Genomic DNA, 263,526 nt, shown 5'->3' with positions numbered 1-263,526 from the left:
AAACGAAAGACTTATATCAGACCAAAATTTTTGAGATAAATTTTTTTTGCGAATTTCTCCAATATTTCTGTGTTCTGATAGCCCCCAGAAGAGTTCTAACTTTTATCATGATGGATCGAATCGCTAAAGTGAAAAACGAAAGACTTATATCAGTCAAACTTCGAAATTTTTGAGTAAAATTATTTTTGCGATTTTCTCCAATATCTGTGTGTTCTGATAACCCCAGAAGAGTATTAACTTTTTCATGATGGATCGAATCGCTAAAGTGAAAAACGAAAGACTTATATCATTCAGAGTTCGAAATTATTGAGTGAAATTTTTTTTGCGAATTTCTCCAATATTTCTGTGTTCTGATAGCCCCAGAAGAGTTCTAACTTTTATCATGATGGATCGAATCGCTAAAGTGAAAAACGAAAGACTTATATCAGTCAGAGTTCGAAATTATTGAGTAAAATTATTTTTGCGATTTTCTCCAATATCTTTGTGTTCTGATAACCCCAGAAGAGTATTAACTTTTTTCATGATGGATCGAATCGCTAAAGTGAAAAACGAAAGACTTATATCAGTCAAACTTCAAAATTTTTGAGTAAAATTATTTTTGCGATTTTCTCCAATATTTCTGAGTTCTGATAACCCCCAGAAGAGTTCTGACTTTTATCATGATGGATCGAATCGCTAAAGTGAAAAACGAAAGACTTATATCAGTCAGAGTTCGAAATTATTGAGTAAAACTATTTTTGCGATTTTCTCCAATATCTTTGTGTTCTGATAACCCCAGAAGAGTATTAACTTTTTCATGATGGATCGAATCGCTAAAGTGAAAAACGAAAGACTTATATCAGACTTCAAAATTTTTGAGAAAAATTTTTTTGCGAATTTCTCCAATATTTCTGTGTTCTGATAGCCCCCAGAAGAGTTCTAACTTTTATCATGATTGATCGAATCGCTAAAGTGAAAAACGAAAGACTTATATCAGTCAGAGTTCGAAATTATTGAGTGATATTATTTTTGCGAATTTCTCCAATATTTCTGTGTTCTGATAGCCCCAGAAGTGTTCTAACTTTTATCATGATGGATCGAATCGCTAAAGTGAAAAACGAAAGACTTATATCAGACTCAAAATTTTTGAGAAAAATTTTTTTTGCGAATTTCTCCAATATTTCTGTGTTCTGATAGCCCCAGAAGAGTTCTAACTTTTATCATGATGGATCGAATCGCTAAAGTGAAAAACGAAAGACTTATATCAGTCAAACTTCGAAATTTTTGAGTAAAATTATTTTTGCGATTTTCTCCAATATTTCTGAGTTCTGATAACCCCCAGAAGAGTTCTGACTTTTATCATGATGGATCGAATCGCTAAAGTGAAAAACGAAAGACTTATATCAGTCAGAGTTCGAAATTATTGAGTAAAACTATTTTTTGCGATTTTCTCCAATATCTTTGTGTTCTGATAACCCCAGAAGAGTATTAACTTTTTTCATGATGGATCGAATCGCTAAAGTGAAAAACGAAAGACTTATATCAGATCAAAATTTTTGAGAAATATTTTTTTTGCGAATTTCTCCAATATTTCTGTGTTCTGATAGCCCCCAGAAGAGTTCTAACTTTTATCATGATTGATCGAATCGCTAAAGTGAAAAACGAAAGACTTATATCAGTCAAACTTCGAAATTTTTGAGTAAAATTATTTTTGCGATTTTCTCCAATATCTGTGTGTTCTGATAACCCCAGAAGAGTATTAACTTTTTCATGATGGATCGAATCGCTAAAGTGAAAAACGAAAGACTTATATCATTCAGAGTTCGAAATTATTGAGTGAAATTTTTTTTGCGAATTTCTCCAATATTTCTGTGTTCTGATAGCCTCCAGAAGAGTTCTAAGTTTTATCATGATGGATCGAATCGCTAAAGTGAAAAACGAAAGACTTATATCAGACCAAAATTTTTGAGAAAAATTTTTTTTGCGAATTTCTCCAATATTTCTGTGTTCTGATAGCCGCCAGAAGTGTTCTAACTTTTATCATGATGAATCGAATCGCTAAAGTGAAAAACGAAAGACTTATATCAGTCATAGTTCGAAATTATTGAGTGAAATTTTTTTTGCGAATTACTCCAATATTTCTGTGTTCTGATAGCCGCCAGAAGAGTTCTAACTTTTATCATGATGGATCGAATCGCTAAAGTGAAAAACGAAAGACTTATATCAGACCAAAATTTTTGAGAAAAATTTTTTTTGCGAATTTCTCCAATATTTCTGTGTCCTGATAGCCGCCAGAAGTGTTCTAACTTTTATCATGATGAATCGAATCGCTAAAGTGAAAAACGAAAGACTTATATCAGTCAGATTGCGAAATTATTGAGTGAAATTTTTTTTGCGAATTTCTCCATCATCTGTGTGTTCTGATAACCCCAGAAGAGTATTAACTTTTTTCATGATGGATCGAATCGCTAAAGTGAAAAACGAAAGACTTATATCAGTCAGAGTTCGAAATTATTGAGTAAAACTATTTTTGCGATTTTCTCCAATATCTTTGTGTTCTGATAACACCAAAAGGGTATTAACTTTTCTCATGATGGATCGAATCGCTAAAGTGAAAAACGAAAGACTTATATCAGACCAAAATTTTTGAGAAAAATTTTTTTTGCGAATTTCTCCAATATTTCTGTGTTCTGATAGCCCCCAGAAGAGTTCTAACTTTTATCATGATTGATCGAATCTCTAAAGTGAAAAACGAAAGACTTATATCAGTCAAACTTCGAAATTTTTGAGTAAAATTATTTTTGCGATTTTCTCCAATATCTGTGTGTTCTGATAACCCCAAAAGAGTATTAACTTTTTCATGATGGATCGAATCGCTAAAGTAAAAAACGAAAGACTTATATCATTCAGAGTTCGTAATTATTGAGTGAAATTTTTTTTGCGAATTTCTCCAATATTTCTGTGTTCTGATAGCCTCCAGAAGAGTTCTAACTTTTATCATGATGGATCGAATCGCTAAAGTGAAAAACGAAAGACTTATATCAGACCAAAATTTTTGAGAAAAATTTTTTTTGCGAATTTCTCCAATATTTCTGTGTTCTGATAGCCGCCAGAAGAGTTCTAACTTTTATCATGATGGATCGAATCGCTAAAGTGAAAAACGAAAGACTTATATCAGTCATAGTTCGAAATTATTGAGTGAAATTTTTTTTGCGAATTACTCCAATATTTCTGTGTTCTGATAGCCGCCAGAAGAGTTCTAACTTTTATCATGTTGGATCGAATCGCTAAAGTGAAAAACGAAAGACTTATATCAGACCAAAATTTTTGAGAAAAATTTTTTTTGCGAATTTCTCCAATATTTCTGTGTTCTGATAGCCGCCAGAAGTGTTCTAACTTTTATCATGATGAATCGAATCGCTAAAGTGAAAAACGAAAGACTTATATCAGTCAGATTGCGAAATTATTGAGTGAAATTTTTTTTGCGAATTTCTCCATCATCTGTGTGTTCTGATAACCCCAGAAGAGTATTAACTTTTTTCATGATGGATCGAATCACTAAAGTGAAAAACGAAAGACTTATATCAGTCAGAGTTCGAAATTATTGAGTAAAACTATTTTTGCGATTTTCTCCAATATCTTTGTGTTCTGATAACACCAAAAGGGTATTAACTTTTCTCATGATGGATCGAATCTCTAAAGTGAAAAACGAAAGACTTATATCAGTCAAACTTCGAAATTTTTGAGTGAAATTTTTTTTGCGAATTTCTCCATCATCTGTGTGTTCTGATAACCCCAGAAGAGTATTAACATTTTTCATGATGGATCAAATAGCTAAAGTGATGAACGAAAGACTTATATCAGACCAAAATTTTTGAGAAAATTTTTTTTGCGAATTTCTCCAATATTTCTGTGTTTTGATAGGCCCCAGAAGATTATTAACTTTTTTCATGATGGATCAAATTTCTAAAGTGATGAACGAAAGACTTATATCAGACCAAAATTTTTGAGAAAAATTTTTTTTGCGAATTTCTCCAATATTTCTGTGTTCTGATAGGCCCCAGAAGATTATTAACTTTTTTCATGATGGATCGAATCGCTAAAGTGAAAAACGAAAGACTTATATCAGACCAAAATTTTTGAGAAAAATTTTTTTTGCGAATTTCTCCAATATTTCTGTGTTCTGATAGCCCCCAGAAGAGTTCTAACTTTTATCATGATTGATCAAATCGCTAAAGTGAAAAACGAAAGACTTATATCAGTCAAACTTCGAAATTTTTGAGTAAAATTATTTTTGCGATTTTCTCCAATATCTGTGTGTTCTGATAACCCCAGAAGAGTATTAACTTTTTTCATGATGGATCGAATCGCTAAAGTGAAAAACGAAAGACTTATATCAGTCAAACTTCAAAATTTTTGAGTAAAATTATTTTTGCGATTTTCTCCAATATTTCTGAGTTCTGATAACCCCCAGAAGAGTTCTGACTTTTATCATGATGGATCGAATCGCTAAAGTGAAAAACGAAAGTCTTATATCAGTCAGAGTTCGAAATTATTGAGTAAAACTATTTTTGCGATTTTCTCCAATATCTTTGTGTTCTGATAACCCCAGAAGAGTATTAACTTTTTTCATGATGGATCGAATCGCTAAAGTGAAAAACGAAAGACTTATATCAGACCAAAATTTTTGAGAAAAATTTTTTTTCGAATTACTCCAATATTTCTGTGTTCTGATAGCCCCCAGAAGAGTTCTAACTTTTATCAAGATTGATCAAATCGCTAAAGTGAAAAACGAAAGACTTATATCAGTCAAACTTCGAAATATTTGAGTAAAATTATTTTTGCGATTTTCTCCAATATCTGTGTGTTCTGATAACCCCAGAAGAGTATTAACTTTTTTCATGATGGATCGAATCGCTAAAGTGAAAAACGAAAGACTTATATCAGTCAAACTTCGAAATTTTTGAGTAAAATTATTTTTGCGAATTTCTCCAATATCTGTGTGTTCTGATAACCCCAGAAGAGTATTAACTTTTTTCATGATGGATCGAATCGCTAAAGTGAAAAACGAAAGACTTATATCAGACCAAAATTTTTGAGAAAAATTTTTTTTGCGAATTTCTCCAATATTTCTGTGTCCTGATAGCCGCCAGAAGTGTTCTAACTTTTATCATGATGAATCGAATCGCTAAAGTGAAAAACGAAAGACTTATATCAGTCAGATTTCGAAATTATTGAGTGAAATTTTCTTGCGAATTTCTCCATCATCTGTGTGTTCTGATAACCCCAGAAGAGTATTAACATTTTTCATGATGGATCGAATCGCTAAAGTGAAAAACGAAAGACTTATATCAGACCAAAATTTTTGAGAAAAATTTTTTTGCGAATTTCTCCAATATTTCTGTGTTCTGATAGCCCCCAGAAGTGTTCTAACTTTTATCATGATTGATCAAATCGCTAAAGTGAAAAACGAAAGACTTATATCAGTCAAACTTCGAAATGTTTGAGAAAAATTATTTTTGCGATTTTCTCCAATATCTGTGTGTTCTGATAACCCCAGAAGAGTATTAACTTTTTTCATGATGGATCGAATCGCTAAAGTGAAAAACGAAAGACTTATATCAGTCAAACTTCAAAATTTTTGACTAAAATTATTTTTGCGATTTTCTCCAATATTTCTGAGTTCTGATAACCCCCAGAAGAGTTCTGACTTTTATCATGATGGATCGAATCGCTAAAGTGAAAAACGAAAGACTTATATCAGTCAGAGTTCGAAATTATTGAGTAAAACTATTTTTGCGATTTTCTCCAATATCTGTGTGTTCTGATAACCCCAGAAGAGTATTAACTTTTTTCATGATGGATCGAATCGCTAAAGTAAAAACGAAAGACTTATATCATTCAGAGTTCGAAATTATTGAGTGATATTTTTTTTGCGAATTTCTCCAATATTTCTGTGTTCTGATAGCCCCCAGAAGAGTTCTAACTTTTATCATGATTGATCGAATCTCTAAAGTGAAAAACGAAAGACTTATATCAGTCAAACTTCGAAATTTTTGAGTAAAATTATTTTTACGATTTTTTCCAATATCTGTGTGTTCTGATAACCCCAGAAGAGTATTAACTTTTTTCATGATGGATCGAATCGCTAAAGTAAAAACGAAAGACTTATATCATTCAGAGTTCGAAATTATTGAGTGATATTTTTTTTGCGAATTTCTCCATCATCTGTGTGTTCTGATAACCCCAGAAGAGTATTAACTTTTTTCATGATGGATCGAATCGCTAAAGTGAAAAACGAAAGACTTATATCAGACCAAAATTTTTGAGAAAAATTTTTTTTGCGAATTTCTCCAATATTTCTGTGTTCTGATAGCCGCCAGAAGTGTTCTAACCTTTATCATGATGAATCGAATCGCTAAAGTGAAAAACGAAAGACTTATATCGGTCAGAGTTCGAAATTATTGAGTGAAATTTTTTTTGCGAATTTCTCCAATATTTCTGTGTTCTGATAGTCACCAGAAGATTTCTAACTTTTATCATGATGGATCGAATCGCTAAAGTGAAAAACGAAAGACTTATATCAGACCAAAATTTTTGAGAAAAATTTTTTTTGCGAATTTCTCCAATATTTCTGTGTTCTGATAGCCCCCAGAAGAGTTCTAACTTTTATCATGATTGATCGAATCGCTAAAGTGAAAAACGAAAGACTTATATCAGTCAGAGTTCGAAATTATTGAGTGATATTATTTTTGCGAATTTCTCCAATATTTCTGTGTTCTGATAGCCGCCAGAAGTGTTCTAACTTTTATCATGATGGATCGAATCGCTAAAGTGAAAAACGAAAGACTTATATCAGACCAAAATTTTTGAGAAAAATTTTTTTTGCGAATTTCTCCAATATTTCTGTGTTCTGATAGCCCTCAGAAGAGTTCTAACTTTTATCATGATGAATCGAATCGATAAAGTGAAAAACGAAAGACTTATATCAGTCAAACTTCGAAATTTTTGAGTAAAATTATTTTTGCGATTTTCTCCAATATTTCTGAGTTCTGATAACCCCCAGAAGAGTTCTGACTTTTATCATGATGGATCGAATCGCTAAAGTGAAAAACGAAAGACTTATATCAGACCAAAATTTTTGAGAAAAATTTTTTTTGCGAATTTCTCCAATATTTCTGTGTTCCAATAGCCGCCAGAAGTGTTCTAACTTTTATCACGATGGATCGAATCGCTAAAGTGAAAAACGAAAGACTTATATCAGTCAGAGTTCGAAATTATTGAGTGAAATTTTTTTTGCGTATTTCTCCATCATCTGTGTGTTCTGATAACCCCAGAAGAGTATTAACATTTTTCATGATGGATCAAATAGCTAAAGTGATGAACGAAAGACTTATATCAGACCAAAATTTTTGAGAAAATTTTTTTGCGAATTTCTCCAATATTTCTGTGTTTTGATAGGCCCCAGAAGATTATTAACTTTTTTCATGATGGATCAAATAGCTAAAGTGATGAACGAAAGACTTATATCAGACCAAAATTTTTGAGAAAAATTTTTTTTGCGAATTTCTCCAATATTTCTGTGTTCTGATAGGCCCGAGAAGATTATTAACTTTTTTCATGATGGATCGAATCGCTAAAGTGAAAAACGAAAGTCTTATATCAGACCAAAATTTTTGCGAAAAATTTTTTTTGCGAATTTCTCCAATATTTCTGTGTTCTGATAGCCCCCAGAAGAGTTCTAACTTTTATCATGATTGATCAAATCGCTAAAGTGAAAAACGATAGACTTATATCAGTCAAACTTCGAAATTTTTGAGTAAAATTATTTTTGCGATTTTCTCAAATATCTGTGTGTTCTGATAACCCCAGAAGAGTATTAACTTTTTTCATGATGGATCGAATCGCTAAAGTGAAAAATGAAATACTTATATCAGTCAAACTTCAAAATTTTTGAGTAAAATTATTTTTGCGATTTTCTCCAATATTTCTGAGTTCTGATAACCCCCAGAAGAGTTCTGACTTTTATCATGATGGATCGAATCGCTAAAGTGAAAAACGAAAGTCTTATATCAGTCAGAGTTCGAAATTATTGAGTAAAACTATTTTTGCGATTTTCTCCAATATCTTTGTGTTCTGATAACCCCAGAAGAGTATTAACTTTTTTCATGATGGATCGAATCGCTAAAGTGAAAAACGAAAGACTTATATCAGACCAAAATTTTTGAGAAAAATTTTTTTTGCGAATTTCTCCAATATTTCTGTGTTCTGATAGCCCCCAGAAGAGTTCTAACTTTTATCATGATTGATCGAATCGCTAAAGTGAAAAACGAAATACTTATATCAGTCAAACTTCGAAATTTTTGAGTAAAATTATTTTTGCGATTTTCTCCAATATCTGTGTGTTCTGATAACCCCAGAAGAGTATTAACATTTTTCATGATGGATCGAATCGCTAAAGTGAAAAACGAAAGACTTATATCAGACCAAAATTTTTGAGAAAAATTTTTTTTCCGAATTTCTCCAATATTTCTGTGTTCTGATAGGCCCGAGAAGATTATTAACTTTTTTCATGATGGATCGAATCGCTAAAGTGAAAAACGAAAGACTTATATCAGACCAAAATTTTTGAGAAAAATTTTTTTTGCGAATTACTCCAATATTTCTGTGTTTTGATAGGCCCCAGAAGATTATTAACTTTTTTCATGATGGATCAAATAGCTGAAGTGATGAACGAAATGCTTATATCAGACCAAAATTTTTGAGAAAAATTTTTTTTGCGAATTTCTCCAATATTTCTGTGTTCTGATAGCCACCAGAAGAGTTCTTACTTTTATCATGATGGATCGAATCGCTAAAGTGAAAAACGAAAGACTTATATCCCACCAAAATTTTTGAGAAAAATTTTTTTTGCGAATTTCTCCAATATTTCTGTGTTCTGATAACCCCCAGAAGAGTTCTAAGTTTTATCATGATGGATCGAATCGCTAAAGTGAAAAACGAAAGACTGATATCAGACCAAAATTTTTGAGAAAAATTTTTTTTGCGAATTTCTCCAACATTTCTGTATTCTGATAACCCCCAGAAGAGTTCTAAGTTTTATCATGATGGATCGAATCGCTAAAGTGAAAAACGAAAGACTTATATCAGTCATAGTTCGAAATTATTGAGTGAAATTTTTTTTGCGAATTACTCCAATATTTCTGTGTTCTGATAGCCGCCAGAAGAGTTCTAACTTTTATCATGTTGGATCGAATCGCTAAAGTAAAAAACGAAAGACTTATATCAGTCAGAGTTCGAAATTATTGAGTAAAACTATTTTTGCGATTTTCTCCAATATCTTTGTGTTCTGATAACCCCAGAAGAGTATTAAATTTTTCATGATGGATCGAATCGCTAAAGTGAAAAACGAAAGACTTATATCAGTCAAACTTCATAATTTTTGAGTAAAATTATTTTTGCGATTTTCTACAATATTTCTGAGTTCTGATAACCCCCAGAAGAGTTCTGACTTTTATCATGATGGATCGAATCGCTAAAGTGAAAAACGAAAGACTTATATCAGTCAGAGTTCAAAATTATTGAGTAAAACTATTTTTGCGATTTTCTCCAATATCTTTGTGTTCTGATAACCCCAAAAGAGTATTAACTTTTTTCATGATGAATCGAATCGCTAAAGTGAAAAACGAAAGACTTATATCAGTCAGAGTTCGAAACTTTTGAGTGAGATTTTTTTTGCGAATTTCTCCAATATTTCTGTGTTCTGATAGCCGCCAGAAGTGTTCTAACTTTTATCATGATGGATCGAATCGCTAAAGTGAAAAACGAAAGACTTATATCAGTCAGAGTTCGAAATTATTGAGTGAAATTTTTTTTGCGAATTTCTCCATCATCTGTGTGTTCTGATAACCCCAGAAGATTATTAACTTTTTTCATGAAGGATTAAATAGCTAAAGTGATGAACGAAAGACTTATATCAGACCAAAATTTTTGAGAAAAATTTTTTTTTGCGAATTTCTCCAATGTTTCTGTGTTTTGATAGGCCCCAGAAGATTATTAACTTTTTTCATGATGGATCAAATAGCTGAAGTGATGAACGAAAGACTTATATCAGACCAAAATTTTTGAGAAAAATTTTTTTTGCGAATTTCTCCAATATTTCTGTGTTCTGATAGTCACCAGAAGAGTTCTAACTTTTATCATGATTGATCGAATCGCTAAAGTGAAAAACGATCGACTTATATCAGTCAGAGTTCGAAATTATTGAGTGAAATTTTTTTTGCGAATTTCTCCATTATTTCTGTGTTTTGATAGGCCCCAGAAGATTATTAACTTTTTTCATGATGGATCAAATAGCTAAAGTGATAAACGAAAGACTTATATCAGACCAAAATTTTTGAGAAAAATTTTTTTTGCGAATTTCTCCAATATTTCTGTGTTCTGATAGGCCCGAGAAGATTATTAACTTTTTTCATGATGGATCGAATCGCTAAAGTGAAAAACGAAAGACTTATATCAGTCAGAGTTCGAAATTATTTAGTGAAATTTTTTTTGCGAATTTCTCCATCATCTGTGTGTTCTGATAACCCCAGAAGAGTATTAACATTTTTCATGATGGATCAAATAGCTAAAGTGATGAACGAAATACTTATATCAGACCAAAATTTTTGAGAAAATTTTTTTTGCGAATTTCTCCAATATTTCTGTGTTTTGATAGGCCCCAGAAGATTATTAACTTTTTTCATGAAGGATTAAATAGCTAAAGTGATGAACGAAAGACTTATATCAGACCAAAATTTTTGAGAAAAATTTTTTTTTGCGAATTTCTCCAATGTTTCTGTGTTTTGATAGGCCCCAGAAGATTATTAATTTTTTTCATGATGGATCAAATAGCTGAAGTGATGAACGAAAGACTTATATCAGACCAAAATTTTTGAGAAAAATTTTTTTTGCGAATTTCTCCAATATTTCTGTGTTCTGATAGTCACCAGAAGAGTTCTAACTTTTATCATGATTGATCGAATCGCTAAAGTGAAAAACGATCGACTTATATCAGTCAGAGTTCGAAATTATTGAGTGAAATTTTTTTTGCGAATTTCTCCATTATTTCTGTGTTTTGATAGGCCCCAGAAGATTATTAACTTTTTTCATGATGGATCAAATAGCTAAAGTGATAAACGAAAGACTTATATCAGACCAAAATTTTTGAGAAAAATTTTTTTTGCGAATTTCTCCAATATTTCTGTGTTCTGATAGGCCCGAGAAAATTATTAACTTTTTTCATGATGGATCGAATCGCTAAAGTGAAAAATGAAAAACTTATATCAGTCATAGTTCGAAATTATTGAGTGAAATTTTTTTTGCGAATTACTCCAATATTTCTGTGTTCTGATAGCCGCCAGAAGAGTTCTAATTTTTATCATGATGGATCGAATCGCTAAAGTGAAAAACGAAAGACTTATATCAGTCAGAGTTCGAAATTATTGAGTAAAACTATTTGTGCGATTTTCTCCAATATCTTTGTGTTCTGATAACCCCAAAAGAGTACTAACTTTTTTCATGATGGATCGAACCGCTAAAGTGAAAAACGAAAGACTTATATCAGACCAAAGTTTTTGAGAAAAATTTTTTTTGCGAATTTCTCCAATATTTCTGTGTTCTGATAGCCCTCAGAAGAGTTCTAACTTTTATCATTATGAATCGAATCGATAAAGTGAAAAACGAAAGACTTATATCAGACCAAAATTTTTGAGAAAAATTTTTTTTGCGAATTTCTCCAATATTTCTGTGTTCTGATAGTCACCAGAAGAGTTCTAACTTTTATCATGATTGATCGAATCGCTAAAGTGAAAAACGATGGACTTATATCAGTCAGAGTTCGAAATTATTGAGTGAAATTTTTTTTGCGAATTTCTCCATTATTTCTGTGTTTTGATAGGCCCCAGAAGATTATTAACTTTTTTCATAATGGATCAAATAGCTAAAGTGATAAACGAAAGACTTATATCAGACCTAAATTTTTGAGAAAAATTTTTTTTGCGAATTTCTCCAATATTTCTGTGTTCTGATAGGCCCGAGAAGATTATTAACTTCTTTCATGATGGATCGAATCGCTAAAGTGAAAAACGAAAGACTTATATCAGTCATAGTTCGAAATTATTGAGTGAAATTTTTTTTGCGAATTACTCCAATATTTCTGTGTTCTGATAGCCGCCAGAAGAGTTCTAATTTTTATCATGATGGATCGAATCGCTAAAGTGAAAAACGAAAGACTTATATCAGTCAGAGTTCGAAATTATTGAGTAAAACTATTTGTGCGATTTTCTCCAATATCTTTGTGTTCTGATAACCCCAAAAGAGTACTAACTTTTTTCATGATGGATCGAATCGCTAAAGTGAAAAACGAAAGACTTATATCAGACCAAAATTTTTGAGAAAAATTTTTTTTGCGAATTTCTCCAATATTTCTGTGTTCTGATAGCCCCCAGAAGAGTTCTATCTTTTATCATGATTGATCGAATCGCTAAAGTGAAAAACGAAAGACTTATATCAGTCAAACTTCGAAATTTTTGAGTAAAATTATTTTTACGATTTTTTCCAATATCTGTGTGTTCTGATAACCCCAGAAGAGTATTAACTTTTTTCATGATGGATCGAATCGCTAAAGTAAAAAACGAAAGACTTATATCATTCAGAGTTCGAAATTATTGAGTGAAATTTTTTTTGCGAATTTCTCCAATATTTCTGTGTTCTGATAGCCACCAGAAGAGTTCTAACTTTTATCATGATGGATCGAATCGCTAAAGTGAAAAACGAAAGACTTATATCAGTCAGAGTTCGAAATTATTGAGTAAAACTATTTTTGCGATTTTCTCCAATATCTTTGTGTTCTGATAACCCCAAAAGAGTATTAACTTTTTTCATGATGGATCGAATCGCTAAAGTGAAAAACGAAAGACTTATATCAGTCAAACTTCAAAATTTTTGAGTAAAATTATTTTTGCGAATTTCTCCAATATTTCTGTGTTCTGATAGCCCCCAGAAGAGTTCTAACTTTTATCATGATGGATCGAATCGCTAAAGTGAAAAACGAAAGACTTATATCAGTCAGAGTTCGAAATTATTGAGTAAAACTATTTTTGCGATTTTCTCCAATATCTTTGTGTTCTGATAACCCCAAAAGAGTATTAACGTTTTTCATGATGGATCGAATCGCTAAAGTGAAAAACGAAAGACTTATATCAGACCAAAATTTTTGAGAAAAATTTTTTTTGCGAATTTCTCCAATATTTCTGTGTTCTGATAGCCCCCAGAAGAGTTCTAACTTTTATCATGATTGATCGAATCTCTAAAGTGAAAAACGAAAGACTTATATCAGTCAAACTTCGAAATTTTTGAGTAAAATTATTTTTGCGATTTTCTCCAATATCTGTGTGTTCTGATAACCCCAGAAGAGTATTAACGTTTTTCATGATGGATCGAATCGCTAAAGTGAAAAACGAAAGACTTATATCAGTCAAACTTCAAAATTTTTGAGTAAAATTATTTTTGCGATTTTCTCCAATATTTCTGAGTTCTGATAACCCCCAGAAGAGTTCTGACTTTTATCATGATGGATCGAATCGCTAAAGTGAAAAACGAAAGTCTTATATCAGTCAGAGTTCGAAATTATTGAGTAAAACTATTTTTGCGATTTTCTCCAATATCTTTGTGTTCTGATAACCCCAGAAGAGTATTAACTTTTTTCATGATGGATCGAATCGCTAAAGTGAAAAACGAAAGACTTATATCAGACCAAAATTTTTGAGAAAAATTTTTTTTGCGAATTTCTCCAATATTTCTGTGTTCTGATAGCCGCCAGAAGTGTTCTAACCTTTATCATGATGAATCGAATCGCTAAAGTGAAAAACGAAAGACTTATATCAGTCAGAGTTCGAAATTATTGAGTGAAATTTTTTTTGCGAATTTCTCCAATATTTCTGTGTTCTGATAGCCCCAGAAGATTTCTAACTTTTATCATGATGGATCGAATCGCTAAAGTGAAAAACGAAAGACTTATATCAGACCAAAATTTTTGAGAAAAATTTTTTTTGCGAATTTCTCCAATATTTCTGTGTTCTGATAGCCCCCAGAAGAGTTCTAACTTTTATCATGATGGATCGAATCGCTAAAGTGAAAAACGAAAGACTTATATCAGTCAGAGTTCGAAATTATTGAGTGATATTATTTTTGCGAATTTCTCCAATATTTCTGTGTTCTGATAGCCGCCAGAAGTGTTCTAACTTTTATCATGATGGATCGAATCGCTAAAGTGAAAAACGAAAGACTTATATCAGACCAAAATTTTTGAGAAAAATTTTTTTGCGAATTTCTCCAATATTTCTGTGTTCTGATAGCCCCAGAAGAGTTCTAACTTTTATCATGATGAATCGAATCGATAAAGTGAAAAACGAAAGACTTATATCAGTCAAACTTCGAAATTTTTGAGTAAAATTATTTTTGCGATTTTCTCCAATATTTCTGAGTTCTGATAACCCCCAGAAGAGTTCTGACTTTTATCATGATGGATCGAATCGCTAAAGTGAAAAACGAAAGACTTATATCAGTCAGAGTTCGAAATTATTGAGTAAAACTATTTTTGCGATTTTCTCCAATATCTTTGTGTTCTGATAACCCCAAAAGAGTATTAACGTTTTTCATGATGGATCGAATCGCTAAAGTGAAAAACGAAAGACTTATATCAGACCAAAATTTTTGAGAAAAATTTTTTTTGCGAATTTCTCCAATATTTCTGTGTTCTGATAGCCCCCAGAAGAGTTCTAACTTTTATCATGATTGATCGAATCTCTAAAGTGAAAAACGAAAGACTTATATCAGTCAAACTTCGAAATTTTTGAGTAAAATTATTTTTGCGATTTTCTCCAATATCTGTGTGTTCTGATAACCCCAGAAGAGTATTAACTTTTTTCATGATGGATCGAATCGCTAAAGTGAAAAACGAAAGACTTATATCAGTCAAACTTCAAAATTTTTGAGTAAAATTATTTTTGCGATTTTCTCCAATATTTCTGAGTTCTGATAACCCCCAGAAGAGTTCTGACTTTTATCATGATGGATCGAATCGCTAAAGTGAAAAACGAAAGTCTTATATCAGTCAGAGTTCGAAATTATTGAGTAAAACTATTTTTGCGATTTTCTCCAATATCTTTGTGTTCTGATAACCCCAGAAGAGTATTAACTTTTTTCATGATGGATCGAATCGCTAAAGTGAAAAACGAAAGACTTATATCAGACCAAAATTTTTGAGAAAAATTTTTTTTGCGAATTTCTCCAATATTTCTGTGTTCTGATAGCCGCCAGAAGTGTTCTAACTTTTATCATGATGAATCGAATCGCTAAAGTGAAAAACGAAAGACTTATATCAGTCAGAGTTCGAAATTATTGAGTAAAACTATTTGTGCGATTTTCTCCAATATCTTTGTGTTCTGATAACCCCAAAAGAGTACTAACTTTTTTCATGATGGATCGAACCGCTAAAGTGAAAAACGAAAGACTTATATCAGATCAAAATTTTTGAGAAATATTTTTTTTGCGAATTTCTCCAATATTTTTGTGTTCTGATAGCCCCCAGAAGAGTTCTAACTTTTATCATGATTGATCGAATCGCTAAAGTGAAAAACGAAAGACTTATATCAGTCAAACTTCGAAATTTTTGAGTAAAATTATTTTTGCGATTTTCTCCAATATCTGTGTGTTCTGATAACCCCAGAAGAGTATTAACTTTTTCATGATGGATCGAATCGCTAAAGTAAAAAACGAAAGACTTATATCATTCAGAGTTCGTAATTATTGAGTGAAATTTTTTTTGCGAATTTCTCCAATATTTCTGTGTTCTGATAGCCTCCAGAAGAGTTCTAAGTTTTATCATGATGGATCGAATCGCTAAAGTGAAAAACGAAAGACTTATATCAGACCAAAATTTTTGTGAAAAATTTTTTTTGCGAATTTCTCCAATATTTCTGTGTTCTGATAGCCGCCAGAAGTGTTCTAACTTTTATCATGATGGATCGAATCGCTAAAGTGAAAAACGAAAGACTTATATCAGTCATAGGTCGAAATTATTGAGTGAAATTTTTTTTGCGAATTACTCCAATATTTCTGTGTTCTGATAGCCGCCAGAAGAGTTCTAACTTTTATCATGTTGGATCGAATCGCTAAAGTGAAAAACGAAAGACTTATATCAGTCAGAGTTCGAAATTATTGAGTAAAACTATTTTTGCGATTTTCTCCAATATCTTTGTGTTCTGATAATCCCAAAAGAGTATTAACTTTTTTCATGATGGATCGAATCGCTAAAGTGAAAAACGAAAGACTTATATCAGACCAAAATTTTTGAGAAAAATTTTTTTTGCGTATTTCTCCAATATTTCTGTGTTCTGATAGCCGCCAGAAGAGTTCTAACTTTTATCATGATGGATCGAATCGATAAAGTGAAAAACGAAAGACTTATATCAGTCAAACTTCAAAATTTTTGAGTAAAATTATTTTTGCGATTTTCTCCAATATCTGTGTGTTCTGATAACCCCAGAAGAGTATTAAATTTTTCATGATGGATCGAATCGCTAAAGTGAAAAACGAAAGACTTATATCAGTCAAACTTCAAAATTTTTGAGTGAAATTTTTTTTGCGAATTTCTCCATCATCTGTGTGTTCTGATAACCCCAGAAGATTATTAACTTTTTTCATGAAGGATTAAATAGCTAAAGTGATGAACGAAAGACTTATATCAGACCAAAATTTTTGAGAAAAGTTTTTTTTTGCGAATTTCACCAATGTTTCTGTGTTTTGATAGGCCCCAGAAGATTATTAACTTTTTTCATGATGGATCAAATAGCTGAAGTGATGAACGAAAGACTTATATCAGACCAAAATTTTTGAGAAAAATTTTTTTTGCGAATTTCTCCAATATTTCTGTGTTCTGATAGCCGCCAGAAGAGTTCTAATTTTTATCATGATGGATCGAATCGCTAAAGTGAAAAACGAAAGACTTATATCAGTCAGAGTTCGAAATTATTGAGTAAAATTTTTTTGCGAATTTCTCCAATATCTTCTGTGTTCTGATAACCCCAGAAGAGTATCTAACTTTTTTCATGATGGATCGAATCGCTAAAGTGAAAAACGAAAGACTTATATCAGACCAAAGTTTTTGAGAAAAATTTTTTTTGCGAATTTCTCCAATATTTCTGTGTTCTGATAGCCCCAGAAGAGTTCTAACTTTTATCATGATGGATCGAATCGCTAAAGTGAAAAACGAAAGACTTATATCAGACCAAAATTTTTGAGAAAAATTTTTTTTGCGAATTTCTCCAATATTTCTGTGTTCTGATAGCCCCAGAATAGTTCTAACTTTTATCATGATGGATCGAATCGCTAAAGTGAAAAACGAAAGACTTATATCAGTCAGAGTTCGAAATTATTGAGTAAAATTTTTTTTGCGAATTTCTCCAATATTTCTGTGTTCTGATAGGCCCCAGAAGATTATTAACTTTTTTCATGATGGATCAAATCGCTAAAGTGATAAACGAAAGACTTATATCAGACCTAAATTTTTGAGAAAAATTTTTTTTGCGAATTTCTCCAATATTTCTGTGTTCTGATAGCCCCAGAAGAGTATTAACTTTTTCATGATGGATCGAATCGCTAAAGTGAAAAACGAAAGACTTATATCAGTCATAGTTCGAAATTTTTGAGTAAAATTTTTTTTGCGAATTTCTCCAATATTTCTGTGTTCTGATAGCCCCAGAAGAGTTCTAACTTTTATCATGATGGATCGAATCGCTAAAGTGAAAAACGAAAGACTTATATCAGTCAGAGTTCGAAATTATTGAGTAAAACTATTTTTGCGATTTTCTCCAATATCTTTGTGTTCTGATAACCCCAGAAGAGTATTAACTTTTTTCATGATGGATCGAATCGCTAAAGTGAAAAACGAAAGACTTATATCAGACCAAAATTTTTGAGAAAAATTTTTTTTGCGAATTTCTCCAATATTTCTGTGTTCTGATAACCCTAGAAGAGTTCTAACTTTTATCATGATGAATCGAATCGCTAAAGTGAAAAACGAAAGACTTATATCAGACCAAAATTTTTGAGAAAAATTTTTTTTGCGAATTTCTCCAATATTTCTGTGTTCTGATAGCCCCCAGAAGAGTTCTAACTTTTATCATGATGGATCGAATCGCTAAAGTGAAAAACGAAAGACTTATATCAGTCAAACTTCGAAATTTTTGAGTAAAATTATTTTTGCGATTTTCTCCAATATCTGTGTGTTCTGATAACCCCAGAAGAGTATTAACTTTTTTCATGATGGATCGAATCGCTAAAGTGAAAAACGAAAGACTTATATCAGTCAGAGTTCGAAATTATTGAGTGAAATTTTTTTTGCGAATTTCTCCAATATTTCTGTGTTCTGATAGCCACCAGAAGAGTTCTAACTTTTATCATGATGGATCGAATTGCTAAAGTGAAAAACGAAAGACTTATATCAGTCAGAGTTCGAAATTATTGAGTAAAACTATTTTTGCGATTTTCTCCAATATCTTTGTGTTCTGATAACCCCAAAAGAGTATTAACTTTTTCATGATGGATCGAATCGCTAAAGTGAAAAACGAAAGACTTATATCAGTCAACTTCAAAATTTTTGAGTAAAATTATTTTTGCGAATTTCTCCAATATTTCTGTGTTCTGATAGCCCCCAGAAGAGTTCTAACTTTTATCATGATGGATCGAATCGCTAAAGTGAAAAACGAAAGACTTATATCAGTCAAACTTCGAAATTTTGAGTAAAATTATTTTTGCGATTTTCTCCAATATCTGTGTGTTCTGATAACCCCAGAAGAGTATTAACGTTTTTCATGATGGATCGAATCGCTAAAGTGAAAAACGAAAGACTTATATCAGTCAAACTTCAAAATTTTTGAGTAAAATTATTTTTGCGATTTTCTCCAATATTTCTGAGTTCTGATAACCCCCAGAAGAGTTCTGACTTTTATCATGATGGATCGAATCGCTAAAGTGAAAAACGAAAGTCTTATATCAGTCAGAGTTCGAAATTATTGAGTAAAACTATTTTTGCGATTTTCTCCAATATCTTTGTGTTCTGATAACCCCAGAAGAGTATTAACTTTTTTCATGATGGATCGAATCGCTAAAGTGAAAAACGAAAGACTTATATCAGACCAAAATTTTTGAGAAAAATTTTTTTTGCGAATTTCTCCAATATTTCTGTGTTCTGATAGCCGCCAGAAGTGTTCTAACCTTTATCATGATGAATCGAATCGCTAAAGTGAAAAACGAAAGACTTATATCAGTCAGAGTTCGAAATTATTGAGTGAAATTTTTTTTGCGAATTTCTCCAATATTTCTGTGTTCTGATAGCCCCAGAAGAGTTCTAACTTTTATCATGATGGATCGAATCGCTAAAGTGAAAAACGAAAGACTTATATCAGACCAAAATTTTTGAGAAAAATTTTTTTTGCGAATTTCTCCAATATTTCTGTGTTCTGATAGCCCCCAGAAGAGTTCTAACTTTTATCATGATTGATCGAATCGCTAAAGTGAAAAACGAAAGACTTATATCAGTCAGAGTTCGAAATTATTGAGTGAAATTATTTTTGCGAATTTCTCCAATATTTCTGTGTTCTGATAGCCGCCAGAAGTGTTCTAACTTTTATCATGATGGATCGAATCGCTAAAGTGAAAAACGAAAGACTTATATCAGACCAAAATTTTTGAGAAAAATTTTTTTTGCGAATTTCTCCAATATTTCTGTGTTCTGATAGCCCCAGAAGAGTTCTAACTTTTATCATGATGAATCGAATCGATAAAGTGAAAAACGAAAGACTTATATCAGTCAAACTTCGAAATTTTTGAGTAAAATTATTTTTGCGATTTTCTCCAATATTTCTGAGTTCTGATAACCCCCAGAAGAGTTCTGACTTTTATCATGATGGATCGAATCGCTAAAGTGAAAAACGAAAGACTTATATCAGTCAGAGTTCGAAATTATTGAGTAAAACTATTTTTTCGATTTTCTCCAATATCTTTGTGTTCTGATAACCCCAAAAGAGTATTAACTTTTTTCATGATGGATCGAATCGCTAAAGTGAAAAACGTAAGACTTATATCAGACCAAAATTTTTGAGAAAAATTTTTTTTGCGAATTTCTCCAATATTTCTGTGTTCTGATAGCCGCCAGAAGTGTTCTAACCTTTATCATGATGAATCGAATCGCTAAAGTGAAAAACGAAAGACTTATATCAGTCAGAGTTCGAAATTATTGAGTGAAATTTTTTTTGCGAATTTCTCCAATATTTCTGTGTTCTGATAGCCCTCAGAAGAGTTCTAACTTTTATCATGATGGATCGAATCGCTAAAGTGAAAAACGAAAGACTTATATCAGACCAAAATTTTTGAGAAAAATTTTTTTTGCGAATTTCTCCAATATTTCTGTGTTCTGATAGCCCCCAGAAGAGTTCTAACTTTTATCATGATTGATCGAATCGCTAAAGTGAAAAACGAAAGACTTATATCAGTCAGAGTTCGAAATTATTGAGTGATATTATTTTTGCGAATTTCTCCAATATTTCTGTGTTCTGATAGCCGCCAGAAGTGTTCTAACTTTTATCATGATGGATCGAATCGCTAAAGTGAAAAACGAAAGACTTATATCAGACCAAAATTTTTGAGAAAAATTTTTTTTGCGAATTTCTCCAATATTTCTGTGTTCTGATAGCCCTCAGAAGAGTTCTAACTTTTATCATGATGAATCGAATCGATAAAGTGAAAAACGAAAGACTTATATCAGTCAAACTTCGAAATTTTTGAGTAAAATTATTTTTGCGATTTTCTCCAATATTTCTGAGTTCTGATAACCCCCAGAAGAGTTCTGACTTTTATCATGATGGATCGAATCGCTAAAGTGAAAAACGAAAGACTTATATCAGTCAGAGTTCGAAATTATTGAGTAAAACTATTTTTTCGATTTTCTCCAATATCTTTGTGTTCTGATAACCCCAAAAGAGTATTAACTTTTTTCATGATGGATCGAATCGCTAAAGTGAAATACGAAAGACTTATATCAGATCAAAATTTTTGAGAAATATTTTTTTTGCGAATTTCTCCAATATTTTTGTGTTCTGATAGCCCCCAGAAGAGTTCTAACTTTTATCATGATTGATCGAATCGCTAAAGTGAAAAACGAAAGACTTATATCAGTCAAACTTCGAAATTTTTGAATAAAATTATTTTTACGATTTTTTCCAATATCTGTGTGTTCTGATAACCCCAGAAGAGTATTAACTTTTTCATGATGGATCGAATCGCTAAAGTAAAAAACGAAAGACTTATATCATTCAGAGTTCGTAATTATTGAGTGAAATTTTTTTTGCGAATTTCTCCAATATTTCTGTGTTCTGATAGCCTCCAGAAGAGTTCTAAGTTTTATCATGATGGATCGAATCGCTAAAGTGAAAAACGAAAGACTTATATCAGACCAAAATTTTTGTGAAAAATTTTTTTTGCGAATTTCTCCAATATTTCTGTGTTCTGATAGCCGCCAGAAGTGTTCTAACTTTTATCATGATGAATCGAATCGCTAAAGTGAAAAACGAAAGACTTATATCAGTCATAGTTCGAAATTATTGAGTGAAATTTTTTTTGCGAATTACTCCAATATTTCTGTGTTCTGATAGCCGCCAGAAGAGTTCTAACTTTTATCATGTTGGATCGAATCGCTAAAGTGAAAAACGAAAGACTTATATCAGTCAGAGTTCGAAATTATTGAGTAAAACTATTTTTGCGATTTTCTCCAATATCTTTGTGTTCTGATAATCCCAAAAGAGTATTAACTTTTTTCATGATGGATCGAATCGCTAAAGTGAAAGACGAAAGACTTATATCAGACCAAAATTTTTGAGAAAAATTTTTTTTGCGTATTTCTCCAATATTTCTGTGTTCTGATAGCCGCCAGAAGAGTTCTAACTTTTATCATGTTGGATCGAATCGATAAAGTGAAAAACGAAAGACTTATATCAGTCAAACTTCAAAATTTTTGAGTAAAATTATTTTTGCGATTTTCTCCAATATCTGTGTGTTCTGATAACCCCAGAAGAGTATTAAATTTTTCATGATGGATCGAATCGCTAAAGTGAAAAACGAAAGACTTATATCAGTCAAACTTCAAAATTTTTGAGTGAAATTTTTTTTGCGAATTTCTCCATCATCTGTGTGTTCTGATAACCCCAGAAGATTATTAACTTTTTTCATGAAGGATTAAATAGCTAAAGTGATGAACGAGAGACTTATATCAGACCAAAATTTTTGAGAAAAGTTTTTTTTTGCGAATTTCTCCAATGTTTCTGTGTTTTGATAGGCCCCAGAAGATTATTAACTTTTTTCATGATGGATCAAATAGCTGAAGTGATGAACGAAAGACTTATATCAGACCAAAATTTTTGAGAAAAATTTTTTTTGCGAATTTCTCCAATATTTCTGTGTTCTGATAGTCACCAGAAGAGTTCTAACTTTTATCATGATGGATCGAATCGCTAAAGTGAAAAACGATAGACTTATATCAGTCAGAGTTCGAAATTATTGAGTGAAATTTTTTTTGCGAATTTCTCCATTATTTCTGTGTTTTGATAGGCCCCAGAAGATTATTAACTTTTTTCATGATGGATCAAATAGCTAAAGTGATAAACGAAAGACTTATATCAGACCAAAATTTTTGAGAAAAATTTTTTTTGCGAATTTCTCCAATATTTCTGTGTTCTGATAGCCCCAGAAAGTTATTAACTTTTTTCATGATGGATCGAATCGCTAAAGTGAAAAACGAAAAACTTATATCAGTCATAGTTCGAAATTATTGAGTGAAATTTTTTTTGCGAATTTCTCCAATATTTCTGTGTTCTGATAGCCGCCAGAAGAGTTCTAATTTTTATCATGATGGATCGAATCGCTAAAGTGAAAAACGAAAGACTTATATCAGTCAGAGTTCGAAATTATTGAGTAAAACTATTTGTGCGATTTTCTCCAATATCTTTGTGTTCTGATAACCCCAAAAGAGTACTAACTTTTTTCATGATGGATCGAACCGCTAAAGTGAAAAACGAAAGACTTATATCAGACCAAAATTTTTGAGAAAAATTTTTTTTGCGAATTTCTCCAATATTTCTGTGTTCTGATAGCCCCAGAAGAGTTCTAACTTTTATCATGATGGATCGAATCGCTAAAGTGAAAAACGAAAGACTTATATCAGACCAAAATTTTTGAGAAAAATTTTTTTTGCGAATTTCTCCAATATTTCTGTGTTCTGATAGCCCCCAGAAGAGTTCTATCTTTTATCATGATTGATCGAATCGCTAAAGTGAAAAACGAAAGACTTATATCAGTCAAACTTCGAAATTTTTGAGTAAAATTATTTTTACGATTTTTTCCAATATCTGTGTGTTCTGATAACACCAGAAGAGTATTAACTTTTTTCATGATGGATCGAATCGCTAAAGTAAAAAACGAAAGACTTATATCATTCAGAGTTCGTAATTATTGAGTGAAATTTTTTTTGCGAATTTCTCCAATATTTCTGTGTTCTGATAGCCACCAGAAGAGTTCTAAGTTTTATCATGATGGATCGAATCGCTAAAGTGAAAAACGAAAGACTTATATCAGTCAGAGTTCGAAATAATTGAGTAAAACTATTTTTGCGATTTTCTCCAATATCTTTGTGTTCTGATAACCCCAAAAGAGTATTAACTTTTTTCATGATGGATCGAATCGCTAAAGTGAAAAACGAAAGACTTATATCAGTCAAACTTCAAAATTTTTGAGTAAAATTATTTTTGCGATTTTCTCCAATATTTCTGAGTTCTGATAACCCCCAGAAGAGTTCTGACTTTTATCATGATGGATCGAATCGCTAAAGTGAAAAACGAAAGACTTATATCAGTCAGAGTTCGAAATTATTGAGTAAAACTATTTTTGCGATTTTCTCCAATATCTTTGTGTTCTGATAACCCCAAAAGAGTATTAACGTTTTTCATGATGGATCGAATCGCTAAAGTGAAAAACGAAAGACTTATATCAGACCAAAATTTTTGAGAAAATTTTTTTTGCGAATTTCTCCAATATTTCTGTGTTCTGATAGCCCCCAGAAGAGTTTTAACTTTTATCATGATTGATCGAATCTCTAAAGTGAAAAACGAAAGACTTATATCAGTCAAACTTCGAAATTTTTGAGTAAAATTATTTTTGCGATTTTCTCCAATATCTGTGTGTTCTGATAACCCCAAAAGAGTATTAACGTTTTTCATGATGGATCGAATCGCTAAAGTGAAAAACGAAAGACTTATATCAGTCAAACTTCAAAATTTTTGAGTAAAATTATTTTTGCGATTTTCTCCAATATTTCTGAGTTCTGATAACCCCCAGAAGAGTTCTGACTTTTATCATGATGGATCGAATCGCTAAAGTGAAAAACGAAAGTCTTATATCAGTCAGAGTTCGAAATTATTGAGTAAAACTATTTTTGCGATTTTCTCCAATATCTTTGTGTTCTGATAACCCCAGAAGAGTATTAACTTTTTTCATGATGGATCGAATCGCTAAAGTGAAAAACGAAAGACTTATATCAGACCAAAATTTTTGAGAAAAATTTTTTTTGCGAATTTCTCCAATATTTCTGTGTTCTGATAGCCGCCAGAAGTGTTCTAACCTTTATCATGATGAATCGAATCGCTAAAGTGAAAAACGAAAGACTTATATCAGTCAGAGTTCGAAATTATTGAGTGAAATTTTTTTTGCGAATTTCTCCAATATTTCTGTGTTCTGATAGTCCCCAGAAGAGATCTAACTTTTATCATGATGGATCGAATCGCTAAAGTGAAAAACGAAAGACTTATATCAGACCAAAATTTTTGAGAAAAATTTTTTTGCGAATTTCTCCAATATTTCTGTGTTCTGATAGCCCCCAGAAGAGTTCTAACTTTTATCATGATTGATCGAATCGCTAAAGTGAAAAACGAAAGACTTATATCAGTCAGAGTTCGAAATTATTGAGTGATATTATTTTTGCGAATTTCTCCAATATTTCTGTGTTCTGATAGCCGCCAGAAGTGTTCTAACTTTTATCATGATGGATCGAATCGCTAAAGTGAAAAACGAAAGACTTATATCAGACCAAAATTTTTGAGAAAAATTTTTTTGCGAATTTCTCCAATATTTCTGTGTTCTGATAGCCCTCAGAAGAGTTCTAACTTTTATCATGATGAATCGAATCGATAAAGTGAAAAACGAAAGACTTATATCAGTCAAACTTCGAAATTTTTGAGTAAAATTATTTTTGCGATTTTCTCCAATATTTCTGAGTTCTGATAACCCCCAGAAGAGTTCTGACTTTTATCATGATGGATCGAATCGCTAAAGTGAAAAACGAAAGACTTATATCAGTCAGAGTTCGAAATTATTGAGTAAAACTATTTTTTCGATTTTCTCCAATATCTTTGTGTTCTGATAACCCCAAAAGAGTATTAACTTTTTTCATGATGGATCGAATCGCTAAAGTGAAAAACGAAAGACTTATATCAGACCAAAATTTTTGAGAAAAATTTTTTTTGCGAATTTCTCCAATATTTCTGTGTTCTGATAGCCGCCAGAAGTGTTCTAACCTTTATCATGATGAATCGAATCGCTAAAGTGAAAAACGAAAGACTTATATCAGTCAGAGTTCGAAATTATTGAGTGAAATTTTTTTTGCGAATTTCTCCAATATTTCTGTGTTCTGATAGTCACCAGAAGATTTCTAACTTTTATCATGATGGATCGAATCGCTAAAGTGAAAAACGAAAGACTTATATCAGACCAAAATTTTTGAGAAAAATTTTTTTTGCGAATTTCTCCAATATTTCTGTGTTCTGATAGCCCCCAGAAGAGTTCTAACTTTTATCATGATTGATCGAATCGCTAAAGTGAAAAACGAAAGACTTATATCAGTCAGAGTTCGAAATTATTGAGTGATATTATTTTTGCGAATTTCTCCAATATTTCTGTGTTCTGATAGCCGCCAGAAGTGTTCTAACTTTTATCATGATGGATCGAATCGCTAAAGTGAAAAACGAAAGACTTATATCAGACCAAAATTTTTGAGAAAAATTTTTTTTGCGAATTTCTCCAATATTTCTGTGTTCTGATAGCCCTCAGAAGAGTTCTAACTTTTATCATGATGAATCGAATCGATAAAGTGAAAAACGAAAGACTTATATCAGTCAAACTTCGAAATTTTTGAGTAAAATTATTTTTGCGATTTTCTCCAATATTTCTGAGTTCTGATAACCCCCAGAAGAGTTCTGACTTTTATCATGATTGATCGAATCGCTAAAGTGAAAAACGAAAGACTTATATCAGTCAGAGTTCGAAATTATTGAGTGAAATTTTTTTTGCGAATTTCTCCAATATTTCTGTGTTCTGATAGGCCCCAGAAGATTATTAACTTTTTTCATGATGGATCAAATAGCTAAAGTGATAAACGAAAGACTTATATCAGACCAAAATTTTTGAGAAAAATTTTTTTTGCGAATTTCTCCAATATTTCTGTGTTCTGATAGGCCCGAGAAAATTATTAACTTTTTTCATGATGGATCGAATCGCTAAAGTGAAAAATGAAAAACTTATATCAGTCATAGTTCGAAATTATTGAGTGAAATTTTTTTTGCGAATTACTCCAATATTTCTGTGTTCTGATAGCCGCCAGAAGAGTTCTAACTTTTATCATGATGGATCGAATCGCTAAAGTGAAAAACGAAAGACTTATATCAGTCAGAGTTCGAAATTATTGAGTAAAACTATTTGTGCGATTTTCTCCAATATCTTTGTGTTCTGATAACCCCAAAAGAGTACTAACTTTTTTCATGATGGATCGAACCGCTAAAGTGAAAAACGAAAGACTTATATCAGACCAAAATTTTTGAGAAAAATTTTTTTTGCGAATTTCTCCAATATTTCTGTGTTCTGATAGCCCTCAGAAGAGTTCTAACTTTTATCATGATGAATCGAATCGATAAAGTGAAAAACGAAAGACTTATATCAGACCAAAATTTTTGAGAAAAATTTTTTTTGCGAATTTCTCCAATATTTCTGTGTTCTGATAGCCCCCAGAAGAGTTCTATCTTTTATCATGATTGATCGAATCGCTAAAGTGAAAAACGAAAGACTTATATCAGTCAAACTTCGAAATTTTTGAGTAAAATTATTTTTACGATTTTTTCCAATATCTGTGTGTTCTGATAACCCCAGAAGAGTATTAACTTTTTTCATGATGGATCGAATCGCTAAAGTAAAAAACGAAAGACTTATATCATTCAGAGTTCGTAATTATTGAGTGAAATTTTTTTTGCGAATTTCTCCAATATTTCTGTGTTCTGATAGCCACCAGAAGAGTTCTAAGTTTTATCATGATTGATCGAATCGCTAAAGTGAAAAACGATCGACTTATATCAGTCAGAGTTCGAAATTATTGAGTGAAATTTTTTTTGCGAATTTCTCCATTATTTCTGTGTTTTGATAGGCCCCAGAAGATTATTAACTTTTTTCATGATGGATCAAATAGCTAAAGTGATAAACGAAAGACTTATATCAGACCAAAATTTTTGAGAAAAATTTTTTTTGCGAATTTCTCCAATATTTCTGTGTTCTGATAGGCCCGAGAAGATTATTAACTTTTTTCATGATGGATCGAATCGCTAAAGTGAAAAACGAAAGACTTATATCAGTCATAGTTCGAAATTATTGAGTGAAATTTTTTTTGCGAATTACTCCAATATTTCTGTGTTCTGATAGCCGCCAGAAGAGTTCTAACTTTTATCATGATGGATCGAATCGCTAAAGTGAAAAACGAAAGACTTATATCAGTCAGAGTTCGAAATTATTGAGTAAAACTATTTGTGCGATTTTCTCCAATATCTTTGTGTTCTGATAACCCCAAAAGAGTACTAACTTTTTTCATGATGGATCGAACCGCTAAAGTGAAAAACGAAAGACTTATATCAGACCAAAATTTTTGAGAAAAATTTTTTTTGCGAATTTCTCCAATATTTCTGTGTTCTGATAGCCGCCAGAAGAGTTCTAACTTTTATCATGATGGATCGAATCGCTAAAGTGAAAAACGAAAGACTTATATCAGTCAGAGTTCGAAATTATTGAGTGAAATTTTTTTTGCGAATTTCTCCATCATCTGTGTGTTCTGATAACCCCAGAAGAGTATTAACATTTTTCATGATGGATCAAATAGCTAAAGTGATGAACGAAATACTTATATCAGACCAAAATTTTTGAGAAAATTTTTTTGCGAATTTCTCCAATATTTCTGTGTTTTGATAGGCCCCAGAAGATTATTAACTTTTTTCATGAAGGATTAAATAGCTAAAGTGATGAACGAAAGACTTATATCAGACCAAAATTTTTGAGAAAAATTTTTTTTGCGAATTTCTCCAATGTTTCTGTGTTTTGATAGGCCCCAGAAGATTATTAACTTTTTTCATGATGGATCAAATAGCTGAAGTGATGAACGAAAGACTTATATCAGACCAAAATTTTTGAGAAAAATTTTTTTTGCGAATTTCTCCATTATTTCTGTGTTCTGATAGTCACCAGAAGAGTTCTAACTTTTATCATGATTGATCGAATCGCTAAAGTGAAAAACGATCGACTTATATCAGTCAGAGTTCGAAATTATTGAGTGAAATTTTTTTTGCGAATTTCTCCATTATTTCTGTGTTTTGATAGGCCCCAGAAGATTATTAACTTTTTTCATGATGGATCAAATAGCTAAAGTGATAAACGAAAGACTTATATCAGACCAAAATTTTTGAGAAAAATTTTTTTTGCGAATTTCTCCAATATTTCTGTGTTCTGATAGGCCCGAGAAGATTATTAACTTTTTTCATGATGGATCGAATCGCTAAAGTGAAAAATGAAAAACTTATATCAGTCATAGTTCGAAATTATTGAGTGAAATTTTTTTTGCGAATTACTCCAATATTTCTGTGTTCTGATAGCCGCCAGAAGAGTTCTAATTTTTATCATGATGGATCGAATCGCTAAAGTGAAAAACGAAAGACTTATATCAGTCAGAGTTCGAAATTATTGAGTAAAACTATTTGTGCGATTTTCTCCAATATCTTTGTGTTCTGATAACCCCAAAAGAGTACTAACTTTTTTCATGATGGATCGAACCGCTAAAGTGAAAAACGAAAGACTTATATCAGACCAAAGTTTTTGAGAAAAATTTTTTTTGCGAATTTCTCCAATATTTCTGTGTTCTGATAGCCCTCAGAAGAGTTCTAACTTTTATCATTATGAATCGAATCGATAAAGTGAAAAACGAAAGACTTATATCAGACCAAAATTTTTGAGAAAAATTTTTTTTGCGAATTTCTCCAATATTTCTGTGTTCTGATAGCCTCCAGAAGAGTTCTAAGTTTTATCATGATGGATCGAATCGCTAAAGTGAAAAACGAAAGACTTATATCAGACCAAAATTTTTGTGAAAAATTTTTTTTGCGAATTTCTCCAATATTTCTGTGTTCTGATAGCCGCCAGAAGTGTTCTAACTTTTATCATGATGAATCGAATCGCTAAAGTGAAAAACGAAAGACTTATATCAGTCAAACTTCAAAATTTTTGAGTAAAATTATTTTTGCGATTTTCTCCAATATCTGTGTGTTCTGATAACCCCAGAAGAGTATTAAATTTTTCATGATGGATCGAATCGCTAAAGTGAAAAACGAAAGACTTATATCAGTCAAACTTCAAAATTTTTGAGTGAAATTTTTTTTGCGAATTTCTCCATCATCTGTGTGTTCTGATAACCCCAGAAGATTATTAACTTTTTTCATGAAGGATTAAATAGCTAAAGTGATGAACGAAAGACTTATATCAGACCAAAATTTTTGAGAAAAGTTTTTTTTTGCGAATTTCTCCAATGTTTCTGTGTTTTGATAGGCCCCAGAAGATTATTAACTTTTTTCATGATGGATCAAATAGCTGAAGTGATGAACGAAAGACTTATATCAGACCAAAATTTTTGAGAAAAATTTTTTTTGCGAATTTCTCCAATATTTCTGTGTTCTGATAGTCACCAGAAGAGTTCTAACTTTTATCATGATTGATCGAATCGCTAAAGTGAAAAACGATCGACTTATATCAGTCAGAGTTCGAAATTATTGAGTGAAATTTTTTTTGCGAATTTCTCCATTATTTCTGTGTTTTGATAGGCCCCAGAAGATTATTAACTTTTTTCATGATGGATCAAATAGCTAAAGTGATAAACGAAAGACTTATATCAGACCAAAATTTTTGAGAAAAATTTTTTTTGCGAATTTCTCCAATATTTCTGTGTTCTGATAGGCCCGAGAAGATTATTAACTTTTTTCATGATGGATCGAATCGCTAAAGTGAAAAACGAAAGACTTATATCAGTCATAGTTCGAAATTATTGAGTGAAATTTTTTTTGCGAATTACTCCAATATTTCTGTGTTCTGATAGCCGCCAGAAGAGTTCTAATTTTTATCATGATGGATCGAATCGCTAAAGTGAAAAACGAAAGACTTATATCAGTCAGAGTTCGAAATTATTGAGTAAAACTATTTGTGCGATTTTCTCCAATATCTTTGTGTTCTGATAACCCCAAAAGAGTACTAACTTTTTTCATGATGGATCGAACCGCTAAAGTGAAAAACGAAAGACTTATATCAGACCAAAATTTTTGAGAAAAATTTTTTTTGCGAATTTCTCCAATATTTCTGTGTTCTGATAGCCGCCAGAAGTGTTCTAACTTTTATCATGATGGATCGAATCGCTAAAGTGAAAAACGAAAGACTTATATCAGTCAGAGTTCGAAATTATTGAGTGAAATTTTTTTTGCGAATTTCTCCATCATCTGTGTGTTCTGATAACCCCAGAAGAGTATTAACATTTTTCATGATGGATCAAATAGCTAAAGTGATGAACGAAATACTTATATCAGACCAAAATTTTTGAGAAAATTTTTTTTGCGAATTTCTCCAATATTTCTGTGTTTTGATAGGCCCCAGAAGATTATTAACTTTTTTCATGAAGGATTAAATAGCTAAAGTGATGAACGAAAGACTTATATCAGACCAAAATTTTTGAGAAAAATTTTTTTTTGCGAATTTCTCCAATGTTTCTGTGTTTTGATAGGCCCCAGAAGATTATTAACTTTTTTCATGATGGATCAAATAGCTGAAGTGATGAACGAAAGACTTATATCAGACCAAAATTTTTGAGAAAAATTTTTTTTGCGAATTTCTCCATTATTTCTGTGTTCTGATAGTCACCAGAAGAGTTCTAACTTTTATCATGATTGATCGAATCGCTAAAGTGAAAAACGATCGACTTATATCAGTCAGAGTTCGAAATTATTGAGTGAAATTTTTTTTGCGAATTTCTCCATTATTTCTGTGTTTTGATAGGCCCCAGAAGATTATTAACTTTTTTCATGATGGATCAAATAGCTAAAGTGATAAACGAAAGACTTATATCAGACCAAAATTTTTGAGAAAAATTTTTTTTGCGAATTTCTCCAATATTTCTGTGTTCTGATAGGCCCGAGAAGATTATTAACTTTTTTCATGATGGATGGAATCGCTAAAGTGAAAAATGAAAAACTTATATCAGTCATAGTTCGAAATTATTGAGTGAAATTTTTTTTGCGAATTACTCCAATATTTCTGTGTTCTGATAGCCGCCAGAAGAGTTCTAACTTTTTATCATGATGGATCGAATCGCTAAAGTGAAAAACGAAAGACTTATATCAGTCAGAGTTCGAAATTATTGAGTAAAACTATTTGTGCGATTTTCTCCAATATCTTTGTGTTCTGATAACCCCAAAAGAGTACTAACTTTTTTCATGATGGATCGAACCGCTAAAGTGAAAAACGAAAGACTTATATCAGACCAAAGTTTTTGAGAAAAATTTTTTTTGCGAATTTCTCCAATATTTCTGTGTTCTGATAGCCCTCAGAAGAGTTCTAACTTTTATCATTATGAATCGAATCGATAAAGTGAAAAACGAAAGACTTATATCAGACCAAAATTTTTGAGAAAAATTTTTTTTGCGAATTTCTCCAATATTTCTGTGTTCTGATAGTCACCAGAAGAGTTCTAACTTTTATCATGATTGATCGAATCGCTAAAGTGAAAAACGATCGACTTATATCAGTCAGAGTTCGAAATTATTGAGTGAAATTTTTTTTGCGAATTTCTCCATTATTTCTGTGTTTTGATAGGCCCCAGAAGATTATTAACTTTTTTCATAATGGATCAAATAGCTAAAGTGATAAACGAAAGACTTATATCAGACCAAAATTTTTGAGAAAAATTTTTTTTGCGAATTTCTCCAATATTTCTGTGTTCTGATAGGCCCGAGAAGATTATTAACTTCTTTCATGATGGATCGAATCGCTAAAGTGAAAAACGAAAGACTTATATCAGTCATAGTTCGAAATTATTGAGTGAAATTTTTTTTGCGAATTACTCCAATATTTCTGTGTTCTGATAGCCGCCAGAAGAGTTCTAATTTTTATCATGATGGATCGAATCGCTAAAGTGAAAAACGAAAGACTTATATCAGTCAGAGTTCGAAATTATTGAGTAAAACTATTTGTGCGATTTTCTCCAATATCTTTGTGTTCTGATAACCCCAAAAGAGTACTAACTTTTTTCATGATGGATCGAACCGCTAAAGTGAAAAACGAAAGACTTATATCAGACCAAAATTTTTGAGAAAAATTTTTTTTGCGAATTTCTCCAATATTTCTGTGTTCTGATAGCCCTCAGAAGAGTTCTAACTTTTATCATGATGAATCGAATCGATAAAGTGAAAAACGAAATACTTATATCAGACCAAAATTTTTGAGAAAAATTTTTTTTGCGAATTTCTCCAATATTTCTGTGTTCTGATAGCCCCCAGAAGAGTTCTATCTTTTATCATGATTGATCGAATCGCTAAAGTGAAAAACGAAAGACTTATATCAGTCAAACTTCGAAATTTTTGAGTAAAATTATTTTTACGATTTTTTCCAATATCTGTGTGTTCTGATAACCCCAGAAGAGTATTAACTTTTTTCATGATGGATCGAATCGCTAAAGTAAAAAACGAAAGACTTATATCATTCAGAGTTCGTAATTATTGAGTGAAATTTTTTTTGCGAATTTCTCCAATATTTCTGTGTTCTGATAGCCACCAGAAGAGTTCTAAGTTTTATCATGATGGATCGAATCGCTAAAGTGAAAAACGAAAGACTTATATCAGTCAGAGTTCGAAATAATTGAGTAAAACTATTTTTGCGATTTTCTCCAATATCTTTGTGTTCTGATAACCCCAAAAGAGTATTAACTTTTTTCATGATGGATCGAATCGCTAAAGTGAAAAACGAAAGACTTATATCAGACCAAAATTTTAGAGTAAAATTTTTTTTGCGAATTTCACCAATATTTCTGTGTTCTGATAGCCGCCAGAAGTGTTCTAACTTTTATCATGATGGATCCAATCGATAAAGTGAAAAACGAAAGACTTATATCAGAACAAAATTTTTGAGAAAAATTTTTTTTGCAAATTTCTCCAATATTTCTGTGTTCTGATAGCCCCCAGAAGTATTCTAACTTTTATCATGATGCATCGAATCGCTACAGTGAAAAACGAAACTTATATCAGTCAGAGTTCAAAATATTTGAGAAAATTTTTTTCGCGAATTTCTCCAATATTTCTGTGTTCTGATAGCCTTTTTTTTTTTTTTTTTTTGTTAACGGAGAGGAAATGCGTTACCGCATACCCCAGGCCTCGGGGGAGGCCTGGCGGTTATGTGGGGCTCTCCCCCGCCGTCGACGTGACGACGGGGGCATACCCACTAAAACCCCTCCGGGTGTCCGGCTCTGGTCCTTGGCTGGGGGACTCCGGGAACGCGTGCAGCATGCTTCCGGAGCCCCCCGGACCGGTCGGCCGAGGCCGACTCAGCACGCCGGGAGGACCCTGGTACAGGTCCCCCGGCAGGGCCGTGAGGCCAAGCCGGCCTCAGGTCGGGGGAGAGGGACACCAGCCCTCCCCCGCCTCTTCCCCTTGAGTTGTTTACGGGGGTAAAGCCCGGGAGTCCGGCCCCCCGGCCGGATGTCCCGGGCCCCTACGCGCCGGACTAGTCCGGCGCGGCGGCTTCTCCTTCTCAGTGTTGGGGGGGAGGAGGTAGGAAGGAAATTCCTTCCACTCCCCCACCAGCACCCCGGCGAGGCGCTAGAGGGGGAGCGATGGCGCGTAGTAGCGCGCGCGATCGCTCCCCCGGACCGTTAGGTCAGATCTGCCTCGCCGGGCTCACTAGCGCGGGGGACCCTTCTCCCGCGGCTGTGCGTCCCAAAAGCTGGGCCGGCAGCCGTAGGGGAGGAGGGTCGCTCCCTTTCTTCATTCCCGTGGCGGTCGCCGTTGTCCCTCTCCTCCACGATAGTGGGAGGGAGGGGGCGACCGCCACGGCTCTTCTGCCCCGCCGCCGCCCGGTGGAACTCCGGGCTCGGCGGGGGCCATTTCTTCTCCGTCGGGGCGGACGGGGCGAGGGCCGAGACGAGTTGTGACCCCCGTCTCCGCCGCCCCTTCTGTTCCTCGCATCGCCTGGGGGCATACGGCCCCCAGGCTGACGCTCCCGCACCTTTTCGGCCTCCTCCTTCTGCAGCATGACTCGCTCGCAGAAGGAGGAGACCGCCTTCCAGGCGCTCTCCCTGCCGACCATCTGACTGATGATGGCCGGCAGGGAGAGGTCGTTTCCAACTTCAGCCCTCAGAGACTCCGCGCAGCTCTTCCCACGCTGGACACTCTTCCATCGTGTGCCGCGCGGAGTCCCGGGCGGCGCCACAGTGGTGGCACTGTGTCGTCGGCTCCTTCCTTATCCTGCACAGGTACTCACCGAAGCAGCCATGCCCGGTGAGCACCTGTGTCGTCCTATAGGACAAGCCGCCAAACGGGCGGCCCACCCACTCGTCCAGGTGTGGTAGGACGGCCTCCAAGATCCGAGATCCGGCCGCCGGCGGGTTGTCGATGAGGTTCCTCTTCCATGACCTCATCACCCGCCGACGGGCCCTCTCCCGTAGCAACGCGGCGGCCCTGGGGGTGACTACCCCCCCCTCAAGGCGGATGGCTTTTGCCCTGGCGTAGGTCCACGCCAGGGCATCGGCCGTGTACTCCGCCGGGGGGAGCCCCGCCAGGGCCATGATTGCCGCGTTGGGAGCGGTGCGAAACGCGCGCGTTATCCTTCGCGCCAGCCGCCGCTGCACATCGTGCAACACCTTCTTGATGCGGCGGCTGGCCAGCGCCTCGCGGAACCACACCGGGGCTCCGTACAGGGCCCCGGACATGATCGCGAGGGCGTACGCGCGTCTAGCACCCACCCTCGGACCCCGGAGGTTGGGCATCAACCCATTGAGAGCGTTCAATCTCCTGCCCAACCGCTGGGCCAGCTGGTCAAAGTGATCAGCGAAGGCCCAGCGACCGTCCAGGTGCAACCCAAGGTACTTCAGGGTTGCACCCACCTGAACACGGGTGTTGTCCACCAGGACGAAGGCCTGGGGCGGTACCCCGGAGGAGCCATCGTGAAAGAATATGGCTTCTGTCTTCTCCGGGGCCACCCTCAGGCCCAGGCCTTTTATGGCACCGACGACACAGGCCACTGCCCAGTCGCCCTTGGCGACTGCTCCTCCCCAGGAGGTCCCCCCCGCCACTATGAACGTGTCGTCAGCGTAGCCGACGACGTAGCAGCGGGGGGGAGGGCCGTGCGGAGCACTTTGTCGTATGCGGCGTTCCATAGCAGGGGGCCCAACACGGACCCCTGTGGAACGCCACATGACACGTCCCTCCGCTGCTGGAGTCCGTCTTTGTCGCGGAACTCCAGCTCCCTATCCCGGAAATAGTCCTGAACGATGGCGACGAGGTAGGGCGGCAGGCGAAAGTACTCGCTCAGCGCCGCCACCACCTCGCCCCAGGGGAGACTATTAAAGGCGTTGGCGATATCCAGGGATATCGCCAACGCCACCACCCCGTCCCCCGTTAGGGATTCCGAGAGGGACCGAACCTGACGTATCGCGTCAATTGTCGATCGCGCCTCTCGGAACCCGTATTGTTTGGGGGACAGTTCAGGACCATTCCGGGCCATATGCCGGATGATGCGGTTAGCGATTATTCGCTCGAAGATCTTACCCGCATCATCCAGCATACAGAGGGGCCTGTACGCGGAGGGACTCTCCGCGGGCTTGCCCTCCTTTTTAAGGAGGACAAGCCGGGCCCTCTTCCACCTCCTGGGGAAGGTACCTTCCCGGAGGCACTTCGTGTACGTGGCACGAAGTGCCTCCCCTACGATAGGCGATGCCCGGGCCCAGATTTTGGCATAGATGCCATCCGGCCCGGGCGCCTTCGCTTTTTTGCCAGTTATTCGGGCGAAGGCCGCGACCATTTCGTGCCTGGACACCTCCAGTTCCTCCGACCATCCTGGGGGAGGGCCGGACTTTTCCGGGATATCCCTCCCCCGGGTGGGGAACAGTGTGTTCACCACCCTTTGGAGGAACTGGGGGTCCAGCGTCTCCGAGACTGGAGGCGCCCATGGGCGAAGCCTTTTCATCACTATACAGTATGGCCTGCCCCATGGGTCGCGATCCAGCTCGGAGATCATATCCTCCCAGGCCGCGGCCTTCGCCCGAGCTATGGCGGTCCTCAGGGCCTTTCTGGCATCCCTGAGGACCGCCGTGGCGTTTGTCAACGCTTCCTTCATGCCCCGTCGCTTGGCGCGCGTGTGCGCCCGCCTGGCGGCCACGGTAGCTCGCCTTAGTTCGGCGAGCTCCGCGGACCACCAGTAGGCGGCGCGGCGCGCCATAGGTCTGCTGCGGGGCATGGAGGCGTCGCAGGCACGCGACATAATCTCACAGAGGCGCTCCGCCTCCTCCTCGGCTCCGAGGTCAGCTCCTCCCTCCGGCCCAGTGGAGGCGTGGAGGCTGACCTCGAGGGCTTCTAGGTCGAGTTTCCTCAGAACCCATCGATTCCTATCCCGGGTGCGGCGGCGTTGCTCTCGCACCTCCGTGGGGGGGGAGACCAGCTCCATGGAGATAAGTCTATGATCAGACGTCTCTCCGAGGGAGCCGGTCTCCACCGTCCATCCCTGGACCCTGTTTAGGGCCTCGGGGGAGGCCCATGTCACGTCGACAATGGACTCTCCCCCGGTCCCCACGTATTGCCATTCCATTAACATCATTGCATTCGTTCCAATATTTCCATCCGATTGCCATCCCATTTCCATCATTTCCACAATTGCCATCGATTAATATCGAGAAGAATTTGATTAAAATCCGTTACTTTACTGATTAACACTTTAATACCTTATATCGTATATTATTATATAATTCTTAATTAATTTTTTTTTGTAAAGTTTTGATTAATCTTTACGTGATATTTCGTAAAAACTGTTGAAAGGTTGTATTAAAATCAGATCAATAATCTTCACGTTTGTAAGTTAGAGAATAAAAATAATACTCAAGTATCCATATATTTCATTGATTTTTATTACATTATTATTATTATTATTATTATTATTATTATTATTATTATTATTATTATTATTATTATTAATTATTGTGCCATATTAATCGCGCATATTATCATTTGTAAATCATGCGTATGCATGTATATGCCATTGTAACATAATAAAAAAAGAGTGGGCGCTTTCTAGTCTCTCTACGTCCCTGCGCAGAAATCGTCCGAAATCCTCTTTCTGAATTTTACGGCTAAACGTAGCACGGAAAACGTGATTGGTCGAGAGGGGAGTGAAGAGGAGGGTATCCATAGAGATAACATCGCCGCTTGCTCCATGTCTATCATCGCGATGCTTTCTCTCTCTAACTGAAAGCCTAAACAATTAAAGGACAATCACATTAAAAGAGAAAGAGAGAAAGAGAAGAAAGAGTGAGAAAGAGAGAGAGAGAGAGAGAGTTGCGTCAAGATTTAAAAAAATTAAAAAAGCTAATTTTTTCAAAAGCATAATTTGAAGACATTTAAATAATAAAGAATTATGTAAAAATAAAAAAATGGTATATTTATTCGTGGAAAGACATTTATTTCTTCTTCATCATATGATGCGATGTTAATTACAATTATTTTTTAAGTACTGCGTAAAATGAATGTTTCTTTATTAAAGAACCAAATTCTCTCTGTTACTATTAAACATCTTTTTTAAGTAAAAATATGATTGTGCAAAATATGGGCATAAACGTATTGATATGTATTAATATCAATGTTAATGTAAATAATTCAGACTATAATAAATAAAAAATTACGCGAAAGTAGACGTAATTAATCATTTGTGCACATTCTCGACCCCTGTTCTGGATGCAACATATGCGATACGCGTCAGATTTTATTTGCAGCAAAATGGATGTTAGCACGGACAACAACCCACATCCATTTCTCGAGAGATGGATGTGGGTTGTTGTCCGTGCTAACATCCACACTGTTTTTAACGGCGGGTTGCAAAATGGATGTGACACGTAGTTCCCATTCTGACCAGAATAGATGTGCATCACTAGTGTACGGGAGTTTCGAAGCGTTATAGGAAAAAGGCCGCCGTGGCCGCTCTCAGGTTCCTCTCTGGTTATGTTTTCGTGACCGAACATACGTCGATTTGGAGGTTACTTTCATCGAAGGGTAATAAAGATACAAATCAAGATGAATATCGTCAGGCGACAGTGTTTCAAGATTTTACAGAGTAATGTTGAAAGTCAGAGGCTGTTGTATACTCTCGACAGAACTTTCAGCTTCAAAAGTGCCTTATCTTTGGAAAACTTGTATCCGGGAAGCAATCTGAAGCTACACACTCCTACTTTCGTTAGTGTATACTGATTTACTTAAAAATACGTAATAAAATTAATTCCGTTCATTTATCGTTTTTATTATCATTTATATTATACTTTGAGTAACATAACCTCAATGTTAAGTGGACGGTGACAGCGATTATCGCTAGTTCGTTTTTCAGAAACCAGATCCTAAAGCAAAATTCAGTGGTTATATTCCCATAGACAAAATACAAATAACGTACAGCGGTAGCAGCGGACCGGGAGGGCAAAATGTGAATTGTGTAAATACCAAGGTAGACTTGAGATTCCAGGTGGACAGTGCTACTTGGCTGTCTGAAGAGATTCGAAAAAAGTTAGCTGAACAGGTGAGTAGAGTCGCACACGTATATAAAGTTTGTGGTCAATTTAAATTATAAGTAGTGGTCAATGAAATTTTTGCCTGACAACCTGGTAATATCAGGTTTGCGAAAAACTTGAGCAATATTATTATTGTTGTTTCAGCAAAGGAATAAAATAAACAAAGAAGGTTACTTAATAATCAAGTCCGATTTGACAAGATCTCAGCACTTAAATTTGGCAGACGCTCTTGAAAAGTTAAGGGAAATGATAAGAGCCACATTGGTAAAGTCACTTGAATCGTCACCTGAATCAGAGGAAAAGAAAAGGAAGAACATGTTAAGAGCTGCTAGGGAGAGACTACATGAGAAGAGATCTCGTTCTGAAATCAAACAAAGCAGACGAGTTCCATTGGTTGAGTTTTAAGCAATTAATTTAGTTAATTATTTAAGTTACTTATTCAAGTACTGTATAAGTTATAACTATAAGTAGGAATGAATAAAGATGAAATAAAGAAAAAGAATTTATACACAGTGTACTATGAATTTATGAGAATAATCTTTATAAATGTAATATAAAAAAAATGAAATATTAAATTAAGATAATGTAAAAACGTTGAATTAAAATCAAACTTTAATTTGCATTAAAATATATATATAAGAAACATAATAAAATATATAAAATATAAATGATATATATATATTTAAATTGCAAATGTATATAAAATATACACAATAATAAAAAGTCGATTGCTCACTCTTGTCCGTAATACTCATGGTTTCTATGGTAACGCTGATGCCGGGAATAAGAAAACAAACCGTGGAAATGGAAACCTGTCTCTACTACAGTTGACTACAATAACCAAGTTTTAGTTTTTCATTGAGAAAATGTCCTATCGTGATTTACGCAGTACGTATATAAGTATTAATATAGATATACAGGTTAAGGAAACAGTAATGTGTGATTTACCTTTTTTTCGTTTCTGCCTGTACAGATTTTACCGAGATAATGAGGGTGCTGGGTTATCCAAGATTAATTTCCATCGCGAACTTTCGTGTGCCGAATTTTCCCCTGGTCGCAGAGATTCTGGTTTGGCTGGTGAAACGATTCGAGCCAGACGTTGATGTATTTAGCGATCACGACACTGAGGAACAACGTGTAACACTGATACGTAGTGTCGCTGAGTTCATGGTAAATAATTTAAACATTACATGTAGTATATTAAGTTGAATTTGCTAAGTTATTTAATAAAATTACATTGTTATTTATTTTAAAACGTTATTCTGGACCATTTAGTAAGCAAAATGTTAACAGTATTCTAAAAATTTGCAAATTCAAGTAGATTAGAGCAGCATTTATACATTAAGCTTGTCTTCTGTCATCCGCTAACATAATCAGATAGTACATAATTCTATACATTCTAGGCATTGAAGACAAATGTTAAGTTAAATACAAAGAAGTTATATCAAGCCGACGGTTACGCGGTGAAGGAGATGTTGAAGATAGCCACATTGCTGTATGACGCACAAAGCAGTAGTAGTGCTGAGCAAAATCAATCGAGCGGTAATCAGAACGTGGTGGATTTCGATATATCCGATAAAATTAATGAGCTGAAAACAACTCGACACTTGGCGAGCCAGTTGACCATCAACGGGGCGACTCTCTTCGACTTACTTGGCCGAGAAGTGGAACTTCGTGAGATTCGCAATACCAAAATTGCGAGGCAGTTTGACACTTCGGAAATAGAAGTAGCTTTAAAGGAGGTCATCGAGAATACGCGTAAAGAGATCAATGAAACGAAGAAGCAGATCGACAATGTCAAAGTAAACATTTTTATCTGTGATAAAACTTGTTTACTTTGGCTTCTTGTGCTTAAAATTGCTTGTTTGACTTTTACAAAGTGTCTCATTGTAATACAACAGCATAATTTATCAAATAATAAATATAATTTAATTTTGAAGGAAACGGAACAAAACTTGGATGCAAGAATTGAGAGGCGGAAAACGGAACTCGATAGAAATCAAAAGAGACTCCATACATTGAAGAAAGTGCGTCCGGCATTTATGGAGGAATTTGAGAAGCTCGAAGTTGAGTTAAGAGCTTTGTACGATGATTATTTACAGAAATTTCGGTATCTAGCGTACTTGGAACACTTGTACGAAGACACAGCAAAGATGGAGCAAGAAAGATTTGAAAGACGGTATTCATCAAAAACAAATATAAAACAAAATAAAATGATACAATTATAAATAGCATATAAATAGATCACGATATAATCACGTAATAATATTAATTTCAATTGCAGGCAAGCTGCAACAAAGAAGCAACTGGAACAAATGAGAGCCGAGGATACGAATTTCGAGAGCATGATGGAAGGGAACGATTCCATATTTGCTACAAATCTTCAAGAATCTCTCGTTACTCCTCTTACAAATCCGGAAGCCACAGCGGCAGAAAAATCTGGTCAATCCACTATCAAGCCAAGTAACAATTTTTATAAAAAATAACTTACATGATATATGCAATATCGTAATTCTGTAAATCTCTTAAATCGATAAAATACTTGAAAAAAAATGGAGAAATATATGTATGAAGGAAATGATATATTTTCCTATTAAAATATTTTTAATAACAAGTTAAAAATATTTTAGCTACTGGAAGAGCGCATTCCAAGATGCAATATACTCAGCGACGCATTTACGGTAGTATGTCTGGACGGCAAAGAGGCACGATCCAGGAAAATGAAAGCGACGGTTCGTTAGATAGCGATAGTGATTTACTGATCGACGGCGATTTCGATGATGATGATGATGAAGATCTTTTAAATTCTGTGGGTGCGACAGGCAATTATAATCTTAAAGCCACTCAAGAAAAGCGGTCAGTCAGTAAAATAGAAAGACATTCGGATGATGATTTTTAATGTATATAATGTAATCTCTGGCGATTATTGATAATTTTATATATTAAATATTAATATTAAATAGAAAAATAAACAGTAATCAATAAAATAAATAAGCTTAATTAAAAGTAAAAAAAATTAGTGTAAAATATTTGGCGCTATATATTATACCAATCAAAAGTTATGTCTTCATGGCTATAAAGAATAAAAATGATTAATAAAATATTATTGATACATTATTCCTTCAATTTAATTTACAAAATTTTACATTACATTATCGAATTTACTACTATTGCACAGTAGTATAAAATATATATTAAAACAGCGGTTTTTAAATATAATTTTTTTTCAATATTACATGCATTTAAGTCTTTTTTCAAAAGATAATTTTTTAAATATTAATACGTAAGAATTAATTAATGTAGTTTATAGTTTAAACAATATGCTATGGACATTCAAGAAAATTAAAAAGTACATATTGTCCTAGTAGTCATATTTATTAATTTCGTCAACATAATCAATGTCGACACATTGTCGACTGTAGCTCAGCATTGATCACATGTATTACCTTACGACTAGTTTACATGTCATGTACGTGTCACATGTACGTACACATGCGTGTATACACATATATACATAAACTTGCGTGTGCGTAAGAAACAATTCTTTGTATTAATAAACAAATAGAAAGACTTTGCTACGTTCATCTGTCACAACATTCGGTATATTACGAAGAGTACCGATTCAGTGTGTTTTTACCAAAAATCTCTTTTTTAACATTACGTAAATTGTATTTATTTGACACACAATTGCAACTTATCTTTTTATTAAATTCTCTTGTGCAATTTCATTCTCATTGTCGATCTGTTTGTTTGTACATATATATGTCAATTGAAATTTTCGATGTTTATTTTTAAATAATCATAGAATTTTATGCGGCAAAATTCATATCTCTTTTTCAAAAAACGTTACTTATGTATATAAAAAAATTCATCTTACGCTATGTGACATTTTTGATAGAGTTTCTCGACTAGAGACGATTGCAAACGCGGACGAATTGCACAACAATTATTGTATCACAAAGCCATTTACTTTTTATACTTTTGTGTATGGATGTATAAAAAGATATGTTATACGAAAGTAAAAACAAACAAATTTACTTGAGTCAAGTCAAATGTATAAAACTGTGAAGTGTACTAACGGATGTCTATGTGTCCAAATAAGTTTGTAGTTTTTTCAAAGTTAGATTTCAATGACTGCAAAATTTTCGATGGACTGCATCTGAAGTAATTCTCGAGTTTTCTCGAGATCATGTATTGTATTCTCTAGGCTGTCTCTGCAGATTTAATCTCTAACAGTCCTAAATACATATTATACATATATCACTATGCTAATTATTGATTCTATAGATATGCATAAGATACATTTTGTGTGAATTTACAAGTATCTAAAAAAAAGGTTTACCCTCGAAATATAACGGTACAATAGGAATAATATCTAGTGTTGCTCGTGTTGTTTATCACCAACTGCTTTCTTTTAGCCCGCGATTTAGGCCTTCCGTAACAATCTTTCTTAACGATAATACAATTTGTGCCGCAGACAATCACACTTGCGCTGCACGAACAAAAGAATTATGAGATACAGATACAAGAGTCCGTATAAAACAGTAAGAGAGAAGCACCACCACCGTGTAGTGTCAAATTCAATAGACTTGGCAGGTTGTCTTCAGATTTCGCTAATCATTCAAGGATCCGTCACACGTAGAAAAATATGATTAATTCGCGTCTCGTTTCTTCTTTTTCTCACGATAATCTCTATTATCTCGTTGGTAAGCGTATTCTCCAGTTTCGCAAATTTAAAAACACGTTCCGAGTTGAGAGTTTCATAAAAAAAGACGGGGGTTTGCCTAGCTCAGTTTGAGAAGACTAAGGTCCGCCGTAATTGTAGAAATAGGTCCTCGCGACTTTCGGAGTACCGGTGAAATTGCCAATGTCCCACAGGATCTCAACAATGGTTTTTCGCTACCTGACCGGCTTGCTGGGTGGATTGGCTTTGATTCGTGGTGTTAACGCCGGGACCGGATCAAGCTCCGGAAGTGAGCATTCGGCGCGCAGTTCCGTCCACGTTTTGTCGACATTCGTGGCGAGTCGTTCTCTGTATTTGTAGGCCGTTCTGTCGACCGTCGATTGTGTCTTGATGCAGTCGTCGCCGCCAAATTCGCAGACACGATAATGGTGCAGGATGGCGGCATCGGAGGGTACGTTCAAGGTTCCATGACCCGGAATAAATTCCCAGACGAAATGGTTGCCCGCCTCCACCACGTCTTGCGGTTTACAAATGTATTTAGAGCGTTGTTTGTGTGGATGCAATTTGGTGCGGCGTCGTGTTTTTTTTAGAGTGATTAAACCAGCCTCGGTAGGAGTACGGCTGGTCGCCACGAATGGATCGTCGGCCCATTGTAGATAGAAAAAGGCGTTTTGAAAGGAAAATGCGCCCGTGGACTTGATGTTAATTCGATTTCCCATCCATCTAGAAACCGTTTCGTTACAGAATTAATATTACTTGTTTTTAACCCAAATTCAAATTCATAAAATTAAATTACTCGCCATTACCAATAAGAATGAAATAAAAATTAAAAATAAGTAATTATTTTTCATTGGTAATTTATAATATTATTTTATATTTGTTGATTTAAAAATAATAAATATTGTGTTATGTATAATCTATATTATTAGATAATTTATATTCATAAAGACACGTGACGTACCGTAGAAGATCTATTATGGTGTTGTTATGCCTTGGTATAATATACTCGTCGAGGTCTACGAGCGCCACATATTCGTACTTGTACATAGATCGGTAGAGGCAATCGTTAAGCGCCGCGAAGAGACCCTCCGTGCGAATTTCCCGCTGGGAAATCATGTCGAGATGATGCCACGGTAGCACTGTAACCAGATCCTTGTTCTCGTAATATTTTAGCGCACAACCGGCTGCTGCGCCTACAGTGTCGTTATACAAAGTGACGTGGGTAGCGCCCAGGAGTCTGTGCAACTCGATAAATTCCACCAATTGCAAAACCTATAAATATGAAACAGGTTTACACGTCAAAATATCTCGTAATGCATTCGTTTCTCCATAGATATATTCATTAAAGTTTTCACAGAAAAATAAATAGACTCGAGATAAATAAACTTGTTTTTCCGGGTGTATTTTATGTTGATAAATGCACAATCATATCGCTATATTGCAAAGTATAATAGATAAATATTAAAATTGTTATTTGTACAAGTATGGAATAATATCAATAAGAGACATACTAATGAAACATGAATTAGATTTGAACATTCATACTCGAATTATATACCTGCGATATACACCTTTTACTATTTATCTTCACGTAATGTGTCTCATGGAAAATGTTAATTTATAAATTACAAAAATTTTTACAAATACATATTACATATGAGATACGGCATGTTGTGCCGTATCTCATATTATTTGTTTTGTTTTAAAATTTCCATATGAAAATATTACAAAAATTTTTGCAAATGCATATTACAATATTTATTCAAATTTTTTCTTTAATTTATATATGTAATTTAAATATATATTTATTCTCTTTTATGTACATTTAGAATTGTATGCTTTTCTAATTTTGTATAATATAACTTCTACTTTTATATTTTCAAACCTAAATATATATTGTAATTTCTCCTAAAATTCATTTAAATCTAAATTAGCTTATTAAACATAAATATTATAATTACAAAATAAAAAAAAATTAAAAATACTGTTATCAAGTAAAATACTTTTATTCCATTAAATTAGACAAATGTGCAGGTGAAAATAATAACAAATGGATTTAAACAAAATTTTTGCATAGATTATACTAGAATGAGTAGAAGCAAAACAAAAGCGATAAGCGCGAGCAAATACAATATACGAGGCTTAATGCACAGGTCTATAAATTACGTAGTCATGTTCACGAGTATAATGGTCATCGATTATTTAACGGTACCGTTTATCTGAACAACATACCCTATTGTAGTAATAGTGTAAAGGTTTGACGCAAATAGCTAAAGCCTCCTTGTCGTTCGTCCTGCTCTCGAAACGATTTTGTATGAGGATGCGATTCGTCGGAACCGCTCGCAGTCTTGCCACGACGCTGACTGCTTCCGGCACCTGATCCGTCGTCGGGGACTCTTTAGGCAACGGACATATTACGAAGCAGGCACTATACTTGAGATTCCAATTCTCTCGAATTACCTGAAAATAATGATATGTTCAAGACATATCGAATTATTTTGAATATATATCAAATAGTTTATATTATTTAACAGATATTTAAAAATAAAAAAAATTTTGAAAGTCTTTAATATATTCTAAAAGTTTTGTGAACGTTTTGAAAATAATTTCTTGTTTATAACATTTTATTTTTATCCTCCAGTTTATATACAAAGATATACATAAATATAAAATGTTATACAACTAAATTATTGTTAAAATTAATGAATAAAATATTGTAACTTTGTATAATTTTTTAAAAACGTTATTTTAAAAATTCATATCTTTATTATATCATCATTTAGCATACCTATCTCTATTATGCCACTCTTTCAGTTCGCGTAAAAAGCTTTTTCCAATAATTTACGAGTTTCGAATATTTTTCTCTGTTTTCTGCATTAAATACAATATTATTTTTGCTTTACAACTTTTAATATAGTTTTATTTTTATCTTTAATTAAGGGTTTTAATTTTCTCGTATTACGTTTTAAAATTTCCATATGGAGTTAATAAACCAGATTTTTTATAAATATTAAAGCAACAGTGACTAAAATATTAATATCAGAGACAATGTGGCACTGTTCTTTCGTGTTTAGATTAGTTAGATATTCTGAATCAAAATTATTTCTCTGGGAGGAGCATACCTTAACTTTGGCAGCTACTGTTACCGAGGCAGTGACGTTTGCGCCGTTTTGCTGTCGGTACCAGAGCCTACACCAGACACGCTCCGGTCCTCTGGTTTTAGTAGCGCTAATCACACGTACTACACCCTGACTCTTGCCAGCCGGCGTACCCGCGCCGCTAACTCTGTTGTCGAAATATGCCGAATAAACGAAAAATTTGAACCTATAGACCAAACATACATCTCATTATCTCTATTCAACAGTGTAAATGTCCCAGAATATGGGGCGATTTAAATAATTAAATCTAATAATTAAATCTTTACGTTATTTATACGGCATATATAATTTAAGATGCGCAAAATATATAAAATAGTAAAGCAAAACTACATAAAAGAGAGAGTAGTGAATTTTCAATAAATTGGACTTTTGCGTGCGAATAAAATTAAAATAAACAATAATTAGCCCAATTTAATTTATTAGAGTGTTTTTAAGAAAATTATATATTTAATAATTACACAAGACAATTTGTTTTTCTTTTTTTTTAATAAAATAACTAGGCAATAAAGATTTTATTGTGAATTTTATAATGCTTTATTTTGTATCTTGGAGTACCTATGGATTTTTTACTATTTGACATAAAGGACTATTTTAAGCCTCTCAAGGAACAATAAAATTAATAACGAAGCTGCAGAAACAATATATCTTAAAACATTATTTATTGTACGGTTAATATTCGAAAAATTGAAACTCAAAAATAAAAAGAATCAAGCATCCTTAATTTACTTACGTGATTATCAAATGAACGAACCTCGTATTAGTGACTGGTAACCATTCGGCATGTGTGACTTTTAGGTTTTGATCCAACTGCGGTAAATGAGCTTCCAAGCTAGGTGGTAAGCTCGGTAAGCCGCGCGGATCCGGGTGAATTACCGTCTTCTGGCCACCATTCTCCCCGCGTACCAGCAACCCGACGTGCTCATCAAAACTACCCTTCAAACCGGCGTAATCTTCAGCCTGGGGACATCAAAATTACATACATGCTTTTTAACTTATTTAATATTACGTGATAATCAATATACATGCATACGTATATTGATAATATGTCTATATTTAAGTAATGTACAAAATAATACAAAATGTCTTTGTGAAATTACATCTATTTACCGAGAGTTTAAAAACAAGAAAAAAAAATTAAATTTGAATCCTCCCCACAAAATTCTAGTCTTTAATTTATGACGCTGAGGTTTCAAGCAGTATTTTCGTTACTTTAAGTCTTTTAAACAAAATTTTTCTAAACAAAATTTTCTCCCAATTAATACGGTTTGTTAATAATCTATAAAATAAGCTTGCCACTTCAGAGTCCCTTCAAAATTGAGTTAGGTCTTAAAACTCAAAGATTCTTAGAACGGACAACTTGCGAGACGAGTTTTAAAATACTCGGGCTTTTCTCGCGGTATCGCGATGGGAGATGTAAACGGATGAAGAAAGTTCCGTGGGATCCGGCAAACTAATTTGTCAGGTGGTCGCTCGCTCGTATCCGGTTAAACTTTTCCACTGCGGTCGTATGTCTTTTCCGAACCACGTTGGAGCAACGTCGTTCGGGCAAGCTGCTGTGCGGAGCTATTTTTCCTTCAAAGTTCTCAGGGGTTCGCGTGAATCATTGTCCGGTACTAGACGCAAAGGGTGCATAAACTATATAGCAGGTAGAGATATTGACGAAGAAAGAGAAAGGTGGGGAAAAGAACGAGGCGTACGCTCGAGAAATCGATGTTGTACATAGTAAGTAAAGTTTTCGGCCTTTTTACCAGAGTTCTTTTTCTCGCCTTACCACCATTGTTTTATATGTGTTTGCTTTGTTCGTGTTCTCGTGAAAAAAAAAGAAAAACGTATAAACTAAAGTCAACGATCCCATTTTTCATTCAAAGACCAAGAAGTTTTACTAAGAATAATAAAAACAAATGGATTTAAAAAATCTAATAAAGATAAAAGGATTAAAAGTATAATGCCATATATATTTATATAAAATTATAGGATTTATAGGAAACTCAAGAAGTTAATAAAATTTTATTCAACATAAATGGAAAGTTATAATTTTAAAAGTAGCGCACAGGAAAAATATATGTACAATTAAAATAAAAAGTGTAATCGTAATACTGAAAACATATAAAAAATAAATAAATTAAACTAACGACCGATATTTTGATATCGAATTGTAAAATAATATTTTTTTGTTGCATGTTATTTTAATGTATCAAATTACTTTTAATAAACAAAAAAATACAATTTTTCAAACGAGTATATAAAAATTTTTACGCGAGTGTATTCGCGAGTGACAAGAAAAGTTATTATTAGAGAGTGATATGGACGCGAAGAGATGGAGATGAATTTATTGGAAAGAGGGAAGAGCAATTGCAGCCGCGTGCCGTAACAGAATCAGCCGATACGAAGTTACGTGAATCGTCGAGATAGTGAGGAATAGCTTCTCTCTCTCTCTCTCTCTCTCTGTCTCTCTCTGGGCACTTACTCCTATTTCTCCGTAATCTGGACGATCGGGCGCAGCTGGCAATCGATGACCGCTCCTGTGACCCCCGAGTACGCCGGTGCCGCTGATGCTCACGCCGCGCCTCTCGTCGATCAGGAATATCTCCGTGAGGACGATCAGAGCGAACACGGCGAAGAACATGACGACCAGCATGAACGACATGTTGGCACGCTCTTTGAGAACGCCGGCGTTCGCTCGGCTCCCGCCGGAGCCAGATCTTCTGCTCGAGCCCATGCTCGAGGGGTGGTTCTGTAAGCGTCACTTCGTAGATAGAGTTCTTCAAATAAGAGTTGAAACACGGAATAACGATCGTCAGTATCGTACGCAATAAAGAAGAAATATATAAATGAAACAGAATAGTATTGGACTTAATAATAATAACTTGAACTAAATCATTTAAATGTCGTCACCTAAATAACTAAAGAAGCGTCAATTACGGTCATGGCATGATGCCTAGAATTATTTATATATAAATCGTAAACACATTTCCAACACAGAACAATATGGAGTTAGAACAAAAGTTTGTATCCATAGCTATGTGGTTAAATAAAACTATGTATCAAATATCTACAGAAATATGGTATATTTGAATTTCATTGAGTTATAAATAACTCTGCGAACTTTTGTCCCAGTCCAATATGTGATGACAAGTTTAGTAAATGTTAACGTGAGTTTAACTCATAATCCCTTAATTATTCTACGTAATTATTCTACGAGTAATATTTGTAAATAACAAATTTAATAATCTTTCTGTTATGTAATCTTTAATGTCTTGAGAAATTCTGTAAGTTGAGAAACTTTAGTCGCAAGTAATCACCGCGCTCTTCTCAGTCAAATCAAAAAGATTTTAATAATTTTGACGACACGAAAATTAATTTCAAGATCTACAAAAGTTTATACCAAAAATCAAAACACTAAAATTATGTTCTGAAAGTATGAACTAAATTACACACTATAACTATAAAATATTAATAAAAATTATAAAGTTTAAATGAACGCGACGAAAAATCCACGTTAAAACCAGCAAATTATATTATCGATAACACTGTAAAACAAGTGGAACAAAATTTGACCTATTTTTGCATCACGAGTGTAGACAGTTATTTTTGATTCTTGCCTGCTAAACACGAATTCGTTGTCTACATTTAGCTGTCACATCTTTCAAAAAAAGACAATTTTAAGGATTTGTCGTTTCTGACCCCTGATACTATTTTTTTTCAAAATAGTCAATTTTAACGGATTTATATTTAGCAAACAAAAATACGTCGAAAAAATACTATTCACATTCGCGTTGCAAAATGTAATTCCACAATGTAATTAAAAATAGAATTAAGTACAATATTAAATCCTCTATTTGTAATCTTGATTTAAAATAGAAAAAAAATGAATAACGAAAGTAATTTTGAGTAGAAGACTAGAATTCTAAAAAAAAATTTACATTTTTATTAATGGTTACTTACTTAAAGTGGTTGCAAGAAAATCGCTGCCAAGCATGGGGATAGTAGCCCCTGAAAATAATTACAAAAATTATTAGTTCATTTACATCCAATAAAATGTTATTTTATGATTCATGATTTATTCATCACTTAAACTCATATTAAGAATATCTCGCTATATAAAATAATTTAAACACTATTCATGAAACGAATTACATTATTAATAGTAAGTAGTATAATTAAAAATAAATTCGATAAAATATTGTAAAATTTATAAAGTAAATTTCTTCAAATTTATTTTATATAAAGTAAATTTAATAAAATGTACGATCGAACAAATGAAAAAAAAATAGCTTTTTATTTCACGACTATTGACAAACGATGGTTGATTTATGATTAATATGGTGTTACATTTACAGTCTTATAATTATATCAAGCCAATTATATAATTATAATATATTAAAATTATATATTAAAAATATGTTATGATAATATGTTAATATTCTAATATAATATAAAATTATTTTCCTTAAAAAAATTATAACGAAGTTGCAGAATAACGCATTTATCGTATCGAGAGCGATAAAGTCATGCACTTGATAACGTAGCAGGTTTTTACGATGCGACTGACATTGTATGCATTGTATGCATTATATGCATTGTGCGTGGCGATGGTCAAGTTAAAAATTTTAACGATATACAGTGTCCCAGATTTACCATAACACCCATTACTGACAGATTCCTGAGATCATTTTAAAATAAAACTTCTAAAACTAAAATGTCGAGGCTGCAAAGTAGTGAAGGTATTCCCAAATACGAGATTCTTATTTTTCATATTGATTTTGCAATCATGTTCACTGTGCAATGTGCTGTATCTGAGCGCACAAATTTTAGATAGTTTGATATGCTAGCTTTAAACTCTTTTCACTTAAAAACCATTGTAGTCTCAACATTTTGGTATTATTTTTTGTCTTCAAATAATCTCAGGAATCTGCCGTTAATGGGTGCTACAACAAATTTGAAACACTATATATTTGATTAAACGCTCAACGTCATGAATGCAATCCTAAGAGAACACCGTGGCATAAATTGTACCAGTTGACGACAGTCAATAATCTTAACGACTGGGTCGCGTGCGATAATAATACGCTTTTGATTAAAAAAAAAAAAAAAAAAAAAAGATAGATAGAAACAGTGTTGCACGTCAATAAATCTTCAAAGCACATAATTCAAACTCCGTTTTATGAAACACTGTCACTCGTAACATTTTTTTTATAAGTTTATTATGTATAATTATTATGCATCGTCGTACCAATGAAATTATCAAATATATTATTTGCTTAAAAATTATGTGAATAATTAATTAATTCACCAGAATAAGGAAAACTAACAACATTGCAAAAAATTCCATGAAATGGTTTACGACAATTTTTACGCATTTATGCATTCAAAGCTTTTTGCTTCTTAAGGATAGCGCTAAAACTAAAAAAAAATTACAACTAAAATATCTTGCTATTCTCTCCTAACCTAACCCTAACCTAACTCAATTCTGAATATAATTTTGTTAGCAATAAATTAATAAAAGTATAAATAACTCGCCTTTCATTATATCTTCGCCTTTTTTGCGTTTAATGTTAAATGAATAAGTTGTAAAATTATACCCTTCCTTATTGTTCTTTACATTACTCTTCCTAAGTAAATAATACAAAACAAATTTAAATATGTGAATTTAAGTTTATTTTGTCTTTCCAAAATATCAAGATGTTCTCCATTGCGAGGATCGTTGCAGATCTGACTGGGCCATTTATAAACTAAACCTACATTAGTCTCCGTCGTAATCAGATCGTTATCATTTCTGGACTATTTTGTTTCGCCGGAAAATGTTTTATAGAAAGAAATACACTCTCTGTGTGTGTGTGGCGCGAAGTCTTGCCACTGAAGATTTATGTTGCAATTTATCTTCTTGGGGACAGGTTTCGTCGTTTACACGAAGCACTTTATAAAAGAGCAATGCAGTCAAATCCGGTGCTATGTGTACAAGATGTCTCGGATCTAGCAAAACATATTTTTAAATCTTGACAGTTTATACAAAAAATAAAAACTACAGTCGCGACTTGGAAAACTACGTACAAATAAAACTTTACTTCACTATTATCCCCCCAGCCGTTTTTACTTTAAGTTCCCAGGCAGACTTTTCATTTGAAGTTTGCTTATCAAGGATAGCGTTAAGAATAAACAAAAAAAAAAAAAAAAAAAAATAGTTGCGACGAATAAAATATCTTGCTATTCTCGCCAAGACCCGATTCTGAATATAATTATATTGGCAATAAATGTTAACAAGTTAGCAACAAAGCTATAAATAACTTTTTTCCTCATTATACCTCTGCCGGTCTTTCAAGTTTAAAATTAAATTAATGGTTGTAAAACTGCACTCCTCGATATTGTACTCTACATTATTTTTTTTTAGATAAAATTAATAATTTAAAACAATTTTTTTTCGGAAAAATCATATTTTGACAAACAATATTACTGCTATCTAAAAACAGTGTATTTTTATAATGCACATTTTATAATACATACGATATTAAATTTATAGTAATTTTACATATAAATATCATATTTTATTTTGCAAAATTTATATAATATTATAAGAGTAATTCCTGTATTAAAAGATACCACAGATAATATTTTATCTCTAATTGTATTTTTAATACGGATTATTTTCGATGAAAATTCTCAATATTTAATAATTGTATGTTTATACACGTGCACATATATATTATATACATATTTTTTTTTTTTAAAGTTTAATAACACAGACATTCTGAGAGGCAGAGGATATGGCAAATGAGAGACCGCATCAGTTACGTGATGCTGCGATGACATAACTCGTTAGCTGCAGTAGCTAAATCTTTGTATAGTCAGCCGGAGTACGAGCGAGCCGACACTAACTTTTGACTATTTCAACCCACTGACTCGCTTTTCGTCGCTTCATCCGCACTCCCTTTTTACAACCGCCAAAGAAACAAGCAACTGGGGCGACCTGGCTTCAAGACTTACTCGCTGCTACATGGTTTTGCATAAACGAAGGTGACCTAAAACCGAGGCTCGCCGAGTAGTATCGTAATAAATTAACAGCGCCGTTTAACGCGTCTGCCGACGGATAATATTATGCCAGGACGCAAATGTGTACAACGGACCTTCCTTACATATTTAGTTACATGCAACATCAAAGAAGATGCGCGAAATTACGATCTCGAATATTAAACGTCGCCAGAAGGTCGTTGCACACTCAAAAATATATATTTTGCTGATGTAGATAGATTTCTAGGTGTCAACGCAACAATTTATCATTTTTTTTTTGTATCTGTTAAAATATTGTTTGTCACATATAGAATTTATAGCAACATTCTGGCAATATCTTTTAGAAAATTCAGGTCTCATTGCCATTTATAAATTACTTCCATAAATATTTTTCGATACTACAGCGATACTAGAACGATCTTTGTGAGAAATGTAACTGCCGATTGTAACTGCCGTGTCGCATCAAGATAATATGTCATTATAATTTATATGTCAGAGATAACTTTTCTTTAGTTGCAGCTAATTAATTATACACCTTATTAGCGTGTACAATGACAACCAGCGAGTGCTTAAAATTTAATTCGGAAAAAGAGTAATGCATTAGTCAACATAGCTGCAATGAGAAAAAAGTTGTCAACTTGATTAAATGGCTTCAGTTCAAATACTTATGTATTTAAGTTCGATGTATAAACGCTTAAACTAAAGTTCAAGTATTTTCTGCGTTTAAATTAAATACTCGAGCTGAAGAAATTTAATCAAGTCGAAAAATTTAGTCAAGTTAACAACTATATTTAGTAATATGTAGTACATTTTACAAAGATTTATTTACATATTAAATTAGAACTCGTTCTGTAATGACGAGACATTTTTGAAAGAAATTAATCATTTTGAAAGGAGAGATAAGAAAACATCTTCGTAGTCAAAGCAACGAAATAACGAAATGAAAAAAAAGTGTGAACAAATATTTGCCTGAAATTACGGCAATACTGCAATCAACAGTCATTTTGCTCTGTCTTTTTGTCTCTCGATATTTATTTCTTGGCGTTTATATCGCGCGGAAATTAGTACAGGAGGTCCTAAGGGCAATCCGGTCAGTTTGACCGCAACGGATATTATTTCCTTCCGCCTGTTGCGCCGATCGATTCGTTTACTAGACCATAATATGTTCCAACATCGGAAGATTTCCTTCGCTTTCTGACGTCGTGACCTGTAGGTAATACGAGACACCATCCAAGATTGCAAACTAGTTCTCCCTTCCATCCCTCCAAAGGATCTACCGGAAGCAATTACCTTGAAAGATATCCCAGAAGGATAACGTTGAAAACGTAGGGAAATTTGTACGCTTTTTTACTGCCAGATTAGAACGATATCATGTAACGTTTTTGAATATATTTTGTTTCTAGAAATTTTTTGCCTTTATAGTTTCAGTCTTCAGACTGTACGTAAAAAGTAAATCGATTTTGATAATGACAATATATCAATATTTTGAAACAAAAAACCAGTATTATTCTGCAACTTGAAAAAATAAAGCGTTTCAAAAATATGGAATGCTAAGTTGGTATTTTTAAACTATTCCTAGTGCGTAGACTTGTAGTTGTATATGAGAAACGAAGAGAAATAAATATACAAGAAAAACTTTAAAAATAAAAGCGACTGCACAAGGAAAATAACTTCAATAATCTACAAGTATGCAAAAATCGTTATTTTTCCTAGTATTAATTTTATAGAAATAATTATTTTTTTTATCGTAATATTTATAAAAATATAAAACAAAATTAACTATGAAGCAAGACAATATAAAAAATATAATGAAACAATAAAAACATCTGAATAAAACATTTTGAAATAAATTTTGAAATTCAGATGTATAAATTCGCAACGCATATGCTCTCAATTATTATTATTATTACCCATAAAAAATAAATTACTCACATAAATAATATGTATATGTCTTATTATACTATTATCTCATTATATTATTCTGGACTCTCAATCTTAAACGAGTTATCAATAACTTTTTATTATGCAAATTTCTCTACGCTTCGATTCTCGTAACTCTGACCTAATTCTCGACATTCAGTGACGCTGAAAATGGACGATTCATTAAGGGAGGCACAAAGGTGAGAATGATTTATTTCGCGGTGGGAACAATAAAGTGTCCCTGCGCGCGCCGACGATGAAATTGTCGTCATCGCTAATTGCACGACAGTAGTTCTTTCAACGGCAGCAACTGGCAGTTTAATTGCAGATTTAACTTAACGAAGTATTCTGCGATTCGCGGAAACGAACTATGATAATCGAGGTTATAATTAAAGAATTATGCGGAAAGGCAGAGAGAAAAAAAAGAATAAGAATCATTAATATAAGGAATTACAAAAATCGATTTCCGATAGGAAACCATAAGGAAATGAGGAACATAACTAATTAAGCACAAACTTTGCAGACCCTGAGAAGGGTAAGTATAAAGTAAAAAAGTTTACCAGAGTAATTACGTTACAAATCACGTTTTATATTTTTACATAATTATGTAACTTACATAAGAATTAATAAAGCAAGTAATTGTTGAATATTTTTTCCTGTAATTATTCCGCAGTATGCTTTTTGTTCACGTGTATTTTTTATCGTATAAATCGTAATGTGAGAATTTTATGTAATTTATTTCTTTAAAAATATATCAATGAATTTACGTAAAAAAAAAAAAAATTAATATCACACAGAAATTGTCGCTCGGTGTTAATTTTTCCTACAAATTGCTTGTTTCCACGGGGTTTCGTTTGTAATAAAATTTCTGTCAATTTATCTATCTTCATATATATTCAATATACCGAGTGTCCTCGAGCGCTCTGATTGCACATCGATTCGGAAAAAAGCCTATTATGCTACTTTCGTGTGCACGCTTTCGTATTATTAAAAGACTCAATAACCTTCAATAACCCGTTCGCGTCCCCGCTTAAAATTGCAGGTGATTACTCAGTGCCCCGTCTGTACACACAAGATGGTCCGTTATTGATTATAGAAGAGACATAGTGTAGAATATTCTACTATGTCAACGTTGAATAAAGTCTCTTTTTTTTCGCAAAAGATTCATTTAAGAAAACACAATTCCATATAAACGAACTTTATGTACTTAAACATGTGTCACATCTCAAAGCACATTACCAGGAATATAAAAAATTTATAGATTCTTCTGTTACTACGTTCGTTTATCTGTTTAAAATTTGAGCACGATTCTCTTACTGGTTTAAGGATTGGTTTAAAGACTACTTAATTTTTCGTTTACTCTCGAGCCTTATGTGAAATTGTGTTTTGCAGATACTCATTTGCAAATTTAATGATAAACTAACATTACGAACTAAATCAAATGTTTTATACATACTAATGAATCTCCGATAAATATTCGCAAAAGTTCATTTGAATTCGATTTAGTCGTTTAAAAGTTATTTAAAACGACAAAATATGATCCTTTATGCATAAGCCATTATAAATCAAATTACTCGTTGTTTTGCTCTTTGCAGCTTTAGGATTAAAGTCCGGATATTCACGAACAATATTTTTTGTTATTAACGAGAAAAAAAAAGAATAAATCTACACTGACAATAAAATTTGTTGAAAAACTAAAATATTTAGTTCGAAACATTCGGCTAAATGTTGAATTGGTTTAGTTAATTCTTGATTGGAAAAATGTTAATATGTGGTTGACATAAATAAATTATATCTTTTTTGTGTAACTAATAAATTGTTGAATGAACGTATCGTTCAATTAAATATTTTACTTTTTCATCAAATCTTTTTTCTCAGTGTAAGAAGCCTTTAAATTTCGATAACTTTCAGCTTTAATCTTCAATCTGGGTCTCTTTTGTCCAGTCCAAGTTTTTTTTTACTACTTTTTCTAGATTTGTTAGATTTTCAAAAAATCTGAAACAATTCAGGACTTCTTTTCAACATCTCTATCACATTACCAAATAGTTCTTTAACTCAAATGTTAAAATCTTTATCTAATAAAGATTGAAATTGAGTAGTGAAATTTGAAAGTAAAATTTCAAAATTGCACTAAAAAAAGATTTAGATTGCAGACGGAGGGTTAATTTATTTTTGCACGTAATGATCGCGAGTGAGATTCGCCATGATATCGATCGACTCGAGAGTCGAGCTTACAATCTCTGCAGGTAATATCAAGTGTTACGCGAGAATATAAAGATAAGTGATCCGTTATCGTCCACGCGAATCGCGAAGCAAAATGCGGACGAGCTCATTTAAACGTCAACGTATCCGCGATATTCCCGCGTGATATACACTCGTATCGCGATCTCGATCTTCACCCACCCAAACGCGACACGGCGCGACAGTAGATGCTATCCGCGACGTTGAAAGTGACAAAGGGACACGATTTTTCATAAGTGACACGCGGCGCGGGTGAAAAGAAAGCGCGTTTTTCCCCTCGCATCCGTTCGCGAGCGAGTAGGCGACACGCTTAATCCTCTTATCTTGAGGTCATTTTACCTAGCGTTCGCGCAAGCGTGGGTTCGCCCGTCGGGATTACATAAAGCGGGAAAAATCGGTCACTAAACCGTCCTACCGGATATCGATGGCAGCGAAAATGATTCATCTTTCGCTGTCTTCCGCCTCCGAGTTATCAGATGTATCGCTGAAAACGTGAAGAGAAGACGAGTACAACATTGCAAAAACTTTACTCTTGATATTATAATATATTACGAATGTGGATTACAATGATATTTAAAATTATGCAGTGTCATCTCATAATCATTACGGTAATTATTTTTTTTTTTTTTGCGAATGTAACTGTAGTAGCTAATTTGAAATAATACACGAGGAACAAATTTTGTATAATATTATTCAATTTTGTTAATTGCATAATAAGTAAGTCGAGTTAATGCTCTTAGTCTTGGGTCTAGTAACTAATAAATATTAAAAACACCAATTATAAGAGAGGGTATTTTACGAAGAGAAAAAAATTACGCTAATTTGCTTAATATGTTTGTGTCTGTAATCAAATGCAATTATATAAGTGGTTAAGCTGTGAACGCGTAACTTTTGTTATTTTTACGTAACGTGTTTTTATTATTATTTTTTTTTTTTCATAATTATAAACTGAAAAACGTGTTTTAAAAGTAAAATAATAATTTTCAGAAATTAAAAATGAAAAGAAATCAATACTTTTAAAAATATTCCGTTACGTAATATTTAATTTAATATAATTATATACTAACTATATTTATCTTATAAACGTATAGTTCTTGCCCCGCCCGAGTGAATTAGTAACGCACGACTTTTCCGTTTTTATGTTATATGATTATTTCGATTAAATTTGCATTTGCACTTTGCAGTACGCAAATCGTGTAATAGGGGCAAGAAAACAATTTGTAACATCAGTGAACAATGAAGCGTCCAAATTGACGTCGGGCGGAATGTTGCCGGCGGTACATTGCCGATAATTGCTGCAGCTTATATCATGCGGTATTTATTCCCATTTATCAGCGAATCGTTTAATCGGCGATATATACACATGATGAGAAATCGGACTAAAGCAGGGGACACAATGAATTATAATCGCCCGAGAATGGGAATCACGTTAGAGGAATGTACTTCGCGCGACAGATAATGTGATAAAAACTGACGTCGCGATAAGACAAAATTCGACACGACAGCAATTTTTCGTACGTGCGTTAAATATATAATACGCTACCTGCCACACAAGCCACCATTCCACGTGGTTTAAAACTTTTATCATATATCTCGCTATATGTAATGAAGATTGAAATAAATCTGCATTAGTAAAAAATCACGAGACAATATATCCCGCTGACGTTAAAGGCGTAATGGGAATTTATGCGTTTTGTGTGTCAAATGTATACCAAATTATTTATTAACAGCGTACGTACAGTGGGACATTACTGGGCGTCCCACTTTCCGTATATGATTTTTTAATGACAGTCCTTTAATCCACCCAGAGATGGTTTTTTTTTTGCAGCGAACACAGTAATCGGAGCACGCACAGTTTCCGTGCTACAGGCGAACGAAAAAAAAAGCGAATAAAACTCAGGCAATTCAATGGATTGAAAAATTATTCACTGTCAGTTAATCTTATTAGATACAGTTTATATTTTAATAAAATTTCACTTTGGAGCTTAAGCACGAAGATATACGAGCTGGCTAAAGGTGAAAAAGTTTTCGTAAAAAAATGACTTCTCTCGACGTTTTCATTAAAGAAAAATTGATTCCAGATTTATCAAAGACGTTAAAAAATAATATGCGGCAAGTGGGACACTTTATATTTTCTTTTTATTAATAATTCAAGCGAGTTCCACTTATCCAGTTTTCGTTGCATACAAATTAAAAGAGAAAATTAAAATAAAATCGAAATAAATAGAAATGTTTTGTTAAAATCTTGTTGATTATTAAGATTATTTCGTTACAATTCTGACTTGCTGATTACATTTTATCGCTGATATTTTTATATCTTTATATCTTGATTATGTTTTATCTCATGTTGTGAGCTGATTACGTAAATGAAACATGAGCGTTTCAATTGATCAAATAAACAACTTAAAGAAATTCGGTCTGCAAAAGGTAAATCTACGAATTGATTCAGATTTATAGAAAAAGCACAATCCATGACAGAAAGACGAATTGTGTACTTAAAATGCAAGGCAATGAGAAGTAAAAAAAAAATTCGAGTAAGAAAACGGAATAAATTTAAGAGAAACATTGTGTGTACTCCCGAAAATGTGTTGCGATTATAAAAACGCTGTGCAAACAAAAAGGAAATAATTATGGCGCTTTAAATAAACTCAAATCTCATTTCCACACAATCTCCTTAATTAGAAATTCATGAAGGGATTTTTGCAAATGCATAAATCGATATTAGAAAAAGTGAGTATCAAAATGGAGAAGGGAAACATCGAAACGTTAATTAAACGTTAATTAAACATTCGGTACACACGGCATTTTGAATTCGCCTTCATTATCCGAAAAAACATGAAATCCGAAATATGATTGCAGCCGACAGAGCAGATTGTTTAACTTCTAATTGGAGTCAGAGAGTATAAATAGGTTTCTCAAGCTGCCGTACCATCTGCCTTACGAAAAGTAAGCTCATTCGTTCCCGAATTCTTACGTGCCTTTCCGTGGGAAAAACTAAGAAAAAAGAAACATCGAAACGTTAATTAAAATTTCGGCGCACAGGGTATATTGAATTCGCGTGCGTTTATTATCCAAGAAAAAAAAACATAAAAGAATTTTAAGTACCGATAGTAGTGATTGCTTAACTTCTAACCAGAATCAGAAGTATAAATGAGTTTCTCGAGTTGCTACCTTCTGCCTAATGAAAAATAAGCTCGCGCCAATTTCTCCATGCGCTTCCGTCCATTTGGGAAAAGAGAAACATCAAAATATTGTTTAATTAAACAATAATGTTTGGTGCATAAGATATTTTTAATCCGTGTGTGTTTATCCGAAAAAAAAGAAAAATTTGAAATAAGTATGACTACGACAGAACTGATTGTTTAACTTCTAATTGGAGTTAGAAGGTATAAATGAGTTTCTCGAGCTACTACCTTCTGCTTCACGAAAAGCACGCTCGTTTGTTCCCGAATTCCTTCGTGCCTTTCAATTGGAAAAGCTGGGAAAGGAGGAACATGGAAACGTTAATTAAAAATTCGCTGCACACAGTATTTTGAATTTACATGCGTTTTGAATCTACATCATCTGAGAAGAACTTTGTAACAGATATAAGTGCAACCGATAGAGTTAATTAATTTCTAAATAGAGTCAAAAAGTAAAGAAAATAGGTTGCTATCTTCTGGCTAATGAGAAATAAGTTCATTCGAATTTCTCCATGTATTTCTATCGAGTTGGAAAAAGAGAAACGTTAAAATTTTAATAAAACGTTAATAAAAAACACTCGGCACACAAGGCATTTTGCAAATGTGTGTGTTTAACACCCGAGAAAAAAGGTAATTCAAAATAGTTATGACTACAGCTTATAAAGTTGATCGTTTAACTACATTGAGATAAAAAAGTTGCTGGCTAAATTTTTCAACTTGATTGAATTTCTTCAGTTCAAGTATATTTATGTATTTAATTACATATAGTTAATTTAAATATATGTATAATTGCTTAAACTAAAGTTCAAGTACCATTTAAGTTAAATACATAAAATACTTAAACTGAAAAAATGTAATCGAGTTGAAAAATTTAGTCAGGTTAACGATTTTTATTCTCAGTGCACTTAAGAGTTGGAAATAATGAGTTTCTTAGGTTGCTACCTTCTGCTTAATGAAAAATGAGTTCGTTCGAATTTCTCCATATTGTTCCATCCAGTTGGGAAAAGCATCCAAATGTTAATGAAACATTAATTAAACGTTAATGAAACGTTAATTAAACATTCGGTGCGCAAGGTTTTTTGCATCAGCATGTGTCTATCATTCGAAAAAGAAACGTAAAATTTGAAACAGGTATAAATACGGCTGATAGAATTGATTGTTTAATATCTAAATGGAGTCAGAAGATATAAATTTCTTGAGCTGAATGAAAAATGAGCTCATTCAAATTTTTCCACGTTCTTCGATCTAGCTGAGAAAAGTGGAGCGTCGAAACGTTGGCTGAATGTTAATTAAAAATTCAATACACACGGACATTATAAATTCTCGTGTGCGTTTATTGTTTGGCCAAGAAAAATGTAAAATTCGAAACAAGGGTAGCTGCAGCCGCGCAGAGGCATTTTATTGGACTTCCAGCTAGGGTCAGAAGGTACAAATGAATTTCTCAAGCTGCTACCTTCCGCCTAGCGCAAAGTAAGCTTTCTGTTCATTCCGCGAATTCCTTCCGTACCCTTCCGTCCAGCTGAGTATAAACGTCGTGCCCGCGAGCGGTTTGGCGAGCACGCGACTCCCGGGGTTGATTTCGCTTTGCGCGTGGAAGGACGGACGCGGAAAAACGGTAGGCGAGGATAAAATATCGAGCGTGTGCACCGCGAGGTGTACGTCCGCCGACCTCGGTGTGCAGCAGCGAGCGGCGGCGCAACCCCCGCACAGCGAGGGCGAGACGTCGTCGTTCGGCGGACGACCCTCCACGTCGGGGAGCGCGTGATCGCGAGCTAATGAGAACGAGGAAGCCTGCAGCCTGCCAGTATACTCACGATTAGCGCTCGACGTCCGCGCGGTGTCCCGTCGCCCGCTGGCCGCAGTGTCCTCCTGCCTCCGACTCCGACATCCCCGTGACAGCTGCCACCACCGGCCGCGGCCGTGGCCACGCGCTCATATCGCGACGACGATCTCGACGAGCGTCGCCAATCATCGGGCGGGTAAACAAAAAAGTGCAGCGAACGACACGCTGTCAAGGCGACGCATTCGACCGTCGACGAGAGCCACGAGAGAGTGTGTCAGCGCGCGACGAGTCGAAGACGGAAGAGACCCTCTATCCGCTCGGATCCGCGAGCCCGCGAGCAAAGTAGGCTTGTGGGCGAGCAGATAAGCAGACAACGCGAATACGTACGCACGCACGCACGCACGCAAAGCCGTCCGCCGGGTCGTGGCCCGGATCGGCCAATCGTCAGTGGATCACCACGCCGAGCGAGCCGCGCGAAACCAAGCGCGAAGTCGGCGATGCGAGCGCGCTCGGCCGCCGCTGGCCGCATCGATCGGAGCACCCTCTACCACCCGCGGCTGCGATTGGCCGCGCAGCGCGCCGTTCGCACGCATGCGCGTCCACCTGCGCAATCGAAAGGGCGCGTTCGCGCGCGGCCGCCGCCGCCGCCGCGTCCGCTTTGGTCCGCTTTTCCCTCGCGAATCGACGATTCAACGGTGAATTTTCTTGAACGGACGAACGAACGAGAAATGATTTCTGGTATGTTGGCGACGAGTCTAACCATTGGCGGCGTAAAATGTATGTCGTTCGTGTTTCGAGAGCTCAGCCGCGGAATCCGTTCGCTTCGCCAAGGAGCGTTTGCGTCGAGAGGAATGAATCGCGAGTAAGCGCCAATTTTTTTTATGTACATGTAATCGAAGTAAATATGTCAAGTTTTTTCTCTGTATAAATATATATCTGTAAATTCTGAGCTACATTCCTAAACGACCTCTCTAAGGAAACTTGACGCGACATAATGGTGTACGTTACGTGTACTATGTATTTCGAGTAAAGTTTTCCTAGGAAAGAACGTTTTGGAACTTAACCTAACCTTGACGTATGTAAAGTTATATATGAACATATTTATACATTAATTTAGGAAGAAATAAATACTGAGAATGCTTTTGTTTCATCCAGACAGCACACTATTTTTACAAAAAATTTACAAAATTTGTAATAATTTACAATATTAGTAATAATTACTAAAATATTTCATAAATATTACTTTTGATATTAGATTGAGCAATTCATAAAAATTTATCATAAATATACAGTATAGCATTGCTAAAACATTGCAAAATATTGCTGAAACACTGTAGCAATATTTTGCAATGTTTTTGCTATGCTGTGATGTATGGGCATAAAAATATGTATAAAATATTTAGCTTCTGTTTTAATAATATATGTTTATTATTAATAAACATATATTATAATAAAATATTTTATGATTTTTTCTTTCTTGTATATAAAATATGTATAAGATATTTAACAAAATAAATAGTACGAATATTTATCATAAATTTAGTGTGCAGTCTAGGCAACACGTTACTTCTTACACTATAATTAAAAAATCTAAACTGATGATTTTTTTTATCGTAAATATTATGTATTATTTATAACAATTATAACATATAAAAAAACTGCACCGATTATAATGCATTTGAAAGCAAATAGTTCTTTTTAAAGAAAGCGATTAATCATAGCTCTCATCTATATTTTCAATCATGCAAAAATTATTGACATTAATTTACACAAAAAGTTATTAAATTAACAATCATATTCCCATATATAAGCAAGAATATAAAAAAAAGTTTTTATATAAAAAGAGAAAAAGTTCTTATAAAGAGTATAAATCTTGGAAAAATTTAATAACCTTATACAGACATAACTTGTGCTTACATATACAGACGTACACACACACACACACACACACACACACACACACACATGAAGAAATTTATTTTTTACACGAAGAATTTTGTTTAAGCGAGTTATGTCCGTTTAAAGTTATCAAGTCCTTTCAAGATTTTATATTTTTGCTTATAAGACTATAATTGTTGATTTAATACTAATTTTTTTTCTGTGTATCTCTTTTGGAACATATGCAATTCAACTTTTGTTTAAAATATTTTGCAATATATTTTCAGTGGTTTTTAAAATATTTACACATAGAAAGAAATTATTTTTTTGCTAAAGTATTTAAAAATTTAGCTGGATACAGATCTGAAAATAATTTTATTAGAAAATAATTCTATTAAAATAATTATGTAGGACGCTTAGCTAGTTGCTGGAATATTAAAACTTTTTATAGCGCCGCTTAAACGTCCTTCATAATTATTTTTATAGTCCAACAAAATTATTCTCAGATCTGTGTTTAGCTAAATTTTTAAATAGTTCGACAAAATTGTTCTTTTCGTGCATGAGTAAATTTTTGTGCAATATCTTGTGTGTGTTTGTGTGTACATTTAAAAAATTTGACATATATTATACGTTGTATTATATATCTGTATTACATGTAATATACACATACAACATATAATACATATCAAATTTTTTAATAAATACATTTGCGCGTAACACACACACATAAATTTGCATTATACGATACCAAGCAAGATCTTAAAAAATTAAATAATGAAAGTCTTATTGCGAATAATAATTTCTGAATTAGGGATTTAAACGATCATTTACGAACTATGATTAAAGATACTTACGATTAGCGCTCGACGTCCGCGCGGTGTCCCTAACTGTCCTCGACTGGTTCATAACTCGCGCGTATCGTGTAATGACCGTGTACTTCACTCGTTCACTCTCACCGACTCTCATTAGACAAAAAAATGATGTTGCCATTCGCTTATGCGTGCTAATTTGCGATCGATATTTCAATGGATCTCGCACGGTCATTGTACACGAGTGACATAATCGGACAGTAACGATCTCTTTTTAAAAGCGTCAATATGAGCGCGCAAATCGTTAACTCTATTATGCGCGCAATCTGCAGATTACATGATTTTTTTTTCAACCAAGGCAGCCGAACAATTTAAAGTATCACATTTCGAAAATTGTTATTTAAAATTAAAAAAAATTACTAGAACTTTTAATGCTTAACTTCTCGGAAACTTCCTCACGATATTTATAATTCGCGAGTTCCCGGGATATCGCGCGTAAATAAGAAGGGAAGAAAAGAAAAAGAGAAAAAGAGAAAGAGAAAAGAAAGAACGTAAATTAAAATGTTAATTGTGCAGAGAGTTTTTTTATAATTTCAGTCGATAATCTTGGATAGTGTATTTAACAACTGATCCAGAAAAAGATCACTCATTCTATAAAGGAACGTGAGAAAAATGAAGGGTAACAACCCTCTCGCTGATGTAACGACACGTTCACCGTTTTCCTGTGTGATGAGGGTAAAAATAATATTATCAATAATCTATATGTACCGTGGGTGATCATATTATCGTTTACATCAGCGTATATGTGAATTTCACTATAGAATGCACAAGGGGAACGCTGTGAATGCATAAGAAAATAGTTTGCAATTAGTTTCAAAATTCAGGTTTAATATTATTATCATCATATACATTGCAACGTTGCATTTAGAAAATATGAGTAAAAACGACGTATAATAATTTATCCTAGGGAACGTAATGAACACATATCTTATGACAATAAATCTGTCGACTCAACTCAATCGGAGAATCACGGAATTGTCTGAAAACAGAAAAGCGACGATATCAGATTATTATTCAAAAATCGTTATCGTACATCTTGTGATTATCTTTTTGAAGCGATTGTCTTCAAGGGCGAATTGGGACGTAAGATATACCTACATTATATTTAGCCTACATATAAAATGTGATACGTACGAAATTTTTTGGATGTTTAATCTAATAATATTAAACTAATTTTTTATTTTATTTTAAAATAAAGTTGTACTAGTTACACAGGCGCGCGTGTTTGTGTTGATGAGCAAGAAATAAGTAAATAATAGAGCTTGCAAATGGCGAATAATATTAAAGCTCTCAAGCTGAGATAACCAAATTGATAAGATAATCATACAAAAAGAAGTGACACACATTATATTCCTGCAGCTGTTTTCAATATTAATACTTATATTTTATTTATATATTTATTATTAATGTGTTTGAGTTAAGCGCATTCAATTATTCCTTAAATAATACGACTGTGATAGTCTTTGTCGCTTTATATTTTTTATATATTTAATTTATATATTTATTAAATATATTATACTTAAAAATTATATTTATATATGCATTTAAATATATAAAATTAATATGTCAATTTGGGAATGATGATTCAGAACAAGCTGATTGATTCTACTAATGCACCGCGGAACTTTCATGATAGATTAATACGTACGTTGCATATCGATGTCCGAAGCGAAGATTTATTTTATATGCGAAATGAAATGAGTTTAGAAGTACTCCGAGCTGTTACATCAACCGCCGACCCGTTACACGACGGAAATAATATGGTGTACGTTCGAAAGTGTAATATTCTGGTACTGATGGTAGGAGAGAGAGTAAGAGGGGTTGTCATAAGTGATTCGGTATGCGCATACGTGATGATATAGGTCGCCGCGTAAATGTCCACGATGTTCGATCGCAGCTGCATACACAGGGTGTCCAATTATAATCAATGGAATAAAATATCTTGGAAATTGAATTACGTTCGATGTTTCTTTTTACGATAATGTGCTTTTCGATATCTTTTTAAGGAGAAAGTAACTTGATTAAAATAATGTTTGTAAACGCGGGATAATGTGTAAACATCTTCTCTAAACTTTGTTTTAGAAAAATCACTTGCGCTCGAAGAGAACGATTTTGCTAAAGTATCTACAAATTTAGCTGGGTGCAGATCTGATTAATAACGAATTTCGATTGGGTTGCATTAGTGTGCACATTAGAGTCCTACGTAGTGTACATTAATCTCATCTAAGTGTAAAAATGACATATCGCATATCTTCACGACGGATTGCTAAAATGAAAAAACTATTTGTACTATTTTGCAGCTCATCATGTTTGAACCTTCTTTATGATTATTTTGATAGTGCAAATTATTTTCTAAATTTTAATTATATTTTTAGATACCTCAGTAAAACCTTTCTTTCTGTGATTTTTTCAATATTTTTTCAATATTTTATTTACTCTTATCACAGCGAGCTGGCATTTGTCTGAATAAAAAATATTTTAATGAAATATTTTTGAAACCATAAAAATATAAAAATGAAAATATTCGATTTATTCTAAAATTCTCGGTTCTTTTTTTAATTTTGTTAATTGTAATTTGATACCCCGTGTATAACCGTGATTTCTCTAAATTTCTTCTACGATGCGCAAACTTTGGATGCACAGAAACATGCACAGATGCCTTTCGCGAATGCATAACGACTTGGGAAAGTTTCTTCAACCGAAAACAGAACATGTCTTCCGCTAAACCTTCGAGAAGAACTAGCTTTTATTTTTTTTGTCTTTTTCAAAAAAGTGAACAAAAAAGTATCGAAACTATAGATTTTTTTTTCACGAATGCGCTTTCGCCGAACATCTCCTCTCGTCGAGTCTGATAATACGAAAATTTCCAGAGACGCCACAATCCATTAACTCCCCGAGTACCATCGGATGTACCCTCCTCAAAAGCGCAGGGGCTCGTAAATTTGCAAACTCGCGCGCGTCACGTCGAGCCTGATAAAGCGCGGAAAATTTCGAAACGCTATCCGCCCTCTTCCCTCGAGTATCGAGAAGAGAAATATACGGGTCGTAAACTTGCAAACTAATACGTCATGGCGTTAACTCTGATGATGCAAAAGTAGGTTTAATAGGACTTTAAAATTCGATATTTAACAGGACTTTAATAAAACTCGATATATAATTTGATTTTAATAGAACTCGATATATAAAAACCATTTTTATTAATTATGATAGAATCAGAATAGATTATTTATGTATTTTAAGTATAACGATGAAATTTATTTTATTTTATTTTCGAAAAAATTGAAAAAAGCACTTTTAGTATTCATTTTATATTCTTATAAATCCATCATTTTATACGTGGCATCAACTTTTTTATACCCTGCTTTAAAACTTGGAAATATAAATTAATTAGTAATTTTCAGAACGCTACGATATACTCACACAATGCTTTTTAGCTCAAGTCGTCGTTCACAACGTTATTTAAGAACACAATAAATAAAAAAATTTTATTGTGAAGAATTTTATGCCCAATTGTGTTTATGTCACTCAACAATAAAAAATAAAATTATTGATTGCACAAAAATGCTAAATTAATTGGATTTCTATTTTTATGATCGCAAGAACGCTAGATTTTTCTACGTCAGATCATGTTACAAAAATAATGAGGCACATAAATACTAAAAGATGAAATGCTTATTGTAATTCTTAGAAATTTTACTTGTCAATAAATAGGTTTTTTTGTGAAAGAAAGCGATAAATCGAGAGACTAGAATTTTACCTGAAAATATCTGCTCTATGCTGCCGGATGATTTACAATAGTCCATGAGTGACGGGTCGTAACTTATCAAAGTCTGTCTGGCGTCCTCGCACCAGTTCCAAAAAATGATCTTCTGATCCCGCGCGGCGAGATCCGACAGGAGCAATGCCAGGTTTTTCGCGACTGTAGCATCAATCCTGAGCACGTGACGACCCTCCACTACCACCGGTAAGCTTGTTGGCCTCTTGTCACACCTGGATAAACAACAAAGTCGCAATTCCGAAATAACTGTCTCTCTCAAACGCGAACGAGATATTTCGGGAAAGGGAATAAAAAATTGAAAGGGTGAAACGAGCGCAAGAACAGTGTCGCTCTCCACAAATTGTGAAATTGATTTTTTCATATGGAAAATATATTGAGACTTCAATGTAGTCTCCGATAATGGAAAATTCCTTGCGATTCAAACTTATAGAGACAAAACAAAAATATTATAATACTTATTATGAATTTAACGAAATTATTATTTAAGCTGCCAAAAGATATTGAAGAGATTACCTGCTTTGTAATCTTGTTACAAATTTTACAGTATTTTACACTTTTTCCCTGGTGCACTTGGTATACGCGCGTCCGAATCATTTCTTACGTGGATTTGCGGTGGGACTTACCACGACATTACTCGCTCTCGGAGGTACTCCGCTGCTGGGAAGCTCAAGGATTGCTTGGGCGATACGAAAAGCACGGTCAAGCCATCAACGATCCGCTCTTCGATCAATAACCCCGGCCGGGCCGCGAAATAGAGTAAGAGAATTAGATTTACCGCAATCCCGGCGATCATACCGTACTCCAAACCGACCGCCAAGCAACATAATAACGTCACTATCAACGGCACTAGATCGATTTCTGTTCAACACCAGAGAAAAGGAAGACGATTAATCTTAGAGAAACTAGATTAACCAATAGATACTTTATAACGTGCTTTAATGCTTTCTCGTTCGAGTAATCTTTTTGTATCTTTAGCTATAAAAACACTAAAATATTTAATACATTTTATTTATTGGTAATTACAATGGAAAGGTAGCGATCGTATTTAGAACAAAAATTTTCCGCAAGGACTTTATTCTTGTTTAATTAAAAGTTATTTTTCTCACGTTTTTTTCTTTCATTTATAGAAACAAATAGAAATAAATTTTACGATTAACCTCAAGAGTTTTTTAATTTATTAATAAATAATATAATTGCTGCATCAATTTGTAATATGGTAAAGTAACGTAATTGTATTTTGTTATAAAAAGTATTTTCTGATCATTTTTTTCAAAGTTGACCAAATCACATGCATAAAAAAAATATTGTATGAATTTGAAAATAATTTCAAACACTCCAAAAAAAAAATTATAAAATATAAAATAAACAACTGAAAAATAAATCATCCGGGACGCACCGAATGAGCAGCATAACTCAGAGATATCTGGAAAGTATAAGTTAATATCTTACTCTTTGTTCTCCAGAGAACAACGAAAATACGTGTTTCGAACATATAGAACATCGCGATTATGATGACGGCCGCTAACGTAGCTTTGGGGATGTATTTGAAAGTAGATGTCAACAGGCCGCATGCCAGAAGCACCAGACCACCGGTGATAACACCACCCATTGGCGTTTTCACGCCGGATGCATTGTTAACGGCGGTACGAGTGAAACTTCCAGTTACGGGCATCGATCTCACGAAGCTGCTGCATATGTTGCAAAGCCCGAGCGCCAGCATCTCTTGATTGGCGTCAAGAGTCTTTCCTTTTGCTGCAAATTTGCCGAAAGTTTTCGGGACAATGTCATGAAATCTTGCTTCATAAATTATTATTGAATCGAGCAGGGTGCAAGAAACCCGATGATTCAATAACTTATAAGATACAAGCGGCGAATGTACGAGAAGCGGGATAAAAATCTATTTTCTTTCCCTCAAAAGATCAGGCATTTTAGAAAATTTCCGCTTTTACGCGTTTGTTTTAGAGATGAATTATTTTTGATACTATTTTCATTATATTACAAAATTTTAGGAAGAATAATTAAATCTGTATTTCCGATTATAGTATTTCCTTCCATCATTTAATTGAATTAAATTGAAGCGTTTAAGATATTTTTAATCATAGAACGGTATCGTACGTAAATTTGGTATATAACTCCAAAATATTCCAAGTAATTATGTGCTATATTGTTACGAAGAGACATTAGATTACATATTCTAATATAGCGTTTCAAGATTCAATTTGATAGTGCTTGTTCTTTCGTTCTTTTTAAATGAATAATTTGGTTGTTTGTGTTTACAAAAGTCTAGATTACAAATATTTTGTCACTAAAAGTGTGAAATGTAGGAAAATCGTGTTATATTAATGTATTAGGAATGACTTATTTCCTTAGATGTAAAATTTACGTAGCAATACTGCATTAATAGCAATACTGCATCATATTCGATATATCGATACCGTTCTAGAGTTAAATAAATTTGCCAGCAATATTTACTCACCAAATGCCTTAGCGATGGCGATGCTCTCCAAAATAGCGATGAGTGGTATCGAGGCGATGCCGGTGCCGAGCTCGCCTACCGTCTCTGTGAATGTATACGTACGGTTTCCGTTTACGATGGTAAACGGGGGTAAGGAAAACGGTGGCAAACCGTCAGCTATGTCGCCCGTAATTTGGAAAGGCTTGATGCCATGAGAATACAGTATGTAGGCTATGAGAGTCCCGACCACCACGACTATGGCGTTTCTGGCCAAGGATATTAGCCACATGAATTTTTCGAAAAGAGTTCCCAGCTTCTTGCCGGGCAGATTCTATTTTTAAATATTTTATTTTATTAATTATACTTAAATTGTATTTTGCTGAAGTATAAGTAATTATGCATTAAAATCAGTGCAATTATTCTATTAAAATTAAAGAGACCTTGCCATAATTACGCTGATATTTAATCCTCTATTAAAAAAAAATAAGAATATTCAAAAGTAATTAATTATTCGACTGAAATTTTATTTTGTGGTTTTTAAGGAAAAAATTTACAAATATGTAACAAGTGAGGTTAAATTAAACCGTTAAATTCTATGTTCGAGTAAATTTTTTTAACGATAAAAAATATCGATTCCGGTTAAGTGGGAGTTCTGAAAAATATTGTCAGCGTTTTCTAAGAACGAATTTAATGAATTGTACCTTGAGAAGTACCAGCACTATCATCGAACACACTCCTAGCACCGTGTCCCAAGGTTGGGTTTCGTTTATGTGATTAACAACCTTTGAAATACCGTCGATAAACGAGTCACTGCGTCCTTTTATACCCAGCAAAGTACCTAATTGAGAAGTAGCGATAATAATCGCCGCGGCATTACTGAAGCCGCAAATTACAGGCATGCTTATAAAGTCTACGAGAAATCCCAAATGAAGCACTCCTAAGATCATGATCACGGCGCCTGATAAGAAGCACACGAGCACCTGAAAAGGATTTCATTTGAATCTTATATAAAAAAAATAAAATAAAATGCATATTTTGCAATAAAATCGCAATCGACTGTAAATATCAAGAATTTAAAACGATTACGAATTTAGCGAGTAATTTGAAAACAGACTCGAAACGAACAGTGTATGAAAGCATATTGATAAATTATATCAACTTAATATATATTGCGGATATATTAAACAGAAGTACATAAACGTATACTGTATCAGGAGTAAAAGTTTAAACTTCGAACTGTCGAACGAGAGTTAATAAGCGCTACTTACAGCGAGATCCTCTCCCAGATTGGTCACGTACTTGTGCACCATTAATGCCATTATCGCAGTAGGTCCCACCGTCACATCCTTGCTACTACCGAAGACCAGATAAACGAAGCAACCCATGAAACTGCTGTACAGGCCATACTGAAGTTTTCAAAAGTTCACCTAACGAGAGTCGTCTTTCCAACTATCGTAGATTAGATCGGTTACTCGATGGAGAGTTCCTCAAAATACTCGAGAGTTTCAATTAACCGAGCGAAAAATTGCGACGATATTCGTTTTCAAATCAGGATTGTCGTGAGTTTTAGAACTGTGAACCGGTGAATCCTCCAAAAATCTCTTCCAAAATTGTTTCATTTTAGAATTGTTAAATACAGAAAGAACAATTCAGTACTAAAAAATCTAAAAATTTAGCTGGATACAAATCTGAAAATAATTTTGTTAGATCGTCAAAATAATTATGTAAAAATGCTCAAGCTGATTGTTAAGACGTCAAATTTTTTTGCAGAGCATTGCTCATTGTGCTTGAACTTCCTCCGTAATTATTTTGATGTTTTAATAAAATTATTTTTAGAACTCTAACTAAACTCTTAGATATCTTATCAAAACTGTTGTTTTCTTACGTGTACGCTGTTTTGAAAAGTTTTGATTCTTATCGGGAATATCAAGATATTTTATTTATTTTTTTTTTTTCGGAGAATCATCGTTTGCGTTCAGGTAAATTTAATGATTGTTTTAATTCGAACATCATTCATGCAAGAAAGGTCCGTGTGCGCAGCAAATACACAGTCGCAAGTACGCTCGTGTACCCACCTGTGCCGGAAGTCCAGCCACTGTTGCATACGCTATGCCCTGCGGTATCGCGGTCAGACCCACTGTCAACCCTGCCAAAGTGTCTTGCACAAGTTTGCTCCAACTGTACAGGGGTAGCCATGCTAGAATCGGTATCCTCCGTAGGAGAAGTCCCTTGAGGTTGCAACTTTGAGAGAGTGTAACATTCGGCCCTATAATTTATATATATATATATATAACAAAGGTGTAACAACAAAAATGTTGCAAAAATGATTAATTAATATTAATATTGAAATTAATCCGTATAAGTATACACATGCTAATTGGATAATATTTGTAATAAATAATAATAAACATCTGCAGAGAGAAAATTACGATGTCGATAATAATCTAAAAAAAATCATTTTTTGATCGGTAAAAATTTCACTATATAAAAATAATGTATTTTTAAAAATCATAAGCTGATTTTAAATATCGTAAGATTTCAATTTAGAGCATAATATGTAAACCGAAATAAAGCTACGGAGATAAATCTCTGCGATTTTCGTTTAGAAAAAGGAACGTAACGTTACATTTAATATATTTCCATTTTTATTACGTAAAGACAAATAAATTATGGGAGCTTTATTATATAGACATCGTTATGTTACTTAATTGACTATTAAAATACAAGTTTGTTGCATTCGAAATATAATACGATGATGTTTAGCATTGTCGACTTATCATCATGCAGCCACTGCATTACATCAGGAATTGCAAAACTATTAACTAATCATAGACACGCCTCTCAATATTCTGATGATAGTTGCGATATCGAAAGTTGCGCAAACATGATATAACAAAATTGCAACGCGTGCAAATATTTCTTTCTAATAACAACCTTCTATATTAAATGTTAAATAATATTATTTAATAGATTATACATATGTGTAATGATGCAATATATATTAATTAATTAGTTAATGATACGTACACATTTTCTTAGTCTCAATATGTTTCAGTTTTCTCTCAGCGTGTAAATAAAGTAATTTTCACGGTTGAAAGTTTTTCACACAATTTCCGCGAAATGGACGTGTATTGGACGTATAAAACTGTAGCCTTATCGGCGTGAACTTTCGAAAGAAAAACGTGATCTATGAAACGGCAATTGCGGATAAAAGACTCCCTATTCAGCACAGTGTACAACAAACACTGATACCTCTTGTACACTTGATAATCCATTACGGCGGGGAATGCAATGATTTTTCAAGTGCTTGATTAGCAAACTGCGATAACGTACTTAATGTGCCACATGGCGATCATCGAGATAAGATTTTCTCAAACAAAAGACAATCGGAAAGACGGTCGATTTAGTATTACAGTTTCATCTTCGTGAGTCGTGAAACAGGCTTGATATTCGGAGTATTAAATCGTATGTCATGTGATAATGTCGCAATGATACTGTCATATACTTACTCAGTAAAACATACCATATGAACGTCACGTGAGATCTGTATAAAAGATCAAAAGGAATTAACGTGAAAAGAGTATCAGCTTATCAGAACTTTTTTTGTAATTACGCTCACGTGCCAGTTATGAAATTGTATGCGCGAGCATTGTGCTTTAAAATACTGTAATTTATTTATTTTTTAATTTCTACAAGTTTTTTAAAAATCCGATATTTAAAAAATAATTGAAAGTGTGAAAAAAACAGTTTTGTTATATATAAAGTATCTAAAAATTTAATTATAATTTAAATGCAATTTAAATACATCTGAAAATATAATTAGGACTCTCAAGCTGATTACTTGAATGTCAAAATTTTTGAGACATTGCTCATCACGCTTGAACATTCTAAAATTATCATATGTTGATGATTCAGTAAAAAATTATTTTTACATCTGTATTTAGCTAAGTTTTTAGATACTTCAGGACACAACTATTCTTTCCATGCGAATGTTTTATTAAAGCACATCAGTTTAAATTAATTTGCACGTCCAGAATACTCTATTACAAAAAGATTTCACACAATATATACTTAATATCTATTTTAATAGAGATAAAATATCTTTATATATATAAGAAAATTATATATATATATATATATATATATATATACACATACATATACATTGATGAGCGTATGTGTTAGAGCCTCGACATGGTTATGAAACCTGTCTGAAGAAAGGAGAAACAAAATTGCCGCGAGATTAATTAGTTACTGTCTTCGAGACGTCGCCCGTGGTAGTGAGATTTTCATTAATCACCCGAGCACACCGCGTCAATGATCTGACGTATTTGCCGAGCACATACGGATGCTATTATATGGCTACGAGAAGATAAATAAACAGTTATAGGATACGCCGCTGTCTGCGAGATTCCGATAACGAAAAACAAAGAAACAATATCCTCAGTTAATTGTTTCACATAACAGCCATGCAATTTTTTCTTTTCTTTACTTAATTATTAATTTATTGCATAGGCTATTGTGAAGAAACGACATGGTCCGAGTATATTTGTCATAAAAATGGCACATTTAATTACATAAAATATTTGTTCTATTTCTTTTCTTTTATTTACAGAACTTCTGATATATTAAAGTAATTGATAAATTAAATTATGTATATATGTATCATCACATTTTCATAATATTGATTATAGAAAATATAAAAAGAAATTGTAATCCGATAGACACAAATAAAATAAATCAAATGTGCCAATAAAGAGCCAAACATAAAGTACTCGCGTGTGAATCAATGCATTCTTCATAAAAACGTTACATATAGATGTTTTGGTCCTGGAATTTGATCAATCCTCAGTATAATATCATTGATTTTTCGGTATTAACTAAATGCTATACCTATACAATGATAAAATAATTGTCGGTACATAGAACTCGCATTACATACAATCAAACTAATACCTCTATAGACGTCAAAATATACAAGATGTTTTGCTTGTTGATCGCCGTCCGTTGAATGCTCCAAATAAACGTTTATTAATTGTTTGTCAGACATATTAGACAAGAATTTGAGCGTTCAAACTATAAATATTTTAATTTAGAAGACGCAATATTATTTTTAACAATTGTTCATATGTGACTTACGTGGCGGTATTGCTCAAGCAAGCGAAATGAACATTACGGAGAACTAACTTCTTCTGAGCACAACGTTACATTGATATAACAGAATGCTGAATTGTATTTGTACTAATAATTTTTACGTTCATTTATTTTTAAAATACAGAAAGATAAATTACTATAAAACTTACACTCTAAGGTAGTATACAAGATTAATTGTAAGGCTTGTAAAGCATCTTATGTTGGATAGACGGGAAAGCTTTAAACTAGAGTAAATAAACATAAAAATTATATTAATATATATATTTTAACATTCATAGAGGCATTAGTTTGTATGTAACGCGATCTCAGCTTACTGACAATTATTTTATCATTGTATGGAACTTTTGTTAATACCGCCAAAAAGTATGTTATACTGAGGATGGTTTAAATTCCGGGACCAAAAAATCTATATGTAACATTTTTATAAAGAATACATTGATTCATATGCGAATATCTTTCTTTATTGGCATTACATATAATACATATAGAAAATATGTTATGAGATTATTTTCTCTTCTCAAAAAGTGCACTATTCTTACAATCAATCTATACAATATCTTTTCATAAAAATCTTAAAAAATAATTGTTCCGAGAAAATAACACTTCAGTTTCTTTTTGCGTTAAATTTTTATTAATTTATATTTTATATTTATAAATATATTTTTTAAATAAAAAAAAACCGCTCACGCAGTCGGTAGGACTCGAACCTACGCTCCCAGAGGGAATCTGATTTCTAGTCAGACGCCTTAACCACTCGGCCACGACTGCTATAGTAACTACGGCTTTTGTTTAACAAGAATACTCTATAAAAGGATACCAGCTATTGCGACTAAATTTATCTTGATTTTTTCTTAATTTTAAAACTTTTGTTTCAATTAATAACATGAAAATCACAAATAAACAATGAAAATATAAAACATTTATGATATAGATAATAGTAGAAGAATGTTACACAATATTTAAATAAATTTAAAATACTTAAACAATAATAATAAGATGCTTTACATGAAAATAACAATAAATAATAATGAGAAATATATTTAAATAATATAGTAATTAAAAAAAAATATATATATACACACAAGAAATATGTTCGTGAAGTAAAGATATCGAATGATTCTCATTTGCGTCATAATGCACCTATAAATAATGCATGCGTTACGAGAGTGACGCGGAAGTGGCAGCTTGATCGATCGAAATCGTAGGTACATCGACGACGTTTGGCATGAGAGGCGCGTCCGGAAGGCTCGAAATGGGACTTACTCGAAAGGAGTGGTGTCATTTCGCCGAATCTCCTTCGTGAAAACGACATTTCGCGAGATCAAACCAAACGTGTCACTAGAGAGAGAGCAGCGTGCAGTTCCGTGCCGTGCATCCTTCAACTAGAAGGTCGATAAGGAAGAATACGCGCGATCGAACACGATCACGTGTGGTAGTATAGTCCGCAAGTGACAGCGCGGAATCGTGTATCCTCTACAACCACGTGCCTCGAGTCTCGAGTCTGCGTGTCGCTCAGTGTCGCTCAACATATGCGTGTGCACGCTGATACCGCCTCTAATTTTTCTCTCTATCTCGTTAAACGCAGTACTGTTGTATAATGGATGCGATAATAAAGCCAGTTTCTAAAGAATAACTTTCAAGGAAACATACCGAAGTATCTCTCCGTTCTTCTGATATTTCATGAGTTTTGAAAGTTGTAAAATATACAACATCAAAATTTTGATTTGATTAAGTGTTTTCACGCTTATCATAAAAGTGAATCCCTTTACCGATTTTTTTTCGAAGAAAAAAAATTGATTAATTAAAAATTTAAACGTATATCGTTGGAATGATAATAATAAGAGACATGAGAAAATATTTAAACAATATTTGTAAAGGCATTTTATAACAGTGCATTTAGATTTAAAAAAAAGTTTTCTTCAGCTACTCTAGTTATTCACTATTATTTTTAAAAATTAAAAAATTTTTTAAATACACATGCAGTTGAATTTGTGTTTATTAAACTTTAATTTGATGTTAAAAAAATTGAATATTAAAAAAATATTTTGAAAAATTTACATGTGTTATATTATTTTACAAAAAATTATATTTACGTGCATATAAGTATCTACATTAATTCTCCCGTTAAAAAAATATATGTTGAGAAAACTGTTCTAAGTAATCCAAATTAGCAAACTTATTAAAAAAGCAAGTATTATTTTCTGTAGTTTAAATTATTTTATTTCGATTTATATATAAATAAGTTTACATGCATGTAAACTTAGATAATTACATGTAATTATATCTTTACAAACATTCAATATCGGTAATATTAAATCGATCAGTAATTAATTACAATTATTTTGAGTATTAAAAACATTAACAACTGTTTTTAATCAAAACAATTGTAAATAATTATTGGTTAATTTAATACTGCCAATACTTTTTATTAAATTTCTATAAGAGTAATTTGTATAAAATTATCTAATTTGAAACAGGAATTAACTGTTGCTTTTTTAATAAATATATTAGTTTGGGCTATATGGAAAAGTTTGAATTTTACATGGTATTAATATATTTGAAAAAGTACAATGCGTGTAATTGACAATAATTAACACACCAATTGCAATCTAATCTAGTACTTGATAATGTCGTTTCCTGTCATTGTTTGTCTCTACTTTAGCCTTGGAACAATTAACACAAAATTAGTCACAATTATTTATGTAATTAAATAACAGTCGTGTATCTAAGATAAATTATATCACAAGATTTTAATTATGATTGATTATACGATATAATTAATGATTATACAAGAGTCTTCAAGTTTTCTGCCTATGGTGTACTTTTCTAAATGTAAATAAACATATTAATATATTAGAATTTATCAATATGATTTAATACTTCTAGAATTTATTTCTTTATTTCATTCAAAATCTATTAGATTTTTTGTATTGGGTACATTGTATTTAAATACTTGTACATCACGATTATTTATTAAAAAATTAAAAAGTAGATTTTTTATTGATTAATATTGTGTGAGCTGGATTTTTTTAATCTTTTGCGCGTTTAATAACTGATATCTGATATTTAATCTTCCCAAGTTTAAACATTTATAAATGTCAAACTGTCAGAAAAACTTTTGATTCATGATGCACTAATATTTAGACACGATGTGCTCGATCAAAAGAGATATATGTATGTAGTAATCGTAGATTCTGGAGCATTAAGATAGAATAAATTTTGGTACATCAATTTAATGAGGCCAAATATAATTAATTATTTGATTCACCCTGTTGCTAATTACAAATAGAAACATATATACATATTATTAAAGGATGCTCTGTGACGATATTCTATCGTGCTTGAGATACGCAAACACGTGCAATATGTATACTGTAAATTGAATTTGCTTAGTCTATTAGTCAGTCAATAGAGTGCGAGTGTGAAAGTATTAATTAATAAACACGTATTACTTGTTATCGCGAGGATCGCATGTGTGTGACTTTTTTTGATTTGATGCGTTCCAATATTTAAATTGTGACCTGTGATTTAACCGTTCGATCGCGTCACATACAAAACTAGCCGCATATTACATTCTAAGCTGCAATTACCACGGGAATTATGGCTGCGAAGAGGCGAATCTATCAGCATCGTGTCATCAAGTAATTAAACGTAATCTTGATGCATTATTAAGACTAATAAATGGGATTTGATGCAAACGCGCGCAGCTCGTTCTCACGAATTATTGGCAAAACTTCGCAGACATAACATTAACTTTAACAAAGGAAGGGGGAGGGGGGTGTTGGAAAATTACAGGGAAATTCCAGAAAATGATTTTCTGATCATATTTAGTCTATTCCTGCATTTCTTATCTACCTCTGGTTACTTCATACTCATCTGTTTTTAACATAAAAGTTGCTATTATAAAAGTAAAGATGAAAACAAAGGTGTATTATAACATAATTATGAGACAAATTTTTCATTGCATTAAATATTTTTTGTAAACTATACTTGTTTCGATATATCTTTTTTTATAGAATAGTACAAATTACAGAGATCGGCACAAAAAAAATGCGAATACTATTGATGATGACGAATAAAGCTAAATTCTGGAATGCGGAAAATATTCAACATAATCGATTGCAAACTATTTCGAACTGCGGCGTGCGTGTTGCGATTCTCCAGAATGAACAAATATATATTGACATTTCCGATTATTGAAAGGGATCTCATAACAACAATAATTTTGTTTGCATTTTGCTTTATGCTTTGAATCACGCGCTGATTGCTATTTGATCTGCAAATGTATAGTTTTATACCAAATTAGAAATGTAATCCTATATTATTAAATTTATCAATAATTTAAATCGGTAATAATATATTACCGATGTTAGTGATCGTGTTGTAAAATCTATATTTTACAATTTATTGACAGAGATATCTCAGCCAGAATTCAAATCTGGATCTTTACTTTTCAGGGCAGATATTTTTATTAGATATAAGATATTATTAGATACATATAAGATGCCGATCGATATAAAAAAAATGTCAGTGTTTATTCTGCGCTAAACACGTATCGTCGTTATTTATTAATTAAAAGTACATTTAATTTTTACAGAATTAACTGTGTAATTGCATTATTAATAAACTAAAAATATTTATTTATAAAAGCATATTATAAACATTCGATGATATTAATCGATATCAAAATTGGCGAAAGACAAATAAATCATGTGTCACGTCATTATTTATAGCGTGTTGTGGTATTGCTTTACTTTTTTGTACTATTCTAGTACATTTTTAGTAGAATATTTATTAAATTAAAAATAATCTCAAATCATGAAAAGGAGAATTATGTACTATATAATTTTATACGAAATCTTTTGTGATATAATCACGATATAATTGACTTGGGGACGTGTTTTATATTAGAAAAATATTTGTAATTATATGATTAACGGTCTTTTCTATTTTAGAAATTTATCAATAACTTTCTAAAAAATGTTGTGCTTAATAACGAGTACTCTTTCTTCCTGTTATTTCAGGATGTTTGGAAATGATCAATCATTCCATTTTGTATTTACATAATTCATGATAAAAAGGTTTCGGTCGGTTTTGCAACAAATTATTCATGCGAATCGATAATGATATATATTACGTAAGACCGTATCGTTCAACCGTTCCCGAGCAATTTTTTTTGCGGATATGACTCCTCAGAGACACATTCAAACATTCCTACTATCTTCCGCAAATCACGTATTACATAAGTATTCATATCAGTTACAATTATGTTAAAAATACTTTAAAATATTCATACATTATCATACGCCATTTGCTTGCTTAATTAAATACTAATTTCTTTTTGCACGAAGAAATTAAAAAGAAATTTTAATTACTTAACAAAAAATCATTATTAAGCAAAAGCAACCTTATGTTTCTACGAACAAACATAAAATATTGTTTCGCAGCTAATTATTTCATGCAAAGAATGGATTGAAGGAATTGACACGTTTTGTTACATGCGTATTTAAATTTCATTAAATCAATATTAAGTTCAAATATCTATACGTGTTATTTATAAACTGTGCAATCGCGAATTTAATTGCGATTAATACCAATTATCTATCGAGCATACCACCAAAGAAGAGACTATCGTGAGCCAACAAAAAGCGAACGACGAGGATGGGATTCGAACCCACGCGTGCAGAGCACATTGGATTAGCAGTCCAACGCCTTAACCACTCGGCCACCTCGTCCGATGCCAAAAGGGAAGTGCGTTTGCCAAAGCAATTCATCCGTTGTAATACACGAATCATCTGTAACTGAGATTATCTATTGCTCTAAATAGTAAATGAATATAACAAATCCTACCCCGAGTTTGAAATTACAGAAGATTCGATTTATTTAAAATAAATAACGTTTTATTAAATTTAGGAACTTAATTTAAGTATAAAGTAAATATAATTAATTATTAATATAATATTAAAGGCAGGAAAATAATAGGAATATATTCTGCTTTCAATATCATGTTCATAATCAATAATTAATATATTGTACATTATGTATATTTATTTTATAATAAATTAAAGTCTCAAATTTAAAAATGAATTTTTACATACATATTTATCTGTATATTTCATATATAATACATTTTTTATAGATTTTTTAAATTTTAATTTTCTTTTACAATTAGTAAAAAGATAAAAAAAAAATGATTACTCTTCTCAAGTTGCTAACGTTATCTTTTTAGATGTATTTCAATTTTTTAATAAAACTTTAGTTTCAAAATAAACTTTACTTACTTGAATTTAACAGAAAAATATGATTCTGCTATTTGTTTTTTTTTTATATATTGTAATTTTTAAATAGATTTTTTATTCTCTACGGCTTTTAAATTAAAAGCTATGGGTACTTTAATATTTTTATAAAAAAGACCGATTGAAATTTTCAAATTGTCTGCAACTCAAGAAAGACTTTATACAGTTTTGCCTCTATCGTCTATTTTTATATTTTCTATAATTAGTCATGTGAATTAATTTAGTTTTGATTATTTGTTTTATACATGATTAAATTCTGTACGTAGAACTTTATCGTAACGACCTCGAAAACTTACGCAATCGCGTACGACATGAGATTTGTCGGAGTACTGTGCGAGATCCAATTGTCTCGCTTCAGTGACCACAAATAATTGGTACGATCGGACCAATTCCAACAATTCTAGGAACGTCTCAAATCAATCGCGGTACTTGTTGCTTCTTATTAGAAGTGGTCTTCTAATGTAACATTTTTTTTTCATTTCTTCTTCGCAGTATTTCTCTTAAGATAGATATTTTTGAACACATTCGTTACAATGAAATTTAAGATAATTACAAAAGGGTCGATATCCGTAATAAATAAAAATATCCATTATTTTTTCTACGTAACAAGATACTACTTTAGAATTGAGGATGCATCGTGATCAAGAATATCCAATTTGTGTTTCATTTATAATATTTTTTGAAAACTTATTAAAGAGCTAGTTGATTATAAAATTGAAGAACTTCCTCTATCTAGAGAACTTTTTCTCCGAACTGAATTATATCAATTATGTTAATGGGTTATGATCCACAGCCATTTATATTACTGGACGAATCTAAGATAAGATACAAAGTAAAGATACACAGTAAAACACAGGTTGTACATTGTAAATATCAATATTGTCGGATGAGATAATCTACAAGATATGAAAACGACAAATCACTCTGTCATATACTTGCGAGTCACGATGCACGGTCAGCCAAGCGGGCCGTGGAAAATGCGGATGTGCTGAAAAGCCAGAATTACGCAATCTCATCCACGATTCAGAGGAGGTAGGAGGAAGAAGCATCAGGAATTCGAGCGCGAACGGAAAGGCATCGTCGTTTCTCAAGGAATGTGCCAGCAAACCGATCGAAGATTCGCGAAGATTAAGAAGCTAAGAATTTTTCGCCGCTTCCGCGACTTTTGCGCGCACCGCTTCCGAGCGTACTTTGCACAATGCTTCTCTATTACAATGCAATCTTATGGCATTAACGAAATCTATTTTATCTAAAAATACAGAGAGAATAAAATTTTTAATATCTATAAAAATATTTTTTTAAGCAGTTTATAAAATCATTTATTTGACAGCTAATTAAAAAAAGTCTTATATGACCTAGCACTAATAATCAAAACAAGATATGTTATTTGAGGTAAGATTCACGTTCTAAATTTACGTTCTATTCAGATTTGACATCTTTTACAGTCATTTATGAATTTTTCATTTTTAAGTCATAAATGTATTATAAGTATATGTTAGATGAACGAATCGTTATTAAAATAAATGTGATATAAAAGTATTTTTTCGTAAACTTCTTAATTTATTGTATAAAATAATTATAAAAAATGTTTATTATGAAAAAGTTTCAGATTATTGTCCTTACTAAAAACTTTTTAGTAAATATTATTATAAAGATGTAACAATGTGCTCTCAATTCAAAAGTACAAAACTATTGCACTTTAGAACGTTATGCATTATTTTTGTTAGAAGAAGTGAAAACTAAATCGTTAAATTGCCAAAATTATTAAAACTGCAATAAAATTTTGTTTTGGATGATTGTAAATATTTCAATGGCAATCGAAAATATTTGGAACCAATAATTCGATAAATTTCAAAAATAATTACGTGCGAACTGGACGATATAGAAAAGGAGTGACATAAAAGAACAGAAATTTTCCGCTGCTCTATGTACCTTTATAGTAATCGATAAAATCGAAAGATAACTGCCAGAGCTACACGTCAAATGACACGCGATTAATGTAATGCGATTCATGTAATGCGATCGAGTTCCTCTATATTTACATACGTTCGCGATAATGCTCCACTTAACAAGGCTCAATTATGCGAATTGTTTGTACGAATGAACAGTACACACTTCTTGACACATGCTTCTTGTTTTCATCAATGCAGACAAATGTAAAGATACATATCACAAATTTCTTATCTTTGTTCAGTTGAAAAGTGTCTAATTAATTTCAATCTATTTTATCTATTTTATTTTTCAAATAATTTTAATTCTTTTGGAGCAACAAATATAAATTGAACTTTAAATGCAGAAGTAGAGAATAAAATTTGGTGTTTTAATTATTTATTTTAGTTAAATAAAAGTAGATTTTTTTATAACTTAATAAAATTTACTTTAAATTTATGATGTGATTGAGATAATTTATGAAGATAAAATATATATTTTAGGCACCAACAAAATTTTCATTAATGATAAGTTTAATTTGTATGTCGACTGATTTAGTATTTTTTATTCTTATATTTGCTACATTTTCAAATTTTAAATTTGAAAGAGAATTTCATATTACTTAGAATTCGAATATATTGAACGCAAGTTCTAGCAAGTTTTGTGCAATTAGTGCTTGCTTAATCTTGGCGAATTTCACTGGGGATGTAGTTTGAGCGAATCGAAGGGTTTCGAGAATTGGACGGATTGACACGAACTGCAATCATCGTTATCGTTATTTTAAACGCTGTTCCCTATTCCTCAGTGGAGATTAATGAACGGGAGAGATAATATCTCGCGAAATGCAGCTTGTAAAGACTGTATGGTAATGAGGTGTACTTGCGCGCGAACACGGCTCCACCGGTGTTCCTATTAAAAATCGTGTGTGCGTACGCTTATGCAACGCACCTATACACGAATGATATACAAGATTTGAATACTCGTTACGACCCGATATAATCATTACTTTTCGAATTACGATAACTCAACAAATCGCGTCTTATCTGAATCGAGTAAATCGGAATTTAATTGGAGCTTTAACTTGATTTGTCGATAAATTCTGGCAAACAACTTTGCAATTCGATAATTAAATTAATTACCAAACTAATTCGTTATCTCAATATAGATAAAGCCGTGCAAAATAAGAATATGTACACGTATATGCATATAAAATATATACGAATAAGATGCGTTATTTGAAATCTATTTTATTTATAATCATCTATTTTATCTATTTTTGTATTGTAATAGAATTTTTATATTTTAACATTAATTTTGTATACATATACATATAATACATCTGTAAATATAAAAATCTGAGAATATAAAAATTCTGTTAAAGTTCATTTAAAATTAACCGAAGAATATGATTGTTTCATATATTGCTTCAAAATTTGTATATTACCAGGTTTTTATTTTTATTTTTAACTTATTTTTTAAATTATTCTTTCCACATAAATTTGTATTACAAAAAAATACAATGAATCATTAAGCACTATTATAATTAAAGATAAGATAATAGCGCGCTTATCTTGCTTACATATTTTATATGAAGATAATCAATATAATTAATTTGATTAATTATTTTGAATTATTTGCTAGATTTATTTATCAATAAATCAAGATGAAAAGAACGATTAATTTCTGATTATTTGATTGAGATAACGTATATAAACATGTGTGTGTAATTATAACATTATGTAGTATTATTTATCAACTCAATATTATATAAATTTATAATACATATATGTGCAATATTGATAATTGAAAATAGATAAACATGATAATCACTGAAATATTGTGCAATATATTAAATTTATTAAGATTTTCTCATGTAAAATTTCAAACAATTAAAGTATTTTTCCTTTTACCTTTTAAAGTATTTTTCGTATTTTTTTCAAATTTTAAATTTGAATAATGATATCTAATATAAAATCGTGATAAATTTACGAGTATTGAATTTAAGAATTAAGCAAAGATTATTATTAAATACCACATTAGTGGTTAAAAAAACGGAAACAAAAAAAGAAACAAGTAACTAAAAAAAGGACATATCGTCAAGTGAATATAAAGAAAAGAATGTACATGTCTACTTAAATGCTTATGCTGAGTTAAAAAGTATAAAAGATCTTTAAATACAAAATTTGTCGAAACTATATTTTGTACGAATGGCGACACACTCATAGAGAATAAAAAAATTTTAATTTTTTTTTTACTTTAAATAATTGTACAAGACGCAATTATGAGAACCGTCGCGAAAGAATTTTGTCGCGTCTCATTACTTGTAAAATCATACCATTATATAATTAGCTTACACTAATTAAAGAAAATTTCGAAGTATTGTTCAAACATAACAGAGTGAACGAAAAAGCTTCAGCAATGAAGAACTTGTTCTTTTTTTTTAGAAAAGAATTGTCTATTTATTAATTCTTTTGAAATGAGAATATAAATTATACATTTATCTATTTATATATATTTAATATGTATAGAAGTGGATTATAATTTTAATCAATTAATTACCGAACGATAGTCTTCGCATTTACATACTCATTCAGAGTAAAATTCTTATTGGATTGGACTTACATTACGATAATTACATTTCGTTTGCAATACACGTGCGAGAGTACGTGTGCATGTCGTAGGCGTCATGTGCACGGTGATGTAAGAGAACGGAAGCAATCGCGAGATAGCAAGCGCAGGCAGTAAAAATCTCTGGTCACTAGAGGAAGGCACCGCTTCTTATCGCTAACATTGCATGCCGAGCATCAAATTATGTAATGTCGCCGTTGGTAAACAGTGATTATCACCACATTCCGGTGCAATGGTCAAAATTTCGCTGCACGGCCGCATTCGGCTCCAAGTTTCTACTAAAACCGAAGGCGTTCTTGAAATTTCTCATTATCGTAATTATACGAATGCACCTCGCGAAAATCGTTTTTCTCTTATTGAAGACACGAAGGAATTTAAAACATGCAATAAAAGTATAGCGCGGTATTCGCAGTATTTTTCCTTATTTTGAGGAAATGATTTGCGAATGGAAAAACTCATTTCCACCATAATGTCGAAATGTCATATCAATTATATATCCTCCTTTACAATAAAATTGTAATTTACATTGAAATATAAAATAGTTTCCATTTTAGAACTTATTTACGTTATTATTACATGTATATTTCTATATAAAAAAATAGAGAGATCTATAATAAGATCTAGAATAACAATGTTATGAACAAGACGTGCATAATTAATGTTTTACAGAGAATATTTTATCACGCAGCACAGTAATAATTTTAATCGTCAAACACTGACATAATTGGCATCATTAATAATTAATGCTCACATAATGATTTAATTTATTACGGTTTTTTCTCTATAATTTAATGATTTAAGAATACGGCGCCGCTGCAAATTTCATAAACACATTTATTGCTTTACGCTAAAGCATTGCGCATAGATTATGCGTTTATTGAAATGCAAATGCATGTTGCGCGATTTTATCGCTGCATTGATTATTTTTTATTCGCGAGCGGATTTTTACAGACTGTATTTTCGATTTCAGGATCGCTACACTTCACCGCGTGCATTGATTACGCGTATAAAAATGCTTGACGTTACGAATCCTCAACATAATTACACACCGATCGCAGGTTCTTTCGACGGCCATTATTTTAAATCCATCCGTATCGATCGAAAAGAAATTTACGTGAACGCAATTTTTGCATTGATATTCCAAATCGCTCCAATTACGCAAGTTACATGACGAAATTTCATACTTTCCATCTACGAACCCTTTTTATATTTTTTTTCACGTTTAATTATGGAAAGGCATGAACTAGAAACGTATTGTGGAACTATGCTCGGAATGAATTCCGAGATTCAAATTTATTCTGTTTTCCCTGGAAAACATAGAAATCTATGGAATAATTCTGCTCGGAATCTATTTTGAAAAGTTCTATTGTACGTAACACGCGCGAATGCAACGTCACGGGATCAGATAGATCAGATATATCACGGCCGAGAGTGCATGCCATTATTACGAATCAATCGTCACGAGACACGCACTCTCGCTATGCGATGATACCTAGCACGGACATCGCGATTATTTGCGTAAATGTACTCAGCACTAATTACAGATCTGTCGATAGATATTCGTTACGCAGAGTTTATTATGCTTCGATGTTATCTCTTATACGTTTCTCGTCAATTAATAATCTGTTCCGAGGTGCTTTTTTCACGTCGAATGAAAAAAAAGTGTTGCTACCTTATTTAGAGATGATTTTATGATTTATAAGAATCCATTTTTTAATGTCAGCTTCCGAGCAATCAAAAGACGTCACGTGTAATCATCATTCATAATTAAGAATGTATAACAAATGTGTAACTTTGAATAAGAAATGTACAGAATTTTCCTTTCTGCAATGTCTTGAAATGTATTATATATTTTGAAAAATTGAAAATTGAAAATTTTTTAATGAAATAAAATAATTTAATTTTTCTCATGCAAGTTTAATGTTTACAAAAAATATATTCGGCTCGAATGTTTTGTTTATCTGTTTCTTAGGTTATTTTTTTATTAGCAGCTCCGTTAAAGGAAGACTATTGAATCTAATATTTATAATTTGTTATAATTTTTGTTTTTTACACTCAGAAAATACTATCTATGTAATAAACCTTTTCCGCTTTAAAATGTAGTCATTAAAAAAAAATTAACCGGTAAAACAAAATTATTTATCCGAACATCTTTTCCTTCATAATTGTTTCAAACAACAATATCGAGAAACATGTTTCATATCGATGAGCCACGTACAGCAATAGACTTCACTGTATGGCTCAATTATCAACTAATTGGAATATTTTTTATTTAGGACATGAATAATTTATACCAATCGGAATTATTGAGCAAATCAGTATAACTCAAATATTAATTATAATTATAGGGTAATGAAGTTCCGAGAAGCTCAACCATCCTTATTAGCAAATCATCTGTGGTCAGAATGTTTGCGTCCAGGGGAAGAACCGAGCCCCGCGGGGAACATCGACATCTGGAGACGAGAGGTCAGAGGCGCGGGTAGATCGCTTCGGGCACCGCGGCCGCGGTGCCGGGGTACGCGGCGATACGGAGGCGGCGGCGGCGGCAGCGGTGCATAGCGCAAAAGTAAATTCGCGGCTGCCGGAACAGTTCGCGGCCGCAGGTGAGCGAGCGAACGACCCGCTGCTCGAGAGAGTCCGGTGACTCGTGCGAGACGCGCGCGGACGCGGACTCGCATACTCGTGCTCGCCCCGGTTGTACTCCCGATCCCACCGGCGACGCCGCGGATCCGTTTCGGCGTGGATCCGCACTCGCGCGCGAGATAGCGTTTCGACGGCAGGTTGAAAGGAAAAGAAGAAGAAGAGGAAGAGGAAAATCGCGAAGAGCGAAGAGTCGCGCGGGACGGACGAGCAGTAGGCACGCGCGTCGTCGTCGTCGCGGACGATGCGCGTCGCGGAGCCGAGCCTGGTCAGCGCGCCTCATACCACGGACGCATCTCACAGGGGTAAGTATATCTGTCGTGATCGTCGGATACGCAAGAAGGGTTGAACGAGATACGTTGCGAAAATTGTTTCGGAATTAAAAATCGCCGATCGAAGGAAACTGAATTATCGTTTTAACAGGGCGTTTGATGCATTTGAAACAGGGAAAAATTACAAAATTTTAATAAATATTTATTCGAATAAAATTGATAAAATATTTACTAAATATAAATATATATTTATTTAGTACAAGAACCATTAATTTAATTTAAGTATCATTTTTCTAATAGAATAAATATTTATGTGTTGTAAGTTAAATATTTCATTAATATGCGAATAAATATTTATTAAAGGAATTTTTTCTCTCAATGTACGAATGAATAATGCGGATAGCAAAATTGTCTATTTGATGCAAAGCGGGGGGAGCGCGAGGGAGGGTATCTAAATGGTTCATTTAACAGCCTTTATGTTACATCGGGAGTGTTGGCGCGGCTCGTTGAATATTAATTGATAACGAAACCGCTCCGGATACCACCAGAAAGTTTTGTGGCACACTTTGCGGCGTCCGTTCCCTCGCGAAAAGAGACTAGAGAGAGGACGAGGGAAATAGAGAGAGACGGGGAGAAGCATCGTTAGCATATGTTTCGCGCGCGTCATTACGCTTATGCAAACTTATGCAGGAGAGGACCGAACGCTGAAATCGCGCCAGAGAAAGCATCATCCGCCTTTTATGTAGGATTATAGGCCTTCTAATAAACTTTCGCACGCGCTCGCTCACGTGCGACGACTGTGAACGAGAGAAATGAACGACTCGCGCGAAATTCATTCCGCGGCGGCGTTTCACGCGCACGAATGAAAGAAAAAAAACAGGAGGGGGACCGAGGCCTCGTGAACGAGTAAACTGTACAAGCACGCGAGCGTTTGATTTCCATTAGACGCGCGGTTGTCTTTTTTTCTCTCCTTCGAAAAAGGGTTGAAACATCCACGCACACATACGCGAGTGTCAAAACAATTTTATATATCCTTAAATTATCTGAAGATAAAGAATGAGAAACAAATTTTATTGACGCATATCAAATTTCTATATCCTTCCACAGTCTTCTGGAAAGGAGTTTGAAAGACGTTTACAACCATTTAACGTTACGATGGATTACTTAAAATACGCGGAAATGAGGTCCATTGTGTTTAATTGCATTCGATTCTTCACACGCATTGCATTCTCTTCGAGCGATAAAATCGAAATCGTAGAATTCCCCTTTGGAAGTTTCGTAAACGTCGTTATTAGTCGGCTCCGTGTGCGAGCGGGAGCCTTGACCAAAGCGCGATATTTTTTTCAGTTACGGTGTCTGACGATATCAAAGGTAAAAACCGCGCTGATAGACCTCCGGTATACTTCCTCGTGCTGCAATCGCGCTCAGAAAATTTGCATGGGATAACTAATCCCTGTTATAATCGTATTTCTCAATGCATCACTCTCCAAAATATTTCAAATAACGCGCAAATTCAGCACACATCTCCCGGGCGTCGAAAGAATCTCTGAAAAAGTTTGGCGCGTCTCAAAGGCCTTTCCCGGAAACTTCTCAGCTTCTTGAAGTTTTTTAAATAGTAGATGCTCTAAATTTTTTAGCTATTTCGGTCAGAGCTTTGATGAAATACTTCTCGAATTGCATTTAAAATACTAGATGTAAAATATTGAAAAAAAAAAAAAAAATGTATTTAAAATGCAAAATGTAAAATAGGTTTTTCGAATTCATTTTAAATGTAAATTGAGAAAATAGATATTCTAAATGGTTTTCAAACGCAAAATGGTTTTCCTAATATATATATATTATAATTTATTTGGATATTTATACATTCAATAGCTTTGTTTGATAAGCACGCTGTTTGAATAGCAATTGTCTTTGACTAGTGTTCCTAGAAGTAAGAGTCAATATTGTTCTATTTCTTCTGATTAATTTGATACGTACAACAATGAAATCACGGGCAAGTTGCCGTTCGCAACGCTACGGAATTCTTTCATCTTGTTGTTAATTGAAAGTTAAACAAAGATAAATGATAGTTGCGAACGTTAAGTTTAACATGGCTGTAAAAGAAATTGTGTTTTGGCCAGCCACAGAACTCCACTCTTCTTATGTGCCATTGATGCTAGGAAAAATTTATGCGCACTTAAAAAAACCATTTACCCATTTTACAAATAGTTAAATGTATAGATATTTCCATTTCAAATGTAAAATGGCTTTTTAAAAAACATTTAAAAATTTACAAATGACAGTGCAAAACGCAATTTCTGTTTTAAATACATATTTAAAATGAGACTATTTAAAATGTTGCAGCTCTGATCTCGATATATTTGAGATAGCTGTAAAAATAGTCCTGAATTTTTTATTATACACAGAGTATCACTCTTCTTCTACTTTTCAATATTTGCTAAATGTGGAATTGAGTTTTTCTTGTTGGAAATATGGAAAGGATATCGAAAATTGTTCAACCTCTCTCTAGTGACTAGTTTTATAAATTAAATAGTTGTATTTTAAAATAAACTATATTTTAACTCCCTGAAATTTGGTTAGCGAAAAAATCTTCTTTTTCGCTTATAACACACTAATTATTGGTGCCAGGACGTTTTTGCTAAAAGAAATTACACACATTGTATTTATATACACGTATATAAATGAATAGAATTTAATTTAATAAAATTCTAGTTTGTGAAACTATAGTCACTAAAGATTAAACAATATTCTTTTAATTTTTTCATCAAGAAAAACTCGATTCCTCATTTATCAAATATAATGTTAGAAATCTCTACAAGTCTTTGTATACATTTTTATCTCTTGAGTTGTCTATTAAACACGTTTTATTCATAGGAAATAATTGGCTAATTAGTTCTGAAAAATCATCTTATTTTGTCTTTAGAGAGAGAAATCAAGTAAATAATATCTCAAATTGCAATTAAATTGTGTCGGAGAATTGTATTAGCTCGAATAAGGCTGTGTCGCTTGTTTTATAATTAGTTAGACATTAACGATGGTAATTTCGCGTTTTGGATAGCGTCGGCAAATAGCTCAGCATTCCGAGCTTAAACTCAAAATTACGCTCGTCTGCCTGGCACAAAAGCGCTCAAGGATTCCCAGGTGAACTACTCATTTCCTCAACTAATGCAAGGCAGTGATTCATCGACGATCCATTTAAAAGCACGGACAGCCACTCGCCGCAACATTCTTTCGTCACGTGCAGAACGCTTGAGCAATGAATCGCAATTAATCCGTGCGACAAGTAAGAGCGGTCAAATGACAAAAACTTCCGTTCTTTCTGTGATGTACCTTTCGTGTTAAAAAATTTCTTGAGAACGCAGTCTCGACTCGATAAAGTTGTGTGTTCAAGGTAGGAAAAGAGCGAAAGATTAAAAAGAAACATTTTCAGAATTACTATTGTAATTTAGATTAATTACAATAAAAATATTATTATCTCATATATTTCTTACATCATATATTTCTTTTCTTAGAATTCAGACATACACGACTTAATTGTGTTTTATATTCACGGAACTATGCTATTTGTAAATCATAAGATGATAAATATTATTTCAGAAAGATTTAAGAATTAAAGAAGTAAAGAATACAATTTTCAACTAATATTGTGTAGTAACGTCCACTACATTCTGTTAATATTTAAAAAGTATATAAAGTTGTTAATGCAAATATATTATATTATATACTATCACGAAATTAATTGCCCGGATATAGGATATTAAAAGTTTATTTATTATGTCACAAATTTACTAAATATTAATAATATAATTTGTATCTAAACATTTATAAACGTTATAACTTATATCAAAAGTATTGTTTTTAGTTAATGAAAATGCATCAATAGGGAAAACTCGATTGGAAGTGAAAACTTTTAATCGAGTTTTCCCTAAAAAATTATAACATTTGATGAATTTGTAGCTTAAAATAAACTCCCAATATCCGGCCAATTAATTTCGTGATAGAATTTGTAGATAGAACGATCATACAAAATTTATTATTGAACGCAATTTACAATTTATTATTATACGAGACTTATAATGGGTATCACGTTTCCATTATTTCCAAGTAAATTTTTAAATAGTATGTATATCGATGTTCTGCTGTTCTAATTTTAATAATTTAACTTAAATACTGATTATTGTTGCTCAGCTGGTTATGCATAGGTACCACATGACGACGTCTGCAAGTCATTGTAAAGTGAAATGAGATAAAAAATTATAGTCATGCATGTTCATTATTGTTTATAAAAAAAATAAATTAAGTCTTTGGAATAAAAGTCTATTCGTAGATAAGAATCTAAACGGAAAATGCTGTGAAACGCGCAAACAGCGAGTAAAACCATATCTTTTTGCAACGTTATATCTAAATACTTTTGTGATATACGAGTACATATATTACAGATTATATAAAATTCTGAATGATTATTAAAAACGTTAAAAGCATGTGCTAGAATGATAACGAACAAATAATCGTTATTAATTTTTCGTTCCTTATACACATACGCAACAAATTTTGTTGCACTGCGTAAAACGGCCAACGATGATCATTGTTTTTTTTATTATCAGCATTTAGCTTTCACGTGACATTAATAATCATGTTCGTAACTCTATCACTGACAGATAAAGTATAGCTAATTAAATCGAGATAATAATTATAGTAATCTGATAGATTGTGGTTTCGTACCTCAAATCAATTTGCGTGCCTCTCTGATGAAAACACAATTTTCACGATTGGTGTTATATCGGGAAATTATTCGATTCTATGAAAATAGTTATATTTTCTTTTACAATATTTTAAATATGTGCTAGTGGTTTTGCGCGTTTATTATTTTAAGACAAAAGTTCATGATAAACTTCATTCATTACATATTACTGTTAACAACGAAAAGTTTTGTAAAGACACGAAATTTGATAATTAGAGTGAAATTCATAAAATTAGAGATTGTAAAACCAATTAACTAACAAACCAATTAATAATGGTCAATTAATTATGGTTAGTAAAAAATAGCATTTAAATGTATTTTTACAAATTCGAAAAAACTACAAAGTGTCCGAAACAACACAGTTTTTGGGCATGTAATAATTTTTTGTCAAATTTATTTGTTTAACATTTACAGAAGATTATACACGTAAACATAAACGAAGGAAATGTAAGAAAAAATTTGGTTGATGCCGCAAGCCGAAATCAATATGTAGAAGTAATTAAATGCAAATTCATTGAATTTGAATTGAACCAGCTGCAGACCAAATTTCGTTATTATTAATGACCGTGCAAAGTGTACATGTAAATAAAGTTTACACGTTGATACACATTCTATTAACTCGCGTCGATTCAGAAGAAACTCGATCGTTACACATGAAATTACCACTACAATAGTATACACGAATTTATCGCAACAAAAGAAACTTCTTTTTTTTTAAATTGTTTCATTTATCGCCGTATCTCTGCATTGTCACCTAATTTACTAAAATCACTGCAAGCAAATTAGCAGCAATTGAACTTGTCTTTTCTCTTTTATTTTAAACGATATCCATCGTAACGTACTTGCTATACCGCTTCATAATAACGTATTACCTAATACAACAGATAGTCAATAATGAGAGCAACATTTATCCGACTCAACGAAGGCATAGCTAATTGAAGTATTTTTTAGTATAAAATTGATTACGTAAACGTCATACCGAGTTTCCAAGATTCCGCGTACTAGTTTCCTCAGACAAGACGCGATATTCCGTTGTATTCCGGACCCCGGGAAAACGTTATGTTATCGTTTTCCGCACGTGTAACTGCACCGGAAGATATTACATTATACGCATAATTCGAATAATTTTCCAATGTGCACGCTTTTTGATTTGTTATTGTAACATCAAACACTATTTTTCGATATCGTCGTGCTCTTCTGCTTTATAACAAGCCTCAAACTTTATAACTAAACTCGAACAAGCGGCACGAGTTGGGTAATAGCTTTGATTTGTTCCGCGCGACAACTTTCATTAGTATCATTTTTTATGTAAGCACTGAAAACAAGAGTTTGGCAATAATAATGAAGCTTTGGCGAAATAATTTCAATTAAATGTTTGCTTAATATAATCAAATATTTAGTAATATTTTGTAATTATGTCAAGAGTAACCAAATATAATAATAGTAACCTATCGATTATTAAATGGTTATCAAACAGTTACTAAATATTATTAAATATTATAAACTCTTTTTTCAGTGTGACATCCAGGGCTGGGTAAAGTACTTTTTCAATTGCATATAAAGTGTCAAAAAATTTCAATAAAATAAATTTAAAATGCAAAATGTAAAATGGGTTTTTCAAATCTATTTGATTAAATGTAAATTGAGTAAATAAAATTTTTTTTACATTTACTACTAGTACTTATTTGGGTATATATACATTTTATAGCTTTATTTGATAAGTGCGTTGTTTGCTTTGAGCATCAATTATTTTTTACTATTAGTGTTTTTAGAAGTAAAAGTCAAGGTTGTTTTATTTCTTTCGATTGGTTTGATACATAATAATGGAACGACGAGCAAGTTGCCGTTCACAGAATTATTTCATTCTTGTTCCTCCTGAAAGTTAAATAAGAACAAATGATGCTCGCGAACATTAAGTTCAATGTAGCTATAGAAGAAATTGTGTTTGGCCAACCACAGAACTTCACTCTTCTTACGTGCCAATGATGCTAGAGAAAATTTGTGTGAGCACTTAGAAAAACCTATATAACCCGTTTTACAAACGGTTCAATATACATATACATATATATTTCCAATTCAAATGTAAAATGGAAATGGTTTAAAAAAAAAAAACATTTAAAATAGACAATGCAAAATGCCATTTTTATTTCAAATATATATTTAAAGTGAAACTATTTTGAACGTTAACCCAGTTCTGGACATATCTACATGTAATTAAACGATAATTAATGTTAACGTACTAGAATGTTATTCTGTCATTTGTAGCTGCTAAAATCACGTCTCTCACGAGATTTTACAATGAAATTGCATACGGTGACCAATAGCTTCTACCGACGGTTAATTTCATAATAATTCCGACTTTCATTGAGAAGCTTTTTTTTATAAGTGATCAATCGTGTGCCACGCATAGCCGCGTAAGTTTTACAGTTACTCTGAATGAACTAAGCGTGACGATAAGCTTTTACGTACAATCGCGTCGTCAATATAAAACACGAATACACGTTGCTCAATTATAGATTATATATTTACAGTGTTTTCAAAGTACGAAGATGTCGATTATCTCGTTCGTCGAATAACTGCTGAGAAAGTACCAATGAAAAGTACCGGCACATTTTGAAACAAACGTAAACTTTTGTAATTTTTTTCCTTTACGTTGCTTCACGTTCCTTTTGGTTTTTATTTGCATCTTTGATCGTGTACGTGTATATATTTTTATTTATCGATTATATTTGCACATCTATGGATGTAAATTAATCTAAAGTTATGTAATTATTCAATAGATTTTTGTTAATAGACTTTGCTTAATTATCCTACTTACGACATTCTTTCTTAACTCGTGCCGCACGTATTCGCCATTAGATCAAACTCTGTTATTATTTTATGGATTTTCGCAAAGTTATTTGCGAAATTCCGTCAATTATTGCTGCATTCGCGACCTTTTTGCAGATTTATTTGAGAAATCTGCGTTAACTATTGCAAGAGCAACACGAATGCTCGTTCACCTAAAAAGAGACAGGATATGGTGTGTAAATTTTCAGATCATTATTATATTTTCTGCACTATTAAGAGTTTTAACAACAAATAATTTTCCAATAATTTTGCAATTTTCTAATTCTCATTCCATTATATTGTTGAAAGAAGTAATCGTACAAGTTCTCTTTACTTATTATCAAAATTATCGTATTCTAAGAAATATTTACTGTATATCGAAACACGATAAACGTAAAGGAAAACAGTTTAATTATATGTTACGTAAATATTTATTAGAAAAAAATAAACTTTGATTGGAATTTTTTATTTAATAATTAAAGTTAAATTCAATAAAATATGATTATTAGAAAAAATTAATTACGTGAAATTTATGAATGTAGAATTTAAAAAAAAATCGTAAATGAATTATACGAATTGACTTTGAGTTTTCATCAAAAGCTTCGAATAGCAAAGATATCCTACTATTGAGATAAATCGTCCGAGCGCGAAAACAAAGCGTAAATGACAGGCACTTGATATACGTAAGATTAAAGATACATGAATCGATTATCGCAAGGATTATCAGCGAACGCGAGAGGATAAGGTGACAGGTGAAAAATTAACGGGATCGTTACGCGCCGATATAAATCAGTCCACTCATTTTCCTACTTCAGGGTCGCAGTGCGAACGAGCTCCCGACAGGATGGAGTCCACCTGAGGAGGAAGTTTCTTACATCTGCGCGTTTACAAATCAGTTCAACACGCGTCCCGTCCGAATTGCACGCCTCGTCTAGCCCGCCGATCCCTCACGGAGGATCGCATCATGGCCAAGTACAACGTCAACGAGGAATACGATATGGAGAACCGCAGGGAGGTCACGCTCACCGGCTTCAGCAGCAACGCGCTCGACGACGTTCTTCGCAGCAACAATAACGAGCCGAACACGTTGAACGGTAATCCCAGCAGTGCTCACGCCATCACCAAAGACGCGAAGATTGTTAATCTCGAGGGTGAGTCACTACTGTTTATTATTGCATTTATTTAATTTCACAGAAAACAGACATTTTGTATTTGTGTTAAAACTTTATTACAATTTTTAAATAGAATTTTTAATATAAAAATGTTAATTTAACGTAATGTAATTGTGTTGATTGGATATTTTATGTTAAATTGATTTTTACATTTTTTAGCAATAAAATAACATAATTTATGTATAAGTAAACAAATAACGAAAATAATGTAATTTTAAACTCATAAATTCTAAAATAAATGAATAAAATTGTATATATTTGCTTCATTTACTCGTAGGCCTTGTAGCAGCAGTAAGCGCTGGCGCCTAACCATTTGTGCAATTATATATGACTGCTGCACAATAAATTAAATTAAATTAATTAAGTTAAATATCAATATATTATAAATATTAATTTATTTATATTTACTGAAAAAATATGTTTCCTCAATTTGTTTCCAAATTGTGTCAAAGTGATACATATTTTATGTTAATTTTTTATATATTATGTTATTTTTCAACATGTTTATCTTGTTAAATTAACACAAAAAAATTGAGTGGACCGTTTGGGATATAAGATGTACGTTAAATTTAACACAAATTTTTCAACTGTACGGGCCTTAATCGCGCGTGAAAAAATTGGTCTTAAAATTTATTTCTATTACTGAAAAAACTAAATAAGTTTGAAACATGTATCATGATTTAGATGTATTTTTTTTTAATATATAATTAATATTTAAATTAATGTTAAATTACGCGTTACCATTCTACTGTTCTTTTTAAATGGTTATTTGTTTTTATATTTTTGTGGTACATTCTGCAAGAATACAACATCTTGAAAAAATATTAAAAATAAAATTACACATTGCGAGATGTTGAACTAAAAAAAAGTGCCTCCATATTTTCTCTTACATTCAGAACAAATGAGAGACAGGAATTATAATGTTTCAATCAAGCTTGATTACATCTGTGTATAATTGTAATTGATTCGAGCAGAACGAGACACGATAACGTCAAGATGAATTATGAATGATCGAAAAGTGACTTTAAATGATCATTTCGGAGTTACTTTAACGTCATTTTGCTATCATGATGACTTTTGCCTGGATGAGAAATTTTGGCCTAACGGTAAACGTATTCCGCGAAAGCAAATCGCGAGCGCGGCGTGAACTCATCGATGACGCGCGGGAAAATATTGCCGGTGTACGATGTATGCAAAAGTGAGCTAGGGAATAATTGGCGTGTGATTCAACGCGCGCGGGATATCGTGCCGTGCGGCGGAGATGCGGGACGGCGCGGAAACATCGAACAAAAATTTGCAAAAATAATCCGCGCACCGTACACCGACCTTCACTTTCACGGTTGAACGGTCGTTTTTTTTTTATAACGTTTTACAATATTTGCAATCGGCGAAAAATTGTTTCAAGGCACATTGCCTTCATTCGCATCGCGCATGTGCACTTATGCACGCACATAACGCCGTGGCGACTCTTTCGTTGCAAATAATTTTTTTTTACGCAAATATACGAGTATGCACATCTGTCGACACTTTCTTATAAGATTTATAGATTGTTGACGACGAATTACCAGAATGCTACAGATTTTTCTTACTGCACAAAAACCAAGTGCAGTCAACAATTCAATAAATACACGTTTGCGATCGGAATATTTCTTAATCCTTTAATGGTAAGAATTTTTAATATTCAGTATGGTGAGTCACATCCAACTTTATATCTGATCAATGCACAGAATGCGTAAAACAAGTCAATAATAACATAAAATTGTTCTTCCTTTGAATTCTTTATAAATAGATTAGGATCTTCATCATTAAACTTAATTTATAATAAGAAGATTATTAAATAGAAGGTATTCAAGAAAACACTATAGCACTGTTTAAGATTTTTTTCCCCAAATATACTAAGTCTATTTAATTCAAAAGTTATTAGAACTATTTAAAAAAACTATTTTATTTCATGCAAGTAATATTTACTTAAAACAAATATTATTTGTTCGAGGTAAATAAATTATTTGAATAGTACACGGTTGGAAAATATGTGCTAAATTCACACAAGAAATATACTTTGATACAATTTGGAAGCAAATTATGAAAGCATATTTCTTCAGTAAAATTAACTCAGTTAAATTAATTAATTTAATAATAAATTAATTCAGTAAATAAATTAATTCAGTAAAATTTACAATGTGTTGACACGTACATTTTATTCAATTATTTTAGAGTTCACGTTTCAAAGCTACATTATTTCTATATTATTTGTTCATTTACCCATAAATGTATTATTTTAACACTGATAAGCTTTTAAGAAGCATTGAATATCAATTTAACACAAAATATTTAAATAACGTAATTACATTATGTTAAATTAACACTTGGACATGTTAAAAATTTAGTAAAAAAATTTCAACAAGGACCGTTTTTAACATAAATACAAAATGCTCATAATACATATTTATTCGAATCGAGTGGTCTTTTCTGTAGCCATCAGCGTACTTACTCCGTTCGCAGTTTCGTTCATAAATTCGATGTCAACGCGCTGATATATTAGTGCGCAAAAAGACATATATTTCGAAATACAATAACCACTTTGCAAGGAATAACGTTTGCATTGCGGAATAGTAACTCTACACGTGCAACAATCGATGCTGGTTACATCAACTCTTTTCAAAGCTTATTTCGTTTCATGCACAAAAACATTTTGCGTCTACGGCATCTCAATCGCGAGCATATCGCGCGCTCTAAATAAATCATTATCTCCTATTCTCCCTCTCCTAGATCGCTATCGACATCGATACTCGTATTCACTTTTACAAATAACCTCGCTCGTGCGATAGTACGAGATGATAATCAATATAGCAGAAAAACTGATATATTCGCGAATTGTTAAAGGTGAAATTCAAAACGACGCGCTTTCTAATAGTTTTATAACAAAGAAAATATTAATAATTGGCTTCAATTAAAGTTAAACACAAAGCGATTTTAAGCAAAAAAAAAAATCAAACACGTTATAAAATTTTAGTTTGTTATTGTCTACGTTTCGATTAATGATAAATAGCTGCATGTGGGTAATGAGATGCAGTCTCATCGAATATACAATGAGAGGCAATTGAATTGTTCACGGACGCGATTCGTCGCCCAATTCTAATTTTAATTAAAAAGCTGAACGTTAATTAATTATTATAATAGCATAATGTACCGCTGTGCGAATGCTCTTTGTAAATTCCACGCTGTAGATTTCCACTCACGTTTGATTACGTTTTCACCGCTAAAATAGCATTTGCGTGATATATTTTCTGATACTGATTAATTGACAATTAAGTGCCGATAAACTGCTTACGTAAATCGCAAAGTAGTATCGTGCCATGAATAAAAGAATCATAAAATTTAATTTTTTTCCTGTAAAAATATGAAATTCACGGAAATTAGCATCTCATTCAAGAAATAATACAGAAGGCGTTAGAGATTTAATGATATCCTTGGATTCCGTGCGTCGCAATTCTCGAAGATGCGACGGAAATTAAATCCAATTTGCTTCGTATTCTAATTTAATCCACATTAATTGTGCTTATTCTGTCTAATTCTAGTTATAGCAGTATCTGGTGAGAATAAATGTTAAAATGAAAAAAAGATACTACTTTGCTTCTTTTTTCTACACACGTAGACAAAAAGCCAACATTATTTGTTATTATTTGATTTTAAATCCATTTAAAATTATTTTGATGATTAAAACGATTTTAAATGTTTCTAATGACAATTTTTTAAAATAGAATATATGTAATATATCTATTTTTTTATATTTTTGTAAGGTATTTATTTTATTATAAAAATATTAAAAAATAATTCAATACGTTTATGTAAATTTTTTTAAATCTTTTTAAACAATATAATTTTATTCGAAAAATTCTTTTGATTCTATTATTTTAAAAATAACTGAATGTATTTAAATCACACACACAAACATAAATTTCTGTAAAATATATCTTCAGTAATTCGTCCAGTGTCGTAAAGTACAATTTCGTGTAAAATCTGGAATAAGAATAACACGTTGAATTTTTTGATGCCACCTTGCACCTCGAGCGTTATTTTCTTGTACTTGAAAAGGTCAATACATCCGCCTGTCAAATAAACTCGAACATATTTCTTGATCGTTTGCTTATGGTGCTTATGCATTATCATAGATATTCAGCACGCAGTATTACGATGTGCGAAGAATAATTTGTCTTGCCATATTTGTTTATTTGACTTATTGTTTGAAGTTTCTTGAAATTTTCGGCTAAAATTAAAAGCACGAATGATTTTACGAGGCGACACTGATGAGCGCAAAAAAATAAATTATAGTTAATGCGTTAACATAATGACAGTAAATAATACTTGATGCAAAGTGGAAGTACGTTATTATATCCTGTAATGGAGTCGCTTCTTTGTATGACACTTCGTAATTGTCACCTATTGTGAGTAATTTCTAAATGTCGGCTCTTCGTGCGCAAATATATCACATCCACTTTTCTCACATCGTATTTTTCAAGTCATGAGACTTCAATAAATTTCGTCAGTTTAGGAAGATTTAAACTAAAATAATATTTAAATAATTAAATAATTAAATATAATTAAATAACTTTGAATAAAAAAAAACTCTGTGCAAAATATACTAAAAGATTTTTGAGAAATTACGAGATTTCTTTGTGAATATATTCTTTTTATTAACACATGTGTATTATTTAGAACATGTATATTTTGTTAATTTTAAGTACCACAAGATTCTGGCAGGAATGCTCTATGTACATCCGGTAGAAGGTGGCTCTACCGACGGGCTAGAAGGTCTTGCAGGAAAAAACTACTATTCAAAAGAATACCGATCCTAACGTGGCTGCCAAATTATCGGAAAGATTACATAGTGAACGATCTAGTAGCTGGTATTACTGTAGGCCTCACCGTCATCCCTCAAGCCATAGCGTACGCTAACGTCGCGGGAATACCGTTACAGGTAAGCAGATGTATAATCAAAATACAAAATAATTTTAAGTAAAAAATATTAAAATACCCGAGAAATGTTTTATAATTTTATTAAAACGTATTATTTCTACAAAAGTAATGCTATCAGAAAATTAAATCAGGAGTAAAAGAATTATGCTAGAAAGTGTAATTTCGTTACTTCATTTCAAATTAAAAATGCTACGTTCAGTGAGGTAAAATATAATTGCATATTGTACTTTTAAATTTTATGTGCAGGACTTTTTGTCATTAAAAAAATTTCAAAAGCATGGCAAGACCATGTATTAAATACAATGAAAGTAAAATCATTGATCAAAAGTAAAAAAAAAAAAAAACGTTTAATGTAGAAAAATTGACTTTTTTGTATCCCTTGAGAATAATGTCTGGACTATAATGTAACAATTTATTATTAATAATAATTATTAATAATATTGGGACTACTGATAAATTCAAGATGTGAGATTTGACCCTCTCTCTCTCTCTCTCTCTCTCTTCTCCTTCTCTTTTAATAAAAATCGACAAAATATCCATCAACGTAGAAGATCATTTAGCAGACCTTATCATGTAATGATTATGAATAAGCATATTTGAGACTGACAACTAGAACGAAAATTATTTGTTTGCTCGTCTCTTTTTGTCTATTTTTCTCGCTTTTTTCCTACTTTTTTGAGAGAATGTCACAACACGTAATTTTAAAATATCTAAAATATACAAACAGTAAATCCGGTATTTATTTATATACAAGAAACTGATCATATAGTGAACTGGATGATATCAAGTGGACTATTTTAATATTTTATATTTCAAATATTTCTTTCTCTCCCTCTCTGTTGTATTTTAAAAAAAGTATTTAAAATAGAAGTCTTTTTCATGGTTGTTTATAAAAAAATATAAAAAAATATGCGGTCTTTATAAAAAAATGTGATTCTTATAGCATGCGAGTTTCATGTTAATAATGTCAATATTATTAATAATAATATAAAAAAAAATTTTACTTTTGAACAGTATGGGCTCTACTCGTCTTTCATGGCCTGTTTCGTATACACAATTTTCGGCTCTTGGAAAGACGTGCCTGTCGGGCCAACCGCAATCATCGCGATTCTAACGAGGGAAACTTTACAAAAGGCCCACCTAGGACCTGATTTCGCCGTATTGTTGTGTTTCGTCTCGGGCTGCGTCTCCTTATTAATGGGCATTTTGCAATTAGGTAATATTATAAAGATCAGAATATTTTATTAAAAAAACGAAATAAACGTAATTTGTGAATTATCGCATTTATAATTGCTTTCAAATTAACAGACTTTATTGTACAACATCTTTTCGTTTCATTTTTATCTAATTTTTTATTTAATATATTTTATTACTTGATGTATATGGTATATATTTTTATTTTATATATTGTTATTTATGATATTCTTTCTACGATATTAGGCTTCTTACTGGATTTTATATCGGGGCCAGTATCCGTTGGTTTCACGTCGGCGGCGTCGATTATCATTGCTACCAGTCAAGTAAAGGATATTCTTGGACTCAAAGTTTCCGGTACCAAGTTCGTGCAGGTCTGGCAAAGTATCTTCGAGCATATCGGCGAGACGAGAGGCTGGGATACCGCTTTGGGAATTGTCTGTATAATCGTTCTTCTACTTCTCCGAGTAAGCACTATTGCATTTCAGTACAGTTTAACTTACCTGTTGTTTCGGTACTTAAACAGTCAGGTCCGGCCACGATACGGCTGAGTCTCCTTCTCTTATTCATTAGGACCTACAGATTTAAAATTGCATTGAAATTAAATAATGTTTGAAGTGTGCAATTCCAATTTCTAATTTCGTTTTTAGAAACCGGTAGAGAATCAATTAAATCTTGATCAATTTTTTATCATTTATAATTTTTGTTTATATAAACATCGATCATTGAATTCAACGAAATAATATAAATAGTATATAATATATAAATAATTTTTATATTTTAATTTTCTAAAAAAATGATTTAAAAAAAAATTGATTTTAGAAAAAACTGAAACTGTGACGTATTTTTTATTTATTTTATTTAAAAAAATTACATTTCTTTACCAAATTAGGATAAACAAGTTCTTTAATTAATTAATTATAAATTAAATTGTTTTTGTTACTTTATTGTTAAAAATTACATACCTATGCTAAAATATAAAATATGCTAATACTTTTAAGAATTTTTACGATTAGGAAAATTATTCAGGGATATTTTTATTTTTTAATAAAAAAAAAAAATAATAAGAGAGGATGAAGAATATAAGCAGAATTTTTCACTTGTTTTAGAAAGTGAAGGATATACCAGTAGTTCCGAAAAATACTAAAGTACCGTCGCGACTTCAACAACTTATCACGAAGTCGTTCTGGCTTATCTCCACTGCCAGAAACATTATCGTCGTGATCGTTTGCGCAATAATGTGTTATCTCCTCGAGAAGCACCTGGGAGAATCACCCGTTATTTTAACGGGACACGTAAAGCAAGGGCTTCCGGAATTCAGTTTACCACCCTTCGAAGCTCAGGTCGGGAATGAGACCTACCATTTTATCGATATGATTTCTGCTCTGGGCACTGGCTGCCTAATCGTTCCCATGCTCAGCCTGCTAGAAACGATTTCCATCGCTAAAGCGTTCTGTGAGTAATGAGAATAAAGAATTAAGAATAAAATATTTCTCAATATTGCAAATTAAATCTTTTTATTAGGCAATTAAGTTTAATAAATCTGCAAGTAAAAGTAAAATTGATTTATATAAATCATAAGTAAACCGTGATAATCATTAATATAAACTTATCAATATACATTAAGATCAAAATCATTTAAGGATGAGTAATTAAAGTATCCCCGTATTTTCTTGTTTCGAATAAATTTTTAAAGCGACAAATTGATATACATATAAAATAAATTGCTTTTACCTAAAAACTAATTAATAATTAATTAAAATAATTACTTTTTGTAATTTTTTACCTCAAAAATAATTAAATTGATGTTGCATCCATAGCCGAAGGCAAATCGATAGACGCGACTCAGGAAATGTTGGCGTTGGGTGCGTGCAATGTGGTATCGTCATTTGTGTCTTCAATGCCCGTGAGCGGCGGCCTCAGCCGAGGCGCGGTCAACCACTCGTCCGGGGTGAAGACAACGCTCGGTGGAGTCTACACCGGGCTATTAGTGCTTATATCGTTGCAGTTTCTCACACCCTATCTGTACTATATACCCAAAGCTGCCCTGGCGGCCGTCATCATTGCCGCGGTCGTCTTTATGGTGGAATTCCAAGTAGTAAAGCCAATGTGGCGAAGTAAAAGTACGCCTTCTCTTGCTTAATACAAACGAAATAACTACAGTTATAACAACGGGAACGAAACTAGAATTTGTAAGCAGTCATGAATAAATTAGAGACGTTGTAATAATTTTAAAATGGAATTATAAAAGATCTTTCAAAGAGAAATCAAGATGAACCCACGTGTCTGTAGCATTTTTCGTTAATTATTTTTTTATTATAGTTGGACATCAATTTTTGAATTTTTTTATTAGTTGTTTCTTCTTTTGCATTGCCTTACTCACATTAAATTATGAACAAATAATTAATTTCATCGATTAACTTCTCCGATAAATTTAAATTAAACGTCAATTATAATAATTAAACTAATAATTTTAATGCAACTCATTGTATATTATATCTTTTCCCTTTAATTAAACAATAAAAATCAATAGTTTTATCCATGTTAGCGAAATGATATTGCTTGCAAATAAATATCACTTGATAAGTTAATTAAAGTTTGGTCGAAGTTACTGAGTTTTTTTTTATAAAATCGTGTTATAAACTGCATCGTTATTTTCAGAAATTGATCTCATACCGGCCATAGCCACGTTCTTGTGTTGTCTTTTCATACGACTCGAACTGGGTATCGTTATCGGCATCGGTATAAATCTTTTGTTCCTACTTTATGCCTCGGCCAGACCAACGTTACGAGTTCATAAAGCTACGGTAAGTTTTTGTAGCTCTATACAATATTACAACCATAAAATTGAGAGCAAAAATGCTGTTAAAAAGTAGTTAAAATAAATGCAAAGTGTATATTTGGTAATAGAGTTGTAATTTAGAAAATGTACGTAAGCACATTATCTTTTCTCGTTTTTTATAGAGTATCAGTGGTTGTGAATATCTTGTCATAACTCCGGATCGAAGTCTAGTGTTTCCAAGTGTCGAATACGTACGAGCCGTCATTAGTAAGCAGGGATTACGAGAGGGTACCGCCGTGCCCGTCGTAATAGATTCTACGCATATCCAGGCAGCTGATTTCACCGCTGCAAAGGTGAGTAAATATTCACAAAGGAAAAATAAAATTTGCTCGCTACATTAATTAAACATATCATACCTATCGTCGACTTTCCTCTCTTCAGGGTATCAAAACATTGATAGAGGACTTTACTAAACGGGGGCAGCCATTAATCTTCCATAACTTGAAACCGAGCGTTATCGAGATCTTCAAAGGTGTGAAACCTTCGGGGCTCACGTGCAGTTCCAGCGAACTCGAGCTTAACGATCATCTTAAAGGTAAATCCACTTTTACAGTGGCTTTTCGCTATATATGTATATATTAATATATTCAAATATCACGTGTTTTTTTATTTTAGAATACACGAATGTATCAACCGAAACTCTAAATCGATACTAAAAATGTACAGATGGAAAGAGTTGCGGATTATTCGACATTTTTTTCTTCCCTAGCGAGCATCAGTATTGTTTTATAGTAAAAATACAATGTCATTTTTTTTTCGTTCAAGGCAGTGTTATTGTAAGGTAAACGCTATTTTCAAAAATTAGCTAATTAAATATTTTGTATATATGTACGTATATATATATGTTTACGAGCATAAGTCATTATGAAATTAGCATGCATCTTGTAAATTCATACGATGTACACAGCGTAATATTTTTGTACTTACGAAAGGCGGAAGCCTATATATACTCCCAAAATGCATACTTCCAATTTATTACTCTTACTTTCCGAATTTATTCAAATTAGATAGGAAGTATAGAATAATTCAACGTTATTGGTAATACAGTTAAAAAAATGTTAAGTTTTATACAAAATATAAAAAAAAAGATTAAAAGACGAAAAAAAAACAACAAACAAAACTTTTTAATAATTATTCGTTTTAATAGCTTAGATGATTTTAATTTTTATTTTGATGATAATCTTGACTCTCACAAAGGTTTTTAACTAGTTACTGATATTCAACACTTGTTTGCATACTTGTTAATAATTTTTTAATTTATTTAAAATTTTTTCGATAATGAGCGACTACAACCTTCTTTTATTAATTTTGCGATTCAAAAATCATTTTTTGTCTGTAACACCAATATTAGGTCATCTCTCGTATCTCATTGTGTATTAAAATAAACACAAATTGTGACAGCATTGCATTGTAAATAATTTCACTGTAAATATATAAGAATTCTACAAAAAATATATGTGCATTCGATAAACGCGAGCTGAAGAGATATACATACCTTGAAGAATCAATTATTTCAAAGTATCGTACAATTGTTAACGTATGATAATATAAAATATATACATGTATATTTAAGAAATTAACATTAACACTAGTTGACGCTGATTTCTCGAGCACCTCCGAAAGGAGTCGCTATGTAGAACGCAGGTGTGCCGGGATATCTACAAACGGAAATTATTTTAACATTTATATATAAAACAAAATAAAGCTTAACTTAATACAAACGGAAAGGACACTAACTTCGCTTTTATATGTTGGATCGTTTTGTCAACCGTGTCCTTTCTCAACAGAGTTACGGTGCAACCACCGAAACCCGCGCCCGTCAAACGACTTCCTAACACTCCGTCTACCTCTCTGGCCGCCGAGACCAGCGAATCAAGCTCCTTGGACGAAACCTCGTAATCGTCGCGTAATGAATCGTGACTTTCATTCATTAATCGTCCAAATTGCTGAAAGTCACCTTTCTCGAGCGCCACCGCAGCGTCCAGAGTTCGTTGAATTTCCGTGATTACGTGACGAGCTCTTTTCACCACGCGATCGGATGCATTTCGCGATGTTAACGCTAAAAACACGTTAGTATACCATATGTAGAAAAACGAAGAACGATAGCTATGTTAATTTATTATTATCATTGTATTAAAATTTATATACACTAAGAAAAAGTTGTTGATTTAAAAAGATATTAGTTCATTCAACTAAATGCGGCGGTCACGGGCTGTCAAGCAAACATTTGTTGATTTAAAAAAGTGCGTGTTGAAATAAGTACAGATATTTATTCGAATTATTACCATGTATTTGACTCAAATAAATAATATTTGAATCAAATAATTCATAAACAACTAAACGCATTTAGTTCAGTTAACAACTTTTTTTTCTCAGTGTATAAAGTGATTACTTAATAAAATAAAAAATTTAGATAAAATGATTCACTTGATAATATAAAATTTAGATAAAGATATTATAAAATTAAAGAATAGAGACATATACGTGTATACCATTTTTTGATCATTACCTAGGATATCATTTATATTTGCATCTCTTAAACTCTTCTTGCCCAACAGTTTCGCAGCCTCGTAACAACAATCTCTGCGCTCGCAATAGGCACTTGAGCTCAGTTTGTGCGGTGCGTTCGAATTTGTTATGAGAAAAACGTAGTTATCTATGTGCAGCATCGGTATTTGCTTAGTGACAAGATTACGACAATCGAGCAAAAGGGCGCAACCTTTCTTGCCCATAGCTGAGATAAATTGATCCATTATACCGCAGGGTACCCCAGCAAAATCATGCTCTGCTTTTTGACACGCTAAAGCCTATATATAAAATAGTATATTCATATATAATCATACATAATTATATGTTGTGAAAATATTATATCATATTAATATTTATCCATATATACAAAAAATCTTTAAAAAATTTTTTGTCCTCAAAAGATTTTTACAAAGAATTTATTCAAATATTAGAAAATAAATCTTAATAATTTCTTGATTTTTCAGATATTTTAATATTTTGCGACTCAAAAATTTTTTATGTACATATCACACCGCAATCATTGCTTTTTACAATCGTCAGATAATAAATGCCCTGACATGCTAATCAATGAATTATTTGCTGCCATAATTTAATACGTCGATAAATGGAAATTTTATTTATAAATTTCATTGTGCTGCTGGACTCAAAATAACATTATCAGCAATTATTTGTTCTTTAAAAAAATATTACGTAATATCATATAATATTATTACTGTTATAAAAAGCTATATGATCAGCAGTTACCTTCTGTTCCGGTTTCTCTGGTTTTTTTCCGCTCAAGATCTCCAAGAAGGTGTAAGTGGCTACTTCTAAAGCCGCAGAACTACTGAGTCCGGAGCCCGCTGGGACAGTCGATACAATTACGGCATTGAACGCGGAGACGTCACCTGAAATACGTATTGGCTGATTGCGTTATATACGGTGTCCTGGGACTATCGTAGTTGTGCAGGATTTAAACTCACCTTTCTTTTCAAACATTTATTAAGAATAATAATTGCTTTCGATTTTCTAAATAAATTATATATAATAATAATGACAAATGTACTTACAAATAAAATTGGCGATGCATCCTTTTATATAGTTTGCCCATTTTGGCTCCCCTGGTTTTATATCAGTCCGACATCCGGCTTCGAATTCGAATTCGTTTACAGTGCCGACTACGTCACTCAAAGAAAAAATTCTGGTTTTTTTACCAGGATGAGACTTTCCGACTATCACCGTGACCATTGGCAGTGCCTGATAATCATTATATTTCAAAATTATTAAATGTTTCATTAACGACAGATGATAGCTTTACCATCAAACGACGGCGAAGCTTGATCAAATTAATAAATCTGTATTTGTTAAATAAATTATATAAAATAATTGTTAAATAATTTTGTTATGCAAGATAGCAAGGATTACACAATTACTATTCCTCAAATAGTAGAGTAAAAGATACGAACTCTAAAAAAAACCTTTTTAATTAATAAGAATACAACGACAGCTTTCACAATCGATAATGTCTGTGTATATTATTGAATTACATCAATATTTTATTGCGGCGTTTTATTGATTCATGTCACCTCAGTGGTGTTTAAATTGTGCCAAAGAGACGCAGCAAACGGACGTTTGACAAATAATAAAGAATTTAATCATTTGCATGTTAATTTGAACATTCTCATAAAAATTTAATTATATAGATTTATATAATTAATAAAATTGTTTAAAAGCATCATATAAATACTTTATCGGTCAAAGTGCTTATATTATAATATATTATAATATATTATACATATATACTTTTCAGTTAGATATTTCCTTACGTTTTGCAATCTTTAAAAAGCTTCAGAGTAGTGCAGGTAATCGAATTCATTAGAAATCTTGTTTACATTCTTTAGTTATGTAATCGACAGTGCAGTGTGCGGAAAAAACCGCAAAAATTTTTGCCCTGATATTCCAATGACGCAAGTTAAGTTTATGATGATAATATAATGATGTAATTATAATGATAATGCAATCTACACATAATTAATTGTGATTCTCATAAATTAAGATCGATATCTTTGGATAATATTTAAATTTACTTACATTATGTTTTCTGCATTATACGCATTAAAACATTTAGTGTTTCAAGAGGAAGTAGAGATCAAAGATCAAAAGAATAGAGAGACTAAAGAAAAAGAAACTAGAGAAATCTTTTATTCGAGAAGCGATTTGTTTCGTGTTACGCTTTTTGTAAGTTTTCGTGCTTAGGAACGAAATTAAATAATAAAAATTGTATCAATAGTGAGTATATATTGTTAATAATAAAAAGTGAAATACGAACGATTCGAGTAAAGAGAGTGCGAATTTTGGAAGCGTGAATTTTTTGTGTACGTTACAGAAGAGATTTATTACCATTGGCAGTACAAAACCATCATTGTAGTCAGTATGCTCGCCAATCAAGTTAACGCGTCCTGGTGCGTACACGCAAATGGAGGCCTCCTCGCCGAATTTCTCAGCGAAGGTCCGCAACGCCTTCACCTTAACACTGTCGACATCCGGGAGCGATGCTGCCATATCGAAATATCCTTTAAATTACCTTTGCACTCGACGAAACGTGATCTACGACGGAAATGGGGATTAAGCGAGACTGATAACCAACGCGGTCAACAGTCGTGAAGATACTGATGCTAATATAAATCTTACGTGATTAGGGGACAGGAACGACGTCGTTATCAGCGGAACCTCTTTGGCTATACGCGCTTCAATGTAGAAACTTGAGTTCAACGATACATCACGGTGCTCTTTGCTTGCAATATCACATGTAAGTAAAATTGTAAAATATTATTGTACACGTTCCTTTTACTGCACGACATTCTCGAGACATCTTTAGAATATCCTTTAGAACGTACGTTATCTGGAACAAAAGATAAAAAAAATATATAAATTTCTAAGAACTTTAAAAAATGTATAATATTCTAAGAATTTTTTAATATATCTAATATTTTTAAGAATTTTTAAAATTTATGACGACTTCTTAAAATGTATCTTGAACTTTTGCAGAATTTATAAGTTTTCTTCGGAAATTATAGAATAAGAAATCTTGGAATATTTCAAGATTATATATATTTTGGAACACTTTATTAATATTTTTGAAGTGTTAAATTATAAATCATTAAAAAAATTGAGAATTTTTCTAAAAAAGTTATAAAATGATTTGGAATTTGTTAAGAATTTAAACTAATTTTAAGAAAAAACGTAATAACGTTTTATCTCAAAATTATCTTTAAATTCTTATCAAATTCCAAATCATTTTGTAACTTTTTAAAAAGATTCTCAATTTTTTTTATAATAAATAACGTAATAATTTTAAAACAAAGTTTCACCAGGAATAGTACAGAACGCAATATAATTTCATCCTTTTTCAAAGGTAACAATGATGATATGATTTATATCATTTTATTGCATGTAATTAAATACTTTTTTTGTATAACGTCTATAATAGTTCTAACGTTTAAATTCTATATATTAAAGCAAAACATATAGCAGTCACAATTAAATTATGTTGATTAGGAATAGTATTCTACTCTAATATAAATTTTTCTCAGAATTTGTCATATAATTTTTTATAGTTTTTTAGAATTTCTATGTAATTTTATAATTTTTTCAGATTTTTTAATACAAATTAGTACATTTTTCAAAAATTATATTCAGAGAGTTTAATTTTCATTTTTTCCTCTGAATATAATTTTCATAATATAAGTATTAATTATAAAATATCCTAAGATTTCTGAGATTTTTTGTTTCCATAATTTCTGACAAAATGTTATAATATCTAAAAGTATTTTTAAATTATAGGATGAAAAATCTCAAAATATTTCAGAATTTACATGTACGAAAAATTCCAAAGAAGATGTAGATTTTCTGAGTATTTCTGAAAAATGTTTTAATTCATAAAAAAATTCAAAAAATTTTCATTAGGGTATCCTGTCTAAAATATAATGAGATGTACGGCACAACCTGCCCTGCTTGATACTACTATTTCTGTCTGAATATGATACCAGAATGACGACGCGGCTCACGCAGGAGTCGAATGGAAGGGATGCGCACACAGGAAGACGTGCACGTGTGCGCTTGTAACACATACACATTGGCATGCGTGCCTTCTCCTCGTGCGCGCGTTCTTTTCACTCGAGTCAGTGTTTTTATCAGTTCTCATTTCGCTCTGGTGTCGCAGGATTAAATATTTTACTATAGTATCAAGCGTTACATTACTGAAGCGACAACTGACATCCAGCGAGTGCGATCGAGAGAGGTGCGTAACTTCACTACCACTACCATCACCCCCATCGTCGCTGATGTGTCAAGTGTCACCAGCATGATGCAGGTGTTCCCGCTGACGAGGCCCGTGTCGCAGCGATAAACCAATTTCCCGCGAGGATACGTGGTACTATGGATGCGTCGCGGTCGATTTAACACCAGTATTCCGTGGCGAATGTGCCATGTCGGTCTCGGATCCTCTCGTCAAAGAGCTGAAAGGTAATCTCGCGGTCGAGCAGGTCAGGTTAGACTAATCGTTAAACGTATGTCAGGGGAGCTGTGGCTCCCTTTCCCACCACGAATACACGAGTTTCCTTTTCAAAATTTTCGGACTAACAGCTCTCATTTCAATCATTGCTATAATCTGTTTTACTTTCAAGAAAAGAATTTATTTCTGGCAGAAATTTGCCTTGACAAAATATGTGAAAGATTGTGAAATCATTTTTTTTGTCCTTTCAGGATGGACGCGAAAGCTGATAGAACACGCTGGAGAAATCACTGATGAAAATGCGGATCTGTGTCACTTTTGCAAGTGCTTAGAAAATTGCCTGCAAAAAGGTTTACTGCCTACTCTCGACAGCGTTGGATATTTAAAGGTACCTTATGCGTGGCACTGGTTACAATATGTCGCTGAAAAGAATTACAGGTGATACACAAAGTGATCATCTTGCTCTTTCTTTATCATTCACACTTTCATATATTGCCTGTGATTTTGACATCATTCTGATTTTTAGCGGTTACAATACGTTCCTTTTGGTAGTTGAGCAAGTGAAGCAAAATGCAAAGGTGCATACATCTGCCGGACGACTTCGTCTTCTGATAAGAATATGTCTAGTGCGAAAATGCCTTCACATGCCAGTAGAAATATTGGTGAGATGCCAAATACATTGAATGTACACATTTGTTAATTTGTTGTAGAGATTTATAATTATATCTTTCAGACCAGAATACCAGCTCTAGCTACTGAGTTTTACAACTCGAAGAGCATTTTGGGAGATGACATTTTACGAGAGATACTACTGTCTGTGCTACTGCAGTGCAGCAAGTTTAATTTTAAACTAAATTTAAGAAATGCAACTTTTTTGGATGACACTTGGCAGATGCCAAGATGCGTAGCTTTGGAGCTGGTACCTTGCAAAAGTTTAGGGATTTCTGTATGGTAAGTACTTTTGATGAAGAGAAAAAAAGAATTATGAATCTTATTTGTCACTATTGTAGTTTCACCAACGAGAAGGCATTAGTCGTCAATGTCAACGAGAAATCAGTTGCAGCTGAAGATGTAAGAAAAAGTTCTCTGACTAGCTAACGTAACTTTTTAAAATTATAAATACTCAGTGTTATTTACATGCTATTTGTAAATCAGAATAAAGTCGAAATTGGAGACGTACTGGACGAGATAAACGAGAATGTCATCAATGGTGAAAGCAAGGGGAAATTACGTAAAATTATGAGGAAGGCTAGTGGACAACCGATAATGCTACATATCATTAAGGTGCATATATTACAAATGTTAAGAATAAAATAAAATATAACAGAAATATGTATGCTAATACAATTACTGTGTATTTTCAGCATTACAGCAAAAAATCCTGTGAGCTTTATGAACCAATAGTGCATCTTATAAAACATTCAGGTATTGAGAGCATGAAACCTTTAATACAGTTATCACGATTGGACCAAGTGGAGGAGACCACTAAAAAAAATCAGATCTCTAATTGTAAGTTAAAAAGTAAAACGTTAGGCAGCGGATTTTCCGTAAAATATTGCGGCTCTGTGCATGTCGGTACAGAGGGAGATGTTAAACAAATTGAGAAAGCTATTTGGCGCTTATTGAAGTCTAGAGATGTAAACCAAGTGCCTGTGCGATTTGAATGTTTAGAAATTGGAATTGTGGTAACTCGGGAAACAGACAATCAGGTATATTAATTAATTTATAAACCTAATCAGATTTTTAAAAAATATTGAAAGTCTTAATAGCTTCTATTTTAATTTTTTAAGGTTTTCCAGTTTAATTATTAAATTTAGGATAATTTAGAAAATAAATATTTTGTAATTTATGCGTATTTTAAATTGAACAAAATATTCCTTTTTAGACAATATGCAAACAAAGTTATATGGAAATTTCATCATGTGGACGTACCATCAATATCCCAGACTATTTTGCATTCATCGCAGGGTGAGTTTTATCAAATTAATGCTGGCGTTTTAAAATATGCACATAACTTGTTTGATCCATTACAATTTTCTCTCGTTTTACCTATTTTTAGAGAAACAAATTGTAACCTGGCAACAAAATTTGATGCTTACATCTTTTATCATCAAAATGACATTGAGGTCCAACAAATATTACAGAGTTTGGGACAAGGATTTCAACGTACTCACTTTGCAGTATGAATATATATATATATATATATATATAGATTTAAACTGTACTATTTAGAAAAAAGAATATTGTTACCTTTGTATCTTCCTTGTATTATTTATTAATATTTTTCTGCAGATCTGTAAAACCAAAGAACTCAATAAAATTATCTATAAAAATCATCTATTATCATTACGAATAATCAATTTCTTCCTCAATTATAATTTTTACTAATGTTGTAGATTTTGTTCTTTTACGCTTTTTATATTCATTGTCATGAATCTTGTATGCAAAAGTATACAATGTTATTATTATTAAATACTATTAACAATGATATTCTTTTAATTTAATGACAAATATATAAGTTTTATTTCTTTAGAAAGAAAATGTGATTTTTTCGAAATAAATACAATCAAATAATTTTCGTTTTATGTATCAATATTTACTGATTTCATAATTATCAATATTCACTTCATACTACAAATATCGGAATGTTTTTTTATATTCTTTTTATATTTTTATTTTTTTCATGCGTATATACATACCGATAGTGTATCAATCGCATTTCAATTGCAGTAAGCACCGTACGTGCGCAATAGCGAACGATTGATAGTTAATCAAATTATTATAGATTCCCCGCATTACGTATGTATGTATGTCCTATATATTCAACAATCATAGTATACGAAAATCTAGATGCGATGCATTCATCTCGAAAATAGTGCGGGCATCTCTTTGGTACTTTTTATGCTCTTTGGCGCCGTGTGCAGCAGCATGTGGTTAGGATCTGTCGCGCAGATCAGCGCAGATCTGTAATGCGCAGCCACTCCTGAAGAGGTCTCCGCGGATCCTCCCTTTCGGCCCTTGAATCTCAAGGCTTGAAATGTACAAAATGCAAAAGAATGCAGTTATAGCGCGATGCGTGTGCCTGTGCGACGCGTGACCTGTCAACGTCGACGTTGACGTCGTCGTCATCGTCGTCGCCGTCGTCGGCTCGACTCGGCTCGGCTGCCGAGCCTCGGCCGCGTTCGGTACCGCTCGACTCTCTCTGAGGGAGTACAGCGCCGGTGAGCGAGCGCTGGTGAGTGCTGGTGAGCGCCGGGCTCGGCCATCGACGGCCACCGAGGAGAACGAGGAGTCTTGGAACGGTGCGGTCGTCATCAGGCAGGGTGAGGAAAAATGGCTGCCGCGGCGAATGTTGCGCCGGAGAATCAGTACTTCTACGAGGATGTCGTCTATCGCATGGACAAACGGGGCAACGTCGTCTTCGGCATCGTCATGGAGAACGATGACCTGGACATGTCCGAGGAGAGCAGCGACAACGAGGAGAACCTGCCGAAGCGCAAGAAGGGCGAGATCCGGATGATCTGGCATCCGTCCGGCGTCGAGGAGTTGGTCAACTGCAAGAAGGTATGTCTATACGGTTCCTCGCTCCGATCTAGCGATCGTCATCGTCCCCATGTATTCCGACGTTACAATTGATTTCTTGACATACACCTAATGCATCTGTCATTCATTTGACCTCAGTTTACATTGGGATTTCAAATGAATGATGTTTAAGCGGCCGCTGTGCACGGAGATTTTTTACAACAATGTCTCGCTTCCAGGTTCATCTGGCTGATAGGACACTCATGCCTGGAGATGTAGTTCGTAGGATGATCAAGGGAAAGGACACACAGAGAGGCTACTGCAGGGATGTAGAGTTGACAGCCTGTGTACAGGTCATCGGTACCAAACAGGTTCTTACGGATATCAAAAGTGAAGATCTGATTCCATTGCAGGTATATAGATATTTCTATGATAGATAGCCATGCGTCATTTACATACTGAAACATACAGCTGTTATTTGTAGGAATTTGCGACAGATATGGCAGTGTGCATGGATTCCTGGGTTGGTGGCATTAGAATGACGCACTTTAAATTATGGCTGGTAACACCAGATGGATCTCACTGTGTCATAAATGAGATGGATTCCTGTGTATTGGGACAATTGGAGGAGGCGCGAGATAGCGTAAGATCAAATGAATTTATTAATCATAAGAGTTGAGCGTTTACATGTAAAATAAGATTTATATTACATACTGCAAACTATCATTTATTTTATTTAAATAATAATATAGATTATGGATCTCAGATTTCATTGGAAATTATGAAAAGTACATTCCATTTTATAATATATTTTTCTTTTATCAATACTAAAGTAAGATATATTAATTTTATGACTTTATTATTTTTTCTGTATTGTATTATCCAGTGTATATTAATTTACATTACTCATATTGTCTACATGAAAGAGTGTAAACATAACAGTAAATAATTCATGTAGACATAATGAAATGTATAGCATATGTCTAGTCACATGTTAAGCTAGACTTATGTGAATAACACTGTATGTAAAGAAGCGCCAACTATGATCAAGATTGACTTTTGGTACCAATAATATTTACATGTCAATTTTAAATATACACACTTTGAGTTTTTATAAATAACACGCCGAACACAGTTGACTTGAAACAGAATCATAAAAAAACTAAATGAATTTAACACATGCATATTAAGAATTTAAACAGCAAATATATTTTTAGGACAATGATTTTCCACACCCAACTGAATTCTATCCTGGTCAGAGCCTGTGGGGACCGGTTCACTGCCTGGAGGATGCACAGTGGATTCAGTGCACAAAGGAGATGAAGGCGAAGAGGAAATTAAAACCGCAAAAAATAACTAAAGTGATCGTGGAAAAGGTGGAGACCGATTGGATAGGCGTGCATTGGCAGTGCCGGGCATACTCGAAAGACGGCGCCTGGTCCGATCAGGCGCAGCCAAAATTCGTGGTCGAGGGTGAAGACCTGAAAAAATTGAAACTGTTAAACGTATTTGAGCCCTCGACGGTACAGGTCGGCAATCGTAATTTTTACATCATTAAGGGTAACGAGAACGTTATTACTCGTGAGCAGTGGCGAAAACAACAGAGGGATATTTATCAAGTTCCTAAGCAAAGCCCAAAAAAGACGCGTCCAAATATCACAGTGACAAAGTTGGTGGACGATAAAAAGAAGGAGCAGAAGAAGGATAAAACGTCTGATCAACAACCGACAGACGAGAACGGTCAAAGTAACGACGGTCATTCTCAAGATACAGTAAGCAACAACGTTTTGTTGCTGCCACCTCAAAATCAACACGCTGAAAGTTCGGACGAGTGGGATACAGAAGATACGGGTTCGCAAAGTGATTCTGCTTCGGTAATCATACATCTTTTTTTTTTCTTTCATTAAGAAACAGAGATCAAAGATGTCACAACAATATGTGTGCTTTATAGGTCTCTAGCTGCTGTTCTAGCATGTCATCAGTGGGAAAGAAAAAGAAGGGACCTGCATTGATGACGAAAGTGCTGAAGAAAAAGAAATTGCGAAAAGCGAAAAAGAAAGTTCCGCCTGTTCCATTAATTGCTGGGACTAAAATAGTCGTAGAAACATTGTCCACTAATACAAAAGCGAATGTGGTGTGGCAAGATGGTTCAGTAGAATTTGGTATTAAAATATTGATGATTATCTAATTATATATTTGTTAGAGAAAGAGAGTTTCATATCATACAAAATTTTTATTTTAATATGTTGGAATGAATTAAGTTTTAATATTATAATTTGCATATAATAATCATTAATAATCATTAATTTATATATATTGATTTACATACTATAAGAAGTCTATTGAGAAAATTTTATAATTAAACGTTATCTATTCTTTTTTTAGGAATACCATCTACACAATTATATCCAATTCATCACTTGGATGATAAGGAATTTTTCCCAGGTGACTTTGTTGTAGATCAAAAAGAAGAATCTAGAATGTATGGTGTTGTACAAAGTGTTGATCATCAAGGCCGTACTGCCAAAATAAAATGGTTCCGTACATATACTTCTAGTCAAAATCCAGAGTAAGTGTTACAATGAAAATGCTTCATCAGTATTTTCTTCACATATTATTTTCGAATTTCATAATAGCTTGGTTTATTCAGATTTTTGTGTTACCACATGCAACATTATATGAATATAATGTGTTTTAACAGAACACACGTGTATAATAAGTAGAAAAAAATTACAATATTAGAGAATTATAAGAATTTTATCTTTTTTGAGTTTCTAAGTTTTTGGAACTTAAAATCGTTATAAATAAGAAATAGTGAAATATTCTTTTTTAATTTGCTACTTTTTACCCAGGCCAATTTTTCTGGAGGAGCGTGAAGTGAGCGTTTATGACTTGAAGGATCATCCGGACTTTCAGTACAGACCAGGAACTCTGGTAATTCGAATAGCAAATTTCGAAGGTGAAGACGCCGGATGTACGGCTGGTCAAGTGTTAGATAATTATCCAGAAGGACGAGTGAAAGTATGGTGGATCGACGATCACATTAGCATGTGCTGGCCTCAAGATCTGTACAAGGTTGGCGAGTACGACAGCGATGAAGGGGAACTATGGGACGACGTATCGTCCGATTCGTCGTGGGAGACGGAACTTGAAGATTGCTTTATCGCGGATAACGATGGCACCGAGCAGACGGAATTGGATAACATAAAACCAAAATTGGCGGCGCACATCGAGAAAGCCAGAATTGCAATGTCAAGATTGGAAGAGATTTTTACACAAAACCCATCTCTGCAGACAACCGAGGTGATGAGGAAACTCCTCGAGGTCTACAAAGATTGTCGTTACATGGATAAACTGATGGGTACCGCATTTTTCCACGAGTGCCACTTCCAAGGACTTCTCGAGCGAGTGAGAGAACGCGGCAGAGCGAACGTCGCGCAGCGCATGGCGGATCAAGTCACAAGGCTCTTTACGCCCAAATCCGAATGTCCGGAAGATTCCGGAATAGATAAAGACGATTCGAAGAAATCGAGCAATGGCGAAGATCCGTGTGAGATTAGCGTAGCGGAGAAGCAAATCTCCACAATTATCAACGAATCGCAGAACGACAATACACCAAGTATCGAAAGCAATGCGAAAAAACAGAACGGTGAGGAGAATATTAATCAATTATTCATATGTCCCAATCCCAATCCCGAGGATTCTGGATTATACTCAGCGGAAAACTCAAAGAAGGAGTCGGGCTCGAGCGAGTCCAGCGGGGAATTTCTTATAAGTGAGGACGTCAATAACGTTCCAGAGTGCTCGTCTACAATAAACGGTATGACCTCACCCGAGAAAACTGAGGTGAATAAAGTGAAAAAAGTGCCGACGAGTTTGTTGACCTCTCAGAGCATCGGTACGTCACAAGTATGCGTCAAACTTTGTAATTTGATAAAAGCACAACTTGTATTGGCGCACGCCGAGGTGTCCAAGAGATTTGGTTTAGGAAAGATGTCACTGTCGGACGCGGAGAAGACTTCGTCCCCGCGGAAAAAGCAGAAGGGCGAGGAGGAGGAACGTCCGAGCGAAACATTGACGGATCCGTCCTGTTCTATCGAAATTCCACCGACCGTTTACACCGAGGGCGAGGGTTTCTCCATCGAAGAGACTGCACCCGACAGTCACAAATTCAAGCTGACCATGTTTCAGCCCACCGACCTCACCAACTTTTTCCGTACGGTCTCCAAAGAATTGAAGCTGCTGAAGAGCTCGCTTCCGCCAGGTGTCTGGGTAAAGGGATTTGAGGACCGTATAGATCTATACTCCGTGATGTTTCGTGGCCCCGAGAAGACGCCCTACGAAGACGGCCTCTTTCTTTTCGATTTCCAATTGTCCGCTGATTATCCGGCCGCACCGCCCCTCTGTCATTACATATCCTACTGCAGCGACCGGCTGAATCCTAATCTCTACGAGGATGGGAAAGTGTGCGTAAGTCTGTTGGGTACCTGGTCCGGTCGTGGCACGGAGATGTGGACAAGCTCATCGACTCTGTTACAAGTGATAGTCTCAATACAAGGTCTGATACTCGTGAGCGAGCCGTACTTTAACGAGGCTGGCTTCGAAAAACAGAAGGGCTCACAGCAGGGACGTGAAAACTCGAGGATGTACAACGAGATGGTGGTGTTGAAGCTGGTGCAAGCACAGACTAAATTGCTGCTGTATCCACCGCCTGTATTTAAGGACATAATCATCGCGCACTTCAAAAAACACGCCGAGAAGTTGCTACAGAGAGTGGAGCTATGGATGGAGATATCTGAGCAACATAACAATCAGCATCCACTGTCTCCGGTTACTCCCACCACGTTTAAAAAAATTGCAGATATTGGTACATAACATATGTCTTTTTATGGTATTTTATCTGGAATTAGATAATAAACTTTTGGTTCTGTTTACAGATGAGAAAGTATTGCCCGAGTTCCCACTCATCCCGGCGTCGCGCGGTTTTTGCATAACTCTCCGCAAGACTTTAGCGACGTTTAAAGCAGTGCTCATTAAACAAAGTATAATACAGAGGTCGGATGACTGGCAGGACAATGAAAACACCACGGAGTTAATAAATAATATTACAAATCAGTGCCAAGAAACGTCTGAATCTGTTGACGGTGAAGCAACAGAATGTGACGAGAGTAATAGTAACAGCAATAGCAGCAGCAATACGCAAGAGAATAGCAAAAAGCTGACCTTAAATGGCAATCAGTTCAAGGAAGCGATGTTACCTTCCGCAACGAATAGTTCCGCCGCGGCGCCGAGTGAAACGAAAAAGAATACTTCGAGCCAAAACACCAGCTAGCCACAAGGTAAAAGTAAGCATAAGTTGAAATGCTTAGCCCGTTTAAATTATATGGCTATTCGGTAATAAAAGAGATATAAATATATTTATTGGAATGCATATATATATATGTATTCTATATTATATATATTTATATATAAATAATATATATACGTATATATTTATTTATAATATATATATATTATGTAGATATAAAATATATGTAGTCTATATACATATATATATACATTCTCTAATTTATTGCAAACGGAATTTTGAATCACACACACACACACACACGCGCGCGCGCGCGCGCGCGCGCACGTATACACACACTTGCGATATCTATCTATTGATGGTATTTAATAACAATGCGATAATTCCTAACAAAAGCTCCACGACAATTGTTGCTCCACTGCTAGAGAAGTGTTTTGAGAATAACCACGAGAATAACCATAGCGACACCTAAAAAGCGCGATTATAGTTATAAAAAGAAATGCAACGTGCGCACACGTACATACATACACGCACATACATGATTTCGTATACTATCTAGACGAACTGTGAAATTCACATTGACATCCGGGCGTCAACGTAAAAAAAAAGGGGAAAGAAACCTATGTAATACTGTTCTCGCATTTAGTTCTGTACTTTTGAAGCGAAGGTATTATTTGCATTGTCTATGACAAATAAAAGAAGGTAGGTTTAATCTCAATCTAACGAAGAAAAAATATATATATATCTTAAGATATATATATTTTTTGCGATAGTGCAGAAATATGAGGGAAATTTACATTTCTGTAAAAAAAAGGGAGAAAACAGCTATGAAAGATAAAGATCAGTAACAATATGTTAGATTGATGAGAAAATGTAATAGGAATTTAAAAGGTAACAATACGTTGATTCTGCGCAGCGCATTTTCACGACTGCACTTTCACTAATAAACTATTATCGGAATCGTAAATAGGTCGGTTATTCTTGTCCAGGTACGTCTTGAAGTTATTATGCCATCCAAGTATTACGACTATTCTCAAGCGAAGTGACTTTAATCGCAGGCGTGTGAGAGGCATAGCTTAGAAAAAAAAATTCATATCTAGATGAGATCTCCACAATGGCTATGTCCGATATTATGAATTTTCTTAGCATAGCTTGTAAAGGATAGAAATTTAGAAATGAAACGCATTATCTTTATTGTTAATCTTCCGTTGTCGAGATTTTCCATACATTCAACGGAGACAGTCTCCTTTCATTCCTATTATTTTTTGAAGTATATCGCGAGGAAGGACTGAATGTTTTATTTCAGTATATCGTTTTAATAATTATTAATACTTAATCGTGTTAATATGTTAATAAAGGTGCACCGTAAACGTTATACATATGCATATATATACAGTATTATTTATTTGTTTTGTTTAGCGATTTGTGCGTAAGGTATCTTGGGCGAGGGAGTTGTTTTCTGCTGAAGTATATAATTTATGATACTCATAAAAAAATGATAGCAAGATCAAAAAAATAGGAAAGATCTCCCAGATCGATTAATTCAGAGTCGTGGCGCAAAACGCTAGTGTAATATTCAAATATTCGTCAGAAATTGTTCTTTTTCTCTCGTCCTTTCTTACGATCTCTCACAGGAAATGTGTACTCGCTGTCGTTCAATCGATTAACGGAGCTTTCAAAGCGTCGAATTTCCTACACGTCTTCGCTTAGTGAAAGACAGATAGGAAACGCTCTGCGAGAAGTTTACGTGGTGCTGAGTAAAATTATATTAGAAAAGACACAGGAAGATGTCTACGGTCCTTGTTACGACTGTAAATGAGTATATGCTAGTAGAAGCGAAGAGAGGCGCGTTGTGCGAAGTCGCCGAAACGTGAAACGGAATTTGGAATGCCTTGTATATGTGCCAGCTATATTTGTATTGATTACGGTAATAATATCTGTGAGCCGCGTTCGAAGTTTTATTTCACGTCGCACTTTTTCGAAAGAAAAAGGAAAAAGAGATACTTGGCGAGAGAGAGAAAGAAAAGGGGCCGCCTGAATGTGTTAGCGAACTACCACAATCACAGTCGATGCTAACTTCCAAGCGTAAAGCGTACACGTAAAAAAAAAGAATGTATTCTAGTCTAACGTGAAGTGTATATGGCGGATTTTTATTTAATTTTTTTTTTTTTATTTATTTGAGACTATGTTCTTCCCGCCTCTCTCTCAACGCTTTTTCGTTCACTATCACTTATTCGTCGTAAGTCCCCGCATCTTAAATTAAATTCAAAATTATTTACTCTTATTCTGAAAATTGTTTTACATCTGCGAAATTCAGTTTTTGAAGGCGTGCACACACATACACATTCGTTAAGCTCAACTCGTTATTTCATCGACTACTGCATTCGTATCGATCGAATCGAATAATTGCAATAATTCTGTAATAATTTGCTATGGATGTAATTCAGTTTCCTTAATTTGGATCAATAAAAGATCATAAAAGAATGAACGGACTTTGAAATGGCTTGTATTCTTCACAGAATGTTTAATTGTATCCTTACAAACCTTTAATCCGGCTCCTCCACTTTTTCCTTCGCTAATCCATCTCATTTTTATTTCATTGTTAGTACACAATAATTCAAATAGGAAAGAAAACGCATTTTATTTATATCTATTATGTAGTACCAATTTAGAATCTTAGCAACATTACAAGAAATTAAGAAAATTACCGTTTAGAGAAATTATTAATTGACGTAAATATTGTGACAGTTTTGTGTAATAATCAAAAGTCGATGCATTAATGAACGCGACAAATTGATAATTCTTAATCCGACCGTTCTACATTCAAGTGTAGGAACGGGAATATCCGTACAAAAGAAAAATTATATCTCGCTATCTTAAAATAGATAAGCTGTACACTCAGTTATCTCTTATCAAAGGTGTGATTCAGTACGTTAGGTGGACATTTTACAGTTAACTACGACAGCGATTCGATCCTATTCTTTCGTTTTTCATCTATTAATTTTTTACGAGAAAATAAAATGTGGTCGAAAAAGTTTGTGTGCTATCTAACTATAGCTTTACGTAAGTAAAATTTAATTTTAATATACGGGAAGAAAAGTGTCAATAAACCCGAAAGATAAATGTTCATGGTCGACAGTAGAAATAAAGGCGTTTCACTTTTTTATATCATTTGCACCATAGAAACCGTTGCCGATTGATCAAAAATAATTATTGTGTTTCTTTTATCGCGTTGATAATGAAATCATTCGTAACATTTTAAACGAAAATTTAATCATTTTTACCAAATATGATAATAAATCGTAATTCTTATTTTTATCTTTGCCAATAAATCCTAATGTTAATTAATAAATAAATGTTAAGCATTATATGCAAGATTTCTAAATATTAGCACGTAAAAAAATCCATATAACTTCCATGAAAATGAATTAATCTTTTTTTCGCTTTCTGAACAATACTGAATAGTTGTAATGGGAATATTCCTGGAGGAGGTCGAAGCAAGGCGCAAAATTTTGAGGGGCCGAAAAACAATAACCAGACGTTATTACAGTAAGTCTGTGATGAGAATAAAATACGGCGCGTCATGAAAAATCACAAGTTTAAATGTTTGTTAAATCATTTGTTTAGAGGGTACGGCAATTCCAGCCTGGGCAATAGTGCTCTTAACGGGTATCGGCATGCTACTACTCGGCGGTGGACTTTATGCGTTATTACAGAAATTTGTAGTGGACTCCGCGGACACTGTGGATGGCCAACATTCCTATCAACCTGCGTTGCAGATCGAAAGTTGAGTTAGTTTTCCTACCTCTCGTTTCCGCTCCCTTCTCCCAAACTTATTCTCATCTATCATTGTATTAAATATTCAATTGTAAATTATATATCAACAATTTCGAATAAACTTTTTTTGTAAAAATAGTGTGATACTATTATGTTCTTGCTTCATTAATTTCGCAGTCTTATCCAGCTTGTTTGTCGTGTCTTTACAAGATCATGTCTTTATTTTCTTAATCTTCTAACAGGTAATATCAAATTATCGGTACCATTGTTCATCTTATATTAACGACCAAATGTATTTGTTATTATTACATATGTCCACGTTGTGTCTTTAAAGCGTGAGGAAATTTTCTGTTTCAATGGGATATACTTACAATTCTAATTGCTTACCGCTAAACGCAGCAAGTTCTTATTATTATCGTCGATTATTCATTGGTAAATGTATAATTTTCTTCGAGTACGCTTATTCAAATTCACATATACAATGTATTACATATATTTATATAATTATTAAATGGTATGAAAAGAGAAGTCTACAAATTAGAATTCTCTACGGTGATACTTGTCGGGATCGAAGTAAGACGTAACTACGACGCGATTATTAAACTTTCGGCCCGTGAGAGTCTGTTGCGCCTTTTGACAATCAATCACGCTATTGAATTCTACAAATACCTGTAACAGAATATAAAAGTGGTAAGTAATATGTAAAAGCGGTACGCCAATATTAATAGTACCTTGCCACATCCAGGAACGTCAACACCCTCGATTGGTCTAGGAATCTCTACTGATCGCACTACACCGTATTTGTTACATTCCTCTTTAATGTCCTCAAGAATGTCCTCGTATTCTTCTTCCTCCATTAATTCCTCCGGTGTGACCATATTGAGCAAACAAAGTACCTAAAAGAATAATACGATTATAATAAGATTATAAATTCGATTGTAATGAGATAGCGTAATGGCTCCATGCAACAGTAATAAATTAATAGCCAGCGAGTTTCGGGCTCATTCCCACCAATTTTTACATTATGTATGTTTTTTATAAAAAATTGAACAATTGGAGGAACAATTATAAATGAATGAATGTACAAAGTTGAATGGACAACTCACTTTGGGAACTCGTATTTCATATTAAAAAATAAAATAATGAAACAGAAAATTTGTAAATTCATAATTTCGTTGGATTTAACTCTTACTTCAGTCGCAGGTCCGCTCGTGCCAACCATCGACAAACCAGGCACTTGGATTTGTACTGGAGCTTGCGCGCCTATCATAGGATTCTTAGCGCCCACACTGGCGCGCTGCACAATTAACTTCTTGTCGCCCAGTTGCATCCCGTTTAATCCAGCGATCGCTTGGTCGGTCATCGAAACATCTACGTATTCACAGAACGCATATCCTTTGGAGAGACCAGTCGCGGAATCCTTTACTAGATTGAACGCTCTCAGTTGTCCAAAGCTCATCAACAGCTCTTTCACCTGTATTACCGTAAAAAAGTGTTACTCTCTCAGTCGCGTAACATATCTTCGTATCTATAAAATATGGACTATGCAACTCTGAATTATTAAACAAATTTCTACGATTAGCTTTAGACTGTTAGATGTCGAAACGTATGTAAGATATTGTCTCTTAAAATCTTTCAAAAATTTTTTTCACACGTCATCAAGTACAATCAAATTTTGCATTTATAAAATTAAATTAATTATACTTGTTATATTTCCGACTAAGTTATAAATTTTAATTTTTTATAATAAATTTTATTTTATTCTTTATAAAAGCTCATCCTCCATAATTCCTGTCTTCAACTTCTTATTCATATCTTTTTTATGTTTTACATTTCTATTCCCACTATCATGCCTTTGTTTCTATACATTTCTAGCTATGCCTACCTCGATCTTTAGAGTCTTCTTTATTAATTTGTTAATCCCCCACTTCTCCTCATCTCATTTAAGAACATTACAAAAAAGTAGTGATTGTTAAAGTACTGCAAGGTATATATGTCCATTTCTACCAATGTAAATTACTGTAACTTTTTAATCTCGATCTGTTTTAGAACTAGAAAAAGAAAAACAATTAAACCTGACGTTTAACTAATTTGCATTGATAGAAACAAACATTCAACTAGCCTTACAACACTACAACCATTCACATATTTACATCGCCGAGCACTTAGATACGCGTATTAAATTCTATATCCGTACTAAGATCACTCGATATACTCGGCATAAACGAGGATATTAAATTACGATTTGGTACTAATAATGGTGCTTAATACGTGCATCAAAGTGCTCGGTGTAAACTAAGTGCATGGCTGCATTCGCTTCTACTTGCTCGCAGCGTTTGGAGTCAGGCGAGTTTTTTCATTCATCGATCGATCGATCGCATTATGCGCAAATGCAACTTTCATGAAGCAAAGCTGCATCTGCGCATAATGCGATTGATCCATTGTCGATGAATTAAAAACTCGCCTGATGTTCGTTTGTTCTCGTTTAATATTTCATAAATGACGAAATGATGCTTAAAGCGTCAAAACAAACGCAGCCTACGCGGATTACGCGGTAGAATGACCTTTAATCACAATATTTACTTTACATTTCCCCCAGTTTTTGTTATACCGGCTATACTATTCTTTGTTTCTGCAATCTTTTTTTTTCAAACGCGCTCATCCCGTATCTCTTCTCCTCTCTTCCTCTTTTCCTCCTACATTAGCTTCTTCCCGAGGGGTTCATCTGGCTTCTTACCTTATACCAAGTTACCTGTTCATTTAACACTGTTATCATTTTCTTCATTTCTTTTATCTTTTTGATCATTTTCCACACAGTTCTCCTTAGCGATTTCATTCGAGCAAATTTGTCGCTCTTTATCGCTATGTTTTGGTCTTCAGATCTGTTCCCCCTTCTCCAAGCTTTCTTCATTTGTTTTTCTTTATTTGATTACATCTACGTAGCTTATCGTGTTTTGTCTGTCGCTACTCTTCTTTTTTTATTTTACTTTACCGCTGAAAAACTTTCAATTCACAACACTATTGCCAGAAAGAAGATGCAATCTCGAAAGATAAAAATAGAAGGGACTTTGTATTAAAAACAAGCCATTTGATACGACGCTGAGTGAACATGCTTCACCTGATGCTCGCGATCATTTCATTCTTGTACATTCTTCTTCTTCCTTTGTATGGCACCAATCCTCTTTTCAGTAGTTCGAGGACCACGCGACCAATCGTTATTCGAGTATTAAACAAGAACAAATTATGTTTATAAGCACGGTAAGTGCCAAAACATGCAGACTTTTTTTGGGCCTGGTAAAAAGGTCTGAACACCATTAATTAATAAGAAGAATGATGCTAACAAGCGTTAAATGAAGTGCGCTCCACGTATGCTTCAATTTTTCGACGAGATCGTGTCTACCAGTCTACTGTATAGCAATACGCTGTTTCATATCTATCTTTTCTCCCCTCCCTCCTGCTTTCGCCACGATTCACGCAAATTCGCACACGATATTGCCCGCGTTTCCTATCAATTTTCAAATTCTGCAAGCACACTTCCGTCTGAGTTGTACTTTCTTCACGGCCAATCAGAGGGCCAAATTCTTGCATCAATGTAAATTAATTTAAATTATGATTTAACTTAGTTTCTAACATTTCTAATTTTTAGAATTCAAAAAAGATAGAAAGTAAATTCTAAGGTATCTTCTATACTTTGTTGCGCTGATTTTTTTAGAATGTAAACAAAAATAGCTAAATATTAAAAAAAAATTTTTTTTCTTCATTCATTATTGTTTGAAAATTAATTTTCAATTCTTTTTAAATAAAAAAATAACAGATCTATTTGGTTTTTGCACAATTCATTAGTAATTATGATTTCGGATCTTCCAATAGTCTGAAATTAAAAACTCAATGTCAATTTAATCAGAACACTTATGTGAACACTATTGGAATAAGAATTTCTCATGTTGTTCAATGAAATAAATGGAACTTTATTAAAAACAAGTTCTATTTTTAAAATGAAGTTCGAGTTTTTAATTTCAATCCACTACGAGTTTCGAGATCATGGTCATCGATAAATCACGCAGAAGTCAAAATAGACTTATTATTAATAAATTATTTATATTTTTTAGTATAGAAATAAAAAATCAATCTTTAAATAATAATAAATAATAAATAAAAGACAAAAATAATTTCAAAAAAATATATATCTATTTTCTAAAAAAAAATTCTTAAAAACTACAAAAAAAACGCGGTAAAGAAAAATGTCTTCAAATCGCAATAAAAGTTAACTTACATTGATACAAACGGGACAAATCATATTATTAAAATAAGATAAGGATTTTAAGAGAATATCTTTACAATAGTTTTTTTTTAAAAAGATAACAGAAGACATTGCGCCAATTAAAAGCAAAATATTTAACTGGATCTCTCAATAATTCTTTACAGAGAAATTCAAAGAAAAGAAAGTTGCATAGTCCGAATGTGAGAAAAACAAAATACGAATGCATAGATATGCTTGCGTATTTTAATCACTCTTTCCTCGGTGGTAACTCCTCACACATCACCCTCACGTCCGACGAAACAATTCCCGCTTAATTGTGCTCCAGCATCATTCCTTATACCATTATTTCGTATACCGATCTATGTCTCTCTGTGATATTTATACTCTTTAATCAATATAACATATGTATTTACTTACATCTCCACACGGACTGAGAAACTGAAAATTCAAAACTTCTGATAACAGCATGTTGCTTTCGTTAAAAAAAATTTTTTTCCGTTGCGAAATTCTATGATTCCGATTTAGTTACTAATTCAGCGCGATTTAGCAGATTAAAGCAACATGCTTTTATTGATTGTGAAACTATTGAATCAGAAAACGCACCATTGGCATCAGGAGGACCGAGAACTCATCGAGGAAGGGAGGCTACAAAAATTGGTCGCATAAACCCAATGTACGAAGGCAATGAGAATGGTATTAAGTACTTGCCTCGAGGGAATGGGCTTAGCCTCTCTCCAGGCAGTGTGGTATTTTGTCATGTTCGGTAGTAGTAGTGGTAGAAGTAGTGGTAGAAGTAGTGGTAGTGGTAAGCGAATGCTTTTGATCGGCACGACCCTAAGCTAAGAAATGGGGAGAAAGGGTACTGGTATCAGTCCACAGTTTACTACATAATAACGAAACGTTCATATTCTTGTTTTGTGTTTTTTTTTACTCTCTTATGAATTTAAATACAGTCCATTTGTAAGAATATCGATAACATTTAACTTCTTAATGTCCAATGAAATTGCCGTTTCTTTTTTTTCTACTATTTTTCTTTGCACATCATTTTTTTCAAGTTTTTTTTTCAATGCATCGACATTTGAAGATCATTCGTTCGCGCGGTAACCTGTAATAAACGTAACAAGGCACAAGAGACGAGAGACGTGCAGTAAAGCCTGAAAAGCCTGTAAAAAGAACAGCTGCAAAAGGAAAAGGTATTTCCTGAAAAGAATGTATACCGGAGAACTTGGAGCTGTTACCAGATGCACATAAAATTATGTGTTGACCCTGTAATCCCAAAAAAGAAAGAAAAGGAAAAAAAAAAGGTTCTGCTACATGTAAAATACGTTGATCTTATGCTTTTCTCGTAGACCTAAAAAATATCCTTCTTTGCAACATTGCTGCATGAAAGTGGACGGCTCTGTAAAAGCATTTCACAAATTGGAAATAGAAGTCATAGATAGCTTTAAAGTTTTTTCTCAAAAACACGTATCTCTACTTTATTATTTTTGCATTAAGACAGATGAAGATTGAAACGCGAATGACCGTCTATTTCCTTTGATCGATTTATTTTTGAATATAGTTAGAACTCCCCCCTTCCCTGTTGGTTTTCCTAAAAAAAAACTGCCTAGATTTGAGAGACTCGTATCTCCTCTTGTGATGGACTGGGTCCGCGATGTGCCTAGAAAGGCTGTAAGAGAGAGGAAAAAGAAAAGGATAACCGCTGATGCGACTGCATACCCCACCTAAATGCTGTAACGTCTCTAATGCGCCCTAAACAAAGATACGCCACGTTGGAAAGACGACGATAGATACGAGGAATGATAAGGAAATTTCACTGGAGAACGAGAAAGCGGACTGTCTGAAGATAAACGTAAAAAGAGAACGGAGCCACACGATCTGAAGTGAACACGCACACCATCTACCTAATAAGGAACCTAATCGACGCCGAAATCTTGATGGAAACGCATACATACCTCTGTCGAACTTGAGTAAGACGTGGGTTCTCGGTCGTTTATGTTTATGTGAGTGCACTCACTGCTAAATAGCTAGATACCTATATTATAATTTCATCCTTTGAGGGTAACTTGTGCAACTCGCAACAGGATTAGCATATCGCGCGTGCTAATCCTGTTGCTGTCGCAACATCGCGATGCAATTTTTCGTCGATCATTGAAGCCGATTCGCTCAAGTAACAAAACTTAGCGCCAGCCATAGCAACGCAATTTAACGGATTAATGTAATACTAATCGGAATAGGCGTCAATGGAGAAGAACTGCATCCAAAGGTGTGCAATAAATGAATTATTTCACAAATTTGCCAGCATACCTGTTCCTCGTTCAAATAATTTGGTAAACCACCAATGAAGATCTTGTGGGGTGAATCTAAAAGAGAAATATATGTGGAATTAAAATATTATTATCACGCGAGGCACGGTTAAGGGTATAAATAGATATAAGAAAATGTATGTTTAAAACATACCAGGAACCGTACCTGGCACGTTCATGCTTGGATTATCGGTCATTCCCGGCATTGGTTGATAATCATGTGGCCTTCTTATCTTCAGACTCTGCCCCTTGAAATTTATACCATCGAATGCCATAGCTTGTGTGGTTTCGTCTATCGATCGGAACTATATAAAAAAAAAAATAAAAAAAAAAATATGTTTATCAATACACTTAAAATCACTTATTAGCGATGACTAAAATATATATAAATAGAAATTCACAATGTGTGTGTGTGTGTGTGTGTGTTGCATTATTTCTAACGACATATAAAAAGCAATGTAAACATATATCTGATGTATGTACGTGATAAGTTATACCTCCAAAAATGCGAAATTTTTGTCTAAATTAATTTGACACGCCAATACTGGATTTCCAGCAGCTTGTGCAAGTCCAGAGAGATGCATCTGTTGATTGAAGAACTCCATCATTTCCTCCTCGGTGACGCCAAATGGAATGTTCCCTACATAAAGTCTCCTTGCCTGGCGAGTTATAGTGCTACCAACTACAGGCACAGCTGCTTGTGGAGTGTCTGCTACGATATTCGCGGGTATTTGGCCAGCAGCCTGCATAGCTTTATACTACATAAATAAAAAATATATATATGTATATATCAATTTAAAATAATTTTAATATAAAATATGTAATATTTATATTTAAATACTTATATTTAAATATAAAATAAATGTAAGAAAACTTAAAAAAAAGTTAAATATTTAAAATAATTTCCCTCTCAAGACAAAGTGGCCAAGACACAAAAACAAATAATCTTACCTGTAAAGGAGTGATGTGTTCAAAACCGGGTGGTGGCACATCCCAGTACAAAGATGGTTTTCTTCTCCTGGAGCTGCGGCTCTTCTTCGGCGAGTTACTCCGTTTTCTGTCTCTGCGATCTTTGGAACGAGAACGAGAGCGCTTTCTGCGATCTCGACTGCGTGAACGATGCCGCCTATCACGATCTCTATCCCGATCTCTGTCTTTATCCCGATCTTGCCTATCACGATCTATAAGAGTATAAAAATTAAAAAATGAAGCCTCAACAATTTATCAACAAATTATATAACAAACATAGTTTAATTAAATTCACTTGTAAATTATTTGTACTTGTATTACTGTACTTTATATCGAATAAGGGCAATGTTTAAATAATATTAAACACAAAGAATTGAAGCATAACTCATCATCAAATGGCACAACAAGAATAGTAATTTAAATTTACTTATAAATTATTTATACTTATATTATAGTGCTTTATATTGAAAAAGGACAATGTTTAAATAATATTAAACACAAACCATTGAAATTGGAGCATAACTCATGGAATTGCTCAAATATAGCTAAATTTACTTGTAAATTATTTATACTTATATTACTATGCTTTATATCAGACAAAAACAATGTTTAAATAACATTCAATGAAATTAATAGGCAATATATTCTCAATAAATGCTAATAAACTTATTTAAGTACCAATACTTCAAAACGCACGAATTCGTCGTAATGCAAAAGACGTATTAGGAGATAAATAAATAAATCATTTTAAATAAATTTAGCATCTAAACGACTTTTAAAAATCAATTGTTGGAACTGTTTACTAGCTCCGGCCATTACGTATCGCAAACAGATCGGTTGGCGAGTTAATAACGCGGGAACATCGTGGGAACGGTCCACTAGCGAGTCGCACCAGCACATCAAATTGCTCACCTCCGTTGAAATCCTCGCCCATGCTTGTAATACTGCCGCTTCACCTGAATAAACGCACGACGCTGAAATTAATAAAATGCAGGAATCAGCAGGAATCTCAATTATACCCCGAACCTCCTCTTCCAAAATGGCGTGTGGCAAGTACAAACGGCCATAAAGTATGGCGTGATCTCGAGATATGGCGAATACCACCGAGAAAATTCATCTCCCTTTTTAGAAATTGTTTTCAATTATCAAATACATTTTTAAGTAGAAAAAGTAGGTAAATATTCAGTTTATTGTTTTTCTGGTAGCTAAATTTCTTGTATTTTTTAATTTCTCTTTTATCTCGCTTTCTCTTTTAATTTTTCTTTTCTTGTCTACTAATGTAAATGAGCCTTAAAGCGTTAAGTAACCAATTAACTGGATCCAACAGCAACAACCAATCACGTGATACTTCGTCTCAATAGAATTCATTTATAGTATTTTACAGGAAGACAAACATGAGAAAACATAAAATCTGATAGAACAAATACAAAATATTTGAAAATATTTTGACATTAAAGAATAATGAATTTTCATAAAAATGATATAACATAAAAATTATTAGATTTTTTTTAATTTACCGCAAGTTTTTTCTAAATTGTTCTTTTTATAAGTCTTTTTACATTAAATTAAATGTTATATGAGAATTGTTATTAGCAAAAATTTTATTTTACAGCAGTAACTATTATATGAAATATATATATATATATGTAAACATAAGATAAAATAAATATATATCTAACATTTCAATAATTCTTTTTAATTAAAACAAGACATTAAATTATACATTTAACTTCATGAAAAATTATGTACAAAAGGTTTTCTCTCATAACTTAAATTGCACTATTTCTATATTTTAATATAAACTCTCACATGACGAAATTATTAAAAAAAGAACTCTTCACAAAGTTTGTGACAATAACTAGATTATGCTTGTAAGAGTAGACAACATCCCACTCGTTTATGCCCTTAACCATTGCCAGCACTTTGATTCTCTTGTGTTGCTGAAAATAATACACAATATATTAGATATATTTTGTTACACAGATATACATAGCAATATACATATAAGCATTGTACCATCACCTTTGTATGAATATTCCAAAGCAGTGGCTATCGTTCTCATGTCTCCTTCTATACTCCGCGCCCAATTTTCCGCATCCCCAATTTCCTTTAATGAGCTTGAGAAGGATTCTACCAAATTTAACCACAATTGCGTTTGTTTGGCAAAATTAGTCGCACTGTGCTGGAGTTGCTTTGCTTCCGCATCTAGCTTTTTTTGATTCAAGTACGCTTGAGCTACACTGTAAAAATAATATTGATGATAGTTTTACATTATTGTGCGTATTAATAACAGTAAATTATGAACAAAAATTTTATTTACCCAACATTCAGATGGTCAACAAGAGCTTGTGTTAAGTTGCTCGCAGCCTGAACTGCATCCTTTCGCTTTTGCTCTATCAAATCATTTCACACACATTATAGAGATTGTAATAATCATCTTCGGTGTGGAATTGAAAAGTTTATACATATATATTACCTTGCCTTTCTTTTCTTGCAACTTGCTTACTTTGATGTTCTTTAACAATTGCAGATAACATTTTTGATAGTTACTACTTGACTGTATGAAGTAGTTCGTTGATATTCTGGAAAATAAATAATTCTCAAAATGAAATAATATATAATTATTATAATTAGAGAAAGAAAGACAAGACGAGCCGTACAAAAGTTCTCATGCAATGTTCATGTTTTGCGAACAAACCTCTTGTTGCCTCTTGTTTACACGGGAGCAGCATGCAGCATCCAACGTTCTCAAATACACAAATCCTTGCACTGTGAAAAATTGCACCCTTTCAATGAGTTTCAAAACGCATCCAATCGATATCCAATAGGAGATTTTCTTCTATGTTTATCTCTATAAGCATTCGTCATGACAAACAAATCCAATTCGATTGCTCTTTGTGCAAAATATAAATAATTTATTTATATTGATTAATTGCATAATGTAAAAATAATTAATTATAATCAAGTTTTTCAGATAATGTAAATTAATTAACTATTTTTACATTTCATAATTAATCAATATAAATAAATTAAACAAGTTTTTGTGCAAAATTATTTATGTTTTGCATGAAGAGTCTTGAAGTGTAATTGAAACGATTCAACAGTCATTTAAATATTAAATACTTTTAAATTATGTAACTAATTGAGTCACGGACGCAAATTCATATGTATCAGCCTTTCGACGAGGTAGTCGCGCACCGACCGACAGATGGCGGTTTCAATTTTCTGGTGGGAATAGCGAAGGGTGAGGGGTATGTACAAGGTTTACACGGATCATACGGGAGGACGGGGATTTGTGCCTGTGATGCCGACGAGCTTCGCTGGTGTACGGCTTACCTGTTGATAATCGCATACGTCCTGGCGCGCGAGAATCGGCGATTCGCAACAGAGCGCGGTTCGTCGAGCGGAGCACTCGCGGTGAGTCACGTGCGCGACTGGAGTGTCGATTCCCCGGTCGTGACGACGAACCTTTTCATACAGAAACGGAGCACGCGTGCCGCCGCACACCTCGACGACGAGGATATACGCGCCCACGTTCCGCGCACCTTAATGTTCGGAAAACGAGCGTTGTCATTCGCGCTCGCACGTAGCACGGGCCGGACTCGCGATGCCGTCCGGATTCTAGAGGCTTCGCCCGCGACCAGGAGACTTTTCAGCGACCGTCCCATCGGCGGCACCCACGAGGACGATTTGAAGATGTAACGGTGCTCCACGTCTTACCTGTGGAACTGAGTCACCCCCTCGGCTATTTTCTTTTGCGAAGCGATCAGTATCTTTCAAGACGAGAGGATGGCGGTGCGTATCACACTGGAATGCGGACACACGTCGGTGCTACGTGTACGCACCACTCCTGAGGGATACACGCACGATTGGGAGGTATTCGTACGAGGAATAGACAATGCGGATATACATCATTACATCGAGAAAGGTATGCTTTCTCTTTATCGTCAATTTTTTTTATGAATCTATTGGTTGTGTTCAGCAAAGTGTTTATTTTGCATCTTGTGGAAGCTTTCTTTGCTGAGGTAGAACTATTGCTTTTTATATAAGAGTCTAAATCAATTAGCACGAAGATTCCAATAGTTAAAGTAAACATTCTGCTGAATGAGACCATTGATACCTTCGAGAATATTATTTTCTCAATTCTTTTTTTTATTGAGTATATTGTTCATAATACTCTTGATAAATTATCACAAATTGGTTTGTGATAAGTTTGTTCTATAATGTTTATGTTGTAGCAAAGTTTTTTCCTTTAATATTCTTTCCATAAAGAGTTTTTTTTTTACATTTTCAGTGGTGTTCCTTCTACATGATACATTTCGAAATCCCAAAAGGGTGCTCAAAGAGCCACCATTCACAGTGAAGGAATCTGGCTATGCAGGCTTTATAATACCAATTGAAATTTATTTAAAAAATAAAGATGAACCCAAGAAGTTTCAAATACCATACGATCTGCAGCTGCAGCAAAGTGGCCCACCTTTCAACAAGACTATACGTCATGTAGAAGTGATTCGAAGTCCTTCTGATGACTTTAGGAAAAAATTATTGAAAGGTGGAGCTGTAAGTATAATTTTAATCTATATAGATTATTATGTTTATATTACATAAAAATGTATTAGTGATTTTTTTTTCTTAATTTAACCATTATTTGGACAAGCAAGGCCTGCTAGATTTGACAACAGTTTTATATTAATTGTATTAGCTTATTTAATAATTTAATTAATTAACAATTAAAAAATAGGCTATGAGAGTCTAATGTTTCTTGTACATGATGGTGCAAAACAGAATGGAACAAAGCTTACTGTTCAACTTTAGCGTGATAGCCAATCTTCCATGTGATAAAAATTGAATTCTATCTAACTTTTAGCTGGAACTATCTAATTAGAACCTAAAGTAAAACATATGATGTCATTAACTCACTTTGAGTTGAGTTTAAACCTCACTGCAGTTGAAAACATTATTTGATTTGCTTTAGTTACATGGCAAACTTTGTCACGTCCTCTGTGCAGAAATATATATGCTGTAACGCAGCTCTCTTTGTGTGTTTATTCTAATGTGTATTTAACTTCACTCTTTACAAAAGTGGATCGCATAATTACATAATGAGTATAGATTTCTGCTCATAAATACATGTTGGAATAAATTTGCGTAAAGAAAACTATGTTAGATTTCGATATCCTTTTTTCTCAAGTTAATTATTTAATTATTTATATATGTTTATTATTTTGAATTATTTAAATATTAAATTAATTATAATTATTTAAATATATGTATATGTATAAAAAAAAATCATTGAAATAGTTCGGGATCTGACAGATTTCACTTACCTGTTTCTGTTATAAATGTTGTCTGAATAAGAATTGCTACATGAATTGTTACATATTGATATAGTAATTTTTCTCTGATTACATTTTGTAATTTTAGGTTGTAGTGTCCAGTAGAGATGGTTCACTAGAGAAAAGTGATACAAAATCATCCACGATGGTTGGTAAACCAAAATTGAATGGCAGCGAGAGCAAGAAACATCGCGTTACCGAAACTAAAACCTCCAATTCATTTCATGATTTATTTGGCCCTCCCATAAAGACGGCTCCTGTGAAGATATCACCGGAAAGCAAAAAGACAAATCAGTCCGATAAGAATTTAGTTCCTAAACCTTTGGCTGTTACTGAAAAATCTGACAAAGTGGATAAAACGACTAAGATGAAGGAAAGTCCTCACAAAGATAGTCGGAAGGACAAGGTAGACGAGAAAAAGGATAAAAAGGTTCGAGATAGTTCTAAGGAGCAACTCAGGAGTAAAGAGAAATCTAAGAGACCTCCTAGTCCTGGAAATAAGAGTCATTTGAGTCCTGGAAGCAAGAGACCAGCATCACCTGTTGTTACAAAGAAACCACTGAGTCCTTTGCCACCTATAAAACGACCTCCATCTCCTAAATCAAAAGAAAAAGATGTGAAAAAAATTACGCAAGAAAAGGAGAAAGATAACAAAGAGAAGGAGAAGGTGAAAAATAACTCCAGAAGTGATGTGGATTCTTCTAAATCGGAAAAGAAAAAAGACAAGAAGAAGCATAAAGATGACAGAGACAAAGAAAGGAAGGATAAATATAAAGAATCAGAAAAAACTAATGTTAAAGATGTCGCAAAAATAATCGAGAAGAAACCTGAAAAAACAGATAAAACAGAGAAATTGGACAAGGAGAAACTCCAGGAGTACAAATCGTCAAAAGATGGTAGAAAGTCCCCAAAAGCTGGGAAAGAGAATGATAAAGTGAAAGATGATAAGGCGATAAAGGAGAAGACGGAGAAGAGCGAGAAGTCTGACAAAGTTAAGGATGGTAGATCTGACAAGGATCGACCCAAACATAAACACAAAAAAAGGGACAAGAAAGATAAACGCGATAGTAAGGACCGAGAGAAGAAGGAGAAGCGAGATAGAAGTAAGGACGAAAGTGATAAACAGAATAACACATCTTCGCTAGTCGATAATTCATTATCAATTTTAACGGACAATCCGGAGAGAGATAGCAGTGATTCAGCGCCTTCGGTGAATGATGACGATTCATTATCTGAAAGCAAATCTATGCTTAATATCAAAAAGGAAACGGACCATCCGGTAGTAAACGCTGTACCGACAGAAATAACAAAACCACTTTCTCCTGCTATATCAGTGGAAATAAAGAAAGACAAGAGTGATCGTAGCAGACGAGACAAATCCAAAGGGAGCAGAGGCGAAGAAAGAGAAAGTCGGAAGAGGAAGAGAAGCAAAGAGGACGACGAAGTTTTAGTGAAACGTGAGAAGAGCAGCAGAGGTCAGTCAACTTCTCCGCCTTTGGAGCCGGTTTCATCGAGCCAGTCTCCAGTTGCGATGGATATTGATTCCATTCATCATTCGGAAAAGGAGGTAAAGAAGGAGTTTAAGAAGGAAAAGGACGATCATATTGACAATATGACTGATAACATGTTAAACGACACTGATCCTGAACAAGTGGCCCCGGATTCCACAATAAATAGTACCGATGCGGAAATCAGTGAACCGCCGGTGTTTTCCGAGGATTATGTATCACAGCTGAAGGATTTGCAACATAAAATAATGACATTGCAGGATAATGAAGAGCTACAGAGAGTTGTACAAGTAATTGCGGAAACCGGCCAATATGAAATCACAAAGAAGACATTTGACTTTGATCTTTGCGCATTGGATCGTAGGACTGTGCAACGTCTCCAACAGTTCTTCTCTGCATCGTGACCATCTGTAATATAAGGCATGACATAATAATTTATATAGATATATTTGGAAGATCATATATTAAGTCATACGATTTTACGACGGACTTTTTAAAGATGGAAAGAAAAGGTAGTAATACATGAGACCCCAAAAGAATTTTTGAGTACAGTTTTTCAGTTTGATCGTATCGTTGCGATGACTTGTGCAGATTAGACTACACCATTTACAGTAATTTGTGCAGGTTGAGGATCCTTGTGATAGTAAGTAAGATATATAAAATAAAATATTTTTTTAATTCTTTTTCACAATTCTTGAAAAATTGTCAACGATTGCTGCTAATACTATATTGGCAGAATTTATCAAAACTTGGCAAGGAAATACTACAGCAAAGCTCTAATAGAATCTGTAATATAGTCTACTGCACTTTATGATAAATATCAGGTAGAATCTGCTGAATGCATTCTGAATACATTGGTGGCAGATTGATGACTGAAATCGAGCGGAATCTGTCGTTAATTCGCCTTTATACTGTGTTCAATAGATTCTGCTTAATTTTTGCTGTTAATACGCTTTTCTCGATCTTCGCGGTTTTATTTTATCTTTTTTTTTTTTTGTTTTTGTTTTTATCCTTGTATTTTGGCTGATCTTTATCGTATTTTCTGACTTTTACTTTTTCAGATTTCTTATTTTTCTCTAACTTTTTCCATTTATATTATATCTCTGCATTATAATTCGTTATTAATTTAAAATATAGATTTTACATATTTTTCACATAAAAGCTTCCAAAAAAAATATATTTGCTTTTAATTTCGTCAAAATATTAATAGTCAAAACCTAGATTATCTAATATTTAACATTAATAGTTTTTGTTACTAATATATAAAATTTAACAAACATAAATATTTTTTACTTATATAAAACTGATAAGAGACATTTACAAGATATAAAAGATACATAAAAATATCCAATTATATGTTACAAAGAATGCAACATATAAAAATAGACCTAACGTAAAGATTCAACATATGGAATAAAGATCCAACATAAAAGATATGACATATACAAAGGTACAACGTATAAAAAGACGTTTAAAAATTTATCCAATATAAGAAATGGAAATTTATAGAAAAGTTTGAAAATTTTGTGCTTTGCCGTTTTATAGAATATTTGTAACGTTCTTTTGGGGTATTTAAAATCATCTTTATAACGCATTTATTATATTAAGTGAACACCACAAAGTTGATTTTATATAGCATGTATTACTTGTAGCACTGATCTTAGAATATAAGAAAAATCATTTGTAAGTAATAAATACGAGTATCATATATGCTTTGTAATACATATAAATGTGTAGATAGACATTTTTCTTTTTTTAAAGTTAACTGTATTACTAGGTTATCATAAACAATATTATTGTACCCCGAAATAATTTCCTGAAATTTCTTTAATCCTTTAGATATATTAGACTCTTATAACTTCTACGCGTATTTTTCTAACTTTCAGGAGAACTGTTAGTAAATATATGCAATGTTGTTATTTGTATGATCTTTGAAAGAACATTGTTTCGCTTTGTTATGACGGTCACATAGTTTTTTTGCTTAGTCATTATACATATGTAATATTTAATATATAATTAAATATGTTATTCTATAATGTAATTATTTGTAATATAATTTAGTATTTATAATATCACAAATAATATTTTAGACTAATACAAATAATTATATTATAGAATATTATAGAATAATTATATTATAATGCTTATGCTAAACATAGCAATTTCGGGCTTATTCATTATAATCTAGTGATATACATATTTATTTTGAAAAAAAGAAATGTACATGTATTATAAAGGCGTAGGTGTAATACTCGTATTTATGACGATCTATTTAGTAATGTAGCATGTATAATATTTATGTATGTACTATACAACTTATAGAAAATGAAAGAGTTATGAATAACTCGTGTGATGTTACGATATATTAAATAAAATATCATAAGAGCATTTCTTCAAGAAATTCTAATTTTTAAAAGAAATTATATTTCAACATATTTTCTACTTTCAAATTATATCATTGTATTATATTGATAAGGCATAAATATTACAAAATTTTTCAAATTCAATCGTGATTGTAATCTGTTTGGTATGTTAATTCTAAAACCAAAATTAGAACACTGTGTAATACATCACCGTGCTTTATTAATTTACTTTTTGCTTGTGTTTGTTAGCTCTTTAACTAAAGTAAATTTGAGATTAATTGGCGTACTTATGACATTGTCATGTATAATTTTTGATTTTTACTTTGTAATAAAAAATCTATCTAATTTTCGCAGTGTGAAAAAATGTATATAAGTACAACGATGTAATCTTGTATAGTATCATAGACCATCAGTCATAATGTTACGTGCAATTGATACATCAAATAATCTTATTGTTTTGATAATATAAAAGAATAAACAATAAAATACGTGTATATTGCATAAATTAAGGCACTATGTATACTTCTTTCTCTTCATGATACACTAATCGTAAGAATGTTAACAAAGAGCGTGAAATATCGCGCGTTTATGCAATTGTATTTAAAAAAAAAGTATGCCGTTGCTCTGAATTAAATGTATATATGCGTGCGCGTGTACGTATGTTGTGTGTGCTTGTCGATCGAAATACTCAATGTTATGTCGTTCTGCATGCATTGTAACAAAACACGAATAAATGAAAGAGTGTCTTTTCAAGTAATGTCGCATCGAATATCTTCGATGTTTAAGATCTTTTAATTTCTTTTTGTTTATGACACGTTTTATTTGCTAATTCTATGCGCGTGAGGACATTCATATTAAAGTAATATAAAGTTCATTCGTATTTATATTACTATTCACATTTCTCGTGTTAGAGAATAATTAATATCACGATTAACACTGATGTGTAAAGACTTCTTATTTTAGAAGATATTAGCAGGACCCAAGTTTTCTTTTTTAACGTTTCCACCCAAAGAGATGTATGTGCGTCATCTAGATTTATATCCGAAAAATTTTGCAATTTGTTTGAAAATGATGTTCATATTATCATATGAGATATATTGTGAAACGTTAAAATGAAATCATTTATATATGTCTGTGAATCGCGCTCATAAATTGATAGTGAATGCGGTTTTTTGCCATATTGCCTGCTAGTAAATTAGTTCAGCGCACTCGTCAATAGATTATCATAAAATATCGCGGTTTGATTACAACTTGTGATTGATTTAGTTAATATATTATTAAAAGTTATTATTATTATTATTATTATTATTAAACTTTCTTTAACTCCATTTTTAAACGTTATTGCATGATTGGCGTTAAAGAAGTTATAAACAATTTTAGCCAATTTTAATAAGTGTGTCAATCGCGACATACATTCGCTTTGACGACACGTTAAAGCGGTTTCTTCCTGTAATCAAATAATAAGGTTTCTTTTTACATCGATCGGCAAAGGACAGATAAACCGATAAGATTTAGACGTAATCTTTTTAGATGCTTTTTTTAAAGTGAATGTTTTGTTACACCGTTTTGTAAATGACATTTTTTACGAATGTCAATATATTGAATCGAATCGCTTGTGCAGATTGAAAGAAAATCTATGTCATGTTACAGAGCACCCATACGAATATTTAGGATTTGTAATCTTCAATGAATTCAAATGTATACGCGTTTTTATCGTAATGATATGAAATGCAGGCCAATACATTGCTACGTAATGATTACGAAATCTTTCTGCTTTGCGATTATAGATTTTTATTTAGCATCTCGTGTTAAATATAGTCTTCTAAAGTTCCAAATTTTATTTAACATAAAGATCACTTCATCATGTTATCGTGTATTGAATGTTATATCCACAATATTTAACATTGAATGTATAGACCATTGCTTTTATGATTATGTTTGAACGGTGATACACGACGTACGTTAATATTAATACTATGTGAATTGCGTCTGAGTATATTTGATCTAATCGTTATAGCATAATATTTAATTGCAAATACATAGTCGCTAAGAACATTGTATTGCGGTTTTGTAAGAATTTTTAGATCAATGTTATGTAAAGCTCATAGAGATGGAAGAGTACGTATCATTTCTCACGAGTCTTAATTTACATGTACATAGTAGACGAAAGTAGAGCGTGCAGAATGAGAAATGCTCGAGGATTCGAGCCATAGTACAAGACAAAACTGCTCGATTTATATCCCATTTGATGATATACGTTCTATGTACATTTATTAAATATATGAAAAAATAATAAATGTCTTGAGAACAGTTTAAATGCTTTTTTGACACCTATAGTTCTACAAAATATTATTCGATTAATATTAAGTTGGTTTCTCAAATTGTGCCATGTCGATAGAAATAGTAATTCGTGCAAAGAAATATGTATAATTAAAAACTCTCGAATATAAATATTTTACCAACTCGTAAACTCAGAATATTTAAAATGATAGATTTATTGCGTTTTATGTACGATTTTCTTTTATGTTTGGAAGAGTATTCTTACGAAGGGAATTTGAAGATTATATAAAACTCTTATTTTAAGAATTTTTTCTTAGAAACTAATATGCGATACACGGAAGTTTTTCCACTTATTGGTTCTTCTCTCTTGGGTTGTTTGATAGTTTATAAAGGAATGCAGTTCAAAAGTACTCTATTCCATTTGACGATATACGTTCTATGTACATTTATTAAATATATGAAAAAATAAATGTTTTGAAAACTTATCATAAGAACAATCTAATTTCGCGGTAACGCGAACGCGGCGTCAGTCTTGTCGCGTGAAGTTAACCGCGCGGAGACGAAGCCGCTTGTCGCCACCTTCAGTTACATTCACGTTTCTTTTACACAACGCAACGGACACGGGACGGATCGGCTCCGGCACGGAGGCTCGTCATCGCGGCTCGTTTAACGGGTGAGCGAAATCTCGCACTAATAGTTGTTGCCAATTTAATTATCGCGTAACGTAGAATCGATGCTCCCACGTTACGCGATTGCGGCGTGAACGCGGCGTCGAGTTTGACGCGTGTAAAGTTGACCGCGCGCGAAAACGAAGCCGGCTCGCCATCTTAATGCGCATTCGCGTCTGATTACAGCGGACGCGATGCAGGTCGGAGCGGAAGCGAGCGGCGTCGCAAACTCGTTAATAGGTAAATCCAATTAATCTCGCGATAATTTAAGTTTGCTGCTCGATAATATGTTGCGGAAAATGCATAAACGCTGAGTTGAGTGCGGAACACGGGTGGCGTTGTCGCGGTGGCGCGAACGCGGCGTCGGTTTTGTCGCGTGAAGTTAACCGCGCGAAGACGAAGCCGCTTCTTGCCACCTTCAGCTGCATTCACGTTTCTTTTGCAGAACGTAACGAACGCGGGACGGATCGGCTCCGAAACGGAGGCTCGTCATCGCGGCTCGTTTAATAGGTAAATGAAACCTCGCATTAATAGTTATTGCCAATTTAATCATCGCGTGACGTAGGTTCGGTACTCGTACGTTGTGCGGCCACGGCGCGAGCGTGGCGTTGAGCTTGAAGCGTAAAATTCGTCGCGCGGGAATCAAGCCGGCTCGCCATCTTAACGCGCATTCATGTCTGATTACAGAATACGGCGAACGCGATGCAGATCAAAGCGGGAGCGAGTGGCATTGCAGCTTGTTTAATAAGTAAGCAAAATTAATATTGCGTAATAGATCGGTGCTCGTATATCGACACTGACAACGCGATCGTATTAGTATCGGATTGCGAATCACGCACGCAGATATTTAATATGTAACGTCGCCGCCACGCAGAACATACATATTGATCGATCGATTTATTACGCGATCTCAGCACGTGAAATTGACCCCGCGGGAGATGAAGTCGCTTAGCCATTTTATATTAATTGCATTTATGTTAATTTATAGAACGCTCTTGCAAGACGCGGGACGGAGTGGGTTAGGAATGAATGGCTTCGCAACTTTAATTTGTAAGCGACATTTACATTAATATTGCATTTGTATGCTGATAATTTGCTTGAACGTGTATTTTGTAATACTCGTTGGAGTAAAGATCGAAACGTATAGTGCCGTCGCGACGCTCATCGAATTAATCGCGAAGAAATGAAACGGTTTCACTCTTAATTACATTCATGTTTATTTTATAGAATGCAGCAGTTGCGAAACAGACCTGCTCCAGAACAAATGGCATCGCAATTAATTATTTTGACAACTTGTGAAAAGAAGAAGGAAGGAGAAAGTAGAGGATGGACAATTCTCCAAAATAGGAGGCCTAGGGAGACATCGGGCGTCGGTGGAGCAACCTAGCGGTAAGCATTATTGCTTACTTGCGTAAAATTAGTCTTTTCTTTGCATTTATTAGTTTCATTTCGATGATTTAAAAATAATAAATAATTATTAAAATAAATATTAAAGAATTTTAATTTGAAATTTGATAAAAGTTTTATTTTTATTAGGTATTAAAAATAAAATATTTTTGTAAAATTTTAAATTAAAGTTCTTTGATAATTATTTATTATTTTTAAATCATCGAAATAAGATGTAAATTGTGTAATTATTTTATTACCTAGTACTTTATTACATTTTTAATTAAACAATGATTAAAATTAAAAAATTCTGTGTGTGTAAAAATTATGAATCATTGATTTTTCTTTTAACCGTTGTTTTAATTTAATTGATATGCTTTTATGTTACAGAATCATCGTAGCCACGTTGCTGATAACTCCACTGTTGCGCATCGGACGGTGAGTGATAGAAAACTTTAATAATGAGGTAATCGAATCTACGAAAAATGTATTAATAATATAATTAATTAAATGTCCTATTTAATTTTATGTCTCCGTATTTCAGACGTCCACGCAATGTTTGAAGAACGTATTTTGGATTATATGTAACTGGATATCCAGAATGCATCTTTCGGACATCCCGCGGACGTCTGAAATACGGAGACATAAATAGGACGTAAATCAAAAGACAGCCACATGTTGTGTGGGACGTTGCATGTTCTCTACCAATAAATAATCTAAATGAACAAATTTGCATTGGCACCGCGGAGAAAAATTTGAATATTGACGTTTGAAATAACAGAAACAATATAAGGCATGCATTGATTTTATCATTTGGGATAGATTCGGGATAGATTCGAGAGCTTCAAAGTAGCCGAAGACTCAAAAAACTAAAAAAAGAGCAAACAAATTTGCTTATTGTTGGTGATAGTTTAAGCGATATAGCCTTAATAATCTAAGCTCTATGGATTTCAAAACTCTATCGATTTCAAATAAATAATTTCAAATAATTTTTATCACGAAGCTTTATTCAATATATTAATTTGAAAATCTTGGGATAAATGTTTACTTTGCCTCCATTTATTATAACAAAAATTAAATTTCCATAACAAATTGAAATTTTTTATTTACGGAATTCGAAGATTTATATATTTTTAATATATTTTAAGGCATTTATTTTTCAACTCCTCACACGATGAGGAAGTTAGCTGCGCAGAGATATTGATGTGATACTTTGACTATATGCTGTTGTACAAGGCAATACCGTGTATAAAAAAATATCGATCGATAGTTTGGAGCAGAAATGCGCCTTTATATCCTTTCATTGAGTTTGTACTGTTTATTGTTGTTACTGTTTATTGAATGTCCCTTAATCTTTCGTACAATAATGTAACAGAGTAAAATTAATCACGAGTTGGTCACGTCGATAATTCCATTACAATAACAATATTAATTACAAAGGACGTGAGTGTAGTATGTGTGTCATCTCCAAGGCACAACTTCAACCATGTCTCTCCTTTTTGTCAAACAAATCGACATCGAGTTCAGTAACGGTTCGCAAAAACATAGAATGTTGATTTCCTGACAAGTAGATTATTAGGCACGAAACATTGCAAAATAAAGTAATCTAATATCCTGCCAATTCAGCGAACGTCGAGTCCATTTCGTCGGCCAACGACTTGTATCTGTCCTTGTTGATGCCCAGTTCGTCTGAAATACAAGATAATTTTACTTCCGCGTGCACCGTTCTCGACAAAAAATTTACATACATTTAAATAAAATATATAGAACTCACCTTCGAGCCTGTCAACCTCCTTCTGGAGTTTCTTGACGGTTTTCTCGGCGAACTCGGCGCGGGCTTCAGCCTCCTTTAGTTTGACTGTCAATGTCTTCAGCTGGCGCTTGAATTCTTCGACTCGTTGATTAGCCTGAAAATTAAGATTAGCTTGAATTATAAAGATTTAAATTTTATATGCATTTCAAATAGTTTAACATTTATTATGTACAATACTGTTCTTGAAAGTCACATACATACCTTTTCTTCGGAGACTTCCAAAGATTTCAAGCTGTTACCGACGACCTTCAATTCCTCCTCCAGCTCCATGATCTTGCTACGAGAAAAGAGAAAACGGAGAAGTTACAGAAATATGACCGAGTTTGTTTTACTTGTTTTGGCACAAAGCCAAATGATCTGGCACTTACGCTTCACCGGATTTCACACGATCCTCCGCGACTTCGAGCTCGTCTTCAACGAAGGCCAGCTTGCGCGACACTTCATCAGATTTTCCGTCAGCGTCCTCCGCGAGCATGCGGGCCTCCTTCAGTTGATTCGTCAGTTGGTCCATCCTCTCCTCGTCCTGCTGCGCACGGTTTTCCAATACTTTGCACATACTGCAATTGTATCACATTTCATAATGTGGCACACGGACAGATAGATCGATCAAGTCGTATAATTACCGGCTAGACTCGTCGGCGGCCTGCGAAGCTTCGGTCAGCTTAGCAGTCGCGGTGTTCAGTCGTTCCTCCGAACGCTCGAGGTCCTCCTCGATAAGCTGGACTTTACGGTTAAGGGCAGCAACCTCGGATTCAGCCTATAAGGATCGAATGTATGAAGATTCATGCAGTATTGCTTTTTTTAAATTTATTCGTAGTATAAATATAGCATTAACGACATATTCAAATATATTATTGGATTTAATAATTGATGGTTACTGACTACTACGAGTCTAGTACTAGCCAGTAGTCATCAATTGCTAATTACAGTTATATTGTAGCAAATAAGATGATGTTTTAATAACGTTTTAATGACGCTTCTAATGTCAGTAAGAAACGTCATTGAAGCGTCATGTGATATCATCTTGTTTGTTGAAATGTTAACGAATAAAAAACAGTTAAATTTGTTTAATCATACTAATAATAATATAATACATCTTATTTTTAATTTAAGAATATATCATTAAAAACTATGAATGTGAGTTGTATTATATATGTATAATATTATATGTAATATTATATATACATACATACACACTGAGAAAAAAGTTGTTAAATTGACAAAATTTGCCAACCTGATTAAATTTCTTTATTTCAAGTATTTATGTATTTAATTCAAATAGATAAAATATTTGAATTATAAGCATTTATATATTATACTTGAGAAAACAAAATTTAATAAATACTTGAAGAAATTTAAACAAGTTAAAAAATTTAGTCAAGTTAACAACTGTTTGTTTCTGTGTATGAGTTGAAATATGAATACAGACATAGAAAATTATTTAAAGCTCACGTTGGTAAGAGATTTCTCGCGATCCTCAAGATCCTTGTTGGCCTGCTCGAGAGCTTGCTTGTTAGCTTCCAGATCGGCCTCAACCTGAGCCAATTTTTTCCTTTGGTCTCCCACTTCCTCGAGGACCTTGTCCGCACGCATATTCGCATCTTTCGCCTGCCCTTCGCAGGTGTCGGCCTTGTCCATAGCATTGTCTTTCTCAAGCTTCATCGCTTGCATTTTCTTCTTGATGACATCCATGGTGGCGGCTTTGTTTTGCGGACCGTACCAACGAAATTACCGAGTTTGCTGAAAACGTAAACGTTCATCTTCAATCTTTCATCTGAAATCTTTTATTCGACAAACGAGAACTCGCGCCTTTATGCGAATAAGATGGCCACGCGTTTGTCGAGCCCTGCGTGTGCGGCCGGCTGCTGCATTTCGGCTGCACTCCGAAAATATGCGTGCAGCGGATGCGTATAACGTGGCTTATGGAGCCATCGAGCCGTCCGACATTCTGCAAAGCCATAATTCCGGTAGGTGATCGCAACGCGTAAGCACGAGGAGGAGCACGCATCAGGGCGTCTACGGAAATAGCATCTACAGCCCGATTCTATAAATATGTGCGGAACGACGGCGGCGGTAAAGCCGCTGACGCCGCGCCGCGCCGCGGCGCAAGAAGAGGCCAAAACGTAACGAGTGTAACCCAGAAGAACGGGCTTTACTTGGCCGCCACCGTCGACCGACATTCGATCTAACCGACGCGTATTAATAGCATTTTACAAAACTTCGGCAAGTCCTCCGCGCACGAGATCGTGGGCCTTCTCGCGCGAATTTCACGCGCGAGGAATCGCGATCGCTGTCTCGTCCCGCGGTTAGTATTTTTACGTTCAGTAAATTCCCGCGGGAAATTTTCGCGCGACAACAACCTCGGCAAAATTAACGCGCGAGAAAGCAACGCAAAATACTCAATGCCACGAAGAATGATATATTGCAATTTGTGCAAGAGAATATTATTATGCAAACTAGAATATAATAAAGGTAATACTGTTTGTGACGCGGATTAATCAAATTCATGATCGCGAGGAGGGGATTCAAAACAATGCCCAATATGCGCGAGCCACGTTAAAGCTGAAATACTGTTAAGAAGATAGTTGCACGTAACAATATAATATGCTATATCGATTTTCAATATGTATAAAGCTATCTCTTAAGTACCTGCTTATAGCACAAAATAAACCTTTCTCCCAACTAAGAGAGAAGGAGAGTGCGAAAGAATCAAATTACTTGATAATTTTTAAGAAATTTACAAGTTACCCCGTAAAATTGTTCGTAATATTACTTAAGCTCGTCTTAACGTCTAATTCCAGGATATTAATAACTTGCTAAGAACCTGAGCTGTGCTGATTTACATTTGTCATCCGAGATGTCAAAGTGATGCGATATCGTATCTATTATCGAATAAGTAACGACAGATTTCGATGTAATTGTCGCGCAGATATTTTTTCACGTGCATAATTTTATCCGCTTCCGGTGAGCGAGTCGATAAATTTATCGTGTTACATAAAAAGTATTATATATAAAGGTAATACTCTTTATACATACATACACACACACACACATACACACGCACGCACGCACGCACGCACGCACGCGCGCGCACACACACACACACACACACACACACACACACACACACACATATCATATTCAACAAAGTGTACATAATCAGCGCATGCACGCGGTTGACAGTTACAAATTCTACTTACGGCATTGCCTTATGTTAAGCCCGAAAGCAAATTCTTGAAGCGTTAGCAGAGCTGTTATTATATGGCAGCGGTTAGAAAGCCTCGCAAAGCTGTCCAGTCTCCAAGACATTGCGGGTGTCTTCGTGAAACGAATATAGCTTCCTGCAAGAAGTTAAACGTCGTCTCCGTCGTCCAATAAAAAAAAAAAAAAAGATAGAACATAAATCGGATAGATACGCAAGCCAGAGCGGATAGATTTGCCGTTAGAGATCACACGTTGAATATTTGAAGAACGGTTTTACCCAAGTATCCAAAAATTGCGATTTGGACGCAGATCGGAAAATAATTTTCCAACATCGAATTTGGATGCTGAAATGTCGAAGCTTGTCGCAGCGTCGCTCATTCACGCTTAAACATCCGTCAATCTTTGACGGTTCAAGAAAATTATTTTCAAATCTGTGTATCCAGATGTAAACTTTTAGACGCTTCAGCGAAACCTTCTTGGCGTGAACGCGAATGAATTGCACATAGCACTAAATAACCATCGGCACTTGCAATCGTTTTACCGCAATTTCTCTCCAAAGCACTTGGTTCTCTTCGGATTTTCGCACATTTTAATGAATGAACACTCGTGCTTCAGTAAACAGGGAGCCGTGCGTTTCTTCCGCGATACCTTCCACTGATCTCACTGCGACGATCAACATCCGCACAGAGGATTACATCGTAAAGATACTTACGGACGTCGTTAAATACTCTCGACGAAAGTCGCTAAAATTCCAGAGTTAAAGCTCCTTAAAAGTTCGAGTGCTGTTGGTTAGTTCGAGCACTATTGGTCGCATCCGATTTACTGTCGACAAGCGGTCGATCTCTGCCCTCGTCATCTGCCTTCCGCCGTTCTCCACTAGCCAACTTGAGAGTTTGTTCCCGCATCGCGCTGTCACGGGGTAAAGCGTAGAAAACAGAGAGGTAGACAGAGAGAAAGAGAAAAAAGAGAGAAAGAGAAAGAGAAAGAAAGAGAGAAGAGAAGCGAAGCGAAGCGTTTTCACTGCGGGAAAAGCGCGTTATCGACGACGATTCGGTGCACTTACCAATACCCGAGCGATCGGAGCAGCGTGAGACGAGTATCTGAGCGGAGAACGGAAAAGCCGTCAGGCGAAAAGTGCGCGGCGGAAGGACGACGCGTGTCACGTCGCCCCTGGTGGGGATCCCAAAAATGGCCCGCCGCCGAGCCCCCCGTAACACGTTTATTTTCTGCCTCCCGTGCACGGGACGATTCGTCGTATACCTTCCGTCCGTCGCTCGCTGGAGAGCGCGGCGCGTCGTCGTCGGGCTCCAGAGCATCCATCCGCGCGCGGCTCCAGTAGATGAGCTGCGGGGCTCGCGCGCGAGCGACACGGCTCTCGCGAGCTGGACCAGCTAGACCTGCACCCTCTCGCGCGGTGGAGACCGTACACGGCGAAAAGTGAACGCACACCTTTCGGAAGTGTCCGTTTACGGTTTTCCGAGAGAGCGAGAGACGTCGCGAGTTTTACGTAACTGTGAGAATCTCCCTCGGTTGCTTTGTTAGTTCGACCGCTCCAAATTCTCTAACGTCTAACAAGCGACCCTTTCATCCCTCGCAGATAAAAAAAAATAATATATTCTCTTTCCACAAGTTGCAATTAAATAATTGTATTTTAGGACGAAGCTCTTTGAGAAGAGAATACTCTTGTCGCATTAATGCATTCGCACAGTGTTGCTTATGATTATTTTTCATTTATTATTATTATTATTATTCATAACCCATCTGTCGAACAAAGAATGCCACTTATAAGCACATTGTACAAGTGTTTAAAAATATTTACAAACGTTCAGATATATATTTTTATAAGGATTAACGTCGTAGAAGAAATATCTGTTCTCTCTCTCTCTCTCTCTCTCCATCTTTCGCATTTCCGCTGTTTTATTTCCGTTTCGCGTCTTTACGCTCGGCGAATCATTTTTAGAGCTCGCTTCGCCTCGCTACATTCACCTGCTGCCAGACATTTATCATCGTGAAAAAAATAAATCTTTATTTTAAGGCCGTCATTTGAAGTTTCCCTAACTAGGTACTGTCGATAAAATGTACAATGAGAAACACGACTGCGCACAGAGACCGCTCGAATTTGGAATAATCTCTTAACTTCACACGTAAATTTGCGGCTTATTCCTGTACGCGCGCGTTACGCGTAGTTACGTGTGTCACGTATAGTAATTCTGGGTCAACCCCTTACAGCACAGCATCACCGAATACGCGCGCGGTCGATACAAGCCACGAGACGGTTTTATCAAAATTTATATATATTTCTTTCAAGATTTTATTGTGTCATTTGCGCGCGCGAGGAGCTGTCTGTCGTTTCAACGGAATCTTGGTATTATTGCCGATAAAAACATTAAATTCTATATTTCTCCTTTAAAGAGGTAGAGAATACTTTAATATCTATTTTTACACACCGTTGACACACTTGTTTTGCGAGTGCAACCTTTTACGCCGGAGATATGACTACGCGGTAAGGGATTAACGTGAGAAGTAGCGTTACCGTGTAACGCCTTGTTTCCTTGTACGTTCAACCGGCTGGTCAAAAATACTCTTAAAGATATAAAGATATTTCAAAGAGGTCCTCGACTTCGAGCGGATAATTAGGAAGAAAACTGTTCTATTACTTGTTTGTGCTTATCGACCTTAATTACGATAGAATCCAGGAGAGGATCATGCTACTTACTTCGCAGTCCTTCTTAGGAGTGTAAAAAGTGGTAGAAGTCATGAAGGGTGTCAGATAATGTTGTAATATACCTAGCTTGAATTATAATGCGAGGAGCATAGAAATAGTATAACAAAATATATGAAATATTTATAAAATAGCTTCTTCCATCGATATTTGTGAAAACATTTCAAATCTCGCCACGTCGACAACGTGTCTAGTCGAAATTTCAAAGAAATTATTCTTTCTCGTGATTAGTGTTTTCCTTCGCGCGATTGCCGCATGATAAATAGGTACCTGCACTGAATTAAGCCACCTGATTTATTTTATTTTTTTGGAATCTCTATTGGAGTTTTTGAAAATCTGTTTTTAAAAATTCTATCAGAAATCTTATTTTTGCAAACTCTATTTAATATCAATATTTAATCCAATATCAAAAAATGCATAAAGCACCTGAACTGAATAAACCCCACTTCATTTATCTTTTAAAATTTATTAATAAAATGTTTAAAAATAGAATTTAACAGAGTTTTTAAAGATAGGATTTCTTTTTAAACTTCTATTTATTAAAGTTTTTTTTAAAATAAGAATTTTTTTGAAAGCTCTGTTTAATAGAGTTCCGTTTTTTAAAATTTTATTAAACAGTGTTTTAAAAAAATGTTATTTAAAAAAATTTTTGTTAAATAGTTTTATTCATCACAGGTGCAACTTGTATGTATTTTTCGATATCGGATCGTTTGCGATGCGAGTGAACTGAATTTTAATACTTTCTGCCGATAACTGCGGCATGCCGAATTTTTCACAAATCACGACGGAAGTGTTTGAACGAACGTAGTCGTGCATGGCCAAAGCCGTGCCTTATCACATATTTTCAACGTCATTTTTCCTATGTATATGTACATGTCTGATGAATCTAAGAAGTACTTATGACTAAGTGTAAGACAGATTCTCGTGACACAGCTCACGATGGACACACACATTCTCGGCTCGAAGCGGGCTCGAAGTTTACTTTATGCCGTTGAGACAGACGTGTCTGCCGCGTGTCACTTCCGAATTGTCGTCATCGTCGTCGTCGTTTCTTGTGCGCGCGAAACACGCGTCTCGTTATCATCTTTATATCTACTCTTAATGAACATACTACGGATACTCTCTAGATTGGACGTCGACGGTGTACATTGAAATGTGTTGTGTGTGCACATTATTGCTACCCTAACTTTTCGAATAAACGGCTCGTAACTCCTCGTGAAATCTCATGGAATTGCTTCGCGTGAAATGGAACTGCGCGAAGCGTATATTCGACTTATCTTATAGCGCGGAGACATGCAACTTAACGTAGTAGCGAAGACCGGAATGCTCCTCAAGCTGCGCGCTTATACGAGCATGAATTAAATTTACAGAGCGTACAGAACTATCTACAAAATTATATTGTAATTATTTAAGTAAAAAAAACGCGCTTTAATATGGGCTTATATGGGTTAGCGTAAGTTCGTAAAGGTTTTTCAGAGCATTATTATGCGGATTGCAGACAATAGGATAATTATAATTCTCGGTGGTGTTGGACTGTTTCAAAGCATACGTTTTCAACGTACGTATTAATTATGGGATTACATGCGTAGATTGAGGCAGGCGAGATTCCATTTTATCCGAGGGATAAATATATTATTATGGGAACGAAACAGCAGAGACGTATAAAGTCAGGTATTATCCTTTGTTTGGCAGTGAGAAATGCCTAGGACAATATTTATATATATATACGCATATATTTAATATCGCTTAACCCTTGAATGCACGATTACACTTTAAGAAAATTCGTTATAAGACGTTTATAAAAACGCAAAAATTTCTGAAAAATTATGTATTCAAAAATTACCCTTACTGGAATACATTATCTATATGTTATTCATCGACTGATGTTAAACGATAATGTAATATTAATAAATTATATATGTATATATCGCTGGACGAGATATCGTAATTGGATATTGATATACATATGCGTATTAATATCGTAATAAAGTTTAAAAAATATTTTTATGTATGTAACATTTCCTGCCTCGGTGCCTCAACAGAATATTGTAAGCAACATTCGCTCTGATATGCATGTTACGTCAGTCTTAATTTATTTCATCTTGTAATCAAAATAACCGGATGCATTCAAGAGTTAAATATTACAACGAGATCGTGAATTGACGTTAACGGTGAAAGGAAACGTAAATGTCAATTTACGAGTAATCTAGTGTCGCGTCAACGAGCACATGTTTACGTTACGATAAACGTTACGTAAATCATTATGCGTATCATTACGTCACCTGGCTTGAATATGTACTATCAGCCACGATTTGAAATAACCACCTTTTGATCAATCTCGCATCATCGTTCATCCATTTCCGTTGAGCATCGCGATCAATCCCCGGGAGTTTTCTGCGCACGGCTTTATTTGATCAGAAATTATTCCACTCTGCCCGTATAACATTAAACCACCGGGGATATTTATCCCAACGAATGCCCAACAGTTTGACAATATTGTGATTAACCTGTCAATCAAACATTATTGCCGCGGGCCTGTAGCTTTTGAGTTATCGCGGTGCTCGGACCGACCAGCGTGCTCGGACCGACCAGTTCTCGCGAGCCTCCGCGAATTGAAATTTTCCAGGCGTTCCCCTTTACAGCGCGCGTAAAAATATCTGATAGATTCGCTAGACTTTACAATCTCCTTCTTCTTCAAATCCGGCCTCTTTCCCTATCCGCCTCGTTCGGGAATCTTTTAAATTATTTTTTTCGCGCGCGGGAAACGGACGGCTCGCGTGAATTAACCAGCTCAGCTGTTGAACGAATCGAACTTCAACGAGCGTGACTCCGGAAGACGTCGTAACGCCTGGTACAGCGACGCGTTGTCGGCGTCGCCGGCGCTGAAACGGTGCCAGAGCTTGTTGTCGGGATCCCAAGCTGAATTCGGCGGCCTGTACAATCGAGGAATGTGCCGAGCGTCGCGTGTAATTCCAAAAACGTAACTGTCGTTTCCTGAAATCGGGTTAAAAACATCTTAACCGTAGGTTGCTATCTCTAATCTTTTTTTTCTACGTCGTTTTACTATTATGGATCTGGGATCCAAAGCACCTTCATATCTTGGGCAAACATTAGTATCTTTTATCTCCTTCTTTTTTAATCAAAACGCGCCAAAGCCTCCTTAATAGAACTATATAAGTTTTATTTGGTGGAACCATAAACACAGAAAAGAAGTTATAGAGGTTTAACTCGGCAGTAGCCATTTGGGATGTTTTCCCACCCCAGCAACGAGAAAATAAAGTTTACTGATCGAGAATTCATACATATTCTTTTTACATTTTTTTAAAATATTGAATATAAAATTTATAAAATAGTAATATAAAAATAGATCTCAAATAGATTATAAAACTACAATAAATTTCTTTTCCCGAGTTAAACAAAGGAGAACATTTACATAGGTAAACTTTGAAAGTTTCTGCTGAGGTCTCCCAGAGCCATGATAGTAACCTAAGGTTAAGACGATCAGTGTCCGGTAAAATGTGGTCCGCCGAGTCGATTAACGCAATCTATAAAGTGAATCAACCGTTGCCGCAGGATTGGCGGAATTTGAAATTGCGTAGATTATTGCGGGATTAATTTATATACGGTCACAAAACCAGTAAATGAACAAAACAACTTAATATAAATTACATTTTTCGTTGAAAAACAAAATTTTAATCAAATCTGAAAATTATATCAAAAAGATATCAATTAATTTGCAATTTATTATTTTAAAGTTTTATTATTTTAATATTTTTCTTAAACAGTCATTTATTGGCGATTGTTCAGCGACTGGTGCGGTGACCCCATACGATGAATATAAATGAGCTTGTCGGGTGTGTCGTGTCATGGCGGGATTATTTTTCACTTGGAGATATTCTTGTCGAGACAGAAAAAATCCGTTAGAAAAACATACGCGTACGAGGATATCCCATACAGTATTCTGAGATATCCCCTTGCAAGGGGGTATCTCTTTGGCGATTTAAATCCACCATTACATAACGAGATGTCTCTACTTCATCAGAAAAACGTATTTCTCGTTTACAGAAAAACTCCTGCCATAGGGGAGTACTTTCTCCTCGGAAGAATATATTCCCATTGCTGAAACATTGAGAAATTTTCGCGAATTCACGTATGTATGAGCCTATCCTCCCTGCAATGAAAATCTCCTCCATAATATATGAGTATTTCATCCACAGGGGAGAATGTACATTTATTCTTTAAGAAGAAGTTATTTTTTCCCCAAGTGTTACGCACGCGGTAGTTTATGTGTACCCTCTGCACCCAAGAGACTCTGCCTCGAACCGAAGAAAAATCTTTTTCTCATCAAGCTATTGTTTTAATAAACTCCCTCGGCAACCCCTCCGTTTATGAGCCTAACGCGTTAACAAAAGTCCCCTATATAGCGGCTCGGGATGAAATTACCTGTAGTCAGAGATTGCGAGGGCGACTGGTGCGGCGAGCCCGCCAAAGGTGATAAGGGTTCGTAGGGCGGCGGCGGTGGCGAAGAGGGCGACGGCGTGGGCGACGGCGGCGGTAGCCTGAGAACGACGTCCGGATCGAGGCCGAGGGCCTTCAGGGCCCTGCGTGGGTTCGCGCGTACCCACGACTCGAACAGGTCGACCGGCCAATCCGTCTGCGTCGACGCATCGATCAATCTCGCCGGCGGATTCCAACAAATGGCGTCCGGGGGATGGGACGAGCTCCTCGCGAGGACCCCGCTGCCGCGGCTCGCCGCCGGGGTCGGCAGATTCGGGTTACTCTGGGGTGAGCAAGCGAGCATCTGCAGCGCTTGAATGGCGTTGCGCACCTGTCGATTCAACATGCGTTTTACTTTAATCTCACGGCCGAGTTTGTCTCGAATAATTCACGACTGTTCCGAGTTTGTTCAAATGGAATTGAAAAAGAAAATAAAAACTGAAAACACGGTTCTACACTGAGAGAAAAGTATGTTTGTCATTCGTGTTTCTAACTGTAATTGGGCGGTGTTGGCAATAGTAACATTACGTGCGCAGTTCCGCCAACTATAAAAAAATTTTACCATGCATAAAAATTATTACTATAAATATTCATATAATATACAATATAAAGAAATGATTAATAACTAAATAGTTATAATTTTCAAGATTAATGCAACTATAAATGGCACGAAAAATGATTATAGTTGAATTGTGGCAATGGCCATCACCTTTGTCTCTCAGTGTGCAAAATAAATTTTCTCGAAGCGATTTTCCTTAAAATTCATTCGTTTCTTATGCATCTTACATGTTTTCATGAAAAATACGTCTCACTAAAGAAATTATTGTAAAACGTTATAAAATTTATTAATGTCATTAATGTCAGTTAATGCCACAAAGTATTCAAATAACACATTATGTCAACGTTTATCTTGAAAATTTAACGCAAAATATTTTACAAGCAGCGATTTCAATATAAAAATAAAATACTTTTTACGGCGCAAATTCTTAGAGCCAAGTCGCTAAGGACCGAGAAGCTAGCAATAGCTGAGTGGGTGTAAAACAATTTCACATAATGACTCTCTGAGTCGGATTGAAATGAAGGATCCATATAAAGTACCTCGCAACTGAGCGTCGCAACGTCCTGGTGCAGCGTGGAAAACTGATTATCGAGTCTCTCGACAGATCCGCGGATGTGCTCCTCTACAGATTCTTGCGCGATCACTTGAGCTGCTCTTCCTCCTCGTAGCAAGACTCCCCTACCTGCTCGCCTTCCTTCCCTGTAATCCTCCCTGATATTGCAAACAAAGTTAACTTTCTCCCTCATTATGAGAATATTCGAACCGAAATATCAAGAGTTCGGCGAGGACGAATCACGGTGCGAAAATATCAAAGTGAGGAATTCAAAAGTGGATTACATTCCACTACAATTTATCAGCGATATAGGTATACCGTCGTCTAAAGCCGGATCGAACGCGACTTTCGGATATTCCCAAGTTTTTTCGTGCGGAAAATTGTGTTATCCTACAATTGAGGATTTCTTTCTTCAGAAAGGGTCTCGACAAATTGCGTGTCTTACAATTCTTAGGTATTTTCCTTAAACTTCAGTTTCATTTTGCACTCAAATGCTACTTGATGAAATAAGTTATCTAAACCGTTATTTAATAAACAAAGTGTCCTTTTTCAATAAAATATGGAAATAATAATGTATCGAACATATGGATATTCTATAAGAGAAAAGTGTTAATAATACTGTTATTTTCCTCAAAAAAGTAGGTTGACATTTAAAAAATGTTTAGTCGGGAAAAGTGAAAAGGCAAAAGGATCCGAACCGCTAGATTAACTTTTTTTTCCACTCTCATGGTCTATCCATTATCTCAACCTTTTTACGCCGCTGAAATTTTTATCTTGTCATCGTTTACTTAACCTTTCTTTTTTAGAGCTTGCCATATTTTATAGAAAAAGGTTCAATGATATTGCAGGATTTTTTTTTAATATAGAATTTTCTTATATATATATATAAAATACGATCTTACCTGAACTTGGCATGCCGCGGACTCGAAGAGCTGTGAAGCGGTGATTTGTTTGGGGGTGAGAGAGGTGAAGTTTCACCCTCCTCGGCTAGATTCTCGTCGTCCTCGCTGATGGAGGGCAGTGTCAATGACGGGCCATTTACATCGGACTCCTGCTAAAATTTACGCGACAAGCAGATTGATAAATTTCACACCTGAACAAGATCCAGTTCAGTGATCTTTGTGTAATAATAGCACATACATCATTTCTTTTTAATAGACATTGAACGTGTAATTTTTTTTACGTGTATATCAAATGTACGTAAAAAATATATAAAGTACGTTATAATTATTCTATTTAAAATTGAAAATATTTAACTTTTGAATTCTTTTTCTAAATATTATAAATCTTTGATAATTAAAATGACACCTGATGCTTTTAGTTAGCTCTACCTCTCCCTCTCAGGAGAATACATGGAGTTAATTACCTCCGCCTCATATCCCTCGCGTAAGTTGTACGTAAGATCGTGTTGTATATCGTGCGCAAACTCGTGCTGGTACTCGGGGTAAAGTCGGAGGACCTCGACCAAGCCTTGCATGTGTATGCACTTCAAATCGCAATATGTTAGCGCCTTGACATCGCAACTGGATTTTACCACATCAACCGAACCAGATCCAGTCGTGCCGCCGCCATTATTTCCGTGCTGCAGATGAACGTTTATGTCGCACCCCACTAAATCTCCCTTCCCTTAAAAGATACGTCAGAGATGAGATCTGCTCGCGGTTTAATAACTTCCTATACGCCGAGTTGCGCGTATCGATGATAAAAAGAAACTCGATTGATTTAAAATTAACATATTTGAAACGCAAAATGTTTAAAGTTTGTTATCCATAATTTAGCAGTCAAATTAATTATAAGTTTACATAACATCCATCCATTAGTTTGCATTTATTACCTAAAATTGCAACCACCATGCTATTTTGCACAACTTCCATAGACCCATTGCACAGATAATAGATATACGAGAGAGCATCGCCTTTGTGAATGAGAAATTCACCGGGGGCACAAAAGTTGTTTCTGATGTGGAGCGAAAGCAGCTTTAGACAACCCTGTGAGGCGGCTTCGAATATTGGTAAACTTAAAATCTCTCGATGAAGATGCATCGAGACATCCCCTCGCAGCTCCTCCGGAAATTGTTTCAAAGTCTACGGAGGGATTATTACATGTTGCAATGATAGACAAATATTGCAGCAATTTGCATTATTTTTATCATTATTTCTCACTTTCTGTTTTATTATATGAACTTATCGACATGCATTATGATAGTCTAATTAAGGAAAACAAAGTCCTTTTACCTCGTGCACGTCAATGCCGTGATTTAATGACCACATAGTTTGAAAGTAATCCTGCATTCGCTGCTTGAGCTCCTCCGGGATTTGATGTAAGACCAGAAAGTCTTTGAGATCTCGTAATTTTGTTTGATACTGTGATCTTCTAGAGTACATTCTTTGAATGATCGCAGTAACATTGCCGAATACCACGGCGTGCATAAGAGCTGTAAATGTAAATCTTACTCACAAAGTGTGACGTAATGACCCGGTGGAGTATATTTAAATGTACGTGGAGTGTGATGCATCTCGCGTTAAATCGCCGTCAATATTGGGAAAGGGACAATTTCCGACTGATTAGCACACGGTGAAATTCATAATACGTCACCAGGGAACTTGACAATTCTTAACGGCAAGTTAAAACTTACCTCCAATTAACATCGTGCAAATAGAGAAAAACTTCTCCGAGAATGTATTTGCCGAGACATTTCCGAAACCTACGGAAGTTAGACTACTGCAAGTAAAATATAATGCCGTAATGTAGCTCTCCGTATGAGTGACGTTTTGCACTGATATTTTCAATTTTTCAGCCAGGGTATGTATCCAGCCTAGAACATATCAATGACAATAACATTTCAATTTTTTGATTTAGCACAGAACTGTTTATCTTAAAAGAACAAAGATCGACGTGTGGAAATACAATTAATTAAATAAGAGCCTCAGCGCAATTTTGAGTGATTTTACATGCATTAATCCGGTGCGCAGTTTGGTGAACTTGAAAAAATGTGTATAAAATCACACAAGAAGTTTCCATCATTAAAATCCAGCTATAATTAGTAATACTTTATTTAATTGGTCTTGTTTATTGCATCTGTTTTTGTCTCGCTTTTGAAGCGCTAATTACCATATTTTCATGCAATTTAATAAAAACGTTATCCGGCTGTACTAGAAATACTAATATTTCTATTTCCATGTTTATATTTTTATGTACATATTTTATATTTGAGAGACGTGGGATTTATATATTTTTCTCTATCCCAGAATGGTTTCTTATACCGAAACAGTTTCTCAATAACAATCCCTACAAATCTTATGCAAGAGCTTTCATGTCGATAGGACTTTTCTATACAGCTTCATATCCTTTTGCGCAATCCTACGTCGCGGATGTGTAGACACGTTTCCTCAAGAAAAACCGTCGAGCGATTTTTATAGGACACGAAGGTTGTTCTTGGATTGTTTTTGCCTAGATATAGAGAACACTTGCGTATTCTCGGAAGGATTGGCATTCTAGCCGTCCTCAAGCATCCGCGGTACTCTCACATTTCCTGTAAAAATTCCACGGCACACACCGTGTCACGGTATACGATTTAACTTGCGACTATTAATTCTTTCAGGGGAACACTATTTTTACTTGATGAATTTCTGTGCAATTTTGCAATTTCGTCAGTTCTGATTACAAATCTCAAGTCAAATTCCAAAAATTCAAAATGACAGATCCAATATAAGGGTAAATTAGTGTAAATAAAGTGACACTTTCAATTTTCGACTTTTTAACAGAAAGATAGAGATTCCAGCTTCAATGTTAGATCTTGCCATAGTTATTGGAACTTGTGACTATAAATTTATAAAAATGGCCAAAAACACGTTTTTGGGGAGTTTCAATCCTTTCTTTCTCGGAAATCGTATATGATGGACAATTTTTTATGTCATGTTTGTATTTGACGCAACTTATTTACTAAAGAACGGCATTTTATTATAAAAGTACAAGAAATTTGTAACAGTGTAAATTTTTATCTTTGCATAGTAAAGACAAGTCATTTTTTTTACTATAAAAAAACTAGTATGTAAATAATTCTGGAAAAAATATATACTATATTTGACATATGAAGAATATTCAGTTTAGTCTTTTATCTTAAATACTTTCCAGGAAACTATTTTTTATAAAAAATACTTTCTTATTTTTTTATAAATAACTATTGTAAAAATGGACAATCAATTACCATATAAAGACCATGGAAAACATGTAAAATAATATAATAATGGAATCATACTATCATTGGTTTCATCATGAGCAGTACATCTTACAAATGAAAAAGAAAAAGATGGGAAGTATACTTCTCTCTAAAAGGGTTAAATGATGCTGAAACGGAACTTTGAAAGATACTTACCGAGATCCCAATCCTTGTCATTCCGCAACCGCTCCTTCTCGGCGATCACGTACCAGATGCAAGCCAACCAATGTGCCACCACAATGAAAAAGAGCATGAGCATCGTTAAAATTACCGCGCTGTACTGCGAATATCTGTCCATTTTTTGCAGCAGTCGCGCGAGTCTCAGTAATCTTGTGAGTTTCACCAAGTGAATGTTACTGTGCGCCGATTCCTGTAACAGAGATTAACAAGGAACATTTGTTTAGCTCTGCTTAACGGCAGCTCACAATGGGATCTGCGCAGCATCTCCGAGATGTAGATGCTTTTAGCAACTTTAATCATATATTTTATTGCAAAAGCACAATTTTACACATAATTTTGTGGGCGATTATTCGATTAAAAGTCGTAACGTTTCAGTCTGGAGAAATTTCCTGTCAAAATTAATTAACAATTAATTTCGACATAAGGCATCGATTTTCTGTTACACCTGGGGCAAATTAATTAGCTCAGCGTCTCTTCATTGAGTTAATGCCTGACGGAAATTTGAAATTAGTAATTACCGCAAAACTGATATTAGGATGCGAAAACCAAGTATCCTTCTACATAAATTTCTCCCTTCTAATTCAAATAGATGCCCTTAGATGCTCTCTTTGCTTCAGTATTTCGTCTTTATTTCAACTTGATTTCCACATGATCGAAAACCGAGAAATTTCTCTTAGGTTAAATTAAAAGTTATAAAGTGCTACAAAGAGTTGAATTCAATTTCTTGCGGATTGCAAGACGAGACGGCATATTCAATAGAAAGGAGATGCAAATTTTGCAAAAAAAAAAAAAAAGAAAAAAGAGTAAATCGTGTAAAGTCATTCGCTTTTTACAAGGAAAGAACTAACTCATAAAGCGATTTGTGAGCGGAATAAGAGATACCTACCTCACCGCTGTAAACGTCTGAGGCATAGAGAAAATCAAACGGCAATGCCGCTACGAAGTCGACAATGAACCAGCCTTTCACGTAATTCACGGCGATGCTTCTGCTATTGCTGACGACTTCGCCCTTCCTGCTCACGTACGTTGTTCTGAAGTTCAAAACGATATCTGGGGAGAAATAATAGAACATACATTCGCGATGCGCACGAAACGATCAGAATCTCTCGCACGTACGGGATATCTAACAACTAGGACGACAATATGGACACAGTCCTCGGAAATTATCAATACGCGATGGGAGAAAAATTTAACGTAAAATTTTAAACAGAATGATCGTCAAGCGTTTAATAATTAAGTAACTTTCGCATTTGAGCTGTTATGAGGGAAAGATTGTGTCAGCAGGGCTGAACAAATTGCAATTAGGACGAACCGATGGTGAATTGTTTGAAATTTAATCTTTTCTTCTGGAGAAATGTCAATTTGGCGCATTTTCGCTGAACATGTGCGGGGGAAAACATTGTTTTCAGTCCGGAGCGTGACAATAATCGTGATTGCGAGCGAATGTAAACGGCGGAATCAGTACGTACATCGCCTAACTAAACGAAGAGGAGAAACGGGCTTTCCCGCTTGTTGTCCTGCCGAGTTTCTATTCCTGCAAACGTATCAAGCAGCTGAGCGAAACTTCGGCTTTGTACGATGAATGCCTTTTAATCCCGTTTGCAAATTGAATTTTAGCCGCGAAATTCACGTTCCACGTTCACTTATCCGGCAAGTAACTTCGTTGTTAAAAGTCGCGGGACAGTCGATATTTCCACGTATCGCTACGTGTCGCTACGTGTGTCGTTAATCCCGCATTAGTCGTAATTTGATAAACTTATTTTACAATCTGTCATTAAAATGTCTCGCGGTGCCACGCACGGCTCGCGCGTGCATCGAGAAAGAGAATGAAAGGTTCGTTCCGATTTATAATGCGGGCGGACGTATCTTTAATATGAATTTTATTTGCCCCGTTCATCTTCATGACAGCGCAATTTCGCTTGACGGTTAAAAATCGATGTTAAACTAGCGAGCGTATTGAAAATGTACTTGTTGTTTATTTACCAAGGTTCGCAACACACTGTATAGCACTCCACGAAATCGTTTACGTCAGAGTTAGCCTGCAGCCCCGATATCGCGGACGATTAAAAAACGAATTCAAAGGATCGGCGTTGTAATACGAGCGACCGCGCGCGCGTTTGTCATTAAAATAAAGAGGCAAAATCGCGTTTTTCATCGTCATTAAATTTCCTCGTAATTGATCCGTTCAATTATCGGAGGCAAATAAACTTCTTTCGAACGTTGACGAAAAGTTAAGGCGGCTTTGTTTACTCGATTAACGCGGATTTAAAGCACGTCGCTATCCACGTCGTTAGCACCCTCGTTGTCGGTTGGTCGGCAGATTCTTACGTTTTCAAGTAAAAATGTTAAAATTACGTAAAAATATTTGCGCGGAAACACTCTTCTGGGATGTTTTTATCTGCTGCGCGAAGACCAAACCGAAAGAAGAAGCCACTCATTACGGCGCGACACGGAGGAGAAAAGAGGGTGGTCGATCGTTTCTCTCGGTTTCGGTCTAACGAGCTCCACGTGTTGCCAATCGAACGATGGGTGGACTTTTCTCATTTCCTTCCCGGAAACATTATTCCAAAACGGTAAAAGCTATCGATTTCTACTACGAGATAAAGAGAGAGAGAGAGAGATTAACGATTAGATCTTGATTTATTCTTTTTTACTTAGGAGCACAGCGCGTTTCACTTACGTGATTATAATATATAGCGCAATGTGTAATGGACCGATGTACGTAATTCGTCGATGTTAAATTGAGATCAATATCGGAAATGGTGAACTAATTAATCTCGTTTATCGGCATGTCGGGGAATAAAAGCACGTTAAGTTTGTACCTTCCTTTTTCTTTTTTAAACAGAGAATCCGTTTACCTGGAATGATCCAGGGAGGATTAGGGTTCAGACGAGAATCTCATCAGCGGGATGAAAGGATAAAGAGAGGTCTAAGGGGGCACACGAGGGTCGATAATTGGAGGTGGGATATACTCACCGAAAATGAAGAGCACTTCGACGACAACGTCACTGACCATGGTAGGCCTATCGATGTTGATGAAGCTCGCGTTATAGGGTACGATTATTGCCACGTAAAAGGTCGCGATGAGAATCAACCAGTCCCAGCAGGATTTAAAACCGCCGTAATGGCTAAGAATAAATTGCGACTTTTTGACGGTTGTCGTTTTGTATTCCGGTAAAGGCGGTGCGGTTGAATGCAGAAGCGTCTAGAATAATATCCAATGTAAGAGGAAGAGAGCTCTCTCGCCCTGTGTGTGTGTTACCAAATTTCTCGGCGGTCTTATAATAACGTAACTATTCCAAAGCTTCTCTCACTCTGTTTCAATAGTTCTAAAGAAGATTACGTCGGATGAAAGGAGAAGCGTCTCATACCATATAATTTCAAATGCAGAACTAACTTGCAAATTGTCATTCGTAAAAGTTGAAACGCCAATTATTCGAAAAACAAATTTCTCTCGCCGCTATAAATCTTTTTGTCGGAAATCTGTATATTATTTTACGATCTTCGCGAGTAAACACAATAATTTATTAACTTCCAGCATAACAAACGGCATATTGTTACGGATAATGAATTCTCATTATTTTATCAATTACCGCGCCATTATAATTTAACCTTGATTTTTCAATAACAGATGGCAGTAATTTTGAAGGAAATAAATAAACGTACATTGTTTAGCTTAATTTTGTGCTTATTGTCCTGCTTGTAATGGCCCGACAGTTGATAAAGGACGGCGCGACTTCTTCTCCTACCGTAATTGGAAGGCGGTGCCTCAGGGTCGATATTGCCATTCGAGTCTGGAATTGTAAATTGCGCTATTATTGGACCAGAAAGGAGAGATTACGTACAATCGCATACAAATGTCCAAGTTTTCTGAAAGACAAAAATCACGTAAGCAGCATTAATTGGAAGAAATGCAAACAGTCAACACACAAGCGTACGCACACTATTTTAAAAATATACACGCACACAAATGCACGTATATATTTACGCGAGGAAAGAACCACTTTGCTGAAATATCAAAAAATTTAGCTAGGTACAGATCTACAAATAATTTTGTTCGACCATCAAAATAAACCATGAAAATAACAATGTAGAGCGCTTAAACCGGTTGCTAGATTGTTAAAACCTTTTACAGCACTGCTCATCATGCTTCAGCGCCCTAGATAACTATTTTGATAATCCAACAAAATTGTTTTTTAACATCAATCTTGATAAATTTTTCTTGATAAATGTTTCAGTAAACACACAGTTCTCCCTCGTATGTGTGTATATTTATATTATATATCACATTAGAAAACAATTTCGTGATTTGAATAGTTTGCTTTTCTTGAAACTTATCATTTTGCAGCGATTGTAACGATATGACGAACAAAAATAAATACACTGAAAAACATATATTTAATGAGAGATCAAACGTTTAGTTAAATATTGATCAAACGAATTTGATAGTCATAATTACTAAATATTACGTACTGGTTTCAAACAATTGTTTTCATACAACTTGTAATAAAGTTTCGTTAAACTCAAGTTTTTGGTACCAGTAACTACAAAATTCATTTGATCATTATTTAACCGAACGTTTGAGTTAATACTTCTCTCAGTGTACAAGTATTTGCACATACAGCAAAATCAAATCCTTTTTGCATACTAATACAAGTTTTAATTTGGTGAGTTGCTTTGTGTTCTGTGAGTATCCTGCGTAAAGTTTGTAACCGACTAATCCAGTCAAGCTCCGATTCGAATCCGAATTCAAACGAGCAATTTTATTAATCACAATACCATAGGTAATTCGAAAAAAAAAAGAGAAAAATACTTTATTGAACGCGGGATTAGAACGGATTTAAATCTTTTTCAGCGAATATAACACAACGGGTCGGTTACCAACCCCTGACGACTGCAATGGTGGATTCGTGCAGCGTGTTGCGTGTCGCGCGGTGCTCATAGTGGATGTGGCTCGTTTCGAAGACGCGCGTGTGAAAGAAACGTAAAAAGGGCCAATTCCTACCCATCCTGCGATGCGAAACTCGTAAACTCCGAATTCAAGTCGTATTTTTGACACGTACGGCGCCGTGAGAGAACGCATCGTGTTCCATCATTAAAATCGATCCACTTGCGCGGTATTTAGCAGCGAAGCATGGTTAGAACTCACCACTATCGTGCAACTCACAGAGCTGAAGGTTCTTCGTGTGCGTGATGTCTTTGTGCGAGGCCAGGAACAGAACGACGTCGCCCTTCTCATTTTTTATCGGAACAATGTCGAGTAGGCAATCGAATGGACTTCCTGCACACAAATCGAATGGGGTTGCCGTTTACCAAAAGCCCAAATGAAAAGCCCAATTAATATCGCAGCACTATCAATTTTAGAGTAACCGAGAAGTCGTCCGCATGGGGATTCGAAACGATAAATTACTCGGCCACTGAAAGTCTCGCTCCGATAATGAGCGCCGTGATATTTGCGTCAGCTCCACTGCAAACTACGCTGCAACGTACGTACGCGTACGCGCGCGCAAAAAGAACGTGACGCGGGATGGCGATGGATTACATCAAGTTTTTTTTTAAAGCGAAATATTTTTCAAAGAGTTACGAAACGTGTTGTAAAATGCGTAGAGAAGGAGAGATAGAGAGAGAGATAGTGAGAGAAAGAGTAAAAAAATAATGAAAGAAAAACACACGCGGGAAATACGCTGTTGGTCATCGCGCGCACAGCGCGTATACCCCGCTTTTATGAAGGTACAGTATGATTACACAATGGGAGATAAGATGACGTTTTATTAGATGCCTCCCGACGGAATCGTCGCGAATGGTGCGTCGGTGTGGCCTACAAAAGAAATGTCGCGTCGTATACAAAAGGGAATTTCCGTCGTCGACACGTTCCTCACGGTCCCCTATTTGCGAGAAAGAGAGAGAGAGAGAGAGAGAGAGACGTCGAGAAACGAGTTGCCGCATTCAGAGCCGATTTCTTTTTGTTTTTTTTCTTTTTCGTTCTCGACACATTGGCTTCCATTACGGATGTAACGCGCGGAGCTTGCTGTGAACGACGGCGAAAGATTATTTCTTACCTTTCAGGAGAATGTGTAATGAAAGTAATAACTTGCCTCTTTTCTTCTTCTTCTTCTTCTTTTTCCCCGTGGGGATGTTACGTCGACCTTGCAAGTTCGCGAATCACGACAATCGACTGTACTTTCGCGGCCAATGGGAAAACTTGAGCTAAACTCCACATCATCGGAGAAATAAATTCATAGCTCAAAATAACAACGAAGCAAAGTATATCGCGAGGAGGCCTCCCGATTAACTTTACCGTAGATTGATTTTCTCCGAGTTTTGCGCGAGGAGAAAACGAGGCTGAGGAGAGACGGTGACGGCGGCGGCGGTGGCGCAAGCACAAGATTACCTCATTTGGTTTTGCATAGCAAGTTTCCTTGGAAAATATCGTATTCCTTAATGTCGCCTGAGCTCGAAAAATGTAAATCGATAATGACTCTCGCTGTTGCGTGGAACTTCTCTCTCTCTCTCTCTCTCTCTCTCTCTCTCTCCATTTCTTTTATTCGCCTTTTTTTAATATAGACGTATCATTAAAGATCCCAATACTTTATCGTAATACCTTAGCTACTATATTTTTATATTATATAAAACGTCCGATATCGCGATATCGCGTAATGTTTTTTTTTTAATAAGTCTCTTATTATTATTATTATTTTTTTTCATTTCTCCGTATTATTCTAGAAGATTGGAAAATCAAATAAGACCCCGAAGTGTGCCATTTAAGCAAGAAAAATTAGGTGATTAAAATTAAACCGCGAATGGAAGTAATTTTTCCGAGGGACCGACATTAAAGGTAAACGTATCGTAAAATATGTATAATCTCCGTCCATGATGGAAGCGGAGGTATAATAACATTTTACGACGCTGGTGTAATACTCGCAGCGCGATCGCTCACGTGGGGTTTCAGTAACATCCTGTCATTGGATATCCCGGGGAACTCACCGTTCTTCTTGTAGAAGACAACTTCCATCTTCAATTCCGTCTTGCTCTCGAGGCTCTTGTCGATCATGGCCTTTTCCTCCTCCTTCGTTTCCGGCCCATAGAGAAACTTGCAAGCGCAACCCTTCTGCATGATTTGCGCTCGCGCGAATCCTGTCAGCTCGCAGAACCCATCGGAGCAGTAGACGATCGGATAGATCGACGGAACCTGCGCATTTCCCAGTACAAAGTTGCTGTCTGCGAACAGAAATAGAACACGTCGTATCGAAGATTGATCGCAATTGATAACGATAAAAGCGAGCTTTAAAGGCAACGTAAAAGTTATTTGCTAAAGTTGCATTACTGCAAGTTGCTCTATAACGTATAACGAAAATGATCTAGTTCTATCGTTCAATATATTAATCCACAGGTGATTTTCACATCTCAGTAGCGAAAAAATAAAACTCAGTTATAGTAGCGTTGTATACTATCGAAAATTGCCTATTTTTTTTATTTCTCTTTACTTTTTTCTAGAAAATGTTAAATAAATTTATACGTACAACGAACTTACTAATAAGTAAGTTATAGAATATTAGTAAGTTATAAATAACATATGATGTGCAAGTAAGAGTGGTTTTTAATTGGGATGTGAAAACATTTCAGGTCACGGCTTGCGTTTGAAAAAAAATTAAACCAGGGAACTATTCCCTTGGGTTAAACGTAACGTCCACAAAAATCTCTCTTTAATTTTCGTATCGAGGAAAACAACATGTAATACTCTTTATCCGATTTCACATATTTTTTGTAAGCAACGTCGGCTTTTATAATTCCGCTAGAATTTATGTTTGCCTGTGTACAGGATTTTGCAAAGAGAAAGCGCACCTAAAAATCTGACATTTTCATTAAACGCCCTAAAAGAGAGCGTGGCTTTCCCTCCAGGAGGAATATTTTTAGCCGATAATAATCCCTTCACGGTTCAACCTCCCCTATTATTCGTGTTAATTTCTATTTTCCGCGTCGCATGAAGGGTGGCTATAATCGTCAAACGATGCGCCGCCGTTTCCGGATGCTTCCTTACGATCGGATCAGACGTTCACGCGGGACAAAGGAGAGCGTACAGGACGTGCATGTCCCGCATTGATAAAAGCATTCGTGCACGCGTCAATACTCTTATTAACCGAAAGAGCAAGACGAGCGTACGTTATTACGGATGCGTTTTGTTTGGAAAAAGTCACGCCGTTCTTTCATTCTTTTTGCGCGTCCGAATGCGTCTCGCTGCATCGGTAGACTCGAGTAATATTTATTATCGCGTTCGCGCGAAATAACATTTTAGTAACAAAATTTATACTCGCGAGAATTTCGCGAAACAACATCGCACATTTATCGTTCGCCGCATTAATTCAAATGCATCTCGAGTTACGCGTTTTCCGCTTCCGAGCGCCTCGAGCATTGAAGTATAATGTGCGAATTCTGTGCAAACATAGCGTGCGGCAAAGGCCAACAATAAAGTTTCGTGACATTTCCGATCGTCGTGGGTGGGAGACGATCTTTCGGTGCGCCACGAGGAGATAAGGAAAGCGAGGAAAATTCTTTCAAGGTCAAGCTCAACATTAAAAAAATAGCACCGTTTTTACCCTCAGTGGCGGAGAAGATGACGTCAGAATCATTGACGAAGCTACCGTCCGACGACCCGGATAATTAACTATGCAACGTTTGCATTACGCGCAATCTTTTTTTTCCTCCTCCCGAAGCGTCATCGTCTTGATTATCGGCAGCACAATTAACGGCAAACTTATGTAATTCTCGATTCATCTCAACATCCGTCGCACCCACTCGTCTCGGAAAAGTGATGCGATACCAAGCCAGAAGCGTTAATTTGCGGGTCACGGTGGTTGCGCTGGTAAATCCATCACAACCTACAAACTACTAAACGATTATTAGCGGCAAACGAGTCGTTTGGGGAAAAGTCCCGGATGTAGTTTCGCCCGATTGCTCCGGAGGCGGTAACGCCAAATAATTACCGAGATCCCACGGGGCTTCCGAACTCGGAGGAAATTGTGTAAGTTATGGCCAGAGCGACTCATCAAATAAAATGACTAATTACTTGGTTATATCAAGGTATCAAGGTATCGATCGAAGAGAATCGCGTTTCTCTTTCGTACCAACCGTTTACGTACAGCGATCAACGATTTTCCCTCGATACAATTTTTATTCTTACAGGTTTACGAGCAATGTGTTTTCCTATACCTTAGTGAAATCGGATTGTTTTCTCGAACGTACCTAAAGATATAGTATCAAATACGCTGCGAATTACTTTTCCTATTTCTTGTATTTCCCGAGAATTCAATTTTTTACAGCTTCGAGGTTTAAATGGTCTAAAGTTGCGAAAAATAATTGTAGATTTTTGCGCTTTAGAGGTAAAAAGGAGGATTCGAGGAATCGCGAAATAGATTCGCGTTTCGTAAGCGATTTATTGTTTTCGCACTCGTTAATTCGGTGCACACGGAAGTGTTTCGAATTTCATGGATTGATATACAGGTATAACGTCGCTCGGTGGTGCGTATTAATTGTTATTTGTAATTTCCCAATCCTCTTGTAATAATCACTCGCTGCATTTTCGGCAGACAATGACGAGAGAAAATCATACGTGAATATTTTTGAGGGTCGTACAGAGGATCGCGTAAATTGCAAAATGCGAAGAAAAACGAAAAGTATAATTTATTTAATGGAATAAAGACGGAAGATATTATTTTTAACATTTTCGTCACCAGAGTGCGATTTCGCTCTCATGGTGTACCCAGAGCGGCTTTGATAGCGAGCATCTCACGCGTATTTAATTAAAACAATGGTTTTAAGCTAATTATGGTAAATTATCATGAATATAGAGAATAGCACGCGATACGATCGTACGATGCGCATTCGTTGCTATTATCTACTGCAGTCACGTTCCCTGTTGTCTTTGGCTCATAGAATATTCATGGATTAAAATATACGTGACGTTCAGTCGAAAATAATAATAATATTACTTCACGCACTTGCCAGTTTCAGTCGCGTGTCAATGTTTAATCGCGACATTAATCATGGTCATCGCGGATTACAGGGATAACACGTAAGGTACGGATACTCGCGACGACCTTGCGGGCTTCGTCACGTTTTGCGGATTTAGTGGCAAGTGGCAAGTAGAGTTTTTGAATAGGTATAATTTATTGATGATTTAATGATGATTTTCGCGCCAGTTAGCGATAACTCCCCCATCCTTAAATTTGCACGAAAGATGGCATCCCTCCGTCAACATTTTTAAGTGCTAATTTCGAAAGGTCGCGCCTCGCAGGAGCGCGAAATAGATCGCAAAAGATTGGCGTATCAGATAGTTGGCGTTCTCGTTTCAGATTTATAGTAGACGATACCGCGGCTCGACGAAGGTGACACCGTCACAGCTATATATCCCGAGATTGAAACGTAAAGTGGTCAAACGTCGAAACTCTTGGCTGAAGCAATCTAACTTGGCCCAATATTCATCTCCCGAGTTTACAAAGCGATACGTATTCTTGCGCGATGCTCTCGCGAGGTTAAAACACATTATCAGCGCCGACCGCGGGTCGATATTATATACGTATAGCCCTTCGATATTACGCGAACGGTTATTGACCTGCCAAAGGAGAGAGGTGCCCGTTGTTCCCCCCCTCCTCCTGCGTTCGCGTGTTGCATCTCCGAACATTGTGGCGAAACGCTACCGGTGCTACGTTACAGATGTGTATCATAAGCGACGTAGATTTACATTTTATGCAGTTCGCCGAGCGTTGGGAACGGAACAACGGCTGGCACTTCCGATGGTACACCTGCTAAGAAACTCTCCTACAGTTGTAATATAATTTACTGCAACTCGATTACTGCAGGACGGTCACGGGGGGTTTACCATTACGACTTCTTTAGAATTATGCAGCTCGCAAATATTACGTCTACAGTTGGACAAAAGGGACATCACGAAATCGAAAATAGGTTTTAATTAAGCGTTTGGGTAACTGTTGGCGCCTGTTTTTCATTCACATGAATATATTTTTTTTTAAATTTATATATTATATTTGCACAAAAGCTGCAATCGCGTTTCATATTTCATATTTTAAAATATTTAGTAATTTTTAAAATACTGAACATTGTTCGTATGAGTTATTCGATTGAAATGTCGAACGATGTTACTATTAAATACCGAAAAATATATATATTCCCGTGCAGTTTGAAAAGATAAGGCTTCGATTATATGAGGCATTACGACTGGCAATCTTTCTTGCTTATCAAGGTAATTTCGAGGCTGGCGGAAAGATTTATTATTATTTAAAGAAGTTTATTACAAACGATACCGGTACCTTGACGATCTCCGCCGAGGGGGAGCGCGATGAATCGCTGTTTTTAATCGTAACATTTCGAATACAAAGGGTCGGAGAACCGGGTAGAAAGCGACAAATACATATGCATGTATATTTGCGGTTTAAATCTATTTCGTTTTTCGTCATCGTGCCGTCGTGAATTTTTCAAACAATTCGAGATTTTGTTAGCGATCTGATTCGCGATCGTGTTCAATAAATCTTGATTACATACCGTGGTCAGTATGCATGCATTTATTATCGCCAAAAGTAAATGATGTAGAAAGATAATTCGACGGGATAAATAACGTACGCGAGTTCATTGAAATATTCAATTTCTCGCCCTTTCTCTTTCTCTCTAAAATATACGCGATGAGGTATACAACGTGTAACAAGTAAGTATCTCGAAAGTTAAGGAAGGTAAGAGTGTTTCGAACAAAAGTTTTAGGATTTCAAGGGGAAATGCTAATGGTTATTACTAATGGTTCAACATCGAACGGCCATTTGTAAACGTAAAGCTAATATTCAATAAAGGGAACAGAGGCAATATTTGTCATCAGTCGAAAATCGAAACGGCATTCTCTTTCGCAACAGAAAATAGCTTTTACCCAATCTCTACAGCTTCGTGCGATAACCTTAGATTTTTCCCCGACAAGGGAGAAAATAGGTTCTCCCTTTGCATTACAATGTTTTTCTGACGCGGATATCAAGAGATTAACCTTGGGAAACGCTAGGAAACCTAAAGCTTATGGAATCTCCCGTGCGACCAACTTTATTCGTTGGTTTATCGCGAAATATATTTTGGTGGGATTTTTTTGGGGGAGGGAAAAATAGGGTTGATTCATTTGCCGCATTGCTGATATCGTAACATTAATTTAGCTCCTTTCTTCTCTAGCAATAAATAAATAAAAATGGTATCTGTAGCTAAAAATAATGCATGTTTTTGGTGTAACTAATTAGGATGTGAGTAATTTATTTATTTAACTTCTTTTACTTGCCTGTCTCTTTTCATTCATTTGTCACGTAATGGAATACGGTAAAAATAATTTTTAGAATTTACTTCTTCTCTCAATTAAAAATTAGCCTTTTAACTTAAATTATTTTCATAATTGTTTAGTCGTTGAACGTTATACAGTTTATTATTGTATCGATAACAAAAGCGCGGATAAGTACATGCATCGTTCTATGCGGTTATCTATCATGCGTCAGTACTTGTTATTATTTACGATAAGATACGAGCCATCCATATTTAGTAATCATCATTATCCTCTTACCCCCATCAGCTTGGATCGATACGTCGATTATTCGGGTGCGCTTTCTATTCACCAAAGGAATAGTTTAACACAAAGGAGACTCGAGATACGTTTCGTACGCATTACAATACACTATAAATATGTAAAGCTGGATGTAACTTGGCACAAACTTTTCCCTCTGATATTAATTATACCGTAACTTTGTAAGAGCGGCATTTCACGAGCTTTGCATGTGCGCCAGCTTTGCATATTCTTCGTTGTTTACATGCACTTCTCAAAGTTCTGATTGACGTACGATATTCAGCAAAATCGCACTTCCGTTGAAATATGAATTCCACCTCAATTTTAGCACGGCGCGGCCGTGACTTTTTCAACGGATTTTAATATTTTTGTACATATTTTATTTAGGGTACGAGGGCGTTTCCAGAGAGTGACGAGTAAAACTTAAAAGAACGATCTTGTCGAGCTGAACAATTTTTATTAAGTGACTCGTGTCCGACGATGTCTTTTCCCGGTGCTGAGTGTCAATTTTTAGCCTTGTTGAATGTTGATTAATTTCTACATGATTAGATTAGAACGAAGAATTACGTGTTTGAATTGTTTTTTTATTGCAACAAGTATTCAAAATAATATTCTTCAGCTTCGTTAACATTACACAGAAAGAACGATTTTATTAAAATGGAGATCTGAAAATAATTTTGTTGAACCATTTAAAAAATTGCATCAGTTGCTAGAACGTTAAAATTAGTGTTTGAACTTTTTACATAATTATTTCGATGGTCCAAGATAAAATTATTTTCTGATCTGTATCTAGCTAAATTTTTAGATCCTGCAGTAAAATTGTTCTTTCTGTGTACAATCAACAGATATTTAACAAAAAAAAAACAACACTTAGTGCTTTAGGAAACACGCATTACTTAACATAAATTATGCAATTTTACGAGATCTCTCAAACTTTTAAAGTTCGCGGCCACTTTCCGGAAGGACTCTGTATAAGATATAATTGGAAATTACATGCAAAAGTTATGTTTCAAGTATAATCCCGCAAGATATTATTCCGACTTTTATTACCAGACTCAAAAGTTCCAGATTAAAACGAATATCAATATTCGTTTGGATTCCATTGATTCTTCTCGTTTTCAAGTTTTTCATAACTGGTCGCGAAATTCGAAACATATGGATACCCTAAATGCAAAACGAACAAAAAGAGCGATGTATGCCGTTATTAAAAAAATAACCGGGGCACTGTCGGTGCGTCTGGCTCGTTACGAGAGACGCAAGTTATCGCAGCAATTAATCGTGCTACACAATGACACTTTGAGCACACGTAGTGAAAACGCAATGCACAAAGCGTCGAAAATTAAGCGTCGCGACAGTGCGTGCGCGTCATGGCGCGTGGAAGAGCGGAACTTTTTGATGTAGAAGGTAATACATGCAGCTTGAAATTCGTTCTCGCAAACGTACGCCGGTATCGCGTAACATGCGTACGTCCAAACATTGTGACAGCTATAGTGATTCGGAGTGAATACGATCCATGAGAGGGCCGTGTGACTGCGCCGTATAACTGGAAGCTGAAAACCGCCGCGGGGATATTGGCTACGGCTCTGTGCACCTATCTCCTTTATGACATTTGGATTCCCATGTGTTTTTAAAGTGTTCCTCAAGTCGAGCATCGTGACGCGTGTTCCAGTTATTGTCAGTTATTTCGCGTTACAGTGGTAAAAACATTCCGATCCGGCGAGAGCATCATTCATCTTTTACGACCTCTTGTTGTGCGCATCTCCTGCTTCAGATGTTGCCGTTTTTGAAATTAGAACAAACGACGGGCGCGAATAATTTATAATAAATTTACGCGACGCGCGACGTATATTGAATTAATATTTGAACGTTGAAGGTTCGACTGCATACGTATGCGTGCGAACGGTGTGTGCGCGCGTGTACGCGGGCGCGCGCGCGCTGAGAAAATAATAGGATTTATCAGTATTTGAAGAGACGAGCTTCGGATAAAAAATTTTCACTTCGCGATCCTTTGGTACACACTGGCTGAATGTTAAAAATCAATGAAACAGAAATGTTACCGCTGTGTTTGAACCGTGTCAGAGTTATGATGGAAATGCTAGTTGCTACCACGCTCGTTTGATTTTCGAGAAAATACATGCAGCTTTTTTTCTTTGGTCATGTTATGACGCACAATTATACTTAATTTGATTAACACTAACTTGCAATTTTATTTATGACGCTTCACCTTTCCCCTGAATTACGAATTTTGAATGCAAAGAAGCACAGAACAAATTAATAATAACTGTGTAGACTATAATAAATTAATATAAATAAATTAAAATCAAATAATATTAAAATCAAATAATATTGAAATCTTTTAAAATAACGACAATAATAATGGCAGCAATAATAACGTGTACAAAGGATATTTAGTGAAGTGTGCAGGCGTTTAAACACACATTCATAGATCATGTAAATATATATATATATATATATATATATATATATATATATACATATATATATATACATATCTATATATATGTATATATATGAACAACATGCATCCTTATTTTGTAAATGATGCAATAAATGCAATGTAACTTGCAACGATATGTTATTATTTTCCTTTGTTTCCGTCCAGGGAGTTTTCCGACGCAAACACAGTACTCGTATATACATGCATACATTATTTCGAAATGCGCATTTAATAATTGCCATTCACGAGCTGAAACAGCTGCAGTCAGATTTCACAAGTTACATGATACGTTGATGATGACATCGAACGTGACATGCGTTTCTGTGGTAAACGAGTAAAGAGATAGCTCTCTCGCGCGCAATTTATGTGTGCGATCGAAAAGTATAACTTTGAAAACGCAAATCGATTCGCGTGGCGCCGATGCTGAATTAATATTGCACGCTCTTGTCTGCGAGGGGAAACAGGGAACAGGGTTGACGGACGCCAAGTTTCATCATGTGTTCTTGGCGAGGGGGGTCTAACTGCACGTCGCAGCCGAGCGTGCACGTAAATACGTCGCTATATAACGATAAGAAACGTGAAACACAAACGCAAAACATTTTCTATTTCAGAAAAAGTGGTAACGGGAGAAGTAACCGCAAAGGGATAAGAAAATAATTGCGCAATTACTTAGTATGCGCCACGACTAGATTCCGGGATAAATGAGAGAGGATAAAAAAAAAAAAAAATTACAGAACAAAGGGACACGGAAATACGTGAAAGAGTAGACGAATAGATTAACAATGTAGAGATAATGTTAATCAATAGACGCACGTGCGCGCAATTATACTGTAGAAAGGAATGCATTAAAATGCACGATCCTTCGTCGCCGAGTAAGATTTCTCCGTCATCATTGGCAAGAAAAGAGAACAGACGAATAATTATTAAGAATGCGATTCTAACTAATTCGTTTAAGACGGCGACGTAGGCGATGCGCCGCCTCCTTCTTATAATTAGATTCCTCTTGGCTCGAAGAAACCGAAGTTTACATTGACGCCGGTGCACACAAAAGTTAGACGTTAGAACCAACTTGCGGCGTCGCGTCGCGTCGCAGGGAACGGAGATAAAGGGAGGAGATTCGTGCGGACAAGTGATTGAAATGGGACGTGGATAACCGCAGCCGCGTGCAGGAATGCCAATGCTGCGTCGACACGCAAATCTGCGAGAATAATCTTAAGGAAAGTATTTTTCATGATCTCCTTAAATCAGGCAGCGTTGCTACGGCAACCGTCGCTCCTGTGGCTGCTGACTTTGAAAGTGTGGAAAAAGTTATTTTGCATTTCGTAGAACCCGAGCAAATGTGTAAAATCACGGTTCGCTGGTTAATAAGAAAAAAAGGACGTTTAGAGTATTTGCCCTCAATTTGTGCGACCGGCGGCGGTGGCGCGCGTTATAATCGCGATGCTGCGTCACCTGGCCCATTGGCACCCACATCCTACGCTTCTCGCATCGTTAATGTCTCCGCAGTTAATGCCGATACACGCATCGAGGCATTAGGGAAAGCCGCGTGATACAGGGACATTAGCATTGTAGGCCTCGATTGGGACTAAACGATAAACCTCAACGGATAAAACATGAAACTGAACAGGTTTAGCCTAAAGGCGTTTATAATACAAGAGAAAGAGAGGCAGATATATTATTCTTTAAATGTAGATCTAAATCAATAGATAATTTTAATCAGTGATCATTTGAATCAATGATTATCTGAAAAATCAATGAATTTATTGAACTTATTTATTAATAGTTATTGTGTATTTATTAGTATACTGATCAATAAGAACTTTTCCATGATTACCAGTAATTTTTCACTGATTTTTAGGTTACGATAATCACTGATTTATCAGCCCCAAGTATATACTTGGGTTTGATAGATCTGAATCACTGGATTAGTGGTATCACTAATCCAGTGATTGAGATTTAGAGAGTAGCGATTTTGTGTTGTTACGCATGACACGTTATTTCTCGCTAAACGTCCTAATTCGAATACGTTTTCGCGACATCGACGAGCGCTGTCTATGCAAAGCAGTACGAAGAACCATATCGTCCTTTTCCGTATCCCTAGCAACATGCGGGGAGAACTTAGGGGAGAGTAACCCTCGCGCGTATGGGGATCAAAGTTAATCGAAAGAAGCGGTGATTGGCGGTGTTCCCGCGGCGCGGCTTTAGTCCACCGCTCTTTTCTACCTCTTAAAAAAAGTTTCGCAGATAAAGTTCCTTTTGCGATTTAACGTGGGTGGCTTACAGTGCGGATTGCTCCGTTCTTGCGGCAATAACTTACAACGTTGATTCGTTGTAAGTTATACGCGGAAATTAATAAAAGCGGAGGGAAAAAGCTAATTAACATTGGGTCGCCGCCAAAGGCGAAATCTTTCCGGAACTCGATCCGCCTACGAGCGGCGTTAATAACCGTTGTTAACTGTTACAACGGAGATGTATGTATTAGTGTGCAATAAAAGACTTACGGGTTCCATCGAAGCGAGTCGCGATAGTGTCCAAGAAAGTATTCTGTGGAGCGAGGAGGCCCTTCCTGACCGGCATTGGGGCCGCTCCACCGCGCTGTTAAGCGCTGAACCTGTGCAAATGCATAAATGTCATAATTAAATTATTTGTATACATCACGTATCATTTACAAAATCTATATATACATACATACACATATATATCATCAAATCGACTTATTTTGATTAGATGGTCGATTGATTAGATGGATTATTTCAAGCTGGATAGAAATAAAGATTTATAAATTAATATATACATGGAAAGAACGCTGAAGTATCTAAAAATTTAGCTATTTAATTTAAAGATAATTTTGTTGGACCATCCGTACAATTATGTAGAACGCTCAAACATGAGGAGCAATATTACGAAAAGTTTTGGCATTCCAAAAATCAGCTTGAACGTTCGATATAATTATTTTGTTTAACAAAACTATTTTTAAATATATACCTAGCAAAATTGTAGATATTTGAACAAAACTGTTCTTGCCGCATAAAGACGCAAAATCATATATATCACAGTGATCCTCGTGTCCTCTTTTCGCAAAATTTTCCAGCTTTATGTTAAATTTCAATGCCAAGCATTACAACGTATTTACGGAAATGTATGGTTCATTGTAGAACACTGAGTCAATTTCGTTCGAATCTCCCTATTACCAGACAAAGTGCCAATTGTAATGCGCGTTGCTCGGTTACGAGCTGATACAATAAATATTTTCTAGAACTAATCCAACCGTCTCTATTTTCCCGCAGCCCAGAAATCATTGACCGTCCGTGAATAACCGGGTTATACTATTGCGTCTTGCATATCTCGGAAATATATATGCAAATTAGTTGTGTTCGCGTTATCATTATCCACCTCGGGGCATTCGTGTATTTAGTTAATTAATTATAAATTCGATCGAGATAGAAAAACTATCCGCACGATTATTTATAGGGCTATATTTTTGACATAATCAAGAGTAAATCACAATTGCTCGCGATACATAATTATATATAACATATACATATAATTTGTATATACACAGGAGAAAGAACGTTCTTGTTTTGAAAATATCTTTATTTTTGAAGTGTTAAAAATTGAAATAGAATTATATAGCGTTAAACAAATAATTTGTTTAACGCTATATAACAAGAAATTTTTTATGGTTTTATAAAAAAAAATATCGTTTCATCATTATTCTTAACAGTAATTTTCATAAATCGAAAGAAAAAAATATTGGAAATAAACAATCAAGAATATTTTAATAATTTTATTATCAAAACAGTTATGTTGCGCTCTTTATTACACGTAAATTTATTTTGAAGTATTCTTGAAACAAAGAATAATTCACATTTTAATTTTCTGAAAATATTTAAAAAAATAAAGATGTTTAATACTTTTGAACAAAAATGTATAAACAAATATATGTGCATATTATTTATATTTGTATATAAATATAATTACACACATATATAATGTAAATTATATATATATATATATATATGCATGCATGTATGTATATAATTTGCATATGTGACGATGTACCGTGATTTATCTCAGGGTGATAAATGTCAACGTTATATTATTATACAACATGTTAGAGCATTTCATTTCAGTTCTTCCAGCTTGATGTGTTTTACACAATTCAACATGAAACTTTACAATTCATACGTTTCAAATATAACTATCTACGAATGACGCTGAAGTATTTACCGAAAAATATACGAAAATTCTATATAATCTTGCGCTATGTATATATCTAATGTAAATTATTCTAGCCTCGTACACCACATGAACGCTCTTTTAATGCTTTCAAAATGAGATCCAATATAGCTTAACAATTTTTCGCTTTTAACGTGAAAACGTGACCATACAGATTTTCTCTCTTTAGCGTTAGGAATAAAAAAAAATCTTTTATAGTCCTAAAAAAGTTTTCTATTTTTTCGAAGAGGTGAGATCGTTATATTTAATCTCTATGAACGGAAAATATGAGAAACTGTGCGTAACGCTAAAATATATGCATCGCTCATGAACTGTAAAGAGAAATCAAATAAAATTTGCATATGTACAAACCTGTAGAAATTGAAATTCGATAATCAAATCGACAAAGCTAATTTGTTACTAAAATATTTTTTAAGTTACATATGGTACCTGACGATAAATTTGCATTTTACTTGAACGTGATGCTCGACAGTTTTATCAGTGTTGTATATTAGAATGATCGAACTAATTATTTACACGAATCAGCTAAAATAGATTGAGGCACAAGCTACGAGAGATCATGTCAGATATCTAAATTTGCACAACATTTTGCACATGATAGATCGCTCGAAATAGGCGGTGTTAATTATTCGTGTATCGAGCAAGCCGTTAACAAAGCTATAAATTATCTTAGAAAAAAGGAACTGTGAGGAATTTTATCTAACTAAAAAGCGTCCAAGCAATAACGATTTTAAATTAAGATTTCTGGACGCGGGTGATGCTCGGAAGAATCGCGTTATATTTCGTAATAATGATCAAAAAACGAATTTAATAGTAATATTTAAACTGCATCTAATAAAGTAACATTGTTCTTGATTATACGCCGAAATAAATTGGCGAGAATGAGTATCATTTATTTAAAGCCGAGAAAAATTTTCTCCTTCCAACCAACAGGTTGTTCCATCATTTCGCGAGAAATTAGAAACCTCTTAAGTTACCACACGTTTTCCACTTTTATTAATTGGACCTCATATTACCTTCGATACGATATACGATTGTATAAAGTAATTGTTAATCATGACGGTTACATATTAAACGATTACAAATTATTAAACGAGAAATTGTCTCTCTGCACGTCTTTCTCGTGCAGAAACTCCCTGGACGTGGCATGCATTTTTGATTTTCCGTCATTCTTTAGCGACGTGCATAATTACAGGAACTTTGACGGGCGTCCGTTCCCGGTGGTACCGACCTTGTGGAGAAAGTGATCGCCCGTTCACTGTTCGAGCATCTTCGAACCACCCCACCACCGATCTGTATCCCACACCGATCTCTCTTCTTCGTTCACCCCGTTCGCTCCGGGATTAAGGGAAATTGTTCGCCCTTCGACGCGTCCGTCGGTTCGATGCACTCGAGGATGCACACACTCGGAACGGCGGCAGCCAGCGATTACCAGCAAGCCTCGGGGTGCGCACCGGCCGCGCGAATCGTTCGCTGGCGATCGCGTAACTGACCGAGAGCCGAGGGGAGAGATTCCGTCTATCCTTCTGATGGCCCGGGCTCCTGACTTGCGCCCCTCGTACCGAGGCGCAACATGTGGTAAACCGTGGGAAGGTAACAGACACACACGCGTTCTAGGCGTAGGTGAAGACACGAGCGTGTACCACCGATAAGTGTGTACTCCCACCCCCACCCCTCTCGTCGACGTCCCGCGACGTCCCGCGACGCCCCGCGACGCCGCCGTCACCGACCGCGCCGCGGGGTTGTGCGCCCGCGCGAGCACGCCACACACTCTCTCACACACACATACACACACACACGCGCGAGCTACCCGTTTGCGCGCGCGCGCATGTGCACCTGAAAAATCTGATATGGTCTTTAGTCGAGTCTGACACTCGAAGGTTTTTTTCGGCTCAGGTGGTTTTTTTAAATTCTCATTCTATTCGCTTTTTCGATCGATAGGTCGATGGCCCGCGCTAATCGAACGTTACATGCAATTTTGTCGTGTAATACGGGTAGATTTCTAATAGTCTTTCCGCAGGACTCTTATCACTTAAACAATATTCATCTAACAATAAGAGCTCTCGATGTTCGAAAATCAAAAGAAAATTAATTGGGCAGTCGCGAGTCGAGGGTAGTTATCAGTGAAGCACCAATAAATAAATATATTTTATTTAAAAATACATACGTAAAATTGATTAACAAATTGACTTTCGTTTGCAAAGGTAGATTTCTAATAATTTCTTCGTAGAGCATTTAAACAAAATTGACCAAAGATTGACTCTCAATGTTTAAAAATAAAAAAAAAAAAAGAATTAATCGAGCAATTAACAGTCGAGTGCAGTTATTATTGAATTGATCAAAAAAAATAAATAAAAAGATATGTTTTATTTAAAAATGCACATGTGAAATTTATTAATAAATTGACTCTTACTTGCACAAGTAGATTTTTAACAGTCTCTTCGCAGGACATTTGAATGTTGATCTATTATAAGAACTCTCGATATTTAAAAATCAAAAACGATTTAACTACGTACTTGAGAATCGAATGCAGCTATTATTGGGACATAAAAAGAATTAAATAAAAAATATGTTCTATTTAAAAACACATATAAAATTTATTAGCAGATTGATTCTCATTTGCGCAGATAAACTTCTAATAATTTCTCCGCGGGACGCTTATTATTTAAACAATATTTGTAATTTAAGAATTCTCGATATTCAAAAATTAAAAGAGAATTAATTGAGAATCGAATGCATCATTATTGAGACGCAAATAAAATACTCAAATAAATAAAGAAAAACATTCTATTGAAAAATATAGTAAAATTGATTAATAAATTAATTCCCATTCGCACGGTTAATTCTTTTTTTCAACTTATCACTCAAATTATTATACGAAGAAGTAGGGCGCGTTGTTCAATTTGCATCTGATTTTGTATATGATCGAAATGGATGGCGAATATTGCCTTTTTCAGCGAGAGAATTCGAATATTAGATCGAACGAAGATCGACGGTGGAAGCTTATCGTCAAGTTAAAACAAAATCCCATTGTACACGACACTGACGGATCACCATAGGGGCCTTCTTTTTCTCCTAACAAACGTATCCGTTATTTCGTTCACGTCGAAGCGGCGCGGCGCCTATCTCGCCAAACATTTTCACTGTGCAAAGAATGCGCGTCCCGTGTCGAATATATTTTCGTTTCGCTTCGTTCTATTCGGCGTTTTACGATACACGCGTTTACGTCGCTACAACGTGAACGTGCGGCTCGCCGAGCTTACCTTATCTCTTCAAGGTCGATACGTTGGAGAGAAACGCGTTTCCTCTCGGGTTGTCGGGAAAATCCGGATTTTCCACGACTTTTTGACTCGCGCGAGATGAAACCCGGATTTCAACGCGCCGCGCCGCGTACGAGCGTGCACGCGGAAAGGATTGTCGCATGCATATGTAACGAGAATGAATTTGAAACGTAAAAAAAATATTCCGCGGCGACGAGGATTGACGCGGCGCTTTTTTCGCGGACGGAAAAAGTGTTTCGCTAAGCCGCGCGCGGGCGGCGCCGTGCCGCATCGCGGTCTATATCGAATAAAACGTTGCTGCAGGTCAGTTTGATGGTATTGTACAACGCGCCCGTGCCCGAAGAGGGTCGATGACTGTATTCGCGTGCTAGTCCTTCATGAACGGGCCGCGCAATCTGCAAGCACGCTCCCGATATAGATCTCCATCGCGGAAAAAGTTCACGAGAGGGTCGAGTGGGCTTCGATTTTGACCGGCCACTGAGTTATTTTAAACCTTAATATATAGAACTCCGCCGACCTCTGATAACATCTCGTCGAAATTATTGGCTGCCACGTCGGGAAGCTAGCTGCTGACGCGCGAGGCAGCATCTCATTACGTCGGGAGCTATATATTATATGTGGCGAGAAGCCACATGCCTTCCACACAGATCAAACGCCAAAGTCTCTTCTCCCCGGATTCGCGCGGAGTACCGAGAACGTGCGCATCCGTCTTGCACGATCTCCCGCGCGGCTTCCGTAGTTGCCGGAAACGAAATCGGGACGAATTCGGATTAATCAAGAACGATGGCTCGGTGTCGGTGGCGAACGATGGCGGGTGTCGTTACCCTCTCTCCCCTATACCCCAGAAATGGATGTTTATACGTCAGGTCGTCGCCTCGTACGTCGTTCTCGAGATTGATGCATCGTCGATGCGTCGTCAGATCGTATAATACGTCGAATTGAGCGAAACAGGGCGGGAGCTTGGGGGGGCTGGGGGGAGGAGGCAGAAAGAGAGAGAGAGAGAGAGAGAAAGAGAATTTTGAAGAGACCGCTACGCTCAGCTGCACAACTGCGGCGGTCTAAGAATACCACCTTCGACTACTTCGCGATTATAAAGCTGCGACCTAATTTTAAAAGCTGCGTTTCCGAAGCGGCCGTGTCGCGCACCGCGCTATGCCGCGCCGCGCGGCGCGCGACTAAGCCCGCGCGTAAGTCCCAGTTACTTTGCGGAGGGATTAACGCTAGCTGGGAATGCGATAAGGTAAACGCCTGTAGTAATTCCGCTCCGTCTACGTCGCGCTTGTCATTCTCTGACGTCTTTTATAGGTGCCGCGTAACGCCTCCACGAAATTAAATGCTCCCCGCGAACGTAATAAAATATCGATTCGCGATACGCGCCGTTTCGCAGTTTCCTTCTCCCCCGCTCTCCCACGATTGTATAATACGCACCGCGCGTAATCCTCCTTCCGCGTTTTGCCTGCCGGAAAAAATATTTGTTCGTCGCGACAGAAAAAAATTCCAATCTCCCGACGACTAAAACTAGCGCGAGCCAGCTCTCAAACGGCGCGGGAGAGATAATAAATTTCGAGCGTACATTCTACACCGGCAACGCTCGAGATAAAGAGGCCGATAAAAAAAAATTCTCCAAACAATAGGGAGAGGATTGTCGGTGTTAGTGGGTTATCCGGACGGCGCGGCGCGGCGCGGCGCGGCGCGGCACGGCGCGGACCGTGCGCGCGTAGTTACGAGGCGCGGGGTCCATATAATCGATACTCCAGTACTTGGAACGTCTCCGCGGACAGATACGAAGGCGAGAACGGGAAAGGTAGGAACGAGTAACGAAGGGATGAAAAACGAGACGGGAAAACATGGCGTGCTCACCGCTCCATTTAATAGCCGAACGGATATAAAAAGTCATTGGCACGGACGACTGCGACGTTAACGAGTTTCATCTTTTACGATTTGTTCGCAGCTGTAATTGTTCTCTCTGTGTGTCTTTATGCGCTACCGTTCGCTCGCGCTTCTCTCTCCCTCTCTCTCTGTCTTTCTCTCTCGCGACAATAAATCTTTTGTATATCTTTCGCTGTACTGCACGATTTTATCGTCAGTTATATTCACGGGCTAACAATTTTATCTATTCATTATTAACTGCAATATACGCGAAAAGAACGATTTTGCTTAAGTATTTGAGAATCTACAGCTGGATAGAGATCTGAAGATAATTTCTTTCGTTTTTTAAACCATTAAAATGATTGAATTTAATATTTGATTTTTCGTTGGAGCCAGTACTTTTGTTTAATTAAATTAATTAAAATAACTGTTACACTGGGAAAAAGTTTAGTAATAACAATGAAACTTTAGTGAAATAATTTCAATTAAACGTTTCATTAATATAACGAAATATTTACTAATTATAGTAACTTAATATAATAATAGTAACCAATTGATTATTAAAGGCTTACTAAACGGTTACTAAATATTTGATAATATTAATTCTACATTTAATTAAAATTATTTCATCAAAGCTTAGTAACTATCATCTACACTGAGAAAGAGAAAAGTCAAAATATTCAGATGCCAATGTTATTTGTGACATTTCATTCAATATTTATTAGTTATAAATAAATTTGATTGTAATAATAAAATATATATTTCTGTAAAATTCATTTCTGCAAAATATATTTTATTTTTCTTATTGATAATTTTATTTTTGCTTGAAATAAAATTTAATTTCGTTGTATTTAAATATTTATTTTAGTGAATTAAATTTATATACTACAAATAAATTTCCAATTAGGTTTTTCTTAATATAAACTGGATTATTCTAAACTGCTTTTTGAGTCTACCGTTTTTTCTTCGAGAAACTAATGGATAAAAATTTTAGGGTTTTCTTCGTATATGTTTCTAAATTACTTTAAATTAAATAATTTATCAATCGTACTTTTAATTTATCACTAGTGCGACATTAGACATTGGAATGCTTTTAAATTAGAAAAGAATTTCTCGTAAAATAAAAGATAACTGGTTAAAATAAAGGGTAAAAATGTTTGAGAACGTAAATAAATCTAAAGGACGCTTATTCGAAGTAAAGGACTGTCCTTTGGAATAGAGGACGTATGGTTACCGTAATTAAGTAGGACACTCAAGCTAGTTGTTAAAATGTCGAAAGTTTTTGCAGCATTGTTCATTATGCTTGAGCGTCCTTCATAATTATATTCTCACGATCCAACAAAAATTTATTCTCAGATCCGTATCTAACTAGATTGTTCAGCTAACTAGATGCTTCAGCAAAACTTCCGTACAGTAAACATCCACTTGCAGTACAATTTAGATCGTAAAAATCGTTAATGAAATATTTATGGGAAGAAGACAATATTTGCCGTTCCTGGTCCTTGTAAATATTGTTAAGGTGGAAAAACTGCGACGTTTTCGTAAAAACAAAACTCCTTCAAACGGAAGACTATGCTGCGCGGTAGGGTACGTCGTAAATTTTAAACTGCCAGGACGGTAATACGAACAGATACGCCGGAACCTCATACATTATTCAAGGGAAAACAGAAAGAGGTGAGAGAAGACGTGATACGAGACGCATGAAATCTCGGGGAAATAGAGCTGCTTTCGAAATAATCGCGTTATTTACAGAATTACATCGGAGATATTTGGCGTGCTCGTTCCTCCAGAAAGGCGGAAATCTTCCGTCGAAGGATGCGAAGTGGCGAATCGCATATTCCCGGAATGTACAATATTTGAATTCCGTCGAAATTAGCGGTTCCCGCGGAACGGATTAGCGGCTTCGACGAGTTAAGCGAGAAATGCTGGAGCGGCTTTGCGTCACCCGGGTGACGAGTTACAATATTAGTCGTTGGATATAGTCGAGCCAGCGCGATTTTGCGAAATTAAGCACTTATCAAGGCGTGTGTGAGAAAATACACATTGCCCTAACAAACGTGCACAAATTCGTGAGTTAAGGCGTTAATGACTTCACGGGTACCAAGAGAGCTAGCGCGTTCCGAGCGAGAGACACGAACACGAGGGTGTCATAACCGGGTGACTTCGATCAAACTCTAATTATAACTTAATCCGATTATTTCATCAAGCAATATCAGTGGAAAATGGGGAAGAAAGATTAGATTAGAAATTTGGCTTATTTCCCCCCACAATAATTCTGGTCGAATTAAGTCGAATTAATGAGCGAAAGTTTGATCGAAATCGGAATCCTGCGAAGCTAAAACGAACGGAATGTGAATAGCGTGGGAGGGCAAGAAGAAGAATCAGAATTCACCTCCGTCCTTCAAAAGAGACGACGCTTCCGGCTCCGTCTTATCGCACCTCGCTATCGTGGCTCTCCCCCGGTCGAAGTAGCACGGCAGTGTTACGAGATAACGCGTAACGATCGTTCACCATCGGTCTTTATCTACGTTAGCGCGGGCCATCGATATCTCGCCGCGTGTGCCCAATCTCGAAACCGTGTTACGCGGGCCGACGAGCGGCCGCGTCCTTAATATCACCGCCATCTCCTCGCCAACCCCCTCGCCATCAACCTGCGTTCGCCAAGCGGCGGCGACGGCGGCGAATGGTGCCAGGTGCAACGACTGGCCGACTGGTTGGAGCGACATTAAACGCCGCCGGCTGCCGCATTGCCGATGTCGTGCCGGCCGTAACCGCGGCACGCGGGGTACGTGCCCTTTCTCCCTCGCGTTCTACCTCTCACCCTTCCCGTCGTCCCGCTTCCTCACCCTCCGGCGGCTCTCGTGCACCCTCGCTGCCGGTACAGGCCACCGACTTTCTGAACCTTCAAGGGGTGGACGGCTTATCGACCTGATGCCAGTCAGGCCTACCACCCTTAATCCCCTGTACTGCAATTACATGTTGTTTCGACAAGCATTCAGAAATTGGGACTCGTAATTTCTTCGCCATTTCCTCCCCGATGATGGGCAAACGTCCCTCGGGCTGCTCGCCCAAGAGGGACCGCCGCCTCCGAGATGGATAGCGCAACATAAACATTATCATCTTTACAAAAGGGACCCTTGAATAAATTTTCGTGACATTATGGGGTGGATTTGATCGTAAAACACATGGGAATTTACGTGCGTAGGGGGATAGGCGATTTTTTATAATCAAAACTGCGAGTTTGACGAGTCTCGCTTCAGTCATTCGGGATTTATCGAAAGAGATATAGAGACGAGAATTTTAAGTTTTTCTATAATTAAGAATGTATACAATCTTTGCAAAGTAAATAAAATTTAGAAATCTGTTAATATTAATGCTTTAAATCAACTTTATATATATGAAAGTTGTGAAAATAAAATTAGATTTTTATCTAATAACATATTTTTATAAATAGCTTATTTTGTTATTACTTTGTTATTAAAAAATATTTTTTTTAAACATTAAGAAAAAAATTTTATGATTGTCTATTTGGTTATTTTGTACACATTATTTTAGAACTGACCTTTGCATCGTAATGAAATTTTGCATAAAGCATCTTGAATATTCAAAGTATTTCATTTAAAAAATTCAGATTTTTCAAGTTATTTCTTATTTCATTATTAACGATATTTTCGTAAAAGCTACTTATGTCTACTTATTAAAATAACTTTTTAGCCAGATAGAAAATCGCTATCAAATTTTTTACTATTTTTAAATGTAATATAAAACAATCTGTAATTTTTTTTATAAATCTAATGTTTTGAGAAATGTTTTATACATCCTTAAAAACATAGAAAATAAATATTTAAAAATCAGACTAAAATTTTGTAACGTAAAGCTAATCCGTTCCTCAAGATCGTCTTTCTTGCCGAGCCACTTCCCGCCTAGCAATGAACAACCCAATTGAAACGAACCACCGCCGTTGTCGCCGCAGTGACGACAACGATGGAATCGCGATCGCGCGAAATTGGAGCGTCCCATTAGCGTGGCTCGCCGTGTTGAGTTCCCTTTCCCGATGGTACATCAATAGAAATAATACAGGGAAGTATTCGCGCGATGCGGCGGAAGATATGTGCAGGTAGACCGGGGAGTTTAACGACCTTACAACCCCCCCGCGAAGTAGCGAGATCGATGGTTTCGAACTCCGAGGGCTGAACTCTCATCCCTAGCTCGAAGCGCGCGGCGGCGGTGGCGGCGGCGGCCCAGTAGTTTCCGCCGGTCGTGGGCCGTGTCCTACTTTTCGATCATCACGTTTCGCCGTCGCGTCGTTTTACTGCTCTACGGTTCTGCTTTTCACGTCGTGTTACGGTATCGCACGACCCGATACCCTGACCCACCACACGCGTTTTGCGGATACGCGCCGTGACACACGATCGACGTAGTCTTCTCATTTATGAGATTGACTAAACTGCAAACACCCGATCCGCTTCGAGTACTATTATTGACACTCGATAGTCAAAATTTTGCAGGACAATTGTTGAAAGTGCAATGTTATTTATGCAGAATTAATTCGCCAATGGATATATATCTCAAATAGAGAATATTCAAAACTAAAATAAAATTTTTGAATATGAGAATAATCTTTTCAGATTTGATATCTTCCTTAAATAAAGCAGTCACTATTAGTTTAATAAACCGAGAAATATAGTTCACCTATAAAAACATTTTGTGTGCCGTTTATTTCATTCTTGCGTTATATCACTATTACAGGAATATATATTGTTGCGTGAACATATCAATTTACGTGAATTGCTTATTACCAGTAAAAATTCTTGAATACGCTATATAACATATGAATGAAACGTGTTCGGAGCGCAGATATGTAAACATTTTGCATCGACCAGATCAAAATAACTTATGTACATTTAATTACAAAATACCAATGTATATAATATATAAAATCGACAAATATCTTATAACTTCTTTCGTAGCCAACAAAAAATTTTTTAACAATTTTTTAGTATTTTTACAAGAGAGTATGACTTAGATAACTTTAGATATCGAAAATCTTGTGCCACGTAATTAGCAATTTTCGAAGCAAAACCATATTCATTTTTGTTACCATACGTATCATGATTTGTTGGCAAGCGCTCGTTGCAATGCGATACATCTGTATACGTGTGCAAACTCTTGGCGTAAGTATCGTATATAATACAAGGTCTAAACATACTTTTGCATAAATTCACGTGAATTGTTCATTAAAATTGTATGCACTCCTATCAAAGTAACTATGTGTGTTTATTATTTGATCATTCTTGATTTAATAAAGCGTTATTTTATGAGTAAAAAATCACATACATGCGGCAGTAATATTTAACACACATGCAAAAGGAACGTATCTTTTCTTAATCGATTTAGTAAAAAGTCATTCAATGACAATGTGTGTAATCAATTCTCTCTAAAAAATTAAAAATATCTCACCGTACAGTATTGCAATTATCAATGTACTTTAACAAGATTATTTTCAAAATTGACATAATTTTTACATTAAGCAAAGCTTTATTACTCTATATTTTTAGGATATCAGAAGGTAATATTTTAAGCTTCGCTTATCACTAATACAAGTCCAGTTATTTAAATGAATTCATGATTTTGATTCGTCATGTTTGCCTCGTTACTAGTACTATGCTAATAACGCACTAAAAAATTATTCCCATCTAAATATCTTTGATACTCTATTTTAAAATAATTGCTTGGTAATGTTATATATGTAAGTTTACGATATCAGCATTGTTATCAGTTACATCCTCGATGCCTATCACATTATGCATAATTATCTCGTATATAGTTTTACGTCTACATATCGAGATCGAATATCAGATCGTTCTTAAATTCCAATTGGACCTCACCTTTCGTGGTTTTAATTAAGGCATCAGCTTGCACATCTTCGGTAGGTTTCTCCTCAAAATTGGATTTACGTTTATGCAAAGAATGTTTGTCATCAGTGCTCGATTTCGTAATTTCAATATTGGCGGTTCTTTGCTGTTGCAAATGCTTATCCTTAGCGAGTATAGGTTTCACGTTTTCAGAAGTGTCCTCACTCGAAGAACGCTTATAATCGACTTTATACTTGTCACGCTCCTCGGTTTCGGAATTCTCACTTTCGCTTAGTCGACGATCATGCGCACGTTTCTTGTTCCGCAGTTTACGTTGGTTCTTCTTTCGCTGTCCAAGAATACTTGAATTGGATCTAAAAAAAAAAAGAAAATGATAAATTATCAGCGTATGATGTTACTTGAGAGAACTATGCAGTTGCAAAATCACAAGACAAACTATCTTCATATTTCTTTTTTTCTCTTAAGAAGATAATTGTAGATTATTCTTTGTTACAATACCTAAATAATTGTCGTGAAACCACATCATTAAATCGTACAGTCTTTTTCAAACTGGAACAATCCGATTCAGAATTGATATCGTGCACGGAATCATCATGATCGTAATGATGATCCGTACACGAGGTAGATAGACAGTTTTCGTCGGCGCTCGATTCGGACATGGAACGTGAAAAATCGCGGGCGCGACGTGATTTCAAAATTCCCTTTGAGTGTCTCACGCTGCTTCCGCTGCTGTTGCTTGCCAATTCATCTCCGCTGCTTTCTGAAACAGATCTGACTTTCTCAACGTGCTTCTTCTCTTGTCGTCGCTTTGGGACGACTCTCGCGTTTTCCTCGTGCTCTTCTTCGTCATCAGATTCCTGCTGATTTGGACGAATATTTATGACAATACCATCATCCTGCGGCTGTACAGAGATTTGTCTGTCTGTCTGTTGCTCATCCTTCGGAGAGAACTGTAAATATTTTACTTTTTGTAGACAGTATAACTCTTAATTTTTTTGTAAATATGCAATACATTTAATGTTTTACCATTAATTCTTTAAACTTGTTCGTAAATGATGCTGCTGTAGGTAGATCCTTTCCTTCCATGAATTCCGTGTCCATTCCAACAAAATATTGTGTTACATTCTCAATATCTTTCACTGTGATGCTAAAAACAACATTATTGTCCCATGGTTCAATTGTAAGAGTTTTTGGCTCAATACAACCATTTTCTAGCTTAAGACACAATGAATAATATTGCGGAAAGAATCCAGCACCCATAGACGTTAACAAGATATGTATACCTACATTATTATCTAAAATTTTGTGGCGTATCGCATCTGGATTCACATTTTTTACATTTATAACAATGGCTAACTGATTATTGTAAATATTACAGGTATAAGCAGGAAGATTGTACTTGACACTAGGATTTATAAATGCGTCGGCGGTTTCTGTCGTATTACTAGTCCGTAAGGCAGTATTTTCGCACTTATCTGCTTCTTCACTCGCTTTATTGAATTTTATATTTTCGTACGCGCTTTCACACTCTTCCAGTAACTCTATTTTCTTATTAGATAAATCGTTTTCGTCATCCTTGGATGTTACTAGTACAATACTATTCTGATCACTGTCAACCCCGTTATCTGCCCTATCGTTGCCACATACTGGTATCAATGACCGAACAACTGGTAAAGTTACAATTAACTTTTTGTATTTTGGATCAAACTTGGCATTCCCGTTATCTCCATTTACGGGATACGGCAATGGAAGATCCAGCAGATACTTTGCAGGCTTTTCACTTTTCAGAGTGAGGGATCGTTCGTGTATATCAAGCGTCGCGTCGCTGGCGCTCTTCAACAAGGGCAGATCTATGGTAATGACCAATTTTTTAGGGACTGTAGCAAACATCTTCGCGTCTCGGCTCAAAACAAAATCTTCCAGTTCCACGTCGGACTGATGTTTTATGGAAAATTTAGGCGTAACGTATTTCTCATCCACAGTGTTCTGTTGCTTATCCTTGTAATAAGTGGTAGTTGGCTGGGCACGTTGGGGCTTCTCTTCCCTCTGCTTCCATTGGTTCTCGCGACTCTCGTCGTAGCTTGTCATTATCTTCTGATAGATCTCTGGTTCTATGTCCAGTGGCTCTTGCGGCGGTGTCTCCGAAGGTTTCCTGATTACCGAAGGATGTGTTATACCTTTGAAGTTGATCTTGGGAAACTTTAGATTCTTCCTGTCCAACTTCACCTAACATGACAACGAGAGAATTAAAAACAGATATTAAATAAAAATAAAATTGTAGAAAATATATAACAGATTTGTTTTTTTTTCCTAAGCTTGATTTATCTTTTCTCTTTTTCTCTCAAATGTGTCATGAAAAAGATGAATCAAGCAAAAAGTTCTGGAAAGTGAAAAGAGAACAAATTTGTACTGTATAACAAAAATCAAATAGTAGCGCAAGCTTAGATACAAACCTTGAAGTTACTCTCCACCCCGTCCATCGCCGTGTTGTTGACCATCTCGCGGAACAGCGGGTTCTTGGACGCCAGGTAAAGGGTGTCTGGGTGGAAGACCACGTCAAACACCATGCATCGCACGTTCTTCTTATCAAGGTCATAGCGGGGTGGTATCAACGTGTACGGGATAGACCACTGCAGGCCGCGGCGACCCTGCTCGTAGGAGGGCTGGCTGGTGGGGCGCGCGACGATGTCGTTCTTGCTGATGTTCAGGAAGCACTTCCTATCACCATCCACGCTGGTCTTAATGACGTAACCGGGCTCGGGGTTAACGAACGTCACGTCTACGCCCCGCTCCTTCTCGAGCTGGGTGATCTCCTTCTCATAGATCTTCCTGTTCTCCGGGTCAGTCACCTCCTCTACGTACTCGATCAGCAGATTGCGAAATTCCTCCTTCTCTAGGCAATCGGTTATGTTCTTCAGTTCCTCTCGTGACACATTGAAATCCTCCCAATCTTTTCTGCGATGTTCGTACACGTCCATCTTATGTCGCGCGTGTTTACAAATAGACCCGTCGGTAGAGAAAGATCGCGAAGAAGAGTGCACACAGCACGTGGACCGCGGCGCCACCGTACCGGCCGGTCACGGCGCACCGGCTCGTCCGCGACGTGGCGGCGGCCAGTTCGATCACTTTCAAACACCCGAGAAGCTCCTTCTCGCTTCCTCGACAGACAGACTTTGCAAACGAAATGTCTGCTACGGATTTCAGCAGGATGCAGAACAGCAAAAATATAGACGGAATCTGTTAACGGAATTGACAGATATTTGACAGATAGACTGTGACAGGGTCAAAATCCGAATCTATCGCTTTTCGCAATCATTTAAATGACATTAAAACGAAGTACAGTACTCCATTTTTAAAACGTTAGAAAATTCTGACAGCTTCTGATTTATTTTTATTTACAATCCGCTGTCAGATTTCGCTGACAGAGTGCACGTGTTTTAATGCGAACGTAATTGCTGACGGTCTGCTATTGTTAACATCTTGCATGCTTACAGGATGACTAGCATTTTTCTTACTAGGTTTTTACTCGAGCGGAGTTTCTATTTTCTCTTTCGTTTCCGCAACAGAGACTCGAGATGGTCGCACGTGTGTATGTGTGTGTGGGCGTGAAAAAATCTTTGTTCTCATTTACTTCAATTTAGTCTAATCCTTTGCAACGAAGAACTTTTTCTAATTTGCACCTCTTGTTAATTAAATTGCTATGTAGAAAGAGCGTCAGCTTCCGTTTAGCGATGTTACCTTTCATTTTCGATTACTCGAGCGAAAATTATTATCCTAACTTCGGCTCGTAATGTTCTTCAGCTAGAGTCTTTTGTGTTGTGCTGTGATTTCAGCTTTTTACCGTTAATATATACTATTAATTAACAAAACCATCAATGAATTAATTTGTTAATGCTGTGAGTAGCACAGCAATGTATTGCATTCTACGTAAAATTATTCTCTCTTTAGTGAGTGTAAAAGGCTCAATCATTATTTCGTAATATACACAAGTGTGGAGGAATAGTAAAAAAGAGAGTACCAAAATACAAGTGTTTACCTCGATCTTATATTCTTTAGTCAGCTAAATTATCTCATGAATGGCCATGTATCCGATCCCTTTTTTTATAGACAAAATGCAATTAAAAATTTTTTTTTCAAAGATAAAATAAATGCTCCGCTTTTTTCAATTTGTTTATAACAGTAAATTTTATAGCTTTTAATGCTTATAATTTATTTATCTTGAACATAACAAGTAATGCTTGATAAATTAAATTCTTGATAGGTGCGATACAGTATATTGAAGTTACCCTGCAATTCGAAATTTTATTGTAAGCAATTTCGCTGATTTATTTAATCCAGTTAAATTAAAATCCGGTTTTGTAAGTTGTTCGATTGAAGTTGCCCTTAGGGATTAGTCATGCAGAGTCGCGCGCAAACGCGACCGTCTGATTTGCAATAAATATGCATTGGAAAGTGAAGTGTTGCGTTTCACCCAATCAACCAATCGGTGGGGGTCGTAGGCTGTGGCGAAGATGTAGGGATCACGTAGTTTACAGTGGGTCTGACCCACTAACATTCTCCTCAGTTACTCGGCGGCGGCCTCGATTAATCCGTGCGCTGAGTACCTCTCGGGAGGTAAACCCACAAAATTACATTTGGAAGTACACGGCGTAGCATTCGGTAATCTAACAAAAAAGATGCGTCGAAATCGTGGTCTCCTGTTATCGCTCTCGACGTGTCTGACAGTAGTCTTCATCGTATTGAATACCCGGTCGTCCACGGATTTACTCAGGCCCGCGATTGCCGCCGAGAAACGTAGTGCGTTGAAGGAGCAGAAAGCGTCACGTGCCGATGATCGATGGATCACTCGCAACCAGGTGAAGATTTGTACTTTAATCATGTCCATATCTAAATAAGATATTCAGCACCGATGTCAAGTGTTGATTGGAAAATTTTACGCATCTCTCATTTCCTCGATATATTATACCTAGAATATTTTACTCGAATTAGTTAGGTCGCTCCAGGTCAAGTTACGTTTAACATATTCTCCGAGCGTGCATCAAGTCGAGACACGCTCTGCGGAACGTATATCTCAATTTAATTTTGTATTTAATTAGCGAGCGGTAGATGCATAGTCTCCAAGTAATGCGCCGGAGATGACTCGTGCTTGCGCAACGGAGAATGCATTCCTCGAGCGTGAGACGTGCATGAGGGAAAGTGCGTCGTCGCCCATGTGTTTTGCGCTAGATATATTACAGAATCTTACAGTAATCACACTGAATATTCCAGACATTTACATACAATTATATTTCATATGGACTACGTTCTTTTTAATTGAAAAATGATTTTTCCTTCTTAGCCGAAACAAATCAATATTCTACTTTATTCAATGATTTTAAGCTGGAAAATATCACACCCAGTAATTTTTATACTCCAGTAGCGAGAAAATAAAACGCAATTACAGTACTTACAGTATTTACCAATCGAGAGAATCTGTATCTTTTTTAATTTCTCTTTGTTTTAGAAAATGTTGAGTAAATCTCCAATAATCCCAAATAGTAATAATTCAATTTTAATTATTAAAAAATATATTTAAGATCATTATTCAATATTTTATTTTGTGTACCAAATATTGTAAAACAATATTTCAAGTATCTTCTTCGTAACATCTCTTAAGTCCTATCGCTTTTTCATTCATTTAAAGTGATTTAAAAAATTTTTTAAAATTCACAAACATATTTTCAAATTTTTAAAACAAATGTCTACGTATACAGTATTTTGAAAAGAAAAATAGTTTAATTACCTTTGAAATTACCTTTCGAGAAATGTTTGCAAATAAAAATAAATTAAACACGGAATATCCATGTTGGTAATTTAAGGGGGTTAATAATAATAATTTTTAATTGGATTGTGAAAAACATTCCATTATTTTGTAAAACTCACAAACTACATGAGAATATTTTCGGGTTAAAAAAATAAAATGTTAAAAAATATATTTTATCTATTTATGTTGTAAAATGTGATTGTTCACGATTGTTGTAATTGTGAAACAGACGCATCGGTACGTCACACCCTCGCTCGCCGAATTGAGGGACTTGCCATACAAGCACAAGCACGTTCTCATGCTGACACGCATACCCGGCGCGGGCGCCGAGCTGATTGTGCTGATCTTGCAACGGTTGCAAGGATACAATGCTTTCAAGCACATACGTTTGCCGCCGGGCGATCGTGGACTCTTATCGAATTTACGGCAGGTTCGAAAACAAATTCTCCCCAACTTCTACAGACTCTCGACTTGACGTTAACTGATCACTGTATCGATAACTTACATTTTTTTATTTATAATATTTCATAAGAGGTTTTCGGAGGCCGCTACTTACTCACGTCGCAAACCATAAGATATTCTTGTTTCGATAGGAGTTGATGGTGGAAGAAATTACGAATATCATCAGACAGGAAGCTATTCCCTTGACTTTTGACGGGGACGTGAGATTCCTGAACTTCTCGGAATTCGGACGGCAAGGGCCTACCTTTATATCTTTAGTGAGAAATCCTTTGAAGCCACGAATCTGGCAAAGGTAAGTATATATTATGTATAAGATATACCTATTTAAAAATTAAGAAAGAGAGAAACAACAATATTGTTTTGCACAATTAAAATCGAGATAAAACAAATGACGAATCAGCAGGATCTTAATGCTCAATAATATCTTATATGATTTTAAATACATTTTTTAGTTTTTTTAAACTGCCTGCTGTTACTTTCGGTCTTAAAACATAATTTTTTTAAAAATTGAAATGGAGTATCACAACATTATTAAAAATGCTTATCAGCATTAGTATTATTAAATTATTAATTTAATATATAGTAATATTCTAGTGCAATTAAAAAATTGTGTTTTAAGACTAAAAGTAAGGAAGCGCAGTTTATAGAATTAGAATAATGTTTATAAAATCATCTGCTGTAACCGTTCGTTGGTCTTCTCTCGATTTTAATTATACTTTACAAACCACGATCTTATATTAATTATTGAATATTGCTTTGACACGATTCAGGCATCGAAAAGGAGAGGAGAAAGCGCTTTACCATGGAGCTATACCTTATTTTTGTGGACAAGATCCGCGTTGTACGTACGTATCAACATTTCTGTTTTAATTAATAAATCTCATTGGGTATAATCTCATGTAACATTTTATTGCGTACTGAGTAGGCATTTCTGTTAATTTATCTGGACGCGCTGAGTGAGGATAAACAATTTTGTGGGACAAAAAAAAAGAAGTGGAGTAGCCGCTATTGATTCTCATGCTACACACGTGTTTTTCCTCCAGGGAACGAAATAACACGTGGGCGATGGAACGAGCTAAAACAAATGTTATTCGATGGTATCCTGTTGTTGGCATATTGGATTACATGGAGGAGTCGCTAAATGCGCTCGCAGTCGAATTTCCCTATTTTTTTAAGGGCGCCATCCGCGTCTATGATCATTTTCGTAAGTACTCGTATAAATATTTGCCGGTCCATATATCTATGTAATATAATCTTATTGATTGAGCGTTCTCCGTCATTCTTTCACACCCATTTTTCTTATGTACAGGACCGAGAGAGAAGCACCCGCCCATTTCTTCGGCAGCTTTAAAGCTACGAGTTAAAGACACAGCTTCCAGAAAAATGCTTGCACAAGAGGTAGATTTTTACCATTGGCTGAAATCTCGACTTCTCAATAAAACTTTTAACAACGGCTGAAGATACAGGTCCTATAAAGGTAAATAATCGATTGTGTAATAACAAATCTTAAATAACAATAAGTAATGAATTTTCCGCGTTAAAAGGATTAAAATGAAAACAAAAAAAAAACTGAAAGAATCATCTTTTATAACTTCGTAATTATTGTACCAAAGAAACAAATGTGAACTTCTCGTGCCATCTAGACGTTGACTCTGTAACCACATACACCATCCTACGTAGAGGATAAATCATTGGCGACTATCGTTACGTGGTTTTTATCGATTGTAGCGCATCGTTTTGTCGGAATAATTTTTATAACTTGTAATAGAGCGTATTCACAAATTACGAAGCCGCTACAATCCTTATACGTCAATGTAATTTAATATTTTTAAAATAAATACAGAAGAGTACAAAGAAATGCTTTAGATACACGTCATTCCCTTTCTTTTCATTCTCTTTTCCTGTGTCCGCACATTTTTCACCAAAAACAAAAAATAAGTGCGATCTGTATAAACAGCTAATTACGTACATAAAGATAAACGTAAAATTCTATTTTTCTTTCATAGACAACGTCCTTTACAACAAAAATAACATGTGTATCAAGTACATTGTTCTCTACGTATAATTTACTCGAAAAAAATATTGGATGTTATATTCTCCAATATAACATCTTGCAACGTGTCGTGAGCACGATTAATTTTTTATAGATTCTGCAGAAAATAAAAATATAAAAAGATTCATCATTATCGTCATGATTAGTGTGTACACATACTTATCGTGAATGAAAGAGTCAGGGAGGATCGGAAAGCGAGTTGGATTGATTCACTCGTGGGTGATGCATGCAACAGGATAACAGGATCATGTTGATGTACAGATGGACGAGCAACAACATGAGAAACGCGTGCCATCACTTCTTTTTCGCGTCTTTTAACCCGGCGCCTGCGTTGAACTTGAAGAAAATAATATCGCCATCCTCGACTATGTAATTACGGCCTTGTTGTCTGTACTTTCCGGCGGCCTGACAACAAAATAAAATATATGAAATGAGTACAAAACGAATGCCATGTACTAATTAATATGGAAATTGTTTCAAGTACTTTTACTGCTGCTTCCGAGCCCTCGTTTTTGAAATCTTCAAATTTCATCACTTCCGCCATGATAAATCCTTTTTCAAAATCCGTGTGTATCTTCCCCGCAGCTTGAGGCGCTTTCGTGCCTTTCTGCAAAATTAATAGAACATATTTTTAGATAGCATTAACGCATTGATAATGCGGATAAAAATAAAATTTATGTTAAATATAATAAAAGAAAGAGATACATAAAAAATGTACAATCTATAAATCTAATATACAATTTAAATTTTTTAATAAATTTTTCTATTAAAATTTTTTCATATAATTTAATAAATCAATCTGCAACTTTTGTTAAACTTTATTACACTACATAAATCCGTGCCTACCTGAATCGTCCACGCCTTGACTTCGTCATGACCGGACGTGAAGAAATATTGTAACTGTAGCGCCCTGTATCCTTGTAAAATAATTTTGTCAAGTGCACTAAACAGAGGAAAGAATAGCGAATAAATACAAGTAATAAGTATAGGTGAAGAAATGTGTTTCTGTTTACTGAGATCAGGATAGGTGTCTGCTCTCTATTGCTGAGCACGAAGTCGTGCGTTTTTCACTTTCCGCGAATTACGAAAAAATAAGGCACGTCCGCGGTCAAAGCGAGAAGTGTCCCGATTTGTGGAATAGGATTGTCTCGAGCCAAATATCGTCTAATGACAGGTTATCGCAAGCGGAGCCGTCCAACGCGCGGTGGGCCCGACGAAAGTCCGAGAGTTCAGAGAATACACATAAAGCCGAACGACTTAATACCGCAATTTTATCATTCCGACTTCGGCCGGGGACCTATTCCGGGGGCGCCCCGGTTATCTGCGGTCTCGAAATAAAATCACGGTATCTTTCGTCCCTTCGTTTGTATTCCCCGATTATTAGGCGAACCTGGGGGGGATCGCGAACTCCCTTCTACTTCCTCACTGCCGCGAAAGTCCGAGAGTGAGAGATTACATAATGAACGTCGTAGAAACGTGTCAAACGTGTATATTCCTGTCGCTCACCCTTTTTTTATTTCCTCTAAGTATTTCCCAACACATCCGCATCTCTTTCCCCCTTATTAAAGCACTTTCTAGTGTATCGCATTGGATTTAATTCAATGGTTGTTCAATGCTCTAATCAAGAGTCTCGACTCGTAATTACAACTGTATCGTACGGCTCGATTAAAATTCACTCTGACGAACAAAAAAAAAAAAGAGAAAGAGAGAAGATCGTGATGCAAGTCCGTAACGCGCATACCACGTGCAACGCACGCACCGCCCTGGGGTACAAATGACCCGCTAACCAATCGAATTGCCGAACCACCACCGATTACGTTCTCGCTCCACCCACCTCCTCGATTATACCGGCGTGCCCGCGGGGGCGGGAGGGGTTTTTATGCAATTTTGCAAGAATTTGAATAGCCGTTCGTAAAAATATAATGCGCCGCGGTCGAGCCGTACGAGCCGGCCACGGTTTTTATTAGTCGCGGCGAGAGTGGGACAGGGGGCAGAAGGGGGGTCTAGACGCCAACCGTGCCCACCATTATTATTACCGTTAGAGAATAACTCGGTGCATAGCTAAATGTGGGAACTCCCCAAACTCGGTCGAGGGAGAACGCGTCCGCCGCGCGCGCGAGATTTTACGAACGTCCGACCTCCTCTTTTCCCTGCAATCTTGCGGCGCTTCGTCGCCAACCGGCAACGAGCAACGTATGCGAGAGGGCCACACTACCGAATTTCTCTAAGTTTTAAGGCGGCGGTAAACGACGCGGGGTACCGTACCCCCTTATTTGCGAGCGCGACACAGCAATATTTAGTGGGTAAAATGTTAATAATCGTTATAACGGACCGTGGAAGCCGTGGGGAGAGAGATACCAACCTGGTGACTTTGTGTTCCTCGAAGTATTTTGCGCGCTCCGCCTCGTCCATATCGAAAATCTTGTTTTCGAAGACGCCGCTGAAAGGGATTAACACCGCGCCAGGATCGTTCTTGTCGACCCACTCTTTTATCTTGATTAACCTGTTACAGAGAGAAATGCGAGAGATGTAACTAAAAAAGTGAATTACACCACGCGGGACTGTACTCGTACGGCCGGTCTTTAAATCGCCTACCATTTGTTCTTCTTGCGTATGTAGTCCTTCTCCGACAGGTTCACCAAATAGATAATCGGTTTTGACGTGAGAAACAGATATTTGTTCAATACTTCGATCTAAAAAGTTCACGAAGCGTAATGTAAGATCAAAGTGGAAGATTCTCTCTTGTAGGAATTCACGATAAGATGCACGTGAAAATAAAATTTTTTAACTTACATCGTTGGCGCTCCAATCGGCGAACCTGATGTGCTTCTTCTCGTCCGTTAGAACGGCCTTTACCTTCAGCAGCGTATCCTACGACACACGAATTGCAAGGTTCTGTTCAATCTTGAGATTCGTTCCTGTTGCGTAACGACCTTATTTCTCGACAATCAAACGTAATGACTTCGACATTCGTCGATCGCGCCAGACATTCGGATGCACGAACACGGGCCGTCGAGTAGGATAATTTCGCGATCGAATCGTGATTAGAGGATCGTACTGGACTAGTCGAGCGCGCGGACCCATTAGAGAGAGAGAAAGGACGAAAAGGTAGCTTCGAATTCTCGAAAACTTTTGCCAAATTGCAAAGTCGAGAACGAGGGGGAGATCGGTAATTGCCGTGGGTCAATCCGCGGAAGGAGGGTGATCCGACGATCGACTCGTTCCAGGAAGCCTCGTTTCGCCCGCGTTCTCTTAATTTCCTCGGTAATTTCGTAGTTGGCCTGACAAAGGGGATTGCAACTGTACTCGGTAGACGTTCATGCGCCGTGTATGAACATCGAGCGAAAGGGAAAGAAACGCGAGGAAATTTAGACTCGGACTCTCTTAACGAAAAGCAGGATCTCGGTGAAATCGATTCGACATAATAATTTAAATTTACGCCATTTTGGGGAAATTTTACGTGTAAAAAAATATGCGACTGCAACATATCGCATACGATTTCGTGATTTCACAATGTCGTATACACGTAAAAGACCTCGCACAATTTTTATGGTTCTCAGAAACGACGTGAGCATGTGGGGAAAAATAAGTAGCATTTTTTTTCAAGGGAGCACGTTTTGAATAATTCAAGACTTGATTCCATTCTTTTATCTTTAGAGATGGAATTGAGTTCAACATGTACTCGTGTAATTTTTACATTTCTTTTATATTTAAGTAATGATTTTACGAATAAGTTAATAATATTATTAAAATTAATTGAATTTATTCTCTTAGATTAAAAAACTCTTGAATATAAAAATTACTGAATATAAAAATGGTCTAACAGTAAATATTTTCTAGAACAATTAAAAATTATTTTTTCATTTTATTTACATAAATATTTTAATCAAGGAATTTTTAACACTACTGGTAAATAAGCTATTAAGTTTCACCGAGTCAATAATTTTTTGTGTTAAATAAAATTTTTTTGTTTGAGATATTTTTTTTCTCAGTGTACCCATAAAAAATTCGAATAATCATAGAGAGTACAAAACTATGCAAGCAAATTCAAACCTACTTGTAAAATATTTAATACTATTACTATTTTTATCTTACATAAGCTATAAAATAGCAAAGTATATAACAGTCGAAAGTCATTTTCTATAAGAATTGTGAAGGTCCTTTCAACAATTCGCCTGATAAAACTAAGAAAAAGATGAACGAGGTCGAGTGCATCGAATCACATGATTTGCGCTCTGTACACAATGTCGCGTTTGCAAGAATTAAAGTACATAAACACTTGTTTACGCATCGGCAGAATTAAGTCGATTGGATATTATCGCGTTTGCAGGAAATAAGTAATTTTCGAAATATCGTTTTCCTATGAAATTATCGCGATAGCTCAGGGTAATATGTGTCACTGTGGATACAGAAAAAGTCAATAGTCGTTTTGCGACGATAAAAGCTTCCTAAATAGCACGCCGATAAAACTCCGCAAATAAAGATACTTTCAGCTCTGATGCAGAATTTTCACAGAAAATTCTCTTCCGTTCTTACGATTGCGAAAAAAATTTAGATTTTCCATTGAGGAATTTCCTATTTTACTAAAATATAACAATCGGGTACTCACGTATTCGGGTTTCAGCTTCTTGTCATTGCCACGTATCACAAGCTTCTCGAGCTTCTCGAGATGCACGTTCAAGAATTCCATGTCCTTCAGTCGTAATTCCTCGCTGATGATATCGAGGTCCCTCACGGGGTTGACATCGCCCTCCACGTGGGTGACATCGTCGTCTTCGAAGGCACCTAATATAAGGCACAATTAAACAGAACTCGCGCGCCGAGCAAGGAAGCCTAATCTGGAGCTGCGCCGATGTGCTCGCAAGTAACGCTCGCGTCAATGCGAGCCTCGCATTGCATGTCTGACTGTTTAAGCGCCGCCGCCGCCACCGCCACGCGAAGATTGCCGGGTCGGTTTAATTGAAAAAATTACCACCTGTCAGCGGCCTGCCAAGGCGTATTAACCGCCAGAACTGCCTCGAAATGTTATTTTCAGTACGAATATTATTAGGTATATAATGTATATACCTAACGATCGTTCTCTCAGACGAATCAGCAGCCGTTTAGCGAATTACTACGTGTTGCATTATCGCGAGTAAAATACGTGGATTTACGCCCTCGTGGCCCTTGCTTCGGATGTGAGAAATATCGCGTGCCGGTGATTTTATTAACAATTACGTGTTTCTTCGCGAACGCTGTAAAATAAATTCACATTTATTTAGCACAACGTTTACATTCTACGCGGAGAAAATATTGTGGTAAGGGCGATAATACTTCTAAGTGCTATAATCTTTTTTTGTCATATACTGAAATATGATATTGAAGAACGTTTGGACGATAATTAAATTTTTATTCAAAGACATGTACGTTTTACAGGATTGCTGTAATAATTATTGAAATATTGTAATATACAATTTAAAGAGATTTAAATTCTACAAAAAAAAAGAAAAAAATTTTATAAATCAAATGTAGTTAATTTTATGTTGTATGTTTTAGTAAAAGTTACAGTATCAATTCTTTAGACGTGACAAAAAAATTAAGTATGTCATATATTTTTTTAATTGTTATAAAAATACCTACGTAACCTTTCGTAACGTGAATTGTAATTTTACTGATGAAAATGCACATGTAATGAATTATCAATCGTTATAATAATAAATACTGTAATGTCGTTACATTGTAGTGTTGCAGCATGTAAAAAAAGAGAAAAATGTAACAATTATAATTTGTGTTATAATTTCTCTACAATATTTCTTGTCTTTAGTCGTGATAAATATTAAAAATTTTGCTAACCAATTAAATTCTTCAGTTTCAAATAGAATTTCTCCAGCAATTTGAAATTTTAGAATAATTGATTAGAGAGTTCGCGTTAAATATGCGCTCGTATAATATGTATTCTATAAAAAAAAAAATCCTTTAAATTTATATATTCGTCATAAAATAATGTCTTCTTTTATTTGTTATTTACACGAGAAACGTGTGATACAAACACGGACATATAGCATTCGCGCAACGAGGCAGGTCGATCGATTGGATTATCGCGAAGGACAGTAATGTAATGTATTTCCGGGAAGATAGCTAACGACAGCCATAACACATGCTCGCAACGCCAGCGAGGTACGTACACGTGTGTATTGCGACACATACGTGTCGTAAAAACAAGTTCGCATTTTCACGTACAATGGATAAGCGAAGTGGGTAAATATCCAATTTTGTCGACGAGATCAAGGGACCATTCTGTCGCAATATTAAAACACATCAGCGCAAAACATTAAAACAATATCAATAACGGCGAAAACAAATCGAGCAAACTTTAGCCAAGGGCGGTGACGAATGGCAATGTGTCAGGTGGTAGCGTACTTACGACAAAGATGAAATATGCCGTCGCAGGCTCCGATGTGCGAGAGAAAACTGTTTCCTAAGCCCTGTCCCTCGGAGGCGCCTTTCACCAGTCCTGCGATGTCCATTACGTGCAAGAAGGCCGGAACTTTACTGGAAGATTGAATTTCTGATTACAAATTATCAGGCGAGAATAAAGGTCGGAACGGCACGGTTTTAATTACAGTCCAAACTCGTCAAAGTCTAAATCGAGGCAAGTGTAATCTGCTACTACACGTGGTGGTAATTTCGAGGACGCAGCTCACGCTTTTCGCTCGCTGATTTCATCGCGAGGATGGAGGTCACTGATGATCGCGAATTAAAGGTCGTAGGCATGTGCCGCGTGATGCACGCGCGCGGAATGAAAACCGTGGCGGCGAGGAGGTGGGGAGGGCAGGAGGGACAACAGTGACAACGAGGTGTATTTAAATGCTAATGCCAACGGGCTCATTAAACAATTAGCCTTTGAAGGGAGGCGTCGGTGAAAGTGCACGAACGGGAGGGATGGTGTATTAGCTGGCTTTCATCATGGATCGTCGAATCATCCGACACGTGCCGGCAGTCGGGGTCGGTCGGACATATAGATGACGAGAACGTAACGATAATAGGGCGGGCGAGAGGGCACCGATGAATCGGCCGCTCTTTGATCCGACGCTGTTTCGCATTTTCAATGCTTCGATTCTCGGTCGGATCTGGCGCAAGACAAACACGATTTACATTTAGTCATTCGCGGTATGAAGCTGATCGAGGAGAGAAAGAGAAGAGCGGAGAAGGTTTATTACGTGCCAACCGACTCTCTCGCAGAGTAATGAGACTCGCGCTCTTTCTCTGGCCCACGTTTCGACGATAATCGAAAATGATTGGCGTGCCGCTGGTTGCTACAGATCGATACCATATTATTTTCTAGGTGCCGTCGTCCTCGTTGCCGTGTTATTTGCCGATTGTTTTATTCGAAAATCTACCCGTCCGAATGCTGCTCGCATTAAGAATGCTGCATCACGTGCCGAGGCGAATAAAGAAACGTGTAGCGTTAGCTTGGCGAACGGGGAGTTCGCGTTTCGTAGACGAATTTAGACCAATCTGCATTGCAGATCGGACCCCCCCCTCCCTCCTCGCTCCCTCCTCTCCCCCTTCGTCATGCTCCGGGAATAAAAGCAAAGAAGTATGGAAATGTCCCCGGTTATTCCGACTCGTTTCCCTTCACGAGGGTGCATCTTTACGCGGTACTATATGCCTCCGTTCTGTTATACACATTCACCCTACGCTCTACGTTCAACGTACTTCAGGAGCATTCGTCTCGCTGTTTCTTACCTAGCAGGTTTAAAGTATTCGCAAAGGTAGTCGTATCTCGCGTCAGGCACCGGAACTCGACGTGCTGGAAAAGAAAATCGGATAGCTTAAAATCTCAACGATGAAAAAGCGATTAACGACATAACGTACAGATATTTATGACTTGATGATGATGATGAATTAAACGCACGACAATTATGAGGAAACGTTTAATCGGAATATTCTGGCACGGATACGTAGGGATTAACTCTCCTCTTCATGGTATCGGTAACGATTTCTATAACTCTGTCTTGCTCGATGATTCGGTTGTTCGCGGCCTCGTAAAGATCCACCTCGGCCGCATTTTCGGTCACGTTGTGCGTCTTCAAGTAAACGCCGATGTAAATCGCCGCGCTGACAGCCGTCGACAGGCCGAATATCTTCGGACGACGAGCGGCGACCAGATTCGTCGCCTCGACCAGCGTTTTCGCTATCGTTTGTTTCAGGAAATCCTGATCAGGCAGAAGTCCTGGTCGCGCTTCCTCGGTCGGCGGGAGTTTGCGAGGAAATGCAATAACCGAATATTTACCGTGCTGCGCGAGGAACTTTTCGCGACACTCTTCGCTGCAGAAGAGATATACCTTATCCTTGAGGATAACACCTAAATCAATTCTGCCTGGTGTCAGCGTGCGATCCGGCAGGCCGTCAACGTAGGTTACTAAACACAATCCGTCGGCTTGGAGACGTTGCGCCCAACAGGCGTGCTCCGTATCGACTGTCTCCCGCAATATTCGCGGTCGTTCGTCGAGAAGAGACGCGGTAGCAGGTGAAAGATAGAGCAGCGGATCCTTAACGAAGACGTCCATATGTTGCAAACAAATCCAATAAAAATATTTCCTGAACTGGATCATTCCTTGACTGGTCACCGATTGACCGGAGGTCTTTAAGGTGTTGTCGTGGAATAAGCAAACGGGACAATACGACTCGAATCGACTCTGCCGCAATCGAAACTCGTAGGGTGATACGCACATGTGCTTCAGACTGTGAACCTTGTCCAAGTCCGCCTCACGAAAGTAGAGCACGATATCGGCGAATCGCGAACGTATCGCGTGATCCGCACGAGTCCACACGTGCCACTTACTTTTAGTAGCATCCAATTCGACAACGTTCTGTGAAAACTTTTTCAGCCAGTCTCGAAAATTCGTCTGACCCGTTTGCCAATCCTCGTAACGTCGTGATAGAAAACTGGGGGAGAAATTCAATGGAGTTTTCGTGTCATCGTCATTCCAGGAGAGGCATTCGAGGCAGAAGTCCAAGTCCGCCTTGAGATCGAGCACAATCATCGGCTGTATTCCTAAGATAATTAACTGCTCGGCTTCCTTACGATTCGAAGGACAGTCGACGAGAATGTAGCCTTGGGTTGCCGCGAATGGTCCTATAGAGAACATTTCGATGGCGCGCGTTACAGATTCGATCGAAGCAGAATGACCGGCTCGAAGCTGATCTTTGATCACTCGCGCCGTCTCGGTCCAAGGATAATATTTCAAAATGTGGCGCAGCGCCTTGCCGCGAGTAATTACCTTCATGCCGTACGTTTTCGCGAAACGCTTCGCCAACGTTTCTTTTCCACATTTCGGCGGTCCGATGATGGAGATTCGAAGCGGAAGTAGCGGCGGACGGAGGTCTCGCGCGAGATACTTCGGGGGATCATTCAGAAATGCGGAGAGAGCTGCTTTGCCCGCGAGGAAATAAATATATGAACAGCGTACGACTGGAAAAATCTGATCGCTAGCTCTCATCGGTAGGAACATTGAAATTGGTATCGCGTTGGTGTACACTTGTACGGGACAACATCGACCGAAGGGACTGAGGAAACAGTAGCCGCAGTCGAGAAGTCGTTCAGCTGTGGCAAGATCGATGGTGTATGTGAGATTTTCTTCTCGCTTCTCTTCGGCATTTTTATCAGCGAAATTTGCTTCGTTTTCCACGACTGCTGTTTCTTCCAATATTTCGTTCCTCTTACCTTTCTCTTCGACGTTCGCAGCGGTAGTTACGACATCGAAACGACGTTTAATACAATTTATCACGTATTCCATTACATCTTCGATATTTGCGAGATTACACTTCATCACGTTTCCTTTAAATTCAGGAATTTCTTCTTCGAATCTCGTCCACTCCGATTCGAATTGCGTTAAATGTTCAAGGTACTCCCATTTCTCGTCTTCATACAACATTCTATGCTCTTCACGATCCGCCTCCGCATCGTCCGTAGAATCATTATCAAGACAAGAAAAAGTGCGAAATTTACTCAGCAGGTAGGCGTACGGCTCTTCTTCGAACAAAAGGATAATGTCCTCGAAAACGATATTAGCCTCGTCCACAATTTTTCGCCAGACTTCAACGTCCACGCACATTCCATCGACAACGTATCCGCCATCTCTTCGAAGCTCTTCTTCTAACTTTTCATCAGGTATTCGCTTAATGTTTTGAATAATAATGTCAGCCTTTTCATCAACCGATATATCGATAGGCTTCAACGAAGCTCGCATATTCAAAGCATTCTCGTACAACGCATAATTTTCGCGTTGTTTAACTAGGTCTTTCACAATTTCATCAACATTTACGACCGTCCCGCCGAAAACCTCTGCTAATCTTGCGCTAAGTTCCGATTTACCGGCGTACCTTGGTCCAAACACCGCTATCTTGCAGGTCGGCCGCGGATTCGGCGGTAATAAAAAAGTTCTCGGATTTTCGATGAACAAGTTCTCTGCCTCTCGAGAGGAAAGAAAAAAGATCTTATCGAGAAATCGCACCGCGTGCTTCGAAAGTCCCTTAACAGCTCGTCCTTGAGCTAGCTCGACAGGGCAGTAAAACTTCCACGCGGAAAGTCTCCAGGGGAATCTGGGAGACACGACTTCTCTCCGGCTGAGAATCACAAAAGCCTCTTCAGCAGATTCTTTCGCGAAATCATCGTTCAAGTTCATCTCCGGGGGTGTTTCTGGAAAACGTACGTCGCTCTGTCCGATCATTTCTCTTGGAAGGATCGACGGCAGTAACGCCAAAGTATGCAAACGAGTTTTGAGAACTTGAAGTATTCGTCGTACGGAACTGCGGCCGTCCACGCGAACTACATGCTGCGGATTATGCAAAAGGATCCATTTATCTATTACTGGCAACGTCAATCGCTCGTAAAGATCACATTGAGCCTCAATATTACGCGTCACGTCGGATATTGGCTTCACAAATCTTTGATCATCATCCGCGACGAATTCACTTACAACTTGGACGTAGGAGGTGTTCGATTCCGAGGTGTCGTATTCGGATACCTTAAATTCGTTTTCATAAAAAATATCGCCTGTTAAATAGTTTACGCTCTGACGCGCACATCTACTCGCGACGTCTTGCTTCGGACAGACGAGATAAATAATTGTCAAGGGTTTAATCGGCCATAGGGTAAATATTTCCTCAATCTGTCGAGAGATCTCTCGCTCGGGATCAAATTGCTTCTTACAATCCTTATCTCCGTGTACCTCGTAGGATTCAACAGCCGCGTTTTCGCAAAATTCTGAGCAAACGTCATTTGCATTCAAGACAGAATTACTGAAGCATGATGAATAATTCAAGCTCACGTCGTTAGGAATAAACGGTAAACACCCAATGACGTAGCCCCTGTGTCTGACGTCTCTCATCCTGACTCTGCAGCGTATCAAATTCATAAGAACTTCTGGTCCTATGGATCTACCGAGTCGCAGAATTCTTTCCATGTATCGACCTTTGTCAGTACTAGCATCGATCTCTTCTCGAATTAGCGACATGGACGATATTAAAACGCAGTTCCAAGCTTCAGCTACTGCTGATGCCACATTGGCACAATCTAATCCAGGTTTCCCAAAAATAATGAAACTCGGTGGATCGGTTCTAAGATAATGATTTACAGCTTCGTCTTTCAAATGAGAATCTTGATCCTTAGAGAGTTCTTTGCGAGACGAAGCTTGCGGCAAAAGCTCCTCCTTTTCGAAAAGCTTAGAAACGGTGGCAATCCTTTTCATCGGATGTATATCTTCGGCAAAAGCGTAATATAAATTAGCCTTTGGACAGACGATTGAGGGGGGTACGTTTGCAGAAGTCTCTTGCACACAATGAGAATCTCCGATAAATGGTAAAAAGTCTTTTCTCGTGATAAACGATCCGTCAACGAAAACCTCGACATGATTCTGTCCCTGCTTTTCTAAAAGTTTGTCGCACATTTTTGGATAATTAAACAGCAACTTACATCGGCGATTTCAATTTCAATATTTTGTCACGTGGCTATATATCCAAGCAAGGTTAAACAAGCGAAGTCGAAATGGCTTACGTTACATGCGCTATTTAAATTACTATTTCACTATAATGATAAATAAGATGAAAAATGTTTTATGCTCTGGCAAATATATTTATTTTAACGTTAATTCTTTGATTAAAAAAAATATATCCTAAGTTTTAAAATAAATATTTTATATCAATTTAAAAATAGATTATTTTATATTAACATTTATTTCGATTGAGGAAATGATGTTAAAATAAATATATCTACTTGAACATAAAAAAACCTTTTTTCAGTATAGTGCAATTTAAAATGAAGAAGTCTGATTGATTATTAATAAGATTAATAAAGAGGTTAATGGTAAAATTATTAATAAGATTAATGAAAAAATATCGTTAGATAACTCGATTATATTTTAATGATACAATATTGTAGAGACAGGAAAGAGGGTTTGAGGTTTAAATTCTAACGACGTTATTCAAGATTTACACACGAGTAGAGTCAAGATATACTTATTTTCATTAGGATCGATGGTGCAGAAGGGGAAGTTCTCAGCCGCTGCCTGGCTCTTGGTGAGAACGTTGAAGAAAGTAGACTTCCCTACATTCGGTATTCCGACTATGCCCATTTTTAAATTAGTACCAACGCGACCGATAAGCGGCTTCCGCTCGGGTTCCTCGGGCTTCTTTGGAGCCATGCTGGACATACAAGACGTCGCCGAGTTATCCAAAATTTACCCGTGTCCTCTGTTACAGAATACCTAATGTGGAACGAGTGCCGCGCACGAAGCGCGGTGCGGAGCATAATTGGCTAAACGGCCGACAGCGACTCCGTCTGTCGCATCTACGACGCGGAACGTGTACACGATGTTGCTCGAGGGTGTTGCGCGTAGACGATACTCGCATCCCCCGAAATACTTAAGCGCGGCTGCGATATTTCGTGCGTGCATGCGTGCGTGCGCCGCCCGGGGCGCCCAAGCGAGATATAGGAATCCGCTCCCCGGCATCGCTCTCTCGAAACGCTCGCGGTGACTAATTATATTAATGCGGACGGCACATCGCGAGCGATTGCTGTATTTACCGCGAGATTGAGCCCCCCGTCCCGCCGGCATACGACCGGGCCGCCGCGCTGGTATCAAAGACTGCAAGAAAGAGGGCTGCGCGGGAGGAGGAATATGGCCGGGCGACGGGGGGAGGGGAGGACCCGGGATTACTGGGCACCAAAGCCGCGAATCACCGGCATCACGCCGAGAATCCGCAACCGCGCCCGAGGCCGCCAATCCGCCACCGTCTTCGCGGTTCCTGTTCCTCCTCTCCCCACGCCTCGCCGTCTTCCTCTCTTTCCACCCCTAGCAGCGGTCCGCTTCGCCTCCCTCTTTCCCTCTTCACCGCACTCTCGCGCGTTTCAACGCGAAACCACGGCGCCTCTCGTCGTTTTTCATCGCGGTCCCGGGGAAATTTGCAAATTACGATAATGGAGGAGCATCTCTCGAAGAAGCGTTCCGCCCGCGATGCTACCCGAGAACCGAGAAAGAGAGAGAGAGAGAAAGCCCCAAGAAGAGGCTGCCTTGGCGCCGCGGCGTGACCGTCCCTCCCCTTTTACGACGTCGTCTCGCTTTTGCGGATCGCTAGACGCACGGCTAATGGGCGATCCCGGAGACGCGCCGCACCACGCCGCCTCTGATCGAGATTGAACCTGCGGCCTCCAAGTTGCCGTTAATCGCGAAAAATCCGTAAAATACTTTACCGAGGAAAGAACTCCTCGACGAGTCCATATTAATAATGATATGCCAAAAGTCATTATCGAGTATTTTAGTTCAGGGAGCTGCAAATTGTACTGATTTCGAAAGAATTGATATGCACTATAGAAATAATTCAAATAATTATCGTAATAAAATAATTCGTCGTTTCTCTGAGTCTTGAAAAATTCTGTTTTAAATCATACTGCTAATATTTTTATGTAAAAGACGAATCGTAAGATATGATAAATAAAAACTATTAAAATTTTATCAATTTTATATATCTGCTAAATATGTAACAAAAAAATTTTTTTATGTTTAAGTAAACATATTTATTTTTCTGATTAAAAAAATATTTTCTAAGTTTAAAAATAAATTATTTTATATTAGCTAATTTTTATTTAAATAAAAAAAATTGTGTTAAAATAAATATATTTACTTGAACATAAAAAACATTTTCAGTATATAAAAAAATTGCTTTACATTTTACTGGCAATCAAGTTAAACCATTTCTTAATTGAAATAATTATGTAAATAAAATAAAATTTTTTAATCAAGTAATTTTTTCGTGCATTTCTAAAATATTTACTGTTAGACTATATTTATATTCAAGATAATTCAATTTTTTAATCTAGAAAACAATTTAATAATATTATCAACAATTTAATATTATCAGTTTATTTTTAAAATTATTTAAATGTAAAAAAAATGTAAAAAAAACGTAAAAATACAAAATTATTACCTAATGTCTATTTACCTAATGTCTATTTACTTAAAAGTAAATATTTTATTTTTACTTACTTAAATAAAACAAACAATTGCTTGCTATCAAAATATATTTAAAAAATGTAATGTAAAAATGTGACTTTAAAAAAACGTACATTTTTTATTTAAAAAAATCAGCTTCTAACAGTATAATAAATCTACAAAATCGAATATTGTTTCTTCTTTTGATTAAATCATCATTAAGATTCAAATTATCTGAATAGATATTCGAACATAAGTAATGAAACAACTCATTGTATAAATTAATTATATTATAAAAATAATAATACTCATAATTTTTAAGTAAACCCTGTAAAATCCACTAAATCTACTGCTAATATTTTTATGTAAAATATTAAGCATAAAATACCTAATATGGTATAATAAAAATTAATAAAATTGTATTATTTTCATATACAAATACCCATTATACATACAAAAAATTGTTTTAAATTTTATATGTTTTGTAGAGTCGTAAGCAAATACAATTTATACATATATATTAAAAGTCTTCAGGAATAAAAGAAATAAATTTGATTAAACATTAACTTTTTTGGTTATAATAAAATTTTCTGTTGTAAAAAAATAAAATAAATTTTAGCGAATAGTAATTAGTTTTTAATTATGTTTCTTGTATAGTTTAAGTCTATAAATTCGAATATGATTTCTCGTTAAGATTGCATCAAGATTTAAATTATTAATTACAGTGGAAATTATTTAAAAATGAATAGAATAATTCAGTAAATTACGGCTTTAAAAATTTTAATTAAAATTTTTGAATTGTGTTTCAGCAAAAATTGTGCCATAAATTTCAAGGTTACGTCTACATAGATTATTTTACGTATTATTTACCTTATGTTTACACAAATCATGTTTATGTAGAGATAATATACAAGCAATTAAATTATTATAAATTGGATAACATAATATAGAAAAAATTAAATTATAAAAATGTTAATATATTTATAATTATATTAATAATAAAATAAAAATACGTATTAAAAATTTTTTAAAACAATATAACTTTTACTACTTCTGAATCTTCTACGATCAATAAATTATTTGCATAGTTGATACACAAAATAAAGTTAACACAATTTACATTGTAAACACGATGTAGAATATTTATATTTTACGCATAAATAAATAACCAAAAAATACAAATCTGGTTTTAGCAGCGTCGCAATTGCATCAGAGAGAAACGCATGTTTCGCCGCTAAGCGGTGCTGCCACGTGCCGGCCGGCGCGCGAAGCGATCGTCGTCCGCACCGCACGTAAAACTTAACCTTACCTCTCTACCGGAACGACGTTCGCACGACGTCGCGACCCATACGTCCCCCGAGAGCGAATCTTTACGATTTACGAGCGCTACGTCCGTGTCCCTCGCGCGGGTGTCCGAGTGCCGCTGCGATGAGCCGTGGCACGCACGTAAGCTCTCAACACCTGGCGACGTTCGCCGATTTCTCTGTCGCGTATATGCATATTTCCTCGTCGAGTTCGAGCCCGCTCGAATCAAAAGCAGCGCATTCAGCACTCGTTCCACACAGGCCAGCAGCCGTGCATCACGCGCGGCTACCGCGAAAGATAATACCTCGTATGTCCGCGTTATGTGCGCTTGCTGTATACAAATTTCGTAGCACACGATGCGTCGAATACACGAGAGCGGCACGGCACGTAGACGACGTCACGGATGGATCCTACCGGCGCGGCGACCGACCCGCGGATTGCAGGGTTTCCACTTATCCGCCGGAACCGCAGTGCACACGACGCAATATACCATGCCGCGCGCGCGAGTAGCGCTCCGTCGATGCTGCAGTTTCTCAGGGGAGAGAATCCGCGCGTGATAAAGCCGGAGCACAGCTACTTTTGCGTAGCTTCGTAACATATAATAGGAAATTAATAAGGAAATTAATTAGTTTATTAGCACATACACAAGCAGTCATTAATGCCTTCCCTAAAGAGGTTAGGCGCGTTCCAGACACACGCATCACATCTAGGTGTTCATCACACATGATTGTTAAATCTGATCTTGCCAGATTGGTCAGATCCAAGTGAGATCCAATTGGTGAGATCCAAGTCAGATCCAATCTTGTCAATCAGTAAATTAATAAGCGGCATAAGACATGTAATAAATAACGCGTAAATCGTCGGCGTATATGTTTAAGTGCACGCCGACAAATATTTGTGATATATTGTATGATTGAATTCTAGCAATTTTACAAACATTGAAGTTTCCGTTCTTCTAGAGTCGCGGTACCACCGATTACAATGGTAGAAGTTTTCACTGAACGGCGACATCGCGGACGACGATTTCCTGTGAGCGATGACTTCTTAAAAATCTGAAACAATTACAGGATGTGCGATACGTATATACAAGATCATTTCCTTGATAATTGGACATTCAAATTACCTGGTGACCGTATAATCATCGATTTTCTGTGAGTTTGCATATGATTCCTTAATATTTCTCAAGAATTTATGAAATTAGACTTTACGTTCTGTTATAACCCATGTAAATATATCATTATTAATTTCTTGAAAACTTATTTGTACTCGTGATTTCTGTTTCATCGTAACAGCCGTATTACCAGCAACAAATCCAAGAATATTTGGAAATGATATTTTATTTGTTGTAATTCAACAACTGAATTAAAAAGCTCTTTAGCATCAAAAAGCTCTTAACCGATGAAACAGGTATAAAAGCAAGAAATTTAACTTCATTTTTGTGAAAGAAGCGTATAACTGCTGCAAAACATTTTTTTGTTGAAACATTTGTTGTTTCATCAATAATTATAAAATAGCATTCTTCTTTTAAACCTTTTCTTGCAAAACTTCTACTTGCTCTTTAGCTAAACATTGATTTGTCATAGCTGTGACTTTTGTTCAACTGCAATTTATATTTTTAACAATATCTGAATCCGGACGTATTATGAGCATAATAATTTTGGTATATCTTTCATTAGAAAAAATGGCAAGTTACGTTTGTGTAAGAACGTAACTCTAATTCGGTGCTGTGAATACTTTTATTATGCGTAGTTACGTTTTAAATTAAGACAGACAGCATTACAACGTTTTAAATTAAGACGTCTTTTAAATGTCTTTTTGTAATTATCTCGTTGCATTAGGCTTGTCCTGATTATAAATTCACAAATATACAATTACGGTAAAATAAAACTTTATAAATAACTAATTGTATGTGTGTGAAATAATCAGGGCCAATAATTTGTTGCTCTTGTTCCACCGGAAATATTTTTTATGCAATGCGTTTAAATACTTTTGACGAAATGAAATTTTTCACTAAACCCCTCGATGAAAAGTCGTAGTTCTCGGTCTATGCATTTTTACGTCAGACTGGTCATGAACGCAACGGACGTCCCCATGTCGATGTCCTTCGACGCGGACGGATAATGATCGACGATGTAAAGTGGTTCGCGTCGGTACCACCGCGACATGACGCCGGTACTTGTTTATGAAGTGTCGCTATCACGACACGGCTACAAGTTATGCCGTGTATAGCCAGCCGCTTCCTGCCAGGACAGGCTACGAGCGACACGATACGTACCGCGATATATGAATGCATTTTAGCCGATGGGCGAATATCATTCGCGTCACTACGCCGCGTCGATATAGCACCGAAGATTTACGATGGCGAGATCTCGTGACAATATCTCGTGTTCACGACGGATGACGGAGTCACCCGTCCGTGACGTTGCGAAATATCCGCACGTAGCATGTTCAATGCGAAACTTACGTGAACTTAGGCGAATAATTAGGAGCCATTGGCCTGACGGAAGAAGTAGGCGACGTTTGCGCTGGCGTGACTTTCTCGCTTGAAAAAAAGGAAGAAAAAAAAGATCGGCGTTATTTATTTCGAACGTGTGTAGGCGTAACAGCAGGTAACAAAAAAATGAAACGCTCGTTGCGTAAGTATAACGAAAACGACGAATAATCGCCCCTGTTTGCCAAAAGTTGCGAAATAATCCAGATGGTATCCTAATATCAGTTGGACGTCCGGGCGCTTCGAATTTCGTGCTCGATCATTAGAGCCGATGGCTCGTACGTGTATCGTGGATAACATTAGGGCCATAATTCGAAGGATAATATTAAGATTGGCATGGAGCAAAATAGAAGACCCCGTGTGTAGCCACGACGGCTGGATCGTCGGCGCCGCGCCGTGAGATCGGACAAGGAAAGGGCAGGCCGCGACTATTCGTAGCGATGACTTAAATGCGGATGTCTGCCGTCGTAAACACGAGAAATGCGTGCGTTTCTCCTCAAACAAAGAACTTCGCGTGTTTCGCTGGCGAAATTCGTAGTGCATTTGAACCTTTTAGGTCCAACTTTTCATTATTTGATTAATTTGTAGTTAAACTTAATCTGATATTTTATTCAATGGGCCTCACCCATGATGATGCCATAAATGAAGCACATTGGGTAAAACATCAGGTGAAGCTTAATCAGGGTTGGGTAATAATTATTTAAAAAGTTAAAAGTTAAATAATAAAGTTAGAAGGTTAATAATTGTCAATTTTAAATAATTTAATCTTGAATTTTAACTACTAATAACTTATAATCAAGGGCTGGTGAGCAAGATAGATCAAAGTGCTAATTATAACAATGTTTTAATAAATATGAATATTAAATGTTTCAATCATACAATACAGTCAACCTCAGTGAAAAAACACAAATATGTGCGTCAAAACAATGTGTGATAAATTTTTATGTATTGAAAAATCTATACCTATAACGCATATAATAATAACGCCCGTTTATTAGATACTATTTCGGCGCATATATTTGTTTTTCTTTTACTAGTTACTTTAAAACACATAAATTTGAATTTATTAATTTTTTTTTTCAAACTTACAAATTTATATAAAAGAAGAAATTGTGAAAAGAAAAATACATTTCCATATAAAACAATAATATTTCTTAATAAATATAATATTAAATTTGGTAATCCATATTGCGGATTATATAATTATTTTGAATAATTTATTTTTATAAACACTTACAAATTTCTCTAATTAAATACGAATAATGCCTTTTAAAATTGACTTTTAATTTAACTTAAATTAATCTTAACGTAACTTTTAACTAGTTAGTTTTTTTATTTATGTAACTTTTAACATAATTATATTATTAATTTTATAAGCCATTAACTATAACTTAATTTAATTTAAAAAATATATCAATTTACCCAATCTTGAGTTTTTAATCATAAATTAATCAGATAATGAAAAATCGTCGAAGCGTGTCCGTCTTCGATTTTCACAGGGAATATATTCTTTACGCTTTATATATCACGTGTACAAAGATTTTACATCGCATCTACGAAAATGTGCAATCGCTCCGCAAGATTCTGCCGCGTGACAGCGGTTGAATAAATCTTGACGTAACTATCGGCGCACCACCGGCGTCCCGACGGAATTAGTAACGTAATCCTTCAATTCGCTCAATATCTAATTTGTCGAAATTCCTATAATTCGTCGATCACTAATATCCTTTTGACCGAGATTATCGGTCCACAGGGTGGGAGATGGGTGGAAGGATTGCGCGCCGGCAAGATGCTCCAATGCACCGGTGACGTCAGGGGGTTTGCGGTTTCCAAATTACGATATCGTTAACATTCGACGGCAAGACCCGGAGCGACGCGAAGCGGGACGAATGCTGTTTTTTCCATCCGCCCGCCCGCACTCGCGGAGTAATAGGCCCCATGATTATATGCATTATGTGGGTTAAGATTAAAAATATGGTATGTAATAAAATAATTGAAATAATCGTATGTCGATGGGCGAGTCGGTATTGGCAGCCTGCGCGGCGAACGCGAGAGGCAAAATGATATGCAATTAAAGACGAATATATTCGATTGATACTCGAGGAGTCGTATACCAATTTTCTCCGAAAGAGACAGCGCTTGACAAAAGTGATTAGAAACGCGAATATAATTTTACGTACATATATATACACATACACACTGAAAGGCGAGATAAAATAGTAATTAAGGTTGAGTGAAATAATGCCAATTAATTTATTCCGTTAACTTAATCAAACATCTTTTTACTTTTCTGAATATTTTATAAGTATTTTATAAGTATTATCAAATACAGTAATATAACCAACTGTTTGATAATATTTACTGAATGTTTAGAAAAGTAAAATTATTTTTGATTAAGTTAATTGAATATTTAATTTGCATTATTTTACTTAACATTTGGTAGCTATTAGTAAACTCTTTTTAAATATGCAAAAGTTAATTTTCAACAATACTTTTCGACAAAATTATATGTATAGATACATGTGTTAGTTGAATAACAAACATCTTGGTTGAAATTTCTTGGAAAATTACCTAATTCGTCAAAGATGTATGCAATAACCGATTTTAGCTGCGTGAAACACTGTTGGGGTTCTAAATATTATGTATACGTATCAGAACATTATTATTATTATGTAAAGAATGTTTTTTTTCTCTCTTTCTCTCTCTTTTACATAAACAAACGCGCAACACTAGGCTTAACAATTTCCCTAGCGAGTATCTCAATTAGGACAAAAAGTAGGCCAGTTTGTTGAGATGCATCGAGCAAGCTCGCAATACGAAAGAAAAAACATCAAGTGCCTGTGCAAATATCGCACACCTTTCGCTGCTTCTATTTACTCGCGGGCGAACTGTAGTAGACCGTAACATTTTGCAAGAGGTATACTTCGTCGGAGTGCTGGCGGAGTATACTGAATGCTTTTATTGCTAGAAGAAATGTGGAAGACGGATCGTAAATGCACGCTTGGATAACAGGGTACGGGAAATAGAGAGACGATACCCGTGCACGCTCTACTCTATAATAAATATATAAACGATTATTTAATGGAGATCTTGTGGGAGTTACGGCCGTGAAGAACGAGTTTCAAAAACAATAAATTGCAATTCAATTATCTTCTCTCGGTAACTACACTGTTGTACACTTTAACTCATTTGAATTTAACTCATTCAAATTTAACATTATGATTTGATACGTATTTCCTTCCTTTTTTCAATATTTTATTGTTTTTTATCCAACTGCATAGCGATAATTAGCAATTGTATATTTATAATATTTAATAAAAAAAAATAATGTGTATTAAGTAAATCTCATTTCATAACAAAATATCTAAAAATCTCACGCCTTTGCCAAGAGTCAATAAATAGTTATTTTATTCTTTTATCCATGTTTATCCTCTCTCATAATTTTCTTTTGTTCCATTTTGTTTTCTAATCTCTTTCTTTCTTCCTTCTTTCCTTCCTTCTCTTCAACTTTCTTTCCTTATTTTAAGATCCTTTCTTTCATCTCTTCATGTTTCTTTTCTTGCTTTAAATTCTTTTTTCCTTTCTCCTTCTTTCTTTTTTCTTTTTTTTCGTTGTTTCATTCTTATCCTTTTTTATTTAGTTCAGCATAACATATATATCAATGCAATTGCGTATTATGTATAATCCTTAGTGAAAGTGAAAAAAAAGTTTTATTAAATAAATTTTTATTTTTATATCAAAATTTCAAAATATTACACTTAATCCAGTGGTTATTAAAAATTTATATCATTTATTTGTATACATATATTTGCTTTTCTATTTTTTTTTCTCTTTATTTTTCATTTTAAACTTCCTTTTTTTGTCTTTTCTTCTTTAAAAAATTTTTTTAATGATTTTTTCTGCAAAAATAAATTTTTAATTTAGGTAAGAAGTTAATAAATTAAAATTTATGTGTTGCAAAACTAATTGGTTAAAGTTAAAAATTAAATTATTTAAAATTAACAAAGTTAAGTTAAAAGTTATTAACTTTATTATTTAATACAAATTAAATCAGAATTCTTTCTACGGTCGGAGCTAGGTCTTCGTGCTTGTATTGTTTGTGTGATTTTATATACTTTCCTCAATTCAATGAACTGCGCGCCGAATTAATTTTCAGTCATAACAATTGTGTTATAACTGTAAATTAATTCGGCGCGTAGTTTATTGAATTTGAGGAAAGTATATAAAATCACACAAACAATACAAGCACGAAGACCTAGCTGCGATCGTAGAATGCATTCTGGTTCAATTTGATACGATCAAAATATCTCTCTCTATTACCTTATCATTTAACTTTTAATTTTCTAATTACTCAAGCCTGCAAATGAGTTACGAGAATTTGTAATGCGATGCAAGTAATCTCCCTAAAAGTTATTGAACAAGAGACGCAGTATAGTCTTGCGTTAAATGTACGCGCAGCGAGAGAGACTCCGCATTAGCCGAGCACGTGCGCGCCGTTCAATGCCCTTAGGTTGTTGACCGCGCAAGGTCTCCCGTAAAACGAGTGCTACGTCGCGCGCCGTCTCGGTCGCCTCCCCACTCTTCTCGTAAACAGGAGCCGTGACGACTCGACCGCTCGCTCATTCACTCTTCCGAGATCACGTGCATGCCGTTGGCCGACGGGTTATTGACCACATGCGCGTAAGATCAACGTAAGACTACGTCACGCCGTCTCGACTGTCTCCCCACTCTCCTCGTAAAGAGGGCTACGACGCTGTCGATTCCGGCTGCTCGTCCCTCGACCATCTCCGCCACCACTCGGCAACGATCGCCGAGCGCATGCGCTAGGCGTCATCGTTCCGCTACCGCTACACCGCTGGTGGCTGGTGCTGCGTTGCGTAGTGCTGCGATCACTTAACCTAAAATCTAACCTAATCGTTACTTTGCCGGTAGTCGATCGTACGACATATCTGTTTCGTGCTTTTCGTACGGTCCAAGTTTTGATTGTGCGCGAATAGTGTCGGCGATGGTCGTCGAGTGGTCGAGTCGCCGCCATCGTCATGTTCCTCTACCCTCTACCCACCTGTACCCTAACCTGCACTGGTAACCGGCGGACAATCCGTACTTCTGGTGCTTCTTTCGTGTTTCTCGTGTTGAAGTTTTATGCGAAAATAACGTCGGGTGTGTCGAGTGTGGTAGCAGCGCGAGTGCCAAGATCGTATGCAGATCGTATCTCATTCGTGAAGCGTTGTGAGCTTGTCGCGTCTTGTCGTTGCCTCGTGTTCGTGTGACGTTATTTCATTCTCCGCCTGCCCCGAAATCTTTGTTGCTCCTAATTGTACATATTACGTTTTGCATTCGTTCGTGTGTGATATGTTATCCGCGCAGTATTGTAAGTGCCAAATACAATATTAGATGGTTGGCATTAATGCCAATGCGATACAAGAGAGAGATCGGTATCGAAATGACGGCCTCCGTGGAGTAACCGGTACGTACATTATTTTATTAATTGATACATCCCGTAGAAGTGGTCTCAAATTTGTGCCCTCATCTTCCTGCTCTCGCCCATTCGATATTTCACTTTGCACAATGAGAACGATGTTCGCTTTCACACATCTGACCTGAAATAATTACATTCTGGGCTCTAGCTTTAATATTACATATTGTCTATCAGTATATGAATCTGAAGCTGTTAATTAGTGATAAATTGAAGAGCTTTTTGCAATTGCAACGCTTGTAGCTTGCTCCATTCATAATCATGGACCTTATGGGTCTTAGCAAGACTCACTTTTCTTGAAATCTTAAGGAAATGACATGTAATATTAATTAGGATAATTGTACGCTTACAATATTGTTTATTACAGTAAAATCAAGTTGTATTGCTTTCTAAAACAAGTATCGCAGTTATTATCACATAACAAGTCCAACAAATATTAAGATTTTAAAAATCTTACATTATAAAACTGCATAACGTTTTGCATGAAAATTTTCAAGTAAAATATGAATTCTAATTAACAATATTATAAGTACAATTATCCCAATTAATGTTACATGTCATTTGCTTAAGATTTTAGGAAAAGCAAATCTCGCTAAGACCCATAAAGTCCATGATTATAAATTAAGCAAGCTACAGGCATTACAATTGCAAAAAGCTCTTCATGTTATCACTAGTTAACAGTTTCAGATTTGTGCCCTCATCTTCCTGCCCATGCTTATGCAATATTTCACTTTTTACAGTGAGAATGATGTTTACCTTTACACATCTGACCTGAAATAATTTTATTCTTTATTATGTCCCACCTCGTGTCACACTTTTTTATTTTCAACAAGTAAGATGCATGCTTACATCATTATCTACAGGTTTTTTAGTTATTTTTGTATATAATTTTTTCTTTATTTAAAATTATACGCAGAAATAATTAAAAAAACATGCAAATAATGATGTAAGCATGCATCTTACTTGTTAAAAATAAGATGTGACATTAGAAATTTTTAACAAGTAGCATCTCGTACAGGTCAACTGGTCAATTATTGGATTCCACCGAAATCCAATTTCTATAAGAATTATGCAGGGTTTTTTATAAAATATAATACATAATATTTATATGTGAAAAGAGTCATGAGATTATTATTGTTCGTTTTGTCTCTTCTGTGTCAACTAGGTTCACCTAGTTTACATCTTGTTCTATAACTCTCTTCTAGAATTTCTCTATCTTAACTTAAAGATAATTAAGTCTACTTGGATCTACTCCGAGTAAACCCAGAACAGACAAAACGAACAATACTACAATGTCACAGATTAAACTGATTGTTAATTTAATAATGATACTACAAGCATTTTAAAAAATTATAAATAATTATAAATAATTATTGCAAATATTCTATTAAACTGTAAATAATTATTATGGAAATTTTTTATATTTTTGTAATAATTCAATTTTATTATTATTTCAGAATCAACAGAAAAGGACATACAGCAGCAACAGCAGCAGCAACAGTAATAACTGAGTGAGTAAATTAAATGAGCAATTTTTTAAAATAGATTTTGTTATTATTATTTGATTATTCCTCTGTTTAAAAATAAGTTTAGTGGAAGAAAAACGCTAGTAATTTTCACTTCTTGCTAACTGCATTATTTTTACTAGTAATAACCAAACCAATTTTTGAACAGATTATTTGAAAGTGAAAAACAAATGTGTACAACACATGATAGTGTAATTTTTCGAAGATACAGTCCCTTTGTTGCCAAAGAAGTGCAGTAAATTTTTAAAGCCGGTTTTCCGATGAGATATAGAAAGATATAGAAATATAAATGTAGAAAAGTAATTTTTCTATAAAAGTTGCTAAAATTATTTTAGCATGCATTATGTCGTCGTACGTGCACACAATTATAAAATTATTAAAAAATGCTTACAGATAAATATTAAAAATATGACAATATAAAACATTAGGGATTGATTATTTGATAATATATTAAGATGTATTTTTTTAATTACATTAGATTAGAAGTATATATTTTATAATCTATTTTTTTACTTACATGAGACACGATTAGGAAAACTTTATGTACATTGCAAATTGATTTTTAGTGATGTGGTATACTGAATATTTATAACAATAGTATCAGTACTCATAAAATTTTTATTTTGATTTTTATAAGGGCTATTACTAAGAAGGTAATGTTCAATAATGCCCATGATTCGCTGTAAAGCGAATAGTTTCCGGTTGAAGCACGTGCAGGGAAACTATTTCCGTAAAATATGCAACTTATTTATTTTTCATTTAGACTTTACTTGCTTCTGCTTGGGAATATATTTAAAAGAGTGAAGATAACAAGAAATAATGTGAGTAGTGTGTGTACAGAAGCTATTAAAAGATAATTTCTGTACACGCGCTGCTCACACTGTTTCTCGTTATCTTCTCCCTTTTAAACATTTTCCCAAGCAGGCTTGAGGAAAATCTAAATTAAAAATAAATGAGAACAGCTTTTGCGAAATTGATAATGACTTTATTATCGCATATATTCTACATTTGAGATGAATCAAATAGCATGTGCAATAAATAGCTCAAATAACCTTACAAATAAATAAAATATTCAAGAGATTTATTATTATTTCTGAGAAAGTTTTATCGAAACAGGGAAACAATACAGGAACATGAAATATTGATCAATGCTGCAAAACTATTTAAAGGAATAAAGTTATTTTTATGTAAAAAATGCAATTTTAAAAATGATATATAATTTGTGCGAAGACATTTTAACTTACATTTTTTTATGTTTAATATTAAAATAATATTTTATATTTATAAACGTTTTGCAATGTTTTTTGAAGACTTTACGCTCCAGTTTCTTTTTGTTTGATTGCATGAATTGCATACAAAGCAGTACTTGAACACCATTTAAATCGTTTTGTCAATGGATTATATCTTGCGCCATTAACGAGGGGAAATTCACAGCCGGCATTGGTGTACAAAATTTCGGCAGTGGACTGCCGAAAAAAGTAAGCAGTGACCTATAATATTGACGGCATTGTCGTCAGTGGTTGGGGAGTGGTGAGCTCACTTCAGAGTCGGTTTTTCGATCATGGGGTTGAGCACAAAAATTTTTGAATACTTCGGGAAAGCTTTAGAATTCTTGTGCAGGCATTGGCGTATGATAATGGGCACGCGGTAGAGTTCATAATTGCATGGCATTGCCTTAATTTTAATATAGGATTGACGGCATTGTAGGCATTGACTAACAATAAGCATTGTCGGCAGTGTACAAAAATGTCGGCAGTGTTTTATAGCAATGCCAAAAATCGGCATTGGTGTACAAAATTTTGGGTTGTGAATTCCCCCTCGGCCATTAATTAATTTCGTTTCACAGCCATCTATAAAAAAATGAAAACGTATTAAGAAACTATCATTGAAAGTTAAAGCATTTGTATAGTATTTTGTTAGGAACTTTAAATTTATATTATATGATTTTAATGCAATAAAATATTTTTTTTTAATAATTTTCCCGTAGAATTAATAAAACAAAAATGAAACGTACGATTTTCTAATATACGTTGAACTTCTTGTGAGAGAATAAGTTTATTCCATTCAAGACCGTGACCTATAGTTCTGAAAATTTATTCGTATCCTACAATTACAGCCAGCCAAGATGCTAAAGTTTTATTTACCGATGTTATGAAAACTGATTTTCCAGGTTTCACAGTTTTCACACATTCCTGTACAAAATATTTGATTTCGTATAATTTTCATATTTATAAGTTTATATAATCAATTTCTCTTTTATTTTTCATTATAATACTTTTATAAATAGTTGTAGATCCGCTACTTCTTGTATAATCTCAAACATTGTAACAGCATCATATGTTTCTCTTTCCGTTTGAACAAAATCTTCTATGGTTGTTTGAATATAATTCACTCTTTCTGATATATCCGATATATTCTGATATATTCAATTTTATATGCTTTCTAGCAATGTCTATTGCGTTTGTTGATACATCTATTCCAGTTACTTGCGCTCCCAATCTAGCTAAACCCTCGGTCACCAAACCGCCGCAGCCAACTTCCAAAATTTGGGCTCCCTTCAACGGAAGGTTCGAGTCTTGTATTTTAAATCCAGCACTTATCAATCCATCTTTCACAAACTGTATTCTCAACGGATTGTACATATGAAGTATGTGCAATGGGCCGTTCTCGTCCCACCAATCGCCTTTCAATTCAGAATAAAGTTTCACGAACTTAGGATTCACTGTTGATAGTGGTCTGGCGATTTTGTTGATGCAAATGACATTTCCTAATCTGTAATAAAGTAATCGAGCTTTCTTTCTAGCTCAACAAATATTACATTAAAAATAAGAGTGATGCTCCTGTCATGCTCAATCCATTTATAATTACACAGATAGAAACAATAAATAAGGTTAAAATTGATAACATGATTAAAAAATTTGATAATTTTATTTAAATATAATTAAGCCATACTTGTATCGAAGAATTCTTTTCCATGGTCCAGTGAGATATTTGACATTTAAAGCTATCATGTTTGTATTTAAACACAATTTAAGTGTAGTTTAAAAAATAAATTACATCAATGACTGATCTATAACCAATGAAAATGCACAAGAAAATATATCTGAAACATTTTTTTAAATTTACTGCAAAAATTAAGATAATTTGATGTGTCACATAAACAAATAATAACGAACACATAGTAATAAAATTACATGATCCATGACGAATAACATTTGGTTAAACATTATTTAAACTTTATTATATTAATAATTTGAAATTAGTGTTATTATAATATTTACATTAATATTAACATGTAGAAATACAACAAAAAGAGTTTATTTCGAAAAATTTAAAAATTTGAAAGTTTGCACACACACACACACACACACACACACACACACACACACACAGGTATGCTTATACGCAAAATATATATTGAATATGTAAATTAATTCAATTCTTTTAGATTTACCGGTTTTAAAAATTACTAATTTTTACAATTAAATATTCTCCTACCTTATAATAGTTTTAAGAGGTAGAAAGTTATTGCATAATTTGGTTGGATAATGAATGTATTCTCAAAGATCAGTTGTTTTTACAAAGACTGCTAACAAGATGAATGTTAGACACTGTATTCTTTTTGCTTTTGAGTTAAAAAAAATGTTGAATTTTAAAACGTCAGAAGCAACAACTCATTATTTTCAGTAATGGGTTTGAGTGCAAGAGGCCATATGAATAAAGAAGCGAGATTATTTTGTTCTATGAGTGATAACGCTTGGCGTAAAACATTTTTTTAGATGCTTTTTGCCAATCGCTTCTTGCAACTTGTTGCTCTAAACTCGCAGGAGAGTTGTTGTTTTGAATAGTCAATTGAATGTTTTTTATTTTACAGCAATACGAAATTTCTTTTGCCGATTTTTCCACCCATTAGTAATATTATTTTCAGAACCCATATTCTATGTTGAAAATATAATCAACCAAAAACGTCAAAATTTCAATAGTTTTTAGACCTGCGTGTAAATGTTTCAATACAAAATATCAAATTATTGAATTTTCGTTATTTTGAACATTTATATTTTCATCCAACATCTCATTAAGAAAATTATTTCTTGAGAGAATCTCAATGTACTTGAGAGTACGTTGGTGAAGTAGACCTTTGTGCAAATCATTGTCAGTAACGATACTTCAGACCTTTATATTCAAACCATTCCTGCATTGTCAATTTGTTTGTTTTGTTCTTAAAACATCACAGAAATATTAAATATATATATTTTGTCTTAAATATACATATTTTTCAAATATGAAATAAAGAAAATGTTTTTTTTTTTTTCCGAACAATTTCTTCTTTAAGCAGAAACAAAGATTCTTTTATTAAGATTTTTTTAAGGAAAAACAAATAAAATCTGAATGAAAGATAGACAAGCAGTCTTCCGCAAAGATGACTATTGATTATCTCATACACTCTACGTTTGGGATAAATTAAATAGCACACAATAAATGATTTGAATAATCTTAGGAATAAGTAAAATATTGATTAGTTATTATGTATCAAAAAGTTTTTTCATTGTGTGGAAATAATATAAATATATGAGATATTATTATAATTATTATAATTAATTCTACAAAACTATCAAAAAGGAGAAAGGTATTTATATGTGAAAAATATAATTTTATAAGCCATAGAATTCGTACAAAAATTTAACTTGTATTTTAGATGTTTAATATTAAAGTAATATTTTATAATTATTATTGTTTTTTAATTTGGTTTATGTTGGTGTGTTATATAATAAACGCAATGGAATTTGTGCTAAGAGATATTTAATAGAACTGAAGTGAGTGAAATGTGCACATGTGACTAACGAAAACGTGTGTGATTAACAAAAGATAAATAAAACCGTTGATCTCAATACAATAAGTTTGTTCCTCGGTTTGTTCTTTTTAGTTCAGCATTAGTTCAACACAGCTTATGCACTGCACTGAATCAATTTCGCGAGTGTGACAGTACAAAGAGGGATAAAACATTATTAGTTTGTTATATATAAACATGTAATATATTAAATTTAAAATATTTTTTTAAATATCTTAATTATATGTATTTTTATAAGTACTTATATATTTTTAATATTAATTCATTAAGAGCAACACTTAACTTCTTGCAAAGTTTCAAAATTTCTTAACTTCTTTGTTGATGGTCTCTGCACTGCACTGTTGTACTTGCTTATGACATAGTGCCAGTACAGTGAATTGTTATACTGAGTACCGCTGCACTGCGAAAAAGAACAGTGACATTTAACGAAATTTTCGTTAAAAGAATGCTTTAATTCATTAAAAGAACACTTCTTGCACTAGTGCAAAAAGTTCAGCTAAAAAGAATAAGCCTAATGTAGTAGTCGCTCGGGCTAATGGCGATGAAGCACATTAAAACTAACTAAACAGAAAGGCGACATCTATATACTAGTAAAGCTTAAAAGCTACGTATAGAGTGACTACAGAGCGTGCTATCTCAACAGTTTATATGTCAGTTTCTTCATTTTTGATTGCATGAAGTCCATAAAAAGTAGATACAGATGACGACAGATTCCATTCTCGTTTTATTCCATTTAATTTGAAACCTTGGATCATTTTCGTTTCGCAACCATCTATAAGAAAAAGAAAAACAGAAAAGAAATATATTACATAAAAGTATACAATAACTTTTGTATGAGAACTTGTTATAATAATATTATACTCATATGATTTTTATATGATAAAATATTATTTTAAATAATTTCTTCCTAGATTTAACAAAATAATGATAAAACATACAATTCTTCAATATACGTTGAACTTCGTGTGGAGGAATAAATTTATTCCATTGATGAGTACCGCGAGGTATAGCTGAGAAAATGTATTCATCTGCTATAATAACAAACAGCAAAGATGCTAGAGTTTTGTTTATTGTCGTTACAAAAATCGACTTTCCAGGTTTCACAAGATTCACACATCCCTGTACAGAATATTTGTAAAATATTCGTTTTTATAATATATATTATAGTGTTTATATATCTAAATATAGTATTTATCTTTTCTAAATATTTAATAGGAATCTCATTTAGATCTTACATTATAATGCAAAAAGCATTGAAATTGTAAGGTTTTCTAATTTTTTTCTCCGAAATGGGAACAGATAACACATTTGACTCATCTTAAAACGCATAAGCATTTGACAAATACATATAAAAAATTGACAGCTTTTTGCTCATAGAACATATGCTTTGCTTCAAGTTGAAAGAGTTTTGAACTTTGAAAATGACAACGTTTAATAAAATATTACATTCATGTTTAGCAGGTATCTAACGATTTTTTAGTTTTCCTGACTCTGAGAAACAATCTCAGTAGTCGTTCGGTTTTCAGTCCTTGCGATTTTCTAGAACTTGACAATGCTTCAAAGAACGTCGCATTTTTATTGCCTGAAACAATTCCAACGATTAAGCAAGTATTCTATAAGCTGAACTAAACTGCTAATTTTTAAATTTATCTTCAATAAATTAGGAGACACTACAACTTGAATGCCTCTTGTATTATACCTTTAAAAATTGTTGTGGGTCTGTTACATGTTCTACGACCTCAGAGGTCACAACAACATCATATGTTTCTTTCTCTTTTTGGGCAAAATCTTCCACGGTTGTATGAATGTAATTTACTTTTTCTGATATATTAGAATTCAGTTTTGCATGTTCTTTAGCAATATTTATTAATCCCTCGGATGGATCTATCCCAGTTACTTGCGCTCCTAATTTAGCTAAACCTTCACTTAATATACCTCCCCCGCAGCCAACATCCGCAATCTTGATTCCTTCTAATGGAAGATTCGAGTTCTGTATTTTAAATCCAGCTTTTGCTAATCCATTTTTTACAAATTGTATTCTGATCGGATTGAACTCATGAAGTGTTTTTGTTATGTTATAGTCCCACCAAATGTTTTTTTGAGCAGTGTGGTGTTCAATGTCCTTAGGATCTATCGTTGAAAGTTGTCTAACGATTTTATTTGTACGTATAATATTTCCTGATAATTTATAAAAGATTTATCTTAGTTGAATACATTTTTATATAATGTATTACATAAGAATAAGATTTCGATTTCCATTCGTGTGTTTTAAAGATAAAAAGTTATAAAGTAGCTAAAGTTGAATAGCGTTAAATATAATAGAGTATAAGATATAATTTGACACTGTACCTGCCTCGGAAAACAATTTCTTCCACGGTTCTGTGATACACTTGAAAGCATACTTCGAAGCTAGCATGTTTGTATCAATAGAATTGTACTTACAGTTTAAAAGGGAAACTACGTCAAAGACTCGTAGATAAGCAATGAAAGTAGACGTAATATATCTGAAACATTTTTTAACTTTGTTACATAAAATAAAGATATACTAACAGTTTGATTGAAAATTTATACTTCGTTATACTTATACTATAGATATCGGAGTAAAGTCTAAATTATTAATTTAAAAGGTTGTTCAAAACTCTAGTGCGAGCCATCCTACTATTTAATATGTATATATAGAAAAAAATGAAAGTAAAAGTGACATTTTAACATTTTGTGATACTTGTCTTTTATAAAAATTTAATACCGTACCAATTAATTATTTATTTTGAGTATTAAAAGCACTATTAAAGAATAGAATTAAGAGATAATGGAAATGAAAGAAAGAAAAAGGCAAAATATGGTCACAGATCTATTTCTATAAAATATATCAATGAATTTTGCGCTTCAACCTTTTTTACAAAATGATATTAAATGATATAGTTGATACATTTTAGCGAAAATTTTATGTAAGTTACATACTAATTATATATTTACTCTGAACTGGATGCTTTAATTTGTACTTTGCGAGTTACTACATGTACTCGTATAGAGACTGATTTCAACTGACTGTCTATCAGTGGGCTTATTCTCTAATTCTCACCAACAGTATCGTTATCGCTGTAACATTGGTGCGCAGTTTTTTTTATCATATATGTATTATATCTGCTCAATGGTGTTATAACGATAACGAAAGTATCATTAAGAGTCAACAGAATAGGCCTGCAGAAGATACTGAATATTCTAAACATACGTACGTGCTAATACGATGATATAATTTAAACGTATTTAACAAGTGTACTTGGAAGTGGGAAATATGAAACCGTGACATGAATTATGGAATAAATTATGTAAATAAAACAATAAACTATTATATTTTAAAGATTTTCTATGAAAATTTATGCTCATGCAACTTTAATATTTTTGACAGTACATCTTGTTTTTTCAGTACTGTATTTTTGCAAAAAAATATTAATTATAATAAAGTCTATTAAAATAAAGTATATGCATTTGTTTATAGGTATTGATATATTGGCGTACATATACTGATTTCATGTATCAATTTTTTAATGTTGTTTAAATATGTTATCTCAACGAATATTATTTCTTGTTTTATAAATTTTTTAATTGTATATAAAATACCGTAAAATTTCTTAATAGTATTAGAATTATGATTACAATATAATAATTAATAACAATAATGTAATATTATTTTGTATTTTATAATGAGAAAAAGTTTTACTATTCGAAAACTATCTACAGACCAATTTTTTTTGTTTAATATTGCATACATTTACAATAAATATATAAAATTAAATGTTATATCATAAATCAATCTTGTTTTACAACCATGAATCTAATGTAAAGCCGTTTGTGAATATATACATAACTTAGCTTTAAACGTTATTATATATTATCATAAATCATAATGGAGGGCTCTGTGTGTGTGAAGCTGGCACATCATTTGGTGGAAAATCACTAAACATTGACAGTTCTGAGTTTATTTTCAATAGTTCTACAGTTCCTGATAGATAAAACAAATAGTTCTGGCCTTTAAAGCGAAAAAAACGCATAGAACAAAGTGAGGTGCCAGGTTCACGCAGCACCTCAGTTTGTCCTACGACATTTTCCAGACCGAATTCTTGTAAGATTTTAAAAGATCTATAGTTCTAGATGAGTTCTAGAAAGAGTTCCAGCATTTAACATAGTTTTTTTATTTTTTTTATTTTTTTTTTTTTTTATAAAACATTTATGTTATAATATTATATAATAGAGTTCCGTGTACAAAAAAATATTTTTCCTACAGTTCTCAACATATTAAAGCGCGTTCCAAAGAGTTCCGGGCGATTCCGATATTAGTTAATTAACAAAAAATTAATAACTCCCGAAAAAGCCGATTTTCCGCACATATAGGAGAGGTGCTGGACTTTTTCGAAGAGTTCTGTGTACGAAAAAATATTTTTCCTACAGTTCTCAATATATTAAAGCGCGTTCCGAAGAGTTCCGGTCGATTCCGATATTAGTTAATTAACAAAAAATTAATAACTCCCGAAAAAGCCGATTTTCCGCACATATAGGTGAGGTGCTGGACTTTTTCGAAGAGTTCTGTGTACGAAAAAATATTTTTCCTACAGTTCTCAATATATTAAAGCGCGTTCCGAAGAGTTCCGGTCGATTCCGATATTAGTTAATTAACAAAAAATTAATAACTCCCGAAAAAGCCGATTTTCCGCACATAGGTGAGGTGCTGGACTTTTTCGAAGAGTTCTGTGTACGAAAAAATATTTTTCCTACAGTTCTCAACATACCAAATCGCGTTCCGAAGAGTTCCGGGCGATTGCATAATTTATTAGTTAATAATAAATTGTTAACTCCCGCCAAACACGTATTTTGTCATATATGGGTGAGACGCTGGTCTTTATTCGAGAGTTCCGTGTACAAAAAAATATTTTTCCAATAGTTCTTAACGTAACAAAGCGCCTTCCGAAGAGTTCCGGTCGATTGCATAATTTATTAGTTAATAATATTTATTAGTTAATAATAAATTATGCAATCGACCGGAACTCTTCGGAAGGCGCTTTGTTACGTTAAGAACTATTGGAAAAATATTTTTTTGTACACGGAACTCTCGAACAAAGACCAGCGTCTCACCCATATATGACAAAATACGTGTTTGGCGGGAGTTAACAATTTATTATTAACTAATAAATTATGCAATCGACCGGAACTCTTCGGAAGGCGCTTTGTTACGTTAAGAACGATTGGAAAAATATTTTTTTGTACACGGAACTCTCGAATAAAGACCAGCGTCTCACCCATATATGACAAAATACGGGTTTGGTGGGAGTTAAGAATTTATTATTAACTAATAAATTATGCAATCGACCGGAACTCTTCGGAAGGCGCTTTGTTACGTTAAGAACTATTGGAAAAATATTTTTTTATACACGGAACTCTCGAATAAAGACCAGCGTCTCACCCATATATGACAAAATACGTGTTTGGCGGGAGTTAACAATTTATTATTAACTAATAAATTATGCAATCGCACGGAACTCTTCGGAACGCGCTTTAATATGTTGAGAACTGTAGGAAAAATATTTTTTTGTACACGGAACTCTATTATATAATATTATAACATAAATGTTTTATAAAAAAAAAATAAAAAAAATAAAAAAACTATGTTAAATACTGGAACTCTTTCTAGAACTCATCTAGAACTATAGATCTTTTAAAATCCTACAAGAATTCGGTCTGGAAAATGTCGTAGGACAAACTGAGGTGCTGCGTGAACCTGGCACCTCACTTTGTCCTATGCGTTTTTTTCGCTTTAAAGGCCAGAACTATTTGTTTTATCTATCAGGAACTGTAGAACTATTGAAAATAAACTCAGAACTGTCAATGTTTAGTGATTTTCCACCAAATGATGTGCCAGCTTCACACACACGAGGGCTCTTCCGTTGAAAGGCATAGCGCAGAACTTTTCCGTTGAAATAAAATTGTAAATGTTGATTGCGGAGATATATTCACTTGGAATTTAGTGAAAATAGGTAGTAACTGATATAGACGTATCGGCAAAATTAATAAAAATTGTTAAAGAGCATGTGAAATTAAATCTAGATATACAAATAAAGAAGCGAGATTATTTTGCTTTATGCATGATAACGTTTGACGTAAAACAATTTTCACATGCCAATCGCATCTCGTAACTTGTTGATTTAATGCGCTTCGAAGGAAATTTCGCGCTTTGAAAGATCAATTGAACGTTTTTTTATTTTATTGTAGTACAAAATTTTAATTTTTCTGCCAATTTTCCTACTCACTACTAATATTATTTTTAGGAGCTATACCCTTTGTTGAAAATATAAACAATCAAGATTGTTCAAAGAAATTTCAATATTTTTTAAGTCTGCGTGTTAACGTTTCAGAACGAAATATCAAATTATTAAATTTAAACTTTTGTTATTTCGAATATTTGCATCCTAACATCTAATTAAGAAAATCATTTTTTCATTTCTTAAGAGATCCTCGCACTTGAGAATACATTGGAAGATGAAGTAGTCCTTTGTACAATTCAGTATCGATATTTCAGGTCTTCATATTCCAAACTCCTGTATTGTCAATTTATTTGTTTTGTTCTTAAAACATCATAGAAATATTAAATATATATATTTTTTCTTAAATGTATATATTTGGCGAATATGAAATAAAAAAATTGTTTTTTTTTTTAAATGATTGCTTTAAGTATTTTCCCATGGAGGAGCAATTAAAATCTAAATGAAAGATAGACACGTAGCTTCCACAAAGATGATGACTATTGATTATCGTATATATTCTACGTTTGGGATAAATTAAATAGCACATAATAACTAGTTTAAATAATAATCTTAGGAATCTTAGGAATAAGTAATATTGATCAATTATTATGTATCAAGAAGTTTTATCAATGTATGGAAATAATACAAATATATGAGATACTAATTAATAACAACATACAAACAATACAACATATAATACAAAACTATCAAAAAGCAAAAAATAATTTATGTGTGAAAAATATAATTTTATATATATGCTATAAAATTTGTGCAAAAACATTTAACTTGCATTTTAGATCTTTAGTATTAAATACTTTACATTTATTAATGTTTTGTAAATTAGTTTATATGCCAGTTTATTTATTTTTGATTGCATGAAGTCCATAAAAAGTAGATACAGATGACGACAGATACCATTTTCGTTTTATTCCATTTAATTTGAAACCTTGGATCATTTTCGTTTCGCAACCATCTATAAGAAAAAGAAAAACTGAAAAGAAATATATTACATAAAAGTGTACAAGAACTTATGTATGAGAACTTGTTATAATAATATTATACTCATATGATTTTTATATGATAAAATATTATTTTAAATAATTTCTTTCTAGATTTAACAAAATAATGATAACACATACAATTCTTCAATACATGTTGGATTTTACGTGGAGGAATAAATTTATTCCATTGATGAGTACCGCGAGGTAAAGCTGAGAAAATGTATTCATCTGCTATAATAACAAACAGCAAAGATGCTAGAGTTTTGTTTATTGTCGTTACAAAAATCGACTTTCCAGGTTTCACAAGATTCACACATTCCTGTACAGAATATTTGTAAAATATTCGTTTTTATAATAATATATATTACAGTATTTATATATCTAAATATAGTATTTATCTTTTCTAAATATTTAATAGGAATATATTTTACATTTATAATGTAAAAAGCATTGAAATTGTAAGGTTTTCTAATTTTTTTCTCCGAAATACAGATAACCGAAATACAAATATTCTCCAGGAACAGATAACACGTTCGACTCATCTTAAAACACATAAGCATTTGACAAATACAAGTAAAAAATTGACAGCCTTTTGCTCATAGAACATATGCTTTGCTTCAAGTTGAAAGAGTTTTGAACTTTGAAAATGACAACGTTTAATAGTATTACATTCATGTTTAGCAGGTATCTAACGATTTTTTAGTTTTTCTGACTCTGAGAAACAGTCTCAGTGGTCGCTCGGTTTTCAGTCCTTGCGATTTTCTAGAACTTGACAATGCTTCAAAGAACGTCGCATTTTTATTGTCTGAAACAATTCCAACGATTAAGCAAGTACTCTATAAGCTGAACTAAACTGCTAATTTTTAAATTTATCTTCAATAAATTAGGAGACCCTACAACTTGAATGCCTCTTGTATACCTTTAAAAATTGTTGTGAGTCTGTTACATGTTCTACGACCTCAGAGATCACAACAACATCATATGTTTCTTTCTCTTTTTGGGCAAAATCTTCCACAGTTGTATGAATGTAATTTACTTTTTCTGATATATTAGAATTCAGTTTTGCATGTTCTTTAGCAATATTTATTAATCCCTCGGATGGATCTATCCCAGTTACTTGCGCTCCTAATTTAGCTAAACCTTCACTTAATATACCACCCCCGCAGCCAACATCCGCAATCTTGATTCCTTCTAATGGAAGATTCGAGTTCTGTATTTTAAATCCAGCCTTTGCTAATCCATCTTTTACAAATTGTATTCTGATCGGATTGAACTCATGAAGTGTTTTTATTATGTTATAGTCCCACCAAATGTTTTTGAGAGCAGAGAAGTGTTCAATCTCCTTAGGATCTATCGTTGAAAGTTGTCTAACAATTCTATTTGTACGTATAATATTTCCTGATAATTTATAAAAGATTTACCTTAGTTAAATGTATTTTTATATAATGTATTACCCAAGAATAAGATTTCGATTTCCATTTGCGTGTTTTAAAGATAAAAAGTTATAAGGTAGCTAAAGTTCAATAGCTACCTTATAACTAAGGTAGCTAAAGTTAAATATAATAGAGCATAAGATATAATTTGGCACCATACCTGCTTCGGAAAACACTCTCTTCCACGGTTCCTTGATACACTTCAAAGTATACTTCGAAGCTAGCATGTTTATGTATCAATACAATTGCACTTAGAGTTTAAAAGAGAAACTATATCAAAGACACGTGGATAAGCAATGAAAATAGACGCAATATACCTGAAAAACATTTTATAACTTTATTACAAAAAATAGAGATATACTAACGGTTTAACTGAAAATTTATACTATATTTTAAATATCGGAATAAAGTCTAAATTACTAATTTAAAGGGTTGTTCAAAACTCTAGTGCGAGTTATTCTACTATTTAATATGTACACAGCAAAAACAGTTGTGCTACAATTATGTGTTGGCTGTTAAATTAATAAAAATGTTGGTAAAGATATTTTAACACTATTAACACTTTATAATAAATTGTGTAGTGATTTGTACTTGTCGAGCAAAACTATGAAATTGGAATTTTGCCATTAGCGGATTGGGTCTTTAGGAAAACAATAGAAAAAGTGTTTTGTCTATTTCTACCAACGCAAATTAATTTTAATCTTAATTTAACTTACTTTTTATCTTTCTTTCGTTGTAAGAATTGGAAAATGATAAAAGTAAGTTAATCTAAGATTAAAATTAATCTGCGTTGGTAGAAATAGGCATTAAGGAGGTCACACCTAATACGGTTTTTCTCTTGTTTGGTTCTTTTTGATTCCATAACTCACTGCGAGTGCTGAAAATTTACTTTCTAAATCTGAATCAATGAAATTTTACTGATTTACAATGCTATACTTATAACTGTGGTCATCAGTGATTATTTAGTGTCTTTCAAGTATTAAGAGCACTATTAAGGAGTTGGTTTAAGAGAGTGTAAATAAAAGAAAGAGAAAGAAAAAAGTATGTTCACAGATTTATTTCTACGAAGCATGACATATCAATAAATTTTGTGTTTCAAATTTAAAAAAAATGGTATTAAGTTGGTACATTTTAACGAAAATTTTATGTAACATACTAATTATATACTTACTTTGATCTTCAAGTTGAATGCTTTAATTTGTTCTTTGCTAGTTATCACATGTAAGAGACTGACTTCAATTGATGACTATCAAACTATATTTTTACAGTAACGATGTATTCAGTCGTTACTTCAATTTCCTATTATCTTTGTGCCTGTTGAATAGGGGAATCCGCAACATGCAGGTTCTCGATTTTAATAAAATTTTACGGGTGTGTAGTATTCACTCACACCTTTACTGTAGCAAAGCAGTTTGTTGTGGATATTAGGCATTCCCAAGAAAATCACGATTAAATATTTCCAGCACCTATAGTGCCGTTACAGCTTTTTCCTTTTTTTTTTATAAAGTCTAGACAAAAAAAACTAACAAAATGTTTTTCCTTGGAGACCATTGTAGGTATGACAATTTTCCTAACGCTGCTGTCTCGAAAAAACAATGTTTTTCTGTAACGATACTATAGATGTTGGAAATATTTCATCGTCATTTTCTTGAGAATATCTAATATCCTCAAAGAACTGCTTTACTACAGTAAAGATGCGAGTGAAAACTACATACTCATAAAATTTTATTAAAATCGGTGACCGCATGTCACGGATTCCTCTTGTGAGCGTCTTATCTTATCTTATCATAAAGTAAAATTACTTTGCTAATTTGTCTTATAAGGCAGAACTGTCCAGAGGTCTGTTCTTTTTAGCTGAACTGGCTGCACTAGTTTAGAGTTTATCTTTCTTCTTTTAATATGAAGGGATGAAGATAAACTGTGAACTAGTCAATCAGTTCAGCTAAAAAGAACAGGCCTCATGATTTGTACTTTTGAACTTGAAATTGAAATGTGTAAGTGTTTACCTGTTGCCGTTTCTATTTCTTACTTCACTGTTGTTTTGTCATAGCTTGCGACTATATATTATTACAAGATACTATCCATATATTATAAGATATTATTCATAAGATATTATTCATAAGATATTATTCATAATGTATTTAACTTTGAAAAATATTATCCATGAATTATATTTGTAGCAAAACAGAATTATATTCATGAATATCTTAAAAATGTTTTAGAAACATTCAGTGTTACCATTTTGGATTTTTTCCAAAACGTCCATTTTAGGATGCAGTGGACTAAAACTGGATTAAATTAATGCATTTAACAAATTCAAGTAGACCAAGTAACTAGTCTAATAATATCACGGTGTGATACGAATTTTAGATCACAATCTAAATGAAATGATTTTTATAGATTTCTTGTTGCTAAAAATGATTCCGTAAATAAAATTGCTCTATCATATTTTTAAGCTATGTTTTACCTCGAAAGTGTCATTTTTAGCAACTTTAAATCCAATTTACTGAAATGTAACGTGCAGGAATTTTGTTTGCAGATTTGTTTTTAATGATGAAAAATTTATAAGAATGATTTGGTTTGTAGTCTAAAAAAATTTAACTTATCACACAATATGTATATATTCCAGTAAGAAATGATAATGGAATCGATGTCAATTCAATTGATTCAACGTTGAAAACATTAAACTGATATTGTTTTGACATCGATTCGATAAGTTATTTCTCACTGGGATGTATCTAGACCGAATATTTTATGTATGAAGTGAATCTGGAAATTTTTAATTTAAATAGATTGAGGTAATTATTTTGAGGGACTTTTTATTTTATTTTCTCAGATAACAAAAATTTACTATATTTGCGCGGTGTGTGTATGTGTGGGTACTTTCTACGAAAGCAAAATTCCTCGTGCGGCATCGAATAAAATTTTGCTTGCCAAGTTAACTAAAGCAACACGTTGCGAGCAGACTTATAAAATTATTTGCATAAGATGAACATTTTTAAAATGTTCAAATATAAATATGTTTTGTACATTGAATAACGTACGTTTTTAAAATATTTATATGTACTCCATGGACGGTTGGACCAAACTGAAACTAAATCTGGATTGGATGCCAAGTACTGCCTGAGACTGATAAAGATAATAATATTAATTATGTATTTCGTTTTGTTACATAATAAATTTATGTATCAATATCAAGTATATGAATGTATATTTAAAATATACGTATAAAATTGCACTTGTATACCTATTAATACATATATGTAATTTATGGATAAATTTTTGAAAGTTAAATATATTATGAATAACATCTTATGAATAATATCTGTTGGAATATGTCTTTGAGACATTTTATATTCTAGGTTTTTCATTATACATTCGATAGATATTGATTAAAATGTAAAATAAACCGATGTTTGTTTATCACTCCGTTGTTATCTTCTTCTTTGCCGCATTTTTTTAAACGAAATACAATTTACAATTTAAAATATTTTGGTTTATTATGACACAGTAAACATGAATAATTATTAGCCAATAGTATTTTATAATATAGTCGCGCGTTATGACAAAATAGCAATGAAATAAAGAGTAGCAATAAATATAAACTTTTACACATTTCAATTTCAAACCCAAAAGTACAAATTCTGGACAGTTTTGTTGTACTTCTATGGTTCCTTGTCCTTCAACTCATTGCTTATTAAAGTAATGAGTTATCACTTACATATAATGATTATTTTAATAACTTCCGTATTTTTATTGATAATAAATATTTTTTATTTATTTAAACACAATAAAGGATACAATGCTTAATATATATCTTGTCATCAATCATCGTAAATACAATTAATATTTAAGATTATACTAATTATATAACTAAGTCACAGGAAATTTTATGTGCATATGTGCCGTGTGTTTGTATATGTGCAAACTTTGAAATTAAAAAAATTTTCAAAATAAACGTTTTTCAGACTTTTACGCATTCATAAAAAATAATGGTGTTTCATATACACTGTTAAAAATGTCATGAAATTCAATGTGTTTTTAAGTTACACAAGTACATTAAATTTAATGTATCTGTAACTGAAAAGTATATGCATGAAATTTAGTGCATTTTTGACAACATCAAATATTTTTAATGTTTTGCTAAAATTTGCTTCCATTATATTACGTTAAATTTTGCTGTGTATTTTTAGCGACTTGTATATTTTGTTATCTATTTGCAGTGGTTGTTGGAGAGTCGTTTATGCAATTTATTTTTCAAACTGCAATTTTGTTTGAATACAAGCACGATTTAACTTTAAACGTTAACAAATATTACTATAAATGATAATAGAGAATCTTTCCGTTGGAAGGAATTAAAATTGTAAATGTTAGCTGCAGAAATATATTTACTGAAGGTTTGATGAAAGTAAGTACGCAGCAACTGGAATAGATGTATCGGTAAAATTAATAGTTACTAAAGAGCATATGAAATTGAATCTAGATATGTAACAGTAAGAGATAAATTACATTCAGACAACCATGGAAGATTTTATTAAAAAAAAGGGAATGTGGAGATTGTTAATGTGGAGTCATTAATTTATAAAGTTTCGGTACATATAATGGATCCACAATTATTTTTAAATGTACATTATTATAATAAAAGATATAAGAGAGAGATTTATTATAAATATAAACACTATATAAAACCGAATATATTATAAATATTTAGTCAGTATAAATTCTTAATTTTATTTTTAAGAGGAATATATAATTGTGAAAATTTAACCACGTCGCTTTAATCTTCGCTTTAATCCATTAACTAAACAACTACTCTTTCAAAGGAATATTAAGTGCGCATTTACTTTGGCATTCACAACGCTTATAAGTATTATTTGTTTTTGTTTAATATTTAATAAATCACAAGGATGAAAAGCGCTGTGAGCGCCAAAGCAAATGCATAAATGGCAATAAGAATCACATCATTAAGCATATCATTTTGAAAAATCTTAAAATTTTTTTTTATTTCGTGTTTTCATTTATTTATTAATTTTTTTAGATAAGTGTTCCTCGAAAAATCGCATTTTGAAGTTTTAAGTAATAAAAATAGAAAATTTGCAATTTACAGAAAAATTTATTTTTTTTAATAAATATTAGAAATGTCCGCAAACGCTTTGAATAGAGTCTTTATTATTATATGGAGGTTAAAATTATTTCCGTATCGTAGTACTTGCGTAAAGCGCAGAATCTTACAATATTCTTCACAAGTAGGACCAATCTTTTTTTTCCGACGGACGTTACGTCGCGTTCCAAATATGGATATGCAAAAGACGGGAGAAAACGCGCTCTCCCGATCGTTATGCTGAGAACCGAGAGAAGATAAACCCACCGTCCTACGATCTCTCATTTACTCGGTAAAAAAGTCGCGAAAGAGCGGATGCAACGTAGAAGCAGTATCGCGTTTTACGGGCGCGTAATGTAGCCGATGGCCCGTCCTCAGCGCACATCCGAGTCGTCGGGAAGTTATTACAACATCGTAATACACCGGTAATTTCCACTTCTCTTTCTCTAACTCGCCCCGACAGTCGTAGAGCCCCTGGCAGTTTTACGTCGGTTTATTCAATTTTCTAGGGTGCTTTTTCATTAAAAAAACGATTAACACTGCTCGTTTGCAGATTCTGATACTTTATTACACTCTTACGATACGATTTCAGTTCTAATTTATCAATCGTTCTAGCAAATGTAATACACCATCGTGAGCATTATATAAATTCATTAACATAATTTTTACAAATTATTTATCATATTATATTTATTATAAATGACTTTTATCATAGTCGTTTATGGTTTATTCATTTATATTTATGAACAACTTGTTTTTATGTTATTTCAAGACATTGAGATACTAAAACATGAAAAATGAATGTTATCTGAAGATACGCATTTAAACGTACGCGTGATAACATTAATCAATTTTTAACTTGAAAATTATATGATAGTGATCTTAACATTGTGGTATCATGATTTTCGACTTTAATTAAACTTTAGAATGCGTTGTTGTACAATGGTCGTGAGACCTGTATATAAAATTGATATTAATTTAAAATATAAAATACACTACGTAATATGATATTCTTATCATTATACGATTTACGATAGTTTAATAGAGATATTAACGAGCGAACATCACGATCCTTTATTCACACTTCCTGAGAAATCTCCGTTCGGTCGAACGGAGTTTCAAAAACGGAAGAGCTTATAAGCTGACTGCATTACAAGTTTCGTGCTAGAGCCGACTGTATGTCTAATAAGTAATGACGTAGGGACGTAAGGAAGCCTTGATAATTCTTCGAGCATGTAGCTACGCAATTAAGGTGTAACGTTTTGAAGTTCTGGTCGTAAACAACGCGGGCAAAGTAGCGGAACCTTCGAGGCTCGGTTCCGCCCGTCAATTGTTACCAATTGTTGCCAATCAGAGTAATACGTGTCATTATGCCGAGAGAGAGAGAGAGAGAGAGAGAGAGAGAGAGAGAGAGAGAGAGAGAAGGCTGGCAACGGTGCGCAGCGCCCCTGCCTGCGTACCAGCCTGATTACACCGCGGGTAATATTAATTTGCCGCTAATTGGACAGTATCTGACGGACGCGCGCGCAAGTCGAAATCAGTGTTTTACAGGACGATGCGCTTTTGCCTTCAGTAAAAAGGACTAATCTCTGTTTGTCGTAGGCAAACAATCCGACAGCTAGTTCCGCTGAACGATCCTGTTTCGCGATTTCGCAGTTTTTCACGAAATTTATGTTTATTTCGATATATTCCGATATATTAGTTAATTAATCGATTCGTAAAATAATTCGTGTAAAGGTAAATTTACGTAACAAAGTAACTTGAAAGAAAAGCTTCTAATTTTTGTATATTAATTTAAAAAAATCAATGTCGACAAATCATCACCTTTTCGACGATCGATCGACGGTACGCAGCGTGTAACCCAACGTCTTCTATCGTTTATTAATTTGACGGCTTGTTTCATCCGTTAAAGCCGACGCGTGTATTCCTGCGTTCGTTCATTAATAGTTTTATCTATTGACTCGCTGCTCTCGCGTGACTGCATTCAGAATTAAATGCAAAAATCGATGGTTGCATCCCGTAATAATTATCTCGTGTATGAAGCGTATGTATGTATAAAAAAAATATCGCTCATTAACAACTACATAAAGATTTAATGTTTATAACATTAAACATTAATTTTCCATGATGGCGACGTTCGTCTTCCTCAGTAGTAGAGTTGTAACCGTTCCACTGCAGCGGACACATTGACGACCGTTGATTAAGCGGCGTATGGCGTAGTGCACTTTGCAATTCAGGAATCCGATGGGCTAGACCATGGGCGTAATTCTCCGCCTTTCGCCGCGCCGCCAGTGTCGGCGGCTACTTTGTCCGTGTACCAGTTAGTTGGCATTTACATCGCGATGTAGGAGTAGATTTATTATGTGGCGGTACCAGTAGTGCGCTCGGAGATTGTCGCAGGATAATCGATAATTACCGCTTTACGTCATTAAGATTAATTGCGGCAATGTACCGACTTTATCGGATGTTCATCATCGTTTATCACGAATCGCAACTGGACATCTCTATTACTTAATTATTCAGCGCGATATATTGTCTTCTCCCCTGCACGATCTCCTTGACGCCTACGCCTCGCGCGATATCTTCCGAGAACGATAAAATGTATAATATATATAATTTTTCATGCGTCTGTCGTTATCTCGTAAGCCTGTTAATGATCTCGACAGAGTGGGGTAGGATAACATTATTTTCCGATGTAAGGCTGACTACTTGCGTAAGAAAATACGGGAGCGGACTTTCGATGTAAAACACGGAACGCTTGTATAATTTCGCCGTGCCGGGATCTCGCGTATGTATTTTGAATGCGGCGGAGAGAGGGTGAGAGCCTTCTCTCCGGTGCCCACAATTACCTACGGTTCTGGTAACTGGATGCGATTAGCATACGCGTTGCGCGCGCGGCGGACACCGTTGCGCCCGCCGCCGCGCCGGTTACGAGAGATGCGAGAGGACCCGAGAATGTCGCGGTGCATCGCACTCCGTGCGTAAAAGAACACACGTATGGGAAGCAAGAAGAAGCGGGAGAAGACGAGGTGAAATAAGAGAAAGAAAACCAATGCGTTCGTGCATCGCGTGGCTGAAAGTGAACCAACCGGGTGGCCACGCCTCCTTAGACAGCCGCCAGCCAACAATTAAGATTTGATCGGCAAAAATGGTCGAGGTAAAATGGCGCTGGCCACTGAATACATAATGCCCACGAGAACGAGACGATCCCGATCTGCCGCGCTGGCGAAACCGGTGGTGCATCGCGAGCCTCATTTCATTCGAAATACACGAACCGGTAGCTTTGATTAAGTCAGGTAGCCCTTGTAATTTTATAGAGGATGGCAACGGACGAAAACATTGTCATTCGGGGTAATTTTGCCGAAGGCAAGATTCCTATCGAATCTATATTTTATTTATGTATACGCATCGCTTCGCAGAACCGATTTTAATGGGTTATTTTGATATTTATCCAATCAGCCGATACTTTGTGCGCATCGTGATCCACGTATTATTGGTATTTTGTCGGTCGCAATACTAAAATAATTCCAACTGCAAATTATCGCAAATTTATGTGTATACGGTCGTATAAATTGTTCTTTAAACTTCGACGTGCGGACATTGATTCGCTTAGAATGTGAATTAATATCAGTTCTAAAAGTAGCTGATGTTTTACAAACTTGGATTTGCGTGACATCAACGTACTTAGTACACTGCAAGTGTATAAAAATTAAGTGCCTCATTCATATGCGTGATTTAGTTTACCATGTAAAAATAACAGCAAAGCGTGTTAAACTGTAAATACGTTTAAGTACACGAGTTTATTTTTTTATTCAATATAATGTATTATTTTTACACGGAAAATTAAATTATTATACACATATAAATGAGGTACTTTTTACGCACTTGAATTTGTAGCGATGTATATTTATATTCAAAAATATAAACATTATGAATATTACATATGCAATATTCATAAATTAATACATAAATTAATCAACATTATCAGCTATTCTCCAAATTTGAATTAGTGAATTCTTATTGATTTGCTATACTTGTAACTTGATCATCAGTAATTGTTCATTATCATTCAGTGATTCCGTGTAAGAAAGAAGTATTCTCACTGATCGGAATCAATATATTATCACTGGTTGATATATAGTAGTTGTAAGTATATCAGTGAGATGAGATCCAGTGTATTTCAGTGAAGAATATACTGTTTCCAATTTTAGAGAATATTTTTAAAACTGATATTAATTTACGAATATAGCGTAGTGATTGCAATTCAAGGTTTAAAGAGAGTTATGTAAAACAAAAGAGTAAACTTGTGATAATTTTTAGTTTGAATCATTTTAAAGTACACGGTATTTATGAATTATCAGCTATTTTTAGAATTAATATTTATTCATAAATATTGCGAAAATTTCGATTTCTAATAGCTTTGCGGATCACGAGATGTGCAGCGATTGAATCAAACTGATTAAAATCGGTTCTGGTCGGAGTGATAGTTCAGACAATGTTTGGTCGATTAACACAATGGACGCCTGTAAATGGGCAACCGAGCGTGCATCTCTGCAACGAATCTATTCCATTAAAATCTGGCCATCATCGTTGCAAATGCTCAATATCCACAAAGCAATCAGCATGTCGCCGAGGGTGTTCCAAGATCGGCCGCATTTGCAGAAAGAAGAAGCGCAAATGCGTGCGTTGTTCCGCGAGCTCGTAAATCATCTCGATAACGAACTACACACGCCTGGCAATCAAGATCGAGCCGCGCGATCGGACGTATCGCGCTCATCGGCCGCGCAGCGCGCATGCTCATTCTATCGAATGCTCATCGCATCGATTCCCGTTGTTGTAACATTCCGTCTTTGTTCTCGTTCCTTCCCGCGAGCCTTGCGAGATCTCTGCTTCCACGGCGCGGCGTTCTTCCTGTTCCTTTTTCTCCCTCTTCCACCGTACTCTCGAAGGAAGACTCTCCGAGACTGGATTAAAATTGCAGGAGCGATTTCACGAACTCACGATATCGGCGAAAACGCCACCGAGGCTCTAATCATGGCGGATACACGGCGCGCGGTAGCCGCTACCACGTTTTACCCCTTAACTCAAGACTCTCATTACACTAATGTCCCACCAATCATCGGCCCTCAGTCGGCGGCACTCCCCCTCCCTCGCGAACCCCGTCCCCGCGTTTCTCAATCACTTCAATCAGAATCATGCAAACCGACGAGGAAATCAAATTCCTCGACTCCGCCGAGGCGATACCGCCAACATTTCTGTGAAACGATCGTCGTTCGTACTTTGTATCTATTCGTAATGGCCGTAAGTTTGCGCGTGACTCGGATTGTTGCAGAACCCCTCCCCCCCCTCGTTTCATTCAATCGCTTTCTCCAACCACCGCCGGATTGTACGGTGAAAGATTTATTACGAGCGCAATTATTTTATTTATATGAACGTTATAGTTGAACGAGATGTTTCCCTCGCCCTTGACGCCCCCGGTACGACGCCGGTCTTTCTTGCGAGGCATATGGAAGAACCGCAACGGCCCATCGAAGTCTTTAACAGGGTACTTCGCGAAATAGCCGAAGAAACGCTCTTTAGCATACCGGGAGGGCCAACCGTTAAGGCGGTCGTTAAGTTTATGGGGGAGCGCGAGATGCGAGAGGTTGGCAATTAGATGCCTTCTGTGAACACTGTGATCTTCGCCACGCGAAAGAAAACGACCGCGGCCGCGCGCGCGCAAGACTCCCGTATGCTTGTAGTCCACTTGGTCGTGAAACGATGCGCACCTATATATATATATGTGTGTATACACGCGGATGCGATCGAGAAAGGAAATTGAAATACTCCATTTGAATGGCTCGGTCCGCGCGTGATTCACGCTCACCGGATTTCAACGATTTCACCCCATCGCATCGCCGCGCTGCGCCGCGCCGCGCCGCGTCGTCGTCCCGTTCCGAGGAACGTCGAAGACGCGATTAAAATCGGCGTGCCGTGCAGGAGGCAAGAGAAAAAGAGGAGAAAAGAAAGGAGGGAATATGAGGCACAAGAGGAGTCGATCGTGCTCCGTGCAATTCGTTACTTGGAACGTATAGCGTTGGCCGCATGGAGCCAAGTGTTGCTATGCGCGCGGCATCGCACCGGGATTATAATTTACATGGCTGCGCCCGACAATTTGCATAAATCGGCCGTAACGTTACGAAAGACCGTCGTCGGTGTCATTAAAAGAATGTTTGCTCGTGGACTACGTATACGTGTCACCGCTCGATACAGGGCCAGTTTCGCCAACACCTCGATTAAGCTTAACCGCCGCAGTTTCGCCGACACCTCGTCGTCTCTTTAGGCACGTCGCGTCGTCGCGTCGCTGCATGGCTGGACGACCAGCAGGGGAGATAGATTTAGTTTACGGCTTCGATGCGGACCGGTCCCCGTATAATCTTGAAAGCACCGGAGATTGTTATTGTGAGAAAAGTGAGAAAAATCGGGTGAGCGCGCGCCGCGATAATCGATCGTGCAATTTCGCGCGATCCCGCGCGACCAAGTATAAACCGAAGGTCGATTCTCTATCGACAATTACCGGGAAAAGTATCAAGGTAACTCCGATCGCGAAGTAAAGTAGCATGGATGCAAATGCCAACGTTCCAAATTACGAATAGCAATGTAATCGAGCGACATTAATGTATACATGGTCTGCACTCACGGACCTAAACCCACTATTTTGTCACATTGCAATATATCCTTGATATAAATTCCAGGGGTGGGGGGAGAGGGGTCCGCGCGCTTCTCTCTTACTTATCCGCGCGGTGAAAATGGCGCTGAAAGGGAGACGGGACCAAAGGCAGCGCGCGCGGCTAAAAAGCTATGCTTCGCAGGCCCGGGAGAGCAACCAACAACCACTTATCATTAGCCGCATCTTCCGCCGGGCAGTCAGGGTAATTGTTTCCTCCGGTTTATAGTTTTATTCCGACTCACCGGCGCGATGATATCTCTGCTCGTTTTATATTCCTCGAGGCTATATCGGCCGCATCATGGCCGCGCCTCTGCCTTTCTCTTTCTTTCCTCAGCGCGCTCGCCACCAACTCGCTCTTTTTGTCCCCTTCAGCATCCGTCTGTCCTCCTCCTCCCCCCTCCTCTCCCGGAGGAGAGCCTCTTCTGCGTACACCTCTACAATGATCGAGGAAGCGACCGGGTGGCGTGCCAAGATACGCATCTTGCGTAATTCGAATCGATCGAACGTTCGCACGCGAGGCGAAACTAGATCCGCCGAATTACGGCAACGATATAGACGGAGATTTCGCTTCCGACGAGCCCGCTTATGCGAGATTGAGCGATATATCAAGCGGCAAAATGGAGTTTGGCTCTTTCGCGCGTCGAGAGAGAGACCTGACAACGGTCTCTTCCCAGAAGCGCCGCGCCGTACGGAAGGGAGAAGAGAGCTGCTGCTGGCCAGGGTAGGGAGGGTTCACGCCGGTTGAGGATTCACCCAAGCACCGCAGCGGGCGCGCCCATCCTCGGAACTGTGGCAGTCACGGGGGTTGGCGAGCGGCACCACCGACGGAGGCATTAAACCACGTCTAGCCGCGCGATATGGAAATATCCGAGCCGCTTGTAATAACACGGCATCGGGTGGCCCGTCTCGTAAACGGCGACGAAGACCTCTCCTCGCAAAGTATTTTCGTGGAAGCCGCGCCGCGCTCGTTCTGCCTTGGAAATTAAGAGTCTCGCGTACGAGGGCGGCGCTCGAAACGGGGCCTATCGTTTAAGTCGGATCTCCATGCGAGATTACTGCCCCCGGGGGTGGCCGTTGCGGCGGCGACCGCGGCGGTGGTGATGGAGGCGGCATGGCAGTGGTGTCGACGATGGTGTGCCGGTATTGCTGGTAGCGTCGACGGTGGTGGCTGTTCGCTGGAAAGGCGGACTCTGGGGAATCCCCACCCATGCATAATCTAAGTGGCTTTTATATATGCACGGCCTGCGGACGCGATAAGCCCCGCGTGGATGTCCGCCGAATGCAGGCGATATGGCGCGAAATTTCACCGTTCCGTCAGATTACACCGCCGTCGAACGATTCGCGTGGTGTGCCGCACAGATAGCCGTTCTTTAATACGTAACAATTGAAATCGCATTGAATTTCCGAAAGAAAACCCGCTACCATCCGCCTGTTACACAGAGAGACAAGCCGCTCTATATATTCGCGCCGGTATATGCGGTTCACGCCACCGCCAGATTTTTCGTCGTCTGCGCAAGATCGATCGCAGATTGATACGTCCTTATTGTGCCCCGAACATAGGAGGGAACGAATCTCACACAGAATATAGTTACATGGGGTATTAGGAAGAATTCGACAACGCGTGCCAGTGAATTTCTGGGGGGTGTGTCGTGTGGGCGTGAGAGTGTCGCAGCTGCTGCCTCTCTATATGCACTGTGCACGCGCCCCGTGCACCGCTCGCCGAATACACGCGTCGTACGTGTGTTTACGGGCGCGAAATACAATAGAAAATAAGACACACCCGCCGTTACGTAGTCGAAACTCCGCGCTTGCCACATTTATCGCGCGGAATCTTCGTCTTTCACAGAGAGAGCTTCGTACGAGAACGTATATGTGAAAACGTACGACAATCCATACACACACACACACACACACACCACCACCACCATCCCTTTGGATATAGGATCGCCTATTAGCGTGCCGCAAAGGGAGGAGACGCGAGAGCAAAAGAGTCTCGAGTGACAGGAAGACGGTGAAGCGAAGCGAGAGAAAGCGCCTCTGTTTCGCTTTCTGCCGACTTCCGGATCCTTCCTTCGGAGTACTTTGTCACGGCTTAGAAAGTGGCCGCGTCCCCTCCGCGAAACGCGTCTTTGAACGCGTGATTTATCTCGACAAATATCGTAGAATTATGAAAATTCATACATATCGGTCTCGCTCCAGAAATAACGGAAAAGCCGACGATGCCCGGCGTGATACCGAGACGGTACTTTCAAATATCGCGATCGCCGCGCCGGCGTCACTAACAACCTTTTCATCTTTGATCGTTATACGCGTTTTTCTTTCTTTTTTTTTTATTTTTCTTTGAATATAGGCGAACGCGAGTTGCCCACGCGCGTATACGCCGCCGCGCCGTGCCCGAAAGCGACCGGATCCGGAGCGGGAATAATTTTGCCTCCTACCAGCACACAAATTCTAATACGCAGGCGGGCACGCGTAATGACTACAATCATCCGGGACCGTACAATGCTATCTGATCGGATCACAAAATGGGCACGTCGTTGTTTTCAAAACAGGTATGATTGTAGAGCTTTGCGGCGCTCGGCAGATGCTACGCCCGAAAATGCCCTCTATAATAACAGAAATTCGTTACCGTGTAAATTCCGATGATTTCGACGTAACGTTTGAGGTGTGACTTCCTCGTCAATAGAGATCGCTCCAAATTTCTCGAGAATCAACGCGTTGAGAATTAACGCGCACGACATTTTCATCTCCAACGTTTATTTCGGTAGGAACGCCTCGGGCTTTAGGCATTTCTTCGATTAAAAATGTGTCCGTAGCGTTAGCGTGAAAATTTCCATAGTCAAGCCTATTCGCTTTCGGGATAATCTAGTTCGGGATACTCTGTTGTGTCGTTTCTCTGCCATTGAGCGAATCGACTGACGACGGAATCGTGAATCTCTCGTGTTACAGTCCGGCTTCAATAAAAGACCGAGGAAATGCGCTACAATGACGAAAGGACGGAGGCGTCGAACGCGGAAGTGTCGAGTATTCGAGAGAAAGGGCGATGGTCGAAACGCATCGTTCGCCCGAATAGAAATCGTTACTTTGAAAAGATCACTCGCTCCTTGTCGTGGTCGCGGCGATCTCCGATCTAGAATCGGCAAGGCGAGCGGGGCTTTGAAGCGTACCGCCGCGCGTTGCGAATGTGCTTCTTCCTCGTTTCGTTTAGCCGCCTTTAGCGGCCATAATGGTGACTTGGGAATATCAGATCCCGTTCGTCATTGTTACCCCCGATGCATCATGTGCCATGCATGATGCAGTGAAACTTTGGCTCTGCTTGCGTTCGCCGATCGATCACTCTTCCGTTATGCAATGATTTTAATAAGTTTTTAACACATTTATATTTTTTTTTTTCAGTCGACTAATGCAATCCATTTTCCATTTATATAATTTTCTGAATATACAAACAATATATTGCACGTTTCAGAAGTGCTCGTAAAATAAAATATTAATATCATATTATGTGCAAATATAAAGAAAAGTACAAAATATTTCTATTACTATTAACAAAAACTACTAATAAAAATAGTTTAAAGAAAAATATTTCTTTTTCGTGTCGCCCGTATGAGCCTTTGGCTTCTTGTACCATCGCATCTGCATTTGAAATGACGAAGAATTTCATTGCAATTTTCTTTACTGAGCGTTCATCAATGTGAGGTAACCTTCGGTAGCATTTTTCGTTTGAATCGTTCGAACCAGCAAATCTGCAATTCATAGCTTCCTTGAGCTCGATTGTAATTACATAATTAATCCGCGAGTACACGACGGGAGAGGAAGAATACGTAATGTATGCGTCGATCGCAGCTCTGCCCGTTGTTGTCGTACAGCCGTGAATTGCATACCCATATTCATGATGGCATGTCCGAGATGTTACTGTGTAACTATCAATTCTTCTTTTCTAATGCTGTATCCGTGAATAAGAAAAAAGTTTTTTAAACTGAACAGAAAAATTTCGATAAAATCTCATTTTTTTAAAGCATTTTTAGTTTTAAAATTCCTTCTACTTTTATTTTTATGTATTAAAACTATTTCTTCACTGAGAAAAGTGATCTGATTGTAACAAAACTCGTATGATTGAGTGTTTCTGATGAAGCGAAGCAGAATTTCTGGTTATTATAATAGGACTCTGTTATTATAATTAGAATGTTTAGTCTAGTAATTCCCACAAGATTTCTGATTTGTCCGTTTTAGAACAGACGTATTGATTGAATATTTTTAACCAGATTTTTAATTGATGTTGACAACAAGACTCTTTTTCCAATGTTTTATTTAGGTATTTGCGTATATTGGTTTCAATCTGCAACGACGCAAAAATTTTATATTACTTTGTTTTCTTTTAGGCAATTATAAAATAAAAAGGTATGGCAAAATATACATATGTTTTAATAAATTTTTAATATAACTTGCATTTAATTTTTATTCAGAATACGATTAATATACACATTAAATTCACACAATTGGAAAATTTTAATTTATCTTTGGGATATACACAGAAAATGTGAATAACAAGTATCTTGGGATGTGCGTTCAGAGAGACCGCTATTAGCGCTATTTGTGTTTTCTATCTTCATCATTCATTAGATGTAAACAAGGATAGAATGATGCGAATAGCGCTAATAGCGTTTCCCCGAACACACCCTTGTATTCACGTTTCAAGTACATTTCAATCGCGTATGTATTTGCTCGAAATGGCGACGCATCGATGTAATTATCCGTCGCGTACGGAGCGGAGGAAAATTCGGGTTTTATCGCATAGAGTAAAATGTGCGTAAATCTCACGACTAATGAAAGCTTTATCATGAGGTATTATTAAAATCAGCGGTAAGTCTCCCATCGGGATAATTACAAGCAGCAGTGTTGAGATTGCGAGCAAATAGGGTGTTGTAAATTTTCGACGCTACGCGATGCGCGGCTGCGGAGGATAAGAGGTTCAATTATCGCTTCGTTTGCGCGCAAGATTCTCATACAAGAATGCAGATAATCGCCTTCGTTAGTGGGATTAAGGATTACCGCTACCGGCCACGTCGTATCCTAAGGCGGCAGCTTCACCTTCGCCGTCCTCGTCGTTACCGTCGCATTTTTCCCTCCGTTATCTTTATTAACGAAAATTATACATTTTTGTAACCACTCGTTGCGAACTTGCAATGAACATGTATCGTTCCTCAAACGGATCTCTCTGGCACGTCCTCCCCTATATAGAAACCTCTTATTTCGCAGATTACATGGACGACGGTTTTGATCAAGAATGGCGTTATCTTTTAATAATTTACTCTCGCGATGTCGCGTCTCATTTGCGTTTTTTTCAGTGTGCAATATTGTTTTGATTAGATTTATATTCTTGTTTACGTATTTTTTTATATGAAATGTATAACACTGGAAAAAGAGTTTTGTTGCATCATTTAGAAATCTGAATCTTTAGATTCACGCGATACGTCTGTTCGAAAATCGGACGAATCAGAAATCTTGCAAGAATTACCAAATTCTAGTAAAATTTATCAAACGTTCTGATTGTAATAACCAGAGTCCTATTATAATAACTAGAAATTCTGCTTGGTTTCACCGGAAACGCGTCCTTTTCATCGAGAATATTTGAGCGTTTCCTTTGTTGGTTTGCGATATTTGACTCGCAATGACGAGACTACGATCGTAAATTACGTCGTCGAGTGTAAGACTCTCTTTCTGCTGGGAAAGAATGAACCAAGAAGAGAGCGAGAAGCACACGGAAAGGGTGCAAAGGAGAGAGAGGTTCCGGGTGTCGATGAAAGGGAAGCTGGAACCGTTGCTGCGAAACAGCAATCGCATGGTACGCACAACTCGGGATCGGGAGGAGACAAGGCGGGGAGTATTATACGCTGAAAACGCAGTTTGTCTTATCATCCGCCATCTAGCAATGGCGAGGAGCATTGCCTTACGACTAATGGACTTGCACCGGTAAATCACCGGATACAATGCGCGCCGGTCCGCTCACGATTTACGAGGGTCCAGTTGCGCGCGGCCGAGTTCCGCGCGGTATAAAAGATCAGGACGAAGTTAAAAGCCAGAGTGCCACGACGCTGGAAGACGGAACGGGGGCAGAGGGAAGATTCCGAAGACGCGGCGCGCAGTATCGATCCGTAGGATCTCTCTCTCCTTCGCTCCTCTCTCTCTCTCTCTCTCTCTCTTCACACAACCATAAATACAACATCGTAAATCACGCGAAACTTAAACGGCATTCAGTAAGGTATTTTCTTAACACCTCGTCAAAGGGGACGCCTCCGCCAACAATGAGTATCTCGTCCATTGATAAATTTACGATGTGGCGCACGGCATTGTGACCGTGTAATTTGGACTTTCCTGATTTAACGGCGGCCCGGTCAACATGACATCCCTTTAACGACACAAAAGGCAAGAAGATAAAAATCTAAAAAGCCTGTAGATACATGTATATATTTACGATATCATTACAAAGTTAAATCGAGGTAGAGCGATATGAGGGATGATACAAAACTGTACGTTGGGACATTGGGTGGAAGGCGAAGAGAGTTCGGGCTCGATATCCTACTACGCATCATTCAATACGTTGTATGTACGCGAGTGGCATTAAGGAGATACAATATTGCGATGATGCTTAAATTTCAATTACTATTTGCCAAGCGTCCATCGACTTACGCGTACCAACGTTACGGTTGCGATTATCCTGAATGCAGGTAAAGAGATAGGGGGTCCTTTCGACCGAGGCGCGATCACATCTTAAAAAGCACTTTCGATGTTTTAGAGCGAAAAGCACTTAGGAAACGCCTCGGGTATGGAGTAATAGTAATAATAATGTTATCGAGCTTTTATCTGAGCAAGAAC

At 35.3% G+C, this 263,526-nt stretch overlaps 21 protein-coding genes, 1 long non-coding RNA gene and 2 other non-coding genes across 42 annotated transcripts in view; 8 read left to right on the top strand and 16 right to left on the bottom strand.

The window, feature by feature from the left end:
- The first annotated feature begins 38,614 nt into the window (after positions 1-38,614).
- Positions 38,615-39,779, top strand: LOC105198002 (peptidyl-tRNA hydrolase ICT1, mitochondrial). Its single transcript, XM_011164625.3, has 3 exons — positions 38,615-38,951; positions 39,100-39,285; positions 39,422-39,779. The coding sequence occupies exons 1-3, from the start codon at positions 38,793-38,795 to the stop codon at positions 39,680-39,682; spliced, it is 606 nt and encodes a 201-aa protein (XP_011162927.1). The 5' UTR covers positions 38,615-38,792; the 3' UTR covers positions 39,683-39,779.
- Positions 39,780-39,913: 134 nt separating this feature from the next.
- On the top strand, positions 39,914-42,264 carry LOC105198003 (clusterin-associated protein 1). 2 transcript variants are annotated; one of them, XM_011164626.3, is made up of 6 exons: positions 39,917-40,165; positions 40,251-40,447; positions 40,681-41,079; positions 41,218-41,456; positions 41,562-41,740; positions 41,908-42,264. In XM_011164626.3, exons 1-6 carry the CDS (start codon positions 40,144-40,146, stop codon positions 42,174-42,176), a joined length of 1,305 nt encoding a protein of 434 aa, XP_011162928.2. In that variant the 5' UTR covers positions 39,917-40,143; the 3' UTR covers positions 42,177-42,264. The 2 variants fall into 2 exon arrangements, with proteins under 2 accessions (XP_039309736.1, XP_011162928.2); XM_039453802.1 differs by having other exon boundaries at positions 39,914-40,165; positions 40,681-41,456.
- A 367-nt stretch (positions 42,265-42,631) lies between these two features.
- On the bottom strand, positions 42,632-66,006 carry LOC105198007. Of its 3 annotated transcripts, none has more exons than XM_011164632.3 (8): positions 65,983-66,006; positions 51,065-51,112; positions 49,587-49,853; positions 47,871-48,076; positions 47,084-47,285; positions 46,194-46,421; positions 44,923-45,233; positions 42,632-44,684 (listed from the first exon to the last, which is right to left on the bottom strand). In XM_011164632.3, exons 3-8 carry the CDS (start codon positions 49,836-49,838, stop codon positions 44,177-44,179), a joined length of 1,707 nt encoding a protein of 568 aa, XP_011162934.1. In that variant the 5' UTR covers positions 49,839-49,853; positions 51,065-51,112; positions 65,983-66,006; the 3' UTR covers positions 42,632-44,176. The 3 variants fall into 3 exon arrangements, with proteins under 3 accessions (XP_011162934.1, XP_025990426.1, XP_025990425.1); XM_026134641.2 differs by lacking the exon at positions 65,983-66,006 and adding an exon at positions 63,282-63,636 and having other exon boundaries at positions 49,587-49,881; XM_026134640.2 differs by lacking the exon at positions 65,983-66,006 and adding an exon at positions 63,282-63,635.
- On the top strand, positions 63,852-110,627 carry LOC105198008 (sodium-independent sulfate anion transporter). The gene is made up of 12 exons (XM_011164633.3): positions 63,852-64,112; positions 90,586-91,182; positions 99,535-99,870; positions 104,634-104,869; positions 105,883-106,084; positions 106,309-106,529; positions 107,172-107,517; positions 107,883-108,185; positions 108,724-108,869; positions 109,027-109,197; positions 109,286-109,439; positions 109,520-110,627. The coding sequence occupies exons 3-12, from the start codon at positions 99,684-99,686 to the stop codon at positions 109,558-109,560; spliced, it is 2,007 nt and encodes a 668-aa protein (XP_011162935.1). The 5' UTR covers positions 63,852-64,112; positions 90,586-91,182; positions 99,535-99,683; the 3' UTR covers positions 109,561-110,627.
- On the bottom strand, positions 66,805-78,895 carry LOC105198004 (sodium-independent sulfate anion transporter). Of its 4 annotated transcripts, none has more exons than XM_011164627.3 (9): positions 78,648-78,895; positions 74,306-74,496; positions 73,499-73,636; positions 72,932-73,210; positions 72,252-72,561; positions 71,225-71,527; positions 70,399-70,633; positions 69,755-69,987; positions 66,805-66,976 (listed from the first exon to the last, which is right to left on the bottom strand). In XM_011164627.3, exons 1-9 carry the CDS (start codon positions 78,694-78,696, stop codon positions 66,948-66,950), a joined length of 1,767 nt encoding a protein of 588 aa, XP_011162929.1. In that variant the 5' UTR covers positions 78,697-78,895; the 3' UTR covers positions 66,805-66,947. The 4 variants fall into 4 exon arrangements, with proteins under 4 accessions (XP_011162929.1, XP_039309735.1, XP_011162932.1 ...); XM_039453801.1 differs by lacking the exon at positions 78,648-78,895 and adding an exon at positions 75,258-75,906; XM_011164630.3 differs by lacking the exon at positions 78,648-78,895 and having other exon boundaries at positions 73,499-73,679; positions 74,306-74,438.
- Trnas-aga lies at positions 78,071-78,152 on the bottom strand. Its single transcript has one exon. It is a non-coding gene; the product is annotated as a tRNA-Ser (tRNA).
- Trnas-gcu lies at positions 83,038-83,119 on the bottom strand. The gene has a single exon. It is a non-coding gene; the product is annotated as a tRNA-Ser (tRNA).
- On the bottom strand, positions 110,134-118,764 carry LOC105198009 (galactokinase). 3 transcript variants are annotated; one of them, XR_850848.3, is made up of 10 exons: positions 118,625-118,764; positions 118,176-118,219; positions 114,104-114,314; positions 113,813-114,019; positions 112,483-112,669; positions 112,178-112,320; positions 111,414-111,711; positions 110,642-110,963; positions 110,400-110,562; positions 110,134-110,327 (listed from the first exon to the last, which is right to left on the bottom strand). XR_850848.3 is itself a non-coding variant. In XM_026134682.2 (9 exons), the coding sequence occupies exons 4-9, from the start codon at positions 113,972-113,974 to the stop codon at positions 110,493-110,495; spliced, it is 1,182 nt and encodes a 393-aa protein (XP_025990467.2). In that variant the 5' UTR covers positions 113,975-114,019; positions 114,104-114,314; positions 118,176-118,219; positions 118,625-118,764; the 3' UTR covers positions 110,140-110,492. The 3 variants fall into 3 exon arrangements, 2 of the variants coding, with proteins under 2 accessions (XP_025990467.2, XP_039309737.1); XM_026134682.2 differs by having other exon boundaries at positions 110,140-110,562; XM_039453803.1 differs by lacking the exons at positions 118,176-118,219; positions 118,625-118,764 and adding an exon at positions 115,736-115,870 and having other exon boundaries at positions 110,140-110,562.
- LOC105198010 lies at positions 115,790-118,263 on the top strand. The gene is made up of 9 exons (XM_011164637.3): positions 115,790-115,936; positions 116,177-116,363; positions 116,452-116,587; positions 116,659-116,876; positions 116,936-116,996; positions 117,081-117,209; positions 117,290-117,634; positions 117,811-117,893; positions 117,985-118,263. Exons 1-9 carry the CDS (start codon positions 115,900-115,902, stop codon positions 118,109-118,111), a joined length of 1,323 nt encoding a protein of 440 aa, XP_011162939.1. The 5' UTR covers positions 115,790-115,899; the 3' UTR covers positions 118,112-118,263.
- Positions 118,765-118,938: 174 nt separating the features above from the next.
- LOC105198011 ((E3-independent) E2 ubiquitin-conjugating enzyme) lies at positions 118,939-127,239 on the top strand. Its single transcript, XM_011164638.3, has 8 exons — positions 118,939-119,489; positions 119,687-119,860; positions 119,932-120,090; positions 120,665-121,321; positions 121,399-121,609; positions 121,833-122,016; positions 122,300-124,314; positions 124,385-127,239. Exons 1-8 carry the CDS (start codon positions 119,259-119,261, stop codon positions 124,777-124,779), a joined length of 4,026 nt encoding a protein of 1,341 aa, XP_011162940.1. The 5' UTR covers positions 118,939-119,258; the 3' UTR covers positions 124,780-127,239.
- Positions 127,240-127,437: 198 nt separating this feature from the next.
- LOC105198012 lies at positions 127,438-128,671 on the top strand. Its single transcript, XM_011164639.3, has 3 exons — positions 127,438-127,818; positions 128,221-128,304; positions 128,383-128,671. The coding sequence occupies exons 1-3, from the start codon at positions 127,776-127,778 to the stop codon at positions 128,544-128,546; spliced, it is 291 nt and encodes a 96-aa protein (XP_011162941.1). The 5' UTR covers positions 127,438-127,775; the 3' UTR covers positions 128,547-128,671.
- Positions 128,672-128,759: 88 nt separating this feature from the next.
- Positions 128,760-137,138, bottom strand: LOC105198013 (splicing factor U2AF 50 kDa subunit). Of its 2 annotated transcripts, none has more exons than XM_011164641.3 (8): positions 136,981-137,138; positions 136,051-136,280; positions 135,597-135,857; positions 135,254-135,404; positions 135,101-135,156; positions 129,725-130,006; positions 129,264-129,428; positions 128,760-129,201 (listed from the first exon to the last, which is right to left on the bottom strand). In XM_011164641.3, the coding sequence occupies exons 1-8, from the start codon at positions 137,000-137,002 to the stop codon at positions 129,070-129,072; spliced, it is 1,299 nt and encodes a 432-aa protein (XP_011162943.1). In that variant the 5' UTR covers positions 137,003-137,138; the 3' UTR covers positions 128,760-129,069. The 2 variants fall into 2 exon arrangements, with proteins under 2 accessions (XP_011162943.1, XP_011162944.1); XM_011164642.3 differs by having other exon boundaries at positions 135,266-135,404.
- Positions 137,139-137,743: 605 nt separating this feature from the next.
- Positions 137,744-138,921, bottom strand: LOC105198016 (biogenesis of lysosome-related organelles complex 1 subunit 1). 2 transcript variants are annotated; one of them, XM_026134653.2, is made up of 5 exons: positions 138,767-138,921; positions 138,545-138,650; positions 138,389-138,461; positions 138,091-138,308; positions 137,744-138,008 (listed from the first exon to the last, which is right to left on the bottom strand). In XM_026134653.2, exons 2-5 carry the CDS (start codon positions 138,603-138,605, stop codon positions 137,974-137,976), a joined length of 387 nt encoding a protein of 128 aa, XP_025990438.1. In that variant the 5' UTR covers positions 138,606-138,650; positions 138,767-138,921; the 3' UTR covers positions 137,744-137,973. The 2 variants fall into 2 exon arrangements, with proteins under 2 accessions (XP_025990438.1, XP_025990437.1); XM_026134652.2 differs by having other exon boundaries at positions 138,729-138,826.
- Positions 138,922-139,310: 389 nt separating this feature from the next.
- LOC105198015 (protein AF-9) lies at positions 139,311-143,448 on the top strand. 2 transcript variants are annotated; one of them, XM_026134654.2, is made up of 4 exons: positions 139,311-139,485; positions 139,549-139,996; positions 140,363-140,628; positions 141,493-143,448. In XM_026134654.2, exons 2-4 carry the CDS (start codon positions 139,858-139,860, stop codon positions 143,314-143,316), a joined length of 2,229 nt encoding a protein of 742 aa, XP_025990439.2. In that variant the 5' UTR covers positions 139,311-139,485; positions 139,549-139,857; the 3' UTR covers positions 143,317-143,448. The 2 variants fall into 2 exon arrangements, with proteins under 2 accessions (XP_025990439.2, XP_011162945.2); XM_011164643.3 differs by having other exon boundaries at positions 139,311-139,996.
- Positions 143,449-149,975: 6,527 nt separating this feature from the next.
- LOC105198024 (uronyl 2-sulfotransferase) lies at positions 149,976-206,170 on the top strand. 2 transcript variants are annotated; one of them, XM_026134698.2, is made up of 6 exons: positions 149,976-150,047; positions 203,707-203,907; positions 204,071-204,231; positions 204,710-204,784; positions 204,983-205,143; positions 205,249-206,170. In XM_026134698.2, the coding sequence occupies exons 1-6, from the start codon at positions 149,991-149,993 to the stop codon at positions 205,395-205,397; spliced, it is 804 nt and encodes a 267-aa protein (XP_025990483.2). In that variant the 5' UTR covers positions 149,976-149,990; the 3' UTR covers positions 205,398-206,170. The 2 variants fall into 2 exon arrangements, with proteins under 2 accessions (XP_025990483.2, XP_011162957.2); XM_011164655.3 differs by lacking the exon at positions 149,976-150,047 and adding an exon at positions 200,848-202,530.
- Positions 150,905-155,711, bottom strand: LOC105198027 (tropomyosin-1). Its single transcript, XM_011164662.3, has 7 exons — positions 155,690-155,711; positions 152,875-153,162; positions 152,046-152,179; positions 151,791-151,979; positions 151,624-151,699; positions 151,384-151,516; positions 150,905-151,298 (listed from the first exon to the last, which is right to left on the bottom strand). Exons 2-7 carry the CDS (start codon positions 153,112-153,114, stop codon positions 151,216-151,218), a joined length of 855 nt encoding a protein of 284 aa, XP_011162964.1. The 5' UTR covers positions 153,115-153,162; positions 155,690-155,711; the 3' UTR covers positions 150,905-151,215.
- On the bottom strand, positions 156,337-188,279 carry LOC105198026 (potassium voltage-gated channel subfamily H member 8). 5 transcript variants are annotated; one of them, XM_026134685.2, is made up of 16 exons: positions 187,880-188,279; positions 184,911-185,020; positions 174,341-174,574; positions 172,506-172,637; positions 171,023-171,150; positions 170,333-170,561; positions 168,243-168,406; positions 167,333-167,546; positions 165,593-165,772; positions 165,192-165,391; positions 164,792-165,041; positions 164,324-164,583; positions 163,860-164,011; positions 162,944-163,103; positions 161,792-162,176; positions 156,337-160,342 (listed from the first exon to the last, which is right to left on the bottom strand). In XM_026134685.2, exons 2-16 carry the CDS (start codon positions 184,984-184,986, stop codon positions 160,140-160,142), a joined length of 2,967 nt encoding a protein of 988 aa, XP_025990470.1. In that variant the 5' UTR covers positions 184,987-185,020; positions 187,880-188,279; the 3' UTR covers positions 156,337-160,139. The 5 variants fall into 5 exon arrangements, with proteins under 5 accessions (XP_025990470.1, XP_011162961.1, XP_011162960.1 ...); XM_011164659.3 differs by having other exon boundaries at positions 162,944-163,115; positions 163,860-164,008; XM_011164658.3 differs by having other exon boundaries at positions 162,944-163,115; positions 187,880-188,278.
- On the bottom strand, positions 196,486-200,716 carry LOC105198025 (protein kintoun). The gene is made up of 4 exons (XM_011164656.3): positions 200,128-200,716; positions 198,701-199,900; positions 198,173-198,624; positions 196,486-198,027 (listed from the first exon to the last, which is right to left on the bottom strand). The coding sequence occupies exons 1-4, from the start codon at positions 200,650-200,652 to the stop codon at positions 197,634-197,636; spliced, it is 2,571 nt and encodes an 856-aa protein (XP_011162958.1). The 5' UTR covers positions 200,653-200,716; the 3' UTR covers positions 196,486-197,633.
- Positions 205,523-222,226, bottom strand: LOC105198022 (obg-like ATPase 1). Of its 3 annotated transcripts, none has more exons than XM_011164653.3 (11): positions 222,076-222,226; positions 218,498-218,679; positions 213,721-213,781; positions 212,396-212,523; positions 210,602-210,777; positions 208,786-208,863; positions 208,588-208,685; positions 208,355-208,495; positions 206,839-206,935; positions 206,477-206,599; positions 205,523-206,397 (listed from the first exon to the last, which is right to left on the bottom strand). In XM_011164653.3, the coding sequence occupies exons 2-11, from the start codon at positions 218,676-218,678 to the stop codon at positions 206,287-206,289; spliced, it is 1,194 nt and encodes a 397-aa protein (XP_011162955.1). In that variant the 5' UTR covers position 218,679; positions 222,076-222,226; the 3' UTR covers positions 205,523-206,286. The 3 variants fall into 3 exon arrangements, with proteins under 3 accessions (XP_011162955.1, XP_039309521.1, XP_039309520.1); XM_039453587.1 differs by lacking the exon at positions 222,076-222,226 and adding an exon at positions 221,776-221,913; XM_039453586.1 differs by lacking the exon at positions 222,076-222,226 and having other exon boundaries at positions 218,498-218,696.
- LOC105198021 (adenylate kinase 9-like) lies at positions 213,788-218,201 on the bottom strand. The gene has a single exon (XM_011164652.3). The coding sequence runs from the start codon at positions 217,923-217,925 to the stop codon at positions 213,909-213,911; it is 4,017 nt and encodes a 1,338-aa protein (XP_011162954.1). The 5' UTR covers positions 217,926-218,201; the 3' UTR covers positions 213,788-213,908.
- A 10,815-nt stretch (positions 222,227-233,041) lies between the features above and the next one.
- Positions 233,042-234,275, bottom strand: LOC105198048 (ubiquinone biosynthesis O-methyltransferase-like). The gene is made up of 4 exons (XM_039453269.1): positions 234,217-234,275; positions 233,601-234,036; positions 233,279-233,456; positions 233,042-233,114 (listed from the first exon to the last, which is right to left on the bottom strand). The coding sequence occupies exons 1-3, from the start codon at positions 234,273-234,275 to the stop codon at positions 233,358-233,360; spliced, it is 594 nt and encodes a 197-aa protein (XP_039309203.1). The 3' UTR covers positions 233,042-233,114; positions 233,279-233,357.
- Positions 234,276-236,021: 1,746 nt separating this feature from the next.
- Positions 236,022-239,153, bottom strand: LOC105204414 (ubiquinone biosynthesis O-methyltransferase-like). Its single transcript, XM_039453588.1, has 5 exons — positions 239,090-239,153; positions 238,463-238,617; positions 237,813-238,291; positions 237,052-237,232; positions 236,022-236,885 (listed from the first exon to the last, which is right to left on the bottom strand). The coding sequence occupies exons 2-5, from the start codon at positions 238,527-238,529 to the stop codon at positions 236,758-236,760; spliced, it is 855 nt and encodes a 284-aa protein (XP_039309522.1). The 5' UTR covers positions 238,530-238,617; positions 239,090-239,153; the 3' UTR covers positions 236,022-236,757.
- A 3,952-nt stretch (positions 239,154-243,105) lies between these two features.
- LOC105199504 (ubiquinone biosynthesis O-methyltransferase) lies at positions 243,106-246,286 on the bottom strand. The gene is made up of 5 exons (XM_026134700.2): positions 246,015-246,286; positions 245,004-245,160; positions 244,330-244,808; positions 243,549-243,729; positions 243,106-243,382 (listed from the first exon to the last, which is right to left on the bottom strand). The coding sequence occupies exons 2-5, from the start codon at positions 245,068-245,070 to the stop codon at positions 243,267-243,269; spliced, it is 843 nt and encodes a 280-aa protein (XP_025990485.1). The 5' UTR covers positions 245,071-245,160; positions 246,015-246,286; the 3' UTR covers positions 243,106-243,266.
- Positions 246,287-263,099: 16,813 nt separating this feature from the next.
- LOC120358660 overlaps positions 263,100-263,526 on the bottom strand; it is a 4,399-nt gene continuing 3,972 nt past the window's right edge. Inside the window, exon 2 of the long non-coding RNA XR_005575572.1 lies at positions 263,100-263,526. This exon is cut by the window's right edge and continues 1,040 nt beyond it. This is a non-coding gene — a long non-coding RNA (uncharacterized LOC120358660).

The sequence above is a fragment of the Solenopsis invicta genome, chromosome 9 (genome assembly GCF_016802725.1).
Source record: "Solenopsis invicta isolate M01_SB chromosome 9, UNIL_Sinv_3.0, whole genome shotgun sequence".
Classification (NCBI taxonomy): domain Eukaryota; kingdom Metazoa; phylum Arthropoda; class Insecta; order Hymenoptera; family Formicidae; genus Solenopsis; species Solenopsis invicta.
This window is presented reverse-complemented; position numbering and strand designations above follow the sequence as displayed.

Excerpts from the sequence above, each read along its gene's own strand:
- LOC105198002 (XM_011164625.3), top strand. The coding sequence starts at position 38,793 with ATGAATATCGTCAGGCGACAGTGTTTCAAGATTTTACAGAGTAATGTT. Across the intron at positions 38,952-39,099 it reads AGCTACACACTCCTACTTTC|AAACCAGATCCTAAAGCAAA; the intron begins GTTAGTGTATAC and ends TTCGTTTTTCAG. Across the intron at positions 39,286-39,421 it reads GAAAAAAGTTAGCTGAACAG|CAAAGGAATAAAATAAACAA; the intron begins GTGAGTAGAGTC and ends TTGTTGTTTCAG.
- LOC105198003 (XM_039453802.1), top strand. The coding sequence starts at position 40,144 with ATGTCCTATCGTGATTTACGCA. Across the intron at positions 40,448-40,680 it reads GTAGTGTCGCTGAGTTCATG|GCATTGAAGACAAATGTTAA; the intron begins GTAAATAATTTA and ends TATACATTCTAG. Across the intron at positions 41,457-41,561 it reads CAAGAAAGATTTGAAAGACG|GCAAGCTGCAACAAAGAAGC; the intron begins GTATTCATCAAA and ends TTTCAATTGCAG.
- LOC105198007 (XM_011164632.3), bottom strand. The coding sequence starts at position 49,838 with ATGGGCTCGAGCAGAAGATCTGGCTCCGGCGGGAGCCGAGCGAACGCC. Across the intron at positions 45,234-46,193 it reads TACACTATTACTACAATAGG|GTTTTGCAATTGGTGGAATT; the intron begins GTATGTTGTTCA and ends TCATATTTATAG. Across the intron at positions 44,685-44,922 it reads ACCATAATAGATCTTCTACG|ATGGATGGGAAATCGAATTA; the intron begins GTACGTCACGTG and ends AACGGTTTCTAG.
- LOC105198004 (XM_011164627.3), bottom strand. The coding sequence starts at position 78,696 with ATGTCGTTTTCACGAAGGAGATTCGGCGAAATGACACCACTCCTTTCG. Across the intron at positions 73,637-74,305 it reads TGGCTGGACTTCCGGCACAG|TATGGCCTGTACAGCAGTTT; the intron begins GTGGGTACACGA and ends TGAAAACTTCAG. Across the intron at positions 71,528-72,251 it reads CGCCATCGCTAAGGCATTTG|CAAAAGGAAAGACTCTTGAC; the intron begins GTGAGTAAATAT and ends GCAAATTTGCAG.
- LOC105198008 (XM_011164633.3), top strand. The coding sequence starts at position 99,684 with ATGGCCAAGTACAACGTCAACGAGGAATACGATATGGAGAACCGCAGG. Across the intron at positions 108,186-108,723 it reads GCCAATGTGGCGAAGTAAAA|AAATTGATCTCATACCGGCC; the intron begins GTACGCCTTCTC and ends CGTTATTTTCAG. Across the intron at positions 108,870-109,026 it reads TACGAGTTCATAAAGCTACG|AGTATCAGTGGTTGTGAATA; the intron begins GTAAGTTTTTGT and ends CGTTTTTTATAG.
- LOC105198009 (XM_026134682.2), bottom strand. The coding sequence starts at position 113,974 with ATGGCAGCATCGCTCCCGGATGTCGACAGTGTTAAGGTGAAGGCGTTG. Across the intron at positions 112,670-113,812 it reads ATGGTTTTGTACTGCCAATG|GCACTGCCAATGGTCACGGT; the intron begins GTAATAAATCTC and ends AATGATTATCAG. Across the intron at positions 110,563-110,641 it reads ATCCAACATATAAAAGCGAA|ATATCCCGGCACACCTGCGT; the intron begins GTTAGTGTCCTT and ends TTCCGTTTGTAG.
- LOC105198010 (XM_011164637.3), top strand. The coding sequence starts at position 115,900 with ATGTCGGTCTCGGATCCTCTCGTCAAAGAGCTGAAAG. Across the intron at positions 115,937-116,176 it reads TCTCGTCAAAGAGCTGAAAG|GATGGACGCGAAAGCTGATA; the intron begins GTAATCTCGCGG and ends TTGTCCTTTCAG. Across the intron at positions 116,364-116,451 it reads GTCGCTGAAAAGAATTACAG|CGGTTACAATACGTTCCTTT; the intron begins GTGATACACAAA and ends TCTGATTTTTAG.
- LOC105198011 (XM_011164638.3), top strand. The coding sequence starts at position 119,259 with ATGGCTGCCGCGGCGAATGTTGCGCCGGAGAATCAGTACTTCTACGAG. Across the intron at positions 119,490-119,686 it reads AGTTGGTCAACTGCAAGAAG|GTTCATCTGGCTGATAGGAC; the intron begins GTATGTCTATAC and ends TCTCGCTTCCAG. Across the intron at positions 119,861-119,931 it reads AAGATCTGATTCCATTGCAG|GAATTTGCGACAGATATGGC; the intron begins GTATATAGATAT and ends TGTTATTTGTAG.
- LOC105198012 (XM_011164639.3), top strand. The coding sequence starts at position 127,776 with ATGTGGTCGAAAAAGTTTGTGTGCTATCTAACTATAGCTTTAC. Across the intron at positions 127,819-128,220 it reads CTATCTAACTATAGCTTTAC|TTGTAATGGGAATATTCCTG; the intron begins GTAAGTAAAATT and ends AATACTGAATAG. Across the intron at positions 128,305-128,382 it reads AATAACCAGACGTTATTACA|AGGGTACGGCAATTCCAGCC; the intron begins GTAAGTCTGTGA and ends TCATTTGTTTAG.
- LOC105198013 (XM_011164641.3), bottom strand. The coding sequence starts at position 137,002 with ATGGGCGAGGATTTCAACGGAG. Across the intron at positions 136,281-136,980 it reads GGGCGAGGATTTCAACGGAG|ATCGTGATAGGCAAGATCGG; the intron begins GTGAGCAATTTG and ends ATACTCTTATAG. Across the intron at positions 129,202-129,263 it reads ACGTTCCTGGATGTGGCAAG|GTATTTGTAGAATTCAATAG; the intron begins GTACTATTAATA and ends ATTCTGTTACAG.
- LOC105198016 (XM_026134653.2), bottom strand. The coding sequence starts at position 138,605 with ATGTTATCTGCAATTGTTAAAGAACATCAAAGTAAGCAAGTTGCAAGA. Across the intron at positions 138,462-138,544 it reads TGCAAGAAAAGAAAGGCAAG|AGCAAAAGCGAAAGGATGCA; the intron begins GTAATATATATG and ends ATGATTTGATAG. Across the intron at positions 138,309-138,388 it reads GTTGACCATCTGAATGTTGG|TGTAGCTCAAGCGTACTTGA; the intron begins GTAAATAAAATT and ends TTATTTTTACAG.
- LOC105198015 (XM_026134654.2), top strand. The coding sequence starts at position 139,858 with ATGGCGGTGCGTATCACACTGGAATGCGGACACACGTCGGTGCTACGT. Across the intron at positions 139,997-140,362 it reads ACATCATTACATCGAGAAAG|TGGTGTTCCTTCTACATGAT; the intron begins GTATGCTTTCTC and ends TTACATTTTCAG. Across the intron at positions 140,629-141,492 it reads AATTATTGAAAGGTGGAGCT|GTTGTAGTGTCCAGTAGAGA; the intron begins GTAAGTATAATT and ends TTGTAATTTTAG.
- LOC105198027 (XM_011164662.3), bottom strand. The coding sequence starts at position 153,114 with ATGGATGTCATCAAGAAGAAAATGCAAGCGATGAAGCTTGAGAAAGAC. Across the intron at positions 151,700-151,790 it reads CGTGTGAAATCCGGTGAAGC|CAAGATCATGGAGCTGGAGG; the intron begins GTAAGTGCCAGA and ends CTTTTCTCGTAG. Across the intron at positions 151,299-151,383 it reads GGAGGTTGACAGGCTCGAAG|ACGAACTGGGCATCAACAAG; the intron begins GTGAGTTCTATA and ends CTTGTATTTCAG.
- LOC105198026 (XM_011164658.3), bottom strand. The coding sequence starts at position 184,986 with ATGCCGGTCAGGAAGGGCCTCCTCGCTCCACAGAATACTTTCTTGGAC. Across the intron at positions 165,773-167,332 it reads TGACAAGGATTGGGATCTCG|GCTGGATACATACCCTGGCT; the intron begins GTAAGTATCTTT and ends GATATGTTCTAG. Across the intron at positions 162,177-162,943 it reads TTGCGACGCTCAGTTGCGAG|GTGCGCAACGCCATTCAAGC; the intron begins GTACTTTATATG and ends TTGAATCGACAG.
- LOC105198025 (XM_011164656.3), bottom strand. The coding sequence starts at position 200,652 with ATGGACGTGTACGAACATCGCAGAAAAGATTGGGAGGATTTCAATGTG. Across the intron at positions 198,625-198,700 it reads ACAAGTTTAAAGAATTAATG|TTCTCTCCGAAGGATGAGCA; the intron begins GTAAAACATTAA and ends AAATATTTACAG. Across the intron at positions 198,028-198,172 it reads GTTTCACGACAATTATTTAG|ATCCAATTCAAGTATTCTTG; the intron begins GTATTGTAACAA and ends TTTTTTTTTTAG.
- LOC105198024 (XM_011164655.3), top strand. The coding sequence starts at position 202,351 with ATGCGTCGAAATCGTGGTCTCCTGTTATCGCTCTCGACGTGTCTGACA. Across the intron at positions 203,908-204,070 it reads TCTTATCGAATTTACGGCAG|GAGTTGATGGTGGAAGAAAT; the intron begins GTTCGAAAACAA and ends TTGTTTCGATAG. Across the intron at positions 204,785-204,982 it reads GGACAAGATCCGCGTTGTAC|GGAACGAAATAACACGTGGG; the intron begins GTACGTATCAAC and ends TTTTTCCTCCAG.
- LOC105198021 (XM_011164652.3), bottom strand. The coding sequence starts at position 217,925 with ATGTGCGACAAACTTTTAGAAAAGCAGGGACAGAATCATGTCGAGGTT.
- LOC105198022 (XM_039453586.1), bottom strand. The coding sequence starts at position 218,687 with ATGTCCAGCATGGCTCCAAAGAAGCCCGAGGAACCCGAGCGGAAGCCG. Across the intron at positions 206,600-206,838 it reads TCAAGGCGTGGACGATTCAG|AAAGGCACGAAAGCGCCTCA; the intron begins GTAGGCACGGAT and ends TTAATTTTGCAG. Across the intron at positions 206,398-206,476 it reads GCTCGGAAGCAGCAGTAAAA|GCCGCCGGAAAGTACAGACA; the intron begins GTACTTGAAACA and ends TTTTGTTGTCAG.
- LOC105198048 (XM_039453269.1), bottom strand. The coding sequence starts at position 234,275 with ATGATAGCTTTAAATGTCAAATATCTCACTGGACCATGGAAAAGAATT. Across the intron at positions 234,037-234,216 it reads AAAAGAATTCTTCGATACAA|ATTAGGAAATGTCATTTGCA; the intron begins GTATGGCTTAAT and ends ACTTTATTACAG. Across the intron at positions 233,457-233,600 it reads CAAACGGAAAGAGAAACATA|GAATGTGTGAAAACTGTGAA; the intron begins TGATGCTGTTAC and ends TATTTTGTACAG.
- LOC105204414 (XM_039453588.1), bottom strand. The coding sequence starts at position 238,529 with ATGCTAGCTTCGAAGTATGCTTTCAAGTGTATCACAGAACCGTGGAAG. Across the intron at positions 237,233-237,812 it reads ACCCACAACAATTTTTAAAG|GGATGTGTGAATCTTGTGAA; the intron begins GTATAATACAAG and ends TATTCTGTACAG. Across the intron at positions 236,886-237,051 it reads TCAACGTATATTGAAGAATT|ATGGTTGCGAAACGAAAATG; the intron begins GTATGTTTTATC and ends TTTTTCTTATAG.
- LOC105199504 (XM_026134700.2), bottom strand. The coding sequence starts at position 245,070 with ATGCTAGCTTCGAAGTATACTTTGAAGTGTATCAAGGAACCGTGGAAG. Across the intron at positions 244,809-245,003 it reads GAGAGTGTTTTCCGAAGCAG|GAAATATTATACGTACAAAT; the intron begins GTATGGTGCCAA and ends ATAAATTATCAG. Across the intron at positions 243,730-244,329 it reads ACTCACAACAATTTTTAAAG|GAATGTGTGAATCTTGTGAA; the intron begins GTATACAAGAGG and ends TATTCTGTACAG.